We start from the raw sequence: 288,358 nt of genomic DNA on the forward strand, positions 1-288,358 counted from the left end.
TGTTTTGCCCATAAAGAAGTGATTTCACTTTTGGGAGCAGGAAGGAAAAAGTGTGCTATGAGCATATAGAATTTTTCAAGTCTGTGTTACTGGCAGCGTAATGGCACAGCAGAACCTGTGTTATCCTCTCAGCAGAGCTGTTGGTATATTAAGATTGCCTTGAGGGTAGCTTTGATTTCATTACGTGCCATATTTAAGGGTGCTGTAAGCTTCGGTAATACGTTACACTCGGTGTTGTTGGCATATGAACACAGTACTGGGATTGTAGTTAATTTCCAGCTTAAAAAATAATGACAATAGGAAAACAATTAGTTACTATGTGAGACTGAAATGAGCGAGCAACGATGTAAATGTAAAAGGGGTGGTCGGGATTGGAGTTAAAAGAACCCCAATCCACAACTCTGTAACCTTCTAATATGGAAATGGTGTCCTGGTTAGACTGTGGGGTTCAGCTGTTTCCCTCTGGTTTTCCTATTGAAATGTATGACAGCTGTTTCAATTGCATGAAGTCTAAACAAATCATCCTGCTTGACTTAAAGGGCTGCATAGGACCTGAGTTGAGCTCAGAGTGTAAATTTCAATCAATAGGCTTAAAATAGGCATATTTTCAGAAAGACCTATCTTGTAACCAAAACAGAACAAGCCCCCCTATTGATTTGGAACCTGTTTGTTTAGTGTGCTCTTGTAAAGCTGTTTGAAATGAAGCTTGTGCTCTGCTGCTGTGAAGTTGCTTTACTGCAATAGGGAAATGGTATGTGAGATTTTGTGTTGGTGATGTGGAAGGCATCAAAAGGAGGTGAGTGTGATTAGATGCGCTTTGGAAATGGTGTTTTCAGCAAGTTGCTAGGAAGAAAACCTCGCCACTTCTTAGAGTGATAGGAGGTGTTAGGGAGCAGGATCTACAACGCGGTATTGTGCTCTCTATGTTGGTTTGCCAGCAGCATTTTACACAAGCTTTTATAATGTTGGTAGCTGTGCCCAACTGCTCTTTTCAGAGAGGCTGATGTATGAACAAAGGAGCAAACAAGATATGAATGCTGTGCTGGCTCCTGTTGATTTAAAAGTCTGCTGGGGCAAGGAATGACTCTAAATGACTGAAAACCCCCAAACTGAATGAAATATTAGCTGACTATTTCTGTTGCAATAGGTGTCAGCGTGTGCTTTTTATCATTTTGTTTAATATAAATGTGTGTTTAGTTCCCTGAGCATGCAGAATAGTACATTGACCTACAGAAAAGTAAAACTAGCTTGGGTACAAACATCAGTGTTCCCTCTGTGCCTCATGGGGATCATGATGGCCTTTTCTTGTGAAATTCTTAGTCATGTGTGTATGAAATGCACTGTATCAGAACAGGGGGTGTCTCAGTTCTAGGCATAAAGGATTGCATTTGTATTTGGCATCTTAATACTGTTCAAAGTGCAACCCTGAAAACGTAGATCAGTTTGGGTATTGCATAAATTTGATAGATTAATAAGTAAATGTTTATGATTGACTTAGTGAAAAAGGGGTAATTCTTTGAACACGTAGGTTGTCTTTTGTTCTTCCTACAGAACACAAATGAGAGTCTAGTTCACTTAAGATGCGAGGTAAGTGGAAGAAAATGAGTGCTCATTAATTCAGGTGTCTCAGGTAATCTATGTGTTTAATCTCCTTCTCTATATTTAAAAAGAATATTGTTACCACAGTGTTATCAATCCCTGATACTGAGAATCAATTTTGGCCTCTTTCAAATACATAACAGGATTTCTGCTTTATAATGTTACGTAGTTTTTCTCATGCATGCAGGGAAGGTTGTAGTGTGTATGTATTTTTATGACTAACTAAGCTTATATTCTAGTAGCTCTTTTGAGGAGGCAAGAGCTGGTCAGCCCTGAAGTTTGCTCCCTCCATCCCCATTGCCAGTTAATTCCTCTTTCCCCCCAGTCCTTTATATTTAGTTGAATGGGCAAGTAGCATGGATGCGCCTACGGACTAACGGGCTGCCAAGCAAAGCTTAAAATGCTGGTTTCTGTCTGGCCATGCCTTAGTGGGGATGTAATTAATTAGAGAGCTTTTTCCTATCCATCTGCTGGTTTGCACAAAACTTGCAGGAATGTTGGTTGTAGCCGAGCTGACTGTCATGTCAGGCTTGTTTGAAATCCATTACGCACCAGAACTTACTGGCGTGAAATGAGAGGATAAGGCAACAGGGAGGGGGGAGAAGGGGAAGTGAGGTGAATTGGAGGAGGTTTTCCCTTTAAGAAATGAGGTTAAAGAGAGAGAAAGGAAGTTCTGTCATCTAGCACTAATAAATACTTGTCTGTGTGATGAGCGGTTTCTCCTTTATGTTCATCTTTTTCATATGGCCAGCTGTTTCGGGGTGAAAACAGACAAGTTCTGAGGCACTTGGCCCATCATCCTACAGATTTTCCTTCCTTTTTTTGGAGCTGTTTGGAATCATTCTTAGTAATCGGCTGGTCTGGGTACAGGCGGTTCATACGGCTGTTAGCTGAAATACATAGGGTGGACATTCTTGTTAATATGTGATGCTAAAAATGAACAGAGCCATTATGGAGCAGAATTTCTTACCAGTGAGAAATCACTGATAAAAATGTAGAGAATGAAGGTTTGGTTTGATGTGGCTCTTGGTGTGTGTTCATACCAGTTCTCCAACCAATGAATCTGGAGTAAGCATGATTCATTTTAGGGAACTAAAAACTAACAGATCTTATTTGATCTCAGATATCTTTGTGAATGGTATATATTAACTTCTTAGGCAGATGTTGTATATTAAACTCTTCATCCTATGGTCAGGTTTCTGTATATGAAATCATGATAGATGGAATGTGTGTAGGGGAATGGATGGGGGACTCTTCCTGGGGGTGGGGAGGATTGTTCATCATGCACATCATACACATAACCTATATATGTAAGATATTTATGCCTGACGTGAGGTAGGGGCACATTAATGAGTTAGTGTCGGATAAGTTGCTATTTAACTTAATATTAGATACACATCAAGTGTTCACTCTCAGTGACAGCGTATGTGAGAGATGCTGATTTTCTTCCCCTGAAGGATAGGTAACTTCAAGCAAGCCTCTTCACTTCTATCCTTGAGTAAGTGGCTCTGAGCACTTAACACAGAGTGGCTGTGACTCATGGGACCTCATCTGTGCATTTATACCTTGAGTCAGCAGTCTGTGTAGCATTACTCATTCCATAACCAACCATAAATTGACACATTGTCTGTTTTTTTTTTTTTAGCTAGTGTCTTAAATTTAAGCAGAAGATACTTGTAATGTTGGCAGTAGCAGCTCTAGTGAAGAGAGGTTTTAAGTTTCCTTGAAGTGAGAAATAGTTCAAAGCATGTGTAGATGCTGGGAGAGCTGGAATGTGTAGTGAATAGTAGACTTTGAGTGTTGGAGTTGCAGCTAAGGGCATTGAGTCAGACTTATGATGCCGGAGATAGGTCTTTACTGTACGGCTACTGAAATCACTGTGGTCAAGGGGCAGCTCCTAAGACTGTTTTAAACCTGAGCATTGAGGATGATGTGGTTGCATTGCTATGTGGTCTAGACTTGAGTGTATTGGTGTGGTAGAATAGAGAATTAAAACAGAATATGATGGTTTCAGTCAAAGGCTACCATTCTGGCAACCAGTTTATTTCCTGGGTTAAAGACAAATGGCAAGTTCTGTTAGTAATAAACTATGGGATGTTAGCACAAAGCTTCTGGTGCCCTAAATAGAAAAGTTATTAAATACGTGCTTAAGGATTATGAATCTTCTTAAACAAATGTGTGACAGTAATCTGCTGATACCAACAGCCACAAAGGACTAGAACACATGGTGTTGATGCCAAAATGCCACTTTTTTTATTTTCCTTGATTTAGGAGTCTTCATTCACTCATGCATGGTAATGTGAAAGGTGTCATAAGTCCAAGGCATTATATGTGCTAAAAATCATGGTGCCCAGGCAATTGGGACTCTCAGGTTTGCTTTGAATTAGGAAAGAGACTTGGCGCGTGGGATGGTTCTTCAGAGCAAATACTTCATGGTGACAGGCTGGGGACACACATCAAATGCTTTTTTCTATCCTTGTAATTGAAGAGTGGCTCTGAGCTTGGAAAGCTTTGACTTGAAGGCAGCTGCTTTTCTCTTAAATGTGTCTTCTACTGTCAAAACCAGCTTAACCTGTCTCTTGGAATTCTACCTGTGTCCCTTTATAATGCTTCTTGTTTCCCCATCCCTGTCTGCAATAGCTTTGTACCGCACCTCTTGTTCAGGTGCATCAGCTTCATGTGATCATGCTTCAGTATGATCTAGAACTGAAGTATGAGCTTAGAAGTACAAAAGGAATGTCAAAGTGTGGAAGTAGAAGCACCAATTTATATTAATGAAGTTGTTTAAAATTTACCTGCTTGAGGCCCAGTATCTGACTGCAATGAAAGCTTTGCCTTGCTCCTTGTTCTTAGTACATTTAAAATTGGGAAAGACACAGGTTCTTTAGGTGAACAAAACAATCATGATTTAACAATGTTGTGGGTGTCCTCTGGGTAGCAGATATCTCTGTGCCAAGGTGGTACATCAAGTAGAGAAAGGAATGCAGTCTCCATTAGAGATCTTCTAATGAGGTCAGTGCAGGAGACTTAAACCACTTAATCCTCATTTTTACAAACTGGGAGTGAGATGCGGGCAATGTAATTTATGTCTCGAAGGTCATTCATTTTCACAAAACTTAATAGACCTGCCTCTGACTGCTCCTTAAACCACTGAATTATGCTGCTTGCCTTCTAACGTGAACTCTTAAAATGAGAAACTTCACCCAATGAGAAAATGAACGTAAAGGTGTCTGTACGCTTAGATTTCAGTGAGTCAGGTGTCCAGCTGATAAGTCATCAGGAAATAAACCGGCTTACCTTAAGACTGGTTTGGGCTGTGCGTTCAATCTCTGATGTATTTGAGTTGTAAGGTGTCAACTGTAGGTTTATTATCACACACAAGTTTATTTGCTGTTACTGGGAACAGAATTGAGATGGGTATGTTGTTAGTGTTTTCTGTGTCTCAGTTTCCGTGGTAGATGTTCTATACCCTGATGCTCAGTTCAACTGAACTTAGAGCAGAATCCATGGGAGGCTTTCAGACGATAACAGTAGCTGTTTCAGGCCGCTCTTGGGTTGGCAGGCCAGAGCTGGGGGTGGGTGTTGTTTCAGAGGTTAAGCTTTAAATCGAGGCAATTGAGTAAAAAGGCAAACATAACTTGAAGCTGAATGTTTGTGAAGAAACATGGATGGAGCATGGTAATGCAAGTATTGCTCCTAAGGCAGATGTAAATAAACCAGCCTTACGTCTGAATAAAGGGAATATGGATTTAGGGCTTTTCTGTGGTAGGCAGTCTCTTGGTGTCAGGGGGAGGTTGCAATGTGTGCTTCTGGATGAAAGTCTGAATAATATTTGGATTAGAGAAGGCCCAAGTTGACTCCTACCATACGCTCTTGAAAGAGAACTTAGGCAGAAGCCAAGTTCTCTTCTGACCTGCTGGGACAGTCCTGGGTGAAGTTTAAATGTCTTCATCCGAGTTTTGAGATGCTGCAGGAGTGCAGGAAGTGGAAAGATAGTGAAGCACATCTTCGTATTGTACTAATTCATAGGGAGGTGCTAGAATTATCAGTGACATCTTGCTATATCTCGCATGTCCTTTAGCAGGTCAGTAGAAATGCATGTGGCTTGTAATGTATTTACTGTATTTCTCTGCACTTATATTTTTCTCAATGATGCCTGTTTCCCTAGTGTAGAGTTCAGGATTCTACCTGCTGTTACTCTCCCTTTGGTGATGAATGTATTTGAGGATATGATTCTTTTTCCATAAGTCTCAGTCACTATCCCGGCTTACCTTCCAGGGCTGGCTTTGTTAAACAGAGCTCTGTAAACAGCGTATCTGCTCATTCTGCTGCTTGGAAAAAGTAATTCGATTCTTATTTCCTGCTTCTCTTCATGTTGAATAGACTTAGTCTTTTATTGTTGAATTTTATTGTCTAACTGCATGCTTCTCTTTCCGTGTCTGTAACATACGAGAAATGAAACTGCCTCCGCTTGTGTTCTCATTGTATGGCACTTCTCTCCATGCAGGCTTGCTTCAATTAATGTTCTCTACGCTAATTATTCATCAAATAACTGCTTCCATCGCTTCTGTCCCAAAGTACAAGTTTAGTGAGATGTGGAGAGTAATTACTTTAGTGTATGTTTGCTGAAGTCTTCTGAGTCCTGATAAGTGATATTCATGCTTTTCCTTGCTGGGACTTTTCTGAGGCCCTTATGCACATGTTAGATATTGTTGAATAGAAGCAAAGGCTGGGAAGGATTATTAATGAATGAGGCCTCTTGTTTATGGCATTGTTTGAAATTAAACATGTTTCCTATATTAAATCCCAAAGATGGTGGGTCATATATTTAATTCCTGAAGATGCTAAAGGCTCATGCGGCAAAGAGACAACACGAGAGAGTAGAAAGATTGCATGTTGTTGATTCACCATGAGAATTTAGATGTTGAGATCACAAAACTTGGATGGTGCTGTAGGCACTGCGAAAAGCACAACTCGTGTGACCTTGAGCTGAACAACTCCTTGCAGTTGTGTTTTAATGGAAGCTGTGATGATACTTTATCATTGTTATCAGGAAGTTAGATAGACGTTCAGCAGTATGAAAATGCTGGTTGTTTGTCTGTTAACGTTGCTAATCTGAAAGTGGATGTTAACTTGGTTACCCATGTTCCTCTTTGCAGTGATCATGAAATAGCTGGTTAATGCTTTAAAAACAACACAAAATGTTCTCAAATCTAGGATCTTGGCCACCCCCCAATGCAGAGAGAACTCAATAGCTTAAAGCCATGGAAATCTGTGCTTTAGCTTTCTTTCTAATCGTTTGCTATAGAGGACCAGTGAGCTATAAAATAATGCTGAAATAGGGGGGATTTTAAACACTTTCCAATGGCAGTTTGTGCTCAGCAGTGAGTTACAGGAGCAGTGGTGAACTCATGAATCTCTTCTCCTGGTTATGAAATTGCTACATTAAAAATATCTAATTTGAGAATCTCCTTTTTCAGTTTCTTGTGGTTGCTTGTACCCTTTTTCCCCCCATGAAGAATGAAGATCTTTTGCTATTTTCCTATGTTACTATTTTTTCCCCCTTTTGGAATGTAACAGGGAGGCAAGGTGCGCTTTAAAAGCACAGATATTGTTCTGGTGGGGTATTGTTCTTCCCTATATTGATGTCTGGAGGTTGATAAACTTTAGGTTGTATACTTGCATCAAGGCACCAGTGAGCTCTGTTCTATGTGACTATAGATCATCACCTTCTGGCTGTATCTTTTCATTTAAGACGTAGTTGCTCTTTACTTCAGAGTGTAACTGATGGCAACTCTCAGTTGTATCTTTGCATTTGTTATTTTGTGTCTTCATGTATCGTCAATAGCTATTTGATATTATTTGTTCCTATCAAAGTGCATAAGCATCTTCTGATAACAGCAGCTGTAGAAAATACTTGGTTCTCCAGTACTGAAAGGCAATTATTCTTACTGTTTTTTAAATGCCTGTTAGCTGCCCAATTTGAGTCATATCACATTTACTTCTGAAAGTCTGAAAATAAATGTCTAGTATTGGTATTTTCCATGGTTCTCAGGACTGGTTTATGCTACAATTCTTGTCCTGAATCAAGATTGCCTTTAAGCTTTGCAGGAATTCCTGTGACTTCTTCCTCCCTTGTTTACTACTCGTGCTCTTAGCAGAAAATATATGCCTTTGTGCTGTGTAATAGCAGGATGTCTCCAGGTATTACTAATGGAGAGCTCCTAGACTTGGTCTCCCTCCTGTTACTAATTGAGTAATTGCTCATTCAGAGAGCAGCTCTGAATCAATACTGGGAATACATTCCGAGTAACATTTTCTACCTCCTTAAAGTGAATGAAATTGGGATTTTGCTTTCAGGTGTACAAGGGTGAAGCTATAAATGTTGAATGAGCCTTGGAATGTGGAAGGGCGGTGATGTCACCCATTAGTAAGCTCAGGAAAGCCAGAAGGTTATTTCCTATGTACATGTTTGCTTTTAATAAAAATGTGCTTTCGAATCTGTTCAGTAGGAACAGGATTTGACCCTCATTTAAATAAGGTTCTCTCAAAGCAGCCTGTGGGTCAGTGGGTGTGTGAAGAACACAATCTGTGTTCCTCTCTAGCTTGCTTCCCTCCTGCCTCCAGGTGAGAGGAAGGGCAGGTTCCAGAGAAGAAAAGAAGGCAGAAGAGATGAATACTTGTAGTGCAGAAACACTGCTCCTTCTGTGATCTGAAGATTGTTTGCAGTCCAACCAGGTCTGTTCTCTGCGTGGCTGGGTATGGTTATGGGCTTGTTATGTATATACATAGGGCCTTTCTGTCTAATCTAGAGGAGGTGAAGAGGTGGTGGCTGTAGTGAGCTGGTGTCACGAGTAAAACCAAAGTATTCTTTAAGCTGTAAAATAGAACTTGACATCATACAAACAGCTATTGTGGAGCATGTCGGGGGGAAGAGGGTTTCCTTCCTTTGTGAAAGTACATAGGCATGTGTATGAGTGTGCATGGGTTGTTGAATGGCATTTTATTTTTCCTCTGCTAGTTTTTTAGGTCTTCTTTAGAGAAAAGGCAATCCCAATGTGTTTATTTTCCACACTATGACAGTACAGAAAGACTTAAAAGGTTCCTTGTAAGTACTGCTTCACTGCAGCAGCAGAGCCCTGTCTTCAGTGTTTTAAGTTAAGGCAAATGCTTCAGTGAAAAGAAGTATTTTACATTTTGAAAGCAGTGGATTTCTATGTGAGAAGAACCTATTTGGGTAGCATCACTTCAGCATCCCTTTGAGACTGTTGCCTGCTTAGTTCCTTGATGTTAACAGTTCTCAGCTCATCAGTTCCTGCTTGCAGAAATAGGACTTTAGGGGCCAGTCATCCATAGCACAGGCTGACTTCTGTAGCTGTGGAAAAATGTCTTCTGTTTCAGAAGGCTGCGGATGTTAAATGTTTGTCAGGAAGAGCTTGCAGAGCATGGTACGTGGCTGATGTGCTTGCCCTAGTGACTTGCTTAGCTATGAATTTGGAGGGTAGATAAATTGGCTGTCAGGGTGGGTTGTGTTGTCTCTATAGCACAGTGCAGCTTTATGTATTTCTTTAAACTCTTGTATCAAACCAAACCTCTGCTGCTGCGGGGACTGGATATCCATCTGAATTACTTGTGTCTGTTACGATTAGTTGAGCATATTCCTGAAAAGACCAAGGTTTTGTATAGTCTTGCTGTTTTGCTGATCCTGAGCTTGAGGAAACCCACATTCCTCTGTAGTGGTAATTCATTCAGCTGCCTCTAAAATGTTGATGCTGTCTTGTAGGAGGCAAAAATATTTGCTATGCGTTTAGTTGTCAGTGAAGTGTCACAGCCAAAACATGTTTAAAGAAATCTGCATTAGATTATGAGGTTTAATTTTGCTTGCTTGTGCATGTATTTATTTTTTTTCCTCCAACATGAGATTTCTTGCTTTTTTCTCAGTGTGGGAAGTGCCCAAGCAGTGCCTTTTATCACAGTCTAGTCTCATCCAAAAGGAGATTATGTGAAAACCTTACTGGTTTGGGGAATGTGCCTCTCAACATGAAGCGTGTCACAGCTCACCTACACTTCATGCTGCGTGCATCAGGATGATTCGGAGCCACAGAATGGTTTGGGTTGAAGGGACCTTAAAGTTCATCCCATTCCAACCCCTGCCACGGGCAGGGACCCCTTCCACTGGAGCAGCTTGCTCCAAGCCCCTGTGTCCAACCTGGCCTTGAGCAGTGCCAGGGATGGGGCAGCCACAGCTTCTCTGGGCACCCTGTGCCAGCGCCTCAGCACCATCACAGGGAAGAGCTTCTGCCTAAGAGCTCATCTCAGTCTCCCCTCGGGCAGGTTAAAACCATTCCCCTTGGCCTGTCCCTACAGGCCCTTATCCAAAGTCCCTCTGCAGCTTTCTTGCAGGCCCCTTTAGTTGGAAGGCTGCTATAATACATATATTTACTTTTAAAGAGAATTCCTTTTGAGACTTTGAGCTCAGAATTACACAGCTGAAATATTGCAGGTGAGAAATTGGTTCAGGTTTGAGATGCAGTTAGATGCCACTTCTGTGCTGGTGACAAGTATGATGGTTGGCACCACAGCAGATGGTAGAGTAACACTTAGAGCTTGATTATTCTTGTTCAGCGTAGGGAAGAGATGGATACATGCATAGCCTGTTGAGTTCCCTTGTGTGGTCAGTGTTGACCTGAGTGGACTGGTTATTGCTTGGCACAGGTACGAGGCAGTGGCTGTGATAAAGGCAAGCAGATAAAGCTTTCTGGAGGCTTTCAGGCAGTTTGAAGTATTTCTAAGTGGGTTTAGAAGAAGGGAAAAGAGCTGTGGAGATGATTACTGGGGGAGATGGGGAGTGCAAAATGTGTTTATGGAAACAAGCCAACACTTACGCAGAACTGTACAGACCCATCTTCTGATCAGCTCTTTAATGTGAAAAGAACTCCCCAGCTTGAATTACAGGGCTCTGGTTAAATGATTACATAAAGTATGTTTAAAAATAGCAAATGTATTTTATGTCCAGTCAAACAAGGCTTTTGGCATTCAAAATTCAAATGAAATCTGTGTTGACTTCCACCTGACAGCCAAGTGACTCAAATTCTACAGTCCTTGAAGGAAAATGGCCTTTTTTATTTTAGATTACTTCATTGTAGCCTGTAACAAGTAATAATCTTGTACTGGATTTTCTTTAAGAGTAGGATCCTTAACTGCAAGTGTGATTCAGTTCAGCTATTTAAAATTAGGGATTTTTTTATAATGCTTATGCTATGGCAAGTTATAATTTGTGAAATCTCTTTTTTCAGTGTGAAATGGTCTGTGGATTGCTGCTTTAGCTTGTTTCTGTGCACTTGGGTTTGCTAGATGAACAGAGCTATTAATAACGGCCACTCTTGCATTTTCAGCATGGAAGAGTTGGTAAGCATGGAGCTATGTGTAGTTTGTAGTTTTAATTAAAGGTGGCCTGGGATTATCTTGTATTACCAGTTACCTTCTAGAAGATTATGTTCATAAAAGGTTCATGAGTTGTTAAGTGGAAGAGATTAAAGCGATTGTTGGCATGTTAGGAGAATTATTTGTTGCCTACGCAGCAGTTGTTCATAGCTTTAATTTGCTGGTAATGGCAGACAAGTAAAATGCAAGCATCTGAATTATAAAATCTCCACTAGCTGACAAAACCAAGCTGTATTCTGGAGTCATGGTCTTTTTTATTAAAGTGATGTTCAGTTGGTAAGAAATACTCAGTGGAAGAACAGCGTTTTTCAGTGATTCTGTGCTGTTACTTTGTGGATGACACTCTCCTGATGTGACCAGGCAAGTCTTATCAAGGAACGGACAACCTCTTAAAGCACTGAGGGCACAAATGAGCATAAGGAACTGATGAGCAGGTTCTGGAGAGGATAGCTTCTATTATAGTGGATTTGTAAATCCTTGCCGTATTGGTCACTTAATCAATATAGGAAAGGTTTCGAATCCTGTGCTTAGATAAATAATACGTTGAAATACAGTGCTCGCATGACCGTATGCATCCAGAGCTGTTTAGAATGAACTGTGAAATACGTTGCAGCGCTAATGAAGAATACAGTGGGTGTCTCTCTGCTGCTATCAAAATCCATTAGGAAGTTTTGCTCTGCTTGAATGCCTTTCATTGTTTGGCATTCTGGTTCATCCTAGAGCCGTAGCAGTAAATGGCATCCATTCTGTGCTGATACAAACAGTTCCTATATGCTTTACAAACAATGATGTTACAGTTTGAGTAGACATCTGCTTAGCTTTTAATAATGGATACCAGGCAGGTTGTAGAACCTTAAGCATGCAATTGCGTGTATTTTATCTACAACAAGGAAAAACAAGTATAGGAGACGATATGGCAGACTTCTATGTTGTCTGATTATGCACAGATATACCATGGAAGCAAGACCTGTTATTTAAAAAGGCAATCCATGGAATGATTTTTCTGTGTAGAATAACATGTTTTGGATATAGTAAACCCCGTTTCAGTGCGCTGTGCTACAAATGTGTTGCACTATTCTGCTCTATAGGTCCTCTAAGAATGTACTTTGCGCTCCCATTTTTAACAGGAACTTCCCTTAAAGTTCCTTGAATTGGCATGGGCTAGGGGGAAAAGGAAGATGTGTCTCTGTGTGCGTAGATCTGCATCAGTGCATCGTAGCAGGCTTGTGCCAAGGTTGTGCAATGCTGATGGGAAACTCGCTATTTCAAAGTGATGATGACTGAAGCTTGACATTGCCACTAACTCTTCCGCATGCTCATACGCTCATCTCAAACTTGGAGATGTTTGAGATGATTAAGAATTCTAATCTTAATTGCTTGGTGGTTGCCAAAAGTGTATCCTGTTAGCAATATGTCCAATTCGTTGTCGTCCAGCTTCCCTTCTGCCCCATAATGATGGCTGCATTATGTTGTCAGTGTAAACATGTGCCTAGCTAACCGAGTTTACAGAAAGACTTTGTGTTGTGTGGCTCTATCTAGAGGTCACGTATTGAGTGAGATGTGTGTGAGCTTAATTTGAACACGTAGAAAGCAGTGACCATTCCTAGTGTTCTGCTTTGAACTGTGAAAACAATTCCTGTCTGTGGCAATCTGCAAAGCCAGATTTTCATTGCAGAACTTCTGATGAATGCATCACTGTGTTTTGAAACATAACTTATTGGTTTTTCTTAATGTTCTTACAGCCAGGCAACATATCCGTGCTAGCTAGTCACCACATGGTGGCAATTTGCTCAGTAAAGGAATTGGTGTGGATAGAAAGCCTGAACTTCCTTTGCTCAAATACGAAGAATGTGAGCATGCTTTAAGTTAGGCATATTAGTTACATTGATCGCTCTGTTTTCCAGATGTAGTGAGCTTGAGGTATGTATATGGGAAGGCACTATCAAGAAATTAACATTATCTGTCTTTAAATTTGGTATTTCGTGCATGTAAAATGCTACATGCTATTTTTTCAATGATCAAGGCTTAGAGATGATTTTCTGAGATTCCAAAATATGTACTATTTAATACATAATGCAAAAGGAAAAAATCTGGTTTCCTCATGTAAGAACACGAAAATGGAGCCAGCTGCTGCATTATGCCACCCTGATGCAGCTTTGATGCTCCAGTTGTAGCAGGAGATTAAATATTGATACCTCTTCCTCCCCTTCACCTTCTAGTACACTTTATAAAGCCTTTGCAGTTGTTTATAGGTTATTTTATAGAAGAACTGGTCAAGCTTCGGTAACTTTCCTACTAGACTTTCATGAAGCATTAAGAGTTTGTAGTTTAGTGGAAGAAACTGTATTAACCATCTCTTTCTATACATAGGTGCGTCTGAGAACAAGAAAACTGTAGAACTGTAAAGCTCAAATGAAACATGTTTGTAGCACGATGTCCCTTGGCTGCAGCAAAATCATACCCCAGATGAAGTAAACAGTATATGAAATTAAAACTAGTAAAATGGAAAATAAATGTGTAATTATGTCACAAATGAAAGACAGATGTTAGGAACCCGGGGATTATGAGGGCTGGTATGGAAACCATGCAACAATCTGATGCTTGTTTGAACCATATGTTAGCTCTCAAGTGTGAGTTATATACCCCTGAAACTGTTCAGGATCCTGGAAAAAAAGTTCTTATACTTCTGAGGATTAGAGAAGTAGAGAGGTTAGGAGGAGATTTATGAGGCTGTCGCAATATTCTGCCAGGACTGGAAACAGATGAATTCGGTAGGACAGTGAGCTGCCTGCTATAGAGGATGATGTGGCTCCTTTGGCAGGGTGGACAGGTAGTCTGTCTCAAGAAGTAGTAAGGTAGTAGCAACATCATGAAGAGTTCTTATTTTGTCATTGTGGGCTTCATGTAGCTCTTGGAATTAGCCCATACGCAAATATCTCTCATCTATAGCTTGTATTTATGAAGTGGATTCACTAAATGCTCCTTCCTTGCTATGAAAGAAGCTGAAATGTCACAGTACTTAACAGCATCTCTTTTTAGTGAGCAGCGTGATAACTAAAGTGGAGTGGGAGGATCACTGAAGATGTTTTTAGATCCAACTGTAAGCTCTGTAAAATACTTAGTCTGCTAAATTCTGCTGTCTGTAGTCCTCATTGCACTGGAAATGAAATCAGTGGGAAATGTTTCAGGACTGCTCCATAATGACCAAAGTATTAGCAAACTGATTTTAATTATTAGTATTACTTTTAGATCATGCTGTAGCAAACTGAGTACTCAAGCTTTCAACCCCAGGCATGAACAAAGACATACTGAGACGACTGAAAGTGCAGTCCTTTCTCCTCTGATCCATTGTTTGGCTGGCTTGTATGTATGTGTGTTTGCAGCTTTGTCTCCAGGTAGATACTCAAAGGTTCAAGGTTTCTAAGATGCACGGAAGATCACTCCCTCTGTGTTTTAGCTTATTGTTAACGTGATGACAGGGTTCAATTGGATGCTGTGAGAAATTGCTTCTGTTGTGTAAGTTCCCCCCTTCTGCTTCTTGTGTTGTTCTGCTCACCTCTTACCTTGCAATCGAGGAAGTATATATCAGAAAGAACATGAAACTTTGCCAAAGTTAGGGTTTGCTCAAGCAGCCTTTAAGTTTCATTGGATAGCTAAGTCCTTTAGAGGCCAAATTAAGATCAGCATCGGTTTTGGTTTTGCAGTGGTTTATCTGCCTGGCTAGACTGCATCTTGAGGTGGGATGCAGATTTAAACTCCTGCAGTGACACCCTGTGCTTTCCCTATAAACCCCTAGTCCTAAAAACTTGCTTGGTTTTTGTAGAAACTAGTAATAGCTCCTGCTCTTCAATGTCAAGGTCTGTAAAGCCCACTCAGCATCTCTCAGCAGGGAGATCTCTTGAGTGGTGGCTGTTGATCTTTCTGCTTACTTTGTTTGCTCTTCTGCAAGCAGTTCGTTCAAGAAGTACCCATCACATACCTTCCTTGTGGTTTTAATTCAACGCAGGCTTCCTCCTCTGTCTCCCTGCAGTATCCCTTTCTTAGTTTTCTGTTAGCTTGCTGTGGGGAGTGATGAGTAAATACTTCTGGGTGGTAAACTATCAAGAGTAGAAACTGGGTGTCCAATGTAATGTTTCACACTAACAAGAAATTAAATGGAGGAAAATAATATCTCTTCTTGATCAGTACGGATACAAAGTCCTTCAAATATTGGTGACAATGAGAGGGGGAGAGGTAGCACTTAATCAGGAAATTCAGCATCTGTGGTGAACTTGAGTTCATCAAGAAATGATGGAGCAGTAAAAATGAAAGCAGTGGTGGTGTTGGAAGTATTTGGAACCTAAGCCATAAATCCTCTTGTGCTTAGAGGGATCAATTTACTTTTTGTTAAATCTAGGTGAAGAGAGAATTACAAGTGGAGTGCAGTTTGAATCCTGTCAGTGGTTTGGTTTTCTGCAGCAGTAGGTATATCTGCTTGCTTAGCTTGCCATCATATGTCTTTAACTGAGCCAACTAGTTACGTTTGGGAGGTGTGAAGAAGAGAGTGTAATCTGTGAATAGTGGCGAGCTTGTGTGTAGAAACTCAAGATCTCACCTGTGGTTTTCTGTTGAGCACAACTTGTTTGTGTTGTTTTTAGAGGTTTCTGGATAAAAAACGTGCAGGGCACCTCACAGGTATCTGTGGAGGTAAAAGGGAAGACTTGGCTGTGATCTTGCCTAACAACAACATCCCTTTGCCTTGAAGAGTCAGAGGTCTATCAGAAGATGTTGGTTTTGTTGCTTACAGAGCCTGAATGTTGTCTTGCTTCCTGGAAAACAACAGGCCTGAATGATTTGTAGGGACTAGGCACTCCCAGTCTTTGATGTGTACAAGAGATTGGGTAAAGGATGCCTTTAGTTACAACCGGTTGTGTTAAGTAGTACTGGCTTTCCTCAACAGCCCTTCTTCAGCTTCTATAGCCCTGCCATGAATTCATCTGCTGACTGCATCACTGGAAGTGGAAATCGCGCTCAACTTGACTTAAAGGATCAGATCATTGACATTCAAGGGACAGAATGCAGTCAATATTCCCCAATTCTAATAAAACTTGTCAGCTTTGCAGTGACAGCCAAGCATCACGCCTGGAGACATTCACATCTGCAGAATTGCCAGTAATAAGTCTCCTGACCTTCTCTAAAGAACCGTAAGTGTTTGTGTGATGCAGTGGGTGGCTTCTGTAAGACGGGTAGTTCATCTCCAGCTGGCTCCTGGAGCCTTGCATGTTCTTAGTGGATAGTGTGAAATAGAATTTACGATAGTGAAGAGATTTTGGTATTGCCCCCCTCCAATTTGGAGGTGAATGGCAGCAGATTAAAGCCCACCCGTAGCTTTTTTACATTAACTCTCCTGTGTATTTGTGTGGAGTAGACTTATCTGCATCTTGACTGCTGAAGGCTCTCTGCTGGGATAGAGAGGGGTGGTGCGGTGTGAGAAAACCCTGCTACACAGCTTCTGTAAAGAGACAGGGAAGGAAATAAACGTGTAGCTCCGTGACAGAATGCTCTGTTCTGAAGCAGCACGAGGAGAAAATAGTCCTATTCTGTGCCAGCGGGATCAATAGGGCCTCTGTTGAAACAAATGAGAATTTTTATCTCTTGAGGCTATTGTTGAGGGCAGACTGAGGAAAATGTTTAATGGGTTCATGCTTTTGAAATCATTCTGTAACTGTAAGGGAGAGGAAGGTGCTTTTAACAATTGAGTGAGCAATTATGAAAAGGAGGTTAGTCGCTTCTTCGGTAAATGGTGCCTTTTGTCAGAGTGGAGTGTTCAGTAGTTGAACAAGCGCTGGGGAGTCAGCAGTCAGAGCAGGCACAGATTGCTGCTTATGGATTTATTTTGTGACTTCAGATTTGGTGTGTGTTGATTTGTGTGTCTGGAAAACGTGCGTGTCCTGGAGAAAGATGAACGCAGGTATCGAGGTAGAACTTGTGGTTTCAAAGGGAATACCTCTGTAAAAGACAACTCCAGACAAACAGGATTATATGATTATATATCAGTGTCTTTTCATTCATTGAATTTTGCCATTTAGTCTGTCCCACAGGAGGACTCTGGAAAGTAGGAAATTCTCCAAGTGCTGCTCAACACTGCACATGTGCTACACTGGAACTCTGCAATCTAGAGCCTGTTAGTGACTGCAAAGGTATTCATAGTTAGCACCAGTAATGGTACCACGGATTACTTAGTCAGAACACAGTGGTGAGTAGGGAGCAGTGAGAAACAGGCTACTCTGAGTCTTTCAGATGCAGTACCTGTTTTTCCTGGTGCAAAGCAGATGAAAGCCTAACAAATGATCCACAATCGCATGCAGGAAGTGTTATCGTAAACTGTACTGGAATATTGGAAAACTGATACTTCTGCCAACTCATGGAGTTCTGGGTTTATTCTTTTTAGTACAAAAACTGGAGATACGTGGATTCTGGTTTTGCTTTTGATGAAACAGTGCTGGATAATACAGTGTTTTGGCTTGGCACAAAGCTCACTTAAACCTCAGAAGGAAGAGCGAGAGATTCCAGCTTGAATTTCTTGTTTATGAAATACATGTGTGCTCTTGCCTCCTTCATATATGTATATATATGCATGTATATTGTGGTATGTGTTATGCAAACAAAGAAAATTGAGCATTGGCTGGCTTACTGGGGTTTGTGCTCTAGCAATTGATTCTGACCTACTAATTCTGTTTAGGATGGGAAGTGTTTACTTAGGAAACATGCCAAGTGTGATACTTTGCTTTGGTTTTGAAGTGCTCAGAGGACCAAAAGCCTTTGTTACAGCCTCACTTCAGTTACAGTAGTGGGAACCAGGGAAGAAACATGCCTTTTTATAAATGGAAGAATAGCTTGAGTTTCAGAAATGCTGAGCTGAAGTGATTTTTTTCCTCCCTTTACCTTGTCACATTAACATGATTGCATGTTTCACTTTTTATGCTAAAGAGTTTCTGATCTTCAAAGGCAACTTTCAAACAGACATGCTGGTTCAGCCAAGGGGACTAATATTTTAGAAGGAATATTACCAGTCATAAAAAAGACAGAGTTATGATAGTTTCCATTAATTTTAATAACTTTTTGTACAGCTCTTGAGTCGAGATGTGAGAAATTAAAGGGAAACACGGTTCTCTAGTTTGACTGCAGTGTATTTATTCCTGATATACAGCATTATCCTGCACAGACATTGAAAGAGCCTTCATGAAGCCTCATTGTGTGGCTTGCTATAGTAGTGCTGTGACAGAGGTGGGAGTCATTTTCCAATCTCTGCTTAGCAGTCTCATGACCCTGTGTCCTGGGTTCAGCCGTAACAGTGGGCTTAAACCATGACACCGTGTTTCTGTATTGCCCCTCCTTGTGATCTCTGCTCTTCAAATGGGGCAAAATGCTATGAAAATGATCTTGAATTTCAGTGGCATTGGGTTGAGTAGAGAATAAAAGAAATAACATGGTTTGTGCTGCTTGAATTCTTGCTCTTTCCATCGGAGATTGGGGAAGAGAATAACCCTGTTTTTTCCAATCTTTTTGTGGTCAAAGTAATAGTCATTTGCCAGTTTTGGTATATCTGCTTCACACTGTGAAGTGGCTGACATAAAATGCTTTCCATTTAATTTTGCAGGTTGTAGGAGCAGCTGAGTGTTAGTAGTCAACTGTGCAAGTTGATTGCATTGCAAGATGAGGGCCAGAAATATCAGCTCGATTTCTTCCCGCAGTCCAGTGTAGTCATTGATGGTATTTTGCTTCTGTTAGGATCAAGTGGAGATAGATCATAGAATCATAGAACGGTTTGGGTTGGAAAGGACCTTAGGATCATCTAGTTCCAACCCCCTTGCCATGGGCAGGGATGCCTCATACTAGATGTGATAAGAGAACATGTCTTGATTAGCCCTCCCCCTCCCCGTTTCAGATTAAGACAATAACAGGTAAACATGCTGAGCTCTGAGTACTTGTGGGACTCTGGGTTGTCTCAGAATAATTTCAGAGATAGTGAATGTAACAGACCCACTCAAATGCATTCAAATAGCACAGTGAATATTCATGCAATAATAATAAATACTGCTTTTCTCCTGAAAAGCCTGTTTGTGGGATGAGTGAGAGAAAATTAAGAGCTCCCTTCCCTGTCCCCCTCCTTATAAAAGATGCAAAGATTTTATGTGCTCTAAATACTGTTTAGGAATAAGAGTTCCTAATACACGCAGCTGCCTTTGCATGATGTCTCAGTTATCCACACAATGCAGGCTTTCCAAAAACATGGGAAATGAGAAACAAATGCAGGTCTTCCACTTTGTAAACATGGGGTGTAAGCAGGGTAACTGAGTTCCTGTGAAATGTCAAATTCCCTTTATCGTGCTAACCATCAGTAATGCACCAGATGTTTTGACTGCCTTTAGTTATGCATCAAATTAAACATGCAGAGGTGCATGAAGTTCATCTTTAATGCTGCCAATGCCAGTGCTGTTGACAACCACTTTGTGTGTTCTGTGGTTTTTGGGGTGGGTTTTGGTGGTGCTTGTAACTGTGTGTGTATATGACTTGTGTGGTTGTAGGTGTATTGCTTATAGTAGAGAATTACTCTAAAATTAGCTGGCTTCATTCAGATAAGCTTATACTTTTAAGTGAATACTGCTTTGAACAAGTTTTTTTCTACCATCCTGTCAATCAGTGCTTGCGTTATTAGTTCAGTAAGTAATTACATTCCCCATCTGCATTTTACTTGCTGAAATGGAGGCAAGGTTATAAATGATAGTAATTATATATAATACTTCTGTTGTAAGCAGAAAACTCCAAATGGGTTGTGTCTTGTACTTAATAATACCTTTGTCTAAAATGCCATCCCCAGTGATTTGTTAGTGTGTAGCACTGCCTCTGCAAATGCTAACTAATGCATTTAGGGTTTTTACTGCAAAGGGTTGATACAGGCTATACCCTGGCTATTGAGAGGAGAAGTGTGTCTGCAATGTGATTCTTAGCAACGTGTGGAAGCAGTAGGGTAATTAAGATGGCAAACCTTGGAGATCTTGCATCCCCTCCCTCTTCCCTTAGAAAATCAGCTTCATCGTTGAAACACGACTTGAAAAGCATGCTCTGAAGCCAGAACAAACAGCCTGAAATTTTTATCGTTGCGTTGCTTTTAAAAGTCCTAAATGTCCTCTATTTAAAATGAAATTCTTTTGTATTAACCTGCTTTCATATGCTCGCTTTCACCAGACTGCAGAATTGCCTGATTTGACTTTCTAATGTATCTGTAATGAATCTTCTGGGAAATAGAGTGATAGAATGCATATACTGTGCAACTCCATTGTAAAATATGCTGTTAGATCTGATATATTTCTGATTTTATGTATATTTTTTTTAGGGGAGGGGTGTCCCTGTCAGGTATTAAAGCCTAAACCAATTCTCTAGGGAATTTCAGGAGCTCGCACGCTACAGTGTGTAATATTGCCTTGATGAAATACATTTCCAGCATCACATTCATAAATACACTGGGTGATGGTGGTACAGTTATATTGAATTCCAAGGCGTGTATTTGGAGAGAAGAGAATAAAGAAGAAAAGCATTGGCAGATAGCTCTGTCACTCTTCCTAATAGCCAGGAAAGATCATTTTAAAGGATATATCCAGAACAGACACAGAGGGTATATTTTTGTGTTCAAATGCCTTTTTATTCTGCACAGTGTCCAACCTGTGTGCAAAATGACCATTTGAAGAATATTGCATATACCATATGTGAAAGGGAGGGGAGAACCCAAGTGTCTGATGCTCAGCTTGGCGCTCAACAGCCATTCCTTTCACGCTTTCCTTTCAGGTCTGAAATGCCTATTATTTCCACTCTTTGCATTCTCCTTGCAGGGAAGGCCATACCCAAATACTCCTGTGTATTGCTGTGTTGATACCATTTAAGGAGGTCTATCTAGTCTTGCTGCTTTTTGTTCCTATATCTTTGGGCTTCCTATGTCTTCACAATGGCTGTTGCAACAGGTAGAGATAGCCAGTGTGATCCTTGAATTGTATTCAACTTCTGAATGCTGTGATGTGTAACTCTCTCTTCAAGCTGTCTCTTCATCATCACTGCAGTTGAGATGTTACTGAGCCTTTTGGGTAGCCAAAAATCCCCTGTGGCAGGAGGAATCAAGCAAGTAGGTGGAACGAGAAAGGTGTTGCGAGCTTAGCCTTAAGTTCTGTTGCCTACTTGGAGCTGTAGGGTAACCAAGAATCCATGGCAGTCTATGGTGTGTGGAGTTTTCATACCCCTTCTGTGTTCTGTGCCTTTTAATTCATAGGGGCATACAGGTTAGTCAGCTTTAGTGAGCTCTTCTTTGTAAATTAACTTGAAAATAATACTTGCATAATATTGGCATAGTCTTAAGTTCAGGTTCTGTCTTTCTAGACAGTAAATACCACTGGATCCTGGTGATGAGCAGGTTTAATGTATTTGCAGTGTTTGTTGAGATAGAGCCTTTTGTATGATAAATAGTCCCTTGGATTTCCTTTAATTCTCTACGTATGTGGGCCACAGTTATTTTAAGGCCCTGGGTTGAACTGTTGTACCCTGAAGAGTAAACAGAAGCAGCAGCCACTATTGTGGTAGCTCTTCAGTGTAGTAGATTAGATTATTAGATTATGCTAAGTGGTTTTCAACACTGAGGCTTAAGAAATGTAGAAGTTTCCCTCCACTGTTGTTTATTGCGTTTTTTAGCTTACATTATGTGTATTGCTGTTGCTCTATAGGCTTGAAACTACTTTACAGCGCAGTGAGTATTACTGTGTTTAGATCTAGTCCTTGGAAAGGGTGAAGTTAAGAAAAGGATGTATTTAAGAAAGAGATTGCATAGACAGTGTTTGTCTCCACAAACAATAGCTTGTTGTTTTTCAAAGGGGACTTAGGGAAATCACATTCTCAGAGCAGTGGTTGCTGTAGTCACTAAATCTCTGCATCTCTGGGGGCTTCAGGGAGGGAGTCATGGTACGTCCTTTAGGAGAGAGGATAGGAAATGCTGGCAATTGGAACTGAAGGCGGTAAAATAATGGAAGGGAATCATTTAGAAGTGCCGGCTTGCATCCTGGTGGCTGATAGAACTTTGACTGAGAGGTCAATTCTGCTTCAAGGATTTCACCCACAGCATATTTGCCTGACAGGGCTCCAGCTGATCTCTTCATTCAGGACAGCATTGTACAATGCCCTCTTCTTGAAAGCAGGGAGGTGAAAATTGCCATGAATAAAACCAGGCATAGTTTGTACATCTGTGGAAAAGCCCCAGTGTTTATTTGGGATTTGATGTTGGGTCCTTTGGCCAAAGGGCAGATTTAAACTCAGATCTGTTAGATTTTAATGTGCAGAAGCTGAAGACAGATAGGTACAAAGCAGGCTCTGGAGCCTTGGAGGATGTTCTAATTTCTGTGTTTTTCCGGTAGATAACCTTTTTCTTTGTCAGCTGAGTTTGGGCAATTGCAGTAAAGGCTGGTACTGCATAAAATAGATGTTCTGTGGACGCTATCTCCTTATGGTGTCAGTGCTTTCCACTCCCCTCTTTTTCCCCCTTTCTGGTTTCCTCCCATATAAATTACAACTCCTCCGATCCATTGTAGCAGCCCGGCTTGCATCTTCCTGTCTCCAAACCGAGTTACACACAAAGCAGCCTTTTGTCAGGGCATTGGAAGAAAAAAAAGCAGTCTACACTTGGAGTCAAAGGCTTTAAAACCCCTGTGTGTCACCACTTCGGTGGCGAGGATTTATTTTCCATGTTCCTATGTGGCAAGCGTACGTGCCGTGTTTATAACCGGCATCTTTCCTCCCTGTTGTTGCCATTTTGCATTCTGTTTTTGTAATCATCTTCTCTAAAATGGCTTTATTGTTCACTGATCAGGTGTATCCTGACATAAATAAAACATTGGCAGTAATTGGCTGTGACAGGTTTTCAGCACTCCCTCCTCTCTCCACCGCTGCCGCTTGCAGCAGGCATCTACAGAACCCAGTCCTCACGTAGCAAAGTCCCCGGGGTAATTGGCTTTGACGGCTACTGGTTGCTGCAATAATACTGATCCATGAGCCTGTGTGAGCTGCATAATGCCTCAAGGATTTTGTACCCATCAATATGTCCTCAGCTGGAATCACTTTTTTTTCCCCCCTTTCTCATACTTTTTTCGGTGGCAGTTTATTAAAAGAAACGCTTGCTACATTTACTGTGTATTCGGTATCTACACAACCTCAGCTGTCATGGTAGATGAAAACACGACCCTGCAATTCTGTGCAGAGCACTGTGTGTCTGCAGCTGATACAAAGGAAATTTGCCCTGCAATTGGTAGAAGACACTTGCAGCTCACGTCTTTTATTTATGGAGGTTACACTGATGTTTAAAAATGAAGCGGGATATTAAAATGGAATAATCTGTTGGCAAGAGCATGGCTGCTTTTGTTAGCAAAACTTAATAAGCTGGGAGACAAACAGGGAAATAAAGGCAGAGATGTGCATGCTAAGTGAGGACTAACGGTTTGTCAGTTACAACCGCAGCTGAAAGCATCCTGGCTTGTTTGCTGCCTTAAGTAATAACTCAAATTTCTTGTGTGGTGTCTGCCAGAACAGAAATAAATCTCTTAGTTGGTGATATTGATCACCCTTCATCTCATGCACACAGAGAAATGTAAATCACAGCAAAGCCACTTGGGTTGGATCCTAATCAACTGAAACACCAAAGTTATTGGGTTCTTAACCAAAATTGGTACATAGAGTTGAAATTTCTTTTTCTCAGCTACAATTACTGCTTGCTTATCATTTGAAGCAGAATTTCTGTGGATGAGGCGTTGGCCACAGTAATTTACTGTATCAACAGTAGTTGTGATTGTTTGGGGGAAGGAAGTTGGTATAAATATTCCTGCATTACTTTGTTCTCTTTTAAGGCTCTGTTTAGGGAATCAGTTCTACAGGATTCCAGTAGTAGTTCAGGACACAGTAGACCAAAGCTACAGTGGTCGAGAAGTACCTGCTCTTGAAACGGGTGCTACTGCTTGCTTAAGATAAAACGCTCTTGGCATGCATCACACCATCTAGCACCGGTAGCAGGGTCTGGGTGAGTAATGCAGCTTTAAGGATGACACTGATTCAGAGAAAGGGCAGGGGTTTCTTTTGGTTATGTGTCAGTGCCAGGCTGTAACTCAGTAGAATAATTCTTTTGCTTAACTGTGCTACTTCTAACGTGGGCTATGGGTTTATAGTCATGCAATACCAGTGTGTTGCTGACTCTTTGGAGGTAATGTGCAGAATATCCCACTATGAGATATCTGATCTTTAGTTTTAGACACAAAGCCCTTCCTGGAGAAACAAACCCTCTGGTTTAGTGGTAGATATGGGGAGGTCTGGCAAAATCAAGTTCCTTGTTTCATGGACTTTGTCTTGGTACTGAAAATACAAGGTGTCTGTTAAAGTATGTACTACAGAGAGGAAGTTTACAATTGGTGCCTGGCTGGCTGTTTGCTTTCGGGTTCCGGTTTTCTGTGACAACACCACCCCATTTCCTACTTAGCTCAGACTTGAGGAGTTTGTTTTCATAACTGTTTATGGGTCTTGAGTCTTTAGGCAAAATCCTGAAGCGAGGCGGTCCTCATTGTGCAGTCTTTCTGTTGGTGTTTTGAAGGAAAAGGTACTGAAATGTTATACTTGCCTCTGGAGGAGCACAAAGTGCAAATAGAACTTAAAAATAGGATTTCCTTTGTCTTTGGTACATTATCTCCCCGGAAATGACTGCAATCATTTGGGAAGATATCTTGGAGGCAATAAGAGCAGTTTAAGAATCTCACTTCAGCTTGCAGAATAAGTATTTGTAAACTGCAATGTTATAGTGTAGTATTTTCATCATTTTTCTCTTTCAAGTTGTTCACGCTGCGACCAGTCATAGGCAGTTCTACCCCATCATGACAGACAGAACACTGTACACTGAGGATCGAGTCTTTTATTCCAGGTAGACCTTAATTTGGGAACAGAATGATGTTTAAACCAAATTCAGCCTCTTTTGTAGTGTCGCACCGATATCATCCCCACCCCAAGAACCCAACCCAGGGAATAGCAGCTTTTCAATATGCCCAGCAGAGTCTTAGGACTCAAAAATAGCAAAATGCAATTAGAGGCTAATTGATGAATGTAATTACATGTATATTCGACTAAAACTGGGTTCTGCAACATTAGCAATTGAATTACAAAATGCAATGTGATTGTAAACCTAGCAAAAAATATTTTGCTGATAGATGTAGCTGCTATTTCACATCCTGTTTTCTACATCAACTAGTTTCAGCAGCTAGTGTATGAACAAGTGAAATACTCTAATTTGCATCAGAATGAAGCCTGCTCTGGAAACATTGCAGAATTGCTTGCTAAACTTAGGGCAAGTAATTCGTATTGCTTTAGACTCTTGCATGCAAATCAGGCTAAACATCCTGCCATGTGCCAGCGAGTGAGTTCTCTCTTTCTTGGATGTAATTGGGGAATGTTGAATCTATTTAGGAGGAAGCCTTTTTGGTTAGTGCGTGTCTTCTCACTCTTCCTCCTTCCACTTGTGGGTTTAGGTCTCTTTCTCTCACCAGGGTCACGGTATGAGTTTCAGTGCCGGTTATTTCAGCAGCTGACCCTGCCTAGGTGACTTCTGTAAAGCTATTTCTGAGCTCATTTTTATTGATTTAACTACAACCCCTGACTTGAACTTAAACGCGAGCAGGAAGTGTGTATTGGCATGGCTGAAGACCTTGCTATGTTACGAGAGAAGACGTGCATGCAGTGGATGTAGAAGGCTGGTTACTAGGCTGTGCTACTTCTGTCCTGTGGTACCTGGTGTTTTGTTATTTGGGGAGTGGGTAGTGGACTTCACAAGTGCACACACTTTGGATCACAGCAGCTGCCTAAAGATACCTGTTTGAGGGAAGGGTGGGCTGCTTTGGCTTTCAGATTTTGGTCCAAGTCTGGGATGCAGTCAGAATCCCTGTTCCATGGCCAAAAGGTGGCAGTGGTCAAGGCATGGTGCTTTTGTCCTTAGGTGTGCTGAGTGATCACAAGAGTAGGGTGGCTTTCTTTCCCTCCTCTTTCTTTATTCCTTTAAGTATAATTACCTGGGTAAAAACTTCACTAAACCCAACTGAAGTGTGGATTGAGACTGCAGTATTATCCTGTTAGATCCTTACCAAGGGTGCTTCATGTCATGTTAAACTCATCCATTTGGGAATAGATTAAGGTAATTGATATTCTTAGAGGCCTTTAAAAAACAATCTGCATGCTATTCCACTGTTACTCCGAACAGTTTGTCCACATAGATAAGCTGAATGTTTAATCTGTTTCAGCTCCATCCCTTCCTCTGCATGCCACATTCTGCTGGTCACAGTGCCTTTTGGGTGGGTTTTTAGCTTTCAAAAGCTCTTTAAAGTTACTGAAGGTAACGGCTTATCTTCTGTATCTTTTGACATGTAAAGGCTGACAAGACTAAGCCATATTTCCTAATGCTTAAGTTCTTTCAGATTTGCATGTCCAGTTTACTTTGCACTTTGTGTGTAACTACAAGGGGGTTATTCCTGGTTTATTCTTGCATGTATATATTCAGGGATTTTTAGCTTTGAGTGGAAGTGATTAATGCATTCCTTCTGATGCTGGTACCAGCCACCCAGTGTTGAAATGTTTTTGCTGGAGGGAGTTTCCTCCACTAACTGCATGCACCTAAAGAGCGCTGATATAATCAGAAGTGGTCGTGCAAAGAATAGCCAAAGTCCCTATCAGTAGTTAAATAATGCCTAGTAAAGACCCTGTTTGCTCTGTCCTCGAAATGAGATGGCACAATAAAGAGTACCAAAGTAAGGGTGTTTTTCCTGGTGAAACCTGCTGTTTGTCTTTGCTGCTGTTGCACAGGCAGTACAAATTGCTGGGAGTGATCAGTGTGCTTCTGATGCAAGCAAGAAACAAGTGGTGACAGGCAGTGGCAACTAATCCATGTGGTATCTGTATGGGAGAGCATTAATGTGGAAGACTGCACCGGTCATCTCTCTTGCATTAATATTAGTTAAAGTCACTGTCAGGAAAGGTCACAGTCTTGCTGATCCAATGTGAAAGCTACACAATCTTGTTAGCAGATACTGTACTGCACAAAAGAGGATTACATAGCAATAATAGTTCATAGTGTATCTCTTCATTGCTCTGCAAAGGAGATTGATTTATTTTCAGGTGTATGAATGACAAAATTCAAAACGTAACTTATTTCCTTAATAAAAATGTGCATTTCATGTAATACTTGAAATGTGCTCTTCTAAATAACCCTGTAATGATCTACAAGCTTGCCCTGACTTAAGAAGATTAAGGAATTAATGTCAAATTACAGACGTAACTGGAAATAGTATTTACTGTGCTGAGCAATCAGGAGAGGTAGCTGGTTGGTGCACGCTAAATGTATTTGTGAGATGCTTTTTTCTTAAAGGAAGAACCACAATTGTTAAAATACCTTAATGTGACTATGGTGTGAGTGTGTATGAGGGAAAGATGGCATTGGCCAGGGATGCTGTTTTGTCAAGGCTTGGCTAAGGATACAGGCAGATCTGCTCCGTAGCTGGAGGTGTCAGTTTAGTTCTACTTCAGTTACTTCTGTATCAGCAAAGTCTAGAAAGAGGAACGGTTTCACAGTCGAAGTATATATGTGCAGTGGGTTAGTTTTGGTGTGAGGTAATGATAAAATGCCTAAGAAGATTGTCTGTTACGTAATACTAATGGAATTATGGATGGATAAACACATTAATAGAAAGGAGGGAGAAAATGCACAGACTTCAGCTGTGGGAGGCATAAATGTTGTTGCTGAAAGCCATGGCATAATTTCAGTGTTTTTAAAGTCCATGTAGCTGGTTAAAATGAACACATAACAGGGTTTAGTTTTCCTTGCTGTAAATGGCTTACCTTAATCTTTCTATTTTGGTCAAGTGAAAGGGAAATGAGGTCTGAGGAAATGCTCTTTAGTGGAAGACGGGAAAGCCACTGAGATTACTCAGCTGTCAGTTGAATTGCAGGTAGTAATCTTGTAGGTGCACAGCGGTTTGCTCTGATTCTGAAAGTGAGCAGTAGTGGTTCTACAGAAAGAATGGGTTGTGCTAAAACAGTGGCCAGGCTATTGATCCTTTTGGAAACAGGGATCTGTATGGAGACATGTAGTGAAGATCTGTAGCTATCAAAAGCACTTTTGGTAGATGCCATTTTTAGCTGCTGTTCTCAATTATTTGTTCATTTTCATATTCAAAGGTACATAACCATGGATGAGGTCGTGAGCTTAAAACTCCAAACTGCCTCTTAGACAGACAGCCACTATAAAGCTGCGAACTTTGTATGTGTAGAAGTATAAAGCTGTGAACAGGAAGTCCAGTAGATATGTTAGCTGTGTATGACCTTAACAGCCGTGATGTAGCACCTTTTGTGTCTCAAAACCCACTATGTTGCAAATGATATTATGAATCTAGCAATGTTTTATGTAGTTTGGTACTTATTTCATCAGGATGTTGCTAAAGATTACAGTCAGAATGATTATATTTAAGGCTTGGGAACCTGGTGTTAACCAGTGTAGAGAAACTGCTTTTAGTGTATATGATGGAGACCCACATGGATGTATGTTTCTATTTGTAAAAAGGCTGCAATTCTGATACATGGATTAAAACCAAGACAAAAGGAATCACATGTAGGGTTTACAAGGAAGATGCAGCTTTAAATCTTTAAATACACTGAATGTGCAAGGGTTTGAATGATGCGCCTGCAGTCTAGATAGCCTAGCCTGGTTGTGTTAGCTGTGAAATAGCTCTTGAGGCTGTGGAGGCAAGTTTTGGACTCGTACCTGCTAGGCAATTGCAAGAGCAGCTGTTATTTTGAACATTTCTCTTGCAACAAATATCTCTATGGAAGATAATTTGTGATGGAAGCTTATTGTCGGCTGGGGTTCCTGTCTGTTCCTATTGCAAACCCCCTTTCTGACTTCTTTTCCCAACTCTTTTCATTTTGCTGGCAGTGATTTGGTGTGTTGGAGAGACAAACGATTTTCTTCTGCCTCTTTGGCTTTGAGCTCGTGTAAAAGTAAAACCCACTGTTGGTTTCACTCCTCATTGCTCCTGTGATTTACGTTAAAGGAAATGGTTGGTTGAAGATAGCCCTGAATTCTTGCAGTCCTCAGGGTTCTTACAGTTGCTGCAGGGTCCTCGTGATCTTTCTGAATCCCCTTAGACGAAGGATGAATGTCCTCTTCAAGAAAGATTAGAAGGATAATCATAGATTTTCTGAAGCAGAAGATAGGTCTCCAGTATGAGAGATGTGAGTAAAGCTTGAGCATGACTTGATGCGTTTACTTGCTTTGCTGTACTAGAAAACGTGGCCCTCAGCCTGCAGAATGGAGGCAGGGTGGTAGGTGTGAAGTCAACACCTTCCTCCTTGCTTAGGAACTTAAATTGCCTTCCCAGCTCACTAGAAATTGCTTGCAGTGTATAACTTGATCACGGTTCTCAGTCATCAGTTGAGTCTGCTTAATTTGGAGGATTAAACCAAAAAGACATGATTAATTTCTGCAGTCTGGTTTTAAGGCTTTGGGGTTTTTTCCATTTCTTTTGCCTTTTTAGAGAAGAAAAGGTGCAAGTGCATGTGCAGAGTGATTAAGAAGCTTTACAGCACAGTGTCGGTTGTTGTTTAGCAATATTGAAAAGGCCATGTACTCTTCGTAACACTTATTATAGGAAAACTAAATCTGTACAGGTGTAAAATCTAACTTGTGGATGTTGTACTCTTAGAAAAGCTGCCCTGTGTGTACTAAAAGCAGCACCCTGTTGTAAATGAATCTCGGAGGAAGTTTAGCTGTGGACTTATCACCGAGTTACGGCCAACCTGCTGAAATATGGTGGTGGTTGTTCAACGTTGCAAAAAGCAGTGAGACACCAGGTTTGCAGTTTCACCTCTCTTCTGAGCTGGGACTGTGGTGGATGTGTAACTGATACATATGTGTGTGTACACATATATATATATACATACACACACTATATGTGGTTGTAGAAAATAAGGACACTTTACAAGGGCCTGTAGGGACAGGCCAAGGGGAATGGCTTTAACCTGCCAGAGGGGAGACTGAGATGAGCTCTTAGGCAGAAGCTCTTCCCTGTGAGGGTGCTGAGGCGCTGGCCCAGGGTGCCCAGAGAAGCTGTGGCTGCCCCATCCCTGGCAGTGTTCAAGGCCAGGTTGGACACAGGGGCTTGGAGCAAGCTGCTCTAGTGGAAGGTGTCCCTGCCCCTGGCAGGGGTTGGAACTGGATGAGCTTTAAGGTCCCTTCAACCCAAACCACTCTGGGATTCAGTGATCCCCTGATGTCTGAAAAACACACTGCATTTACTGGTACATAATGGGTCTGTTCTCAGCTTTGGTGTAAAATACTACCAATTTTTTAGAAACCTGCAGCTACCACAGGTATGAATTGTCTGCATGCTTGAGGGTGTTCATGTTATTAATGTTCCATGTTATTAATAGGGAGCTGGCTCTAGAGGGCGTTCTAAATCAAGAGAGCATCCCCTCGCCGTTCTTCAACATGCAAAAGTGATGTTTTGCTGAAGAAAAGCAATAACCATTGCTACGCATTCCTTCTGTCTCCTCCCCAGCCACATGGCCTCTCCGTGTATTGGAAACACGAATTCCCCAGGCCACACCAATATTCATCTGGAAGATGCATCTTAATTATTTAGCTCTGGGGGGATTCCTTCACAAGCTTTGCAAAGCACTCTGAGCTCAAGCATCCTATCTGCTGGTTTCATGCTGACTTAAATAATTTGGGTGTTTGAAGTAGCTTTGCAGGCCTTTATAGAGCATAAATAAAAGGATGAGTGGTTCTAACTTGATGGGGGTTTCTTACTGCCTTGGACAAGAAGGAAAATACTGCATTTTTGCCTCAATATATTCAAAGAGAAAGAAGCAGTTTCTCGACCTGCTGTGATTTTTAATATTCCTGTCTAGCAGCTAGTAATAACTGGTAGTAAAACATGTAATAATGTACAAATTCCACACTGAGATTTCATGGAGGGATGTTTTCCCCCCCTGTTGTTTATAACTGTCCCTATAACACTTCCTTCTTTTTCTTACATTTACATAGGCTTGCAGTCCTTTCCCAAAGAACTAAGTAGCTGTCCTTGGGAGGGCATTTCCTGGTCAGACATTGTAAAGCTTCAAAGTGCTAATGGGTCATGGCTTCTTAATGTGGGACTGAGTGTAGGATGGTAGATTCCGTATCAGATTCCGTTCAGTTTTGTCAGCTGCTGTAGGTTATATATCCAGGGACCAGCTCTATGTGACCAAGGCAGAGTATTAGAAGTGCTGGTAGCCTTTTAGGGCAGTCTGGGTATTGCTGTTAGACTAACTTCCTAAAGGCAAAGATGAACTGTTTTCAACAAGCATTGTCAAACCTGAAAGCACAGCATTGGCAATAGCTGCATTGGTATAGAGCAGACTTCCAGGTCACTTAATTCAGGTCGCTCTTTAATAGATTTTCCTCTGAGCATAAGAACTGCTTACCTGATGAATAAAGTCCCTCAGTTGTTTAAGGTCTTCCCTAAAGCTGTAGCTGAAGCTTTTGATCAGAGAGCATTTACATCTGCAAATGTAGTGTCTGTTCACATTTCTCTTCTTGTTTTGCTGCTCTATGGCAAGATGATGCATTTCTTTTACAGCATCAAAGAAAGGCTTGTCTTGAGAGCTTGGGGTGCACGGGCTTTCTGGTACCTGCAAAATCAGGCAGTGTGATTGTTCAGAGTGCCCTTTATGTTGCACTGAACATCCTTTGCCTTTTTCCCCTGGAGAAGTGGAATGCTTTCCCCCTGAATATACAATCAGGTAATACAAAGCTCATAATTTTTACCTCTGACTTGAGTGGTTATGAGGATAGTAATTGTTTCAGCCTGATGGAGATTAAAACTTGTCTCCTATGTCAGTTATTAAATGTGGGAATAGCTGCAGGCTCTGCAATAAGATATTTGATTTACGGTGGAACCCTGTGAAAGGCTATAACACCAGAACTGTATAGATTTGTTTGGTATAAAAGCCTCATTTAAGAGGAGAAGCAGCCCACTAGCCCATTCCTGCTTGTGATTTCTGTTTTAGTAGGCTGAAGCCCAGTGTGGTGATTTGTGTGGCATAATGACGGTAATTCAGAGCTGGAAGATGAGTTGTCTGTAATTTTGAGCCTTTCTCGGTGTTACAGCTTCTTATCAACAGAGTTAACAGGAGCTCAACTGTCTGTAATACATGGAGGCTTCCTCCGTTCTCAAGTTAAAAGCTGAATTTATTGCAAGCATGTCTGTTAGCTTTTGTTGGCATTGAGGAGTGCTGTGGACACTTGCACATTATTGCTGTGGACGTACTTTTCTGCTTAGCGTGGTGAGCAGTTGTTTAATTGGAAAAGCTGTTACTTCTCTTGATCCTGCCTATGGTAAAAATCAATGTCCTCTCTGCAGTGTCAACTAATGGGAATCAAACTCATTGAAGGGTGAAAATGGTTTAATCAACAGAGAGACATCTTAAAGGTTATTTAAAGAACCCCAAACCCACAAACAAACCCAACACCCTCACCTGAGCTCTGAAACTAGTGGGCAAAACACAGTGCTTCCAACCTTAACTTGGACTGGTGGAGGGGGAAGGTTTCATCTGAAATGGATATAATGGTATTTTTGGGAGCTATTTGATTTCAGTCGTTCCTTTTAAGCACAAGTATCTTCAGCCTTTGGATCAGCTGACAAAAATGAGGTCTAATGATGGGTTTCTTTGTAGTGGAAGCCATGAAAGGCTCTATCCATTCATTTCAAGAACTGACTCTTACCAGGATTGTCAGGCTTATTCTTGACCTCGTTTGTCCCGTGAGGTCCCCTTATGTAAAATATCTATTGCATAGCTGGTTATTGGTATCTCTAAGTGTGGATTTCCGTAAGAAAGGAAATGAAAACAGCATATTATGTTACCCACTCCTTTGGAAAAACAGGTGGGGGTGGGATTGGGATTGATGTCTTGTAATCCTGTAAACCGGGTAATGGACCAAGCAGTCATTGCGTATGGGCCTGTAAAGGGAGGGTACGGGGTGTACTTCATGTTGCTGTCTTGAAATTGCATGTCCTGTTAATATTTAACCACTGTTAACAACTGTGCCTCACAAAGGAGCCTGGAAATACGGGCTTTGATTCTAGTTACCTACCTTTAAGCTCTGAGTTGGTATTTTTATCCATGTTTGTTCACTCCTGAGAATTCCATGCTTAAAATATTGTACAGCCATGACTTGTACTACCCATGGGCATCCTCAGGGAAGTTCCACATGTGCAGTGTGAGCTTTTTGGCTGTTCTTCAGGGGGATGGCACTAGTTCTTCTTGCTGCCTGTGTATGGTTACATGAATGTGAAGTTAACGTGTATGTGCTATTGCTGACGTGTTATTTGTATGACTACAAGAAACCTGGAGAGGGGCTTTGGACAAGGGATGTACGGACAGGCCAAGGGGAATGGCTTTAACCTGCCAGAGGGGAGACTGAGATGAGCTCTTAGGCAGAAGCTCTTCCCTGTGAGGGTGCTGAGGCGCTGGCACAGGGTGCCCAGAGAAGCTGTGGCTGCCCCATCCCTGGCAGTGTTCAAGGCCAGGTTGGACACAGGGGCTTGGAGCAAGCTGCTCCAGTGGAAGGGGTCCCTGCCCGTGGCAGGGGTTGGAACTGGATGAGCTTTAAGGCTCCTTCCAACCCAGACCAGGCTGGGATTCTAATTGAAGAGTTTCATTCTGACCCTTGGTAACTGGAGGTTAGAGCCAGGAACACAGAGGGTAACCCAGTGTGTGTTCTGTGGCTGCTTAATAATGGCTGCGTTAAGGAAATTGAAACAAGTGTGACCTTTAAATTATTTTTTCCCCCCGATATGCCACCCTTGGCATGTTTAGATCCTGAAAAGCAATGAAGCAGCTTTTATTTCATGGGGAAACCACCTGCCAGGCTTTTGTATGAGTCTGATTAATGGGTTATTAATGGATTATTAATGATCTTAAGGTGTAGATATCTATACTTTCTCTCTGGTAAAACATTAGCATGGGAATTCAACGCTTCCTTTCAATCTCCTCATCCAAGCCTTGACGCTGTGCTCAGAAGCGAATGAGGCCATGGCTCATAGGCCAAACAGAGTAGGAAGTAAAAGGTCGCAGTTTGCAGAGTCAAGTCTCTACCTGGTCTTTGTGGCTTACTTGAAGTTGCAGGGCTTTGGTCGCTTCCTCCGGTGCCTGTCGGAGTCTGACACTAGATGGCATTCTGCAGCCTGGCTGGGCACCCGATGGAAGATGGGCACTGGTCACTCCTGAGCGCTTTTGCTTAGGGAGGTTTCTTCTGTGTCTGTGCATTGTTTATTGTTACTTTGGAAACTGGCCTCGCACATGCCTTTGGTCCAGGAATGTTTGCTTTCCCTGTGTATTTAACGTAGAACACGTAAATACTGCCTTAAATGCATGTTTGTTTTATGGAATTGTCCCTTTGCGTGTGCGTGTGGTTGAGTTAGGTCTCGATTTTGCCATCCGCAGGCAGCTGATTTCATCAAGGATGTAGTGTTTAGAGCACAATTTACAGCGGGAGGGAATGGTACTCTGATGTATTACAGCTTTCTGCAAGTGCTTTCAAGGAGTTGCATAGGTAACTCTCACAAATCCTCATTACTGCGTTGCAGTGAAATTGTTTGGTTGCCTTGTTCTGATGGGGATTATATATTTTAAGCTGTTCTGTCTTAGCTGGTGTGGATAACTGTGTTTTCTCTCCATATCACAGGAAGAAACAAGTAAATAGAAGACCTGGGATGCCTTTCATGTGAAATTCTGTGTCCAATAGGCTACTAAAGGAAGAGTGTCAGGGGAAAACTTGAGCATAGCCAGTATAGCCTTCCTAAAATACGGAGTTAATTTGTGTGTTTCTGTAGTGGCTGCGTTATATCTGAAACCTGAGAGATTTGAAGGATGTTCAGAATCAGAACACAGTCCCATGAATGGGATTTTTAAGCCCTGAGTGTGATTTTTATGTTAAATGCTGATAAGGAAGCGTCCGTTGTTTTGACAAGTAGCACAGAGCTGATGTATGTTAAAATATACAGCAGGATCCGGTTTTGTGAGTGTTTGATAAGCGAGTGCAAGCCACACGTAACTACTACCACCTCTTCATCTTCAGCGTGAGAAATATTGTGAAGCTCGTTTGGAAAGGCCTTTTGGGCTGTTAATTGGTTGATAGGAGCTATCACAAAATCTGCCACTTCCTCTTAGTTCACTGAAAGCTCCGTGTAGGCGGCTGGGGGCTGCTGTGTGAAATATGTTCCTGCATCAGTGAATCCCAAGCTGTTTGGAAACCAAATCGAAATCAGAGTCCAGCAAACTCCTTATGGAATTTGAGTGATTTAAGGGTTTCATCAGGGACTGTACTGATAGGACAGAGGGAATGGGTTTAAACTAAAACAGGGCAAGTTCAGGTTAGATACAAGGAAGGAGTTCTTTACTGTGAGGGTACTAAGCCGTGGCACAGGTTGCCCAGAGAAGTGGTGAATGCTCCATCCCTGGCAGTGTTCAAGGCCAGGTTGGGCAGAGCCTTGGGCAACAGGGTCTAGGGTGAGGTGTCCTTGCCCATGGCAGGGGCATTGGAACTGGATGATCATAAGGTCCTTTCCAACCCAAACCATTCCATGATAGCTTAGAGTGTATCTCTATCAGGTGTTCCAAAGTGTAGAGGCCTTTCTCAGAAGGATAACTGGTATAGTTTCTGCAGTGTAGTACACTGTAGCATGGCCAAGGTAGATACACACTTAACACTTGGCTGCAATTCTTACCTTAATGTTCTATATATATATTTAATATCCTTCAGAAATATATGTATGTGGGAAAGCATCAGTTTTTGGCATAAACCACTACTTCTTCCTGTGAGGTGGCAGTTGTCTTGTTTGCTTACTCTTCAGGAATTTGTGGAGCGAAAAGAGGAGGAACAAATTAAGAACCTTCCCACTATCCCATGTTTTGGGGGATTCTTGAGGGGTATGGTGGGGCAATGCCTGAGTTTTATACATGAGGCATCTTACTTGGTACTTCGGGGAAATCAGGAGTTTCTTCCCCATGTAACTGAACTGGAGACGTGTGGTTTCAGACTGTTAACACTGTTTGAAGATTATAGCAGAAGCTTCCTGTTTTAATGCTTATCTCCCTGTCTGGAGGGAAAGATTATTATAGGTATGGGCACATCCTGTGGTCATTGTCACTCAGTCTCTTGTATTTCTGAAGCCTTTGAATGTGAAAGTGATAACTACCCTAAAACCCTGTGAGCTGTTCTCACATTTCCCATCTCCACTGTGATTTCAGTCAAAGGCTGTAAATCCATTGCAGACTTCACGTATCTGTTCCTGCTGTACTTGGTGGGTTGAGAAAATCTCTTGGTAAAGAATCTGCCTTGTTCTGGAAGGAGGATTGTAAAGGAAGCATTTGGCAGTCGTTTCCTTTCGCCTGTGAGCATGCTTTATGTTATAATAGTTTAAACATACCACAGGCTGTTGATAGAGGTATCAAGTTTTCCATTCCCAAAGTTACTTTCAGTTGAAACTGGAGGGAAGAGCAGGCGCTTTTCCATTGTTTTATGATTGCTTTGATAGAGTCTAAAATATGCAGTTTGCTTACTTCTTCCTTCCCTCCCTTTCTTCAGCTTTATTCCCCCCCCATGTAACTATTGAGAGTTCTGTCTTGGCTCCTTTTTTGTACAGCTGAGAGCAAATGGTTTCTTGGGGGTTTTTTTTATCCATTTATTCAACTTTCAAATACATAAATTTTCCTTTTCAAGATGACATTTTTCTTGACAAATACTTGGATTTTTTTGTCTCATGTTTGAGGAAATACCTTCTGAAATAAATAGTGTGTGCTGCTTTGTCGTTCAGTTCAAGAGGCTGCTGAGCAGGTTGATGTCTTGCATTAAATACCACAAAATCTGGCAGATGCAACTGGCTTTTGCTTTAATATCCTTGGCTTACCCTGTACCATTCTGTAATGTGGAGTTTCCCAGGGCAGGGATTTTCTACTAAAACATTCTTCAATTCCAATGTTTCTCCCTACAGAGAGGAGGAAACAGCAGAGGAGAAATACAGGAAAAAAGTGATTTCTGTGAACAGCAGACATGAACTTTTTCACTTAAATTTGCCCTGCCTGCTTTGTTTTATTTCCGGATATGAAAGCTGTAACTGGGTTTCAGGTTACTTGTCTCACTACTTGGTAAGCTTGCTCCCAATATCCCAACTCAGTTTGTTACACTTCATACATACCTATTCACATAAAAGCTTTAATTTAACGTCTTGCCAAGTCGCTCCGTTTCTCAGCTTAGGTTTTGTTTGCTTGCTTTCTTCTCCCCGCCTCCCAAAAGCAAACTGTATTTCTGTCTGCATTCTGTCTTTTCTGGGGTGCAGCTATTGCAGAACATTGTCCTTGAATTAAGTTATAACTGTAAATAGAAAATGCTGTCTCCCCTGCTTCATGCTTGTTTTTTCTTGGGCTCTTTGTTAGGCACCATGAAGTCTGGTTTCGAGGGTTACATAGCTGGAAGAACTGAGTCTTCAGCATTTGGAGGGGAAGAATAAGGAGAAGGGTATGGGCTGACACTGTTGTGAGCATCACCTAGTTGCATGGGGATTTGAGATCAAACTCTTATGTAGCTGGGCCCTATCTGTTTGGGTCTGGGTGTATTTTTCCTTCCCAACACTTATTAAGCTAGGCCTTCCCATAAAATCCCAGGATTTCACACATTAGCATGTGAATGGCCTTGCCCTTCACAGCGACCTGGGGTGTTTTTACTTTCCAACTGTGACAGAAATGCTGTGTGCATCCGAGATGCTGTGTAAAAATAACTGACCAGATTGCTTCCAAAGACACACAGACTGGAGTTATGTAGCACTTGCTGCCCTTGAAGTCTCTGCCCCCATTCTGAAGCTGAATGATGCACTGACCTACAGTAATTGTTTGGCTGCATCATCTGGATAGGCTGAGAAGGAGCTCTGAGGCAACGTGTGGTTTTACCCATAACAAGTAGTAAGCACAACAAGGCACAGGTCTTGGCATTTACTTGTTTGCTTTGGAGGGTTTTTGTCTGTGTTTGTGCGTGGCTTTGAGACTTGTGCCTCTTGTCAGGTGGAGTTTGGTCTGAAGGTGTGACCTTACAGGGGTGGCAAGGGAGTTGTTGGTGACAGGTATAGCAAAGGCGCTTGAAATTCTCGGGGCCAAGAGTGATTAAAACCAGGCTGAGGTTCCTGAGTATTCCCTATGTTTGATGGGATCCTTCTTTCCCAGAGCATTCATGTGGTGCCAGATTTTTTAATAGTGACCTGTTAGGACTTAAAGCTTGAGTGGATCATGTTGAAGCAATAATAACACATAAGTACAGAGAAGGAGTCATAGTTCTTGAACCATGAAATGCATGATGGTGATGTAATTCAGTTGAGCAGGTTATAGGTTAGACACTGCTTGGGGGGGAAAACCACTTACCCCAAACAGAAAACAATCAAAACAAAGATAAACCAACCCAAAAGATCCAACCCAACAACAAACCCCAAGCCTCTGAAGGTTCGTGGCCTGTATAAAGGGTGCAGATTCCCTTTGGGAATTGAGAGAGGAAGGAAATGGTTGATCCACACTTCAGCAGTTACACATGTGCTGATTTTATATGTAAACGTGGTGGAGAGGAAGTGGCTGGGACTCTGTTTAACTGTGTGTGGAGTCGTATAGTCTCCTTAGGCTTGGATTACAGAATGAAATGGCCTTTTGGTTATGGTGAAGCAATAATAACATTGCAGTGAATTTCCTCTTCGAGATTACATTCTAGTAGTGTGGAAAAGCACCCTGGTATAACTGTGGAGCAAGCTGTGGCTGAATTAGTGCTGTAGCAAGAGGCTGCTCATAACTCAGTGCATGTTTCCTGTTGAGTACTCGCATGTGCTCACAGACCTACAAGTGTAGACAAGACTTTCTCTGCTTTAAAGGAGCGTGTGTGTAGACAGTGGTAACCGTCTTGTCAAGAGCTGGGTATCAGTTACTTCCAGCTGTGTTTATACTCATAAACCAGTGCATTCTTTGCAAAGGAATCAAACATCACCTCCAGCCTGACCCAGGGTCTTGTGTTTGGAATAGGTAGAGCCTGGGAGCTTTGATGTTGAATTGAAAACAAACAGAAAAGGGTAACAAATACTCCGTGCTCCTGTTGGGAGCAATTAGGAGGTGACCTTTCCCACTGGTAGCCCAGCCTACACTTCCTCTCCTGTGCTGAGGAATCTTCACTTGACCGTTGGCCTCGGCAATCTTCTAGCTTAATTTTCAGCTTGAACTGCTTCTGCTGGAGGGTTTCTGTTTTACTGGAGCCCTCTCTGTTGTTCTAGCCGGGAATTTATGGACTGAGGGTGAAAGGGAAACTTGTGATGAGGACTGGAATTCAGTGACACGCATGAAAAATAGCGCTGTGGTGATATTAAGCCATTAGCTTGCTCTCTGTGAACCTACTCCCTTCCTCTCCCCCCTACCCAATGCCAAATCCAAAGCGAGAGCTTGATTTATGTGGAGCTCTGAAGACAGTGTTAAGTCCCCTTTTAAAAATAGGTTCAGCTTAGCAGGGGTTTAATGCGTTACACTTGTTGCTTGCCTTAGCTGGGAAGTCATGTTGTACTAGCTTTTAGAAAACACTTGTCATGATCACCTCTCCATGTGTTCTTTAAGGTAGGTTTAAGGCTTCTTCTGGTACAGTTTGTGCAAGCCAGGCGGTGTATTTGAAGCTGCCTTTTTAAAGTGAACTGGATGAGTTAACTACCTGACTTCAGAGCTGCTTTGAAGTGTCTGTGGGACCTCCTTGTCTTGGATGTCTCTTAAAAGAAGTTAATTTACCCATTTAATGTGTATAATCTCATTAAGCCTGTTTACGGTTAGTCTGTGTTGCAAGTGTATACATATCGGGTAGACCTGAAATTGCTCCTTTGGAGCAGTTTTTCTAGAGGGTGAAATGTTTATGCCTTCTTGATGGCTAATTCTGTCAGAAGGAATGGAGGATGCTGCTGATCGATAGATCCTGTGGCTTGGAGGGAGTAGAACTATTTAACATTCCTCAGATTTGGATGCCTGTGTTTAATACTCTACGAATACGGGAGGACTCTTGTGCAAAGCAGTGAATTACTCGTGTTTGTTACCAGTGGTATGTCTAGAAAGCAGCACATTTTACAGCCCTTTGAAGATACGCTGTCACCTCAGTGCTCATCCTTCACGAGCTGCGGTGTGGAGGTACAGTACACACAGTGTTATAGTATTCCCAGAAAGCCCTGAAAACCAAAACCTGGGAGTTAATGGGTGCTTTGTAGTCCTTAGCTGTGAGAGGGTGCATGTGTACGTGCCTTTAAGCAATGTCAGCAAGTACTGATAGCAAGTTGAAGCCTTATTATTGCCCAAATTTCCAGCTTCTGCTGTTTATTGTCATGACCTTAATGTTTCTTCAGCTAGGTGTTCGATTTAATTATAGTGTTGATAACAAATACCAGCTCCCTTGCCTGTGTACTTAGGCCTGTAGCATGTGGAGAGCACTGTGCTTGTGACCGCATCCCTTGTCTCGGTTCATTATCTGTTAATGGTACTCAATATGACAGGCTTGTTTTGATAAATGGAGGCTGCCAGGAAAACTGGGCTGGATTTTGCAGGCGGCGGAATTGAGCTCGATTTTCATTGTGTAGCACCAAGGCGAACACCACAACGTGTTGTGAGAAGTCTGGTAGCACTTGTTCCAAAGCTGTCACTCACTGAGTTGCTGCTCAAGCCCACTCTAAGGTCTCATTCTCCAGGGTCTCTTTGCCTAATGCTTATGGAGGAGCTTTTGCTTGAGTAGTCTTGATGGGTCTGTGTATGTATAACTCACTTCCCCCCCTTTCTCAGGCAGGCATGCTTTTAGTACCGATATTAAAAGCAATGCTGCTGTAAGTTTATAATGTGGTGACCAGTGCGTTTCGTGACCAAGAGAAGATTTTAATCTCTTGCAATCCATTACCAAATGACAAGATGAAAAGTCCCTGTTGCAAAATGGAGCTCGAGGCTGTACTGTGTGCATGGTTGTTATTTTGGTCTATGAAATGGGGGCAGATCTCCGTATCTCCTAGGAAAGCCAATTAGTGAAAGTTCAGTTGTTTCTGCTGTCGGTGATTGAATGCTGTAGCTGTTGTGTTCATTCAAGAATCTCCAATATGCCGTATCAAAACAGATGGGACTTGAGATGATCTCACTGCCATCCACCACGCTGCTGAATTCCAAAGTTGGGTTGCCTTGGATTTGCAAGACAGTGTCTGAGATTCCAGAATACTCTGCAGTTCCCTTGCTGTGTTCCAAGTACTGAATGCTCTGTTCTGCACTGCTTGAACAAGTCTCATCCTATGGGATACAAAACGTTCTGTATAGATGCTTTGTAGTGTCATTTGAGAGTGGTTTTCCACTATATATTGACTGTTGGGATTTGTGATCCAAGTGCTGGGTCTTCTGTCCTAAAGGGATAAAGTGTTTCTGAACGAATAGCATCAAGTAGAGCGTTTTTCAGATAAATAGAACTTGGTCTGAATTAACTCTTTGCCGGAAAACTCTTTTGGAAGTTGTTAGGAGAAAACACTGATTAAATACACACTGGAGCTGAAGTTCCCATCTATGATTTGCCAGGTGTCAGGCCCCATTCGATTAGAAAATGGAAGTGAGGATAAATGCAGTGTGGTTGCTTTGTACTGGCTTGGGGATTGAATCTCAGCTCTGGTGGGTTGGAGCTCTCACTCTCACACAGCTACTTGGTTACAAAGCTGATTTTGAACCGGGTCTTTCCAAGCTGGGCTCTGATTCAGAAGCTGTTGTAGGATGAGTATCACGGGTGCGCTGTGATCAGTTTGTATTGATCAGAGCAGCCTTGCAATGAGGCAGGGGCATTAGAATTACTAAGCGGCTGCTTTGGCTGCATTAGTGGGTTTAGGGACCCATTTCTAGGCAGCAGAATAGATCTGGAAGTTGGATCTTTGTCTCCTGAAGGACTCTTGTGCTGGAGTACAAAGCCTGCTAGGAATATCTATGGATAAATAGAGGGAAAATAGGAACCTACAAATAATTAGCAGCATCTGGAGAGACTTAAGTTGGCAGACAGTACTTGAGGGTGTTGCTGTAATTAACTGGGTCTGTGAACCTGGAGTATTTTCTTCTTAAGCTTGGCTGTGGAAAACCAGCTCTGAGAAGGTGTACGCCCTTATTTCATAGGTAAAATACTACTGAGTGGCTAGGAAATGGATTTGCTTGGCAGGGGAAGAAAGAGTCCGTTGCCCTCAGGTAATGGATTGCATAGATGACTTGTTTTGCATGTCGTTCTGCAAGGGAAATAGCACAGCTTTGCTCTGAAATGAGGTGGGTACTGGCAGCTGAAAGGTCACGGTTGTGGTGGTGAAGAGACGGTGTGAGACTCAGGTTTGCAGGAAGACACGTTGTAAGAGATAAAGACTCGTTATTTAAAAAATGGCCAATTAAATGCAATTAAAAGGGCCGGGTTTTGCTGAGCGGATGAATTTCTGCCTCTGATGGGGGTAGGGAAGACCTCGGAGAGAGGGCTTTAAACAAAATGGCTTACTAATTGAATACACCGCGGCGCAACCCTGGTGTGGAAGTGTCTCTTAAGGTAAAGCACTGCCACAGTGGCCAGGCAGCTCCTTCTCTGCCGCGTGCGGGGATGCATCCCCTGCACTTCCCCATCGCCGGCCGCAGCTCCGCGATGGGATTGGGATGGACGGGACGGGTCGAGGCCGTGTGTCCCGCGCCGCGTCCCGCTCGCTGCCGTCCATCAATCAGGGGCTCCCGGGGAGGAGGCGGGGCTCCGTGCGCGTGCCTGCGCCCCGCCGCGTGCACCGGCGGGGGTGGGGGGGGAAAGCGGCGCCGGGCCGGGCCGGTGCGTGCGGGGCTCACGCTGTGGGACGGGCGGACGGGGTTGGGGGGGGGTGCGTGCGGGCTCCGCGCCGGGTTTTCCCCCTTGCCGCCGCCTCCCCGGGGCCGGGCGGGGGCCGCGCTGGCGAGGGGGTGGTGGGTTCGAGCCCGCGCTCCGCCGCTTGCTCCGCGCCCCGGCCCAGCTGCTGGCGGCGCAGCGGAGGGGCCTCCTTTTGTTCGCCGGCTGCGCCGCCTCGTCGCCCCCCGGCCCCCGTTTCCTGCCGGCCTCTGCCCTCCCCTTCGCTGGGTCCGCCGCTGGGCACCGGCTTCGCCCGCTCCGCTTCCACTTCCCAGCGCCTCCCCGCACGCTGCGGGGGGAGGAGGACGGGTCCGCTGGGGTCAGGCTGGGGCTGCAGGCGAGCGGTGGCCGGCCGGTGCCTTCGGGGCTGGCGGTGGGTGAGTGCCCCCTCGGTGCCGGGAGCGGAGGGACGGGGTGGGGGGAGAGGCTCGGAGCCGCTGTTGAAACGGCGGGCTTGGGGCGGTCGAGCGGGTCTGCAGCACCGGGTAACCGGTGCCTGACACAGAGGAGTTGAATTTCCAAGAGGGAATTTGTTAGGGTTGCTCTTAAAGTTGACTAATTGTTACCGAGCCAATGATAACACAGAAAGCGCCTGGATGGAGGAAAAAGCCTTAATTCTCTCTTCCCCTTTAGGTTATCCAGTTGTTTTTCCGTTCAGAAAGAGTTGGATCGGCTCGGTAGGTGAGGCGATAGTTTTTATTGGCCTTGGGAAGTTCAGGGCGCTGTAGGGACTGAAGGGTTCTCTCCATACCAAACGCCTGTGCGTCCCGCTGTACTTGTTGAGACCCTCCGTGTCCTAAATAGAAGCAGTTCAACGCAGTGCTGTGCTTAATTCTGTGTTTTATGTAAGTAAATGAGATAAGGAGATGAGGATTGCGTTTTCCGTATGCTGAAAGTACTTTTCCCCAACACTTGATAACGTGGAATGCCTTTGAAGTGCTAATTGGTACGATGTGTGGTGTAGCTATTCCCCCTTTTTAGCGATGTTTAATCGTGTTTTAAGATCGTGACAGCGGACTTGCTTGGTCACTTCGTTTCCTGAGGAAGAAACCAGCTCTGCTTTGTTTTGCCATTGGTTTTAAGCTCCTTTTGAGTCCATGCGGCTTTGCTTGGCATGGGGCATTGTGTGGCTGCTGGCCTCTCAGTGCCGTATGGGCTGCCTCTAACCGGGTGTGCATGGAGATGGCAGTTAACCTCATTTATCATTGCTTTCAAACTTCACGTTAGGCATGAAGTGGAGACTAGGATCTATGGAGTATAGTTTCCAGTGCTCCACTAATATGTTTCTTTTGGGAACTCGGTTGAAAGTAAACTGGATTTAAAACCCTGCAGACGAATGCTGTTCCAATGTAAAGCCGTTAATCTGCAGGCAATTAGTTCCAGACGTGAGACAACTCTGCGTTTGTCTGGTTTTGTTCTTGTAGGCAGTCGCGTTTTGGAGTCCTTGTGCCTGCTGCCTATCACCAGAGACGGTTTAGATGCTTAACAGCAAGTTGAGAATGGTGTTAGGAGCAGCCTTTGAAAGCTTTTATTTGTTTTTCCAGCCCTGTAATTTAGGAGTGTTTAAACTATTTTATAAAGATCTCTGGGACCGGAGAGAGGTGGTTTTGAGTCCAGAGCACTTGAGTGTGTATTGTACCCTGGCAGGCAGCTCTCAAATGCCATTTGATCTGGCTGCTCGCTGGAGCTGATGAGGATTACCCAGTCCCCCCCTCGCTGTTCGATGCATCAGCCAGTGTTCAGTAGTGTATTTTAAGACATAAACTGCATGTTTTCACTTTAAACATCTTTCCAGAGAAAGGCAGTTAAGAATGTGTCTTGTTTTGCGGTTAGGATTTATGAATTGAGGCGAGGGCTGACGTAATGTATCCTACCACTTCCTTTGTGTGTGTGTGTTTTATAGTTGATAGTGCTTTGTTTTACTTAAAATAGCCAGGACTCTCTTCTTAAATCCTTTTTCTTTCTCCTCTGTGCTGTGGCCTTCAGTATAAGCAGGCAGCTTGAGCAAGTTGTGTGTGATCAGGGCTCTGAGGAAATGGTTCCTTCCTTTTGTTGCTCAGGTTCAATGAATCGCTTGTATGCTAAGCAGATGAGACTTTAATTTTAATTACCATAATGATGTATACAGCTGTTCCGTGAGAATGCAGCGGCTCCCGTAGCAGTTTTACTACAGGTTGTAGAGAATCTCTTGGTGTGTTTCTGAACCCCCTCCCTTTGCTTACTTCTATTTACGTAAAGGTGACAAGATGGGGCTTTTGCTTCCTGATGTGTGCGGTTAATAGCTCATCTGTGGGAGAGCTTTGTTTGCGTTTTTGGGTGTGGGAAAGAGAATAAGCTATTTATTATTGAACTGATCCTAAACCTCCTTGGTTTTTGGGTTGAGGGGGTTATGCTACCTCTTGTTTTGCTTAAGAGTAGCCACAAGGGATGCTCACCTTGCTAATTTTACAGGGTGAATGATGTTTTTTCTTTCCTTTTCCCTGTTAAATCAGTTCCTGCTGTATTGATTGACCTGTGTGTAAGTGAAGCACTTAAAGGGTGATTGTGCTCTCTATTTGGAAGAAAAAGCCCGCAACAAACCTGCTTTTGAAGTGTAGAAACAAGGCTGTTTCTTTTTGGCACCTGAGATAATGTTCATACTGTGAAACTTTGATTTAATGGACTAAATTTCATCGGGGGAGGAAAATATTCAGATCTTGACAAACTCAATGGAGTAACCTCAGCATCAACTCAAAGTAATCCTGAACCCAGATACCGAGGGCCTAAATTAACTGCTTGGTAGTATTTTATGTGGCCCTGAGTGTTAGGTCAGTGTGCATATGGTAATCTGACCTTGTTCTGGGACTTGTTCAAGTGATACACAGCATCAGCACCATCTCTCTGTATGCTGAATTAGGAGTAAAACCAGTTTGTAAGCCACTGAAAACCAGTATCTCAGTAATTTGCTGATATACATGGACATCATGATGTTTCACCTGAAATCCAGTTAATGGCAGAAAAACAATTCTGAAGGCAGACTGTAGAAATAGGATTGTGTTGAGATTATCATGAAATGCTGGTTTGGCCAAGTGATTTTCAAGTTCAGGATTGTTCTTTGCAGCATTAGCCGGGGCTCTGGCAGATGGAGGGATTAGGTGGTGTTGCTGGAGTTGTTAGTCCCTGGTGATTGGTCTTGTCCCTACAGTGGCCATCATCACCCTAAGGCCCAAAGCAGTGGTATCTAAAGCATGAGAGGAACTTGGATTTGAAGTGCCACTGCTCTCAGGCAGACCTGTTTAGTTAAACTGATTCTGCTTTAGCCGAATGCACTGGGCAGAAGACAAAAGGAATTCAGGAGCCGAGCTGCAAGTGCTCTGAAAGCTCTTCCTTAGGGGTGTGATTGGTGCTGGGGGCGGTTGTTGGTTTACTTGGCTCCATAGGTAAGAGGTTTGTAAAACTGGAGAGAACTATCAGCCTATTCTAGGTGTTAGGAAGCATGAATTCCATATAGCTGTGGTGTTTGATGCATGCGCTCTGCACTTTGGTCTCTGTAAAGGCTACAGAGTAGCTTTGGCTGCTTTACTGAAGTGGTGGCTTACAGATGTGAGGAGGTCAGTCCGCAACCCTGTGTATTAGTTCTGTTAACTGTTGTGAGCTGTAATATCCTGGCCAAGATGTCCACATCTTGCTTGAATTTTCTGTTAACCTCCTGTGTCAGCTCAGTAACTGACTGGCAAGAACAGAATGGCTCCAGCTTGCATTTTAAGAGTAAATAAGAGAAATCACCAGAGGTGACCAGAATGGAAAGCTACCGGATACTCTGATGTGAATCTTTAATATTGATAGTCGACTGCATGAATCTTTAAACAAAGTTCTTCATCTCTGTGTGCAGAACAGTGAACATCGCTTTACAAACAGCTCTGTGCAAGGAGCAGCAAAAGTGGCTGTGGTGTACAAGGGGAGGTTCTTCCAGTTTGCTGGTCTTTGTACATCACTGAGCTGCACGTACTATGGATGGAAGCATTCAGTGTAACGATGATTCCCAAAGTAAGATGGGCAGGCCTTTTCTTGCAGTAATTTACCAGCCAGTAACATGTAGAGTAATGTGTAAATATATCTAATCTAAGATGGTTACAAAAGGGGTGTTTTAGGGAAGCAGGGCAGTGACAGGGAAACTGGAATCACAGTTGGCATAGTGCAGACTGTCATGTCAACTGCACCCTGTTTAGCTTTGCTCCTTGTTTTCCTGTTTCTCATGTGGGTGTGTGTATTTCTCCCTGAACAGATTCCTCCATTACTAAAGAAATCAAAAGCCTCTATAATGATATAATACTCTCAATTAAGTAACAAAGGACAGGACCCATGAAAAATCTCCCATAAAGTCGTTTTCAGTCAATGAAAATATCACGCAGCATCTTTAACTGGATCAGAGGGAAATCTGGTTTTTCTCCTTCAACTTTCTTAACAGAAGTGAAATTCTTTCCAGAAGAGTGGATGAAAATAGTATGTATTCCCAAGTTTGCCTGGGGTAGCAGTTTGAATTCTGACCTTTGGATACAAAGTGAGAACAAATAGTGGTGAAAAACGTCAATGATTAAAACAAGCTGGCCTTCTTTAGGCAACTGTTTTGTCAAGTTTTGCCAGGAAAAGGTCTGGGTGATTGGATAAACATTTTACTACTGGAATAAATAGTATTTGATTGTGATGGGGAGATTTTCTTCAAACCACATGGGGGTTTTTTTATATGTAATGGTGAGGTTGGAATTCAGGCTTTTTCTAATGTTAGCGATAGCACGGAAGAAATGATGGCTGTAAATTTAGCATTAACAATGTAGCTGAATACTTCTCTTGGGAAGTCATGGCAAATTCTGAAAGCAAACTTGGTTTGATTAGGCTTTCTCTGGCAATGGATACCACTTCCATTTTCATACGGGATGCCAATACAGTGTGAAATAACAAGTCTGGAACCCATTAGTGTCAGTTCCTAAAAGTTAGATACTTGCAGCTAGTTCAGTCTTTTCTTTCCCTCTTTTATGTAATGAACTGACTGTAAAAAGCTGTGTGACAGGGAAATATTTACCTAAAACCAGTGGATCTTGGTGTAGATATGTTGCTGCCTCTCTAATGCCAATGCCAGTTTTGTATGTGTAGTAACGATGCTCTTAAGTGGCAATTTGATTTTTCCTGAAACTAGCAATAAAACAATTGCTTTGGCTCTGGCAGTGTTTTCTTTGTGAGTTTGCTTATTTGTAGAGATCAAAAGGAGTTGTTTTTTGAAATAAAGCTGATTTCTGTTCATAGGCAATAAGCATTTCAGCAGCATCTGGAGTCTAAGTCCTTGTTCTGTTTGGATGCTTAACATTAAAAGCACTTAGTTTGAATATTATTGTCAGGTTTTGGGTGTTAAATCTTGGTTTGGAAGATCAGAGCCCCTGTTTTGATCGTTGCTGTTGGGAACTGGAGGAAGTTTTGCCATGCATTGGCGATTTCAGTCCACAGTTCTGTCATCTCCGTTCATGTTCACCAGGCTACTAGGATGATGGCAACTCACAAATGACATAGCTTTATGTTCCTGCTTTACTGGGGAGGCTTCAGCCTGTTAATCTAATGAGTCTACAAAATCAACATAGTTACTTAAACCAGGACTAATATGTTAGAAAGCTCAAAGGCTTTCTGTTCTTGCCAGTGCTCCCTCCTGTATGTTGCTTGGGAAACTGCAGAAACCCAGCAGAGAGCAGTAGGTATTTGAACCTGAGCACAAGTGGGACCTGGGAACTTAGTGATTTGTGTTTTTTCAGGTGAAATTCCTGGGATTTAGTCAGTGACTGATGACTAAAAGTGGCCTCAGCTGATGGTTAAATTACAAGACAATGTGACAATGACTGAGCCATAATATGAGACTCAGTATAATTCAAGCTCTTAAGGTTGGGGACTTTCTTGTTTAAGGAAGTTTGACACAGTAAGAGATCCCTGTAGAATTTCCTCTGCCAGGCAGTCAAAACATACTGTATTTGCTCCATTTCCTGTTTAAGTCTAACAAGTGAGCCGAAAATCAGATTTCCCTTTCTTGATAATAAAGCTATTCCTTTGAGATTAGAGCTGGGAATGGATTTCTTTTATGTATTTTTATATATATATATACATATACGTACAATCCTGCTTATTAATTGAATGCTCTTCAGTAATCTTGTGTGCTGGTTTGTGTGAGAGTACGAGGAAGAACATATCTAACCTGTGTGTTGAATACTGACTGTTGTAATTGGCTTAAAGTTGGAGACGTAGCCTGTGCTTGTGCTAAGTCTGGTATAAAAGAGTTAAGAGCAGCCCAAGGTTATTAGATCATTTGGAAACTGATTACCCTTTCACAGTGTAATAAAGTAATTATGAATAGCGTATGAAAATTGGTAGCAGTGTGTTTCAACATTATGACTGCCTCTCTTTAAAAGGAATTGCATTGTCCTCTTTGGTGTTGATCTTACAATTTGCATATTGAGAGCATGTTAGATATTTGCCACTTCCAGCTGTAGATGGTAAGTAGCATTTAAAACCCCAAATTATGCCATCTGTTTGTGTAGGTTTTCTGTGAGGTTTTTCAGTTCCTGATAATATTTCACCTTGGGTCTGTTCCCTTTAGAATAGTACACGCCAGTGTTGCTAAGGGAATGTGAAACACGTTGTGGTTTCAATTGGAAGGGTTCTTTTATGAATGGATGTAGTAGTTGCCACTTCATCTGTTGATAGGGTATTTCTGTGCAGCCCTGGTGTAAGAAAAGGTGGTGTTTTGGGAAGAAACAGTTGTGATACTCTATTTTTATCTCGAGTAGCACATGATTAGATGCTCCAGTACCTGGGGAATATCAGGGTGAATTTTGAAGATCAAAATAAAAGGTAACCTGACTTTGTGCACAAATGGGGTCTGTGGCTTTGAGTGATACAATTTGTGACTAAAATATTGTTAATGTGAAAAAGAATCATAGAATCCCAGACCGGTTTGGGTTGAAGGGACCTTAAAGCTCCTCCAGCTCCAACCCCTGCCACGGGCAGGGACCCCTTCCACTAGAGCAGCTTGCTCCAAGCCCCTGTGTCCAACCTGGCCTTGAACACTGCCAGGGATGGGGCAGCCACAGCTTCTCTGGGCACCCTGTGCCAGCGCCTCAGCACCCTCACAGGGAAGAACTTCTACATCACTACTGGAACAGTTTACATTGGGATCGTTTGTTTTCTGTGGGCTTCCTTTAGCAGTCCCCTCCCTGTGGGCAGGATGCGTTAGCTGCCCTTCAGGCACTTGGTGATTTACTGGGATTTAGCAGCATGCCCTGGTTACAGGTACCACTTTGGCTCTTATTCTGGCAGAGTGTTAATGAGGGGGGAGAAGTGCAAGCAGTAACCTCCTGCATCATGTCACTTCTGTCTGCTGGTCCTTGGGGGTCAGAGTCTGTATTTGGGGGACTCATTTAATTGCCTAAAGTTTGCCTCAGAAAGACGTGGAACTCCCCGTAGTTGGTAAAAGCCATCCCTCAGGATTTTTGAAGCGTGGAGTCAATACTAGAGGTTGGGATGAAGCTGAAGATGTGCATGCTGAACTTCAGAGTTTTGACTTCTATTTTAACAAAACCTGCTGTATAAAATTATGTTCTTGGCATAATTTTTTATGGAATCCATGCTTTTGGCTGAGTGCTTTTCTTCCAAGGACATCCTGTGATAGCCGAGATGCCAAAGGGGAAATTGAACTATCTTGTTCCGTTCCATTCATGTGGGAGTTCAGCAGTGGTTTAGGATTTTGGGAGCGTTACAGAACTTCTGACAGCAAGATCTTTCCTCAGAACATCCTCAGGTCGTGATGAATATGGAGAGCTGCTGGTGGAGGTAAATTGTAAGCATTCTGTGTCAGGTTAATGCAATTCTGAGGTCATTCTCTACTCTCTGAAACCCATGCTGTGATGTGTAGTGTGAAGTTGATGTGGGTCTTGGAGAGCTGCCCACCTCAGCTCTGTGGTTCCCTGGGCTCTGGGGGGTTACTCTTGTCACGTTCATCTTGGTGCTGGGCTGGTACCATGAGAATCCTCCTGGATTTCAGTGCAAAGCCCATGGGAGTGGTAGAAGTGGGAGCTCAGTGTAATGCCAGTGTAACAGCATCTCTGCCCATGCAAGTCTGTATGAGCTTCATTAAAATGGGGTGAACAGACTCTCCTGTCTTTGTACACTAGTACAAAGCCATGACTTTCAGCTGAACTGGTGTGTCAGGTTTCTATCTCAGCTTTTATCAAGGCCTCACCAGGCTACTTCAGAAGAATGCCTCGGTTATTCTGCTGCAAGTTGAAGAGCAAACCATGCAGAAGGCTCCCTTTGCCATGTTCCTCCTGCTTTATTAAGGTTCTTAAAGACAGCTGAAATACCCATTGAAAATACTAAACTAAGCATGAGATTCTGCAGTGTTGCTGTTTTGGGTATCTCGGTGTCCTAGGAACCTCCAACCAGGCCAGACATGCTTTGTGAGCACTGGTGGTGGTTTCTTCAAAGCTGACTCTTCAATGTGGTGTGAACCTTTAATATGTACTGGTTGCTTGTTTGGTTTAGGTGTGCTTCCATGAAAGTTCTAAAGCATATTAACTATTCCTAAGAAGCTAAACAACTCATTGCCTCCTATAGGTGAGTATATTGACGGATGATGAAGAATAGAAACTTTCCCTATGATTAGCTTTTGGATGTGTCTGCAACTTTTCCTGCCTCCTACAGCCCAAATTGTGCATGGGAGTTCCATTTAGTTTTGAGACATGGTATCTGAGGAGAACAGTGGTGGTGTGCTGGGGTTTGTGTTTGTTTTGTCTCGAATGAAATGAGGATTTCTGTCTTGGAACTCTTGTTGTGGTTTTTGCTTTGTTTGGGGTGGGGTTTGCTTGGTTTGGGGTTTTGGTTTGGTGTGGTTTTGTTTCCCTCTCCAAAAAGGCTGTTCCTTTGTGGAAGCTTTCTTAAACTGAGCAGTGTGTGAAGCTGTGTCTGTCTAAGAAGCTTTGGACAAAGAAAATAGACACAGAACTAGCGAAAAACCATCAAAAGTGTTTCACTTGGGGCTGAGAGCTTGATAAATATCCTCCTATAGGAGGTTATCTTGGTGTTTTCTTCGCCGTATCAGTGCTACTTGGTACTGAAATGCTATACATAAGAATTATTTCATGTTCTTAATAAAAAAGTAGATCATTTTGTGAAACCCAAGTTCAGTGTGATTCACATCCTATGTGAAGAGCCAGTCTGCAAGGAATAAATCTCACCATGGCTGTGTATGTTTTCTCATGGGAGAGGCTACAGGACTGTAGGAGAAAACAGGCTAATCCCTGCAGTGCTGGGTAGGTTTAATTGGGTCCCAGTTGCTTGGGTAACTGGCACTTGGTGAATGTAAATCTGTAGTATTTGAGAGTAGCTCTTAAGTCGATTCCTGATGAGGTTGGTCAGTGTTCCAGGGCAGAACTGTGGCATGACATCCTGCTGAGCTGCTGCTTGTTCAGTTGTTGAATGCTCACGTGCAGTAAATGATGGAAACTTGATAGACGGGACTCTTCAAAGGTATGCTCTTACAAGGACAACTTCATTGCATCATCCTTATAATAATGTAATTAGTTTTGCTGTCTTCAGTTGCCAAAGGATCACCTCAGGTTTTTACTTGAAAGGACGAGTGGAATATGGTAATCCTAGTTGTGGGGATAAAAAAGGTATTAGAAGATCTTCCTTGGTCACAAGTTGATTCAACATTGCTATAAGCAATTCATGGTGCTCTGCTTAGGTTACTGTCTTGTCCACTGCAGACTGCAGGTAGCTTTAGTGGTCTTTGAACGTTGTTTCAGAGCTCTTGCTGGTGTCTAACCTTAAAATACCTTGAAAATAGAGTTAGGAATTTCATACTGCTTCATTTAGGGAAATTAGCCTCCGTTTTGAAGGTATTTTCAGTATGATACAGAACTTGTGTGGTCTTCATTTGCATGTCATGGCGTATTAGCATGTAATCATCAAAGCTAAGGAGATTTTCCTTTATTTTGTGCGCTCATACTTCTCTTTAAAGAAGAATCGTCACAAAGGATCAGTAGTTCTGGCTTTCCTTCAAGAGAACAAGGCACACGGCCACAAAATCACAGTTTTGCCACAGTACCTTTGCCACCTCCTGCTTACTGTTGGTGGCAGATGAGATGTGGTGGTATTGCAATACGAACGAGGCCACCAAATTTTGTGGGGATGAATCATTTGCATTGGTTATTCTGTGCTTAATGGCTTATGGTCTAATTTTGCCACGTTGTTCTCAGTAGTTTACAAGATTAGAGCTAAGTACATTAACACAACTGTATTGCCTTGTCCTGTTACATGAGATTGCATTGCTTTAGTCATGTGATAGGAGTATCTACTGAGAGTACAAGTTCTATGGATGTCTGAAGCGTGACCAGAGTCAGAAGTTACTTCATGCAGTGTTAAAATACTTCCTCTTGGTTTAGATCAGAAGCAGACTAATCACTTGGAGCATTTCTTTATGTTTTAGTCTTCTCATGAAAGACATGACCAGTTATGAAGTCCCTTTGAAATGGGTTCATTAGCCAGCAGAGTACTGATGGGATTGTTCTTGTAACACAGAGACTGCTGGTTGAAACATTGCATGTGATGTTGCAACTTCTAATGTGGGAGATGTGCGAGTTGGTCCTTTTTCCTAAGTAGTGCTTTAAATCTAATGAGGAATTCAGTTGGTTGCTGCGGGGGATGAAGTTTGTTATTATTTCTTGCTGAGTCCTATGAGGATAGTCTTGAGATGGGTTATTACAGGTCTCCCAGGGCCTTGAGCAAGTTGGATGGATACCTAAAAGACACCTAGCTCTGAGGATGAAAACACATTGCGAGTCAAATGCCAATATGGAAAGCTTTGGTTTCCTATCACTTAAGGTCATACAAGAGATCATATGGTCTCTTGAAACACAGCTCCTCTTTGCAAATTCCTTTTACCATGTGTTTTGAAGTCTTCAGCGGGAACATAGAAGGGTAATAAGCTGGTGTGTAGGCTCACTGCAGGCAAAGTTGTATTTAAATAGTTAGACCTCTGTCTCACATCTTTCTGTGATTGTGCTCATTCTTCCTCCACACAGTATTATGTATGTTTGCTTTTCAAATACTCCTGCTGCTTTTGTAGCAGAACCTGCTTGTGTAGCTGAAGAGTATAAGGATCAAAGGTCATACTTCAACTAGCAATGGTTTATGACTTTAAATACTAAGTATTTGTTACTGTTTTCTATAAATGCAAGGAAGTGAGATGTATTTAAGGCATTTCAGTTGTTGACCGGTATGAAATGATGCAGAATATGCTGTAGACTGTCTATAACGTGAGGCAGAGATCAAGGCTGCATTTCACACATGAATAAGCACACTTAATCTCATGATTACACCAGTGTGGCTGTACTGGGAAGAGAGGCTTTGTAGGAATGCAAATGGTGACGTCTGCTCTGTCATTAACCAAAATAAGCTGCTCCGTAGAGAAAATGAGACCAGTGTCTGAAATCAAAGACAGTTTCTCCAGGCAGCAATATCATCTGTCTTGATGCTTATGTAAAAAGTGTATTAATATAGTGGTCAACAAAAAATGCCCTGTTGATATCGATTGCTCATTCTGATAAGGTTAGTCCAGTTTCCAATTTGTCATAGAGCAAAATCTTTGTTTCTGCTGTTGAGGAATTTCATGCAGCACTTCAGTGGCATAGCTTTAGTTTTGCAGATGGTCCCTGCAACTCCTGGGATGCTGCTTTCTTTAGAGAGAAATAGCTTTAATTATAGCTGCGTTCCAGTGGCAATGTCTGGTCAGTCAGCTCCTCGCAAGAGCCCACCCTGCAGTTATCCTTCCATTTTAAGTAGTTCAAATAGTACACAGGCAGCTGTATGGAGTTAAAGAAAACACTTAATGTGGCTGCGGAGCAGAGTTTCTGCCTTTACTGCTCAAAGGGCTTGTCCAAAAATAACCTCATCTACTTTTCACTTGGGTGATGGAAACGAAGATATTTTGGAAGCTTTTTAGAAGGTGAAAGGATTGAGAGAGGGCAGCTGGGTGTTAGCATTTAAAAATGAAACATCCAGTGGAGAAAAGCATAGGGAATAGAGGGAGGGACCTACAGGGAGTGACCTACAGGGAGTGACAGTTTAGTAGGTTATTTGTAGATACGTTGTAGAGGCGAATATAAAATCTAGAATGGGAATTGGAATGAGTTCTAAGTGGGTGGAGTTCTGGGTGTAGTGATGTTTGCAGTCGCCTGCAAGGCAGTGATGGTCTCATTCTGATAAACACACACAAATGAATGCTTTCAGTACTGTGCAGCACTCATCTTTTATCTTAAAATAAATGACTTCTAGGCATAGTATGTGATATCCTGGTGACTTTGACAGGCATTCTTTAAACCTAGAGCTGCTGTAAAATGGACATGATTCCATTTCTTAGAAGTATTCTTTAATGTTATCATTAGCTTGGTTGCTGTTGTGTACCAGGAATTCCTCTATATGCTTTCAGTTCTTTGTTGGTGTTACCCTGCTCTGAATTGACGGCATGTCCAGTATCTGAAGGGATCCTTCATTAGGAACCGTAGTGATAGGACAAGGGGTAATGGTCCCAACTTAAGCAGGGGAAGTTAAGGTAAGATACAAGGAAGAAGTTCTTTCCTGTGAGGGTGGTGAGGCACTGGAATAGATTGCCCAAAGAAGTTATAAATGCTCCATCCCTAGCAGTGTTCAAGGCCAGTCTGCATGGAGTCTTGGGTGACATGGTTAACCCCTGCCCGTGGCAGGGGGTTGGAACTGGATGATCTGAAGGTCCTTTCCAACCCAACCCATTCTGTGATTCTACGTGTATATTTTACCTAATTTACTAATCATACTACAGGGTTTTTTTTAGCCACAGACTTGCCTGTCAGGAAATCCATATGCTTGATTTCAAGGCTGAGCCTTTTTGCTTCTGAAAGTCTGTTGTTTCTGCAACATCGTGATTTATCAAGAGAAAATGTCATTTATTTGTGGGTGTATGGATGGTTCCATGGCAGGTCTGTGGCGGTGATAGTGGAATGGTTGCCACTGCCTTTGTTTTGGGTTCTTCACCCTCATCTCTCTTTCTCTTACCTGTGTTTTGTTGGCTGAACACTTGTCCTGCAAGTGCAGTGCTGGTTCGCTGTGATTGCGGGAGGGAAAGCAAAGCAATAATGCCTGATATAAGTAGAAGCTGTTCCAAATAATCTGCTGTGTATCAGACCAAGTTCTTGGTTTAGGGTTTTTTTTCTGTTGTAAATGTTAAGCAGCCTTATAATGCAGATGTTTTCTTGGCTCCAAATGGCAAGAAATTCCCTAGATAATAGTTCTTGTTATAATAGCCGCTCTCTACAGGTCCCTTGGGCCTTTTCTCCCCTAAGAGCCTTTTAAAGTGAGAGAGCTATGCTGCATTATATGGACATTATAAACAAAATCCTCCTTTTAGAATGGTGTTAGGGGATGACTGCCGTACTCAGACCTGCATTGTAGTAACCATTTACATTAGCTTGAAAGACTTGAGAGAAAAAGAAGTAAATCCGTGGCTTTGTGTTTACTGTCTGTGCATCATTGTTCCCATATGTTATGACTATAGAGGCCATTAAAACAGCTTTTTAAACGACTAAAGGAGTTCTAAGCATCATGGTTTAATGGAATGGGTCAGTACAGCGGGCTGGGATCTGTATTTGTGTACTGTAGCCATAATTCTGCATCTTGCTTGCTCTCTGCTTTTGAGATGGCCACAAACCCGCTCAGCCCTTGAGCTCTTTGGTGTGTGAAAAGGGTGTAGGGTTTCGGAGGTGCCTTCTTCAGTGTTTTATGTCTCACACGTGGTAACTGAGGGGTGAACTCTTCAGGTGGTGACCAAACTTAACAGCCTCACATCAAAATGCGTGTACAGACAGTTCCTGTGTTCTTGTGGTGGTTGAGATTCCTCATCAAACAGTGGTAGAGCGAACAGAAAGTCCAGCTGATTTAGCTTTTAAAATGGGAAATCTCATTGGGAATACAGCAGCTTGCTCAGACTATTGATTTTACGCTGCTGCTCTTGAGTTAATGTGGGGAAAATTTGTGACTTGGTTGGAATTCCATTACTTTTATGGAAGCCTGTGTGTAAAGCTGTCTAAAAGCAGATGTTCTCCAAAAGCTTTTCTCAGATCACGGTTAAGAACCTGGTGCATAAATTGCCCAACCTTTTTAAGAGGAGCTAGAAGCTGGTACTCTCACCCTGAGTATTATCCCTGGTCTTTCAGTCTACGCCAGTGTCAAAGCTGTCTTGTAAACAGTTGTTCTTAGTACTTGGTGAATTTATGACCTTGTCCTGGTTTCGCTTGCTTTCTGAGTAAATATTTAAAGATACTTGAAAGATTTTGGACTAAAATGAAATGAAACGGGTTCCTCCTGTGAAAATGTAGCTCTGAAGACGTGCAAAACGGCCTGTCATTTTGCAGAGTGATTTCTTCTTGTGAAATCTCGCTTTGCTGCCTTTCTCCTGTTCCTTCCAGTTTTCTAGCATCTTTGCAGTGTTGAAGAGAGGGACTTGTGATCTTATCTAAGCTGTCATCCTGCATAGCTCCTCTGTCAAACAGACCCTCGACCTGGATTTCAGAATGATGCCATAATATCCCCAGTTGGAGCGTATCAGTGCGAAGAGGTGGAATGTGGAGTGGGAGAGTGCTGAGATGCAGCATTACACAGACCGTGATTTAAAAGCTGACAGCTAGGAGCATAATTGGGGTAAGGCATGGCTCAGAAATAGGAGATCTCTTGGTTTTCTTGCTCAGGTCAGGGTGGGTAAATAGCAGGGCTATAAAAAGTCCTTGTGTGTCATGAGAAACACCTCAAATTGTCTGTGTTTATTCAAGTAATGATCACTTCTCAGCTGTGAGATGCTGATGAAGTCAGTGCCTGTTAGATTCTCTCGGCACACCAGCTTCTTGAGCCATTTGGGGATGATTAGTAGAGAGCTGATCAGAGGGAACCAACGTGGTTTTTAATTGCAGGCACTTTGAGGGCTTACAAGAGCTATGGACTGTAAATACATAACTCAGAATGGCTGTCGCTGGCTGAAGTGTTCCAGTGCTAGACTGGTGTTATAAACTCAACATACCAGTGAAGGAGAGAATGAAGAGAACCGGGAAGAGGTATTATAATTCATTGGAGAGACTATTAAAAGCTCTTCAAAAGACTTTGAGCAGACCTGCTTCCAGGAGGGTCACAAACTAGTCCCATGGGTATTCAAGAGCAGGCAGTGGACCCTTCAACACCCACTTGGCTGTGAAGCTGGGAAGGCACCAGCTGCACTGGCTCAGTCCCAAGAGGAAAGTCATAAAGTGCATGGGAAGAGAGGAGGAAAATTAACTTCTTTACTAACCAGTGCATTAATGGTGTAGGAAGAAGGTTTCTGTGAGTATGTATGTATGTGTGAGAGCTTTGGAAGCCAATTACCCTCTAAAGCTTGTGGAAAACTTAGTGGATGAAAGTTATAGGTTGAACTTTGGGAGGTCAAGCCCATGCCCTTAATGGGCTTTTTATAGAAGGTGGGATCTTGTGAGATGTGAACTGTATAGAACTTCTTTTGTGTGCTTGAAGCAGGGCTGTGTGTATTCAAGCTGTAGTGCTAGTGCTGCACCCTGACAGTTGCAGTTTAGTACTTAATTCTGTCTCCATTTTCCTAATGTTGTCTTAGCAGGGTTATTTTCCACAAATGATCTTGAAGGTTTTCTTCTTCAAACCCTATGAGGATATGGAGGAATCTTAATGGGCTGCGGTTTGGTTTTTTCTTTCCTTCTTTTCCTTGACATCAACATGAGCACAAGTGCATGAAGGAGCTGCGGCAGCTGCAGCACGTACTGCCTCTAATCTGGCATTTGCTGAGAACAGTGCCTTTTTATCTTGCGATGCGAGACTAACAGCTTACAGAAGAATGGTGCTGTTGTGTTTATTAAGGCGGGTAACACATGACCAAACAAATCTTGTTAAAAGATTTATCTGTCTGGCTTAAATAAGACAAAAAGAGCTCTTCTCCGTATTTTTAGTTACCCTGCGCACTTCAATGCCTTCCTGTTTGTCTCGCAGCATTTCTGTCGGACTTGATTTCACTTCGTCTTTAAAACCTGACTCTTTGATACTAGTTAAGAGGTTTAAGTACTTAACGTGAGGAGGAGGTATGTATGCCTTTGGCTCTGATAATGATTTCTGGGTGTCTAGATGAAATAGCTGTGGAGCTGTGTGTAACTGCAGTTTGGCCACCTTAACTCGCTGTGCCCTGATCTGACTGTAGCCCATTTCTTGTGGGAGAAGAAGTATCCTGCTCTCCTGGCTTGAATGGGAGGATGTGAAGGTTTTTGTGTCAGAACAAATGCTGGCACTTTAAATTAGGTATAAAATGCTGGGAAACAACCTCAACCAGGTGAATGGGGGGTAGTGATCAATTAAAATAATGGTTATGAACTTCTGCATGTAATCTGTTAAACTGAGCTTAAAGGTTAGATCGTGCCTGCTTGATTTCTCAGGAGATACTTCAGCAATAACTTCTTATATTGCATTTGAAAATGCATAGGTAGATCTAATCATATTCATTGTGACATCTTTTGTTCTTTCTGACTTTGGGAGCAGAACTGAAAGGGTGAGAGGGTCGGATCTAACCCCGGCTGCTATGGGGTTTGACTAGAGAAGGACTAGTAAGATGATGTGTGTACATCCTGTGTCCTGCACGGTAGTTGGGACTGTTGTGTGCTGCTTTCTGCAGTGACACAGCTCTCAAGTTGATGGCCAAATAGGTGAAAGATGTACAAGACCGTTTCAGGAATGCAGGGAATGTAACTGCAGTGCTTCTCTTTGCACTTCGTGTGCACTGAAGTGTTCCTCTTAAACTTCTGTGGACAGAGGAGTCACCCTCGAGACCTGTCTGAAGTTGTTGCAGCTTCATCTTAACAGGAGTGAGGGCATTTGGATCTGGTTTGCAGTCAGGTATTTGCATTCTCTGTTAGGAAGCAGAGAACAGAAGACTTGAGTGAGTAGTTTTGCAAGCATATTTTTGGCTTACGTTTGACTTTAAACTAGGGGCAGATGAGAAGGACCTTTCATGTGCGATGGCATACTGGCTGGAGATCAAGTTATCCCGTACTGGATGTAATAAACTTACTTGAATAAATGGACACTTCCCGAGGCTCTAGTTAAAAACCAAGCAATAATAAAGTGTGGTTGCAGTGAAGGTGACATTTTTCCTTAGTTTTTTTTACCTGGCATTGAACAAATAACATACAGGAGCTATTCTTCCAGTCTTTTTGCACAGCAGTCTCAGCCATTGTAAAGTGAATGTTCCCCTTTTAGCTTAAATGACTTCTTTCCAAGATTAATTCCCTATGGAGGAAGCAGTAAACTTGTATCAAAGGCAGTGAATAGTCTTCAGCCTGTGGTGCTGTACTCTGACTTTGTCTGTAGTATGATGACAGAACAGCTTCTCTGGTGGCTGGTTGAGATAGTGAGAATGGGAGAAATCACTGGAAACCCAAGCCACGAAGTCTGCCAGAACCCACTTGAGATGTTGAGTGTACTTGCTTCTGCTGTCCTGATGCAGACGTGAACATCTGTGTGATCGCTGTGTTTGGCAGTATCCATGATGTGTTATCCCAGTTTGTGTTGGAGAACTGAAAGAAGCCTCCCAATACTTACGTATTTTGGTGATGGTTTTACTTTTGTGTGTTCCATATTCGAGCATAACTACATGTAGAATGATGAAAGTGCTTAACCCACCACCACACCTGTAACTGATGAATGTGTTGAGCCAGCAGATATATTTTCATGGGCTTTACATTTTGGTCAAGAGCTGTTAGGCAACGTTACAGCTTTTGAATGTGGAGTTGGTCGTATTCTCCTCTTCTAGTGTGGTTGGGAAGAATGCGTGAGATGAAGTTTAGGTGATGCAGCATTTCAGTTGTAAGATCCTTTCTGCTCTTATGGTTGAAGAGATGGATCCAAACATTGGGAGTATGCTTCTGTTTATAAATAGCTGTTTGCTTTTGGTTTCTGGTGTTGGTACACAGAAGGTGGCAATGCAGCAAGGGGCAATGTAGGGACGAAATGTATCTTGGAATCTTTCAAACACGTTTGGGTAATTGCTTAAATCATGAAGGTTATTTATCACATACTCCTGTATGGTAATAATGGCTTAACCTTAATTATGTGGCTGCTCATAAAACTTGGCTTTGCTCTTCTGGTACTCCTGTATTACTGCTACAAGGTGGAGTTTGTGTAACAGTAACCTTCCTCTGTACTTTTGTCTTTCCTAGTGGCGGTGCAACTACTCTTAAGGGTATATGACTGCTTTAATCCTAGACAGAAGTAGTCATTGTCTCATGATGATGTTGGTTTAATCCTGAAGTATTTCTGAAAATGAGGGGTTTTTTTATAGTAAAATAATCTTGGAAATGTGATACTTTGGAAGAAAGCTGAACAGTGTTGTGAGAGTTCATCACTTGCCATTTAAAGCTGTTTGCGCTGGACAGAGACACTGTATGAAGAGGCCTCCTGTACTCTTATAAATACGTTGGCTTGAAAATGATTTCTGTATGGGTTCTCCTGAAACAGGAGCTAGGAGGAGGGGGAAAACCCCCCCTAATAATTGGAATTAAAATGATTCACTTGAAATCAACTTCCAAAGCGAAGCCGCCAAGGAGCAGCTTGCACTGAACTTGTGGCTGCTTGTTGTTTGCCCAGCTCTGGTTCCTTGAGACTCAGTGAACGTGAGGTGGAGCTCAGCATGCTTCAGGGTGCAGATAAAATGGATATGGATGCATTTCAGACAGGAACTTTAAATTCCTTTTCCCCTTATACTTAGAGATGTGGGGTGGTTTGCAGCCAAGGGAGGGTGCTTGTGTGCACTTGGCTGTGCCAGAAGAGGGATGTGATCTTTCATGGTGTTGAAATGATGGTGATACTGAGATCTTCCACTTGGAACATGCACTCCCAGCCTTGAGAGAGGAAAGAAAAGCTGATGCAGCTTCTTGATGGACACTTGACTTGAGCCTCTTGATAGAAGTTATGGTAATTCCATCCTAAAGATTAGCGCTTTATGCTCAGGAGAGAGAGCTGAGGGAAGTCCATAGGTTTTGTGTGGATGGGACTGTTGTAAGAAGTGTTTCCTGAATGCCGTGTCTGTTTGCCTCTGTAAGGAATAAAGTGGCTATTGTCAAAGGAGTGATGGTGGAACATAAGAAGTCATTTGGTTATAGCTGCGTTGCAATTAGTCGCTACCTGTGTATATGCAAAGCTTTGTTAGCACAGCTGGGAAGAGAAGAGAACACAAGGTGTTTTTCCATCATGATTTTGTGCAGCTCGGACCTTAAGGACCGCTGGTACCTATGCTGGTGGTAAACCTAACTGGTAAACTGGCTGGATTTTATCCATCCTTGGAAACAATTGAATGCATTTTTAGGTGTATTCTATATCCTTTAGTTTCTGATCTCTAAAGAACACATAAAGATCTCCTGTACTTAGGCTGAGATGCCGCTGCTTGTAGATTTGAGATTGGAAAGTAATTAGTTTTCATTCAAAATGAATAGATTATTTACTCTCTAAAGTGAGTTTTGTATCAACAGCAGTAGAAAAATCCCTCGAGCTTGCTGCTGGGGAATTTCCTACCCTCTGGAAATTTAAAGCATTTCTTATTGAGTCCCTGTAGACCATCGCTATCACTATTATGTGCAACTTCTCTGCCATGTGACAGGTTCATTGTAGTCTCCTCTACTGGAGTTTCCTTGAATTCCCCTTGTGTGTTATCAGAATGATGGCAGCTGCTATAAGGAGGGAAGAAAATAGAATCATTTCCTACCTGGATGATGGGTTCATTCAGGAACCACCTGTGAGATTCAAGCCACAGCCTGAATTGCATCAGCAAAAGCAATTTGTCTCTCTGGCTATTTCCATTGCTGGTAGTAGTAGTCAACAGGGAGAAGAATATTGTAGTCTAAGATTCATGTTAGAGTGAAAGAACTTCAGGTACACAGGATCACTGACTGCTCAGCTGACTACTAAAAATCAAAGTAGTCCATTTCCTTCTGTAATGTGGTTTCAGATGTTTAATGCCTGAACATTCTATTTTCCTGGCTCCCTGACTTCCATGATATAGCATCCTACACAGTGGACTAATTTCAGGTTGCACCAAATAGTAGCTTCCTGAAAATTTATGGATTGCATGTGGGTGACTTTAGCTTTATTGGGGAACTAGGGGAAAAAAGGTAACTTAGTTCTGTATGTTGGATGCTCCCTTCTTGAAATATCCTTCTTTCATGAGCACTTAAGAGAAAATATGGTATGATTCATGTTCAGTAGTAGCTCTAAGTGTTCAGACTGCTGCTACTGAGCAGTATTAAAGGGCACTTGTGAATACCTCAATCAGTGCGAATTCACTAGAGCCTGTCCAGAGAAGGTGATGGAAATCTAATGTATGTGCTGCTGGTGGTCACTTAATGGTCTATCACCCAACCTGTTAGCCCAGATGATTCTGATTTGACCAACAGAAAGGACATTTTAAGGGAACTCTTGGTTTTGAGTTAAAAGAATAAAGGATGTAACTGCAGAGGGCTTGTGTTCTTACCTTTCACTTGGCTGAGGTACAGGAGTAGTGTCTCACTGGGAATTAACCCAGGCTCTAGCTGAGGGTACCAGGGGATGTTGGTGAGTGGCCCTGGTTTGGCAACAGGGAGTTGTTTTGTCTACTTGATGGGGTTTGAGGATCCTGGCCCATGGCTCCAAGCTTGCACATGCTCTCGTAACAAACAGCAAGTCCAGTTTCTTAGATCTGAACTTGCATTGAATCAAAGAAGGTATAAGTGATGTTAACTGTATTGATGAAATGATTAGGGAAGTAAAAACATGGGGTTGTTTCTTCTAGTTCCCCAGCAGGAAACTGGATGTGTGAAGGTGATGGGTTATAATATCCCATCTCCGTGTGCTGTGTTACAACCTTTCGTGCTTGCTTTACTGGTTTTTATCTGGGAAAGCAGATTTTGTTGGTGCACTTGTAACTACTGTGGCTTGGTTTCAATTCATTAATTCCTGTAATCTCTGGGTTACAGGTTAGCTCTATTTCTGGAATAGCAGGGTAGGGGCAAGCCTTTGGAACAGATTGGCCTGGAGGTGGCAGATGGCATCCTTTCCTCTGTACCAGCTTTATAGGGCAGCCGTCGTTAGTGGTGTGGAGATGTAGAACAAGGCAGCCATTTCCTAAGTGGTGTTTGCTTTGAGGCAGTAAAAGTTGTAGACTCCTCCTTTCTCGCCCTTATCCCTCCCTAAATACGTGTGGGGGTTTTCTGTTCACTTGGATGCTTCCTATTTAGCTTCAGCTCTAGAATCAGTGTTCTCAGGGAGCACTTCCTGTGCACGAAGTTGTTATATTTCTGTGGTGAACAAAATAATTCAGGAGCTGTGAGATCTTTGTGAGGATGGAGATAGCTTCAGCCGTTACACAGACACTTCTTAGGTTAGCATCTCCCTCCGTGCTTCAAAAGACCACCTTGCGTGTTAGTGCCTGGAGTTTTCCATACTGAATTGCTTTAGGATGTGGGGGTTTCTTTTGATTTTTAGTTCTTGCTTTCAGAAATGGAAAGAATTTTGAATATTAACATGAGCTTTTCCCCTCTTTCTTCCCTCCCATCCTTCAAGAACCTTTTTAAAACGCTGGGGTTGTTGGAGTGGTTGAATTTTTCCTGGATTTGAGTGAGAAATTCAGAAGACTGAAGCCCAGGCTCACTGTCTACCTTTCACGGAGGCCCAGCCGTGAGAGGACAGAAGAAGGCACGTGGCGAATCATGACAGCGGACAAAGAAAAAGACAAAGACAAAGAGAAGGACAGGGATAGAGACCGGGATAAGGAGCGAGACAAGAGAGACAAGGTAAGGGAGAGCGAGAACTCGCGTCCTCGGCGGAGCTGTACGTTGGAAGGAGGTGCCAAGAACTATGCGGAAAGTGACCACAGTGAAGATGAGGACAATGACAACAACAGTGCCACCACGGAGGAGTCCACAAAGAAGAGCAAAAAGAAACCACCCAAGAAGAAGTCCCGCTACGAGAGAACAGACAACGGTGAGATAACGTCCTTCATCACAGAGGATGATGTTGTGTACAGGCCTGGAGGTAAGAGGTTCTTATGTTTCCTTCGAGTCATTGTGCACCAGAGCTACCAATTAGTTGGCTGCAGCACACAGCAGAATGGGCTGTCTGTTCATTTACATGATGATTGTCCTAGGGGCACGTTGCCACTTCTCCATTGGAAGCACTAACATAGATACGCATGCAAAAGCTTTTGACTGTATCTTGTTATATCTGATTTGTTGGAATGAACTTGGCTCCTCTTTGAAAAAGAGGCACCTTTTTTCTCTCTCTCCTACATTAATTATCTGTGTAGCATGTGGCATCTCTGTCCCTGGGAATCTCAAAACTAAATTGCATGAAGCATGGAGTGCTTTGCTCCAGCTTTGAAACGAGTCCTGACCTGAGATTGAGACGGTCTGAGATAGAGATTTGACCAGGTGGTGTAGGGACCTTCCAACCTTTCTGACAAGCTTTTCTGTGAATCTGTGATTACTTTGTACAGCTCCTCTTCGGTTTGTGAAATATAAATTGGATGACTTAAGATCTTGTGCCTATTATGCCATTAGTTTCATTCCCTCATTAGTAGCTAGCTAATGGCCATGCACAGCAGCTTAACTATTGGTGAAAACAGTGTCAGCATCAGTGAGTATCTGGGATGCTGGGACAGAAGCAGAAGCTGGCAGCATGCTCTGGATGGCTTGGACATGCTGCTTAATTACTGCCAGGGTTTTTAGGGTCTCATTAAGGTCTCAAGATGTAACCTGTGGCTGCTGCCAGCTGCCTTCTTCCTCAAGGTGGAATTGTACTTGAAAACTACTCCTCAGCTACCTGCATTCCTCGTTTTTGAGTGAAAGCTTCAGCGTTCAACTATTAAAATGTTGACTGCAGTTGCTTGTTGCACCACAAAGGGATAGTTATGTTTGGTCTTCCTGTTCAAAGCACTGGCTTAAAGGCTCTGGTAGCTTTGTATTTCTTTTCTGTAGGAGTATTAATAGGAACACTGCTGGAGTAAAATAGAGATGGATTTGGCCTCAAAACCATGGGAACGAATGAGGTGAAATCTTTTGTGACTTCCATGAGGTGCTGTATATCTCAAGTACTAAAATGTCATTGTATGAGTACAGATGTAAGTGTGCTAAAGGCTCTCTCCAGTTGTAGGTGCTGTAAATGCTCTAAAATGCAGTTTTCTGTGTGGACATCATCAACTACAGATAGAGATGGGCTGAAATTTGAATGCTTAAAATATTACTCCACATCATTCCAAGACATGTTTTTCTCTTGGTCAGGGGACGGAGCTGAGTAATACTTGTTGCTTGAGCAGTAGCAATAGGGAGCCTGCAAATGCATCAGCTTTGGTGGCAATCGTTATTTTCCATATTAGAGGATGAAAAATAAGTTGGAATCTGTTAAGAGCAGCTGTTGTGTGGGCCCAGTGGAACAACGTGATACATGGGCTTTATTGCTAAAGGACTTTGCTTAAAATTAGAGGTGGAAATTCAGTTTGTGATTTCAGTTTTGTCCCATAGTAGAATGGAGAAGTATTTGCACTCCTTATGCAGTAGGTGCTTGGCGTACCTGTGGTGTGGCAGTACTTGGATAGAGGGGAATTTACACCACAGCAGGCATCAGTACTGTAGTGACACAGTTTGTACCTGTGCCAGATCAGTAACAAAGGAGGGGAGAGAGCCTGTAAATGCTGCTGGTGTGGGGAGAGCTTAGGTTGCTCCTGCTGTAGTTTTCATGAGAGTATCCATTCAGAGGAGCAGTCTGTACATAGACTGGCAGGAGCTTCAGTTATGGGTTGTACCTTCTGACCTGCCAGCAGTTGCGCACTGCCCGAGGTTCTGTTTATGGACTGAAATAGAAGTCAAGCCTCAATCACAGCACAGGCATGGAGATGTCAGAGATCCTGCATGCAGCAAAAGCTCTAAGTGCTGGCCAAGCACCACTTGGGTCTTACGGGACTTTAAGGAGCTCACATGGTTGGCTGTGTGGGAGAAGCATCTTCTCTAACACGTAACAAACTGATTGTGTTTTGGTGATGATGGCCGCAGAAGCAGGGATAAGTGAGCTAAGGAGTGATTCCTCCTTACATGAGGATTGTTTGGATGAGGTTGCATGGTCTGGGAAGGGATTTGAAAGCTGGTCTGTAAAGGATTTGAAAGACTAGTGCTAGTTTCAGGCTGCTTGTTTCCTTTTCTCTTTGCCCATCTTTCTGCACTGTTTGAGGAGACTTCGTTGCATCTGATCTGGAGGAGGTCATTTAGTGCAAGAAGGAAAGCCCTAGATCTTGTGATAACTGGGGTATTTGATACCTGTTTTGTACTGTAAAAATCTGCTTATTAAATGTCACGTGTTCTTAGTAGTAACTAGCGTAAGAGATGTACCCTGGCATTGAAACTTTGCTGTTCCCTTTGCAGTTCGTGCTTTTTAAACTTGCATCTGTTTCTCGTCTTCAGCTGCAGAGAGCAACAAGAACACACGTTGTAAGGTAGCTGCTTGTTGGAGGGACATGAGCCTAGCTTAAATACAGTTTCTAAAGAGTGAGATCACATTCCATATATTCTACAGCAATTTGAGCATCTATTACAGAAGAGAATCTTAGCCTGTGTCTTACGGCTAGGTTACTTACAGGGAGATGTATTTGTAGCTAAGAGTACACATGACATAAAATTTAAGAGGGATTAGGGGAATTTAATGAGACTTGCACAGTGAGGATTAGGGAGATGACCATTAAAGGTGGGTGCAGAACAGGCGGCTATCTTCAGCACACATCTTTTAGACTATAAGGAAGGGAAATCTTTTCAATTCAGTTCTTTCTCTGCAATCCTCTGATCTCATCTGGGTGATTGTTAAAGGTCTGTGTTTCCTTACTGCAAAGTCCTTGGTTAGAATCTCATTCTGTATTCACCCCATTGCTGCAGAGTACTTAATGCAACATTGAATAGAACATTTTTTTCCATGCAGAGCTTAGCAGCTATATTGAGTAATAGCAAATAAACTGTAAATAGATAATCAAGATTACTGGAATTGTTTCAAATGAAAGGTTACACTATATAGTTAGGCTATAAATGTTGTTCTTATGAATTTGCATAGATACCATGAATGTATGCATGGCTTTGAATGATGTATTAAAATTTATGGAGTAGAGCTTAGACAACACTGTGCAATTAATCTTCTCTACTTTGCTGGAATTGCACAGGCCTATCCTAAAAGCTTGTTAGCCCACTTCCCCATCTGTCCTCTTAGTTCCCACAACATCCCTCCCATTTCCTTCCAAATCCAGTCTGGGGGGGGTTGTTTTTCTTTTTCCTTGTAGTTCTTGCCTTGCTTTATTCAAAATGATTGATACTGTACTATAAAAATGAACTTACCACGTGTATTCAGATTTGCCAATAGGCTTCCTGGGCATAAGGGAAAGATAGTGTGAGATAGTTGCATTCAGACTGAGATATACTTTCCTCCTCTTAGATTCAGTCACGTTATTTAATGCTGAGTTGCCTTCCATTTCTAGTGCAGATTGATTCCCTTTCATGCCACTGCCTTTTGCCAAAATCCAGCACAGTCTGAAAGTTCCCCATACGGTTTGCGTGCCCGTGCAATATGCTTAGCACATGGCTTCTCGTTGGGTGTGCTCGGAAACTGGTGGCCTTGTGTTGTAGTGTGTTCCTTGCAGTTCTTCTTCTTTGATTGTCAGACTGTAAAGGGATTTGAATACTTTGATATTCTGCTGTGCAAACCAGACTTTGTAACTGCATCTGTTGTTTGGGTTAGACAATTGGTCTCTGTGTAGGATTTTCTCTATAGAAGAACTGAAGAGCTGTCAGTCAAACAGCTGGCAGTGGATTGTTCTGGACTTGAGGGGCTGAGATGCTTTGGGAACAGCTCCCCAGGCTTTTTCCAAGGCCTGTGCTGCTTCAAAGCCTGCTGAGTAATGCGGCAGCTTTTGCATAGGCCCTGCTTTTGGCTCGTGGTTAAGAGAATGACTTGCCTAGCTGGAAGAGGAGCCGTGTGATGGAAAACAATTAGTACTGGCAGTAACTTTAAATTCCTGGCCAGTGTAACGAAAGATGAAAGAGGCAGTGGTGATACTGCTCCAGAGAAGCTTTCCCCCCCCTCCCTGTTCTTGAGGGCAACAACTTGCTTCAGTCTCACAAGGATGTGACATGGAGCTATTTCTTGTGTATCTTCATCTTGTCCTCGAATATGGAGACTTTCTTTTCAATATCCCAGTAAATTGTTTCTGTGAAGTAAATGGGTTGAGATTCCGGAAGAAGTACATAGCTGAAATACCTGCATCAAAATGATAGGTGTTCATGTGGAAACTTCCACTGCTCTGTTCCTTTTTGTCCTCTGACCTCTTGCATACCTCTCTCGCTGGAGGAAGCTGCATGTTCCCTGTCCCTCTTCACCCTCTGTTCAACACGTCAGGATGGGGTATTACTACATTAAACCCACAGAACCTCATACTGAGGATATTGTTACTGCTGCGCAGACTGCTGTAATGCCTTCAGGATGGCACCTTGAGTGCTGGACTGGAAAAACAGTGTTGGATGGAAATCTTAAGTTGATTTGGAGCCTGAGGAAAGCAGCTGAGGTGTTACCTGGAGATGAGGACAATATTGTTTGCTTCACCTACGTAGAAACATTTAAAAGGATCTGTGGGAATTAAAAGGATTTATGAGGATCTGTTTCTACGGTGACATCTGTAGCTGTATAAACAGCACATCAGCAAGAAGAATCCACATGAGGTAACACAAGGTGAAACGCTTCTGCAGGGAGTGGAGTGCGTTACAGGACTCATCGTTTCCTAGCAAATTGCCTTGGAACAGCTTACATGGGAGCCTCTGTTCTAGGTGTTTGAAGATGGGTGTGAAGCTGGAAGAGGTGCAGAGTCTTAGATACAGAAAGTGTGGTTTGATGTGGTGCAGGGAGAGAGGTAGAATTAGCTTGATGTGGATCCTGGAACATCTGACAAAGCAGAGATTGAGATGAGCTCTTAGGCAGAAGCTCTTCCCTGTGAGGGTGCTGAGGCGCTGGCCCAGGGTGCCCAGAGAAGCTGTGGCTGCCCCATCCCTGGCAGTGTTCAAGGCCAGGTTGGACACAGGGGCTTGGAGCAAGCTGCTCTAGTGGAAGGGGTCCCTGCCTGGATGAGCTTTAAGGCCCCTTCCCAGCCAAATCATTATGTTCTGTTCTATGATAGAAAAAAATAGGAATGAGTCCCTGCCACTTTGGGGTGTTTTGGGCAAACACTGCTCAGGACAGCTATTGGACTTTTAGATTTAGTTACCTTTTTTAAGGCGTAGGAAATGACTGTCACTGGGTGACAGTGAGCTACTGCTGCTGAAAATATAACTTGAGACAAGTACTAACTTTCCTGGATACACAGGTTGATGTCACTTCACAGTGGTGTTAGCTTTCTGTCCCCGAGTGCTGTTTAGGAGCTATTGTTGCCCCATAAGCTGTTACCTGGACAGACATCAGAAGAGGAGAGAGACTGAATTTGCAGGTCAGATGTACTGTGGTGAAATACTGTTGCCCAGTCCTCACCAAAGGTTTCAACCTGAGATCTTTCTTTTCACTTCCGTATGTTGTGTGATTATAGAGCACAGGGTGGTTTTTCTAAGGGAGCTCTTCCTAAGCTGTGGAATAGTTTGTAGTCTTCATTGGCTCAGATTTGAAGCCTGCAGGTGCTGGGTTATTGCACCATCACTGTGAGAAGTTGGTGGGTCATCATCTGTGTGAATCCGCAGCCCTGGCATCTAAGTATCCTCTGGAGCGTGTCGCATAGAGTTCCAGTCACATTGGAAGCCTGAGGTCTGGCTGCGCTGAGATTTCCTCTAGCTATCCTAAAATCCACTTTCAATTTGGTTAGCTAGCATGTAGCTTTGAATTATTGATAAGTATTATTACTTCTAAATTTCTAAGCTTCAGTTTCTGCTGGTGTAATTAATTGTTGGAAGTCCCCTTTATTATAACTGTGCTGAGTTGTTTTGCGCTGTTGGAACTGAGGAAACTGCTGAAATGGTTGTTTTAATCTAAAAACCTCCATCAGCTTTGTAAAAGCATATAAATAAAAGCTAAACCCAAGTGCTTCCTCCCTCTATTTACTCTGTTAATAAGTGGTGCACTGGTATTGGGGTGGAATGTTGGTGAAATTGAAATGCAGGGATTTGACTCCTGCTCTGACAGTGATTGGCTTCTGTTTGACATTGACCCATGTGTTTGTCATACTTCCAGATGCTGCCCTTCTATTGATTCTGACAGCTTTGCTGGCTGAGGAAGGTGGCCATGGCACAATTAAATACAAAGATATGTATAATATGGACCCTAATTTTTCTGTAGACATGGGAGTTCTGGCAGGTGATTTTCAGGCTGCTAGGAAGTTGATGGGCAGGGGAGTTATATCTGTTCTGGGATGCTTTAAAACATGAGTTTTCTGCTTGGGCAGAAGGAAGAAATGCAAGGAAAGGGCTTTTCCAGGTGTACATTTGAATTTTAGGAGGGTTTTGGCCAGACTCTTGTTTTCTGCCCACGTTGCATGGATTGACCAATGGGTATTTTCACGTATGTGTGGTCTTCCCTCAGAAGCTTCATAGCTGAAATGAAGCTGTGTTCTAACGTGATGCACTCCCTATTTCCCCCCTTCATTTGACTGTCTGTTGCCATCGTGACACTAGATCATGGAAATAATCAGCTATTCAGTGACAGACTCTCAGCTGCTGTAAACAGGAATAACCTCAGGAGCTGCTTCGTGTGTTTGTGAGAGTTCTCCTAATTTTCACACTTAAACCACTGTGTTTTCAGCCTTTCTGCGTATGTGAATAGTGGTGAGGGAAACTTGTAACTATCTCTATTTAGAAGAGATTATCTTTAAGACTTCTGTTTCAATGGAAACAAATATGTTCTTGATCCATTCCTCCTTTAGAAGTGGAGGGGAATAGAGAAAAGGCCTGGATTAGTAGGTGAGTCTTAAAACATGTCAGGAGGGGTAGCAACATGTATAAAAACACTTAAAAGGCATAAAAGCATCACAGAAGGATTTTCTTTGCAGTTGATTGACGTCTGTAGAGAACTGTTTTGACATGCAGCTGAAATCTGTGTTAGTATTGTTCTGTATGATTGGATGTAACAGCAGTTGTAATTAGATTTTATTCTTAGGATTAGAGAGGTGATGAAGAGCATGGTTTTGAAAGATCAGGTGAATAATACGGAGAGTAGAAAACAATTAAGGCTGCAAGACAGCACACACTGACACCTTCACTAATAACTCATTTTCCATATATGTGCTGTTAGCGTTAGCAGTAAACAGAAGGTGAATTGGAGAGGAAGCAAAGAGACGATGCATTTACTAAGATCCCATTTACTCTAAATGTGGCAGGCGTTGCTCTGTATATGGGCAGCTGTTGCTGCTTGACAGATGGAGTCTTAAGTGCAGATCAGGGTTGATCTAGCAAATGGATTCCTCTGGCTTTGTTTGGCTCTGGCTATAAATCATGAAGAGCGATGCTGAGGAGGGGAGCGTACTGAGGGGTGGGGGCTTTGTGTCTGGGACTGGGGATGTTGCTTACCCAGTGTTGGTCTAACAGGGAAGGTTTTCTATTGCCTTTGTTATTGCACGGAGTTGTGATAGTGTTTTCGTAACAGATGAGTTGTGCAAGTGGAGAGTTTTAGATAAGGCTTCCTCTATAAGGATGCTGTTAATGCTTTATCTGCGAGTCATCCTCTGTTCCATCACAACAAAACGTGGCTCGGTAACAGAAGGAGCTTCTACCAGTGACTGCTGTAATGAGGTATTCCTAAAAGCAATGTGGATGATGTGAATTCCATGGAGTAAATGAACTCCACAACTTGTTCCCTGAGAAGCTTGTGATGCAAAATAAAACCACCTTGCCAAGCTGGAGGGTTTGGGAGCTGTTACAGGGTGACTGTGAAACATTACATGGACACCTTATTGACACGCTATTTATGTGCCTGTTACTACAATAGCTATAGTTGAAAATCCGTGGTTTCACTACCATAGCTAACTGGAACACAGATGTGAGCAGCACTGCAGGCTGCATTAGGGCATTATTTTTGCAGAGGATGAATGTAGAAAGATTGTAACCTAACCAAAAGTAATCCTTTGTGGGGTGCAGGATGCCATGATGAAAGCAGGATCTATATAGAATCATAGAATGGTTTGGGTTGGAAAGGACCTTAAGATGATCCAGTTCCAACCCCCTGCCATGGGCAGGGACAGCTCACGCTAGACCGTGTTGCCAATGAGGCAAATGGGAATTTTGAAGTAAAAACTATGGGAAAATTGAACTAAGGGGAAGGCATTCCTTGAAATAGTGGTTTTCAAAGAGTGAAAGTGGAGTTTGTGGCTTTAGTGATTTTAAGGCCTGACAAATGTCAATGTATTTCAACTGGATTAGTGTGAACCTGTAGGGTTGGAATTTACCAGCCCTTTTTCTCACTCAGTGGAAGTGGTCACGTCCTTCATTGACAATCAGATAAAAGAGCGATTGGTCAACGACAGTGACAACACCTCTGTATGCAGTAAACTCGATTCTCATTTTAGCTTCTATACCAGGGCCAATGGTACACTTTGCTGTGCAGCGCAGCGGTTTGCTTGATGCCAGGTGATTGCTTTAGCTGCTATCTGGAGGTATTTCAGATGAATTGGGAGAGGAAGGCAGTGAAATGTTATCTGTCAGTGTTGGTCCTGGGACTAACCTTTGCTCCTTCATTCTGGAATACAGGTTTTGTGAGCATATCTTGTATTCGTGAGGGGACGGAGGATGAATGTTCATAGGGGAGGGAGGTGTTTCTCTCCAGGGTTGATGCTCAGTGCTGTGTGTAAGCAGGCCAAGTGGAGAGTGTGTGTTCAAGTGAGACTTTGCTTTATATCATCAGCTTTCCACGTGGAATAGAAAATGAAAGAGGTTAAATACAACTTGAGAATTGATGAAAATAAATTCTCCTTTGAAAGTTATCTCCATGTTCATGTTACTGCTTGATGGACCACACTGGTCATGTATTTATGTCTGCAATTGGATATCCTTTAGCTGCCTATTGAATTACCTTTTTCCCCTGTCAGATCATAAATTTTGGGCAACCCATTTGGGTTTCCTTTTGTCCTAAAGAGATGGTTTTGTATAAAGAGCATCTGGTAGAAGAGCATGTGTTGCTTTAAAGCAGCATCTCAAGTAAATTAAGCTACAAATGGAAAGATGTCTGCTTTGTTTCAGCAAGGGCAGGAAGAACAGGTCTATCTGGTAGTCTTCAAAGTCCAGAATGTGTTATGGATGCTTATACCACAAGCAGGAGAGAGGTATTTAAGGCAAGAAAGGATCAGAAACCCTGCTGTAAAAGGAGTGGCTAGATGTACATAAAAGCTGATAGAGATGTAAAGCTTTTTTCAGTTGCATTGTTTGTTTAGCAAAGAAAGATACCTAAATGTGTTGAAAACAAAGTAAAACCACTTCTGCTGTCAGATCGGCTTTCACCTGCTGCACTCGTTTGCTCTGTATAAAAGGCATCTTGGAGCTATTTGCAAGTTTAATAGGAAAATGGTTTTTGTTGCAGAAAATACATATTGATCTCTTTAGATACAGCCATTTCTTCAGTGCTGCTAGGTATTTGCAGGTAGGTGGATATCAGGTTAACAGACAATAGGGAGCTTGCTGGGAGCGTATTTGCATCACAGCAGGCTTTGAGGCAACAGACTGCAGCTTGAAATACAGTATCCTGTGAAAATCATCCTCAAGTGACACATTTAGCTTTCCCCTTTTGAACATGGGTTTCTGTTCAGGGCTGCACCAACAACTTACAAAATGGATTATCCTCTATCCCTTTGTCTAATTGGGAAGAGGAGGTGATGGGCCAGTGAGTAGGGAAATAGCCATGGCTGTAATTTCTAGTTGAGGGCTACACAAATAAAGCCCATCCATATTTTGATGGGGGATTGCAGTGTGCTGCACTTGAATTATCAAAAGGGCAGCTCAGGGAGAGAAGTTAAGCAACCATTTGATGTTTGCGGTGGGCTTGGGAATAGAAGAGATCTCTCTTCCAAGTCCTCTTGGTGTGCTTGTTTTGCCTGCGAGAGCATGGAGTTAGAATTACATGGTCCAATAGAACTTCTGAAACTCAGTGCCATGTAAAGATGCCAGTTTTCAAATGCAGTACAGCTTCATAGGCCAGCTCCGGATTCCTTCTAATGCCACCATGGACTCACTGCTAAAGCTTGGGAAACACAAGTGAATGGAGAGTGCATGAGAAGATTGATTCTGTATCTCAAGTGATACACAATCTTGATCCTTTAATCTCTTCAGATTTTCATGTATATTGGCCAATTGCATGCCCTATTTGAAGACATTGTGGGTGTTTTTCAGTTGATTTAATCTTCTTCTGTTGGTTTCTTAAGGCTTATTATTAATGCTTGTGTTGAAGGCTCGGAAAGCATCCATAGCTGTTGTTCCAGTGTGTTGCAATGAAGGACTTTTACTATGGGGGGGGGAAGCTAAGGCTATCTAAATTAGGTGAGGTCATGTAGCGATGTGGTACCTTTGTGGTGCTGCTCAGCTTTAATGTCTTCCACAGTGCGTTAAAAATGAGTGTCCATGAGGAAATGCATCCAGCTCTGGTTTGAGACAGGCATTTGTAAAATACCAGGAAAAGCGCTTGGAGCAGTTTACTGCACCCTTAAAAGATCAGAAAAGACCATTTTAAATGGCATACATGCAGTAAAGCTTATCTGTTGCTGAAGGAGCTCTTAGACTGATCATTTAATTACTTCTTTTTAGTGGCCTGCATTCTTATTCCTACCCCTCCTCCCTTTTCCTGTGTTTCATTGACAAAGGAAACCACTTCTAAGCCAGGAGGATACCCCGTGATGAGTTAGTGCCTGAGCATCTCCAGTGCCTTTGCTTTCAGGGGCGTTTCAGCACTCCTTTCTGTAAGGAAACCTTTGCTTTGTGTCAGAATTGTTGACAGGTTATGTCTGAATGCACCTTGGAAGAACTGTTCAGTGTTGTGGGCATGCAGGAGAAGTGCAGGGAAGTAATCGGTGTGGGAGATGATGTAGCTGGGTGCCTGAGCTGCAGAACAGTTGCCTTTATGAAACTGGGAGCTGCAGACTACAATTAGCTGTCATTAATTTTGTTGAAGAGAAATATGTTCCATTTATTGTACAATCAGGAGCCAGGCTTGAATGAGTTTCAATAGATGAAATCTAAATTATACTGACAGTCCATTAAACAGCAGCAAAACCCCTTAAAGAAAATGGATTCGCTGTGATACCAGTTTATAATAAAATCATTTGCCAAAGAAGAACTCCAGTCCAGGCACTGGGAATACTCCTGTGAGTTTCAAATGAACACAGTAAATTGGTTGAACCATTTATTGCAGAGCAGGGCTGTAGCACATTGTTTTCTGACAAGGAGCCAGCAGTGTTGCTTGAAATCTGCTCAGCAGGCAGTGACACTAAAAGATCAGGCCAGCAATTTGTTTGTTATCAGCCATATGGGGGGAAGAGAGGCAAGTGTATGGCTCCCTACCTGGCAGTGGGATTATTCTTCCAGTTAAAACCATGTGTTTGTCATTCCCAGTGCATTCCACCCTGTGTTTCTACCTTGGTTACTAAACCATCATCCCAAGTGTATCGCTGTTAGGTACAGTTGAAGGTTTGTTTCCATTATTGACCTTTGTTTCTGAGGGATTGGTAGCTTTCCTGTGGTTGGAAACCAGGCAAGTTCAGATTTCAATGTTTAGAATTCATTGATTGTTGCAAATGCATATACAAATATACCTTTCATTTGGAAGGTATTGCTTGGTTACTAATCGGCTGTAACTGCTAATAATAGTGCTCCTAATCATATTTAACTGCTGTGGGAGGTGGTGGTGAAGGCTGGTGGCATCCAACTACTTGAGCCATAGAAATAAAGAGCTCTGCTACTTGGGGTTCCCACTAGTTTTGGCTTGGGCAGAGGTATTTGGAGAGAACAGAATTGCCTCCTTGTGCTTCACTGGTTGGCAGAGGGCACAAGGACAAGGAAACCCTTTAATTTTAGCCACTGGAATGGAGGACTGTAAATACCCTTAAATTCTGGGGTGCAAATATCCTGTCATTATTTGCCTATCCCACAACTTGTATTCAGGATATACACATAAACATGTGAAGAGTATCTGTCTCCCTCTCAAGTCCTTATATATACGACTCTGTAAGCTCTATAAATAAAATTCTCTGTCTCTCAAGGAATTGGGGTCAATCTTGATAAACAGTTGGAGTTTCTTATCCTCCTTTATTTTACATCTGGGATGGTTGTGATGAAACAAACCTGGTTTGCAGGGCTTGCCTGGATGCTTCCTTTTACAGCTTCCCAGCTGCGTCATAGAAATCTCTGCTGTGGTCTGACTGAACCTACAGATTCAATGAGGGTGTTGGGATAGGTTCTGTCTATATGGAGTTAGAAGGGGTAGGTGGAAGCAGGAGTGCACGTTTGCTGCAGGGGTATTTACACCTGAAGTATGGTTTGTAGCACACGGATGGGATGGTTGAATATCGAGCACATGTAATTACTGGTTACATGAGCCTGGTGATTCAGCTGCTTGGTTGTGACAAGGTAAGAGTTGATGTATGGGGGGTTTTATGCATCTGGCGTATTGCTTTTCATAACCTATAACATAGACTATATGAAGGAAAGCAAAATAAGGGGAAGAATGTGTAATCCAGTAGGATACTGGGCTGTCAAAGCTGGGAAGTGCATGTATATTGGAATTCCAGTTGCTTATAGCAACACTGAGAACTGAGCTTGTGACAACGGTGGGGGGTCATAGGCAATTCCTTGACAATGGCTTTCAAGGAGTATCTTCCCTGTGGAAGTACAGCGCTCTGCGGAGAGCCCGAGGCTTTGTTTCTTGGATGATGCATGAACATAAAAGGATTGTAATTGTGAAGATGGTTACTCCATAAACTGCAGCATTTAAGCTGATAGAGGTTCATGTGTTCAGAAAATTGAGGTGGTTGCATTATTTTTTTTCCTCCAGAAGATCTTTAAGGCCATTTATTGAAGCTCTAATTTTAAAAGCAGCTTTTAGTGTGGGAATATTAATGTAACCCTTCAGAAGTAGGGCACATCTGGTGAATATCGCAAGCCCAAAGGCGTAATGACTCTGTACCATGTGTCGTAGAAATACTTCATCTCCAGTGGGACGTTTTACACGAAATGGGAAAGTAAGCAAATGCACTTGAGGTTGGAGCCAGGCGGTGAATCCCACTGTGCAGGCAGCTTGGTTTCTGGGCTTAGTTGGCCATTGTAGAGGCGAAGGTTATGGAAAGACCCTTTATTTATACTTACATATCTGTATGGCAGTGTAGGTAATCAGGCATCTCATTTTCTGTTAGCGGTACGATTCTGTCTGTAAAGGGCATGAAGAGCTTTGCTTAACAAAACACATCCTTTAAGTTAAATTTTCCTCTATGCGGATGATGGAGAAGCCAACACAGGGTGTAGTTGTTGGTGTAATAAGGACTAGGAGAGGAAAAAATGGGAAGGGAAGGAGACTGAAGGGTTTGGAGGCAGACAGGATACAGGCTAAGGAAAGTACTTAAAGGTTATTACTGCCTTGCAAGTTAAAGGGAAGAGGGAGAAGGGGAGTAGAGGAATGATGGTGGTGCAGTGTGCATAGTGTGATTAACTGGGGCTTGTTGGCAAGGCCTCTTGTGAGGCTGGATTTGAGTCAGATGGGGTTTGGAGAGAGGCTGTCCTAGAACAGAGAAGAGCAAGCACTGTGGTGGTAGTAGTTGGTGAGGATCTGCTGGCGTTCTGGATTGTTCTGCTTTGTATCTTAGAATCATAGACTCAGAGTAGTTAGGGTTGGAAAGGACCTTAAGATCATCCAGTTCCAACCCCCCTGCCATGGGCAGGGACACCCCACACTAAACCATGGCACCCAAGGCCTCATCCAACCTGGCCTTGAACACCACCAGGGATTGAGCATTCACAACCTCCCTGGGCAACCCATTCCAGTGCCTCACCACCCTCACAGTAAAGAATTTCCTCCTTATATCCAATCTAAACTTCCCCTGTTTCAGTTTGAACCCGTTAGCCCTTGTCCTCTCACTACAGTCCCTGATGAAGAGTCCCTCCCCAGCATCCTTGTAGGCCCCCTTCAGATACTGGAAGGCTGCTATGAGGTCTCCATGCAGCCTTCTCCAGGCTGGTTTTTGTTGGGCTTTTTGAGTAGAAAGGATTGAATGTTAACCTTAGTGGAAACCATTATCAGTATTGCAGGGACAAATAGATGTCTGAAACACCCCTGTATTGTGAATGCCTTTCTAGACTAATAGCTGTTTAACTGACCAGAACTTCTTCCAGGTGTCTGAAGGGAGAATGAGTTTGTGCTCATTGTGTTTTAGGCTGACAAACAGCCTCAGGCTTCAGACTTCTATTTAGTGTGAGGAGAGAACACGCCACTCAGTTGCTATAAACCTGCTGAGCAGCAGAAGAATTCAGAAGCAAGGGAACTTTCAAGGCTCGATTTGATGGGTCCTTGAGCACCCTGCTCTAGTGGAAGTGTCCCTGCTCGGGGCAGGGGTTGGAACTGGCTGAGCTTTAAGGTCCCTTCCAACCCAAACCATCCTGTGTTCTCTGAACTTGTTTGTGTGAGGAGCGCCTTTATTTAGTGATATTTTAAGTATTTTAGTTGTTTCTTTATGACAAATGCAGCATCTTTTGTAGATGTCCCAAGTAATAGAGGCTTGGACACAAGCAGCCTGAGCAATAGGGGTGAGAATTGATTGCGGTTGTCAAGTCTATGCAGAAGTTCTGTGCAGCCATATAGAGCTAAAAGTGTTCCAGAAGTTTGGGATGGGTGAGGAAAAAAAGGTGTAATAGCACATTCCAGTGGGCTAAGGATAAGGATTGGCTGCTTCCAACCCTAACCATCCTATGATACTGTGTTTTTCATGGATGTCTCATCTATGCAGGTGTGTTACGTTAGGAAAATGAAACAGTGTTTGTTCGCTCGGGTCCACATTGAAGCTGTTCTTCCAAATAATGGGCTTGTATTTTGATTTTCTGGTGAATGAGAGTGCTTGCTCTGTATGGAGTCTTTTGAATGGCTGATGTGAATGCATCCACAAGTGTTCTCCTGCTGGCATTTCTCCACTTTCTAGCCTTCACGGCGTAGCTTTGCACCTGGATTAACTTGTTTTCTTATCCGTATGGCCTCTGTTGCTTTGGAGACATCTTCACTGGGTGTCATCTTTGTTTTAAATCTCGGCAGGCAGCCAGCAGTGCCTCGCTTAAATGCAATATACTGGTGAGTCAACATGCTTGCTTTATCTATAGGAGATGCCAGATTCTCTTGCCTTTGTGGCAGCCATTTCAGAGGGATGCTTAGCTCTTTATGCTGTGTGCTGTCTGATAACGCTCTGAAAATGAGGCTTGTAGAACAGAGATATTAGGAATAAAAGCTTGGAAGTTGTGTTCTTTGCTGTATCTGAAATCGTGTAGCTTTTTATGCAGCTTTCCCAGTGAGTCCTGGAAAAAATTCCTGCAAAGAAGTGATGGAGCATTGTGTAAATGGATGATTCACCTGGGATACTGAGCAGTTGGTTTGAGTGAGTCTAGATGGATAGATCAGCCAGGGAAATGTGGGATAACAAGTACAGGAGTACTTTGATATGGTTAAATTGCTATAGCTTCTGAATAAACTGGATTGAATCAGACTGCAACAGTGCAGAGAGGTGAAGAGGATGCCTTTGGTGTAAGGTAGTTCAGAGGCTTGCATCCCAAGGGAGACTGACAGTGGGATTACCAGGGTTATGGATGAAAAGTGCTATATAAGCGTGAGTTACAAGGCAAATAGATATTGTTCTGGGGTTGATGGCTGATTTACAAGTATGACATTTCAAGCTTTTAAAACGTGCATATGTGAGTGTTGCCACAGCTGCTATATCCTGGCTAAGAAATACACCATTTGATACTGATACTATGGAAAAGGCAAGTCATATTTGAACTAAATGGGCATTCTTCTTGATTCTGCAGAGACACTGGAGAATGCTATAATAAAACTGCTTATTGTTATTTTGTTACTAAGAAAGAAAACAAGATTTTACTGCATTTTATATCCATGAAGCTTCTCTTTCTCTTGAGACTCCTGGTGCAAGCCATTTGGTTCATCACTTTATTGATAGCGGAAATGTGCAGCATAAAATCCTAGAATGGGTTGGGTTGGAAGGGCCCTGCTGTTAAGTACATTCCTTCTGTATGCTCAGAGAGGAGCTTTACTGATGAGAATTAAAGTTATGATTTTGTATTAATCCACATTCTTATCCTGTGTCTGACTTGTGCTATGAAATAAGCAATAGGTTTTCAGCTTAAAAAGAAAGCTGTTTCGTCAAGCTCGTTTGACTTTATCAAGTGCTGTCTCAAAGTGATTAACAGTGCAATTTGTGATAGATAGGGAACGGTGTGGTGAAGAAGCCTGCTTTACAAATAGCGCTGCAGGTAGAAATGTGACAGTTGGATTTAAAGGCTTTGCTTCAGATGGTTACTATGGCTCTGTGATAAACCACCAAGAAGTGACTCCTTGTGTGGGTGCCATGTGCAAGCATTTGGAAGGGTGCAAATGCTCTCATTGAAGTCACATCGCAGCTGCTCTTCATCACTCAGCCCTCAGGTTGTGCTTTAGGCATTGGATGGGAGATGCTCCTGAGCAGGTCATCTGTCCTGTGAGCCTGTGCTTCATGGATTTAGCCTTTTAGTTCAAGGGATTGTCTAATCTGTTCACAACCAGTGGGATTTGTGCTGAACTGATTTTTATTGCGGTGAAGATGGTCTGTTTTAAAAGCCCCTGATACTTGAGTTCTCACAGCAAGGTTTTAGTGACAGTTGAAATGATTGCTTTTAGCTGTTTGCTGGCCTTTGTATTCTCTGGGGTTTTCGACCGCAGTGCTTGTCATGTGAAGAGTTTCTTTCCTTCTTCAAAGCAGTCTTTGTTCAGCAGAAGTCCACGGTGACCTGCTTGACTCTGATACTTCCATGCTCTGACCCGAACCACCTAACAACCAGCCTAGTTGAAATCATGAGTCAGTCTAACTGAGAAACACCTGTGCCACATGTAAAATCAGACACAACCATGTGATTCTGGCATATATATTGTTCAAGTGCTAGACATATGAAAGGCCTGGCCCTTTTCCAGCTTGGTTGATGGAGATACCAAGACTCCTCCTGCTCTTCTGATAGTCCTAAGGTAGTGCTACTGAACAGTGGCTAAGCTTCTTTTCAGTTAATCTTTGAGTTCTTCTCAGTGGTGAGAGGATTCCTGAGTACAGGTTGGGTTTGAAATGCTTAATGAAGGGTTTCTTTTCTCTTTCAGGAGGAAGATGTTTTATTGCTATAAACAATGCCAGTGCTTCCTTAGGAAAGCTCTTTGTGGAGCATGAGAACTAGAAAATGTCTTGAACAACCTGTAGATTTTCCAAGACGTGAAGCAGGGTATTAGCTGTGTTTTGAAACATGTATTATGAAACTCAGTTGTCAGAGTTTTTCTGTAGAAATCAAAGGAGAATGATTCATACAATAGCTGGTGTGCTTTGTACCTGCTGTCTGCTGAATAGCAGTTACCTGTCAGAATATAAAAGGAGAACACAATGACTGTCCTTTATTTGTTTGGCTTTGCAAGGAGCATCTTTGCCTCCTAGCAATCTGTGTGTGAATTTCTGATTTCTAAAGTCATTATCATTAATCAGGCTCTTCTTTCCCACCCTTGCTGCAATCTTATTCTGAGGCACTGCTTTTGTTGGGGTTATTGCCAAGGCTGTTTTTCATACAGCAGACCTTCTTGAACAGCAGCCTGGTAGAGTCCAGTTGTCAAAAGCAAACAAGTAATTACTCGGTTTCTGTCATGTCAAATGTAACTTGAGAAAGCCCAGTCTCTCCCTGATGTAATTGTGATTTAGTTCCCTGCATTTCATCTCTGCTTGGTTGTCTTGGTTTTCGTCACAGTTAGAGGAGAAAATATGTTGGTGCTCAGTTCTTAATAGCAAGCTAACCACAAAGGCTGTGATTAGTTTCCTGTCTGATGTTGATCTGGTTCATAGGTTGTGACCTGGTCATTGCTGTTAAATAGATGCAGAACGGTCCTTATATGGGCTTCCTTTTGTTTTTCCAGCCAAATGTCTATTCTAATGCAAGTCAATTTTGATGCAGTTAATTCCCTTATTTATCATCATAAATAGTTCCTATTTTTAGATCACGCTCAGAATAAATTACATGGGATGCAAATGAGTGGTGGTTCTTGCTAAGCTGAAGCTGTTGTTTAAGTTAGCCTGGTTTGATGTTCTTTCTTGGAGGTACAGAAGTTAATTGCCATTATTTTACAATCTTGTTTCCTTTAAAGATTGCGTATATATTGAAAGCCGCCGGCCGAATACCCCGTATTTCATCTGCAGCATTCAAGACTTCAAACTGGTAAGGAAAACTTTCACATCTCCTTTTCCCCCGCCCCATTCTCCCGTGCGCTGGCGATATTTCTTAGTCTCTATCTCTTCCTGTAGCTCCTGAGTAAATCTTTAGCTTGTGAAATAGTAGCTGTTTTGCTATGGAGATAGCGATCTGTCTTTGGTACAGACTTAGTTAACTGGGCTGTAGAGTTCAGATTGTGCTCTCTGTCATTTTAAGGTTTGGTAACCCACAGAAATATGAACTTTGAGTGGTTTCGGGAAATGGTGACTCAGGAAGTTTAGTTCTTCCTGGGAAGTTAAATTTGGTTCTGCCTTTACCTCTGGCTTTACATAGCACAGCTGTATAAATGGAAGCACATGGGCTGAGCTGTGGTGGCTGGTTGATCTCAACTGATGGTGGGCTGGCAGCTGGGGATGCAAAGAGAGACTAGACCAGTATGACAGGCTTGATGTGGAAAAATGTAACATTTAAGAATGTTTTAGTGCTTTATCCTTTAAAAATGAGAAGCCAGGGTCTTGACTTTTGCCTTATCTGCAAGAACAAATCAGTTGGAGTTGTGCTTTGCCCCTTTTTATCTGAATTTGTACACTTAAACAGCTTTAAAACATGTACCTTCCCAGTGTGCTGGAGCTGCACAGAAACCCACTTGTTGCTGGTGCACTGCAGAGCAGGAAGGCACCTTCCTTTGCTTGTTTGGGACGTCGTGGTGCTTCGGGTAGTGTGAGCAGGGTATTTGGACAGGGTAACTGTTCCTGCTGATGATCTGGCTGTTGTTGCTTTGTGGAAGTACTGGATGTGTAATGAACTGTCCTTCTTATCAACGCATAGTTCATTGATACAGATCACTCACTATGTGTTGCTTGCAGAAGGTATCTTCATTTTCCAAGCTTTTTGACTCCTTACAAGTTTTTGTGAGACCACAGGGAAGGAGAAGGTGTAGGCTTTCTTTCAATACTGATGTCCGTGGTAGTGCACGGCACTTAGGAGCGTGTGCTTCCCCCTTTCTGTTTGCTTTTAAGGGGTTGAATTTGTAGTTACCAACCTCTAGCACTGGGTTAAGCCATAGTTGTGCTTTTGCATGTTAGCAGGTGCTTTTGTGTCTGACTGGAATTACAGTGTGGTTCCAGCCACTCTGGGCAATACCTTCCTGCTGAGTTGCATGAATTGCTCAGGATATTAACAACAAAAGCTGAAGCTTCTGTTGTCAGTCTTGGTCTCATACAGGACGTTAAATGTGTTTGCAAAACTATGTGGGAAGTGCGTTGCAGTGTGGTTTGGTATGTTTAATTGAGTGGTTTCTCTTCTGTTTTCAACATGCAAAGGATATGAGGGTTGCTGGCAGTTCTGCGTGTTTTTTCCCATGGAATTAATACCATGGCTTCACGTTTACTTTTGCCTGCTCTGAGTTCTTTAATTTCTTTGGGTTTATTTTCTTACTGACATCATGCATAAAAAGAACTTGTAAAAATGACAAAGCCAAAAACCCCCTCGATGCCAATGACAGCAGCAAAATGAATCTTCAGTGTGTGTGTCACTGCTGGGGGAAAGGGAAGATGTACAGTGGAAGGGACACCGATTCTTCGTCTGGTGCAAGGTACCAACAGGAAAACAGTCTTGTTTTGCCTTCAGCTAAATTTGTCAAGTGAAGCAGGAAAGTTTAAGTCAACAGCTTTGAAATGTTGCCTTCTAATTAAGTACATTATCACATTGGTTGTCATAAAGTGGAAGTTTTTGGCTGAGGGTGTGACTCTTACCCTATAGTTCCTATTGTAGGTGCAGTTCAGGCATACTGTTTGTCAGTAAAACACAGTAACAGTTGATGGGGGTGTTTTACTGATAAAAACAAAGAATGTAAGCTTGCATTTAAGCAAAAGACTAAAAAAACCCAAGGAAAAATAGAGGAGGGAGTTAAAAATGACAAAGCAGATGGTTCATTCTTGAAGTAAACTGAGATTTAATTTGCTTTATCCAGGAAGATCTTAAATCATAATTAGATGTGATTGTTTATTGCAGAACTAGAAAAGGGTTCTATCGTGTCTGGCAGTTTCTTCTAGGTTAGTGTTCAAACTTCCTTCATTTGGCAGATGAATGACAGGAGGCAATGAAGATAGAAGCAAATACTGAAGCAGAGTGGTGTAACCCCTATAGATGCGCTTACTCCTTTTACTCAAGTTGTATTAGAAACAGCATCTTTGTGGTTAGAACTGTTTTGTCTGCTTCGCTTTCACAAATACCAGTGTGGAAAATGGGGTGAAATTACTTATAACCCAATGAAGTCATGCTACTCCAGAAGCAGATGTTACAAATGATTTCAGAGCAGCTTTGTATTCTCTTGTTTAGACCAGCTGGCTCTTGAGTCAGAAGACGCAATGGTGCGTTAAGGCTTGTCGCGCGGGAAGAAGTGAAGCGATTTGATCAGTCCAGCTTAACTGTGTTAGAAACTGTCAGGGGTAACATTTATTCTCCCTTGTCTTTTCCACTTCTGTGGTGCTGGATTCCTTCAAGCTTTCTGGGATTCATGTAAGTAACTTTGTGGAATTGAGAAGTAAAATATGATTAACTACAATGTGTTGTGGTTTGCCCTTATTTTTGGTGGGTTTTGGTACACAAAGACATCCACTAAGGTTTGGAGATGATGAAACAAGCTATCTGTTAGTCATATATATGAATGTTTATCAACTTTCTCCTATAATGGTGAATACAATTGGTAACTTCCATTTGTTGCGGAGCTAACAAGTTTTGCTTTGTCTCACTAACCATGTGTAGAATATTCTTAGTGAGCAAGCAATGAGGAATAATTTGTCCTTCTTTAAAAGCTTACTTATGACCTAAAAGCATGAAGGCTGCAGTGGGATTGCTTGCAGCTTGTAGGTACATGAACTTCTAATGGCTTTTATAACATCTGCCTTCTTGTTGTTTAAACTCATGTTGTTAGAACTTTGGTCCTAACAGTTTACTGCGCAGTTCTGTTCTGAGTTCAGGTTTATCGTATGCTTTTGGAGGCTTAGACCAGGTTTGGGAAGTGTCTTACATTGAGTGATTCCTGAAGGGTCGCTTGCAGGCATGCTGAGCCTTCACACCTGCCATTGAATTCCATAGACGCAACCAGAGGAACAAAGCCAGGAGTTTCCAAGTGTAGGGCCTGGCCTGATGGTCTTGTGACCAAGTTGCTTGTCTTCAAACTTGACTTGTACAAGCAGGATGGTGATGTTGTAAATATGACTGGAAGATACTGCAGTAGCTTGTGGCCCCTCAAGTTCCTTGGTGTTACTGTGCGGGGTTATGTTATGGCTTTAGAATTACTGCAGAGCTGAGATTCGTTTTAATAAATCTTTAGGAAGCCAAACTCACTTTCTGTGCCTGTTGTTCAAAATGATGTGTGATACGGAAAGTACCACAGGGAGAAACGGTTGTCTTTAAGGAAGTTTTCATTTGTGTCTTCTTTAGTGGAAGATGCCACAGCAAGTACAAGTACATTTGCTTTTACTTTGCCTTGCCACAGAATGACGATTGGTGTGACAAATGCCTTTTAAAGAGATACAGTTTCTTTCTGGTGTAATGGGATCTTTTAAAATCCAAGGAAATTCCGTGCTTGTTCGGGACCCAAGCAAAAGGCTGGCAATCAGGAGTCAGGCAACAGTGAGTAATTTTAAGGTACAGTGTCTTGGATCTCTTCTGTTCTCATCTCTCTGAACTTCGCTTAAAAAAGACAGATGGATGGGATGCAGGAGCTGTTGGGGAAGGAAAACTTGCTCACATGTTTCAGCTGCTGGCTGCATGCAGAGATGTGAGGGGTTCAAAAGCCAGCTGCCCGCTGTAGGAGCCTTTTAGGTTCAAAAGTTGGTAAGAATCAGGATGGATGAGGGAAGGGGTAACAGGGAAAACACACCATTATTTTTCCTCTCTTTTCAATGACTGAGAAGTGCCATTTATCCTTTGCATCAGATGCCTCCTTAAACCACTCTACAATGTTCTGGCTTTAACAGGTCATAGTTTCAGCTTTTGCTTCTATTTTGTCTTTGCACAAGCAAGAACTTTGCTGCAAGGTTTTGTTGTCCCTGCCCATGGCAAGAGGGGACATGTATTTCTTTTAACCTCCTTTAGTGCTAATTCATTTTGCACTGGATTAATACTATCCTCTTTCAGGATTCAAGGCCAGATTATCCTTAAAGATTTTGATTAGAAATGAACTGTGGTGAAGCAATGCCTAAATCTGTGCTTGGTTTATTGCCTTATATGTTTTTTATTGGTTATTAGGTCTTTCTCTTCCATTGGTGGTATCCAATATTAGCTCTGAGTTACCATGTAGTATGTGCTGTCCTTCCTTCCAAGCAGGAGCACATCAGGGCAGCTGTACAAGAGGGTGGGTTTAAGTGGTCTTCTGTAAATCTGGATTATGATTGGCTTTAGAGCAACTTCTCTAACCTTGTTTTGTTCCTTGGAAAGCACTTCTTTACCCATTTATTTTAAGCCTGTGTTATCCATCTGACACTGTCAGTTCCTTTAAAAATCCTTTATTTCTAAATAAGAATCAGCAAAATATAATTGGGAAGCTGGAATATGTGGATAAAGCTTGTAAAAGGATATAGTAACGTGGCTTTAATACTTCATTGACATGAGTCGTCTGTTGAAGAACTGTAAGGAGGAAAATGGTGTTTTGTAGACGAGGGATTTTTTTCCCCCTACTACAATCTTGCAGCTTGGGGTTTAAATTACATTGGCAAGTCAATAAAATGGAAGCAGCTTATACTTGTTTAAAATACCTGTCCTACGTAAGTGTTTGTGTTAAGTTTTCCTTTGAGGAATATTAAGGTTGTGTTTCCATCAGGAGATGTCTCCTGCATGTGAGTCTGCTGCTTTTCACCTAGTTCAGCAATAGTGCCGCTGTTTTCTGACAGTGCAGTTCTTTCAGCTGCAGCAGACTGCTCTCATAGAAACAAATCTGCTCCTCAGAAAGCTATGGAAGCTTTCTTCTGTTCACTTTAATTTGGCAAGAGACAACAATCATAAAACTCTACAGACAAAGTGTTTCTCAAGTATACTTTGGTGCTACAAATACATTGATCACAGCAGAATGATGATGGCTGGGTCATATTTTAGTTGGTGATGAAAAGGAAGTGAGGAGGGGTGAATTGTCTGCAGACCTCAAGTTTTGAACTATAAATAGATCTGAAATAAGGAGCTGGGAATCAAATGTTGTGTCACACCCTCCCCAGAATTGCAGCTCTTCACTCATTTCATGTAGGCCTTCAGAAGTAAGCCTCACCTCAGTTATTTACCCTGTCATTGCAGTCTCTATATTGAAGTCTAAGCTCTGCTAAAGAACAAATGGAACCTGGCCAAAATCATTTTGATCTCCTTGTTCAGCAGTTTCTTGAGGAAATAGCTACGGATCTGCTCAGTCAGTTCTGTTTCTCTTTCACACACCAGTGCTTTTCGCTGCTCCATCCCACCCAGCCCCTTATCCCCTCAAAGAAAACAAGTTCTTTTCTCTTTATTAATCGACGAATGCCATGCTTTGAATATGGAAATTCTCACTGAATTCCTTTTTGGATCAGACCATTTGAAGAAACAGATTGGGATTCTCATCATGTGGAGGATAGAGCTTCATAGCTATCATTTTTTATTCAATAGTAGCATTTCAAAGTTGTCTATTGTACTTTAAACTGTGACAGACTCAGTGCATTATAACCATTGAAGTTTATCTCCTTGTTAATGGTTAACAAGTCCTAAAATTCAGTCCTTTCTTTTCATCTTAATCAAAATGTTGATTGTGATTACATCCAGATGATGAACACACATGATTAAACCTGAGCTGACTGACTTGTATGATAAAATCCCATTGCTATGTGACAGTTCAGTTAATTCACTGCACAGTGGTCACTGTGGGTGCTGCTCTGTGTAGGACCCCACTGAACTGGAAGGAAGCTTGTGTTGGCACTGCAGACTGGAAGGCAGGGAGGTGTGCTATAGAGTGGTAGCTAAGAGCATATAATGAGTGTGAAATGTTCAGGCAGACTGCAGGACTGTTACGTAGGGATATATAGGTAAGGCTAACTAGCTTGAATAATTAACCGTCTGTGTTCAATGGACTTACCAGAGAGGCATGACAAGGTGTTTCAAAGGATGTAATCTGTTTGGTCTGTAAACCTCTGCTGTCCTAAAGCCAAGGCTCACCCTGCTGCCTGCTCTGCCCGAGTGGCTTTCTGTGGAGCACTTGGTGTTATGGACAGGCCCTGTTTATTCCTGGCCAAGAACTGTCCTCAGTGAAGGTGTGTTAATGACAATACGAACTTACCCATGACACGGTGTTAGGTAACCATTTTATAACACAGATACACGCCCCCCCACTTACATAAACTAAACCGGCTTTAGGGAGAGCCCTGTGACATGATGAGTGACAAATCCAATAGGAATATTCTTTTAAGTCACTAGAATTGAAGCGAGCACTTCTCTCTGTGCAGAGGAGCATGGATGTGGACACGTACCAAGCTCTTGATCTGTCTAGTGATGTGAACAGCTTCCTCAAGAGGGGGAAGGCGGCAGCTTTAGTGGGTTGTGAGCAAAAAAAGCCTGCAGTGTTGGTTACAAGGTTATTTTAACCCGATAAACCCTTCCTCCTCACCTTAAATGAGCAGCTGTCGGCTTCAATATATGATGCAACAGGAGTAATTGCATTTCAAATATGAATGTTAATTATGCAATGCATCTAAACCCGTGCGTATCCTGCTTTGATTACTTGTCTCAATTTAAATATCAAAAGTAGTGAAGAGCCATAGCTATTGGAAATATGCTTATCTGTATGCAGAGATCAGGAGTAAAGTAAGGTTACGGAATATTAGTGTTTTGGGAGAACGAAACAAAGCACAGTGCAGGATTTGCCTAAGTTTAAACTTCCCCCCCCAACCCCCAAGTAGGAGCATACTGATTTGAGCACGTAGCAAATCACAGCACATCACACTTAGGAGTGTATTGAGTAAAAAGTCCTGATTAATTTACTGAAACTGAGGCAGTTCCAGTCCAACTTCGATGTTGAAAGGGGGGAAAAAAGACCCAAAATGAACGAGAAAGTGGGATTATGTTCCAAGAAGTTTATATGGTTTTTTTTCTCTGTGATAACAGAGATGAATGAGAAGTTAAGGAAGTGAGAACAAAAGCCAAAGGGTGGTGACTGACAGCTGAAAGAGACTGCATAGCTGCTGGTAATAACAGGGTATCTCTGACCATGATACAGGCTAATTTATACAAATACAATGCATCTTGCAAACCTGCCCCCCAATCCTGGCCTTTAAACCTTTCCTGGTATGAATTTCTAGTGACTGAGAACCAGTCCACGCTTCCTTGTTAAGGTTTGTGTTGTTTTCCAGGGAAACAGAACCCGAGCAGCAAATGGGTTTCAGCAGCTGAGTTATCATGTTTTGACTTAATTTGATGTCACATTTAAAATGCTAATGGGCTACACTTTGATTCTGAGCATCAGAGAGAAACTTTAAACCAGAAACAGGGTGGATTTGCCATGCAAAAGCAAACATTATTAATGGTGCTGCAGTTGCCCTTTGTGCCTGTATGTTTACTTGATTGAAGCATCTTGACTGTGGTGCTTTCTCCTTGAAGCCTGATTTGAATGGAGTATACAGCTGGATTGCCCCAGGGCCTTGTAACAATTTATAGGCTGGATGGAAAGGCAGAAGTGCATAAAAAGACAGTTGTGAAATGCCGCGAGTGCCCTGTAATAGAAAATCTGTGTACGATGACCTTGTCTGTGCGGGCCTGTGGGATCACTTCGCTGGGATCCAAAGGATGATCAAATGGAAAATATTGCTGCTCACCTGGAATAAAGAGGAAAAATGGAAAGGAATCTGGTTTTTCTCAATTACGCAGGATATGTTTTTCCTCCCTTTGCATTCTCCCTGCCTATGGCCTTGTATTTCAGCAAACCTCTTAAAATTACATCTGTTATCCCCTGCGCTTTTCCAGGAGCCGGTGTGTTTGAATGCAAATATCTGGGTGAGGTTTCTGTAGCCACAAGCATTTATGTATTTAAAAGCCTCATTCTGTTTGTAGATGAATGGATGCTCTGTTCCTGAACTGCCGCTGAATTAATTTGTGGCTAATTTTTCCTGGCCAGTTAGAAGGCAGCATGACCTTTCCTTTTCAGGGTGGAAAAAGTGGTGATTAATACAGGTCCTTGCTTCTCCAGATTCATCTCCCCTTCTGCAGCCAAGTAAAGGCTGAAAGATTCTCTTTCTACTTCCAGCCTTTGCTAGAACTGCTGTCCCATGATTGCTCCAGTCGTGCCTTTGGCATAGCTGAGTTTGCTGTTAAGGTATGGAGCAGACTTGCTAATAAGAGAAAGACAAATGAGACATCTGAAGGAGCACTGAATTATTTAAGCTAAAAAATTTAGTCTGCAAATGAGATTGGCTTTTACATCTAATGCGGAGCAGGTGGAAACGCTGCTGTGATTACAGTGGGGCATGTGTGGGGCAGGAGATTAGTATGAAAATGTGGGTGTAGGGGCCTTTGAATGAAGGAGCAAGGAATGATGAAGAATCAGAGGTGACAGTTTAAGGATTGCATGGCAGGAGCTGCACAGTGATTAAATTCACTGATGCTGTCATTGGGCCGTAAGGCTGGAGATAACATTCTCTCCCTGTGCTGAAAACAAGAATCAATACAAACTGCTTGACAGGGGCTAAATTATTAAATAGAGCCTTCCTTACAATGTTTCATTATCTGGGATTTACCTCAGCTGGTGATTTGTCAGCAGTGCAGGGAGATTTGCTGGGCATTTTGTATTAAAATCGTTCCAGATGCATATGAATCCATTTTGATAATTCCCTTCCTTTTACAATGCTTCTCCATAGGGTTTGATGGAGGTTTCACTTTTGCCCAGATGACCCTTCGCATTCTCAGACAGACATTAAGCTGTGCTACACAGAAGGGTTGGGTCTTGTCACCTGCCTGTAAAAAACCCCCCACCTCTTTGTATTAACAGCCTGTTCTGCAAGCGCTGGGTTGATTTGTGTGCTTTTGGTGCGTTAAATTAGCGAGGTATTTGAAACGCCTTTCAGATGAGAGTTCAGAACCGGAGAAAGAGAAATGCTGCTGCTCTGATTTATGGCTATTGGAGTCTCACTGAGCTTAGCTGAAAAATAGAGCAGCATTCCTTTTATTTTGCTGTATATCTTCTGAAGGCAGGAGCAGAAACCATCCATTCCGGAGTAGCTAAACCAGCGTATCTTGCACTCCCAAAGTGCACAGGGCCATGTGGAAGATGCTGTGCTCAGACCTGGTTGATGCTTTCTCAAGTAAAGAACATTTAGCATTTCAGTGGGGGGTTTGGGTAGCGTTGATGGTGTAATGCACCAGTGCAACTAAATTTATTCAGAGCTACAGTGCTATATCACAACTGCAGTGTTGTCTTATGGAAAGGGAGAGAACGTTCATATTTGGGGGTTTAAAACAGATGGCAGCCTTGTTAACTTCCAGCTGTTTAATCCTGATTCTTAAGACTCCATGGATGTATTTTTAGGGCTCAACTCCAGCTCTTCCTCCATTCCTCTCCATATGGCCTAGATCTTTAGGATGGAAATCCTGACCTTACAACTTAAGGGCTAAAGCTGGGGAAAAGAAACCCTAAAAAAACCCATAACCAGGCAAAAAGCGTGAATTATTCTGGGGTTTTGTTCTGTTTTTCTCTCTCCCCCCTTCCCTTTTAATGCAATTACCCTGTTTGTTTTCACACCACTTGGCATTCAGAAGGCCAGCAATTGGAATTTTCATTGCTGGCTCCTTGCCACATGGAAGAAGAAAGCCTGTCTGGAGGCTATAGAGGATTCACTCTGACAAAGGCCCTGTGCACTCTTTCACTGGCTCCAGCAAAGCCTTTCCTGTAGCAGCAGATCTGTTTGAACATCCTGTGCTGCTGCCGGTGGCGAGATGCTTGTCTGTGTTAGATACACACTCCAGAAGAGATAACATGGCGGGCAGGGCCTTAATGTGAGCTGATGATGCTTGTCAGCTTGTTTGAGATCAGCAAATTGCTCCCATTCATTGTAAAGCTGTTTATTTTGAGAGCCAACTTCTGTAGCAGACAGAGAAAGGGAATTAAAAGGATTGCAGGGAGCTAGAAATGGGAGTGAATGTGAAATCCTGTGCTCATTTTGTGCAATTGCTATTGTGTTCTTTTTCCTAATGTTATAAAAGGGAAGCAGGAAGCACAATTGATACCAGTTCCATTAATGACACCCCCACCACCTCCCATCTGACTGTGAGAAAAGAACGAAACCAGATAGTGAGCAAACAGGGATAAACAGGAATGCACCACTTAGAGTTGTGGGGTATAATCGGGGTTGCTTTTCCTATGCTGTGTTATCAAGAGGGATGTGGGTGGCTAATAATGAGAACATGTTTAATAGCAGTGGCTTGATTGTAGATACAGGAACCATAGAATTTATTAACATCCCTCTGCATATTAACATCCTCTGTATATATATCCCTGCAGGGGTTGGAATGAAATGATCCTTAAGGTCCCTTCCAACCCAAACCAGTCTGATTGTATGACTTGCCCACGGTTTTGATTCTGCAAGGGCTTTTTGTCATGGTAGTGGAATCTCCAGCACCTTTTGCCCCCTTTATTTATTACTTTTTCCTTTCTACTGCCTTGTTTCCTCCTCCTTACCCAAAGTAAACAGAGCTGCTTCCTTCAGCTGGTACTGAGATAACTGACTGCAAAATAAATCAGTGTCAGCTTCAAAATACCCAGGAAAAGATTGTTATTTCTAGCTTTTAGGGAATAAGAAAGCAGTATTAAATGATACATCAGCTGTTTTACATGTAGCAAGAGCAAATGGAGTTAGAATAAATTTAGCCATGTCCTCTAGTGTTGAATGGTGAGGGCATCTGTCATGTTTAATAATGTGTCTGACCTTTAGGATTATTGAAGTTGAAATTTTCTCTCTGGTCATTGGGGGGTACTTGAGCACTGTCAGATTCCTTGTGCTGGTGCAGAGTCCCCAAAGATACATTGCTATGCTGCGTAAGACGGTGAAGATAATTCATTAAAGAAATTTGTTTTCCAGCTTTCACAGTGGTTTTCCTTAAGGAATGTGAAATGTCACTGTGGTCACTGAACTTCAGCACGTGTCCCATCCCTCACCATTTGCTTGCTTGCCTTCGCTGGGAAAGGGCGACCTCCTTGATGTGCTTCATGTTCCTCTTCAAGGTAGTGATAATGCTCTTGTGGAAATAGATGCTCAGTGGGGCATGTGGAGGTGTAGGATGTAATAAACATCCCACCGCCAGCTATGCAGAATGGAATCTGTGTGAGCCCAAGCCTTCAGTGGGGAGTTGTGGTTCACTGTAGTGTTCCCATAGTTGTGACACCGGTGTTAGTTACGGTGCAGGTGTGGGTAAGGGCAGCTGAGATGCACAAGCATCTTGCTAAGCTTCTAAGTCCTATCCGGATGCTTAAAAATGAAACATGGGCAGAAAAGAGTGATGCAAAAAATATGTAAACTGGACACCTTTGATTTTTCCATCTATGTTGAGCTGTAGTGCAAGCTGAGTTACGGGAAGCATCACTGAGGCTGCCTAAGGAAAGGTTCTGAAGGGCTCTAGAGCAGCGGTGCGTGGTTGAAGGTGGGAGGTGGCAAGTGTCCACAATGTTGGTGGTCTTGTGTAGAGAAATCTCCTCACCTTTAAGCTCCCTTCCAACCCAAGCCAGTCTGGGATTATGAATCATAGATACTGGGGGCAACGGGTGTGAGTTCTGAGATGTCAGCTTACTGGATTTATCACCGCTGATGTGTCGTTCCCATGTACTACCCCAGTCCTGCTGTGTGATTGCTGTGTAGAACAATATGCTCTTGAAGGCAAATGATTATTTGGTCTGTCTTTGGTAAATTTGATGTCAGTACACCTCACTGTGTCAGAAGGTGTTGGTTTCATATGGAAATGCTAGGAAAGATGGTTGTTCTCACAGGCTGCTGGTGAGAGGTACAAAATGCTGGTGTGTGGAAGGGAAAAGTGTCTAAGATGCTCTCTGAATACCTGGGATGATGCAGTTCATGTTGGAGCGGCAGGAAGGGCAATGCATGTTCCCTTTTTATACAGCAGAGAGACTGATGGAGCCACGTAAGAAAAGGCTTCAAGTCAGCTCCACCTTGTGACTATCTAATAGAGTTTCAGATCTATCTCTCATATTCTTCTCTCCAGAAGGCAGGCGTGAGGGCTGTGTGCTCCTGAGGGCCTGTTCAGAGAGCAGGAATGGGCTTAGGGGCTGGTTTGCTGCCTGGCTGGAGAGCCTGAATTCATGTGGTTTGTGTCAGTGAGAGAACCAGGGCTTTTCCCTGCCTGGGACCTGGAACAAGTAAAAAGTAGGGCTGTGATGGATGTGTGTTTTTGACTCTGTTGTCACTGAGCACTAATCCACGGAGAATTTGAACTTGTACTTTTGATTAAAGTGATTGATTTTAAATCAGCCTGAGTTCGTTTTGGGCCATTAGAGGGTATTTAAAAGGAAAATAACTCTTTAATTAAATTAGTAATGCACAGTATCCTGCTCTGCTTTCTGAGCAGAACTTCTTTTTTTACTCTTACTCCTTTCAGTGTCTTGTTTCTCGGCACATTCCAGGGTTAAAAGCAATGCAAAATTATTAAAGCCAATTTGTGCTAGGGGAATCTTCTTATTTAAACTTGTTCATTTTGGAAAATATACAAACCATTGTTGTGTAAAGCAATTCTTGTTCCAGCCACTTGCATGTGTTAGTTAGTTAGTTAGCCACTTGTATGTTAGTGCTCCTCTTGTGAGGAATGCTCTATAAAACAACAAACTGCGCTGCCCTTTGATTTGTAAACCATACTTTTTCCAGTAGCAAATAACTTGTAATGACAGCATAAAATATAAAGCAGAAATCCATGAGGATCCTTCTCAAAAATCAAGGTCTGGCACCACAGGAGTTGGGAGAGTGAGGCTGTGAGCAGTAGCTCCTGACAAATCGGGGTGAGAAGAGGACTTGCTGTGCAGTCTTGCGAACTGATGACTGGGGAGGAAAAAGATGGATCTCTTGTGCTGTGGTTTGCAGCTGGAGAATTCCAGTGGATGTCTGATTCACAGGGGCTTTTTTCAAGTAGCCCAGCACCACTGAAGTGCTTGCACTTGCTCTTTTGTGCTCCATATTCTAATCTTCCTGGGGAAGCTCACTAATGCTATGCTGCGGATGAGCATCCTCGGAAGTCTGCATCCCACATTTATGACTCAGTGTAACGTGCATCTTCCTGAAATGTGTGAAATGTTGAAGAAATGCTAGGGTAGCTGCAGTATAAAGTATATACAACTTCATCTGCACAACAGCGCTTTGATATATGGAAAAGATGCTTGATTAGACTTAAAGCCACTTGACAGCTTCACCAATCCGGTTACAAGTGACTGCAATAGAAACAGCAATAAACATGGCATCTTTATGTGTTTGTATATAGAACAAGGAAAAGAGAGGGGATGGTTACACTAGAAGCAAAGCCATGGCATCCTACCAAGCACAGGTTATAGAATCACAGAGTGGTTTGGGTTGAAGGGACCTTAAAGCTCATCCAGTTCCAAACCCCTGCCACGGGCAGGGACCCCTTCCACTGGAGCAGCTTGCTCCAAGCCCCTGTGTCCAACCTGGCCTCAAACACTGCCAGGGATGGGGCAGCCACAGCTTCTCTGGGCACCCTGTGCCAGCGCCTCAGCACCCTCACAGGGAAGAGCTTCTGCCTAAGAGCTCATCTCAGTCTCCCCTCTGGCAGGTTAAAGCCATTCCCCTCGGCCTGTCCCTACAGGGCGTTATAAAAAGTCTCTCTCCAGGTTTCTTGTAGTCCCCTTTAGGTACTAGAAGATTGTTAAAAGCTGGGTTTTACACATAACCTTGCAGAAAGGAAAGGAGATGGAACATTAATGCTGGGATATTGCTTTAGAGAAAGGAGTTGCCACTGTTTACACCCTACTGGCTGCAAACATGTCTGGAATATTTGATTTATAGAAAGAATCAAGTAAATAAGATAAAAGAATATATGTGATTCACTACTGTGAAATAGAAAGATGTAATTTATGCTCTCTATCTGCTGTCGTTATGATGAGTGACCTCAGGCTGTTGAACTTTCTCTTTATGGATTGCAAAAATGCTGTGACAGTTTTCAAGGGAATTGCTCTCTTTGAGTTTAAAGAGATGAAAATGGGCCTGCTAACAAGGACCAGCTTCAGAATGTGCTTTCATATTCTTCATGCTTAAAATAAAGCGAAGAGGGGGGAAAAGGCAATTGGGTGCTTTGATGTGCCTGAACCTCCGAGCCTGGTGAGGCAGAAGGTGCATTATGTATGATACACACAATGCATGGCAAGGAATCTGCAGAAAGGAATTCCCTTGGATGCTTTTCAGAATGCTTGTTGCTGAAAAGATAGGGAAATAGGTTTCCAGGAAAGGAAGCTGCTGTTTGATGGGAGTTTCCCGATTCTAATGGGTTGGGGTGTTTCACATGGTTGTATTATAAAATTGTTCCTAAACCTTGGAATTCTTGCTCCCTGTGCTGTGCTCCTGATTAAAGATGGTTGGATTGCCAGTGTGGGCTGTGATTGAGAGCTTCCCTGTGCTAACTGAGGTGTATTTGTAAGGAAATACCTGCAGATTGTATACTGTTTTCATGTGCTGTCTCTATGTGCTTCTCTCAGACCATTCTTCCGCTACGAGCTGTTTGACTTCTGAAGTAGCTTGGGCCTTTAAGCTTAAAAACTTCCCACTCTAAAGGGCAAAATTCCATTAGCTGTGGTAAAATACCCTCATAAATCCTATCTGGGAAGTGCAGCTGTCACGATGCTCTCTGCAGTCTTCAGTGTAACCTGCTCCTTGGTGTAAGCCTGCGTACCGCGTGAGCTTCACTTCCAGTTGGGAAGGACACGTCCTTTCAGTGTGCTCTGTTCCCCATGTTTAGACTGCTCTCCATTGCCTAATACAGTTCCATTTAATGCTGTACTCATTGGAAAGCACTTGCAGGACAAACACTATAGTTTCCATCAGTTTAGGTGTTGGAAAACGTGTTTGTTGGTATTGTTTGTGCCAGTACGTTTTAGTTCACTTTTCTAAAGTAATGAATACTCGGGTAGCTCTATACCTTTAGGGTCAGGCTTCCAGTGGCACACTGTGCCCTGTGCTGGTCTGTGCAGTCAAATACATGAGCTTATGGCAATAAGTCAAAGAGATGCTGTGGCCAGAACTGAAGAGAATTACATGAGCTTCTCAAACATATGTGCTTCAATATGGATTTCAGTAGGCTCCTTCCTCTAATGTATGTATTAAAGGCAGGGAGAGCACCCACTTTCATTACATGGTCTCTAACACTTTATCCCCCCCCCCAAGTGAGACTCTTAGTAAGCAGTGTGAAGAACTAAGTCCATAGTAATCTTAAACCCATTCTTTAATGTCAAGATTGCACTTGGTATAAGGAAACTGATGTAAATAAAGAGCTATCTCTAAAACAAGGAGGTAAGGTTTTACACACATTTGCATTAGAAGTTTTAGGGACACTTGATTAGGGTCTTTTCATTGGCTTTATGAAAATCTCTTCTTTGTAAGATACTCTGCCTGTTTCTGCAATTATAGGTAATGGTTGAACACAGAAGTCTTAATCAGGTGCCCTGCTGCTTTCAATAAATCTGGGGCAAAAATGTGCTATGTTGATGCACGTTGCATAAATCCTTGTGCCCAGAACAGTGGGAAAGATATAAACCTTCCATGTCAAGAGCGTTTCCATCTGGGAAAGATGGGTTCCATCCAGTGCCTGTAATAATAAAGTGAATGAAGTTGAATTATACAGGAGGACTGAATGCTTTGAGACCAACTAGGAGTTCCATAAACCATTCTGCTTCTGCATCTCTGACTGAATTACCACCTTGGCTTTTTCAAATGGAAGCTATTAGTAGCTTCATTTGTTCAAGTTGTAACGCAGCGACGATTATATTGCCCTAGACAAACAATTAGCCTCAGAACTGTGTATTAGCTTGGCTGGTTGTATTGACCTTAATCTTAATCCAAATGAGAGTGCAGATGGTGTCCCTCGTATGTGTACTACATGTTTAAAAGTGTCTATTTTTGTTTCAGCACCCCTTTTCTTGTTGTTCGCCTTGGTTCTCTGTATGTTCAAGTGTGACTTTCAGCACACGGCAGTTGCTTTTTTCCTGCGTTCCTCTCTCCCAACTTTTCCTTGGAGAATTTTTCCTTTATAGCAGGTAAACGGTATCCATTTTGCTCTCCAGTGTAGTTATTTCTGATGTTAGCACTTTCAATATCTAGCTATTTCCAGATGAATGGAGGCCATCTTTCCAATCTCCAGGTTTAGATTAGATTGCAGCCTGTGGACCTGGCTTTGGGGCTATTTATTTAGTGCTGATTTACATATAAATACAAAGAAAAAATATCAAGTCTGGTATTGCTAATTCTGGCTCTTGATATTGCAGCAGACAGCAGCAATCTGTATTAGAAATTCCCTGCATAGTAAGAGCCACTCCTGTCTCTTACAACTTGACATTTGTTTTAAGGGTGCTGTTTTGTTTTCTTGATTAGCTGCTCTGCTTTGTTTCACGTTAATGAATGGCAGTAGTATTCTTATTAAGGCTCTGTCGCGTCTCAGCCAGTGTCCGAGCGCTCGGCTGTAGGAGGCACATGTATAAAACCAGCTTTGCCCTTTTCCTGGTTTAAAATGTTAGCTGTTTCTGTAACACAGCATCTTAGAGGATATGCGCATTTAAGCAACTGACCGTTTCCCCAGCAAATCCTTGCATCCTCTGAGAAGCTGCATGAGGAAGCGTTTACTTTCCAGGCGTTTATTTTCCAAATACACTTTGTTTCCTTAGAGGAACAGCATTTGCTTCTGTGGTGAAATACCCAAACCCCAGGATCTGGCTTATCAGCCATTATGTCTTTCCTTTTCCTTCCATAATTTCAACCCCATCTTGCTGGCAGAGAGGGCCAGTTTGCAGAGGTGCTTTAATATTTCCTGTCATAGAATTCCCCTGACTATTAGGAGATGTTTTAACAGCCGGGATGACTGTTCAAACTCCGTGCTGGGTTTGCAGAGCAAACTCTCCTGATTGTTTTATCCTTTAGCTCTCGGTATCTCTTTGTTAAAAGGTAAACCCCTTAGTGAGATGTTCAAGAAGATGTGGCCTCTTGATATTTGAAAGGTGAGAAATCTATTTAAACTGTATATGATGGCTTCAGCCATTCCCTCTGCTGTGTGCTGCTTGTTTTAATAGAAGTGATAAATACTGGGGCTGGTGGTGCTCAGCAATTAGATCTGAGCTATATACTATCAATGACATTTAATGGCAAACGTCAGGCAGTGTCTGAATGGTACCTTCATTTCAGTGGTGCATTTCTTTGGGATAATGCCTGAAAATCCTTAACGGAATTTAATTACCAGAGCACATATTCAATGATTAGTTAAATGCGTTTGTAATACCATTAGTTGTTAGGTAACTGTTTGCTTATTATGCTTGACACAGAGTGTATTTGATGTACAATGTGGACGTATGCAGTGCAGCAACAGAAATGCTAATCAGCCCGTGTGTTAAGGAGGTTCACTCTCAATACTGTGTCAGCAGCTTGCTGCCAGGTTTCCTTCTGTGGGAAGGCTTAATGTGTCATCAGAAGTGGAGTTTGTAGAAGCAGCAAGCATGAACAGAGGCGCTGTGATCAAAAATGGTGCTTATTGCTTTCCCCAGTAATGATTTTAATTACAGCCTATTAATGAATTCTCACCTATGTTTGTGTCTTTTGTACAGGGCTTTTGTGATATAGTAAAAATAGTAGCTGAGATAAGGTATCCCCACAGCTTCACCAGTGGTTTTTGTACCCCCAGAGCTGAGTGTACCATATATGTGCACATATAGACATCATTTTGGGTTGGAAGGGATCAGCCTGTCTCCAGAGCAGAGCAGCTCCATCCCTCGTGGCCTCCAACAGCTCCACATCCCTCTTGTGCTGCTGCCCCAGAGCTGGATGAGGGCTGCAGGGGGGGTTCTCCCCAGAGCACAGCAGAGGGGCAGGATCCCTTCCCTGAGCTGCTGCTCACGCTCTGGGAGTGCAGCCCAGCATATGGGGGGGGTTCTGGGCTGTTAGTGTAAGCTGCTGGCTTTTGTGATGCTTCAGCACGAGCACAAGGCGATGTTTTGTGTGTATTGCATGGAGATGTGGCTTGATGCAACAAGAATAGCAGCCCTGATGCACTCAACTGCCTGCCCATGACAGTGGGGTGCAGCTGAACTCGTGCTGTTCTCTTGGCCCTTTGTGGAGGCAGCACAGAGTGTGTCTGTGCTGATGTATCTGTGTGCGGAGATCTCATCAGATGCATACGCGCTGATTTGGATCTTCTAGGGGGGGCAGCTGCTTGTTTTCCCTAAGAAGGCAGCAGTGAATTGGGGACAGCTTTTTGTGCACCAGAAGCTGTCACAGGGACAAGTGGACCCGCTGCCTTCTAGTCCTGACAGCTACAATTAAGCAGGCTTGTTCAAGGGTAGTTGTGCAGTGTAATAGTGTGGTTACTTTATGCTTTTGCTCAGCATAACTGACACCGTGAACCACAGATGGGATTCAAAGAACATAAAGGGGAAACGGAGCAGAAAGATACCACAAAGGGATTAAATGAGGTACTAAGCAATGACCCATAACCTTCCTGAAAGATCTTAGCATAGTTTTATTCTAAGCCAGTCAGGTTTTAAGCATAACTGCTTTTTTTTTACAGGATGAAATTATCTTTTCTCATTTAGAACTGCACTGAAATTTGAAGGATGTTGTCCCTGTTCGAGGTGGATTTCACTGGTAGGAAAGCAGGTGACTTCCTAGATCTCAGCTCACAAAGCAGCTTTGTTGCTAGTAAAGCTGAAAAGTTTATGGAGTAAACACTGTAGTTTGTTTTCAATACAGAAATCTCTTATGGGTGTTACCTGCACTGGGTAGGGTTCTTTTTCTCCTTGAAAACTTGCATGAAGCTCTGCTCAGTCCTGTTGTTTGGATTGTTGAAAAGTTAAAACCAGATGGACGAATATATATGTATATATTTAATATCTGATAGTTGATGTGCAGTGTGAGGTGGTGATTCACATCCTCTGTTTCTTGATCACTGCCAGCCAAAAGTAGGGATGATGGGATTAATATTGAGTGTTGTAGTTGAGGAGGAACTTGTCTTGGGAATTTACTAGCGAACGCTAACTTGGGCAAAGACTGTGTAGAGCAGCTTTGTTTTCTAGGGTGTGAATATGAAGGGAATTCCAATGGAAAAAGATGGACTTTTTGAATATTGAAAGAGAAGAGTCCACAGAGCCTGGACACAAAAGGATGGGGGGGAAGCTGAATGTGTTGCAAACTGTTCTGCTTTGACAGATGGCCGATGCCCTCATAGCTTCATTTCCAAGTAACCACGTAGTCCCGTTTTGATCAGTTCTAGCTTACACTTGTTTTTATATAACAACACATCCTCTTTTGCACATACAAAAGTGTGTCATTCCGTTACTCACTTGGGCCAATAATTTATACAGCAGATATGGTTACTTTGCTCTTCTGTCTCAGTAGAAAACAGGAGGCTTCATGGTAAGTTTTAATGGCCCCATGCCTTTAGAAAACACTGTCAAAGAATAAGATTTCAGTAGTTCCCTGTTCTTTAACAAAATTGGTAAATCCAAACCACTCCATTTCAGTTGGCTTTCTCACAGTTGCTTTTTTGACTTTTACCCAAGAAAGTCAGGTTTAATTGTACTTTGGGTCATGGCAGATGTCCTCTTAAAGCTATTTTTCCGTGTGGGCTTAGGACTTGGAAAGGAATGACTGTTTCCCTCATGGTATTTCCATTTCTTCCTTGGGTTTTCTTTAATATGATGCCTAATTCAGAGATTGGATATCTTGGAAGGGAAGGTTTGAGTGACACTAAAATGAAGAGCTGGTAGGTAACTTTTATTCCATATTAGTTAACTTTTGTACACGTATGGAGGGGAAGTCAGAGCTATGAAGAGCAGACAGAGGGGAAAGGAAAATGCAATCAGATAGCTCCATTTGAGCTGTGTCTTTGAAGCGCATCTGGTTAAAGCACGATTCTTCAGCGCTCATCTGTATCCATATGAGGCAGACCTTAGTGTTGGCTTCACTCCGGCTCATACAGTCTTTTAGTGCTATTTGTTGCAGTTTCTGACGAATCTCTCCCTAGTTCTCAGTTACCATAATTACTTCTGCTGTCATCTGCTCTAAGAGTTCCTTGTGACTGTAATAGCTATCCCAGCAGAACATCGCGCGTTCATGAAGTGGCAGCGTGGCAAGTTTTGATAGTACAGCTCTTCTGGTGATCTGAAGACTGTGTTTTTTAAAGACAGTCTAGCAACTCTAATGCCAAACCACCCACACGAGGAGACAGCATATGGCAGCTACTATGAATTAACATGCATATAAGTAGCATATCACCTAGTGCTTTGAAAGAGGCTTGAGCCTTCATAGCCAAAGCCTTAGAATCCAGCTATCTGGCCATCCTCACAATGCAGGAAACACAAGTTTGCAGCTAATCATGAGTTAAGACTAATTTTGGCCATGTTTTGCAATTGTTTAAAGGTGTAGGCAAACAGACTGTTGTTTTATACTTGCATATGTGTATGTCAGAATGTGAGTAGGCTGAGATTTCCAGGTATGTTTAGGACTTGTCTGCTTTCCCTTCTCCTTATGTAGGAGGCAACTCTGTCTACACATAACCTGTCTGTACGCCAACTGTATACTTGGTGGTGGTGTTTGCAAAGTTTTTGAAGTTTTGCTTCAAACTGGTAGAAACTGTGGTAGGTCTAGAATATATATAGAATATAATATGTAGAAATAATGTTCTCAACAAAGAAGAGTGGCTCTGAGCAAAAGGACCGCGACCCATGTGCACTTACATCTGAGCGTACGAGTCTGAAGTTGAGGGCAAGGTGAGTCTAATGCTTGTTTTGCATCTCAGAGTGCTTTGCACATAGAATTGAATTAATATCCAGCACACCAAGGTGATTTCATTAATTCCAAAGGGAATTTCATTTGTTAGACTTCGCGAATAAAAGGAGCACAAGAAATTCTTGCTGTAAACCATCACAAAATGGCAAGAGCGAGACATTGGGAAAAACTCTATATTGTTTTGTCAATAAATTATGCTTTCTCCTTCATAGATCACAGAAATGGGCCTTTACCCTGGAAACAGCAATATTTGATACCCCAGGCAGCTTATTCCCAGCTCAGCTCACACTTCACTGAATACACTGATCGATTATCCGCGGCTTAACCAAGCCTTCTCATTTCCTGCCTTCCATTACTGCGCTCAATCACGCCGGCGGTTCTTTGTGGCCTGCCTTGTGTGCTGAGATAAGCCATCAAGGCATGTTTCTATTAGAAAAGCTCTTGTAGATGGAATAGTCATTAGATAACACTAACAGGTTTAAAGGTTACAGTCTTTGTGTTGGTTCGGGTTAAGGGGACAGGAACCAAGAGAACGGATGTGTTGGGTTGTTGTAGTTGAAGGGCAGGGAGGATTAAACTGCATGTTGCCATGTTTACTGCTCCTCTTTAACATTTTCCTTGCTGAATACTGATAGCTCTCACTTTTGATAGTGCTTCTGTGCTTGCAAGAAGTAATTATGTGTTAATATGCATGCATCTGAATTAAATAATCAAGCTGCAAAAATAACATTCAGTTGTAGTAATACCCTCTGCATCTCCAGGCTGGGTTTTCTTGGCTTACAAACAGCTGATCAGGTTTCTGATTTAATTAGGGAACAGCCTACAAAAAGATACCCTGAGAATGTGAAATTACATGTGCTGTTGCAGGGTGGGAAGAAAAATGATGTTTGCTGCATCTCTTCAGCTCCTGAATTCCAGATAGTTCCATTGACTCTGGGCTTTCTTCCCCCAGTGGATCTGATATAAGTGGTCTTTATTCTTCTTTTCCCCTCTTTTCAATATTAGTAATGTTAAAAATGAGTCAGTGTAAAAATACTTCTCCAGTAGGAGTAGAAATACAGGCAGCAGTTCAACATGGCACAGAAGGGCTAATGGGAGGGATGGCGAAAGCAAGCAGAGCAAGTCAAACCTACCACTTGTGTTGGAGTGGGGCTAATGCCATGTCATGGAGCATAATTAGAACTGTTTGTGTGACATGAAATCATCATTTAGGGGGAGAAACAAATGTGCCCCAAAGGATGGGGTTAATTTGTAGTGTTTAGAAAATAAAACCCACGTGAAAACTGGCTTAGAGAGGCCAGAGCTTCTGTGCTGCAATGCACAAAGTGTTGGTTGTGACTTTACAACACTGTCATATTAAATTAACACAAAGGATTTGGTAGCTTAGAGTTGTTTTTTCCTGATAAAGACGTGTCATTGTTGAGAATATGTTTGAAAGGAAAGATGTTCTTTTCCTTGTTTCTATTCTGCTGTTTGCGTCTTTGAAATAGCCCCTATTCACGGACTCCAGTGTGCCCATCTGTCATCTCCAGCATTTGGGATATTGCTTCCAAAGCTAGTTGTGATTTAACACGGTATCTAAATAGGGCAAGTAATGAAGTATACTGCTTAAATCCCTCTGAGGGAATCTGCAGGACATCTGTGATCATTTGCACAATTGGGTTAGTCATAACCCTGGAAAGAGAATGTGGAATCCCTGAAGATATGAATTGTAATGTGCAGCAACTCTGTTCTCAAGTGTGTTTATGAAGAAAACTGGCACCTTGGAGTTAGCAAATGCTGTGGAAATCGGTACATTCCTACTTTTAAAGAGAACCTCGAAGGTTATTTTTCACCCTTTTAAGGGAGAGGCTCACTTATAAATAGAAGCTGACCAGATGCTCCCGAACTGGGATGCTTTAATGCAATTACAGATCTCATCTAATTCGTGTTGAACGTCCAAAATTGCTTCATGGCTTTTAAAAGGAACAAAACCCAAACCAGCAGCCACCACCCCCCCTCCAGATGAGTACTTCTGAGTACTGCAGCAATAGACAGTATTTCCATTAAAGGTTTTGTAGCACAAGGCATCTTTTAGAGCTGACAAAGGCACTGAAGGCGTTTGCCGTTGCTGTGATTTCTGCAAGTGGGGGTTTGGCATGTGGCTGTCTGCAGCTTTTCGTATGTAAAGGTGTAAAAAGCAGAGAAAGTAACACTTTATGAACTTGGGGAAGCTTCTTTTGTGTGCACATGGTTCTAAAATAAATAGTCTGCCGCAGAAGCTGGCGCCTTGACACCTCTGAGTATAGTCTGCTCTGTAAATGACATCCATATTTAGAAAGCTGGCTGACAAAATAGCATGTCTAGGAATTTCTGTGCAGTGAAGGATGTGAAAAGAAGAGGCTGACAGACGTGTTGTATTTTTAGGGAGACTGAAAGTTCAGGTTTAAAGCCCACAAACCCATGCGTGTCGGAATAGAGAAAAGACTTGCGAGGTGAAGCTCTTTAACTGGACCAAAAGCAGCAATCATGGGAAAAAGGGATATTGAGGAAGGAGCTTAGATCACACAGCCCGCTGCCAAAATAAAACCAAACAACCCAAACCCAACCTCTGTCAGCGGTGCACAAACAGCATCTTGGTACCATGTCAGTGTGTTTTACTTGCATCATTGTCCAGAGGCTTTGCTTTAAACAGTTCCTCAGTTATAAATGCTATTTTTGTTTCTGTGTTCCTTCTGAGTGGAGGCTTTGAGTTGTGCCATGTGTGTTCTCTGATTCAGATGATGATGAGCAGTCAGCACCGTGGAGCGTGTGCTGCTTTCCGTTTGGAAAGATATCTAAGTCTGGGGATTTTTTAAAGATAGGAACCTTGGCCATGTTCATCATCTCCTGTCGTTTAGCATTCATTTAAAACGCCTGTTTCATAAAGTCTAGGTTTTACAAGTTAAAAGCATCCAAAATTGGTGTACGCCAGGGCTTCAGATCAGGGCTTCGGATTGACTGCCTGTTGTTTTTATCATCGGATTTAGTTCTAATTCTGATTTCATCTTTTTTCTTCTTGGTTCTTGCATTACTCTGTTTTCTGAAGGGAGGTGATAGAAAAGCCCCTGTTCTGTGTTATGAAAACCCCTGTAATTTCTTTCTGTTTGTAATCTCCCCCTCTGCCAATGCCTCACAACTGCGTGATCAGCCTAACGGAGTCAATAGCATTCCTGTTGGCAGGCTGCAGCGTGGGGTAATTCATCATTGCCCTGAAAACTTCCCAGGTTCAGCCGCCTCCTGAAACTCAATCTCATTCCCCGTGTTCTTCCTGATGGTGAATCTGATTTGAGGGGAGGAAATGTTCTCTTTCACAGTGCAGAGTAACTGCCAGCCTCTGGAATAAAACAGTGCAGGGAACAGCTATGGCATTCCCTGAGTCTGAACAGAGCTTCTGCATGGGAAATGAGTGCTTTCCTTCAAATTCAAATGCTTCAAGTAACACAAAAGCTCTGGAGTACCTTTTGATGGTAGATGTTAAACTTTCCTAAGGTATGGGATTTCAAAGGCCAGGTTGGATGGGGCTTGGAGCAACCTGCTCTAATGGAAGGTGTTCCTGCCTGTGGCAAAAGGCTGGAACTGGATGAGCTTTAAGCTCCCTTCCAACCCAAATCAGTCTAGGATTCTATGATTTTTGAGAGACGAGGTGATAAAATGCTGCAGAACAGCAAATCCTTTGACTGCTTTCATAGTGTGTGAATGTGTGAATGTTCCTGAAAAGCTTTTGTTTAATCCCCTGTAATTCCCTTTCTTTTTTAACACGTATTGGGGGACTCAGTGACACTTCCAGGAGACTTGGCCATAAGCAAAAACCTTCTCTCTGCATTGACTGAGGGACAAACTGGGAGGGTCTTTGTGGAGGAAGGCAGGGATTGAGGTGGTCTCTTATGGCAGAAGGGGTAAAACCTCACTTCCAGCCCCTGATTTCTTCTATCCAAGCGTATCAGCGCTTTGTAAAGGTTGACCTTGCCCTTATCCCTGTGCTGCTAAAAGCCCTGTGCTCCTCAATGATGCGGTAAGAAACTGAGGCAGTGAAGCGATGGTGTCAACATCTCCTTTACGGTTTCAGCTTAATTCAGACTCCAGCTGTGACCTCCCAGCACACAGCTCCATATGATGCCAAGGCAATGAAAGCAGTTTTGATCCCTCCCTTTTTACTGTAATCTCATCTCAATGTATGCATGCGTGGAGGACGCACCTTCAACATGTGAACCCCGACAGAGCTTTCTGCACAACTGTCCCCTCACAGAGAATGGCTGTGAGGTTCCACGGCACGGTGTATCCATTAATTTATCATCTGCTCCCTTTGTCCTCTCCATGACTTCTCTGTGGCAAGGTACACAGTAAGGTGTTTCCTTTCCTCGGATCTCTCACTGGCCACTGGTTGGTGTTGCTCTGGTTTGTGGTTAAGCATCTGTAGCCCCGTTCCTTGCAGGGCACAGTGTAGATTTCTAGTCCTTCTCCTCCCTGATGCCATTTGCTGTTCAAAACCACCACCACAATTCAGTACTGTATTTTGTGGTGGTCCTTCATGGCTACATATATATATATATGTATATGTACATATACATATACATATATATATATATGTACTTAGGCCTTATCCAGATGTACCTAAGCACTCACTGTGGAGTGCTGGACTATTTGGAAGACACTCAGCTTTAGTGGCACAAACCAAGAAAATCCAAGCATTAGCTTTTGATGCTGCTTGTAAACTTGCTTATACCTATGGGTGAGTAGTTTTCGTGCCACAAGTGATGCTTTCTGAGCGTGCTGGAAAGGTTTTGTGTAACATGGGTCGCACATGGGACATGGGATTTCTCTCAGCTAAGAAATGCAAAGAGAAACACTGGGGTGATGTTTCCCATCGTTGTTGCATGCAGCTCTTGTAGCACTGATAGAGCCTATGAACAAATAGCAAGATTTGTATTGTTTTAGTCTTCAGAACTCAGGCTGTTCATAAAAGCTGTGCTGCACAGAGCTTTATTTCAGGAGAGGAGGCAAGGCTCAACCATGGGCTTTGAACAGCAGGTAGCAGGAATCAGCTCTGCCCCTCTTTGTCCTTTTGATTTTGTTCCATGCATTAGACAAGCTCGTTGTCTTTGACTGCGAATGTGTTATTTGAAGAGGCAAAAAAAGAGGAGGTTCAGGTTTCTCCTGTACAGAACAAACAGGCTCAGGATGTTCCTGGATGCTTTTTGGGGCTCAGTGCACAGAGCACTTGCGGTGAGCAGTTGACAGAGCCTTTTCTGGCACAATGCTGCCACTAGCAGTTGTTTCATGGTATTACACGTGGTTTTCATCAACGCCTTCAACAAGTGCAGGTAATGGAAAGATTTGGATGTTGTTTATTAAGCAGAAAGGGTGGAAATTGCTGCAACAACCAGGCTGATGGGCACAGCAGGGAGGAGAGCGCTCGGGCCCAGTGACCTGCCGTCTGAGTTCTAAATGTAGATGTTTTAAGAGCAGCCTTCGAAGGGTCTTGGAGAACTTTAGTCCAGAAAAAACAGTTGCCTCATGCCAAAAGAATGTTCCTTTCCCTTTAGGCCCTTCCTCTGTTTCCTCAAGTGTTGTGGAGCAGTGGAAAGAGTTGACGACCAAGGGTTTCAAAGATAAACTCAAGCAGCGAGTCTGTAATAACTTGACCTGTAAATTCTATTTTGAAGTGGTGTTTATGCTTAAGTTCCCTTCTCAGAAGGAAGAAACTGGTGGCTGGATCCTCGCATGAAAAAGGAGCACTTTGAGGAGGATTGTTTGTGTACATCTTGCTGTTGGGTTTGCGAGGTACACGAGCACTCTGAGCCTATGTTGGGATAGAACTGCAGCATCCTGTTCTGTTGTGTGAATAAAGAACAGATACTGTTCTCCTGGGCTAAAAAATACCTGGCATTTCTTGGTTACAACAGTTAGGAATGGTTGCACTGAATTATGTGGCTGTTGCTATTCTTTTTGCTGTGTTTGGCCATAAATACTTGTTGTTTGTAGAAATGAGCAGGCTAAGATCATGCTGCATAAGGCCAAAATTGCCAGTCCTTTTCTGATCCCTTCTTCCTCTTGGGTTACTCTTTTGTGAGTGAATAGATGAGTATTTGCTGGTCAGATATACACAGAGATACAACTGCCTGCTGACGCAGTAGGTTCTTGTTGCCTATGCCTCGTTTGAAAGTCAGTTTGTCATAGCACGTATCCCTTGTTTCATTGTCATGGAAATACGTTTTCTTCCTTTTTGGGTCTTACATTTTGTACTTTAGAAGACTGTGTCAGATGGGGTCTGATTTTCCTTTTTAGTAATGCCTTTAGACCTTCTTTTTCAGAGTAAACGGGACCACCTCCTTATGAATGTCAAATGGTACTATCGCCAGTCTGAAGTCCCAGATTCAGTCTATCAGCATTTGGTTCAGGACAGACACAATGAGAATGGTAAGTTAAGCTCTGCAGATTAAGGCCTCCTTTACTTGTACTCTGAATCTGAAGTTTTAACAGCCCAGAAAGCAAGAACACTCTTACAGAGGGTTATGAAGCAAGGACTGTTGATGAATACAATGTGTTAGGTTGGACGAGGGTGTTTCTTACCTGCTTTGTTTGTTCTAACTCGTGTATGTCCTGTAACCATGGCTATAATCAGATACACATCAGGTATGGTTTAAATTCTGGGCTGTATTATACTATTCCCTTAAGGGAATAGGGAAGAAAAATAACACTGGATCCTTTGTAGGCCTCTGGACAGTGCACTGAGACTGAACTGGCTGAAGACCAAGTATGAAGAAATTGTGAATCTCTTCTATTTTTTGTGATCCTTCCCTAGTGTCATGAGAGCCCGGTCTTTTACATTGCACCTATGAACACTCACTGTGATTAATACTGCAGTAAGTGACATAACTGCAGGACTCATAGCTGAGTTTTCCCTTCTTCTCTCCAAAAACAAGTGTGATCTTGGGTTTAACAGAAGCAGAAGAGACTTCAGTACGTATTCCAATGTCATTTATCTCTTGCCTCTAGGGGAGACATAACATTTGCTTCTATTCTTACCAGGAAATTTCCTTGAGGCAGCTGTTAAAATGCTGCAGACACTCCAAGGTGAATTGTGATGATAAAAGTTGATGATTAAAATGTGGAACACGGCAACTTTTTTGGTGCGTGACAGCACAAAGTTGAGCCTTCCAGTCTCTTTTTTGCAGGCATTAAGGACATTTTGTGTGGGCTTTAAGCAAAGGCTGCACAAATCTAACATTCCTCTTACTATATTTGAAACTTCTAACCCTGGGATTATAGGCACAGCATCCAAAAGCGAGCAGCTTTGGCTTTTCTATGTCACACTCCTCTCTGTGTGGAGAAGTATTTCTGTGTGTTCTTCAAAGGCATTATCAAGAAGTCATGGAAGAATCCTCATTAACGTTGAGGATTTTCTGTGTTTGAATGTGGATATCGGTACTGATGTCAAAGCCAGAGCACTAAGCAGTTCATACTGCCAAGATGGGGTTGAAGATTTGAGGTCAACTATGCAAACCCACCACAATCTTAACCCAGAAGACAGAAGTCAGTGATAAATTGACTTGCTCAGTTCCTCTCACCCAGGAGTGACCACTTACACTGGTCAGTGCATGTCATCTAGCGCCCTGAAAGCTCTTCAGCAGTTCCTTAGCTATGGCAGGGGAGAATCCATGTGTAAAAATGGGTATCACGTTCCTTCCATACCTTACAGGGTGATGGAAACAGTCTGAGTGTGTCATCTTACCACTGCGCAGTGTGTATCTAAGAAACACCCTCAAGCTTTGCCCTGTAAATAAACTACCTGTCAAATGTCAGTGGTAGATGCTTTCAGGCTCCAGCTAACGTCTTGGTGGGTTTCTGTTTGTGTTTTTGCTTTCTGGCAGACTCTGGACGAGAGCTTGTTATAACAGACCCGGTTATCAAGAACCGAGAGCTCTTCATTTCAGATTATGTTGACACCTACCACGCTGCTGCCCTCAGGTAAGCTGCAGAGGATGCGGGGCAGTGTCTGAGGTGGGTGAGAAAGCACAGATGGAGGGAGAGGTGTTTGTGTGATGCTCATTAACATACTGCTCAGCGTTCTCTCTCCTCAGTAATTAACTTGTGTTATCTGTTCCCATTCCAAAAGCAGCCGTAATTCTCCAATCTCGTTTTCATCTCAGTTAATCAATGTTGCTCACAAGATATTGTTCCCCATCAGTGCCAATTTAGGTTATTGCTGGTTCCTGCAGAAATACTACCCGGCCCTCCTCCCTGTTTGATTTCCCTCTTAACAACAGCACCTCCTAGGAAAGTGACTGTTAGGATGCTGCCCTGATGAAATTGCATTGAAGGCTTTTTCTCTGAGGCACTTGTCATTGTTACAGCTCAGCTAAGAGCTCCATTAAAAACTGGCTGTACAGACAGGAGGTAATGGACCCCGCTATAGTTCCCTGCACTATGTGCCCTTCCTGGGAGGTTGCTGCTCTCTTTCCTCCCCAGGTTTTGAACTGAAGTGCCTAACCTTTGCCTAGGCTGAGGGGCATGCACCATCGCTTCCAAATGTTTTCAGAGGGAACCAGGGAGGCATTATTTTTCAGCACATTTTCCACACGCCAAACATGCATGGATATTGTCAGAATGCAAATGGAATAATCTCCCTGATAATAACGCTCAGATGGTGTTTCACCACAACCATCTGGAGACGTGTTTTGTTCCGAATCCCTTTGCCGAAGCCACTTACTGCAAGACAAACTGGCTGCAGCTTCTGTTCTGTGGGTGGGAGGAAGTCTTTCATTTACATATGAGACTTCATTTTATGAACCTGGAGAATTCCAGGGGTGTGCTGCAGTCTCCTGAAGTTGCACAGTGCTCTCTCTGAGCTACAGAAGGTCGTCTTCCAGTGTGAAACCTGCACGCTCAGAAACAAGCCAGCAGGAGGTTGACTGCCTTGGTGGAACCAGGCTTGGAAACTGTCCGCTTGAACAGAGAGACACTTGAGTCTTCCCTGGAGTGTTTTAACCTCTCTTCTACATCCTTTCTGGGTTGTAATCTTTAAAGAAAAGATAAGAATGCAATATATGGGTATGCCAAGCAAACTTGAAAAACAACCTTCTTTTCTCCCCTTCCATAAAGGGTGAAGGCTCCTGGAAGATCAAACTGATCAATCCCTCAACCTACCCTATGTTTTATCTGTCATCTTGTAGTTTGGAAGTGTGCAGCACAGGCAGCTTTCAGATAACTTTTGTTCCTTTTTGGCAGATGGTTTCACTGTTGCTTTGTTGTGTTCTGGATTCTTCATACTTGGAATATTTCTTACCAGCTTGGAGATGGTATCTAAAGATGCTGAGAATTGAGCAGATAAACTTTTGCAGGATAAAGATTATGTTTTTGCTGATTCTTTCCTAGCAAATTGCCATTAATCCGTGTCAGTGATTTTCAGGGTACAAGATGAACATCAGGGTGATTGCACGTGGTGTTCTTCCAGCTTGAGAACGCAAAGTAGGCAGAATACATTGTGATGCGTGAAAGGAGGCTTAACATGAAGTTCTAATTTATTCTAATAAGAGATTATTTCCCTGTCCTCTGCAAACAAATGGCGCTGGGCACACAATGAATTGGTGACAAACTGGGAAATAAAAACAGTCATTGTAACCACCAATTTTCTGCTCTAACCGGTGGAAAAATTTAACTACGGGATACTTGTAGATCCCTGGGGAAGTCTGCAATGAAAGTAACGTCCTTCTTACCTGTGTGGTAAAGCTCTGGGGTAATGTGTGGTAGCACTGGTCTGAAATGCTATGAGCAAGATGTACTGCTTTCATGAGTATAGATAATACAAGCTTATTAGGAAAGCCCTTATTGTCAGATGAATTATTGAAAGGAAATGAAATCTTTTCCCCCAAAATACCTTTAAAATGGGAATTTAATGTGAGATACCCAGACAAATACCCCTCCTCGTGTTCTTTCTTTCTAGATGACTCAACTGGAAAACTGGCTCGAGCCACCAGGGATAAAAGAAATTCATCAGTATTTGTGTGATGTCTGGGTTACAGACCTTGCTAATGTTCCATTCCAAGCTGGCATGACCTGTGCAACACTTTGTCCTTTGCCAGAAAGTGATGGATTGAGAATGGTGCAATCACAGGGACGGTTGTGCTGCCTCAGCTCACAGCACAGCCACATTGATTTTGTCTTAAACCAGTCAGCAGCTCCTTTCATCCATCATCCTTCTGGGGTGCTTTTTCCTCACCTGTAGTAGTTGATGTTGTGTATCAGAGAGCTGGTGTTGCAAGGCAAGGTTCTCTTAAGTGGTGCTTTACTATGAGAAGATGAGGAAGGAAAAGCAGGCTTAGTATTTCAGCTTCCCAGTGCTGTTCTTCAAGTACTGGGTGCTTTTAAGCTCTGTTGAGAAGGCTGGGCAAACAGATCCGCTGTTAGTACAGGCAAAATAGTTGTTCATCTTTGGGGACTGGTGGCCAAAGCACTTCTCATTCAATTCCAACCAAGACTGGCAAACCTTTTTACAATGTTAAATAAGCCCCATAGCTTATTTATAAGAGCAAAGACTGTTCAGTAAAAGGAAATGGAAAGAGATGTGATCTGTGTTAATAGCAGAAAGCTTGACATCCTGGAAAAGAGCAAAGTCTTGTGCTTTGTTGATTGCTTTGCATCAAGTTGAGATAAAAAGCACTAATTCTTTGCCTGTCTGGCCTGTTTGTCTGTGCCCGCTTCTGATCTGATTTACTTGGCAGCAGCAAACTGCAGTGCACTGAATGACAAAACCCCAGCAGCTGTTGAACATTAACAGAGCAAGAAACCCTCGAGGAAATGGGATGCGACTTCTTACAGCTCGTCTTAATGCTCATCCTTAAGGATAATGACTTCATCAACAAACCGTGTTAAAAATTATTAACAATCTGGTTTAGAATAAGCCAATAAATCCTCTTTTCCCTTTTTTTCCCCTTCTCTTTTCTTTTAATGTCTCTGTTTTATGTATGAAAGTAGAAGGAAGAAACTTCTGTGTGCTTGGAATTTGCGTTGTTAGGATTGCTAAAAGCAGCGTAGCTTTGCTTTTGATTTGGAAGTGCTATTAAACTGCAGTTTTATTTAGCTTTCTAAATCAAAAGCTGACTTCCTAAATAATACAAAGAGTAGAATTTTCAAAGCTTCCTTAAAGCATAAATGTGATAGGACTGTAAAAACTTGGAAAAGAACATATTTAGGGCTGATTTCTAAGGTAGTTACTGTTCATTAATCTGAAATGCAGGCTCCTCAGGGCTGGTGTTGGCTGAATGGGAATGAATGAATGGTTGTAGAACACCATCTGAGACATTGGAACTGCATTTTCTTCCCTTTCCACCATGGGAAGAATCTGCATGGTTATTCGTTACAACAGGCTTCTATTTATGACCTTGTAGACATTTATGCGAACACAAGGATGTCTGTGGGCTTATACACAGGTTGCAGTGGCACTTAATTAAAGTCGTTGTTTTTCAGGGCTGAATTCTAATGCCATTTTCCCTCTTTCTTTCAGAGGGAAGTGCAATATCTCCCATTTCTCGGATATATTTGCTGCTAGAGAGTTTAAAGCCCGAGTGGATTCATTTTTCTACATACTGGGCTATAATCCAGAGACAAGGTAAGTGAAGTGCAAACTTTACCACTGAGCTGAGCCTGTAGGAACAGGAAAACTACTCACGGTTGAAATCAAGTATGATGCTGATAGGTGGGGTGGAAGGGAATGTGAGGGAGAAGCTGCATCTTCCTGTGAAGTGTGTTGTATAGGAGAAGGTTGCAAAACTGTGCAGTGGGTTATGACATCTGGTAACGTCTCTGGGTCAGTAACATCCTGCTTCAAAGCAGGGTGTTAAACAGTGAATTTAAAGCCTGCAGTCATTAGTAGGAATTCTTAGCTGTGTCACTGGCTAAATGCACACCCCTGGAAGTGCTTCCTAAATGCGCTTCTATTAAGCAGTGTTGAAACTTGCACACCCAAGAAGTCAAATAGATAGTTTTAAAGTGTGGAAATTCATGTTTTCATGTGTAAATACTCCCATAGGGTCCCATACCAACAATTCTTAGTTTATGCTTTGCTGGCCTGGAGCAAATTAGAGGTACAGAAAGGTGGTTTGGGAATTAATACATATGTAAAGAAGATGTGTTCAGCAGGGAGTCATCCAGCCAACCTCCATCGGCTGTGGTTGCAAAGCAGAGCTGACACTGGGCTATACCTTCATTATTCTTCATTATCTTTTCATTTATCTAGTTTTGGAAAGCCAGAGAATGCTTTACAAATACTGGCTGTAAGAAGTTTGTTGTTTAGGGGTGCATTTCCACAAGCACTTGAGTAAAAGATGGATAGCCTCAGCAAGGTCTGTACTGACTGAAAGCTCTATTGTTTCTTTCAGTGCTGAAAACAATTAGCTGTGGACCTTGATTTCTAGAGATACTATTGAGAAAAGTATTCTTCTAAGTGGGGATTAGATAGGCCTATAAAGAATAAATATTTGAATTGTTCCATGGTAGATTTAGTGTTTTTAATGCAGATAGGAATCTTTATGCTTCAGGGCATAGCCAACCACTAACCGCTTGCAGTTAGGAAGAAACTCCCTGTGTGGGCATATTAGTATGTAATTGCCTATTTATGAGGCTGCCTTTACCTTGCTCTGAAGTGTCTTAAACTGCCCTTGTGTCTGAGATTGGGTATTGGATTAGGTAAGCTCCCTGAATAGATTCAGTTTGCATTCATAGCAGGTATCAGTGTCAGTCCCTAGGAGGCAATCTTGCTAGTGCACGGTGCAGAGCTCTGGGAAAAGAGCCTGAAATCCTGTAATGTTTTATAATGCAATATATTAACATGTTTTTGTAGCATCATTTGGGTGTTCTTTTGGAGCAGTCCCACAAGGTGAGGCATTTATGAAGTCAGTAGTGTGTTGTACCTGATATTCAGCATCATGCTTGATGCCTGTGTTTAACCCTGTCACTGTGGTGCATTTTAGTTTTGAGGGTATGAATGCTAAATGAACTGTTTGTATTAGTGTCCAAGTTCTGTGTTTAATGGATGATTTCTTTTATGAAATGCCATTTATGTGAGTACTCACTGTGGTTTTAAACCCACTTTCTGTGTAGAAGTAGTTGTTAATTCTTTCAGCTATTAGAAAACGAGTGACCCTGAAGAGATCAATGAAATGACAGAGCATAGCACTTAGTGATCAGGTAATTACTCACACTAGCGAGCTCTCCGAATGCAGGTTCTTCTTCATTTGGTTACAGCCACTTTGTTTTGTAGTTGTGGTTTGCTTCTCATTCTAGTTCAAGTCTGTAGTTTTCTCTTGGAATGAGGGGAGATGTAGAGAAAGGATTTGAGTCTAGATTGCTAACTGATTTTTGAGCGTTTGCTACTGCTTTACAATGCATGCTTCTTTGAGTACCTAATTCGAGCTAGATTTTTGCTTTTGGATGTAAAAGTGGTGGAACACGCATTCCGGGTGGTTTGTCTATATAAACTGAACTTTGCCTTCACCTTGATCTGCTTTGATAGTGTTTTGTTTCACATCGGAAGGATGGAAGAAGTTTCATGGCAGCTTGAAGTAATAATATGTTGTAGATAAGGTTCAGGATACTGTGGTGTGACCCCCCCCCAGTTGACTTGTAGTAATGTGTGATAGGATACACTCTTAGACCGAACAAGCTTGAGCTGTGGCTTGTATCTACAAACATGTATTTCTGCTTGAGTGTCTTTACTTTGTGTGCAGCCTAAGATGCTCAGATACTTTTCCAGGACTCTGAAATGCAGCTCAGTGGCTTGGGGATCTATTTTCTATGTTTTCAAGTGTTCTCTTTACAAAACAACCCACAGAAATCCCTGACCCCAAATACATCCAAAGCACTGGTATGGTGGATGTGTAATCAAAAGGCCTCCTGTGTATAAAGTATACTTTGTCCGTCCTTCTTTATTTGAAAGCTTGCTTGGGAAATAGCAACCAGGATCCTGTTGTTGGTCATTCTGTGGTCCGGAGGTGCAAACCTCTGTGTTTTGGGATGATTTTCTTCTTTACAGTGAATATAGAATCATAGAATAGTCAGGGTTGGAGAGGACCTTAAGATCATCCACTTCCAACCCCCCTGCCATGGGCAGGGACACCCCACACTAAACCATGTCACCCCAAGGCCTCATCCAACCTGGCCTTGAACACCGTCAAGGATGGAGCATTCACAACCTCCCTGGGCAACCCATTCCAGTGCCTCACCACCCTCACAGTAAAGAATTTCTTCCTTAGATCCAATCTAAACTTCCCCTGTTTCAGTTTGAACCCGTTACCCCTTGTCCTCTCACTACAGTCCCTGATGAATGAAGCTGCTTTGGGGTGTTTTTCGTTACAGAGTCTGGTAAAAGGTTACACACTATGTTTGAGTAATTCTCACATTAGTGAGAAACATCTGATTGCGGAGTGAAAACCTAAACTAATCTCAAAGCTAGAGGCTGGTGTTAGCACCTCGACTAGAGCGTTAATCAAGCTCCTAAGTAGTCCTGATGTCATGTTGCTGGCTCTCAAGAGTGTGGAATACAACCACTGAGCTTGTATAGGCAGCTGAGAAAGAAAACTCATTTTATGCTAAGTACTTCCAGATAATTAATTCCATGTCTCTTCAGAGCAGTGACTGCTCTGACACCGACTAATTCCACTAACGTGGAATCCCACTCAAACCTGTGGCTTCCCCAAATGGCCAGATGAGATCAGTGCTTTAACAGAGAAGAAATGTTAGGTGAATTGTATATGCCCTGAAATGAGTTTAGAAGCATTTTGAAGTGTATAGAGCACCAGTCAGCAGGCATTAATGGACAAACAGACCTGATGTACCACTTAGAGAATCAGTACTGCACCAGCTTGAGTTAAGCTGTTGAATTTGGTATTTGAGTCAGCAATCAGCTCTGCCTGTTAAAAAGAAATGCGCACTAAGGCTTGGGAATGCTGTTCCCATGCTGCTTGACCACAGACAGCTGCTTTTCAGCAGCTTGCATCTTACCACTCATTTACTACAAGTCTCATTCTCACCCTGTCTGTAGTATAGAGCCATATGTAGCTGATTCAGGCAAGAACTTATTCCAGTCTTTCCTCTTGTACTCCGAGATCCTGCATGGACTTACAGGCACAACTCTGAGCCCTTACTCAAGGGTGCGGGCACGCCAAATGCTGCTACTGGTATTGGCCTGTTTTGTACTGTATTGGCATGTACCAGGCAATCAGTTCTTTGCTCTCAGGAGTAAGTAAATACATTATAAGGTTTTGTCTGACACTGACACTTGTAAATATACATAGATTTAAATGCGCCTGGTTTTTCACTTGGAACTAGAAATAAGCAGGTATTATTCCACTAACAGTTTTCATGGCCATGAATCACAGTTGAATTCCTCTTCCATAACGTTGTTTTGCCTTGTAGAACAAAATATTACTGCACATACACGGCACAGCTGACTTTTTGGAATAGTTGTTTTGGGAAGACCAGGCTCTTGTCTGTGCTTTTATTCCACAATATTTGCTTTTCCCTTTATTTTCCCTGTATTTTCCCTTTATTTTCCCTTTACTAAAAATGAAAGTGTTGTTGGGTGCTGTTGTGAGTTACGTGAGTATTGGTGTGTCTCTGAGAGGAGTGAAGGTGACTTGCTCTCTTACCCTTCATGACTTACGATGTTAGGTTGTCTGGAAGGGGATTTCTATTGAAAGCCTGAATCAAGAACCTCTTTCTTCTTCTTTTCCCCTTTCCCCTCATCTTTTCAATGGAAAGCATAGTGAGCAGAGTACAAGTTTAAGGTCTACAGCCAGATTGAGTAGTGTATATTCTTACCAAGTCAAGAAGCCAGCGTGGAGCTGTGTGTAAGTCAAAGCTTCCTCTTAATGTTGCCCTTTGGGAAGAAATGTAGTTGAATGATAAATTGATATCTACAACCAAAACGTGATCTGCAGAGCTCTGCTGGGATCCTTTTCTCTGGTTAATTTTTAGCAGTCACAGTATTTTGTCTCTATGCATACAATAGTGCCTGGGGCAGTGATAGAGGGTGAAGTGATGATCAAGATCGTAAATGATGTATCCATCCTTATGTCTCCAGTCAGACTCAGTAGAACACTGAGATAGTTTGTGGTACCCTTTGTTTGTAAAAGACAATCCCTCCAGTGTATCACAAGCCTTATTTAAATAGGTTTAGTGACTTTAAATACAACCAGGAATCCTTTTGATGGGGGGGATTGGGGGCAGTTTGTATGGTGTGCCCGTGTGATGTGACACGGATAGCTTCTGGATGTCTTACTGAGTTACAAGCAAAGTTGCTTTGTATCCTTCCTTGTCCGATATCCCTGGGAAGGAAGTATGGAAGGTGCTGAGCACACTCATTTTATGTCAGTAGGTATTGTCATGCGCTGAAGTGCAGCTGATTCCTTTTAAACAGACAAAACCCCCTTTCATTAGGTAAATGGATGTGTAACTTCCTTGGGTTGTTCTTTCTGCCTCATATTAGTAATATTATTTGGAATACATTATATGGCCATGTCTCGATTTATCACTGAACTTAGAGGGTGGCATAAAAGCTGACAACTTCTGCTCACATTCATGATAGGAACTTCAGGAGGATAAACCCATTTCAGAACAGCAACAAACCCCGCAGGAACACGTTTCAGCTACAGCTGAAATCAAGACCAGATACATTTGACCTTGTAAGTGTTGCCTAAATCCGGCTGCTGGTAAAGGCTGCCCAGCATGTTTGGGGTAATCATCTTTTCCTAGTGTGTAAAACATGCTCAGACAGTCCTGTTCTGGGTGTGTGGCCTCCTGCAATATCTTAGAACAGAAATGAGCTGATAGAATGCTATGGTGGGTTTATCTCTCTTTCATAAAGGAGTTTATGAAGCTTCATTGTGCTTCTGGAAGGTTTAAATACATAACCTGGTATAGCTTAGTAGTTAAAGAAACCATAGGAACTTCTATCATGGTTGGTTTTAAATGTGTTTTGTGCAAGTGTAAGCCAAGCCCCTCTACCCTGTGTGTTTGGGAATGGCTCCTTCCCGTTATGAATGAGCTTTGGTGGCATCAGAGAGTTCCAGCAGGGACATGGAGGCTGAAATGTTCAAGTTCTTACATTCAAGAATGATTATTGCAGGTTCATTGAAGGAGCCACACTCCGTTGGTGCAGGTTCCCAAGGAGGGGATGGGATATAACATAATATGGGCAACAGAGGTGTATCCACCTATGTTATAATGAAACTGTGTTGCTGGGTTGTTGGAAGAGAGAAAGTTTGGGATTTTCATGGGGCCTGATGTGTTTTGCTCAGTGTTTCTGTTGTGTAAAACACAACATTGGAGACATTTAGCCCTCTCTATCCTCACCTTGGGTTCAGGCATCTCCAGGCTCTAAAATGGAGGCCAGGTACACTAACGAAAGCATTTAATGCTGTAGGTGTCAGGGATGTTACCTGCATCTAAATGAGTAGCTCAGAATCGTTTTGAAAGCTACATTCATAAACAGGAACACCAAAAATGAAGGTGCTGAAGGAGGTTCAAGCAGTGAGTCAAGTCTGGCTCCCCTTGGGTTCGCCTTGCCTTCACACCTGCTTGTAAACAGCAATGGCAGTGTTGCTGCGAATACATCCCTTAAATGCTTTTTAATACATCCTTCCAGTGTTCTCACACAGTGCAGTACTGACAGGTCGAGCGAAAGCATTGTGTGAAGCAAATCAATCCTGTATTAAAACGTGAAGCTTTGCCGTTTGCACCTGTGCAAACCTCGAAGCCTTTGAACGTCATTTTGCCTAAAGCTCATCGCCAAAAGCAGCTTTTAGAAACCTTCCTTAGACCCCTGTATTGTATGTGTGTATGTGTGTGTATGTGCATCAGGAGCGCTGGCACGGCGCTCGGCGCCGCTGTGCTCGCAGCGTTGGCTGTATCAGATCCCCTCGCGAAGGCCCCACGTCCCTGCCCGCTGGCTCCGGTCTGCGGGAGCTGCCGCCTCTGTTCCCTGCTGTATTTACGGAAGCAGCAGGCTCCCGCTTGCTTGCGTTGGAAGGCACGGTGTGGATGAGGGAGGGTCACAGCACATGCTCAGTCCTCTCAGTCCGAGGGCGAAGTTTCTGCGTTGTGCGTGCAGGCTTAGGTCATAGCACAAGCTCAGTGGAAGCTCTCTGAGGTCTCTCAGACTGCATGTGCCTCCATTTTGAGTTGGTAGAGTGGAAAAGGCAGAGTTTTAGCTGTTAAGTAAGAGGGTGCAGGAATACATCTAAACCCACAAGAGCCTGTCATAGGCATGGATGATCCATTCAGCCCCTGCAGGTAGGCTGCATCACTCTGGCCTCCCCTAAACAATGCTGATTTTTGCTGTTATGTGTGACTTCTGCAGTGTTTATGAAATCATTTCATTGCTGTTGCATGTTCCTCAGAGCCTTGTAATCCCATCAGCTTTGCCGTGCAGCTGCTGGTGCGGTGCATGAGGGCACTGAGCAGGGGATCTGCTGCCTGAGGGGTGCATGTACCAAACCGTTGAAGCTGTGTGGGCTTGTGTATCTCTATATCTCTATATCTTATTGTCCCTCGTGGTGCAGTTTTCATGTCAGTGGTGCTGTCTGCGTGCCAACCCTCTGACAGGTCCGGAGGGAGCTGCAGAGCCCCCCCCCTGCATCCCTCCCCACGATGCAGGGACCGAGGCGGCTGTTAGGGAATGCTTGGGCCTGCAACAGGGTGTTGAGGTGATGTTCCAGGGAGGGTCGCAGATCCATTGGCTGCTCTGGGGATGGGTGGTTCTGCTGGCGAGCGAGGGGCCGGGATCCTGCTGACACTTCCTCAAGTGTTAAGGGAAAAATAAGGAATCAGCGTGGCTGTGCTTGCTTGTCAGGCACCTGCATCTGAAATGCAGCAATAGGCATTGAGGAGCTTGTGGTATGACGGCTGTGTGAGAGAGGCTGCGGTTTGATCAGGCTACCCAAACACTTGATGTTATTCAGCTCAGGCTCTGCCGTTCTGTGCGGTGATGGTATGGTTGCGGCTGGGTTTGAGGCCCTTGTGAGGCAGCCGTCGGTGACTTGTTACTGCTAAATACGGGTTTGTAAGGACTTGGGTGTGTTGAATGAGAGCAAACTTGATTCCGCAGCGTGTTCTCCTGCTCAGTAGCATCTGAACCTGTGCAAACCCGGGTGCTGTAGCCCTCTCTGCCTGGCCCTCTGGCCTGCAGAACCCATCCCAGCACCATGGGGCTGTTGCAGAGGGGAAATACTTCAGTCAGAGCAACTTGTTAGTGAGTCCCTGGAGTGCGTTGAGTGTGAAGGGGACAGGATGGCTCGTGCTGCTCAGTGACATCTCTGGGACTTCACGGCAGAAGGCTGACTTTGAGCCTTGCCCACATAGCCCTTCCCCTGTGCAGTGTGCATTGCTGGCTCTGGTCGGAAGCTGAGGTATGAACGATGAGTAGGGCTGCGCAGTTTTGCCGGTATTAGTGCCATGTCTGTATCTGTTTGCTGTCTGAACTGCCATTCCCTTTTCAGCTTCTGTTTATACCTGGAGAGCGTAAAAATCAAGGCCACCTATTTAGTGTGGATCCCTGGTCCCTTGTGCCTTTGGCTGTAGCAGAGTTGTGCTGATGGTTATAGAGCACAACCCCCTTGAACTTCAGTCTGGAAAGCCAATGGAAAGGGGTGTCCCTGTGGGCTGTAAAAACACTCCTAATAAAGGAGCTACTTACGTAGGTACAGGAATATGACATTGCTCTGCAGGAGTACAGGAGTAGGACACCTTCTCCTTAACGCTTGTTTTAAATGTTGACTAATAAGCAAGGAGAGAAGGCATTATGGGATGGAGAGGGTATAAAGCAGCCTGCTTGGTGCTGGTTAGTCTGTGATAAAGGTTTGGAAAAAATACCCCTTCTGAACTTAAAATGACAAGTTGGTCATGCTTGTTTTTCAGAGCTCTGAGGTTAATGGGGAATAGCACAGGTGGGGAAAGATTCAACCACATCTGGGTTGTTCCAGAACAAAATCTGGTTTTCAAACAAAAATACTGCATTTGGCAGAACAAATGCTTCTGGAATAACGGGCCAGAGAAGGGATTCTTCATTTAATCACTTGCACATGAGAACTTGTGGCTGTGCTTGGTTGCGTTGGCTCCCAGGACCCCCCTGAAGGATGCCTGTGGTGTCCTGTAGGATCAGATACATGGAGCTGTTTTCATCCCCTGTGGCAGCACTCCTCTCGCAGCAGAGCACCAGCACCTTTTGAGGTCTCAGGTTTGCCTTTCCACATGCTTCAACACAGCTGTCTTTCACCTCTGTTGCCAGTTGAGGGATTGGTCAGCCGGTTTGTAAGGAGAGCCGTTCCTCAGGTTTGTGCATAGGTGTACAAGTATGCTTTGGCTTAAATAAAGCAACAACACAAATAGGAAACCAACCTCCTGGACCCCCCCCAACCAACAAAATCCCCCCAAACCACTTCCCCACCACCATAAGAAACCAAAGCAGAAAAAACCCTTGGTAAAAGCAGAAGTAAGGCTGACTGCTCTAAGTTATCTGTGGTACTAGGGAGATGCTTGGTGTGCTGAGCAGACCTGTTCTCCTTGATCAGACTGGGAGTGTGCTCCCGTAGTTACTCATAGTGGTGAAGTTTGCAGCTGGCTGGGTGCCCACGAGATGCTCTCAAGCTCAGAGACAGTTGATAGGTGGCCTGGTGAGTTAGTTCTACCCCAAATAACTGTTTGAAGTTAGAAATACATTATGGAAGTGCTTGTATTTTGTTCTTTGGCTGGAGGAATAGTGGCCAAATACTTGATAGTGACACTTCTCTTTATTCTGGCCTCACTTCAGCTTTTCTCAAGACTTAGAGCAGTAAGATTGCCTCTTCCCTCTTCCTTCCAGTTCTTTAGGCTGCAATTTGTTTTAATTAGAGCTTTGTATTTCCGGGTGTATGGCAGAACCAGGTATATCTTCAAGCTTATTTTATGCTTCTCATTCTTCATGCTTATCACCTTTACCACATGCTGTTGCTTCTCTGTGTATCTGCTAGTCAAAGCAGCTGGAGGTTTGTGTTGTCAGGCAAGCTAAGTGGCAGATCATTGCATCTACCTTGATGAAGTGTTATGGAGAAATTAACTGCTAGGCTGCTGCCTGGTTCTACCGTCCTGCATATAAGTGCTGAAGAAATGGTGCTATTGTAGTATATAGTGTGTTTTAATAGTGAATATTTGCTTAGTATGAAGGGATTGCCTGGCCATTTTGGAAACTACACAGGATAAACACATAAAGCAAGAGAATTCTGTGCTGGATTCCTTTACATAGTTAGTTATCAGTGTAAATGTTGCTTGTAAATAAGTAACATTCTGGTTCTATTAAAATCACATGTAGACCAGATAAAAACCTTTACATCATGTAAAGGTTCCCACTACTTCATTTGTTTTGAGCTTGTGATCAGCATAGTGCTGTCTTCCTTATTGGAACAAGCAAATAGCAGAAACCAAGTATTAGAGAGGTGATCAGTGAAATCTAGACATTAAATATTACACAGGTAATTCCTATGTGGAGGGAATGCTTATTTCCTGTGCAATAACTTGTGCCCCAGAATGGCTTTGCTACAGTAACTTCCATCCGACCTTTGGAGTAGGGGACAGTGCTTCTAAGGACTGCTTAGTCCTTTTTTCCTCATATATGAACTTGATGAAAAATAACATTATCTTGTGAAAGCTTTCCCTGTTTGACTCAGACTTTGCAATCACTTCCTTCCCCAAACAGCAGCATGGGTGCAGAACACAGTCCTCCACTTCCTTCAAGTTGTGACTCTGCAATCACTCAGCAGGTTTGAGCTTGTCCCGAAGGTACAGATGTTGGTACATGTTTATCCATTCCTAGTGCAGATTGAGCAATCACTCCAAACATTCCCATAGAAGTCCATTTGCCTGAAATTCAGGTTTGGTTTTTCACTTGGAACGCAAAATTGCGTGTGAATGTCTTTATTACAACATATTTTAAACCAAACTTTGATTTACTAGAGGCTGCCCATTAGCAAGAATATTTTCTGAGCATTAGGATACTACTTCTAGAAATGGGGTTTTAAAACCTTGCTTAAAGAAAGAGATTTAAGGCCCCAAGTGCAAGCTGCACACAGGAAATTGGGTAACTTAAAGTAAAATCTTTTAAATGTAGAAAATAATTGTTGGGAAAAGCAAAAATGCCCTTTTTTAACCTGTAAATTGGTGTTGGTGCCCATATAATGAAAAGAAACCAATGTAATGTCGTCGTCTTTGGGGGCTGGGAGCCATTTCAGTTATTCTTAGGCACCTAACTCACAGATTTGTGTTAGTTGTGGGGTTTTTGGGTAAAGATCGAATTGCCTAAACCTGATTGTCCCTATTGTCTTTTGAACTGTGTAGTGTAAGAACGTAACATGCATAAGAATGGGGGTGTTGGGTCAAATTGAGGATCCATTTGGCTCAGCATCCTGCCTCCCAGCGGTGCCCATAAGCAGATGCTTGGAGGAAGTTGGAGCTGCGATGTATGGCAGAGGCTTATTGTGTTTGTGGGCAGTCTATTTTGCATCACTGTGCTGAAGTCTCACGACCTCTTCAGTGCTGCAGAGGAGCAGATGTATGTAAAGCTCTTTTTTTACAGTTAAGTCTTTGCAGACAGAGCCTGCATAGGGAGGGAGGAGAGTGGTGAGGGAAGGTCTGAATTCTGTTTCATGGAGGCATGGGATAAAATGAAACAGAATGTCCTGCCACATGGATCTCTGGCAGGGAATGCCAGTCCCTTTCAAGCCTTGATAAACTACTTCTTAACCAGCTGAAGTTAGAGTGCAGTAATTCTGTTCCCTCCCGTTTTGTCCCTCTGGAGATGGAACAAAATGATCCTTGCCAGATGTTTGCAGAGCTGCTTCTGAAGAGCTTTTTTTATTTCATCTTGGGCACTAGACCATTTGCATAAAAGGAATTGTGTTTAAAACCCCTTTTCTTGAGACTTTTTCTCCCCAGACCTCTTCAGATTCATATTAATTTTACAGACATCTCAAATCTGTAAGAATTGCCTTACAAGCGCTGTGCTTTCCATTTATGCAGCTGATTATCTTGCCAATAATAGTGACTGGTTACATCAGTGTACAATTGCGATTTATGATCTCTTCTGCCTGTAATGCATATAGCTAATCTGGGCTTGGTTTTAGTTAGTAAGCCATTGATTTTCTTACCAGGCTTTGTAAATAACCCCAGATTTCATAAGGTTGCTTCTTAAAAACAACAAACCACCCCCCCTCTGCATATCCTAGCTTTAAACTGTGTCTTTCCTATTTTAATCTCTCATCATATAAGAAAATTGACCTGTTCTAATTGGCTTTGCACACAATCTGTGCTCACCGTGTGATGGCTGAATGCATGGTGATCACGATGCTGGTACCCTTCTGGTCTCAACTTCAGGGAGCCCCATCCCTTCCTACAGGCTGTATTCCAGGATACTGAATGCTCCTCACACTGCTGGTGCTTCTGGTTTGATTGGTGTGACTTCCTTTGCACTCTCAGGTTTGGGTTGGTGATATGCAGTGGGTTTTATCGTGTTGGTTTTGACAACCCTTTTTGGAAAGCTCTGAAGAGAATTATCCCTTGGCAGTGTTCAAGGCCAGGTTGGACGGGGCTTGGAACAACCTGGTCCAGTGGAAGGTGTCCCTGCTCATGGCAGTGATTTGGAACTGGGTGAGCTTTAAGGTCTCTTCCAGCCCAAACCGTTCTGTTTTACAAACAGGGAGGGTTGATCTTGCTTCTGTATTAGAAATCATGCAGAGCTGTTGCCAGCCTGCCTTCCTCTCTTCCCTTCTTTCTCAGGCTGATGAATTAAAGCTCTGCACCACCCTGTGCTCTCTCCTATTCCTTTCTCATCCTCACCTCTGAACTGCTCCCTCTCAGTGCTGCTACTTTTGGCCTTGAACCTCCAACCTCCCCTGTTGCTTTTGAATGGAAAGGACAAAGCTTGATTGAACTGAACATCCTCTCTCTTCTCTGGGAGCTCTTTGGAGCCAGCCCCTCTCGGATTAGTGTGTGCTTGTCCTGCCCCGCGCTGCTACAGCAGCTTCTTGCCTTTTTGATATTCCACCGCCAGCTTCCATCTCCTTTCTGACCAGCCCCTGTTTACTTTGCAGAATACAACGTTGCCATGGTAACAGGTTACTTTTCAAAGGGAACATCTTGTCATTATATTTAATCCACTGCAGCTGAAGAGGACTGAAATATTAAGTTGTTGTTGCTATGGATACTGCTTTGTTACATCCGTTCCTTTTGTGTTGGATTTCATATACGGTGTTGGGGCCTCTTTCTTATTTCTTTCCCATAGAATAAACACAGAGTGTCGTGCCATTATTATTGTAATTGCTCTCCACCAATATAATTTAGCTTAAAAACCTGCAGCACGGTTTAGTTTCCATAGCAAGAATTCCTTTTCCATTTGCAAACCCGTTCCTGGGGATGGGGAAACAGTCAAAACGATTTAACAGGTTGGGTGCCCTTGCAGAGCCATCAGCTCGGTGCCCTTCTGAAAGCCACAAGTGGGGTGTAGTGCAGCCTGAGCAAGCTGCTGAGCAGCCTCATTCAGCCCAGCCTCACCTTCTGGAGGGGGGAGCACCTTTAGGATGTGAATATGCTCAGGAAATGGTGAAAAGCAATGAAAAGCACACAAATATCTCTCTCGCCAGTTCATTCTCATTTCATTCTTCCCACCTAACTCCACAGGAGCTGTTAGGAGCCAGACTCGCATCCAGAACTTTGCTTTTCTTTTTGTTTACTGATGCTTCACCATCCTGTAATCACCCTTGATTCTTAAATCCTTTATCATATTCAGTGTGATGCAACCGGAGAAACTGCGAGTTGAGGGGATGTTGGGAGTGCTGTAGTTTTCCTATTGGAAAACAGCTTAGTTTTCTGTTTCGTAACCAAACCTACTTGGGCAGCCTTTAGCTGGTGAAGTGTTGGAGCTGGCAGGTACTGCATAGACATGTTTGATGTTTGGCTTGCACTGGCTGGTAGAGATGTGCATGGCTTTAAAATGAATTGTGGGAATAAAGGAAGAGCATCAGCATGTTCTGTTATCCACTTCCCCTTCATTCCTCACAGGGAAAATCCTGCCACCTCGTAGCTGAGAAAATGCACCCTAGTATTTAATGTATATCGTGTAAATGTAACATTGATTTTCCACTTCAGTCATTTCTTTGCATAACCTGAGAACAAGAGGACGGTGTCAGATCCTGTCTTGCAGAGCTATGCACAGGAGAAAAACATTCTGACATGTTCAGGAGGCTTTTGGCACGTGTTTTAGAGGGAAGGCAGCATTGCACCGGCAACGAGAGGCTGAGGATTACAAAACCTGTGAGGATTCCTGTCTGACAGGTTCTCCTGTCCTCTTGCCTTGCACAGGGCCCATTCGGATTCACTGCTGTGGTTTAACCACTGTGCACCAATGAATAACAGAGTAGTCAGTAAGGTGAAGTTTGACTTAATGCACGTATGTACCGTACCTGTCAAATGCTCATAAAGATATGCAAATACCCAAAAACCTCTCCAGTAACATGTATGACTTTAACTGGTGGTTAATGGCTTGGGCTCTCCATCATTAGTTTTGCTCAGGGCAAGCAGTTTATAGCTGTAATCTCAATTTTGAAAGTTTAAAGGAGCTCTTTCTCAGCCATTGCTGTGAGCACAGCAGGATGAAGCAGAAACCCTGCAGGGCTGCAGCTTACTTGTAAAATGTCATCATTATTCCTGTAACAGCAAATTGCCAGATGAATTCCAGCCTGTTTCCAGATTAAAGATGGTGATCTGTTAGGTTAGTGTTGAGACTCGCTTTAAATGTCTTGCAGTTATTCAAGTGCTAAAATCAGAAGTTTGTCTTTTAACAGCTCTGAGTTTTGTCATTCTTTTAATGTAATATGCAGAATATCAATAAAAGATGTCTGTTTAAAAAGGAGCAATTTATAGGAAAGGAAGAACATTCATCTTAATTGTATTGAATTTCTTTGGATTTGGTTGTGGTCTTTAATGCTATTTTACAGGAGTCTTGGAAGGTCAGTTTTCATCTCTTCATCAGGGACTGTAGCGATAGGACAAGGGGGAATGGGTTTAAACTGAAACAGGAAGTTCAAGTTAGATGTAAGGAAGAAGTTCTTTGCTGTGAGGATGCTTAGGTGCTCGCACAGGTTGCCCAAGAAGTGGTAAATGCTCCATCCCTGGCAGAGTTCAAGACCAGGTTGGACAGGGCCTTGGCAGCATGGTCTAGGATGAGGTGTCCCTGCTGATGGCAGGGGTTGGAACTGGATGATCTTAGGGTCCTTTCCAACACTAACTGTTCTATGATTCTAATTAGTTTTGCCAGTCCTCATAATGCAAAGCTCTGTTCTTCAAAGATAATACTCCAAATGTTTTTATTTAAGATATTTTCTCTTTCAATATGAAACTGACCCCAAAGATGCTCATGAGGAACATGGTATTTCCCGTGCATTAACCTGTAGTAGGATTCATTCTCATTACTGTTTTTTTTCTTTATGTAATAGGAGGCTAAACAGTACCCAAGGTGAAATCAGAGTTGGACCCAGCCATCAGGTAAGGGATTTTGTTTGTGTTCAGATACGCAGAGAGCATGTTTTTGCCACTTGATCAGTTCAGATGACACTTAAACTGCATGCATTCAAATACAAGGAGTTGTTTCAATTCAGCATGAGTTCTTAGAATTCCTTAGCTCACTTAATGAGATTTTACTATGCCAAGTGTTGATATGTTAATGATTTTTACTAGCAGCAGTGTTGTTAATTCTGGAGTAAGATTGAAGGAATACAAGTACCTGGTGGAAAGGAGGCAAAAATCTCAGCTATTATTTGGCACATTCTGGAGTTAAAACCAAAATAATCTCTCAGGTGGCTTTTACCAAGCAGTGCTTTTAAGAACCTCTGGAATTAATTCAGTGGTGTTTCCCAGTTATGCTGAAAGTAGAATTGAATTTGTGTAGTCAAACTGTCATGTTTATGGTATGTTGCAGTCCTTTTCATCAATCTGTGTATTTAAAGAACTTGAACTTCTATTAGAAGTCAGGGTTTTTCCAACATAACAAGATTAGAAGGATGGAGGAACTTTAAACCTGAGAAAGGTTTGTTTCCTGTTGAGTTATAAGTATGTATTTAGATCTGTAGCCGTCTTCTAACACAGGGCACAGTGCTTTTAAGCATGTCTGTTGATATAGCTGTCATTAATGCAGGATTCAGTGTAACCTTGCTCTCCCTTTTGGCTCTGAATATGCTCTGCCTGGTGTCATGTCTGTGGCTTTGCATTTCCATACTGACTTGTATTTACACTTGCAGTCTGCACATGTTCTCTTAGTGTTATAGTAAATTATGTGGCCAACTGTGGTACTGCAGCAGAAACATCAGGGGGGCCATTGTATATGGAGGGATTCAACAGTTGTCTGAGAAGGGAAATTAGTATTGAGATTGCAGCAGTTTGGGCCAGCTGTTAGAGATAGAGCTCTTCCTAAAGAGCCTCTCCTGTGTGGCCATGTGCCACCATCACCAACGTGCTCTCTCCCTGCTGTTTGAGACAGGTTGGTTGGTCCTCACCTTCTTCCCTGCATAACTTTCATACAAAGCAGTTTAAATTCTCTTTAACTAGGAGGCATGGTAATCCTGGCTGGTTATTGAAGTAACTCTTTTGTCTATAGTCTACAGAAGTCATGTTGTAGTTATAGTATCTTATTTGTATTTGCCAGGGAGCTTTTCGTGCAGGCCTTCTTTTCAGTGCTGTAGAGAGGATGAGGTTTGATTTCCAAGATGGGAAGACCTCGATTGTATTGTTCATTTGACTGTGAGAACCAATAAGAACAGTAACTTCTTAAAGACCAGTGCCTTAAGTCATTTGGATTGTTAAAATAGAAATGGAGAAAGTATGCGAATGTGTTCAAGTACAGGGAAGCAGAATAAGGTTAAGACTCTAGAAGTTGGGTTGTTCCTGGTATGTTAGTTCTAATTTGAGGGAAATCCTTCATGGCACTGAAAATAATCAGTTCTGAAAGAGCATAACGTGCAACTCTGGTTCATAAGGCCAGATCCACCACTAGGAGCTCAGTGCTCTCTTGTACCCGTGGAATGGCCTCTGTCCTGACCAAGTGCTGGCTTTTGCATCCCAGTGGTGAATGTTCATTCAGACTCATAAAATCTCATTTAATAACTACTGTAAGCAGATGTTTATGAAACCTACGTAACATTCTTAAGGATGTTTTGCATTTAGAGGAAAAGAAAGTCCTTGGCAATTAAGCCGGTAGTATTCTTTTCACTGGTCATAATAAGAGTACTGTAAATGATACCTTCAGAACAACTTTCATCTCAAATTGTCATCTAATATTTTGGCAGGGATTAGTCATCTGTGCTGTAGGATGTAATTACCAGGTGCATTTATGGGTGGAAAGAAAAAGTAGGAAGAAGGTCCACGGATGTAGAATACTGTTAACTTTTGCTTCCTTAATATTTTTAGCTTCCATTGTTCTTCCACTCGTTTGCTGAGCATCTCTGTTTCAGACAAACGCCATTGCTGAAAGGATATATTCATTAGTGTAGGGTGTAATCTTAAGATATGTGCATGGTGATTGTAGGCGGCGATTGCAAGTCAGATTGAAGATGATATTGCTGCTTTCCATTGTGTGGTCTGATTCAGGGACTAGATCAGTTTTCCTCCACCCACCTTAGTGGTAATAAGGTATCTGTACCAGGAACCGGAAACAACCCTGAGATCCCAGCAGTGGTTTCTCATGAGTACCTATTGCCTTCATTTTCCTTAAGTTGTGTGTTACAAATGCTAAAGGTCTGTTGGGGTTGCCTTAATGCTTAGTACACAGATACCTCCAGCTACTGCTTGTATCATACTAGCAAATAGGGACACAAGTGAAGGTAAAGATATAGAATTGCAGTTGTTAAAATTCACATGCACTGGAGGAGGAGATTGGATCTCTACTAAATGTTCTCCTATGAAGACTTGGCTAACAAATTAATGACCAGAGGTGTTGAGAGGAAGTTGTTCTTGGGAGTAACTGTAGTAATTTAGCATGTTCCTTGGGTACACAAGGGTGAACATTCATCTCTGAAAGCAGCCCAGTCACTAGGATGCATAGCTCATAGAAGTCTCATCCTGCTATAATGCTTGCTTATCCTTCTCCAGAAGAGAAGTTCAATGGCATCCCCATTTTCCCAGGCAAGGAGTAAAATAAAGTACAGATTAAAGAGCAGAACATGAAAGACATCTGAACCTGTGACTTGTAATTACCGGTTATGTGTAAATGTTGCCTCTCAAATATGTTTAGCGTTGTAAGTATAGGAGGTAATTACAGGGCTTAAAAGCTGTTTCTGAAGAGGCTCTCAGCTATCTCATACCCTAGCAGGAGATGACTAAAGATGCTAATTGGGTCTGTGGATACAGTGGAATACTTAGTGGCAGAGTTCATTTCACTGAGCTATCTCACTTGCAAGAGATATCTTTGTTTCTCTTTAGAGTTTTAATGATTTGCTGAGGAGTTAATTTTAAACTTGGTGTCAAATGTGTAGGGTTTTAAACTGATTTAAAAGGGTACACAGATGGTAGCCACATTCTTGCCTTCTTTCATATTAGGATGTTACAGGAGTATGTTTCAGCTTGGGAAGCAGGAGTTGTAGCAGCATCTTTTTTGACAAATGACAACTGTCTCTTTGAGGGTGAATTGTTGGATTTCTGTGCAGTAGAGGACTACCTATGCAGTGCAAAATGGTTTACATTCAAACTGTAGCATTTCTGCAGGCACACTTGCGCTTGGTCTGTATGCAGAAGGGTTTCACTGGTGGTGGTGGGCTGCTAGGCGGTGTTAACCCGGCATGATTGTCAGAAAATGAACTGCCCTGCTAAAACAAGGAATACTGGATAAAGTGAAGAGGTGACCCATCAGACTTCTGAAACTTTGGTCAAATGGCTCTGCTTCCTGTTGTCTGAGTATCTTCCTTCTATGAGATCATAATATTCCAGAGACTTTGCATACTTTGCTATTGATAACACTGTGCATCCTCCTAACACTTTTCACAACTAATGTCTGTATGAACCCTCATTATTCTTCTTCCAGGCTAAGCTTCCTGATCTGCAGCCATTTCCTTCCCCAGATGGTGACACAGTGACACAGCATGAAGAACTTGTGTGGATGCCAGGAGTCAATGACTGCGACTTACTTATGTACCTTAGGGCAGCAAGGTAATTCCAGCCAAGATACTACCGTGTCCTTAGAATGCTGTAATGGAAACGTGGACCACTGTGTATGTGCAGTGGCAACAGTCATTCCTCTCTGTTCTCTTTACCTGGTAGATTAATGGCACTGGTGGGCCTCATCATAATTCAGAGTGTGAGTAAAGTACTTGTAGTTTGTACAAATACAGAGATGGGGGGAATCTGCAGTTTTCTAACATCATGAAACTAATACTACAACAAAAAGGTTGCTGTCTCTGGTGAGACTGGCCTCATGTATGGAGGTTTGGTCTTCCATAATCCTGATCAGGCTTTGGTACTGCTGCAGTGCCAGTTTTTATTGGATGAAATGCGCTTAGATTGGATTTTACTTTTGAATTAGTTTTTCCATGTGCTGGGCTGACTCAGCTTTGCATAAGAACTGTTCGTGGTGCCTTCTTTTACTTGTTTCCACATTATTGTAAGGCCCTGAAATAGGTGGTTTAAGGTGTATGTCTACTATTTGTGTATTGCATGATGTGTGCATCAAACAGTGGCTGAAGACTTTAAACTTTTTTCCCCTCAAACCATAAAGGAGCATGGCAGCTTTTGCAGGCATGTGTGATGGAGGATCCACAGAAGATGGTTGTGTTGCAGCCTCCCGTGATGACACTACACTTAACGCACTCAACACAGTAAGTATATAGAATGGCTGCATGGAAGAACAGGCTTTCCGTTTATTTCTGGACTACTTGAAGCATGTAGTGCTTAAAATATTTAGCAGATGAAATAGATTTTGGGATCACAATATGTGTGTGATGTGTATTAGGATATTGTAACTTCCGTTCAAATGCCAAATTGTTTTCATAAGTCACCTACAGAACTTCAGGAATAAACTTGTGGGTGGTACCTTTATGATGAGAGGTAGTGAATGTTCTGTATAGGAAGCTGCTCAGGTCAAGTACACTAGCTGGAGTAGTTACTCATTGACTTTTCATTCAGTCCAGCTTAGCTTCTAGCTCTAGGAAAACAATAGTTATTTCCCAGAAGGAAGATTCATAATGCCATCCGCTTTGTAGTGCCATGTATGTGGCAGTGACTGTCTGCAGTTTGTCCCACTCATGATCCAGTCTTACTTGTTGTTTATATTTGGATGCATGTATCCAAATGTTCTCTTGCATAAACACAGTGTGTGTAAATAAAGCGTTACTGAGCAGTTATGTAGTTGTAAGTGTATGTTGAGATGCCTACACAATTTCAGTGCAGCCACAACAACTAACTGTATGGGGGAGGGTGAGGGCCACTGTCATCAGTAATCATCGTACATGAAATGGTTTTGTAAGGTTAAGCTGAAAAACCGTGTCTGTCATTCCATAATTTTTGGTGACATAAGGAAATCTACAGTTGTTTGCTTCCCCAAAACCCTGTCTGCAGCTTTGGGAGAATTGTGGTGGTAGTGACTAAGCTGAAGTGTGTCTTCGTTGCTTCTGGAGGTGAATGTGTAAATCTTAGTCCCTTGGTTCCTTCCCTAAAGACAGCCAGTGTGTTAAAGACTTAGTGCTTGGCAAGAATTGCAGTTAACTCTCTATTGCACATCCTGTTTGACACTATTCCTTCCTTTCTCTGGGGATGGATGCTGTGTGATTCTGGTGGCTCACCACTCTAGAGCATTCTAAGTTGTCCTCTGACAGCTTTCTTAGAGCCTCAAATCTCTGTTAAGGCCAGTGATCATCAAAGAGCTTTTGGAATTGGAATTTTTTTCCCTTTGTCATTCATAATAAAAGTCTAATGCAGAAAATCCATTTAACTTCACTGCTTCACGATCTAATACATCCTTTAATCACTTGGGATTCCAAGGAGCCTGCAGTTGCACTTGTGGACGTCTGTCTTCTGAGACTTAGATTAGTTCCAAATGATTTTGTTTCTGTTCTTATGGTTCTTTTCTCTTTGTATTTCTAGTGCACATCTATTTCAGGTCACTGCTGATTTATCTCCTGAACGGGGGAGGGTTTCACACTTTTGATGCAAACGCACTCTACAAACTCTTATCCTCTTAACTCTTGTTTGTGGATGTGTAATAACTTTGACTGCTGCTGTCCTGACTTCCCTTTCCCCTCAGTATGACATTGTAATGTATAGCAGTAAGAGTCACCCTGTGGTTGTGGTGTAATCATCTCATGAACTTCAGCGTTGCCCAAGTTTCTCTTCTGTAGGCATCGTGGTGCAAGTCCTCTGTTCTTCTCCAGCCTCCATTTCAACCTGGTGTTGACACAGCCTAGTTCCCATTCACTACTCAGTCTGAATATGGGCCGTTGTACTTCCAAGAAACTACAGTCTGCAAAGTTCGACCTTAATGACTCTTGAAAGCCCCACAGGCTGCTGTGGTGGTTGATTTATTCATGCTGCAAAACTCTCCTCTGAGTACTAACACTGTTCAGAGCAGTTTTAGAAGGTAGTGGGGATGCTTTCCTTGTCCACTTTGAATTTGCTAGAAAAGTGTTTTCTTACAAACAACAGTTCTGTCAGGAGGGATATTTGAAGGAATTTTATTTCCAAGAGTCTACTTTTTGAGTAACTTAAACCAGTTTAATCTGTTCTCCTGACTGAGTGGGACCCTTCCTATCTTTTAGTTCACCATCTACCTAAGCCGTGAGATTCATCTGCTGAGCTGTGAGACTCTCACCCTGCACTTAGTTGTGGTTTTGGGTAGAAATTATCATACACAACCCAGAAGAGCAATGTAAAGAATGTGTTATGGTATGATTTCTTAGTATGGAAATCCAATAAACTTCAGAGCAAGACTTCATCTAAATCACTCCTGACAAGCTCCTTTGCCAGTGTTTTATTTATGTAGTAACAGATGCTGTAGCCCTCAGCATGACTGATTGTTAATTATACCAGATAGAAATGAAGGTCATTGGAGAGCACAATGCAACTTATACATCAGCTCGGTGAAATGATTATTTGCTAATGGGCCAGGTAGATTTTTGGCTGTTGGGATTTGATGCCACATTTGTCATTCTAACCCTTAGGAAGGGAGTTCATCTCCCACCTGATGAGTGCTGGCTCTCACACAGAGAGGATGGAGGAGTATATAATAGTTCCTGAAAGTCTTTCACCATGATACTTTAAGGTAGAGAGGGTCTTTTCTGTTACAGGACCATAGCACAGGTACCTGAATTGGGTTGACTTTCTATAACTAGCTGGGGTCTGTGCTTTAAATATTCACAAAGGTTATTTGATGCATTAGTCTATTTTAAAGACAAAACCATGCATATTGAGTACATCTTTATTTTACCAGTTTTATTATTGACCAATAATCCATGAAGCCATTTTTATTAGTGAAATGGTAGATGATGGGAACCCTTCAATATTCCTATAGCTACCCAGTTCCTCCTGTCTTGTGATCTGCAGAACCACGTTGCTTCGAGGCAGAACTCCTCCTTAGAAGTGAAAAGGGAAATGGAAATGCTAATTTGAGGTACTCCCAAACCTTGTTTTGGGTCACTGTGGACAACCCCATTGCATTCTGAGCATCAGCATGCTTGATGTGAGAGTTTTCTAATTAATACTCAGTAGTAATGCACTTTGCTCTTTTAGTGCTTTTGGGTTTTGAGCGTGAATAGGCATCACTTTGTAATACTCAGAATACCAGCAAAAGCCCCTCAAAACACTGTATTTACAAGATACCTGTGCAGATCCTTAGCGAGAAAAACATGCAGGAGAGCCAGGATGTAATCAGCCACTTGTGGGGTTGTTTTTGTCTATTCCAAGCTAAGTGAAATTTGGAAACGAGTGGGAAAACCTCAGGATTCATTCCTGTTCCTGCTGGTTTAACCAGCTACCTGATTTTGCACAGCACAAGCATCTGACACAGTGGCTTGTTCTTTTCTGTAGAAGGAAGAAAAGAATGGGCAAGTATTTGTAAGAAATGGCCAATTGTGGTTCCAGTGTTCTATTTGGGGGTAAGTTTCTTCTGAATTGATTTTAAGATGTCTCACTGTGATGAGGGCCTGTTACAAGGATCGGAGCTGCCAAGTCCTGCAGATTAGAACTATCAAAAGAAAAGCTGAATAGTACAACAGTGATGTGGTGAATACTGGCCATAAAGTGAGCTGCCACTGCTGGCAAGTACTGTGTGGTGTAAGAGCAGGGTAAATCTTAGTGTAGTTTCTGCCCTTCCCTTCCTCCTGTTTCCTTGCCTCTGTCCTCCAGAGCTCTGATTTAGCTTCAGATCTGATTTAAGATCCTTTTTATACTCCATACTAATACAAAGCCAGAGCCTCATGACCTCTTTTATCCTGTGCTGCTCTTGACCTATGCCTGCTGTTCAGAGTTTCTGCAGGTCTTTTCTCAGAGTATCCAGGTCAAGAAGGAGTTAAATTACTGCTTTGTTCTCAGTTTTAGAAAAGCTCCAGGATAATAATTCCTTCTCAGTGTTCTGCCTTTACCATTGTTCTGACTCAGCAGTGTGAGCATCTGTTCTATAAAACAGCAGACCCTGGGAACGTCAGGGTGCAGACTCAGTGTGTGTGTGAGAGTGGATCTCAGAGGTTGTGATTGGTATTGATGGGGAAATCAGAGCCAGCAACTCCGTTTATCCTCATATGGTAAGAAAATACCATCAGTTCACCTTGCATACTGCTACATGGAGTAGACAAAACTATCATATGCTAATATTGTATAAATCTCGCTTTAGTAATAGCATTGTTCTGACTTCTCATAACACACTCTTGCATGGGAACATGTCGTTATAGTGACAAACATAATATATCCAGTTTAAGGAAATTCTATTCCAAGTAAGATGTCACCCAGACAAATTAGTCCCTGTTTTAACTTGCCTTTAGACCAGATTTTCTTGTTCATTAACTACAGACAAGTTTGAAAGCATCAAAAGTGATTTAAATATATGTTAGCATTTCTTATTATTCCTGGTTTTCCTTTTGGATGAGTCTTAATTAACAGTTACTCTCGTGGTTCAAATGAGGTAGCGCAGCACTTCAGGGGCCATCGCTCCCTGCCTGGGCATGCAGGAAGACGAAGCCACCTCGAGTGCCTAAGACAGTTTTGCCACTTTGAATTTTCATTCATCCTTATCCTTGCTTTTGGGGGAAAAACTTCAGTGCTTTATTTGCAAGATGAGTCAGGAAATCTGCCTGGAGAAGCTGTTGGGACAGGCAGATAAAAAGGGCCGGGAATGACAGCCAGGGTTCCTTGGAATGTGTTTGGGAATATGTAAAATATTCCTGCTTTTCATAGAATACTTTCACAAACCTCTTGTGACAGGTTTGGGTTGAAGGGACCTTAAAGCTCATCCAGCTCCAACCCCTGCCACGGGCAGGGACCCCTTCCACTAGAGCAGGTTGCTCCAAGCCCCTGTGTCCAACCTGGCCTTGAACACTGCCAGGGATGGGGCAGCCACAGCTTCTCTGGGCACCCTGGGCCAGCGCCTCAGCACCCTCACAGGGAAGAGCTTCTGCCTAAGAGCTCATCTCAGTCTCCCCTCTGGCAGGTTAAAGCCATTCCCCTTGGCCTGTCCCTACAGGCCCTTGTCCCAAGCCCCTCTCCAGCTTTCCTGCAGCCCCTTTAGGCACTGGAGCTGCTCTCAGGTCTCCCCTTCAGGAGCCTTCTCTTGTCCAGGCTGACCCAGCCCAGCTCTCTCAGCCTTTTGAAAGCTTTGTTTTAAAATGCTGTTACAAACTCTGCAGGTATTTGGGGAGTTCTTGTCCTGGATGCTTGTAGAGCACCAGCCATGCCTGTTGCACTGGCCCACAAGAGCACATGGCACAGCTGGCACATCTGGCTCCCTCTACTGCTCTGTGCTTGGTGCCTGAATTTGAGCTGTTTGGCAGAGCCTGGCAGTACCAGAGTGTGCACAGTGGCTGTAACACAAGCATCTGGCTTCTTAATCACCATCATTAGCATCTTAGAGCACTTTCTAGCAATTAGACTTATTTAGAAGCTTACAAGAGGTTAGAATTGGGGGGAAGAGATGGAACTTGCTTTTTGGGGTATTCTGGAGTTGCACTGGGGGGGGGTGTTGTTTGGGGGTATTTTGCTTTTATTTGGGTTTTTTTTTGCAAAGCATTGGCACTGATTTGTACATTTTTAAGCTTCCAGATAGCACAAATCAGTTATAAACCACCAGAACCGGTAGTTATGTTCTCTTGAAGCAGCCTCCTGACTTCTGTCACCTTCTTTTAGATTCACATTCTGTTGCAGGCCAAGCTGTGTCAACCGGTTATAAATGACAACTTCCCAGTTAACTGTGAGAGCAAAACAAGCTCTGTGGGCACAGTCTCTTTGTTGGACAATTCAGGTTCTGGATCGGTTCGAGGTGTCCTCGGGCACCAGAGGGAGCTCAGCAAAGTAGTTCTGCTGTCTGAGAACGGTGTATCCTTTAGCTCTGATCCACATTGTTCAGTGGTGAGGCAGATGGGGAGGAGGTTGTACTTGAAGTGGGAATTGGGAAGGAAGTTCCTGGATCTAACGGGTATTTGGGGCTAGTTGTTGGGTATCAGACCTGGTTGATGAAAATCAAATCTTGCCATTTTGGAGCATGAGCACTTTAAAGAAAGCTACCTTTGTAAATAGCTTTTACTGATTCACCTCATGAGGTATCTTTGCAATGAAGCACATTCCATTTGATAGTAGGGCAAGATGTCCATAGCTATAAAGAGCATCTGCATCAGACTGAAATGTGGCAACTTTGCTACTGAAAGATGTGGCCTGAATTCCATTTTGTGTTAAATTAGGTTCTTGGATTACAGTAATTACACCAAAAGGCCTCACTACTCAAGCCACATGGCTGTAATCCTTTTTCTGCTTTTCATTTTCCTTTCTTTTCCCTTCTCTCTCGTTTCCTATGCTCTTATTAAACACGCTGCAGTTTTACAGAGAGCTACTGGGTAGCTTGACCAGTGTCAGGACAGTGAGAGAAGTAAATCCCTCATGAATAAGTACCGTGTTCTTAAGCCTGCAGAGTTTTAAACAGCTGGTGCTTCAGTAGAGATGTTACGTGAATATTGACAGTGCAGCACCAAGCAAACACCATCTTCTTCCAATCTACTGAAATCCCTTGCTTGGCAGCAGTGAAGATCTTTTGGCTCCTCTGTGTTATTTGAGTCTTCAGATGCTCTTGTGCTACTGGTAACATTTACTGCATGTTGGACAGGGCTTGGAGCAGCCTGCTCTAGGAGGTGTTCCTGCCTATGGCAGGGAGTTGGAACTGGATGAGCTTTAAGGTCCCTTCAACCCAAAGCAGTCTGGGATTCTGTGTTGGGCAGGTCAGGTTTTATATCCCTGTTCCCTGACAAGTGATGAGATTTCTGACCAGTGATGGTTCACTGGAAGAGCCTGGGGAACTGCTGAATTCCAGTGCTGGACATGCCTGCATCCACCCAAAACGTGTTCCATCTCAATAATCCCTTCTGCTTTTATTGGCTTTTCTGGGTTACGTTTCAGAGGAGCTCAGCACTCCTTTCTCACTCTATAGTAGCAATGTTTTTCCTTAGAAAGAGACTCTGGAATCTAACAGCATTCTTAATGGCCTGCAATTATTTAATATTGTAGCGTGAATGCAGCCTCACTCAGATGGGCTTTTCAACAGAGATCATAATGACTGTAATTGCAAAAGGATGCCTTGCTGAAGCAGAAGCTGCCAGATGCAATGCCATTCCCATCTAAAAAGGTCACAGTAAAAGGGACATGTAAATTAAGTTATAAATTACAATTGAAGAACAATATTTTGATGAGCAAGACCAGAGATGTCAGAGCTGCAAGATGTAATTCATGGGTTCATTACAGAACAGAGGTGCCTGACAGCTGAGCCATGCCAAGAGGAGAATTTATTTGCAGCATCACCCAGAGAATGGCAGCTCTGCTGTGGAGCTGTAGTAGGAACTTGAAACCTTGTGGTGATGTGCAGACCTTATGGCAATAAGGCTTGCCTGTGATCCTTTAATGACTGTTGTAATAGAAAGGAGGGGTTTGGACACGTGCACGTGCAGAATTTCTTCTTTAATCTGCCCAGTGATGCTGAAGTTGCTGGATTTTCTCTCTCAAAGCACATTTGTGGCACTCCTTTTGCTGCAGTAGGGTACATACATAATGCCACGGTGCTGCAACACTTGGATGGCAGAGTTAAAGCTAAAACTGGTGATTCTCTAGATGGCAGGATGGTAATGTAGTGTTTATAGCAATACCTCGAGGAGTCTGACCAGAAGTTAATGAAACCATAGGCAGTCATCATCAGCTATTATTTACATGGTTGAGGAGCTTGCCAGTGAAGTCCTTTTATATATATTACATGACCAAAAGTAATAAGCAGAGAATGAGCCAGATTGAAACACGTAAATTTACCTCTGGCACTTATAAGAAAACATTTTGCCTTTTTGCTGCATTATCCTCCTCCTGGCACTGAGAAAAGCTTCTTTATGTTCAAGTTTTACTTTTCTTGCTTGCTAAAAGTAACATTTTCTCAGAAGACTCTAAACCTGCCTGTATCGCGTCCCTTGTTTTCACATCTGCATCTTCTGTTATAGGACTCTTCTCTTACATTATGGCTGTTGTGATTGTTATTAATGTCATTATTTGGTCCAAAGTTGATGCTTTTATTTTGTGTTGCTGGTTCGGGCAGTTCTGATGGCCTGGAAACCCTTCTGGTTTCCCGTAACCAGTCCCTTCATTCTGGGCATGTCTGATTTATGTTTTCTTGCAGATTGAACTGCTTGGGCAATAGGGCTGCCAGGGAAAAACACGTGTTGTCCTTGAGGCAAAAGAAAGATGCCCTCCAAATTACAAAGAGGCTTTGGCATTGCAGCATGTTTTGAGAGGGAGGAAAGAGGGAAAAGGAACAGAAGCACTATTCTCTTCAACACTGTCAGATTTCCTACTTCTAGGTAGTGGCATGCACAGAAAGAAAGCATTTGTAAGGTGAGCTGGCAAAACAAACAGGTTTTTTTCTTTACGATGGATCTGATCCCAGTGCTGGAGTGCAAACAAGGAGGAGAAATTAATGTGTACCCAGTAGAAAGGACAGCATCGTATTTTCATGCCTTTTTAAGTAGGTACTGCATACCAGAGGAGTCTTGAAAAAGCAGGTTAAAAAACCATTTGAGGCTGTTGAGATGTGTGTTAGCACTGGTGCTGTGAGCCTGGCTTTTGACTCTTATCACTTGAGCGTGGCTGATGTAAGATGGGCTGAGATCTTGTTTCCTTTGCATGGAGGTGCAGTCATGGGAGCCAGCACTGTTGGAGTCACCAGGCAGATGGACAAGCCATTGTTCTGTTGGACACAGGGCTCTTTGGAGGCAGGTTTGAAAGCCATGGTGTCTGTAAGTGGTCTCAGGAGATGCATCTCCTTGATGGAGAGCCATGTGAGGTGCTATTGATGGCTCTGATGTGCTCACGCATCTCTTGGCAGTGGCTCACAGAGATCAGATAAATGAAGAACGTAGGTGGGCAGGAGATTGGTTTGGGAAGGTGAGGCGTTGTTTCCTATGGTTACCCTGCATTAGTACATACAGTTCTAAATTACTGCACAGAGTATCTTAAACTTCCCTGTAGGTGCCATATAAAAAGCTGAAAATGAATAGGAAATCACTCTGGCTGAGTTTGCTTTCTTGTTCCCATTATATTAGCCAAGCACTTGTTTTAGAGCAGTAACACCCTGTAAGCTATTGTTATTTTAGTTGTTGATAAGGAACAAAAACCGTTCAGGCCGCCGGTGAAGGGAACATTACTGTTTGTTCTCCAAACACACTGCAGGTAATGATCAGAGGGCTTTGCCTGGTAGTGACCTTTCATTTTTAGATGTACTTCACTTACTTTAGAAGTCTTTCAAGTATAAGAAACATTCTGAATGCCCCAGCAACTTGAGGCACCTTCAGCAGTTCTGTATCTGTTCCTACTGATGATAGATTTGAGGCAGTTTGTAACTTAACGCAGAATGTACTAATTTCTTCTTTCATACAGCTGATAACATGCTCATCCCTGTCAGTAGAGGTGTGCAGTGTGACTGTGGGCTATGTGCTTCTCTTACAGCTAACCCAGTCCTCTGCATTTCTGCAACACTCATTGAGGTGTTCTCTGTGACTGCTGAAGCCCAGGTCTAGCAGCATGGAAGCTTGTAGAGATGGGGATGCAGACAGCTCAGGCAGGGGAAGGAAAAGCAAGAGATAATCCATGTTTTGGTTGTCCCTGTTGTAAAGAGACTTTGGAGAGCCTGTTCAGTTCTGTGGTGTTAATCTGTAGCTTTGAAGCTTTGGTTTGCTTAGCATGTTGTGGAGAAAAACTGCCTCTTGTCATGCGGGGAAGCTTGAATGCAAATTGTTCTCCCTTTTGGGTACAGGAAGATAATTCAGGTTTTGTCATCCCAGCAGTGTTTCTTTTTCTTGGAGATCATCTTCAGAAGACGTAGGGCAGGTTCCTCACTGGTGCTTCGGGCCTTCAGATCCCACTGTACTTGGAAGATAGGACAGGCTGTAAATCTGCAGCGTGTTAAATGTTTGCTATCAAGAGTTAAGAGCCAGAGATTCTCCTGGGTTCATTGTTGAATGCATTCTTCAGTGTAGTTGTTTCTCTGCCTCACCCTGATTTAAATGTCTACAGCCTGCTTCAGACAGCTTTTAATCATATAGATACCCAATTTATGGGGGGAAATAAGAGACACCATAGGCTGTGACAGTGAGGTCAACTTATAGACATCCCTACTTGCTTTTATGTACTCCTGTACCTATCTGTAGAGGTTTTGTTTCTCTTCTATGCTTCTTTTCCAACAGCGTGTTGATCTCTGCAAGAGAGTTTTCTGGATGGGTAAACACGATATCCCATGATTTGCAATCTTGTATGTGAGGTTTTCCAGTTGTTTCTACTAATCTGAACAAAATCCAGTGCTTAAAATTCAAATCCTTTGGAAAACTCTTTTGTTGGAGCTTTTCTAACTTTTCCTTGGAATTTCTGATGTAAAAAAACATTAAAGTTAACCAAAAATCTTCAGTGCTTTATGGGCTCAAACATTATCTGGGAGAGAAGGGAAGGGGAAAAGCAGGCTTGGTTTAATGCTGTTTTTTCTACTAGTAAAACCCCCATTACCCTTCAGTTGGTTTAAATTTCACTTCATATATCAACAGTAAAAATCATTAGGCATAGAACATCTCCTGTGGCCCCTTTTAGTGGCTTTTCTCCAATATCAGATCCCTGCTAATCCCATTGAATGATCTATTTGTCTTCTTTATTTTTTAGCTACATGAAAGTAACTATGATGCTGGAAAAGCCCTGCAGCGCTTGGTGAAGAAACCTGTGCCAAAACTGATTGAGAAGTGTTGGACTGAAGATGAAGTGGTAGGGAAATGAATTCTTCCCTTGAGCCTTTTAGTTCATGTTGCTTCTCTTGCTGTTTTCTTTCTCTTAGTTTCCTTTCTCTCAAGACATTGTCTTTATGGGCGAATAATTTGTTGCACAGGATGATTTTCATGCACGATTCTGAGTTAGTGGGGTCTCGATTGATCTCCAGAACTTTATTAGACGGAGGAGAATACCTTTCCAATAGTAGAATGAGAGGAGAAGATCAAGTGACTGTTCTTGAGTGGATGCTATGAGGTAAAGGAATAGCTGCGAAACTTCTGGACCCTAAACTTCACTTTGATTTTCACCTCCAGGAATGCTGTTGATGTTCATTAATTGGAGCAGGACAAGATGTAAAGGGCATACGGAGTCTTGTCCCTGGTTTTTTCCTGCTAGTATCGAGGATTTCAGTGTCAGCTCAAGCTGGCTGATGTGAGGTTGGATATCAGTGCTTCTCCTAAACAGAGCTTGAGATTAAGTCCCTTCTTCCCCTCCTGTGGAATCTTAGAAAGTGTTTACTGGCATAGTGCTTGATGGATGAACCTTTGACGAACAGCAGACCGAAAACAGATTATCTGAAAGCTGGGATTTAGCCATCCACATTTACTTTAAAGTATGTAGGAATTGTCAGGCTCCAAAACTGTAGTGAAAGGGTACATCCATCTTGTGTAGCTCCCAGAGTAACGCATGGACGCAATGAATTTAGGGCATGCAGTAAATGTGCAGTGCGTTATTGTGGCCTCACAGTTACAGACCTGGAATTACTGAGGTATTTGGGCTCACACAATTTAACATCCCAGCACACTGCAAGTCTCATCAATTGACTCAGTGTAGTAGTCATAGTGCTGTTTCTTCCACATGGCTGCTGCTAGTTTGTCTTTCTAGGTTTGGGGTTGTGCAGGCGGAGAAGGAACATCTAAACATGTCATTCTTCCCTTCAGACAGAGGTTGAGGCTTTTGGTGTGCATGGCCTTGGATTGAAACATTACTGTTATTAGCCTACTAAATGATACTGTTCTGCAGGATGATTAGTGGGAAAGGATAGTTTTGACCCAAGAAAGACACCTCTTCATCAAAGCTGTAGCTGACAGAGAGGGCTTGCTGCAGGGAAAGCCCTTCACCCTCAAACACACCACATGTATTTATTTATGGGTATGCTTCCAGATGTGGAGGAGATGATATCTGTGTGAGAACCCGTCAAGCAAAGGTGCTCCTTGTGGTTCATTCTACAACTTAATTGCTGCCTTTGTGAGGTTTCTGCTGGCTTGGGTTTTATCCATCTGATACAATGCAACTGGGCTTATTAACCAGCTTTCTGTGGGGTTGTAAACTGCAGTAAATCATGGGAAGTTGGGAGCAAATTACACATTCTTCATTTGCTGAAGCCTTGTAAACAAACACGCTCTTAAATAGCGCATTCATCACGAGAGGCATTTTCTGGCAGTGGTTGGAATCCAAAGGCTGCTGCATTACAACCCTTTGTTTGTCAGACCTTGCAGCTCCAGCCAGCGCGCATTTGACTGTTTAAAGTGAAACCTTGGGCATTTTCAGTACCCAGGAGAAGTGCTGAACCAGTTGATTTGGGTTACAGCTGAAAACTAGGTTCTGTTTTAATGCTGCTGTTAATTATGCTTCACAGAATGGATCCCTGTGAAATGTAATGTGTGAGATGACAGGAGCTGACCAGGCACGGCTTGGTTTGAGAATGGGGAAATGTTCTATTTCCTAGCTCAATAATTAGGCTGCAGTGTGTACTAAAGTAGGGAATCAGCTGGTTGGGAGTTAGTTATGATGAAAAATTTATCATAGACCTTCGGAGCTGTTTATGGCTTTTACATTTCACTGTGGAAAAGCTCCTTCTCTTATACACTGTATTGGAATAAGTGGGATAAAAATCCATCTTGTCATGTATACTTACCAGGTATACAAATGGAAAGGAGTCTGCTATGGTGCAAGACAGCATTGCTCAGCTAAAAGTGATGAGTTTGGGTTTCCTGTTTGTTTCTTTTCCCCCTTTGAATGAATGCATTTTTAAGCTAGTTATTTGGTGATGTATTTCAAGTAGTAAATAAGCAGTGGTTTTTTGCTCTTGTAATCCTCTACTACAGTTGGCATTGGTGCCGTAAACCAGAATTGATGGATAATGGGTAAAACTTCCATGGGCTCTCAGTGTTTGTTAATTATTCAGGCAGTGGCTGCGGAGACTTTGCTTTAAGCTCTAGAAGTCTTTCAGGGAGTTCTTCCAATGAGTTCTGTGTCCCTGCTCTCCCCTTATGCACACCTTTTGCAAGAGCTAGATTAGGGCTAGGCCAGCTCACATAAACCTGTATTAAAGTTGGCTTATGCCGAAATCCAACAAAGAACCTCTGTGGTGAAGTAGAGTGAGCGGGGATCATGTGCTAGCACTGGCAGCAAAGCAGAGATAAGTCTAAAGCCTATAACACAGTTTCCTGATAAATTTTACAGTTATCTTGTCATAAAAGGGACTTTTGTTTCGGGAACAGATTGTAGAAACAAACCCTTCCAGTGTCCTGTTGGTGAGTTTGTATTTGTATTGTGTTAACTTCTGTTTTCTCTGCATACATCCTTTCCCACCTTCAGGGTTAAGTTGTACAGTCCCACATGTAGTTTTCCTGTGTGTATTTTTCCCTCTTCCCTTGTTTTCTTTTCCATCAGCTGCACTATGCCGTGAACTCCATGTGAGGGCTTTTTGACATGAATTTGTCCGTGTTAAATGATAAAGACTAGAGCCACACAAACAGAAAAAGCCAAGTTTAGTGAGAAGTAAAACACTGCTCCAGAAGTGCGAAGTGAGTACAGAATAACCATCATTGACTCTATAAATCACTGTCAGTCTCAGCTCATTTTATCATATTTGTTCTTGGTCTGTTCCATCCAAGTTTCCAGAAACATTTGGCAGCCCTCCAGCCTCAGCAGAGCCAAAGATCAAACTGTGCTCTTATTTATAGACAGCTAAGCTCCACCTGCACAGCTTCAGAGCAGGGCTGGCCCTGGCACTGGGTGAAAACCCCTCCGGATTAAAGCAGCTGCACTGCACTTCTGAGGCTTGTAAGGGAGGGTTCCTTATTGTTGGCTCTGAAACTGAGGAAGACTCTTTGTGTGATACATAAAGCTGTATAGGAACGCCACAGTCAAGTGTTTTTCAGAGAACACTGATGTGTCAAACTGAAAGTCTGGCCCAAATGATTACATTTTGGTGAGAGCTTTTAAGCGTGTGTCTCCTCTCCATCGCATAGTGGCAAGTGATGAGCAGGAAGACACTCGGTAGTGGCTGGTAGTCCAAGAGGCTGGCTTCTAAGGGAAGTAGAAGACCTAGATTCAAACTCTTGCCCTAAAAAACACCTGCTTCCTTAATTTTTACAACTTGGATAAAGAGTCAGGTACCACTCCATGTGCAAAGCTTGGGCATTCAAACTCCTTAACTGAGAAATGGCTCTGTGCTGTGTGGCCAGTTGAAATAATGTAGATCATGGCTTTTGCTGTCTCAGTTGTTCCATTCCTGCCTTTCTAACCCTATGACCATGTTCTGCCTGCTGCCATGCCTCTGGAATGTCCCCCATTAAGTTGATTTTCTGCCAGATTCTTAAGATGAGCATCAGAAAAGGTCTGTCACAGGGAAGATGTGCAGCTGGGCAGAGAGCAGAGGGGAAGGAGCATTGCGGCAATGACAAGTAACTGGGCCAGGTGGCAGAGCATCCCAAGTAGAAGCGTAGTCATGTTAATGGAGGGAAAGAACTGACCTGGTACCAAGTAATCCTTAAAACCTGACACTTCCCCAAATCAAAACACCTCTAACTTGGTTGGTATTTTGAGTGAGTCCATTTCCACTGTGCTGGATGATTCATGGAGTTGATTTTGTTGCGCACATGCTGGCAACACTGTGCCCAGCACAGGTCTCTGTAGTATTTGTGATGTAACACTATGAATAACTCAAATTTACTGAAAACCTACTGATTTATGAAGCTTTTAACATTTTCTGTGGCCTGTCTGTTGCTCATAGATGAAGCCTTTCTTGTTAACTAAACCAGCTTCACCTGTGACCAAACTGTCAAGCAAGAGCTGCTTTGCAGTGATCAAACTGATTAAAATCACGGATAGAAGTGATGTTGTTTTTACTCCTGCTGATGTGGTTACAGAGGTTTAGATCAACTTAAACACAGGATAAAATCTGCCCGTGATTGAATTAAATGGAGGGCTCTGTGAATATGAAGACAGAGGTTTGTTGTCTCCCTCGTGTTCTGAAACCTGTGGCTATTTTCAAACCTTTCTTATTCCAGTATGTAAATTCAGAAGCATACTGTGACAACCAGGCTTCCACACTGCCTAACAGAAGGGGCTGAAGTAACTTCTCTGCTGATGCATCTCCACGCAGCTCGAGCAGCAGCTGCTTCCTGTTTATAAAGGCTCATGCTCCACCTGACAGCATCAGTTTCCAGTGATGATTTGGTGGGAGGGGGGGGTTTGCATTCACTTCTAATGCTCATGAATTTATTTCTGTGGACAAATTTGTTGAGCCGTTGTCGTATATAATGCTATATTTAAGCACTTTATAGGCATGCACCCTATAAACTGATACCTAGCAGCAGCATCTGGTGGAATGTGGTTAGTGTTAGGCTAGAAAGCAGTGCAGTTCTGAGTAGATGCGTTATTTGAGCAACCTCCTTTAGTGGAAGGTGTTCCTGCCCATGGGCAGGGGGTTGGAACTGGATGAGTTTTAAGGTTCCTTCCAACACAAACCAGTCTGGGATCCTGTGAAGCCATGGAGCACATCCCCTGTGTTGATACAGCTGGTGGCAGTGCCCTCTTACGAGTGTCCTACCACTGAATGCCACATCTGACATGGGTCATGACACTGCTAAGCTGGAAAGGGAGCTGACTTAGCCATGGGGCATGTGTTCTATGGGGTATCTTCTGCTAAAATGGGATTGCAGAGTAGCCACTTCCCTCCTTTCATTTTCTTCAGCCATCTTCTCTAGTCTCCTTAAGAGCTAGTGGCACCCAGCCTCTCTAACACTGTCATCCATCACTGTGCGCCAGTAAGTTGTAGCACAAGCAAGATGTAGTTACTATTTGTCTGTCTTGCAAGTCACTGAGAAAAAAGATGCTTAACTCAAACTCAACAAGGGATTTGCAGAGTGAAAGGTGGGATGTACTCTGCTTCTCATGGTCACCTCTGAGTTTGTCTCCATCTTTGACAGAGTACAGGCATTTTTGATGCAAGCCATCAGAGTCCCTACTAAGACTGGAACGGTGCTGGTCAGTTGTTCTCCAGTTGGAAACGTTTCACAACTGACATTCAAATTGTATTCTGAAACATGCAGGCTTGGAGTTTGTCTATGGGGAGCAGGTACAACAAACCTGAGGGCTTATATTTCAACTGGTGATATGCTGCTTTGCTTTCCACAGATTCCAAATCTGGAACTGTGGTCGTTACCTTCTTGCAGTTGAGGTTAAATTGAACACCCATATTTCCTGGCGTGGTTTCAGTGGAAATATTTCACAGGGAAAATTGTCCTTACAGAATTTCCACCCATTCTGGGGACAAAATCTTCTCTCCAAAATGACTTTCTATCCTCTCAGTGATGTTCAGTACAGTTCTGACCTTCTATTTGTTCCAGGTCCAGAAATGAGCTTATTGTGCGCACTTCTATTTCAGATAAAAACCCTATCATTTACACAGGATGCAATGTTCATCTTAAGTTCTGTGAACTTGGAAATGACTTTCAATCCTGGTACACCTTGTGGATTAGAAACATTGAAGGAAATAAACTCATTCGGACTGTTCTTCACAGAACAGTCCTGATTTGATCTTACAGTTTTATTTCCTTAGTCAGAATATGGGTGTTTTCTTATCTTTTTATCAAAAGTACTAACAAAATCGATTCAGCGTCCAGAAGAGAAATATAAATCAGAACTAAAAGAGCCTCTCGTTTATTAGGTTTTTAATTAAACATGATGAACACATTTTAAATAACACAAAGGCCTCGGGCTGAGCTGCATCTAATCGAAACAGATTAAGTCACCCGTCCACACTTGGGTAGTTATTAATTCTGTTTACTTATGCATGCTAGCTACAGGCAGAGCTCGCTGCTGCTGTGTTGCAGTTTATTGCACAGGGATGCTTTTGCTGCATGGAACTGTGCTCCTAATTACCATTCGGATGTGGATTCTGAAGAACACTGGCGAGGCTGATGGAACAACCTTGGAAATTCAGGGCTGCGGCTTCTAAAGATAAGGAGAATCTGGGTGAAACAATAGTTTTGCATTATTCCTGGGGATGCTTTCTCCTTTTTCCTCTATGCTTGGTTCCATCTTTTTAGAGATGCTGAATTCTCCATAAGAAATTAAATGTTCCTTAGGGAGAAGGGTGTTTTACTTGTGCATCTCCATGCAAAACCATCGATGACACCATGATGTCCTTGATAGTACGTTTTATCATGAAATATGCTGCCCTTTAAATATTTGACATTGCTCTTGATGTAGAGCAGCTGAGGTAACCTACATTCAACCAACCTCCTAAATATTGAGCAGGGATACTTCATCCTGGCTGGTGATAAGCCCGAATTTGCCATGTACATGGATTTACAAGTTCATAAACACCTGGCTTTGGCTTAAAGCTCACTTCTCGTACAATGGAAGTGAAGATCCTTCTGCCAAAAATGGCAAGATATGGCAAACTCATTTCCTAACGCGTCTGCAAGTATTTGTAATCCAGTGTAGCTGGTCAAGCAATTACTTATGCAAAACACATGTACTGATTTGCTTGGCTTCTTTGCCTGGAATCGTCTTTAAATGCCTCTCATCTGCCCTTCTTGGAGTATCTGCTCCTGAAATGATTGTTTTCACTGCTCACCCCTTTGAAGCCAGGCTTTTCTGATATGCTGAAAGACAGAGCTGCTTACTGAGGCACAAATACCATGAATTTTATTTACTGTTTATGTGGCAGCTATAGAAAATGTAATTCATAGCAGAACTGAAACAGAGCCGCTGGAATAGTCGGGAGGGGAAAATCATCAAGGGTTGCTTGAAAAGGAGATGGCATTGCAGGGCTGCCTGTGAGTAATGGAGTGGGCTTAGGAGGTTAAGGTCTGGGTTACTGCTTGGCTTTAATTTCTTACCCACAAAGTATCAACGTTAAGGTTCAGACTCAATGAACATCTTCTGGACTTCAGCAATCGGTAACAGCTGGAAATGGAACCAAACCCCAATGGCCGTGGTTTAGCAGGATCTTTAAGAATGAATAAATATGATTTCAGTTTGAGAGAGTGGGAACGTACAGTGGGAATGTACAGTCTCGTCTGTAGCTTATCTAAGGACTTAGTGTATAAGAACCATCAGTCCTCATAGTAACTGATGAAGGGTGAAATTATTCTGTTTGGGGGAGAACAGTTGTTCTTTAAAAGTTGCATAAAATGACAGTTCATCAGTAGCTGGCAGGTTTACTAAATTATAAGGTGCAGTACAGCTGGCAGATATAAGGTGGGATATGGCTACAAAAGGGGAATTTAGTTTAAACACAGGTTTCCAGACAAAAGATGATAATCTCTTTGGTTGATTAACGTGCATCAGGCTTTGATCCAAGCCCTTGTTTAAAGGGATCAATATCACACATTTAGCACTCAGTTTATTGCCGAGTCCTTTTGGAAATAAGGCAGTGAATTAAAAATCAATTGGACGTGCAGGAAAGTTTGTGCAGGGCGATCAGTGTTCCCCTTTTAGTTTGCCAAAAGATCCCCTTGTTTAAGCAGCTGTGAGAAGGAATGAATTGTAAAAGCCTCCAGCAAATGAGAGAGCCCAAATGGGGTGGGGGAAGTGGATTTCCAGAAGCAAATGATTTGGACATTTAATGTTCAGCAAAGGCTCTCTTCAGGGATAAAGCCATAAATCCTGTCGGTGACCTTGGCTTCAAACTGGGTGATTTCACTGCTTTCGCTAATCTTGATCTTTCCCCAGCTGCCGGAGAAGTTAGTCTTCTCTTCACAATATCATTTCTCTGTTTGCTTTGTTGAACTGCCATATGGTTCTTGATTCGTCGTCTTTTCTGCCTTCATGTGGCATATTTTTATCTATTAAGCACTCACCATGTTGCTGATCCCCCGAAATAATACAACAAATATTTACACTGGCCACTTGCCACGGCTTAGAAGGCTATTTCTGTGTGTGGGGCCGGAAGCTGCACTCTAAACTCCCAAGTTTAACTCCGGTATAAACTGCATACATGGTGGGTGCTTTCAGAAGCTGGTGTTTGGTTTTGTTTTCTAGAGCGAGATTTGCAAGAGAGGCACAGAGGCACAGACACAGAGTTCACTGTTGCCAAGGGGAAGGAATCTGCTGCTTGAAAGATTAATAAATACGACAGCAGTTGATTGTTGAAACCATGTTTTTCATCTCATTTTCAAGGGCATCTTAAAAATGGAGATCACTTACACTTCCCAGCGTTCTCCATCATCTTCCTGTGTTCATTTAAAAATGAGAACAAGGCACTGGGGGACTTGAGAGATTGCATTCCTTCTCCCATAGGGCAAAGTGGTTATTTTATAAATGAAGAAGGCCAAGAAAGCTATCGGCTGTAGTTCCTTAGCAACAGCGCTGGAGTCAGTTTTAATGTTGGTGTATATCTTACTAGTTCTATGTATAGAAGCATGAGCTGTGCAGCTCAGCAGTATCACATCTGAAACAAAGACTCTTCACCCTGGCCTTGTGCAGGGGAAGAAAACAACCCGAGTGTGCTGATGCTCGTCTGGCTTTCCTCCTTCTCCCCATCAGATGATATTCCGGTCAGTGACACCGTTACTGCCTTCAATACTCTGACCTTTATTCAGGTCTTATCTGCTAAGAGATCCGGAATCTGGTTTAAATATAACATCACCCTATGTCCTGTTCTCCTCCAAAAGGAAACTGAGTCATGACATTAAAACAGTTGGAGCATCTGGAGAGCGCAGGGATCACCAGAACTCTGGGATTTGCTAGGGTTAATGCTTTGCCATGGCAAACAGAACTGAGTGATTGTAAGTGTTCATTCTCCACATCAGGGTAAAACTCCTTTGCCCTCTATCTGTCTGCTGGGGTAGGATGTTGTGTGCCTTGATTTTCAAAGGACACTGTCTCAGAGCATTTTTCCTCACAAGCCTGTTTCTGCTCTATTTCTTTGTACATAACTTCATTTCCAAAGTCTGAATTCAGTTTCTTTAAGATAATCCATATTTGTTACTAATGATTGACTTTTAAAAGACTGATAGTCTTACTATGTTTCACAGTTTGCTTCCCATTCCGAAAGCAAAGGTAATAAATGGCCTTAGATAGCTTTCTGGCTCATGCTCCTTGGTGTAGGTTATCCCAGCACTCCAACATCTGGGATTGTGTGAGTTTATTGATGCTTTTGAAAGCCATTTTATGATTCAAATATAAATGATGGTTAGCTGCCTGCTTTCAGAAATGCTATAAAAAGCGTGGCTTAGAATCACAGAATGGTTTGGGTTGGAAGGGACCTTAAAGATCATCTAGTTCCAACCCCCTGCCATGGACAGAGACTTACATTTAGGTTCCCCTTTTCTAATGGTGAAGGAGTGGTGACTGATGGAATTCATAGCAACATCAGAGCTCTTGGTTTAATTTCACATTATTTCAATAGTCCTGGCATTTCAGTAGCTTGGTTGAGTTTGTCTTGCAGGTGTTAGGAAATATAAATCCTCCTTAATACCTTAAAGTGCAATTATAATATAGTAATAAATAACGGTGAAGTGCTTTGACTTTTTTCCATGTGAAGTGTATGATAGAAATCTCCAGCATCTTTCCAAGTAATTTTGGCTTAGTCTAAATTGATGTAGGTAGAAGTGTTTCATTTTGGAATACTTTCATTGCAGTTACACTGCACGAAATACATAGAGCCCAGGAATGGATAGGGCAAATCACTATTTTCACTACTTCTCCTATGGAAACAGGCTGAGAGAGCTGGGCTGGGTCAGCCTGGAGAAGAGAAGGCTCCTTAAGGGGAGACCTGAGAGCAGCTCCAGTGCCTAAAGGGGCTACAGGAAACCTGGAGAGGAATGTTCAAGGTCCCTAACAAGGTTGCTTTAAAACCACAGCCTTGAACTTCATCCTGTTTGAGCACGGTTGCTGTCAGCTCAGCTTTAGTAAGGGGAAAGCATCCTAAGGCTAAGCTGTGGCTGTAGTAGGTGTAGGTCAAGCAGGCTCAAGATGGGCAGAGCTGGGTACAGGTAAGAGTATTTTAGACAGGAAACAGCATGGAGCTCAGTCCGTGCTTCATGCTTGGTAGGATAAACAAGAGTTCTCTGTTCTGTGCCTGGCAGCGCTTGGTAACCGATGCTTGTTGCCAGAGCAACACTTCCTCGTGTAAGTGATGCTCTGCGGAGAGGTGGCAGAGAGGACGTGTTGCTTCCTTGGCCAAGCTAGAAAGATGGAAGAAAACAAACGCGCTTGCCAGTGTCAAAGGGTAACTAATTTTAAGTAGCTGTTCAGCTTCCTAGATCTCTTCCTGGCACCTCCAAGCAATGAAAGCTAAAGTGGGGATTGGAGAGGGAAGAGGAAAGATGAGGTTTGCCACCTTGGCTTGTGGAAGATGAGGGAACCAAAACATCTTGGGAAGTACAATGAAGGTTATAGCTTGAAATGCAGCACTTTTGCTGGAAGTTTTGATAGGAAATGTTGGGAAAGGCTCTTTTTTAACAGGCATTTCTTTTCCAAGCTTTTCGAGTGGCATCAGCTCCTCTTTGGTTCTGCCTGAGAACTCATCTGAGAATCAGTGCACATGGCCCAGTGGCCACTGCAGCAGAGAATGACACAACTGTTACTTAAACTTGGATTCCTGTCACGATAGGGACGCTCTGTGTGCTGTAGCGCTCAGGACTTATCTTCCTTGCCCGAGCGTCAGCAGGACGAATGCCAAAACACACCTCATTTGCAAGTTCTGTTTGCATGATAAATTTTATTGTCCTAATCTTCCCTATCAACAGCACCAGTTTTGGGGGGGTTTTAATCTTTGAAATGACATAAAAATGCATTTTAATGAAGCAAATGATGTAGCTTTGCTTCCTCCTGTGTATGAGCTGGGCGGCCGGATTCAATTAGGCTGAAAAATGATCATTTGTTCTATTACAGGCTGTAACAGAGCGAGTGAACAAACTGTGATCCATCACCAGTTGCTCAGCTTTGTTACTGCAGTCACTTGCCATCCTGTCAGTGCCTCCGAATCCGCTCTGGGAGCCATTATTTAATTGAAGTTTGTGGAGGTGTCACTTGTTTGATAATCGGCTGCTGCTGTAGTAGGCGCACAGTGACTAAATATTAATCATGTTCTGCATCCATTCAAGGTTCCTAATTAGTTACAAGGGTAACAGTGCTAGGAAAGCTCATGATTGCACTGCCACAAAGAGAACTTGACAGCAAATAAGGGCTTGATCCAGGGAGATACGCGGGACCTGCTGAGGAAGGCTTCACTTTGGAGTTTGGCTTAGGGGGCAAATGTGAGGGATTCATGTGATTGAGAAGGGAGCTGAGATTTGAGCACGGAAATGCCACCCTAGAAGAGAGCTCTTTACTGCATCTTATAGTAGCTGAGTAGCTTTCACTACTGTTTATGTAGTCAACACAGATGAACGCCAACACAGCAGCGCCAGGACAGCTTGTAAGTAGTGTGTGCGCTTCTGAGGAGGCTCTCTTCAGCTAGCGTGTGGTTAGGTTTTCCTTCCTGCTTGTTTAAGTGTTGTGTAAAAGATCTGTTGCGTTGATCAGTGCTCGTGAGGGTGCATTTCGAAGCTACTACTTCATGCTGCTTGTCCAGCGCTGCTTTCATGCGCCTTGTGGTTTTGAATATGTTGTGGTAAAGACTCCAAATGCGCGTAGCTTCTGGGTTTGTGGTTTTGCATCAGCATTTACTGGCCTCTTGATACCTTATTCATTCCCTTATCCACTTGTGCATGATCCAACATGGTTTTACTTATTCTTTTGTTCCTTTTCTTCCTTTCATTCTTCCCCCCCCCACCCCCCCCAGTATCTGCTCAGATTGATACAGCTTTTAGGCTACGTGGGGAGACTGAGCAGACAGTGGCTTATGCATTTAGAGGAGCTAATAAATAAGCATCACAGCATATTACCCTCCGCTGCACTGGAATAACTTCAAACACTCAAATCAAACATTCTATTAGTTTCAAACAGGGGCAGGCAAACGAGGGCACCTCTGTTTTATTGGGGTGCATATTTCATTTACCTGTTATGGAAGACTACTGTCCAGTTCTGCGTGTCTGGGGACACAATTCCATAGGCTCAGCACCACTTCCCCCTTGCCTCCCTCCCCATAAATATCCACCTTTCAAGTTCCCTTTGCCTGTGTTCACTTTGTTATAGGTGCATTTCTAGTCCTTCATTTCAAATCTCTTTTCTCCCCTGTTTCTGTGTCACTTCTTCACGTTTGGCACCACTTCCCCCCACTCTTCCCCAGATGATTTTATTTACACACAAGAAAGGGGAAGTTACGAATTGTCTGATTCTTTTTAAAACTACTTTTATACGTTACTGCCAAGATCACCATGTGAGCCAACATCTGCCTCGGTAGTTGGGTGGCCACACTGCAGAAGTGCATCACTTACGTGCTTCTGACCCAAATAAAGGGATAATTGAGTAGTGAGGGTTGTGGGGTGTGTTCATGATGCGGGTGCAGGGAACTGAAACCTTGTGCAGTGGGGCTTATTAGTTAATAGTAATAATACTAATGTAATTATTAAGTCTCAAGCTTAGCTGACTGGTTATCTACTTTGTTATAAGCAGTCTTCTTGCTGATTTGGGTGCTGCCTGTACCCACACTGTTGGCAGAACCTGAAGAATTAGAATGAGGACGGCATTAGTGCTGTTTATTACATTCTGATTCTTTTCAATATAAGGTTATGATGGCAATCTTTAAGTAGCAATCAGCAAAAAGCCCTGGAAAAGGTTAGGCCTTTTCACTGCCTTATTTAAAGAGGATGTACTCTGTGATTTCAGAATGCTGCCCCTCTTCCCAGGAACCCCTACGTGTCTGGATCAGACTGAACACAGCTGAACTAAAGGATTCATTCCATCACTTGAATGTCGAATTGGGGTGTTCTCTATAGAAGTATCAAAGGATGTGTGCTGTGACTGTCCCCCTTAATCTGGCCCCCATCTTTTAAACAGTGCAAGGTATCCCAAGTTGGGTTTACTTATCCTTGGCCTTAGCCTTCAGAGCTCATGAGTAACAGTCACAGATGCAACATTCGCTGCCGCTGTTGCCGCAGCCCACATCTACAGAGGGGGTTTTAGGGTGTCCCTGGCCTTGGTGGGGGTCGGAACAGGGTGAGCTTTAAGGTCTCTTCCGACCCAAACAATTCCATGACTCTATGAAACACAGATTAAAAACGATCTTAAATCACAAGGCTTTGAAGACTAAACTTTCCGAAGAGCTGGATGGAATGTTCGTCTTCTGAGTATGCTCATTTTGCTCTTGAGTGTTTAAGGTTTGCTGATCCTGCACCATCCTAGGTGAAAACGGGAATGACTGAATCTCCACTTCCCTGTGAGTATTAGATTCTTGGAACCCATCAGAACACCCTGTTTTCCTTGCAAACAACTTGGCAGGATGAAGAGCTCCTGTCACAGGAGGACGTTTGCTTTCTGCTTGGTACAGGAAAGGTCTCACTGAGGATATGTCTCAGCCTGGATGTTGATTTTATCATCACTAGTATTTCTTGTATCCAGATCTGTGCTCTCAGGTATCTCTTCACTACACTGCAGCCAGTGGCAGATTTATCAGGAGCTTTGCAGAGGTTTTCTAATGTCATTTTAGCAAGGTCACAACTGGAATTTTATAGAATCATAAAATGATTTGTGTTGGAAGGGACCTTAAAGCTCATCCAGCTCCAACCCCTGCCACGGGCAGGGACCCCTTCCACTGGAGCAGCTTGCTCCAAGCCCCTGTGTCCAACCTGGCCTTGAGCACTGCCAGGGATGGGACATTTGTATCTTAGTGCTTGAACTCAAACCTGGGCATTGCTACTGGGAACAGCAATTATTATTCACTAGGCGAAGTCACCCACAGGAACACTTGCCTCTCTGGATGGATAATTTCCTTGGGGATTCTTGCTGCCATTTTGCCTCATTATGCTTGGATTTGTTCATTGCTCCGAAGTACACTTCAAGCTCTTGAAGTGGTTTTATTGTATTTGTTTCCTTGTGTCATTTGCATAAAGTGACTGTCTGAAGGCAGAAATAGTCTCCAGAATAATTGACAATAATGCCTGAAATCCCAGTGGAACGGTAGTTCTGCAACAGGGAACTTCCACTAGAAATACTGTGTTTGAGCCTTGAAAGGATCAGGCAGTGTGTTCAAGTGAGTGCTGCTTTTTTATCCTTAGTGTTACAAATTGACTGAAAGGACAGAAAATTGTCAGTGAAAGAGAACAACTTCAGCCTTGCGTAATAGTTGTTCAACTTGAGTAATTGGACACGTCTTTGCAGACCTCTGTCTGATCTGTGTAACAAAAAGAACATTTTCTGGGGGAAAAAGGCAAGAGAAATGGAAATGTTCTGATGCTTAAAGGAGGAGCTCAACTGGAAGCTTATTTTGTGTTATTCCTCATGTCAGTTATTAGCCTTGTGGTCCGACCTTGCTGCAGTGCAGCGCCCGGGTTGGGGGATGCGGTGGATCTGTGCTCACCCACCCATGTTATTGCCTCGAATGGGCATTTTAGTATTGATGATTTAATGGAGATCTGCTTTGTGTTAGCAGGCACAGGGTTACCCACAGTATTGTTAAGTCCAGGAACAGTCCTGTTGTTAAGGAAAACAGGATGAAGAGAATGAAATTCCAATATATGTGATATTATTCCATGATATTATTCCATGATGGCTTGTTTCTGCCCAGAAAAGGTGAGGGAACGTTTCAAGGAACATCTTCAGCCCTGTGGAAGATGCTGTACATTCTGACATTGCTGTTATCCCAGGGAATATTCCTAGCTTGAAGAATGCATTGGCATTGCGGCTGTTGGTACAGGTACTTGAGAGGCAGAGCATGGGAGGAGAAGAAAGGGTTATATCCCATGCTGATGCATGAGAACCATTCCTTTGGAGGAGTGCTGGTATGGTGGGGCATTGCTGATAGTCCACAAGTTTGGTTCATATTTCATATGCTGCTGATATATTTCCAGCTCTGCTTTTGCTTTATACTTTACCTGGTTTCATCCTGTTCAGAAAAGCCAACAACAATTAAAACCGTGCAGCATTTCTTTAGAAAAATCAATTTAGGAATGAAAATCAAACAGCTTTTTTCCAGCTTCAAGTTTGCAGCTTAAACGCTGATTTTCTGCTTTAGAATCATAGATTACATAGGTCTTACATTAAAGGGAGATACTTTGAGATGTCCTATGGGAAAAGAGGTATGTCCTTGAAATGGAACATGTTGTCCAACTGCTGCTTTTTACTTGCTCTTTAGTTTTGATGTATAAGAAAGCTTTTTGTGTATTAGCATTTTAACAGCGGTTTAACAATGAGAAATGAATCCCTGTGTACAGCAAGAGGCAAGCGGCAGTATAATCAAAAGCTTTCTGCTGTCTCTTGGCAGCAGCAGATTGTTTTGCTTCTCTGGGTCAAAATGTGCCAGACCTTTGTTCTCTTTAACTCTTCAAATGCATCATTTATGCAAAAACCCCCTCAAAGCATTTCAGCTTTGCAGCACTGAGAAACTGTTGATTACAGGAGGAAACGATCTCCCCATAATGTTAGATAAATGGAAAGCTCTATTATGGCAGCAAAGGCAGTCTCCAGCTTGGTGGCTCGTGTAAGGTTTGTGTCCACAGAAGCAGACTCGCTGTGTGAAACCTGGACATGTGCAATGTGGTTGTTTCCTGAAGACCACAAAGGAGCAAATGTCTTGGGGAGGTCTTGTGAGCAGCTGGAGCGTTGCATGGGTCTCTCGTGCCTGCACACATGGACCCTGATGTCTGTCAGCAGGCTTCTCACGGGCATGGAAATAGAAGCATGGGCACGTTGGCCAAGTTCCTCACTGGTGGAAGGGATTATATTTAGTAGGGTAAGGAAGTGCTTGCCTGGGTTAAATACAACTGCCTTTCTGCAGCGCTGTTTAGAGGAGAGGTACCCAGGATCCCGAGGGACTCTGCATTTCCAGCCTTCTGGAGGTTCAGGACTTGTTGTTCTCCTTGGAAGATCTTCCTGCGGCTCGACCTTTCCTCAGGGGTGGGGACAAATGAATGCTGCCTCTTCCCACCTGGATTTCATTAGAGGAAACTGCAAACTGGGCTGTCATCAAGCAGGAGCGCTCATGTTCCCTGTTCACCATCCCATGGAAATGCGGGACCCAGCAACAGTGGTAGCGTTACGGTGCCTAATAATGCTTGTAATAATCCATGGATTCCTTTTCCAAGCAGTCCAGGTTGTTTACCAAACACCCCTTTCAGAGCGCAGGAAAAGCAAAGCCAGGTTTTCCCTTCTTCCTCCCGCTGCTGCTTTAATACCCAGCCTGTTTTTGATGTGTGCATCAGCTTCTGATGTGCCACTGCAGGCTGTTCTTAGATCAGGTTTCTCGGGGTGCTGTTGACTTTATCTCGCTCACCGGATCACATTTCTGGTGCCATACTCTGTGTGATCGCAGCCTCCCCGCAGCTCTTGAACAATTAGTAATGGAGCAGGAAGTGTGTGCTCACTACAATGGCCTTTTGATTCTGATTTTACAATCCCGCCGTGTTCCACCCGGAGCGGAGGCGGGGGAGGCACTTCTCCCAACCACGTTTTGGAGAGAGGAGCCTGTTGTTGCAGCCGCTTGGCTATTTGTCAGCACTTCTCAGACATCCCTCTTGCTCGGGTTGCTTGGCAACACGGGCTGGAGCCATCACACCACGCCAGTGCGTTTCCACCAGCAGGTTGGTGGATGATTTATCTATCGGCAGGGCCCAGAGCGTGGTGAACCCGAGAGGCAGGACTGGACCTTTGAACAGGAGCCGATGTGAAATGCGAAGGCGAGAAAGAGCCTGGCTGGCTTGGGAGTGTTGGCTGGGGATGTGCAGGGGAAGCACCAATGATCAGGGCACAATCAGAGCAAAACTCAAGGCTCTTCGTTTAGACAGAATTGATTATTTTTTGGGCTGTTATTTCCTCCTTCTCATCTAGGCTGTCACGGAGCACAGTGCACAAAGTGAATCAGAGCTTTGCATTCGGCTTCTGTGTGATCATAGAATCAATCACAGGCTGGTTTGGCTTGGAAGGGACCTTAAAGCTCATCCAGTTCTAGCCCTCTGCCATGGGCAGGGACACCTTGCACTAGAGCAGCTTGCTCTTCGGGTGAACCTGAAATATCTCTCTCTTTATAAAAATAGCTCTGCTGAAATACTGGTGGTAAAATAAAACTGGGGTTAGCACACAAGGTTAGCAGCACCCTGACAGCTCAAAGCCTGTGGTGAAGGAGGACTTGAATTCTCCCCCAGCTTTGGAAACGTCTGAGAGCTGTTGTGTCACCTTCGATATCACGTTGCCATTCATACAAGACTTCTGCATTGATCCCTGGCATTAAGCAGAGAAGGGAAAGAAGGGTTTTATAAACTGGTATTTAGACAGTTCATGCTGCAGTGAAATGTAGAACCTCTTACTCCCTTTCAGAACATCACCTTCAATAAAGTGAACTGAAAAGAAACATGGATAACCTTTACCAAGCACCCCAGCTGAGTTTCTTCTGCTCACTTGTGAGTCCTTTCTGCAGACTGGTTGGGACGAGGGATTGACAATACACATGGAGCATGTTGACAAGAGCATCTCTGTGTACTTCTGAGAAGGCAAAGAGGAGAGAAAGGCTGATGAATCCACTCTGACCTCTTGAATGGCAGTATAAATACTTTATTGGAAATCCTAAAGAAATGTGTTTGGAAGTAGTAATCCTGCTCTGCATGCAATCTCATTTAGCCAACTGGGTATGCAAATGTGCTATTAATGTGTTTGCATCCAGTATAAATACACAAATCTAATCTGTTTATATATGTAATTTACACACAGCTGTGCTCATGCTCACTTAATACCAATATTTTCAGCAAGCGAGAGGTATCATGGGAGAGCTATTGTTCAAAACAAAAGCTAACAGTGCAGCACCATGGAAGGGGGCTCATTATCATCCTAGGATCTTTGGCATTCCCTTGAGGGAGTCTGCTTAATGACTTTCTGTCTGGGTATATGGCTGTGGATGTGTGCAATGCAGGCACTGGTACATGGCCCGTGCCTCTCTGCATCTCTGTGATGCTTTGGTGTTCAGTCCCTTACAGTTTGAGGTAGGGATTAATAGTTCAGTATAATGATCCAGGAAGGCTAAGTGATCCAGTCGGGAAGGGAAGCTGATTTTTAGGCTACTTTAAGCCTCTCAGCTGATAAATTTATTGTCAGTTTGTTTATAGGGTATACCTGATCTAACAGGCATGTGGCCTAAGGAGTAGAAGGTTTTTATCACATGTAGATGATCCTGTAAAGAGGTCCTTCGAATAGGCAATGAGAAATTAAAAAGACTTTTAGTATCAATTGGTATCTAATGAATACCATCACAGTGTATTTTTGTTCATATCTTTGAGTGAGAGGACTTGGTGAAAATAGCTATATTCAAAATACCACAAAGGTTGGAGGATGATTTTGTCTTGATGCAGTAGAGCTAGAAAAATAAACAGGCCAGTATCTATTAAAAGAAAGCTAAGTTTGGCTTCAGTACATGCTTGATCTAAGGTCACAATCTGCTGAAGAAAGAAGCCAATTGACTTAAATATATTTCAGAGGTAAGGGATGCTTTCAACCAGATAAAGTCTCTATACGCACACGCTGATGTACATGTATATGGTGGTTCTCTTCCAGTCTTGCTCTGCAAAGCCATCACCCCCATGTGTGCCTTCTCTCTTGGACTGGAAAGATGGAAGCATGGTGGTATCATTTTAGACACATTGACCTGTTTACGGAAGTGGAAGGGGACTGTTGATAAAATATCTCAATTAACCAGACTTGTCCCAAAATTGCTTACTTTTAATATCTAAAGTTTGTACTTAAGCAGCAAGGTCTGGCACGTGTTCCTGTTCATGCCTTCCTGCCATAACATCACTGGTGCGTTGTACACTGCACCAAGGCCCGTCCTTGAAGGAGCTTCGCTTGGTGTTACTTCACAACTTTCTGGAAGCCAAACAGGTGGTGAGGGAGCTTGTGTGTATAATGTCAGCAGTCATCAAAGCACAGATACTCTCCTACAACGAAGGTCCCTTTAGACAAAGATGTGTATTAGGTGGTTGCAGGCATCTTCAAGCACTTACCAGACTTGTGTGAACAGTTTCTCATAGCTTTACGTGAATGTGTCAGAGAAAAGAATAAGGTCCTTCAAATCATGACCTGTGCTTCACTGCAGCCTCTTCAGGAGACTCGAAATTGCAAGCTGGTGACAGCCTGACTTCCTGACAGAGCAGACAAAGCAGTGCTGTGGTTAGAGGTGGGACAGAGCAGTAAACATAAGAGCATCTGAGATGCTGTAGGCTAAATGCAGGTAACACTGAGGGAGCAGTGGGAATGTAGGTATGCCTGCAGACATCTCCTATTGCTTCTGCTTGCGTGCTTGAGACCTGAACATATCTACTGCAGTGCCAAGGTCTGTAGAACAACATGCAGAGACAGTTAGGGAAGGCTCATGGTGTCTATTATACACGTTTGCCAGGTAGCTGAGTTTTCCAGCTTGCTGTTAACTGATGGAGCGCACAACAGCACGAGTATCTAATGGTGAGGGCTAAAACCACTTCAGAGTTAAAATCAAAGAAAGCATTAAGCAGAGCTGCTGGAGTGACAGGAAACAATAAATTGCAGTTCAGAAGAGGTTGAGGCATATCCTGTTCTCCCAGCAGCAGGGCACGTTAAAGGGACGTAGCAGCGGCCTGAATGTAGATTTTCCTTGACGGCTCCTCTTTCCCAGCGCACTGTGCTAGATTTGGGGATTTTTGGTTCTTTATTTCTTTATTACCAAGGTTCCAGGTGAGCTTCCTCAAGCCATCACACTTGTTCCTCATTCTAGACGCTGCTGTTGTACCTTAGAATGTTCTGTTACCTTGGGACCAAGCTTTGCTCATGGCGAGTTGCTCTGAGGATGGGTGTTCTTAGGCCAAGAAGTTCCCGTGGAACCTGCCTCCCTTCTGCCCTCTCCTGTACCCCAGGAGAAAGGTCTTTCCCCCTCTTTTTTTGCTGTCTCTCTTTAGGGCAATCTGTGCATCTCACAATTGTCTTATAGGAGTCTTTGACGATCCTGTTCTCTCTCTGACCCAACAGAACGTTCATCCAGCTTTGGACCTGCTTCTCCATGATGCAGCCTTCCTGAGCTTAGTCTCAGAAAGTGTTTTCCTGAGCTTTGCCAAGCCCAGTCTGGGCTGTTTGCAAAGGCAGGACAGGGAAAGCCAGCTAAGGCTGGAAGCAGATGGGGCATGGCCAGGCCATGCAGGGATGGGACAAGGGGAATGGCTTTAAACTGGAAGAGGAGAGGTTGAGATTAGCTCTTAGGCAGAAGCTCTTCCCTGTGAGGGTGCTGAGGCGCTGGCACAGGGTGCCCAGAGAAGCTGTGGCTGCCCCATCCCTGGCAGTGTTTGAGGCCAGGTTGGACACAGGGGCTTGGAGCAAGCTGCTCCAGTGGAAGGGGTCCCTGCCCGTGGCAGGGGTTGGAACTGGATGGGCTTTAAGGTCCCTTCCAACCCAAACCACTCTGTAACAACCACCCTGCAGCCTCCCACCTCTGAGACCTTCCCCTCCCTGGCCGTGGTGGTCACTGGTGCAGTGTCTTAGGGCAGGTGGACTGGGTAAGAGTGTGGAGGGAACAGAGCAGCTTGCAGAAGGAGTTAAGCAGGGCTGCTGTGTGTCTGCAGTGGTTAGGTGGATTCTGAGAACAGCCTGGGTCCGTGTGACAGCTGCGTTTCCTTGAAGTACCTCTTTCTGCCCTTCATGGAATTACTTACTGAGTGCTACTTGGTCCTGTCTATTATTGAGCATATAGAATTCCTTTGAGGTGAAGATACAAGAAATACCAGCATCATTTTCAGCCAGGTATAGTTTGCTGGGGAAAAACAGTGAATAACACGTTATATTTTTGCAAGAGATACCCAACATCTTTAGATTAAACTGTGTCTTCTTAAGGAATCAATCAGGATACTTCTGTTTCTAAAGGACAATTTATATCATTTAACATTACCAGCAAACGCCTTTATTTGCACTGTATGTACATGAGCAAATGTAATGTTAAAACTCAACCAAGCTTTTAATAAGATGTGCTCTGGGCACTGGAATTCAGCTGCTGTGCATGTATAATGTCTGCATGTGCAGATATTGTTTGGGGCAATGTGTACACGCGCTGCACGTTGAACAGAAGTTCTGCAGATATGACCCAAAGCTCATTTTCTTTCCAGAACAATTGCCATGGTTTTTCATCTTGTGGAATTTAAGGACTTAAAGATGCTTTGATGCATTTAGTGTTTATCTGCTGTTAACTATTAAACCCCCATAAATCTTCTCACCATATTCGAACTTAAAAAGGCATCTTAAATATGGAGGATGGTGACAACGTCAGTTGGCATCTGCCTGGAAAACCTGGGGCCTTTCAAAACATGCACTGTGCCTATTGCTTTCATCAGAGCAAAAATCGTCCATCTCTTTATGCTTGTGATTAAAGGAAAAGGTTGAGAGAAGAACTTGCTGTTCTTGGACGTAGTCTAAAGAGATTTCTTTTAGGAAAAGAACGCTCCTTATTTCCTGGATTGAGCAAGAGCAGAAAAGGCTGTGTTTGTGTTGGTAAATATATTGCATTACAACATGCTCTCTGCTAATGAACCAGGTGGATGTCAGGGGAAGGTAATGAAGCAGCACATGGATTTTCTTAGGGAACATCCTTTTGATCTGAACCTGATTGAAGCATCACCTCCGAAGAGACAGTAGCAGTTCTGGATGTACAGTTTTATCAGTCATCCTGCCTTTCTGAAGCCTCGGAGGTTTCAGTTTGATGCGCTTCAATTGATTAAACAGGTTGCTGTTGTGCTGGATGTTATTCTTGCACACTTTCAGAAACAGCTTTATTCCATAGTGCTGCAGCAAAGCAGGAATCTGAGCTGGGCACCTCAGTTTGCAGCAGTTAAATCCTGGGGTGCTGGATTTCAGCATGCAGCAGCAGCAGCAAATTTTTCCCTGCCAGGCTGTAATCTCTTGATAATAGAAACCCTGACGCATAACCTTAACTACAGCTTTGCAATGGCATTATCATCGCATTGATAAACATGCCATCTGAGCTCTGTTAGTCAGAACATAATGGCTTTGTGTATCTTGTCATGGTATTTGTTTCTTGGGATAAAATATGGGACCTGCAAGTAACACATATGCAAACATTAACAGGCTCGTTCCTTGATCTTCCGTGGTTATTTATAGCTCCCTGTTTACACATTGTAGTAGCCTATGGCAGAATCTAATAGGTTTCATTGGGGAAGCTCGTGTTATCGAATGGTATTTGGAGATCTTGTGTCGTGGCTGGTCCATAGCCATGGTAACCACTTGGTAAAATACAACCCTGCTGTCTGTCAGCACTGACTGACCCAGCGTGCCATGGCATTGCCAGTGCTACTTCACAGCAGTAATTGTCATTGTCCATAGCATCGTTTTAATTGTGGTACAGTTTGTCTTCAGTGAACAGTGCAAACAATAATGCTGACAGAGGTCTGCCAGAAGTCATGGTTTCCAGTTAAACACGTGGTAAAATAGTAATGTTTATCCTTAAAACTCCAAATTCTGTGCTTTTAAAAATGAAACCACTGCTCTCTAGAGCAGCTTCCGCTTGTTACCACGTCTTGCCTCACACATCCATAGGGTTGAGCCTCACTGTTCTGTATGGCGAGATTTAAGACTATTTGAATTCAGCAGCTGTCACTTACAGATGCCTTTTGTGAGTCGTGCATCATCTCCTGCACCATTACAATGCAGACACAGAAGTGGCTGCATGTTCGTTTGTGCAGAGGAGAGGATACGTCAGCTCTCTCGTGCAGTCTGCTTTGGGAGATGGAGGAGAGCAACAGGTCACTTTGGTTTGATGTGCAACTAGTTAGTTCTTTTATATTTCACAACATTTAGGGGCCTCTGGTGTATTTGGCTTGAAGAAGTAGCTGTTCCTGCAGCAGGCTAAGGGAGAACTGGATGTGAGGCCTGAATTAATGGAAGACTGGAATAGGAAGGAAAATCGGATAATGTTTTGAACAGGTTATAATTTTGCTAAGCTTTAGAATGTCTGTCAAAGCTTCTAAAACTAGTTCTTGTGTTCTGGTGTTCTCTCTGTATTAAGGAGTTGCCTTGCCATAGAGGCGCACCAGTTGGCTATCTTGCACTGCCTCAATGGCCTGGTGGCAGTTCTGTGTGATACCAATGAAGGCGACAGCCCAACTGCCCAGCCTTTCAGAATGCCAGAAGGATTCACTTCATATTTGGGCGTCTGGAACAGCATTTCAAGCTGCCTGTGATTCTCTTACTCAGGCTCTACGCTAGGCTTGCATTCCCAGTGGGCATTTCTGACATCTCGTGAGTTCAGAGGACACCAGTTTGTTGTGGGATGTTTTAATAGCGTTGAATCACAACGTGAAATAAATGTAAAATAGCTTGGTTCAAAGGAATCTTAGAAATGAAGTGGTCTCCTGAGAGTTCAGACACACCATAGTCAGTCTTTGGTGCAACGAGCAATAGGAAATCAGGGCTTTTCACTTTATGCAGTGGACCAGATTTCTCTCTTTTATTTCCTTGTGGGTTTCCATCCATGGCTGGAGTGTTCCAGCTCTGATTTCATCTTATTCCCCTATAGCTTTTTACATTGCCTTCTCCTATATATGCTCTGTTAACTGATGTTGCAAGAGCATCCTATCTCTGATACAGCCCATGAGGCACCGATGTCAAAGCCAGGAACTGAGCTGCCTTGTTCAGAATGTGTGTTCCCTTTGGATTGCCTGGTTCTACATGTTTCTCGCTTTAGTAGAGTTCCTTTCTTTATGATAAGCTGCAGACAGGACTGATGCTGCTCTTTGGGATGTTGGGAGCGGTATAAGGTATGGGGGGCTGGTACCTTGCTATTAGTATGATTTTGCTTGTCCAGCAACCCTGAACTTAAACCCGGAGTGCTCTGTTCGCTGGTTTGAAGGGAGCAGGTGGGAATGAGCAAGTCATACACTGGAAGGGGCTGGAATCTCAAAGCATACACAACCCATGGTTCATTCTTGTCTCTGTGCCCCCAGGCGGGGCCTTGGCGAACCCTCGCAGTCTTGCTGGTTTGAGGGTCAGGGTTAGGTAAGGATAGATCCCTTTGTGAGCAAAATGAGGTTCCAAAGAGACTGCTCACTCCTCATCAGCGTTGTGGTGGGACCTCAGTCAGTAGCAAGCTACCCTTTCTGGGCTTCCTCATCCCTTTCACAGTATGGAAGCCTTTAACTGCCTGCCCACCACCTTCAAGGAGATGCTTCCAGGATGGTGTGGTCCAAAATGCATTCAGCAACTTGAGGTGTGTTTCTTCTTAGGGAATTGTTTATTCTTGCCTCCTTCCTCCCGATCTCAGGGCCTGTTACTCAACACCCCTCATCTTTTGCAGACAGATCTTGGGTTTGCTTGTGTTTATAGGGAAGGAGAAGGATCCTCGGGCCTGGCCCTTCTGGAAAGAGACACTTTCCGTTTGGTCTTAGTCTTTTGCTACTGACTGGTGGTGGTGAAACGTTGGGGTTGGTACGTGGTGAAAAGGGGTATGGGGATGCTCCGCAGGCTGAGGGGTGCTGCAGGAGCTGCCCCCGATGAAGGTGCTGCCCCCATGAGCAGAGCAGGAGCGCGCTGAGCGCTGCTTCCAGCCGCAGCAGTCACTCGGGAAGCGGTGCTGCGGCGGGGAGACCCGAGCGCGAGGGGCAGCTGCCGGGGCTGCGGGCTGCGGCAGACGAGCTCCGGCAGCCGAGCTCCGGCAGCGGGCAGGGCCGGGGGCCGCCGCAGAGCCCCGGCTCGGACCCTGATCCGCGGCTGCTGTCGCGGGGCTTCCCCGGGGCTCGGCCGCACGGGCCGGGGGGGGCGCTGATCCAGGCCGCCTTTTGCGGCGCGCCCCGCGGGTGCCGCGCCGCCCAGCCCCGCCGCCATCACAGCTGGGCGGCCGCCGCCTCCCGCCCGGCCCTCGGCTCCGCTCGGGTGCTCGGCTCGGCTCTTCGGCTGCGGCTCGGCTCAGCTCGGCTCGCTGCCCGCCGCCGCCGCGGTCTCTACCTGCGCCGCCACAGCCGCGGCTGCAGGGCGAGGGCGGGAAGCGCTCCGCCGGGCGAGGGACCGCGGGGCTCCGCGTTGGGGGCCTCGGTAGCCGAGCGCGGGTCTTCCGCCGAACCCCGGGCAGGGAGAAGCCGGAGGGCTGGCGGCTGCCGGCGCTGCTGAACCCCAGCGGCACCTCCCCGGAGAGGCTCTCTCCTCCCCTCGAAAATCAACGTTGCGCATTTCCCTTCGCCCGCCGCTGTTAGTTGAGGAATAAGAGTTGGGAGGAGACGTGCAGCAGGGCGCTCCGGCGGTGCTGGGCGAGGGCTGGCTGGGGTACTGACTTTTACCGAGCTTCAGACGCTGGAAGTTTGACATGGAAGGGAATGTGCTCTGAATTCCTCGCGGTCTCCTCAAAGCTGCGTTCCCCTGCCCGCTCTCGGCTGCTCCGTAGGTATCCATTCGTATCGACGGACCCTAAGCTGAGAACATTGTTTGTGCTGATGAGCAAGATCTCCTTTATTTCCCTTCCCTGCTGCTGACACGCTGTTTTTGTTATCTTTTATCACAGAAACGTTTTATTAAGGGGCTGAGGCAGTACGGCAAGAACTTCTTCAGGATCCGAAAGGAGTTGCTTCCCAATAAGGAGACCGTGAGTACATTCGGACTTGATGCAATTTGCTTTTTCCTCTTTCTGCTTCGGTGCTCGATCTTACGAAACTGTTTCCTTCCCCCCCCCCCCCCCCCCCCCCCCCAGCTGAATTTCCCTTCGGATAAACGGAAGAGCAGTCCCTAGCCGGAGAAGGGAGCTGTAATTTTTAGTGCAGTTTGGAGGTTACATAAAGCAGTCGTCATTGCTGGACGGAGGCACCGAGGTTGGGTGAAGTGTATTTATGGAGAGCGAAATCTAATTTTACCTTCTGACATTATGATGGGATAATACATTTATGTCACCCAGCCGGGCTGGAATGGCATTGGGTAATTAAAGAAAGCCTAAAACAAAACCAGATCTAATTGAAGCTGGGAGGCGGAGGTATGTGCTGCTCCTGTGACCTGCAGAACTGGGTGCTGGCGTTTAACTCTTCGTGGCCCTGCAGTGCGTAACTTCAGGATCCGGATTGATCCGTGGGTTATTACTGCACTGAACTTCATCACGCTTTCGCGACTGTCATTCTCCTGGAAACCCTGGCAAGTGCTTAGCAGGAAGATGGACAGGGAGGAGTGGTTGACTCCTTCAAAGGAAAAGAGGGTTTAGGAAGCCTTGGGAATCTGGTTACTTTTCCATTAGTCCTAATTGCCAGGCTTCTCTAGAAGCTTCGGTTTCTGTTCTGCAGGTGCTGTTTCACTGCTGGGAGGGTGCTTTTGGAAAGTGGTCTTCATATTGTGCTGCATTGGGAATGAAAACGGAGCTGGACTCTTCTCTAGCCGTGTGTGAGTGATCTGGAAAATATTCGTGCAGAGCATAGCTGGTTGTTTGGACTTTGTGTGTGGGTAATTGGGGTGTTCACTGGGGCGGAGAATTACTCCAAGAGTGTTTTAAACCCTGCCACTTGCTGCAGGTCGTTCCTGTTCTCTTCTGTGATGTTCTTGTGAGCCGGAATCTTTGATGCTAAATAGTAACACTGCATATGGCAAATAGAAAGGGGAGGGTGAAGTGATTCCTGGAGTGCCTCAGTTGGTGTATATAGTCACTGATTCTATTGGAAACATGGGAAAACTTCATTACCTATCAGGTGGATACTGTGCCGAGTATGCTGTTGGATTTTTGAGGCGTGAAGGCCCAGTGTTGGAAAGATGACAGCGTAGAAGAAATGCTGGAATAGTTGCTTCTTAGCAACACTTGACAAGCCAGCACATAGTCCGCTTTTAAACAGTCTGTTCCTCTTTTCTGTATTTCCTAAGAGTGTATTTAGAACAAATTGGTGTTTACTTTAGGAATGAATTCTGCTGATGGTAAAGTTACTGAGAGGCAAAAGGACTCGTCTAAAGTTTGATTTACAGCAACTGTGAACAGCACTTTTAAATACCAAATAGATAGAAAAAAACAGCTTTCAGGGGAAAGGAAAACTAAAGAGCTAAGAGCTGGGGGCAAGTGTCTGACCCTGTTCCTACTGTTTCACTTCTACATTTGAACTTGGGCATCAGGCCTAAGGCTTTTGGTCCAAGTTTTGCAACTTTGCAAGTGATGTGAAACTTTACACACGCTCTCCTTTTTCAGGTGTTCGAGTTTTGTTTTTTGAGGTCTAAACCCATAGCATCGGGCAAACTCAATACAAGCTTTGAGCAGCAGTGTGGTGACGGGTTGGAGCAGGCGTTTTTAGCCCCTAGTGGTAACTGAGCTACAAATAATCTCTGACCTGCAATGGGTTGTTTAATCTCTGTTTCCTGTTTTTGCCCACAGGTCTGGCTTCTGCTTTCTTTTAATTCCCAGTCTCTTTTCAGACCAAAGCCCAGTTTTACCATAATAAGACATGCAGAATAAAGGCTGCAGTAAAGAATCCAGTTTTGCTTTTCTTCCTTAGAGTGGGATGATGAATAATGTTAATGGCAAGGCTGTGGATTTAAATGATTTCAGATACTTTGCCTGCCATTTCTGTTGCAGTGTGAAGTAACACTCTAGTAGTTCCAGAAGGACTAGGAAAAAGGCCTTATTATCCTGTTTTGCCACCATATTAACATGAGGTGAAGCTCTAAAAATTAGTACAGTGATGGAAGAGCACTACAGCAACTCCCAAGGTCTGCAAAATGAGTGGGGCATTCTTGAAGTGACTTGCCCTGCATGGAAACCCTATAGGTCAGTACATCCTGCACATTTACCTTCCTAGTCACTGGGGGCTGTGGGAGAGGAATCAGGGTTTTGCCTCCCTGCAAAGCCCACTTAAAGTTTTATCTCCTTGTTGTTATGCTTCTTATATAATACGTAGTTTTTCTAGGCACTGATATTTATGCTGCTTTCACAGGGGTACAGCTCCTAATATCACCTTAAGCCCTGTGGTTAGAACACTGCAATAGCAGAAGATAAGTTATACAATAGGAATGCAAAACCCTTGTAGGCACCAGGCCTATTCCGTTATATCAAGCTGAAGCTACTGTGCAGGAAGTCACAATATGGAGGTGAATATGACATTGGATTACCTTTATAATATTGGGAGGTGTAAAGTGGCTTGGTAAGAGATGAGAATTAGGCCATCCTGTATTGAGGTTTCACAAGCATGTTAAGGAATGTCCTATTTGAGTTGTGCCTTTGCTGCTTTTATTCCCTGTCCATAGTTAATGTACAGTATCTCTAAAGGAAACCCTGTATGTGTCAGTGTGTGTTTTAACTAGTTGTTGTGGTTTAACCACAGCTGGCAACTAGTTAAACATACCTTTTCAACGTTCCTTTGTCAGTTATTTCTTCTAAATGAATAATCAGCAAGGAAAAAGCATCTTTATGAAAGAAAACAGTGCATTGCAAAGCTGTATGTGTTTAGGTCTTCACTCATCCAGTTTATTTCAAAGCCTATGTCCCACAGGGGTTCCCAGTGGGCATGACTGTAAGTAGCTGTGGCAGCCCCTTCAAGGTCTTACAAGCAAGAGGCAGAGGAACTGAAATCAGCTCTTCCCTGAGCATTACCTTGAAGTGGGAATGCTGGATGGAACAAGGAAAGCCAGTGGTTTTAAGGCTGGATCAGTAAGTGTTAACCTTGTGATACTCTGGAGGAAAACTGCCTCTGTGTAGGTGAACTTAAATCTGCTGAAACTTCCTTTGGTTCCCCTTGGACTCTGTCTTACGTATGTGTGCTCTGTTTCCACGTAGCTTTCTTCCTTCCCCTTCCTCTGGAATAGTTTTCTCTTGGTTATAGCTGCAGTCGAATGGCACAACTGTGTCCTGCTTCTGTTTGGTTCATTCTTAGCCTGATTCTTCTGCACAGGAAGCCAGGAAAGAAGTTTTGGAGGCTCCCATGTGGCATGGACAGGTTTCATTAACAGCTTGCATTTGAATCCCCACGTTGTGCCAATGCAGAGTGCACAGCTGGCTGCAAGTTTCCTTAAGTATCTGATTTGGCTTTAAATATGATACTTAATTGTTTTCCCCCCTGTTTGAGCACAATTTGGTGATAACATGGGATTTTCAAAGTATTTAAAGTTCTCCTGCTCTGAATTCTTGAGGTGATTACATTGAGCTCCTTGAATTTGAGAGTTCTAGAAGCATTGTGATAGGCCTGAGATAAATGTACTTAAATGCCTACAAGGTCGGGGGCTGGCTGGCTGTGTTCTTGTAAATAGCTTATCTCTGTGTTGGTGACCTGCAAAAAATAAATAGAAACATGGAAGAAACGTGAGCTTGTGCAGAGCAATAATGTGCAGGCAGAGCAGGAGGAGGAGGATGCCAAGTCACGGTGTTGGCTTGCTCAGATTTCAAGCTGGGTCCTGTTCCCCTTGGCTGCCCATGTGCTGCTCACCCTGAAATCCTGCTCTAAACTGCAGCTTTTAGCCTGAGCTGTTTAAGCCATGGCCCCAGTTTGGTTTCCTCTGGCTGGAGTTCCTCCATCCTCCTCTGTCACTGGTGACTGACCAGTGGAACTCCAAGGTTCTGTACCGTTGTGTTAGAAGTGGAGAGGGATGCAGGTGATGGTCCCTTTGGCAGCCTTACATAGGCTTAGGAATAATATGTTATAAGATAGCCATAGCGTATTATAGAAAGGTTTGGAAGAAAAGAGGCCTTAAAGCTCATTCAGTTCCAACCCCCTGCCATGGGCAGGGACACCTTCCACTAGAGCAGCTTGCTCCAAGCCGGACCCTGTGCCCAGGTACTTCTGATCTCTTCCACCTATTCTCCAAACGGGATGACACCTATCTGCATATTTTGAGGTTCTCCCATGACTCCTGTGTTCTCCAGGGCGGGTTTATGGTACGGTGATGGTGACCATGGTCTCATGGTCTCCTTGTCTGTCTCTCTGTCAGGCTGAAGCTCCTTCATGAGCCTTGTGGAGCTGCTTGCTTAGCGCAAAGCCCCAAAAGAGGACAGTGCACCTTTGTGGAGGCACACAGACTTGGGGTTAATTCTGTTCTGAATTTCCCAGCTGAGCACGTAGGTACCTTTGGTGTGTGTGATTTCTGGTTTGGCTGCTTAGCAAGAGATGACAGAATGCCATCAAAAGGTCTTGCGTCTGGGTGGGTGCTTCTGTATTTAGCTTTCAAACACAGCGTGAACAGAAGTCATGAATATCAACTGCTCTCCTTACATCAGAATACCTGCAACGTGCTGTATTCGTGTGCGTAAGAACTAAATACGCATCACATTTGCTTTTTTAGGCAAAATAGGCTCTCTCCTGATAGTGAAATCTTTCTCTCCAAATTAAATGCTGTTGGGGCTGAGCTCAGAGCCTAAATAAGCCGCGCTCTGTTACTCTTAGGAGACGGAACGAGTGCAGTGTGAGCTTTCAGCACAAACTTCTGTTTAATTTTAGACTCGGGTTTAGATAAACAATTTTATTCTTGCCTCATTAATGCTTAATCTTGTGTTACATAATATACAATATTGGCTTCCCGAGTAGCTCTTAACTATAGTGCAAATGGGTGGCAGCTGAAAGGTCACTGCAGTTACCATATGTGCAGGCTGGCAAGGTGTTTGTCCTCTCCGAGGACAGCCTGTATACTGTTCCTGTCAACAAACAGCCTCAGTAATATTTGTGCAAGGCTCTCATGGGCTTATGAAAGGTAAAGATTCTCTCTGGACATAATTGTTCAAATAGCAGTTTCCCTTTGATCCAAAGAGGGGCATAATTAGGCAAATGTATTGCGGTCCTTTAGCATCGGGTGATTAGCTAGCCCTGCTCTGGCTTCTTATATTTGCATTTAGTGGTATAAGTTGTTTGTACCAATAGCTGAGATCGTGTCTGTGGCATGGGCATTATCACTGTTCTGCTTTCCCAAAGGAAATCCATCTTGTGTGATGGTATATTCCCCTAATGATAGGATATTAATACACTGCCTAGTCAAGGCGTATTATTTCCTGCCTTGTCTTTGCTGCGGGAGCGTTCTGAAAGGGACAAGCTCTGTAAGGCTTTTTCTGTTTGAAAGCTGAACCTTTTTCCTTAATAACTTGTTCTAGCCCAGATGCAGGCAGAGCTGAAATTTTCCATTAGAGTTTGATGCGGCTGCCAACATAAACAGCCACTGCTTCTTTTCATTTCATCTCTGCTCGCTGCTGCTTCCATTGCCTGGATATTACACTTGGAGGGGTTTGTTCTTGTTAAAACAGGGACTTAAAAATAATAGCTCAAGCCTTTTCTTCTTCAGTCAGAGCAGATACCTCACCGGGCTTCAGTCCATTTGAGAGCTGGGCCGAGGCAGCAGCGAGTTGTTTTTCCTGTGTAAGTGAAACCATCGATTCATTTGCATAACAAACTCTTCTGTAGGGAACACGGTGCCCTTTTTTTCCCCCCCTTTCTTTTTATTAGCGTGGGGCTGATTGAGGGAGAACACGACATTAATATGTTTGGCTTTAAGGTGAAGCAGGGTGCTGAGGCAGCATACGGGAATGCAGCTCACGCTTCTCACCAGGAGCACAATGAGGAAGCCAAAGGACTTAATGAAATGCTGAGCTCATAGGAGCTGGGCTCAGATGGAGATATTCCTACCTTTAAGTGGCACTGGAGTGAAAGCTGTTTACAAAGGCCAGCTCGTCTGTAAGGGATGTTCAGGGAATGTGCTCGCTGTGATTTGGCTTGTTTTCCCAAGTTTTTACTGTTAAACCTATTGCAAATGTCATCATTTTATTGGGTAATAAACCAGAAGGTTTGGAAAGGTCTTCAAAGAGACATAAAGGTTTAACTGTGGTGTACACCATGTCATCTTCATCTCTAAAACTGATTGCAGACCTTACAGGTGAGTATTGCTGCCAGCTACATACTTCATTGGACAAGCTTGGGCCACCGTTCCAGCTTCATGGTTGTATACCATGTGTGTTCCTTTTGCTTCTGTTTCCTGAGGTTCTTCTTTCAACTTGATCTATCCTGAAGGTATATGTTGCTTGGGTCTTAAATCCTTGCTACCTTCTTACGTTGGCTGCTCGCTTTCAGGGCCACTAATGTATGGTCGTCTGATTAATGCCTTTGGCTACACTTCCAAAGACCAATATACACTTTTGCATACTGATGTGCCTTGGTTTCAGCTGAAGCAAGTAAAATCACAGAAAGAAAGTACTTAATATGCTATGGTTTAAATTTCACTCTAAAGAGAGGATAAAAGAATTCCTTTTCAATTGTGTTGTTTGACTTTTGTAAAGGTAATTTTCAATGTCAGCAGCTCAGAAACGGGGCTGTTGGAGTGTCTGACTGCGAAACCTGCATAGGTGAAGAGCATAAAACCAGGTGGTGTATTCCCTGTGCCAGCTGGACTCCAGAATTGCATTCGGCATGCCTAATAAATCAACTCTGCACTCTGGTGGGGGTTTTTTATTGTTTCACATTACAAGATTGAAACTCCTTGTGTATTTTTCTCCGACAGTTTAGAGGGACGTAGGGGTAAAATATGGTTGCAAGCAAAAGAGGGCCATTAGGCAATTGCATTGAGTTCTGTCAGAGAGCCAAAAAGGACAGTGTCTGCTCTGTAGTGAAAGGTATGTAGCTAGAGAGCTAAGCCAAGATCATTTGGGATCCTGATACAATACTGTCCGAGTCCTCCTCCACCACGGAGAGAACACAACGCTCCTGTGACTCCTTGTAGCTCTCTTCCATTGCTTTTTCCTTACCTTCTGGTTGTCGTTCATCATCATCATGGGGCATTTTGCTTTGTTTTCTTAATGTGTATTCTCCTTTTTTGCATCTATGACAAAGGGTACATATGACTGAGTAAAAGGGGTTTGTGCATCAACAGCTCTGTACTTACTGTGTATTGTCCTTTCCCTACAAGAAAAGGCACCAGCTGCTTGTAGCAGCCATCAGATATTATCTCAGACATCAATCCTAAGGTCCCGTAACTCTCAGGTACATGAAATAAGTATCTGTTTGAGAATCTATGCAGGTTATTGTAATGGTTGAGTGTCCTCCCCTGGCAAGACTCTTTTCCACAGATGCCTTCATGTTGGTTGTTTCCGATCCCGTTAGTGATTGAACATAGGCTGTAAATCCTGACGATGGCTCTCAGAAAGGCAGGAATAAAGAACTCATCTGGTGTTTATGGGACATCGGCTCCTAGAACAGTGCTAATGTTGTGGTATTTGGGTAACTCCTTAGATTATTCTGTATAATCCTGCCTGGTGTCTGATGTTTGAAATGGCTTTAATAGACAAATACTCTCTACATAATCCTCCTTGTGGTACTAACTCAGACATAATACCTGGAGATCTCATGATCTTTGCTTGTGTACCTAATGTACAGCAGCACTGTTGGGTATGGAGCTGAGTGAGAAGCAAACCCCTGTGGCAAAGCGGGGAGATCAAGCTTGATGTCCTTTATAATAGTGGCGTTAATGTGGAGGTGTTGCACAAAGATCATCCCACAAGCACTTGATTTAACCCGAGATATCCATGAATCAGTGGCCTTGTTTTATGGGGAGTTAAAGGCTTGTGTTAGGCATGAACGTGGCATTCTGTGGTGGTATTGTCTGGTGGGAGGGGCAGGATGGTCCGAAGGGGACAATACAATGCAGGTCTCTTTGGATGAGTCAGTGCTGAATAAATGCTTCAGATGGGTTCTAGATGGGGCTGCTTACTCCCTCTTTCTTAGCTCTGCAGGAGGAATGCTAACCTTTAAACAGTCCTGTATGGAGCAGACAAAGCCATTCTTATTAAAGGGTTTTTAGGCAGGGAGGGAGATGTGGGGACAAGCGGTTCCCTTGGCAAGCAGCGAGGTTTTATTGCAGTTGCTGAAGTCTGAGATATTGCAAAGCAAACTGCAGTGAAACTCCAGCAGCTTTTGCAGCTAATTCAGCGTCTGTGTTTAAACTTGAAGTTTATGGCACAGACATAATTGGCTTTTTTATGCTGTGCGTGTATTTGAGCCAGACTTTATCCTTAGTTACCCACTGGAAGCCAGCACAGGCTGCTCGCAGTTAGGGTTTGCCAGATTGGTGGCTTGCTTACATTTGGAGAACAAGCATATCCTGCCTTGCTACTTGATTTTCTCCTCCTCAGCGCCCACATCGCTTTTGTATCCTAGGGAGGGCTAATGAAGATGAGTTACAAACGTCCCATGAAGGGAAGCAGGGACAGTCAGATTGTGGCTGACAGCGCTGGGGCTGTAAGGGAGGTGTTGTCCCAAGTGGTCCCATTTCATGTGTGTACTTATCCAGGGTGTGAGGTTGTGATTTCAAAAGGTGTTGCAGCAGTTCTCCTTGAATTTTCAAGTAAAGAGCCAGCTCTGAGCTGTTGAGAGAGGAGCCAGGGGGATGGATGGGGAGTGCTTTAGCAGTGCAAAGCAGGTTTCAGTTCCTTAACAGATGACATAAAATCGAGGGGGTTGGTAGAAGAAGCCGTTTGGGGGCAAAAGATGGGGCACCAGCGGAAAGAAAATCATCTGTTAGCAGAGAGTGAAGTGTACTTTTAATGTGTCTTGCCTGCCACACTGAGCATGAAATTAACTTTCTTCTTATACAACAGATCATTGGCCTTAATTGTTGCTTCCTGCCCCAGATGGCACCGTAAGAACGGTGTCTACAGTGTTCTTTTGGCATAGAATCAGCCCCCAAATACATTATTCAGGCCTAAATCTCCTGTAATATGCTGCTATAACTGTACTGTGAGAACAGGACAATAACAACTGCAGCAGACAGATGCACTCATTTTGTCATTTTTGTTTCAAAGCAGCTGTAAAAAGAAGCAGTGCTTGATTGCTGTTGGTTGCTGTTGGTGGTGGTTGGTCTTGCCAAGGAAAACTCCCAGGAATTACACAGATTGCAGAATAAACCGAGAAAGGGGAGTTAAGAAGAGGGGCTTTTGTTTAGAGGGGCTGTGCCATAGGGGAAGCTAAGGCAGTTTGTGAGTGTAACATCTCTGTAAGCTGTGTGCTTTAAGACACATTTAACATCACAAACAGCAATCTGCTACGTTTGCTTTTGGTTTATTTCCCCTTTTATTTTGTATTTGGAAGGAAAATGTTTTAGGTAGATGATAGAAGTCAAACTCACAGGGCATAAAAATGCTAACGGTTGTGTACAGGTGGTGGTAGTGCGGGTTTTGGGTAAACATCTGCTTTTATCACAGCAGCAGGTAAGGGGAGGGCCTGTTCTGTGAGGTGGTCAGCAGGTAGGAGGAAGGCTGCAAATCCGGACCATAGCCATATACATGTATATAATGGTGGGTGTATAGTGGGGGTTTCCTTTTCCTGCTGAGAGGTAGAAGGCATTTTCAGGCACCTTAATGTCTTCAGATACATGGAGTAGTAAGTCTCTTGCAAGAATTGGGTCCATCGTTTGTGCTGTTGATGTGTTTTGCTTGGGGTAGAAGGGTTCCCTCTGCTGTCCCAAGTAGAGCTACATTCAGAGCATCCCCCACTGCAGTAAAGCAGTTCAACACACTGCTTCACTCCTTGCTTTTAGTCTAGTTAGGAAGGTATGGGTAGCGGTACATCAAACACTGGGTATGCTCCACCAAAAGCCTCTTGCTGTTTACATCCCTTAGTTTTTAAGGCTCTTAGGATGTTGATAAGTGTGTTTGCTTCTGATTTAGATCTTTCAAGTTTAAATCCTTTTCAATTCCCCTTTGTAAATGTGAACTTAAAAGTTTTTCTTCTGGGGAGCTGTATATGAAAAGGGATGGTTTCCTGAGGAACTGCTGTGTTTGAGAACTTGGAGTCTTAAGAAATAGTGTGTTAGGAGATGAATGACAGAATCAGCAATGTGGACGGTACTGATGGTTGGGAAATCCTTGTTGGCTCTGGTCATCTGCTATATAGAAAATTGGCAGGGGAGATTGTTTCTGTTCATGCTACCACAGTCCCGTACAGCAGGAAGAAATCTGGCATCAGAAAGGTGCTGATAAGTACTTTGATTGCCATAGGGAGATAGACTGTGCTTGTTGGGTGGAACAGTTGAATGATTCCTCTCTTTCCCTTCCCTCAAACATACTTGCAGTGCTCCCAACATCCCTGCCACAAACTGAACTGTTCTGTACAATGCCTCTAGACCCTAACCTTTGAAGAAAAGGAGAGCACATTCCAGGTTATAAACCAGCTCCTTCCTCCTGCAACTTGAGAAGTCCTCCCTGTTCAGCTCTGAGCCTGCTTTGTGCCTGGTGCCTCTCATTGTGGAAGGCTCTAGGGCATTCCCCAAGAACTCCTGATTTATTTTGCTATCTCTGCCCTTTTCTGTGGTTCAGAAGCCTCCAATGATCTGTGAAGCTCCGGGATTTTGGAGTCCAACAGCAGTAGTTTTAAGAACCTCCTCTACTACGTGAAAGTCTTTAACGCTTTCCACATGCTGAGTTTTTGGCCTCATGAAAAGCTGACCTCCTACAAACATAGTTTGTAAAGGCAGGCAGCCCGGGCCAGGGCTTCTTAATGCTATTGGGAAATGAGGAGGGGGAGAGGGAAAATGGAATGAGAAGTCTGGGCTCTTGGCCAGCAAGGAAGATGTGATACAGTGAGCATGTTTCTGTTGCCCTTTGTTACTGTTAGGTTTGATTAGCTTTGTTTCCTGTAAGCTTGATCACGGTACTTTTCTTCTCTCTCTTTTTTTTGGCTAAGGAGGGGATCTTTGCCAAAGCTCAATTCTTTCATTGCCTGAATTGCAATGAGGGGGAGCTGGAGAAATAAATCACGCCACGTCCCCAACAAACACATAAAACCAAAGCCCACCCAACTAACATTCCCCCCCCTCATTTTACTATAAAACCAACCCTTTTCTCCCTCCTTCCTGCAGCCCTACCTCTATTACTTTCCATCCATTGTTTTCCTGTGCCTGAGTTTCGTTTTAGGCCTTTAGGACTGAGAGTGAATTTAGACAAATGTTTGATGCTGACTGCCTTGCTTAGATTGATCTTCTCTGTTTAGCAGCACAGAGGGATTTTGCCATTCTAAATGCATGCTTATTTCTAAGAGCCCAAGAAGCACATTTGTGACTTGTCTGCATAGGAAGGTGTGTGTCACATAAGCCTCCTGACCCCATCAGGGATGCTGGTTTGTGTGGTAAGGTGGGGTTCTGCCTGGGCAGTGTTCTTCACCTTTGGTGGTGGTGCTTCACTAAACCTTGGCTGATTCTCTGCAGCGTTGGTGTCACACAGAGCACACCTTGTGTAGGTTTCCTTTCCCTGTACTAGAATTGCAGTTGCAGTCTGTAATGGCTTAGATACTGGAAGAGTGGAATCCACAGGAGCAGGTGGGGTTTGGTTTGGGCTCTGTTTTTTGCTGCAGGATTCCCTACCTTGCAGCTCCAGATGCGATGAAAAGTATGTGCCATAAACAGGCTGGATGCTCAGAGAGCACGGGCACAAAAAGCTTTTATCCCAATTCCCACTGTTAAATCACATCCAGCATGTAGAATTAACTCTGCAGGTTGTATAACTGGACTTTCACCTTGTTATGAAGAAATGACATGGACAAAGTTAAAGTTGTATTGATTTAACAATTCCAATCATGCTTTTATTCTGTGGCATTTGACGTGATAGATTTTAGGTGGTGTTGTTGCCTGGCTTTAGAGGCACATTCTTTTGTTGCGAGCATAAGAGCTTCTCAGAAAGAATTTGCCTGCTCGCTGTGGGCATGGAGCTTCCTCCCTGGCCTCCTGTTATTTATGTTCTTTTCAGCTGAGTCATGTTTTTGTTTCAGAGAAATCTGAGGCTTTAAAACTTGTAAACCTCTCAGAACCGATGCGAATGATTTTCAGCTCAAGATGAAGAGGAGGAAGCTGAAGCATTGGTAGATTTGCACAAGCAGAGAGCTTTAACCCGTAGTGGTGCAGGGTGCATTTGGAAATCATGCATATACTTTTAGAAAGCTTTATTTGCTAGGTGTGCAGCTGCTTTTTGCAAGGGCCTGTAGGGACAGGCCGAGGGGAATGGCTTTAACCTGCCAGAGGGGAGACTGAGATGAGCTCTTAGGCAGAAGCTCTTCCCTGTGAGGGTGCTGAGGCGCTGGCCCAGGGTGCCCAGAGAAGCTGTGGCTGCCCCATCCCTGGCAGTGTTCATGGCCAGGTTGGACACAGGGGCTTGGAGCAAGCTGCTCCAGTGGAAGGGGTCCCTGCCCGTGGCAGGGGTTGGAGCTGGAGGAGCTTTAAGGTCCCTTCCAACCCAAACCAGTCTGGGATTTTCCCATCTCATCCAATCACTCTTCTATAGTCCTTATCCCGTGTTTCCACAATCTTGAGTCATGACTCTAAAAAACCATGCTGGCATTTGGAAATCATGACTGTAGAAGGTTTCTTTGCCTCAGCAATTAAGTAGCACGTAACAAACGTGGGTGAATCACCACTGAATCCCTGGTTTTGTATATTTATATCTGTGCTAAAACCAGTGTTAAGGTTTGGGGTTTATGGAATTACTGAAGTTTCACTTTGACCTTTTCAAGTGAATTTATGTAGAGGAGATTTGGGAGGTTTTTAAGGCCGAGTTTCACATTCCGTTTCATTGCTTTTAGTTGTCATCTCAGTGCTGAAGATCCGGATGGAATCCTGCAGGCTGTAGATAAGGAGCGTTTCTGCTGCACTGTTCAGTCTTGGCTTGTCGTTCCATAAAGGTCGTGTCAAAACGAGGAAGAAAACCCAAACCAAACCAACACAAACCCCAGACTAACAGGGACTTCTTATCTTAGGAAGAAGCTGTTCTTTGGGCTACTGATTGCTCGGGTATTCTTGCTTCAGTCTCTCTCTGGGATGTATTATCTCTCCTTCAATGCCGAACAGAGACCATTGTGTAACTTACTTCCCAAATTCACTCTTAATCAGCCTCCAGCTTTTGCAACTTCATTGCAGCTGTAATAATCTGTTGGCAGAAGGAAGGCTAATAGGTAGTTTCTTTAATTGGGTTAATGTCTGTAGCTGAAGTCTTTCCAGATTGAGCACTGCAAGGGGAAAATAAGCTAGTGGGTAGGTATTGATAGCTACGGTTGCCCTGGCACTCAATTAGACCTGCCTGTTTCTCAATGGTTGCTACTAGGTGGAAGGCCAGGGCTGGGGGGAGCTGGTCGGCTGGGCACCAAGCAGTGGTGCGCTATCCTTCTCCTTTTCTTCTCCCCCACTTCCTAAGGTCACCTTCATCTGCAGGATACAGTGGGGATTTCCATCTTCCTTCATTAGGAGTCTTTCTGAAGGGCAGCAGGAAAGTGAGTTAGATGCTGCCAAAGCTTTGTTGCCTCTCTATTATCTTGCCTTGTCTCTGTAATAATTAACGTTGATGGTGCTTGCTTGAAGGCTGTGGGGCTCCTGGCAGCTCCGCTTTTGTATTCCCCAGGGATCTGTTAGCCATGGGATGGAGATGCTGAAAAAGTAAGTTGCGGGTACCTGCATCTCTTCTGAACAGAACCAGTGTGAGCCCAGTAATTAAATCATTTAATAGGTCAAAAGCCCTTTTGGAGGAGGATTCCTCTGTAAGCTTTGAAGCAGTTGAAAGTTAAACAGGGAGATTTAGGTCAGATACAAGGAAGAAAATCTTTAATGTGAGGGTGCTGAGGCGCTGGCACAGGGTGCCCAGAGAAGCTGTGGCTGCCCCATCGCTGGCAGTGTTCAAGGCCAGGTTGGACACAGGGGCTTGGAGCAAGCTGCTCCAGTGGAAGGTGTCCCGGCCTGTGGCAGTGGGTTGGAGCTGGATGGGCTTTAAGGTCCCTTCCAAGCCAAACCAGGCTGGGATTTTGGAGGAATCCTATGGAACGATGCCTTCAGAACACAGTGAGCTTTGCCTGCCTTGGTACTCGGAGGCTGCAGGCTCTACACCTGCTCTGGGCCCTCCTGGGTTTATGGATTATGTCAGGGCAAATCTGTCTGAGCCTGGTGAGTAACCAAACCACAGTAAAGATGCCGAGTGAACCACAGCAAAAGCTTTCTGGTGTGCTGGACAATTAGAATGGTTTCAGTTATGAGACCGCTTTGCAGCAGCGTGTGTTTGATGGATATGGGGAACATGAGCCACACAAAACCTGTCTTGCTGCTTTGTCTCTCGAGTCTTTTCTGAAGGGAGGCACAAGTGTGGGCTGTTCGGGTTAGCAAAGGCTTCCTTCTGAGTTAGGGCAGTGCAAGTTCAGAGCCCTGTATAGTTTTAAGTATAGAAAATAACCAAAGATCTCTTCAACCCAAACCACTCTGTGACTGTGAGGATGCAGGCAAATGGCTCTATCTTGTAATGCTGTCACCTTGTCCCACATATAGAATCTATTTGGAAAGCGAAATGTAATCTGAAATCTCTGTCTCTCTCTTTCTGAAGTTAGTACGTCTCTTAAGGCCAAAAGGAGATTGTTTGCTTGCATTGTTGGATGTAATTCTTTGTGTTAAACAAGTGTTTTCCTGAGCAGTAAATTAAACCATGCACACATCCAGTGCTATAGCACCTAGGGAATATTGTAATTCAGGAAGCAACCTGACCTGTTATCCCTTCCACAGCCATGTCAGCTGGATTGTTCCTCTTGGGGAAGAACCGCAGGACAATCTAGTAGGAAAGGAGTAAGTTTGATTGTTAGACAGGGGGTTGGAACCGGATCATCTTAAGGTCCCTTCCAACCCAAACCATCCTGTGTTTCTGTGTATGTTTTCCATGCCATGCAAGTGATCCAGTGGGCTCTGCTGCCCTAGTTAGCTCATGGTTAATTATTTGTTTCTGGTTGCCTGTCTTTTGAGCTCTTCCTGTGGGGACAGTTGTCATAGGTTTGGAACCTCACACAGAGATTTTTAACTCTTCATCTTATCTGGGCTTGTTAAACTTCCACTTGAATCTGTTCCAAGGAGTGCATGTGTGGCAGACACAATGACTGACAGCCTAGTTACTGATCAACGTGATCCTGAAACAACACTGTTAACACTTTCCTCCCTCCCACTGCATCACTGGGGCTCTGAAGACTTGGTTTATAGCCTAATATTTGCTGTAGTCACCCAAATCCAGAATGTAGTGCAGCTTAGTGACAGCTCAAAGCTGGTGGTGTTATGTCTAGAGCCACAGGTTGGTTGGTTTGCAGGGGGAGAAATCTGTTCTTGGATCCTCTCAGGGGAGCAAATGCCTAAACTCAGCATGTACCCACTTGTAGTTAATGGAGTTTTCCATGCAGTAAATCACTGTTTTTTACTCCACTCTGATTAACGCTCATGTAATACTACTGATTTTATAGATGATCACTAGAAATGCAAGTATTGGACTATGGTTCGGGCTGGAGGCCCTAGCTGACAGTATAACCTCACTCTAAAGTATGTGCTTAAAGGGAAAAGCAGGTTAAGATTGGAGCTGCAGCTCTGCTTGCTGCTACCAGCTTCATGACTTGTGGTGGTGCTTGATTCTGTCTGTAACACCTTTTCATGATGGAAATGGTAACTTCTATCTTCAAGTAGAGCCTTTGTGTGGAACCAGTGCAGTTAAAAGCTATACAGGTATATATATGTGGATAGATACATATATTGAGGGCTGATTTGCTAGCGGCATTGCTTTCCAAACCTGCAGTCCCCATCAGGAAGCAGTTGAAGAGGATTCCAGGAAGAGAAAGTTAAACACGCAGTGGGGGAATTTAGGTGGTTCATAGAGATGGAAAGAGCTTGTTGAAGGGGCAGGATGCTTCTGTGAGTCGTTCTGTTGGCAAACAGTGCAGTGTGTAGGCGTGAAGATTCATATTTCAAGCATTTCAGACACTTTGTGCCTACAGCTCATCAGTTAGCAATGGAGTATCCTTTCAAGAGGCCCGTCAGTATAAATGTATGCCAGCAGGCTTCCCTTTCTCTCAAAGGAGGCCAGCAAGTATTGATGGATCATCTGGTTTGTTGTAGTTGTTTTGAAGTTCTGAACTCTAAGTGGTTCTCTTTTAGTTTCTGACACCTTGGTTGCTGTGTTGAAACAAGCCACTAATTAAAATGATCACTCAGTGCCTAGTGGTAGGCGTCAGCATGCTGTGACTGTTAGACATGGGAGTAGGGACTGAATGGTGCAATACTCCATGCGTTTGGAACGCCTGATCCGTCAGTCTGTGTATGAGGCCCAGTGGCATAGTCCAGCTGTATGAGTGACGAACTGTGAGTCCTTACTGGTGTAACTGGAATGAGACTCGTTAGTGTTCACACACTGGTAATGAGAAACAGGTCTATGGAATGGAGGGGTGGGTGGGAAAATGAGTGTAGGTTCAGTGTGGTGTGGGGCTGTCAAGCATCGGTCAGAGGAATTGGTTATATAGAATCCCAGACTGGTTTGGGTTAGAAGGGACCTTAAAGCTCACCCAGTTCCAGCTGCTGCCACAGGCAGGGACCCCTTCCACTGGAGCAGCTTGCTCCAAGCCCCTGTGTCCAACCTGGCCTTGAACACTGCCAGGGATGGGGCAGCCACAGCTTCTCTGGGCACCCTGTGCCAGTGCCTCAGCACCCTCACAGGGAAGAGCTTCTGCCTAAGAGCTCACCTTAATCTCCCCTGTTTCAGTTTGAATGCATCACCCCTTGTCCTATCACTGCAGTCCCTGATGAAGAGAAACTCCCTTATGCAGCTTGGGCTTGGTAAGGACCGTGTGTTGGAAGCGGCAGCCCGGCTATGTTATCAGGTCAGTCCCTTGCTTGACAGCTTTCCTGGGGTCTGCACTTCTTTTTCCTCTGGTATAAGAATGCACAGCCAGAACAGGCCAGGGGAGGGACTGCAGAGCCTAAAGATCTGTTGTCACAGGCAACCATCCCTCAAATCCCTTTCATGAATGGATCAAACTTCATATCAAAGCTCGTAAGGTCTAAAGCCATTTGTTCTTTTGCCAATGCTGCCCTTTTGCTGTAATGGCTCTGCTGTCTCCCTGGTGGATAACTGCATGTGGAGCTACAATTCTGTGTAATAGGGATTGTGCAGAGGCAGGGAGATGAAGATGCCTTTTCTAACACTGCAGCAGCTTTATGTCATCCCGTGGGTCAGAATCTGAAATGTGCCCAACTTCATGAAATAGCTATTAAAGAGGTTACCTTGCTGCTGGTGTGAATGAGAGCTCCTGGGTTTTACTCTCTGAGGGATCATAGAAAGGTTTGGGTTGGAAAGGACCTTAAGATCATCCAGTTCCAACCCTTGCCATGGGCAGGGACACCTTCCACTGGTGTGACCTCTGGTTCTAAGTGGCAGTTGATTTTTGGATTGATGAAAAATACCATTACCTTAACTTCCTTGTTCCATCACCTTTTCTCTCCTGCTTACATTGTTAGCATCCCTGTAGCAGACATCCCACATCCAGGCACCCCTGCTGTGGCCCTGGGCCATGGGCAAGGAGGACAGGATGAACAGCAGCAGCCCAATTCCATCTCTGAACTCACTGTAGGATCATTTGCAAGACCTCAGGAGTCAGAGCCCCAAATTATGGCCTCAATTACTGGTGCCTGTTTTGTCTTATCCCTGATGTTGAACTGAGGATCCAATTCACTTTGTAGGGGAATAGCTGAGATTAATGCTTGCTTGGAGACACGAGGGCGGAACAGAACTGTAAAGAATTAGCAATTTCTTTAACTTTAGAGCTCACTGCGTAGGTATTAAAGTAAACTACAATGAATTGGGCTTTCTGATACTGCTTTACAATTCTTACCATTGTCTTCTCGTTAAATTTTGCTTGCTCAGGGCTTTTTCCTCCGACAGAAAGAATTTGAGACTGGAGGGAAGCAACAATAACTGCGGGATAAGCAGCTTACGTGGCAGTTCTTTTGCGGTTTGGAGGGGTGTTGCTGATGTTCTGCTTCAGCGTTCCTCTGTTCATACATTGCTCTGATAAACAGGAAAACACTGAGGTACCCCTCAACCCTCCACATTTAATCTGGAAAAGCTACTGCGTTAGAGAAATGTGCTTGGAGAGGAGTGAAAGGAAAACAGCTGCTGAGGGATGAGATGTGGGAGAAGCTGCGTCTGTTTAAAATCAAGGCGTCATGACAGGGATGAGAAAGCTTGTGTGTGAGTTACTGCTTTGTCCATAACCCTGAATCCTAGAGCAGGAACCTCCTTAAACCTGTGTTAGTGCAGAGTGTGGATGAAGTTTTCAGTGATAAGCTTGTATGAGTTTATTTGATGCTTCCCAGGTGTAGAATGAATGGCTTTGCTTTCTTCCTCCATCTGGCTTCTTCAGGTGTTGAACATCCTGCGACAGAAGGTTTTATTAAGAGGTCAGATTCTGGCTGTCTTCAGCATGGGATCAGGGGGGTTGATGGTTTTCAGCATGAAATACCCAGTTGTGAGGATAGCTGCAATTAAAAAGGGATGGAAAACTGCTCTGTTTCCAGGTGATCACATCTTCTCTCATTAGCAGTGAGGATTATCGCATGAAGTTTGTTGCCTCCTGTGTGATCTTCAGCGTCTTCTGACTGCTGTTGTTTTCAGCATGGCTTTATAATCAACTACTAAAACTCACCAGCTTCCCTATGGGTCACGAGCTGCCGAGGGAGGAAGCAGTGTGTCAGAGAGGATAACACACATCTGACAGGCCAGGCTTTGTGTGATTCATCACAGATGTGCTTGGAAAACCTGAAACATCTGTTCCATCAAGCTGGGGAGCACAGGTCGGGGCGCAGACACAGGGGCAGGCTTGAAACAGTGCTGCGAGTAGCCAAGTGGTGTCCCTGGTCCTTGTCTCGCAACTGAGTGGCATTCAGATCTTATTCGATGTTTAAATACAAGCAGTATAGAAGGTGGCATTAAACAAATGTCTGGTTCCTTACTTACCTTGCGGCTCTTCTTGCCCTATTAAAAGAGGAAAATCTAACTTTCCATTTGCTCATTTGAGTGGGTTTGCTGCCTTGTTTTTGTGGTCTCGTCTCTTCCCAGTGACCACTGCCTGCCCAGGAAGGACTGCAGAGCACAGCACAGGGTATCTGTGGTCTTAATCTAGAGGCAAACCCCCACTCTCCAAAGGGATAAGGTGGGGGAAATACCCTGTCTGACATCACGGGAATGAGCTACCGAGAATGACATCAGATTCCAGTGATGGAATATGGCAAGAACCAGATTGGTTCTGAAACCTGGTATTAAAGTATGTTCTATTTTAACCTGGGGAAGGCATGAGACAGTTTCATCCAAGGAAACAAACAGCAGTAATGAGCAGGAAGGGGGCAGTCCTTGGTGGCCTGTAAGATGTGGGATTTACACCTTGAACCATTACAGCAAAGCTGCAGTAACTTGGGGATTGGAACTTTCTTCCAGACCATCCAAGGTGCCCAGAAGAGTTAAATCACGTCTGTTGGACCTGAACCACTGATTCACACATGGGCTAAGTGATGGCTTTTAAACTGGAGCTTGAACGTAGCTAGAAATTGCTTTGTTGAATGTTAGACCCCAGTGTCTACATCGAGACAGGAACTTGCATTGCAAGAAGTACTTAACCATTTGAAATGATCTTTTTAGCTCCGTAAAGAGTCATCCATCTTATCCCTGTGAGAATTCCCAGCTGAACCCAAGGGGAATTTGCTGAGCAGTGTAATGTCTGTTTAGTGAGGAGTATGAATATGGGGGGGTATTGTATTGCCTCTCAATCCAGTGAGAGAAACCCCTTTCTAATTCCAGCAAGCTCCCAGTCTGTGTTTTCCATCGTCCCATCACTATTGTGGCAGGGTCACTGCAGTGAGCCTGGGGCAGCCAGTGGAGTGTCACACTAATGCAGAGTATTGATTCCAAGTGCCAATTACGTGGAGGTGGTTTGTTTTAAATACCAGCTCGCATTGTTGCTGTGAAGTAGTCAGCAAAGAGAACAAATGAAGCCACCAGTTACAACACAGGACGTGTTTTGGTGAGTACAGCTTGGTTCTATTGGTAGAATTGGGGTAATGCAATAATAAAAGTGCTTTTAAAGCAGTAAAACTTCTTTAATAATGGCAAGGCTGATTTCAGGTGTGCAGGATCAGGACACAAATTGCCGTGGATATACCTGATGCAGGAGGAGGGAGTTCCCTGCTGAACAGTAGAATGAGATGTGTAATACTTGGGTTAAGTGAAAACGCTGCTGTGCTTGGAATGTCACTTTCTGTGTGCACTTGCACAGGCACACATTGGTCTGTCATGTAATTAAAGCTGACATTCAAACCACAACAGGAAAGAGTCTGGTTGGGGATGACATTAGCAAAGGCTGTCCGTGGGTTTTGATTGGTTTGAATAGCTGATGGTACTTGCTGTTGTTCTCAGCCCCTCTGTAAAACCCATAAACCAGAGGATCTGCTGTGCTTGAAGGAGCCTGTTTCATTTTCTGGCAGCCATTACACGCTGCCAGTACAAACCCATCCTTTCCCAAGCTCAAAAATGGATTTTCCCCCCAGCCACTGTCATTCAATTATCACCTCAGGAAATGCATAGATAGAACTGATGATCCCTTTAAAACAGCCTGCGGTATTCCACTCCTCCCATCCTTCATTTTTCTCCTCGCTCCAGTCATTAAATGTAACATTGCCAGTGTATATTTTATAGGGTGACCCTGGCGCCTGTCGCTTTGAGGATGTGCAGAGATAATAAGATTGTGCCTGTAATGAAGGGCAGATAAATAGGGAAGTGTTTACGGGATGGAGTGTTGTGGGTTTAACTGCTTTATGGCTTGCTGCCCTCTCACATGAAGCACCGCTGATACCTGTGCTTGAGTAGTGAAAATCAATGTATTATAGGCACTGGGAAAGAGATCCTTGTGCCATAGCCAGGAGCAGGGAAATGGGGTTTTGTCCCGCACCTGAACTCTAGCAATATGCAACCGAGAAACGTAATTATTGAGCTGGTACAGAAAGAAAGAGCAGTTAAAGGGGTAATGTATCAGTGCTTGGCGTCTTCATTGAGAAAATCCTGCTCCTTGTATTGTGCTGCTCAACTCTTTGGCAGCCGCACTGATGGAAAAGGGGATGTGAAGGAGGAACGACGTGAGCCGGGGCAGACTGTGATGAGCTCTGCTCTGAGAGCTTTTCTGAATCCCTTGCGTTTAATCCACCTGGGTATTTATCCTGCTCTCTGTCCTAGTGTGTGGGCTCCAGTATTGAGAGCTTCTCGTTAGCAAGAGACTGGCAGCGAAAGACGTTGCCTGAAACAGCAGTGAACCGCAGGACTTTGATGTGGGCTGTAAAATGGAACTGAAAGAACTGCTGGCTCGAGAAAACAGGAGCTGCTCCCGTGCTCCTTGGAAAAGCATTTCATCTCTGTTCTGCAGAGCTTAATTCACCTGGTCCATGTGCGTTTCGTTAGGGGCAGGCCTTTGGGCATCAGGATGTGAGAAGGGAAAAAGCTGAGTATTTGCATTTTCTAAGGAGAACAAATGGATGCTGAACAGAGGGTTGGGAGGAACCTGCCGTGTGTACCAGCCTGAGCTCAATAGAGGAGGTGCCCTGGCTCCACAGGGGCTAAATTGCATTCTCCAGGCTCTGCCTGCACAAAGCATTTTGGGCCAGGTGAAAACATCACATCAGGAGAACTGGGATCTGCTGGAATGGGGGACCCCTCTGTGCTGGGATGGGTGCCTGAGCAGAGGCTGGTAGAGGTATATGGGAAGGCGCAAGGTAGAGAGGGTAATCCTGGGTAAGAAGTGACATGAATGGAGTTAGAAGTGATGAAGCAAATCAGGACTTCCATGAGCACCATTTCTGAGGTTAGACATTGCAGGCTGGAGCTGTGTGGAAGGTAAATGTGTACAAGGCACAGAGGTTCTTAACTCTTTTACTGTTCTGATAGCATCTTGATTGATCCAAAGCCAGAGATCCCTGGGGGATGCACGTGGTGACACTGGCAGTGGTTGCGCGCTCCTGCAGGACTGTAACTGCCACTATCAAAGATAGGCTCTAATAATTAATAATGGATGCAGCCAACAGGCTGTGAGTTCCTGTGGGGATTAGGGGCTCTGTTGATTAACAAAGAGGAGTCTCTAGAGGAAGAAGCCTTAATTACAAAAGCTTTCTTTTCATTCTGGCTTGACGTACAGCTGAAGAGAGGGTCAGCAGCTTTAAGCTATGGTTGGGGCTTAAAACAATGTGCTAGGGTGCTGTGTGTTTGCTTTGCAGAACTGTTAAAGCTGGTGCTTAATCCCTAAAATTGAAGGAAACAGAATTGTTCCCATAGAACAGACAGTGAGGGTACGGTTGGTGATACACTCATCATCTTCTTTCCTACCAGGATATAAAACCTTCATTACAAACACTGGGAAAGGTTAGGGAATGAAAGACATGGAAATGACAACTGGGAGTTAGATGTGGCACAGAGATGTGTTTACTGGTGTGTTTTCCAGGCTAGGGACAGTAGCATTTGGATTTCCCTGTGGTTTGCTAAACCCATACAATCAGGTGAAACAGGAATGTTCAGTGGAAAGGAAAAGCAGCTTGTACTGAGGGCAAAGGAAAGCTGAGGAGCAGTCAGCCAGTGCTGTGCTTGAAGGGGATGGAGAGGCTGATCCAGGCGGCCTGATTTTGAGTTCTGAAGGCATTCTAAACCCAAACTGTCACTGGTGGAGCTGCTCCCATATTTGAGGTTAATCAGTACAATTGCACTGCTCACACAGCACTGATCCTGCCCGGTTTATAAGTCTCTTTGTTTCTATAGGCTATAAAAGTTTAAAAGGATGTGCTGAGACTGAACGTGTGAATACTTCATTGCCTTTGTCATCGAGTGGAAGATGCTCTGCAATGGCTGAGTTGCTGTGTTACTGCAGAGAAATGGTTGTTTCAAATGAGACCTTCCTGACGTCCTGTGTTAGATCCTTCTTTCCTCTTTAATCCCTGCTTCGGAGTCTCTGTTCATTGGCTCTTTTCTAGCAGTGATGCCATTACTCTTTGTGTCTTCTACCACTTCCAGTTTGTTGTAAGAGCTGGGTTTAGTTTGCACTCACCTATTCACATTGATTTATTTATTATTGTGATTTGTAAGGAGGACAAATGCATTTTCTGGAGACACTTACAGGAGTGATCTGTGTGTTCAGGTAACGTGATGGCAACATCGGGTTCACTGCTTGAGGAGCCTTGGAGTGAAATCTTCAGGTCCCAAACTTGTTTCAGTGCTATCAGGAGTGACGCAGGTCTCTAAGGACCTATTGTACCATAGGCCTGTGTCTATGAAACAAAAGCATGATCTGGGGGAGATAGAAGCTTGCTCTTCTTCAGGTCTGTAGAGGACTGAGCAGGGTAGCAGCGCTCATATAGCACAAACTGTTAGAAAGCATAGAGCTGTATCCCATTGCAGGCTTTTTCCACAAGAAAATGAAATCCAGAGGATACAGATGGAGCCTCAGCTGGATCCCGGGAAATTCTGTGATTCTTCCTGTATTGGGAGTAAATTGACAGCATAAACCCAAGGGGTTCACCTGGGTTTCTTACACACCTGTCTCCTGGTTTGATTCCCACTTGGCCAGCGTGTTCTGCGAGGAGGTTCAAATGAGAAATGAAAGCTGTTGGAACAAGGAAACAGAGCATTAGGACAGGCAATCTCCTGAAGTTCTTAGCAGAGACCAGGGAGAGAAGACTATTGCCTTCCAGAAGATAACAAATAGCTAGAGGAACTGCTAGATAAAATGCCTATACTGGAGAATTGAGACCTGCAGGATATTCCTTAGGGAGCATCCCACGGTATTTAATGTGGGGTGTTGTTTTTGTAGCGTTAGTAAAATATTGCTTGAGTTTTAAAAGCCTCTCTTACAAATCCAGTGATGTTTCAGATCCTGCAGCATTCCTGTGCACCCAAGGCGGGCATGAATCAGTGCGACTGAACAACCTGCTCAGACTTCCTGCTTAATTAGAGCATGGGCAAACCTATTTGTCAGAGCTGGCAGAGGCACGGAGACCAACCTTAATGTGGTAAAAACACCTTGCTTCTACTCTCCTGGGCTGCTCAGTCTGGTCTTCCTCTTCCCTGCTGTGTATTTTCAATACTTCAACTTGTTCAGATCAGGAAAAGAGGTTCCAGTTTTCTCTCTGGATATAGGTTCATCACAAGAATATCCACCATCCTTTTCCTACCTGGATATGGTAAGCTGTGCTGCTTAGGTCAGAGGATTTGTTTCATAGGATCATGGAATGGTCTGTGTTGGAAGGGACCTTAAAGCTCATCCAGTTCCAGCTGCTTGCTATGGACAGGGACACCTTCCACTAGAGCAGCTTGCTCCAAGCCCCTGTGTCCAACGTGGCCTTGAGCACTGCCAGGGATGGGGGCATCTTGCCTCTACCACATAAGCAGAGATCGAAGGATTTGCTGAATCTCAAGGTGTGCTTGCATACATCTGTGCCTCCTATATTAGCAGCTTTGGGGCAGGGAGATGTGTGTGATCAAGGGACTGATACCTTCAGTTTTGACTCCCAGTCACAGTCTGTGGCAATATTCTGGTTCATTCTGTGCGGTCTCAGGAAGGAACCTGGAGGCGACAGACGGATACCCCGGTCTGTACAGAAGGGGTGTGCTGTAAAGCTCCCACTCTGCACAGCTTTGCACCTGTAGTCTGTCTCCTTGCTATCCTTTGTTGTCACCAAGACTGTTGAAGCCAGGAGGTTCAGTGAAGGAGGGAGGCCTGGGGACAGTGGGTTTATGAGAGGACTTCACTAATAGGGAGCATTAACTAAATTGAGTTGACTTAATAAAATCTTGATGCATTCCAGGAAGATGGTGAATTCATTAAGGCCACAGCTGGACAAGCTGTTCCCCTCTGCTCTGCCATGACTAGTTTATAGCCACTGAAGAGAGTTGTCATTTACCTTTCGTGTTTAATTACTGTAAAGCTATTCCCCTCCCCTGTGAGATGGTTTTTTTCTCCCTGGCAGAGCAAGGCTCTGGGGAAATTAAACAGCAATTATTATGTTTGCTCACTCTGTTATAGCATAACAGATACTTGAAGGTAAGTTGGTGTGTTTGTGTGATTGGCTTCCATAGGAGCAGCGCCTGGCTGCAAGCAGGGCTGGCAGAACCTCTCCAACCCAGCCGTGCGCACACAGTGTTAATCCTCTGTGTACCTAAGGCAAGACTAAACACAAACCTGGGGCACAGCTTGTGTTGTGTACTTTCCATTTGAAAACTACTGATAAGAAGTGAGAAAACAGGACATGCAGCACTGGCTGGAGCTCTTGTTGGTTGGTTGAGGCTATGGAAGAGTTGTTAGTAAGGCCTTGTCCTGGTGTTCTGAGATACGGGTTGGAGAGCTTGATAGGGATGCAAAACAATATGGGTGAGAGCAGTGGGTGCAAGTGGTGGGAGAGGTAAGAGAGTCACAGCCTGGTTTAGGTTGGAAGGGACCTTAAAGCTCATCCAGTTCCATCCCCTGACATGGGCAGGGACAGCTTCCAATAGAGCAGGTTGCTCAAATAATGCATCTACTCAGAACTGCACTGCTTTCTGGGTTAAAATGCAGCCTAACACTAACCAGGTTCCACCAGATACTGCTGCTAGATAGAAGTTTAATCAGATGTTAACACAGCAAAATGGAGTTGTGTTTGCAGAAGAGAGGTGGTGGTGCATCAAGTGGAGGTGAGGCTGTTACTATGAGCAGCTAAGCAGATCGGGAGAGAAAGGAATCTTCTACCCATGCTGATGTAAAAGCTGTTTCTTGATGGAATTGGTCCAGAAGGGCACTAAAAGCATCTGTTCTTGGATGTGGCAGAGCACAGGAATGAGAGCTGCTCATTTTCAGGGTGGTTTTGGACTATATGTATGGGTCTTGCCTTCTATTGGTGACTGACATCAGTGGACAATTGTGTCAGCAACATCAGGATCAGGGCATGGGAGGTGAGGTGGGTTTCAGGGACAGGAGGCATTAATGCCTTTGGTGAAAGGAGCAGTGATTTGGACATGGAAACGCTTCCTGCTGGAAGGTTGCCTCAATACTGGCTGTGTTAGCTCCAAGCATCTGGAATGTGATGACTGCTCTGATTCATTAGACCGGGAGCTTTGCTGAGGAATGGTTTTGCATGTGCTCTGAGGGACTGCTTCATTGAACACTCATGTTTCTCATTTGTGTTTGCATTAGGGTCATCCATGTACATGCAGCCCTGTAAAATCAGGCAGAGACCTCACCACAGGCAGTAGCTGTAGGTCTCACCCCTTCCTTCCTTTATCTCTGAAGTTTGGAAGCAAAGGGGCTATCACTCAGCTGCCGAATGAGTGCCGAATGGTGCGCTCTGCTTCATCTGGTGTGATTTTAGTGCGGATGTTGCCAGCAATACCCAGTTTCTGGCACAAAAACCTGCAAAGGAGACATCCGATACAGCTGCAGGTTGTTAGTGAGGGCTGTTCCCCTGGGTGCAGACCTGCTACCCAGAAAATCCCATTCGGAGCAGCTGCTCCCAGCGAGTGCCTGTGCTCTCGGTGCTGGTTGCAGTCAGCGCAGGGATGTGGGATGTGTTGACTGCGAGACCTTGTGGCAACAAAATGATCATTACAGGCCATTCATGTCAGCAGCGTTTATGCTTTTCTGTTTGCTTGCAAGCAAAACCAGCAGCTAATTTGCAAGGCTGCCTTTTGTAAGAGGGCCCTTTGATCAATGCTTGCCAGTGTTAATGTTTCAGTGGGCTATTGATTTCTGCAGCAGCTTTTGTTCCCTGGATTTATGCACGATGGGTTTCGGCAGCACACACTCTGCATGTCTGATTAAAGTTCGTTTGACTTCACTTGCAGTGGAGCTGGAGGCTGCTTTTACTCCCTGTCTGCAGAACCAAAGCTTTCCTGACTTACTCCTTTGTGCTCTGGCTTCTGCCCCCCATGCAGTCACCAGTATGCTGTTTCTAATCCTTCCAGACTCACTCCACTCCAGCATTTAATCCCTTTGGTAGACAATATAATATTAGATAGCCAGGCAGCTGGGAAGATCCGGCATGGAATTTTTTCAGTGTAGGATACATCTATGTGCATGGAACATCAGTGCTCTCTGTGTATGTGTCATCTCTGACTTGTCCTTGTCTATCTTTGTCAGTTGAGTCATTTACTGAGTCATGGAGCTGTGCAGTCTGATGGTGAATCTGAAGTGCAGAATCACCTCTAGTCCTTTAATATAGCCAGCCCTCATAGGTGGGGGAAAACTAGTTGTTGAATGAGCTCCTATTTCAGTTTGAGGCAGTTGTGACAGCAGGTTTAAGAGGCTTTCAGAAGCAGTATGATCATTAACTTGGTATTTTTGATAATAGACACCATTTCTTCTTTAACTGTGGTTTCTTACAGAGTGCATGTATAAGCTGTTAAACTTGCCTCTGGACCTGAGGGGTTTGCAATGTGTAAGGAGAGCTCAAATAGGTTCCCATTTTATGATGGGAGGAAAACAGATTGGTTTGCACTCTGCTGTTGCCATGTGTCACAGGACACTTTAATTCCCTGATACAAAGACATGGAGTTTACTTGCTCCTGGTGCTGACACCTCAGCTTTGATGGAAATGAGTTTATAGGTAAAATGCGGCTGGTTTCGTTTGCAGGAGACTTTTTACCTCTATAAAGCATTTGCATGAGCTTCTCTGCAGAGCTTCTGGCGCAGGTCACAACCCTGCTTGACAAACAGTGGTGCCTGATGGACTTTGAGCCCTCTTAATGGACTCTGAGCAAAATGGCATTTCTAGAGCAAACACACAGGGCGCTGGGTGTCAGAACACGCTGTTCTTCCCAGGGCTGGCATAGCAGGAATGCTCATCTCCAACCTGCACCTGGCTTTGCCTTGAGATTCTATTCAGGAAAGAGTTCGGGAGGTTGGGCTTTTATTTTGTGGGGTTCGTTGCTTTGGGTTTTAGGGCTTTTGTCCTTTAGAAGCAACAATTGTAGGTGATGATCTCTCCTATGGAGCCAGGCTGAGAGAGCTGGGCTGAGTCAGCCTGGAGAAGAGAAGGCTCCTGAAGGGGAGACCTTGGAGCAGCTCCAGTGCCTAAAGGGGCTGCAGAAAACCTGGAGAGGGGCTTTGGACAAGGGCCTGTAGGGACAGGCCAAGGGGAATGGCTTTAACCTGCCAGAGGGGAGACTGAGATGGGCTCTTAGGCAGAAGCTCTTCCCTGTGAGGGTGCTGAGGCGCTGGCCCAGGGTGCCCAGAGAAGCTGTGGCTGCCCCATCCCTGGCAGTGTTCAAGGCCAGGTTGGACACAGGGGCTTGGAGCAAGCTGCTCTAGTGGAAGGGGTCCCTGCCCGTGGCAGGGGTTGGAACTGGATGGGCTTTAAGATCCCTTCAACACAAACCAGCCTGTGATGATGCAGTGATTCTGCTCACTCCTTATTCCTCCTCACCCAGTGCCTCTGAACACGATTCGGTGTGGATGATGTTCACGTCTGCAGTAGCAGATCAGTGGCATCGCTCCCAGTCTGTAGCAGTGCAGGTTCAAAATGCATCTCTTCTGTCTATTGCCAGAAATCAAAGCTGTGGTTAAATTCTTTTTGTGGTGATTCTGTTTTTAAATTAAGCACTGGTAAAACTCTTAAGTGTCTTAAACGTTGGCAGTTAATGCCTAGAACAACATCCTGCTTTTGTCTTCCAAGTGTTTCAGTGGTGCAGGTATTAGTTGTGGCTGTAATTGCTTGTTTGAGGCCCTTGGGAGAGTTTAGATGAAGGGTGTGTCTTTATTAGAGTTAACTCGAGTGATCTGCCCTGAGTCTGGGCTGCAGGATTTCCCCACAGAGGGAGCAGGCTGAGGTTACCTTGTTTGATCACATAAAACACAGTTCAAAGCAGCCCTTTTTGTGGGCAATTCAGGTCTGTTTGTTCTGATGGTGATTTTCTTTTTCCAAGGGGCTGGTTTAGAACTTCTTCATTTTTTCTCTTACAACTTAAAAGAAAACAACACCTTTTACCTTAGAGGCAGACAAGTCGCCAGGAAATGATGGGGTTTCAAAGGAAGAGAAAAGAGATTAAAACCACATGCTGTTCTTTGGTTCGGCAGTGCATCCGCTAGCTTGAATGGCAGCTGCTCCGGCGTTTGAACGTCAGCCAGCTTCATTATGCTGTGAAATTATCACTCATTTCTCTAGGTGTGCTCTTTTAACTGCTTAATTAATTTAGATGTGGGCCTCTATATTAGAATTAAAAGACGATTTATGGTAGCAGGGATGGGTTATGGTTGGAGACTTCTTGTTGAATGCGGTCTTCAACGGGAACGTTGCAGTGGAGGCTGACAAAATGGCAGTGTCTGTTTGAACTGATCCTCGTTCTGTCTGCAAGCACCACAGAGGGCTTACATCAGTTACTTGTTGTCACTGGAAGGTGGTGCCTCTGGACCCAGCTCCTGAGCTGTGCAGAGGTGTCAGTGGGATGCTGTCAGCAAGACAAGGGTCCCCTCCCCGAATCACCCCAGCATCCGGCTGGATTCACGCTACCCAACCTCTTTTCCTTTCTAGGGGCCGAGGGGAGGACTGAGGGGGCATTTGTGTACTTCCTGCTCCCCCCCTGCAAAAGCAAAGAGAAAAATAATGAGGGTTTTCTTTTTTTCCTGTCTCATTTAAAGAATTCTTTTGTCTGGCTGAAATACATCACTGGAGCTTCCTACAGACAGCAGAAGGGAGGCAAAAAAGGCTGACGAGTCAGATTTGCATGCCCCTCTAACATACTCCTTCTGTATTCGCAGGGAGAACTAATCACCTTCTATTACTATTGGAAGAAAACCCCTGAAGCAGCGAGTTCTCGAGCCCACCGTAGGCATCGGAGACAGGCTGTGTTTCGGAGAATTAAAACTCGAACTGCTTCCACTCCAGTCAACACTCCCTCCAGGCCCCCCTCCAGTGAATTCTGTAAGTGGAAGCTAAAAGCAATGCATTTATCTTTGTTTAGATGCAGGGAGCAACAGTAATGTAATGGTGCTGTACCTTGGCGTGACTGAAGCAAGGAAATGGAGTTCAGGCGCTTGCCCTCTCCTGTCCCTATACCATTATGCTGGAACGTGGTAGGCGTCTTTGATCACCAAATGCTTTGTGCAGTCCTTGAAACATAAAAGCATCCTGTAAGGATGGAAATGTTGCCCTGCTACTGAATTTCCCTCTTCTTTTTCTTGGGTTTGTGGTGTGTTTTCTCCAGGCTTATTACAGTGATGGGAATTAGAAAACGCAAAAAGAAGGAAGTGCTTCGTCCCTTTGGGAAGGACGTCCTTTTCATCCTTCCTTGGTGATCCATGCCTCCTCCTTGATCTCAGGCTGTGTGCTGCAGCCAGGCCTGTTGTATCTTAACGCATCCTGGAGGATGCACCCTTGACTGAAGCAGAAGTGTCTAAACAAAGAACGGTTATCCAAACCAGTTAATGCCCTGCTTCGCAAAGGGTTGTGATTAGCAGTGCCCATATGGATGTATAAACCTTTATCCTTATGGAAAAGGCTTATGTTCCCTGTAAGATTTAAGACTTTCTATGGACTAAACCCAGCACATTTCATGTGCCTTCTGAAGAAAAATGACTGTGTAAAGGCAGAAATTGTCAGACTCTGACTAATCCTGGGGAGGTGGAGGATGTGGTGAGCAGGCAGGACGGGGAATTCTGGAGAGGGCGGTAGGGAGGTGGTAAGCAAGGGCTGTTAGCTTTGCCTTGCTGGAATTGATGGGATTTATCACTGATTTCTGTGTGCACAAGAAGTGAGGATCCTGACTCCGCAGCTCGATCCAAGGTACTCGGCACTTCAGAGCACATGTGGCTGGAAGGACCCATCCATATGGATCCAACTGCAGGATGAGAATACAAATCAGTTCAGTAACAGAAAGCAAGTTTTAGCCTGGTGGTAATTCTGCAGTCAGGGCTTAAACACCTGCAAGAATTAATGTGGAAATGATGGTGGTGCTTGCAGCTACCGTTGGTAAATGGGACCCTGTGTTAATTTGAAGGGTAATGAGTTAATGACAAAGGCTGATGGCAAGTACTGTAAATCCCTCCCTCTCTAACCTGCATGTATTACAAAACACCCTCTTGCAACCTTTAGAACAACAGTATTCTTGCATCAAGGACTTCTCTTCTAATTAAAGATTTGAACAAAAGGAGCCACAGGGCTTTTCTGCTGGTGACAAATTACAGACCTGTTATGCTGTGAATTTATAGTGGCGGTGCTCAAAATGCAGTGCTCAGGGAGCAAGATTTACTCCTGAGTTGTTTTAGAAGATGAGAGGAGATCCAGTTTCTGTTATGTCTGCAGATTTTCTGTGGTTTGGATGGGGCTTTTTAGCTCACAGCCTTGCAGCTGGCCACAAAGGGAAGTGACCCTGTCCATATTCTCCATGTCTTTGAAACATGACATGCTTGAAATGTAAGTTTGGACGTGTTAACTCTTCAGGAGCCTTGCAGTAAGGATTGGAAGCTGGTAGTATCCTTGTAGTACCTCTCCTCCACAAGAATCACAGCTTGGTTTCCAAACAGGTACATTACATCTAAGTGTGGTTTCTTCCACCCACAAAGCACATATAGCCACTAACAGAGTGGCACAGCAGTGGCCATCTGATTTAGGAGTCTAGAAACAGAATAGAAACCAGAAAAGCCACCACAGGTTCTATCCATGGACTGTGGCAAAGTAGGATTTAGATAGAGAACGTTTGCTTTGAAATTTGACCAGATACTAGAGAGAAACCTCCTTTCTCTTGCAAATTGTGCTTTCGGAACACAGCCTCTCTAAGCCTGAACAGTATTTGAATGACAACTGCAGAACTACCACGTACTGAATCAGAGGTTGTGTGAATTGTATCCCTTGGTGCATTCCTGGAATCCTCCCTTAGTCTGATGTGGTTTGCAAACAGCCATCCAAGGCAAGGTGGTTGTAGGAAACCACCGGATTTGTGTGAGAACTGTCATTAATGGTTATTGTAGCCAAGTAGGAGGAAAGAGAAAATCCTGCCAAGTTTTTATGTTCTGTTTTCCTCTTCTTCCCTTGTTCTTTACCTCTTCAGTGGACTTGAGCTCGGCCAGCGAAGATGACTTTGACAGCGAGGACAGCGAGCAGGAACTGAAGGGCTACGCCTGTCGGCACTGCTTCACCACCAGTATGCACCTGATTCATTGCTGTCTTTCTGCCCTTCTGCTGCTGCCTATTTAATGCAGGTTCATTCAAGCAAGAGCAGTTCGTTTGCATGTACAGCTGTGCAAGAAGCTGTGGGGTTGAATCAGCTGAAATATGCAGCATTCCCAGCAGAGTTCATCATGCTTTGCCATTGCAAATTAATACTGCAGTGACAAACGAGGTTTCTGAGAGGTAGACACTTGTGCAGGAAGAAATCTACATAATCCATAGCCTATATAATCAATTTGTGATATAGCAAATCAGTAGTGGACTGTGACTGTCACACACAACGTTTCTTTATGCTGCATTGAATCTCTTCTGCATTCCTGTGGGTATTGCGGAAGGTTGTCTGGTATTTGGGTGTATGCATGGCATGGTGGGTTGGATATAAGGAAGAAGTTCTTTACTGTTAGAGGGGTGAGACACTGGAACAGGCTGCCCAAGCAAGTTGTGAGTGCTCCATCCCTGGAAGTCTTGAGGTCGGGTTGGACACAGGGGCTTGGAGCAAGCTGCTCTAGTGGGAGGTGTCCCTGCCCATGGCAGGGGTTGGAACTGGATGAGCTTTAGGGTCCCTTCCAACCCAAACCACTCTGTGATTCTGAGTTGCTTAATAAACAGAGAGTTTGTAAACTGAATATTACTGAAGATGTGCACTGGGATGGGGCAGAGTGTTCCAGAAATTTCTCCAACTTTGCCCATAGAAAAGCAGCTGCTTTTCCAATTGTGTGCTTTTTTAATGGTGCAGTGTGTTTGTGCTGAGTGTCTGGTCCAGCGTGTCTCTAAGCTGTCGCTTTTCCTGCCCCAAGCCTCCAAGGACTGGCACCACGGTGGCCGAGAGAACATTCTACTGTGCACTGATTGTCGCATTCACTTCAAGAAGTACGGAGAGCTGCCACCCATTGAGAAGCCTGTGGACCCTCCACCCTTTATGTTTAAGCCTGTCAAAGAGGAAGATGATGGACTTAGTGGAAAGCATAGCATGAGGACAAGGAGGAGTCGAGGCTCGGTAGGTTAACACTTGGCATTGCAGCTCCTTCTGTAAAGGGGCGGGGTTGTCTGGAAAAGGGAGTCAGACTCCAAATATGATGCTTTCTGTCTTATTTGTTGGCCATGGTGTGTGCCTGCTGCTGCATTTGTGTATGGGAGTGTGGGGTTTGCTGAGCTTGAGGCTTTCTTTGGGAAAAGGAGCTGAAATGTCTCTTACACAAGCTCAGTCAAACTTGTGATGTTCATGCTGGGGAGGGACTCTTCATTAGAGACTGTAGTGAGAGGACAAGGGGTAATGGGTTCAACCTTAAACAGGGGAAGTTTAGATTGGATCTAAGGAAGAAATTCTTTACTGTGAGGGTGGTGAGGCACTGGAATGGGTTGCCCAGGGAGGTTGTGAATGCTCCATCCTTGACGGTGTTCAAGGCCAGGTTGGACAGAGCCTTGGGTGCCATGGTTTAGTGTGAGGTGTCCCTGCCCATGGCAGGGGGGTTGGAACTGGATGATCCTAAGGTCCTTTCCCACCCTAACTATTCTATGATTCTATGTTTTCAATGACTGGCAGTAAACTGTCATGACAGTGGGCACTTGACCAGTCATTCCAGGTTTCGTACTGGTATGTGTGCTCCTTCCAGCTGGATCCTGTCAGAGGTAGGCCCTTGGGCTTATTTTAAAGGCTGAAATGCTCTTCATGGGGTCTCCTCAACTGTAGTTTGTGCTCTGTCAGAGTGTTCACTGGGGTGAAATGCCGGGAGCCTCACAGCGTGCAAGTGACCTGTGAGAACTCTGACAGCAGCTCTGGTTAATCTGATGTTTCCTGTGGGTTTTGGCTGATAGAAAGCAGCAGATAGAGTTCTTTACCTTGCCCTCCCCTCTCTATCTTTCTGATCAGGATGATAGGACCATTGTCTCTCAACACCTTGTGAGGCTGCGCTGTCAGATAAGGTTGTCTTCATTGTGTTTTGGTAGCCGGTCACCCAGAAAACTGCCAAACTGGGAAAGGAACAGCATTAACTATTGAAGTACACTCTACCGTGATTCCTTATTGCGTAGCAGGAGCACATTGAAACTAGGGGGTTAGAAACTAGCCTTACCTGCTTGAATGCCAACAGATAGACCTTTTCTAGTGGAACATGAGGGTCCTCTCCTACCTCTTTCCCTGTGTGTGTATGAACGCTTGCAGATGTGCTTGCATGTGTTTCATGAAGACCACTGAGCATGCAAACAGCAGCAGCTTTGGAATGTCTTTCTCATGTTGTCATTTCTAGCAGGCAATGCTAAATAAGATAATCAGCACTTCGTGTTTTTGAGTAGAGAAGTTAAGGATTTGCCTCCTTTGAACTAATTTTTCAGGCTCTTAGCAGGAATGCTTCATCCATGTAAGACAGTGAAATATAAAGGGGTTGGACGAGTGCTGACTTGGATGCACTTCTGTTTCTGTTAAACACAGATGTCTACACTACGCAGTGGTCGTAAGAAGCAGCCAGCCAGCCCTGATGGTAGAGCCTCCCCCATCAATGAAGACATCCGCTCCAGCGGCCGCAACTCCCCCAGCGCCGCCAGCACCTCCAGCAACGACAGCAAAGCGGATTCAGTGAAGAAATCTGCCAAGGTAAGAGTTGCCCATTCTCCTTTTGGGTTGGGACGTGGCCACCTGAGGCCTCTGCAGTCTAAGAGAACGAGATCCAGGGTGTAGGAAGCCAGGGAATCTCGCAGTGACCTAGAAATTCCTGCTTGTGTGGGTGAGCAGGAAACTGAATGGTGAACGCGACTGAGGCTTTGGTCCTGTACGTGAGGATGTGCCGTGATAAATACCACGTAACCTTACTGCTGTCATGAGAAATTAATCCTGCAGTTTTGGATGCAAATGCAAGCGGTAGGCTTGGAAAGAGTACAGCTCAGAAATGCTCTGTTTGAGACAAGTAGGCAGTTTAGGGATTGGGTTTAAGCAGTACTTACTCTTTGTGTAGAAAGGCATATAAATATGTAGTAATTCAGGCTGCTTCTGTTACTGGTTCTCTGTATGTGCATTGGCTTACAGTTTAGTGTGTTTAAATAAGTGCTTTGCAGGAGAGTCCTGAAGAAACCAAAGGCAGATGCTGTGGGAAGGTTTGCCATTAAGCAGTTTAAATTGAAAAGCAGCAAGTTAAAAATAAGTCTTCAGAAATAACCCACAGGTTAAAACAGGATGATGGAGCACGTTTTCACATGGTAAAACGGAGAACTTAGCAAAGCTGGGAGTTAGGTAATTACGTGATGTATAAAGCTGTCCTAGACCATGAAAGAAGGTAGTAATCTTGTAATAGCTACTCACTGTTAGCCCTGTATTTGAGGGGATGTAAAAATATCCCTCTCAAAATACCAGGAGTAGTAGAAGGAGGCTTATCCTGTGCCTGTCTACTGCAGAAAGTCTTGCTCCATCCTCTGTGTTGGGCTCCTAGAAGGGTGTCCTGGGCCAGCTGATCTGGTTCCTGATGGACTTGATTGATCATAGCTGGAGATAACTGCTCTGTTTAAAATATTCCTAAATATTCCTTCACTTTGAAAGCTGGAGGCCACATCTGCACAGGGAGGAAGGCTTTACTCAGTGTTCCTTTTCCCTACTAGCTCCTGTCAGAGATGTGTGAAGGGTTTGTGTTCTAAGTGCCCCTTGGGGTTCTGTCTGCAGAAGTAAACCTGAGCTCTGGTGTGGGTTCTGTCTTACTCTTGACCTCCAGAGGGAGAGGCTGGGGGGGTTATGTAGATGCAGCTCTTTTGGGAGCTGCTCCTGGCAGATGGCAGAAGGCAGCAGCAGCTCCAGAACAGATTCTCCTGCTGCCTGTAACTGGACGGAGGGACAGATGCGTATGGGATTGTTGTTAAATAGCAACTCCTGATGAGTCCTCCTGCTCCATAGGAATCCTCCTCGTTTATTTGTGTTAGCGATGGCATATGCTCAATGTGCTTCTGCATTTACATCACTGGTAACTGTTGTGTTCCACTTCATTTGTGACAGAAGATAAAAGAAGAGGTATCTTCTCCTCTCAAGAACTCCAAGAGGCAGCGGGAAAAGGCAGCTTCTGACACGGAGGAACCTGAGAGGTCCAATGCCAAAAAATCCAAAACTCAAGTGAGTCTCACACAGGAATATTTCCTCTTAGAAGAATGGTTTGAGGGTGAGGGGGTGCAAACCAACAACATGAAATCAGTTTAAGCCACAGCAAACTGTAACTTAATCTGTGGTTGGAAAGCAACCAATACTGTAATGTGTTCCTTCTGCTGAAGCCAGTGGGATGATACAGGGTAAGTCTAAGAAGTGTTTTTACTGTTTGTTTGCATACCAATATCAACCATGTAGGAGTTCACTTGGATTATTTTCCACCTTCTCCCCCCAGTGTTTTTAATTTAAATCTGTATTTTTTACTCTTTTGTGGCAAGTTAGACCACTACCGCTGGTATCGAGTCCGCAGCCTGTTCCATAGCTTGGTCACCCTCATAGAGAAGAAGTGTTTCATTATGTTCAGGCAGAAGCTCCTGTATTTCAGTGTGTGCCCCTTGCCCCTGGACTCTCCTAAAAGAGCCTGGCTCCATTGTCACTGCACTCTCCCTCTGGATATTGATGCTGCCTGTGCTGTTTCAAGTCCTGTGGGGTTTGGAGGGTGGTACTTGCACAGCTGGGGTGATGGGGTGCATCCTGTGCCACACTGGTTGTGTTCTGTGTGCAGTTCTCTCACACGTGGTGGGGGTTCTTCCCCCTCTCCCTGCAGGAGATCAGCAGGCCAAACTCTCCTTCAGAGGGAGAGGGTGAAGGTGAGAGTTCCGACAGCCGCAGCGTCAATGACGAAGGGAGCAGCGATCCCAAGGACATCGACCAGGATAACCGGAGCACGTCACCCAGCATCCCGAGCCCTCAAGACAATGAGAGCGACTCGGATTCATCTGCTCAACAGCAAGTGCTGCAGGCACAGCCCCAAGTGCTTCAGGCACAGAGCGGTTCTGGCCAAGCTCCTCCTCCCACACCACCTATCTCAGCCCAGTTACCAGCATCGCTGCCAGCAGCATCAAGCGCTACTTTGGCTCCACCACAGGTCTCACCATCAGCATCCCAGCCCCCCAGCCAGCCCCAGGCCCCTGCTCCACCGCCACCACCTCACTCTCACATACAGCAGGCCCCTGCCTTGCACCCACCGAGGCTGCCATCGCCTCACCCTCCACTGCAGCCTCTGAGCGTGCCGCAGAGCCAGCCAGCCCCTGCCTCCTCCTCACAGCCCCACTCGCAGCCTCCGCTCCACAGCCAGGCCCAGCCTGCCCCGCACAGCCTGCAGGCCCAGCCCCTCCTGCCTCATCCCGTCCCTTCCCAGCCATTCTCCCTCCCCACTCAGTCATCTCAGTCTCAGGTTCCCCTTCAGACACAAGCACCGTCTCATTCTCACTCCACTCTCCAGGTAACGCAGCCTGTCCTGCCAACTGCAACCTCGCTGCAGCAGGCTCAGCCTCCGCGGGAGCAGCCCTTGCCGCCTGCACCCATGGCCATGCCTCATATCAAACCTCCCCCTACCACCCCAATCCCTCAGCTCCCCACTGCTCCATCCCACAAGCACCCTCCTCATCTCTCTGGCCCTTCTCCATTCTCAATGAACTCCAACTTGCCTCCCCCACCTGCTTTAAAACCTCTGAGCTCCCTCTCAACTCATCATCCTCCATCTGCGCACCCTCCTCCTTTGCAGCTGATGCCTCAGAGCCAGCCACTGCAGTCTTCACAAGCCCAGCCTCCTGTGCTGACGCAGAGTCAGAGCCTTCCTCCCCCTGCTAACCACCCCCCATCTGGACTCCATCCGGTATCCTCCCAGCCCCCCTTTTCTCAGCATCCATTTGTCCCTGGAGGCCCACCTTCCATCACCCCTCCTTCTTGCCCTTCCACTTCCACGCCACCCACTGTGCCTGGCATCCCACTTCAGACTCCCATCTCCACGTCAGCCGCATCTAGTGGAAACGTGCCCGTGGTGACAGCCTGCACACTGCCACCTATTCAAATCAAAGAAGAAGTCCCAGATGAAGCTGAGGAACCAGAAAGCCCTCCCCCTCCACCCAGGAGTCCATCACCAGAACCTACTGTGGTGGATACACCAAGTCATGCTAGTCAGTCAGCCAGGTATGGAGGTTGTCTTCAGTGCTTCTTTAATGTGCTCTGGTTTGTTTTGGAAGCAGGATGTAGGACCTGGGTGTATTTTACATGGACATCTTGTCAGCCTCTCTTCCTAGTGTTGCTCTGTTCTTCTGGAGAGGTGCAGTATCAGACAGGGCATTACAGTTTGTACATGTGAGAAGGGCTTTATACTGTGTTGTCTGTGGAGTATTATGGTACAGTGAATTTTCTCATGGCTTTCGGGGAGCTGGTAGTACTATTGTAGAAGTGTCTTGTCTTGTATCAGTTGTATAAGCGATACTCACTCTGGTTTTGGTTTAATTGACATGAAACTCTTGCATCTTTCCCAAGGCTAAGCTCTTTCTCTTTTGTTTCTTTCAGGTTCTATAAGCACCTGGACCGTGGCTACAATTCATGTTCAAGAGCAGATTTATACTTCATGCCACTGGCAGGATCGAAACTGGCCAAGAAGAGAGAAGAGGCCATTGAAAAGGCCAAAAGGGAAGCAGAGCAGAAAGCCAGAGAAGAGAGGGAAAGAGAGAAAGAGAAAGAGAAGGAAAGAGAGAGGGAGCGGGAGCGGGAAAGAGAAGCGGAAAGAGCTGCGGTAGGTTGATTGGTAGCTCTTTGAGGGAGTTGGTGGGATCTGACCTGGATGGTGACTACAGAACGCACATCCCCCAGAAGCACTTTAATGCACGTGCAAGCAGGATTTGTGAATGTGGGAGCCTTGTGTCTTAGGTGAAAGCCAACCTGCTACGAGCACCTCCTGCCCTGCCTGTGACTTCCTTCTCTTTAAAGAACTGGAGAGCTTCTGCTCATGGTCTGTTTCTGATGTGCAGGAAGCCAGTGCTGCTGGGGATAACTAGCCCAAGTATTCACGTTTACTTGCAGTAGAAAAGCACCCTGTGCATGCACAGTGGATGCCTTTGTGTGCCTTGTACTGCTGTGCAGGCTCTCAAGTGCTGTCTGCTGGAAGAAGCAGATCTGAAGAGGTTTTAAACTGGAAGCAAACTTCATTAGCTTTCTCTATGGGGAGACCCAAACTCTGGTCTTGGTATAAAGAGCTACTAAAACTAATCTGTCATTCTGTGGCCTGTTGGAAAGGAATGATTCCTTCTGGGCCCACACAACTGGTAGGTTGGTAATACATTCTTGATGCTGGAAAAGAAGGTGTTAAAGTCTATTCCATCGTGCATTTCGGAGACCTGAATCATAGCTGTGTATTTCTGTAAGATTATAAAATTTGAGATACAGCATCTGTCCATTAAGGAATGTGTCATGTAGAGGGACTTTACTCTGGGGATAGGGTTCCTTTGGCAATTGCATGGGTAAACTGTGCTTATTGCCCTCCCCCGACGTGCTCTGCTGCCCCTAGTACAGGAGGGGAGAGCAGGATGCAAAGTCCTGATGTGAAAGGAGTGGACTTTGTTGTGTTGCACATTGTGGAGATGAGTTTCCTTGGGTTCAGTCTGTTCTGGGTTACAAATAAGTGTGGAGAGGAGAGGCAGAACCCACTGCTGCCACTACAAAGTAGTTATCTCCTGGCCTTCAGGCTAGACAGACTCCCAAATGGCAGTGGATCACACAACTGCAGGAGTCACAGAGCCTCCTCTTCAGAGTGTGAAGCAGAAGGGCAGTTTGTGCCTGCTCTGGTTCTAAGCCAAGTGTGTTGAACTAAAATCGTTCTCCCCCTTTCTGTGCAGCAGAAGGTATCCAGCTCCTCCCATGAAGGCCGACTTGGAGAGTCTCAGCTCAGCGGGCCAGCACACATGAGGCCTTCATTCGAACCTCCACCGACGACCATAGCTGCTGTACCACCTTACATTGGTCCGGATACACCTGCTTTACGAACACTAAGTGAATATGCCCGTCCTCACGTCATGTCACCAACAAACCGCAACCATCCCTTCTTTGTCCCCCTAAACCCCACTGATCCACTTCTGGCCTACCATATGCCTGGCCTCTACAACGTGGATCCCACCATTCGGGAGCGAGAGCTGCGAGAGCGGGAAATCCGGGAGCGAGAAATCCGGGAAAGGGAGTTGAGAGAGAGGATGAAACCTGGCTTTGAGGTGAAGCCCCCAGAGCTAGATGCACTGCACCCAGCTACTAACCCCATGGAGCATTTTGCCAGGCACGGTGCACTGACTATCCCACCAACAGCAGGACCTCACCCATTTGCTTCCTTCCATCCGGGTTTGAACCCCCTTGAAAGAGAGAGACTTGCACTGGCAGGCCCTCAGTTACGGCCTGAAATGAGCTACCCCGACAGACTGGCAGCAGAGAGGATACACGCGGAGCGGATGGCATCGCTGACAAACGACCCCCTGGCCCGGCTCCAGATGTTCAACGTCACACCTCACCATCACCAACACTCACACATACACTCGCATTTACATCTACATCAGCAGGATCCCTTACATCAAGGTGAGCCCAAGGAATTGGGCTGGGCAGGTAACTGGGAAGCCTCTCTTGTGAGCTGTAAGCAGTGGTCTGTCTGAAACAGGCAGACTGTGACTCGAATTCAAGCAGCAAATCCCTGTTTTAATGTATACAATGTGCCTTCTGTACTGTATAAAGTTTTGATAACCGAAATACAGCTTATTTTTGGAGAGTGAAACAGTGACAGTGATAAAGTAAATGATGATAACACTACAGTGATCGTCATTGTCCTGGAATTAGTAACACTGCTAATGCTAATGCCTGTTAGGAGTTCTAGCTGGAAAGGAGCTGAAGCTGGTGTTTCCATAGAGGAGCTGAAAAAATAACTAGGAGAGAGGGACTTCTTCATTTCTTGAGCCGTTTGACATGCCAGCCACCTGGCTTTAGTTGAGCTGAAATTCACTGTCACAGTTCTAGTTAAGAACCATCTAAATTTATGGTTTAGCTGCCATGTATTCTTATGTGTGGAATTCTTTCTCCCCAAATATTTAATAGTCTCAAAAAGCAGTTGATGCCTTGCTCATTTCTAAAGCCAGTTACATGGTTCTGCCTCCGGAAGTCTGGAAGATGAGGCACTAAGCAGGATTTTTCTGGTGACAGACTGCAGAGGACACAGCGAGCAAGGCACCAGCTGCAGTAGCTGCCAAGGAAGGGGAAAAAAGAGGTCCAAAGTACTTAAAGTGCAGCTTGTGGTGCAGCTGGTTACAAATGTAGTGTTCGTGCAAGCAAATACAGCACACTTCGCCTTGGAGCACTATGCATTAAATGTAGCTGGAATGGCTGCTGCTTGGAGTTTGGAAGGAATTTGAGTGCTGTTGCAGAAGCCAAATTGTATAGCAAGGAAATCAGCAGGGTTTTGTGAGGTTGGTGAGGGGCTGGGAGCTATGGGTAGATGATGGTGCTGAGTATCAGCATTCTTAAAGCTCTCAGCTGCGGACATTCGCTGAGGCTGATTGCAGACTGGTTCAGTTTGAGGCAGGTTTGCATATCCCATTGATAGTGGGAGAAGTTTGTCATGGATGGTGCCTATACAAGGATACTGGTGTCAGGTAAGTCATCACCTCTGTGCAGGTAAGTCTAGGTACTTGGTCTAGACAAGAACATGGCTAGTACATTCTCACTCCCAGTCTAGTAAGAGACTGGTGCAGGCAAAGCCAAGTCTGTTCATTGTCAAATCCGTTTTTCGTGTATTTGCAAAGTAATCTGGTTTTAATCTTGGCTGCCAGGTTAAAAATGAGTTAGGGGTTCTTGAGTGTCTCCAGGTAGTTCTTGTTCCAGAGTAGCTCCATAGGTGGATAAGGCCTTAAGGTGCATAAACTGGTATGCCTCCTTGGAGTGGGGATGAGCAGGGTGTAAAATGGTCACACATCTCTGTTCTGGATGAGACAGCAGCTGAGGGAGAATTGTGTTACCTGTCTTGGGTTCCTTTCATTTGTGGTTCCTCTGCAACCCACCAACAGCTTCACATGCAGAGGTTTCACATGAGCTGGGTGGTGACATTGTCACCTTTTGCAGACAGGTTTTGGCCAGCTTTATGGCCTGTCAGGTAGTACTGGTAAAGTCAGAGGGATGTAAAGTGTTTCTGTACTAAATGTCACTAGTGATCCCTCAATTTGGAGTGTGTAAAGGAGAAACAGGGTTTTAGTGTAAGGTTTTCTAAATGTTGACCATCTTAGTTACTGCTTGGTGGATTTCTTGTAGAAATGGAAAGCCCTGGGTTGCTGCTTTAACAGTTGAGACTCTTCAGTAAGCAAATGTCACTTGGAGATAGAAAAGTGGGTTTCAAATCAGGTGGAGCTAAACTTCTTGTAATTATATGCCAGTTAGGCCAAGTGTAACAGGCTTTTGGTCTCCCAAAGCAGTTGATTTGATTGCTGCCTTTCCTTCTTTTAAAGGTTCAGCAGGACCTGTTCACCCGCTGGTGGATCCTTTAGCTGCTGGACCCCATTTGGCACGTTTTCCCTACCCACCTGGGACCATCCCCAACCCATTGCTAGGGCAGCCACCTCATGAGCATGAAATGCTCCGACATCCAGTCTTTGGTGAGAGCATTGTATGGTTCTTTACAAAGGTTGGCTCTTGATCTGATCTGTCATCTTCTGGGTCTTCACATTGCTTGGGAGGGGAGTTGGTGGAGTTGAGCTGTAACTTAGGTGGTTTGTCTAACAAAAAAGCTTTACGGGACAACTCTCTGCAGACGTCATAGCAAACAAGAGTCTAAATGTGGGCAACTGTCTCTTAGGTACTCCTTATCCACGAGATCTGCCTGGTGCCATTCCACCTCCTATGTCCGCAGCCCACCAACTGCAGGCCATGCATGCCCAGTCAGCAGAGCTGCAAAGACTGGCAATGGAGCAGCAGTGGTTGCATGGGCATCCTCACATGCATGGTGGTCATCTACCAAGTCAGGAAGATTATTACAGGTGAGAGGTCTAATGAAAGCTTTTGGACACACAGGGGTGCTACAGCTTCCTTTGTCTGTCTCCACGTTGCATGTTTTTGCTCCCTGAATTAATGCCTTTCTTACTGTGTGTTGAGTTCCTGTCCTGGTGCAGTCATGGAAGGTGGTGAAGCTGTACTAAGACCTGATTTGGGTGTAGGTGATGGAGCAGATGGGAAGTTAGGTCCAAATTACTGGCACAGGATGTGGATTAGTTGAGTCTTACATTGCAGAACTATGTCTGATCGGGGTTTTTAGTGTGATACTTATTAGGATTGCTGCTTCCACATCTCTCTTCCTTGAGAACAGTGGAGGAGGGTGGGTAAAGCTTTATGAATGAGAAGAGGGGAGGAATTCAGTACAACTTAAGAAAATACTAAGGGGAAGTTGAAATGTATGAATAAACTGATCCTGCATTACCAGCTGAGAATGCCTAGATGAATCATGAGTTGTTCTCCCCGAGATGCTGTATGGTGTCGATAGTCGTACTCCCTCCTTATTTCCTGCTTTACGTGACACCATCCTAGTTCCTGTTTTGGCAGTGGCCACTGAGAATGCGTCAGCTAAGAAGAAAAAGCCACTAGCACCTAGCGAGGGCCATTCCACATGTCTGTGGGTAGCAAGGATACATAGGAAGCAGCATATTAAACACCTGCCTTGCGCTGCTTTACTGTGATGTTTCATCCCTTGCTTCTGCTGCCTGAAATTGCCTGCTGGCCTTGTGCCATGGGGGCAGGCAGTTGGCCTGAAGCTGACTGTCATCTCTGCGGCTGCAGATAAAGCTGAAGCCTGATGAGCTGGCAGTAGTGATCTTGCTCACATGGAAGGAGTGCTGCAGTAGCAAAAGGTCAGCGCTTCCTCCCGCTGTAGCCAGCCTTATCACTGCTGTTACAATGGCTCTCGTTTTGTGCTGAAAGCTCACAAGTCCTGTCGCAACCTCTGTTCCCTTCAGGGCCGCGGGTGAGGCGAGCAGGAAGTCAAAGCTGTCTCTGAAGTGTCTGACACCTCCTTCGTTCTGTTAAAATGAGTTTTCTTTCTCTTTGCAGTCGACTGAAGAAAGAAGGCGACAAACAGTTGTAATAAATTATTTATTTGTATTGCTGGCTGTGGAAACCCCAGTCCTTGGGAAGGAGTGGAACATTTTTACGTACAATAAGAGCTACAAAAGGAAACAAAGAATATCTTATAAAGTTTTCTTTATATATTTAAACCAGAAACAACCACCCAACAAGTAGAGACTAATCCAACATAGTGTTTCATTTGTAGAGAAGATTTCTCAAGACTGGTGTGGGTCTCCCTGCATGACAACGTATTCAGAAGCCTATTGAAAATACAGGACTGTGTGGAATATTCAGAGAACTTCCTGCAATCTTGGTTTTTTTGGGGGGTTTTACTTTGTTTCTTACTAGTTTGTTTTGAGTAGGTGCTAGAATCAGGTTCACAACACAAGTCACTGTGCGTGAAGAGACACTCAATGCATCTATAGCTATTTTAATAAAAACAAGGATTGCAAGTAGGTGACATAACAAGCTCTGAATCCAAGTGCTATAATAATAATAAAAGAATTACTTTTATTTTAATACATTGTAGGAAATCTTCATAATTTTCAAGAGAGCTCAGTTCTGCAGCATGGCTTTTTAAGTCTGTAAATAACCTTTTTTTGGGTAGAGGGGAGAAACGAAACAAAACGCAAACTCCAGAAGCATTTATCTTGATTTTCAGTAACATCACAAATTGTGAATTCCTACCTGGTATTGACAGAATACAGAGTTGATTTTTTAATAAAAAAAATTATATATATAATTATCCCTTTAATTAAAGGGAAATCAATAATTTCAAATGGGTCAAAGCTTGAAATTTGGTTTGCTATCAACAATAAGCATTAAAGAGAGTTGCAGGGATAATGTTGCAAATGACTGTTTCTGTTCTTGGTTTCTTGGTTGGTTTGGTTGTTTGGGGGTTTTTTGTTCGTGTTACATCTCTCTGTTCTGCAGCTGATTTCTGTTGAGTTGGGTTTCTGAGCAGTACAGATGTCCCTTGGAGTTCGCTTACCCTTTTTGATGCCTCCTTCAAGGGTTCATTTTCAGTGTGGCCATTAATACGCTTCTTTCCTATTACCTTTTGAAACTTAATCTAACTACATTGGTTTTAGAAGGTAGGGAAAAATTGAAAGAAATAATCTGTTCTAAAATCTTTTTAAACACGTTCTGTGGCTCAAACGAGTACAGCCAGAATTTTGTATGCATGCGCACCCTTTTGGAGGATGTGCTCTTTCTGGCCTCTTCTGTTTGATATGTTCTTAAGAAAAGTGGACAAGGCAACTCCACTCGTGTTCTTAAAGTTGTTCTGCAAAGAGCAGTCTCTAATTCTCTTGGACTGTTTTAGTTTGGGGTTTGTAAGCAAAAAACTTTTTAACTGTCACCAGTGGTCTGTATCTCAGGAACTTCCTGCTTTGGGATTAACCATGGACAGTAACATTTACTGACTCCCAGCACAACAGGTCTGTGCAGAGTAACTCCTGTTGGCTAGTTCCCATGTGGAGGGGAGGAGAGGAATGCACAGAAGGCCAGCGAGCATTATTCTGGAGACAGCTCTGCTTACTGTCTAGACAGATTAATTTTTTATCTCCATGTTTTGCCATGGGTTTTCTTTGCTAGAGCAGAGGGTGATGCAACCGATGGACATCTGAATCTGCTGAACATTTTTTATCTCCTGGTGCATAACTTCCCCTCGTTCTCTCTTTTAAGTCATGAGTGCTCTCTCTCTGCTGTTGTAGACTGTTCAGTGAGATGGTTGTTCATAAGACTGTACTGAGCCATGCTTGATAAACTTGTAGTTAATCATACCTCCTGATGGAAGGCATGGCATGCACAGTGCTTTATCCGCCTCATCAAATTGGCATCTCAAACCAGAGTCAATGCCCAAAGATTACTGCTGGACAGTTAAAAACATCAATTTACAGTTAAAAACATGCGTCAGGGTATTCCTCATCCACTTGAGGCAAGAGTGTATAGGCGAGAGGGGAGGACTATTTCAGCTGATGTTGATCTTCCTTTTTTTCTGTCCTCATTCCAGATTTCTCAGTGCTAAAGAACTGCAGTAGCATTAAATCAGTTCCATCTGCTATGTTTGAACTGTGTGCAAAGGCATTAGGAGGAACAGCTAGTGTATGTGAGAGCTGGAAACCGTGAGGTCAATCTAGAATCGCGGATGGTAATGACTTCAGTCAATGCCTTCAGTTACTGTCTGCAGCGATCAGGTGAAACGGTTTTCTTCTGCACACAGTGGAGTAGTTGGTAAGATCAGTCTGCTCAGCAGAGAGAGTGCCTCAGCTTCCTTTAAAGGTCTAATTAGGCACATTTCAGGTAAACCTCCCCTCCTTGGTTTTAACATGGGTAATTTGGGAGCCTGGGGGAGTTCAGCCACTTCAGCCATTTCTTCTGATCCTTCTCTTTGCTGTTATTTTTAGCCGTAGTTGTTCTTAAGGAAAAAAACCCAAGCTAATTGCCTCCCACGGTCCTCTCTCTGTCTGTATTGTTTTTTTCAGCTGAAGTCTGCAGTCTGTTCAAAAGCTATTCATTGATTTTTAACTTGTGTTTTCCCCAGAAAAGCATCCTGATAATTTATAGGAGGTTTTTTGTGTTCACATTCAGTCAGCAAATAAGCACCGAAATTCTTCCACTTCAGACCGATGATTAACTACAACTTTACATGCAGTGGTGTTTGAAGCCATCTCGGTGTTCCCTGTTAAAACAACCCAGACCTTTTGCTTTTCTTTAAGAAATCTCTCTTCTTGTTTTCCCTCTGTTTGGAAAGTTGATTTTCTTCATTTTGCTTTAGTGTTTTTGAAACGTCTCTCTTGTTCTATGTCGTCATGGTTGAGCTTGTTTCACTGCACCGTTAAAGCAGAGTGTACATTCTGACTGCTACATTTATATATATCTTGAAGCTTAATGTATATATGAGTAGTTTGCGATGGGATAACACAGTGTAAACAGAGTAGAAACCCAGAAATCGTGACTTCTGTGTTCTCTCCATTTGAGTATTTTGTAATTTTTTTGAAATATTTGTGGACATAAATAAAACCGAGCTACACTACAGCAGCCAGGGTTTGCCTGCAAGCCAAATGTGTCTTGTGATTGTTGTCAGTGGGCAAAGAGTTATTTTCCTCTGGGATGATATGGGATGCCGGCATGGCCATCTTGTCTGTTACAACGCTGGCTTGTCTTTCTTGGCTTTATTTTTAACTACATTGAGGTCACTTGATTTTTAATAGACAGTGCACCAAACACCAACATCGTGTCCAGTGTTAGAGTGTATTCTGCCTCCCTGAGGCACATCTATGTTCTAGGGCTATACTGTATAACTTCATCATATTTTTCCCCCAAGTAAAGCAGTCACATTGGTAAGACTGAATGTGTAAGGATGTTCTGGTTGTCATGACTTCAGGGGCTTTCTGTGTGCAGTGCTCATATATTGTAGCCACTGATCTGCCTGAGCACAAACAAGCAGCTAAGATGAAGTGTGTGCATAAGCTTTTATCATTGCATCAGGCAAAGATCAGTCGAAGAATGAGAACTTGTAAACCAGAGAGGACAGTTCCCCTCGTTCAACATCTTTTACATTTGCTTGTGAACCAGAGGTGCTGAGAAGACATGCAAAGGGGAATGAGGCCCGAGGACTTGAAATGAGATACAATACACCATATATACACACACAGAGCCTAGTTCTTTAAGCATGTTGTTTTCTAAGAGATGTTATTTTGTGCCACCAACAACCAATACCGAGCTGGCAAGAGGTGCGTTTTCCAACGGGATAATTGCAGAGAGCAAGATGCACAATGTGTCATTGTCTAATCACTGCCTGCCGAAAAGCTGAAATCTGCTTTCAAATTGCATCGAGTTACGTGTGTGTGTACATTTGTAGTGGCTCCCTGTCTCCCATCTGGCAGAGATTATAATGTATTTGTGTAGCTGTATGAGTGTTCTGTATTGGCAGTTTGTGATAACCTGCATCACCAACATTGAGGGCAATGGGATGCCACGGAGAGAGGTGGTGAGTATCTAAACCTTTGGACCAAAGGGAGAGGGGAAGGCTGCATTCTTGATCTGGCTCTGCTTTAATCTATGATTTGTCAGTAGTAGTGAGGTATTCTGACTCCAGTTCAGGCTAATTAGTGCTCTGAGTGCAGTGAGAAGAGAGTGCCCTGTTGTTTGAGTATGCTTGAAGCAGAGGGCCAAGTATTCATGACATATTGCACAGGAGTTTGGAGCTGCCTGTTTGAAGAGGCTGCTCTATTTATACCCTGTGGCATTTTATAAGGGGAAGGTCAGATCCTGTCTACTGGAAATAGCTGCTGAAAGTGCCCTTTCTGAGGCTGGCTTGACCGTGTGCTGTGGTATTTGACATTTCTTTGGGGTAATTTTAATTCCCTGTACTTAATGTAGAACTTGGACGGGCTCAGGCTGCCCTCCCTTTTTGAGGTGAATGAGACGTAAAATGGCGAATTCTACAGAGACAAGGACGAAGAGGGTTTTTATCACTGCATTAATTGCACAACAGCTCTGTTGCGGTAGTGGTGGTGTGTTAATGCTGCCTTGCCATTGCAAGAGTAAAGGCAGGAGATCCATCTATTGCATGGCTTTGTTACATGCCGCATCAGCTGTAAAAAGGAACTTAAGCTGTGGGGTTTCAGTCCTTCCCAGGCCATGGCTGGCTTTTTACAGCCTCCATTCATGTAGGAGAAAAGATGAATCTGGGTGGTTTGCTCCGGAATGTCATCTTCTGTTCTTGGAACATGAGGAGAAATAGCTCTAATACTGTTTGTTGTTGAAGCAGTGTTCCTTGGAGACATTCCTGTGCATTGTAGTGCCTAAAAACGTGTAAAACTCTGGCTTCTGGTTGATTATGACAATGAGAAAGCAAGAACAGCACATCCCAGAATGTCCTGTACTGATGCACTTTAGTTCTACTTCTTATCCTAATCCTTTCCTCACATACAGCTAGAATACAACAAAAGCTTAACAGCATGCACTGTTTCAGCATCCTCACATAAAGTCTTGGAGGAAGAAGGAAAAATCTACTGATTTTTCATTCCGATTATAGACAGTCCACCTTATTAATTAACTTAATGTTCTTATTAAGTACTGGCTTTATAGGGCTTTAGTGATGAGTTTTAGTTAGAAAATGGAGAAGATACATTTTTGTGCAGTTTTTCTTTGGTTTTGTTTTTTATTTTAAAGTAATAGCTATTTTTAGGCCGTTTATACACACACAAATATATGTATATAATATATATACACACATAAGGCCTGGAGCAGCTTTCCTGTCAGCGGTGGCCGTGTGAGGAAGGCGGGAGGGGCGGGAGGGCGGGCCCGCGCCTCCTGTGGGGGCTGGCCCGGAAGGTTCCAGAAGGTGCCCGAGGCGGTGCCTCAGGCGGTGCCTCAGGCATGGCGGCGTGCAGGTAAGGGGTTTCCCCTGCTGGGACAGGGAGAAGTGTGGCTGAAAGGTGGCGGGAGGGAGTTCAGGGGCACAGCTTTTCCTCTCAGCGCAGCCTGTTTGCCTCTGGAGGGCACTGCAGACTTCAGGTTACGGCAGCTCCTGCCGGAGTTCTTGATGCCAAAGGGCGCCATCTTCCCCTCAGCTCCTGGGAGTGTCCCTTGGTCCCCAGAGGGGCTGTGTCCCTTTGTGCTTCTCTCACGTATCCTTTGGCCCCTGAGGCACCCAAAAGGCACGTTCTGTTTGCTCAGTTCGACCATGTTGCTCCGACAGGTGCTCTTCCATGTGTCCCAGTCACTGCTGACCATCCCTGGTGGTTTTCCTCCCTTGTTCCTGTATGTGACAGGTAAGCCTGAGAAAGCCTTGTTGCTGCTTGTATTTGGTCTTATTCCAGGGTAGTTTCTCACCCTGAGTGTATCAGGCTCCGTGTCTGATGTTGGAGGGGAGAGCCTTTTGGGTGCCCTGCATGTACAAGTCATCCTTTGCAAACTGCTGTTCTGCTTGTTTCCTTCTTTAATGCAAGGTAATTAAGCCTGATTTTTTTTCATGGTGTTGACTTTGCAAAACCAAACTGGAACAAAAGATAAAACCAACATAATGCAAACTGCAGATCCCAAGTGGATGATTGAGCCAGGCGGAATTTGTTCTTTACTGATGCGCAGCAAGAAGGGGTAACGTGGCTCTGCAAATTCAGCTGCTTCTATATATAATATGCAATTCTCTGCCGTTTTCCTAATCCTCAGCTTCTCACTAAAGAAAAAAACAATTGGAGGAATCTGGGAAAAGGGAAAAAACCAAACAACCCCACACATTGACCTGCCTAAACTCAGGCATTTTGCAAAGCTGTATTCTGGAATGGCACCTGATGCGCGTAACATTGAATGCTGATGAGTGCAGGTTCCTGATGGAACATTAGTGTGTCTTCCTTGGGTCTCACAAGTGAGAGAAATGAGTCTTCTCAATAAACATTGTTCAGATCCACTTTCTGGCCGGATGGGTTAGGTTCTTCTTGCATTGCCCTGCAGAAAAGGAGAAAGGCGCTATGAAAACCAGCACTTGGTGAATGGAGGACGCTGAGCCAGTAGAAATCAGATCCAGGACAGGATCTGATAATTCCATTGCTTTCACATTTCTCAGGTTTTGAAAGAGTATGTACATTTAGGGCACTAAATCAAATCCAGCTTTGGTGTAAGTGTGCATAACTTTAGTGGTTGTTAATATTAATGAAGTAGTGTGCTTTCCCTTAAACCAAGGCATACTTAGGGCAACTCACAAGTACAGTTGTCAAAGTGAAAGACCCAGATTCAAGCAGTAAGTTTTGTTACCCATTATTCTACTCTGAATGACTTTTGTGTCTTTCCAGTTTCTGCATGCTGTTGCAGTTCCATTTCATTATTTGTTAGCTCTTTAAATATTTGTCCAACGTCCTTACCTGTGGCAATGTCACCACAAAGAAGCGTGCTCTGCAGAGTCATTGCTTAGCATATGAGCACTCCTGTGTCGCTCTATAGCTGCGAGGCTGAGTTTCCTGCACCAGGGAACATGTGTATGGGAGAGAAATTACAGAGTAAATTGATGCACTGGCCCTGGAAAATAGTTGTGCGTGATGTTAGTGGAGTTGTATTTCAGTTTGCCTGGGGTCTTGGTTTTGCTGGAACAGACTATTAGTCAAATCTGCGAGATGGAAATTTCTGTGCCAGTGCGGCTTGTTTGAATGGACCCTAATGACAAAGTCTAGGCAATTACAAGGAATCCAGTATTCCTGGTTTGATAACATGGTTGAATGTATGCTTCAAAATCCTCAGCCACAGCTTCATGGGCGATTTTTCTGCCTCTAATTTGGATTGCTTTGTTGTCATCTAAATGTCACTGTTTCTTTATTCTTTTGGCTTCTCTCTAGGCTGTTCTTCACAGCTTAATGCCTTTTATACAGTAGCAAATAAAAACTAGATCAGTAGCAGTATTTCAAAAAGCACGGGTAGAGCAAAAGCAGAGGAGTAGAGGAACACACTGCCCAGTTTCCCCAAGAAGCTCCAGTGAGTTTCAGCACTTCATAATATTGAGGGGTTTGTTTATCACCAACAGAATGTCTGTGGCAATTCACTGGAAGTAGGAGAGAGGATTAACAAAGGGACTTATTTAATAGTCAAAGTGTCCATTTTGAAACAGATGAATTCTCTGGGTGCTCTTATGGGTGTTCTTCTGTGAAAGAGTCCACCCAGCACTACATCTTTCAGTGGGCAGAACTGCAGGATGTCCAGTGGATCTGCCAGCAGGGTCTTTTTGTGTTACAAATGTTCGTCTAGCCATTGTTTGAGTGGGGGGAAGCATGAAGGTAAATGAGGATCGTAGTTAGGACTTTATTAGCACTGCGTAGATACATGGCCATTAAAGATACATACTGGGAGATAAGGAGAAACTCCCATTCTAGCTGATGTGTTGGAAAGGCCAAAGAACATGTTGGAAGGAAGGCTGGAGGGTGTTAAGTGTTTCAACAGTTTCTGGAGCTATACCTGTGGGAACTTTGAAGGTTTACCTTCCAATACATATACAAATCCCATTGTGCCCTTGTGCCAGTGCATTTTTTTACTTGGCTCCTGGTGCCACCCTGTTATTTCTCAAGAACAGTACAATGATTCTGATATTGCAGAATGAGCAGATGTATGTTTGCATCCGCTGCCACTATTTGATAAATGTCCAAGTGTCTTGTGATATAGAACTGAAATGGTTTGTAAAACTCAAGGGTCAACACAGGGGCCACTGTGAAGTGTCTCACTGCTTGTAATAAACCAGCAGTTAATTAAACATTCCATCATGTGCACGTTCTGTGCTGATGTACAGGGACCTCCAGGTGAAGGCAGGCCGTCGGGAGAGCAGCCAGGAAGTTCTCTGCAGCTGCCTCAGCATATGGGGAAGCTCTGCCTGTATTTTTGGAGGTTGTAGCTTGTTCTGAGTTGACCTTAGACTTGGGATCTGAGCAGAGACCAGTCCCTAGGGTGGCACTGAGCTGTAAATATTAATTCATTCCAATGGCAATACTTAAATAATTCCCCTTGCTAGATCCTGTCTCAATCTGTGGCACATCTTTCTTTGAAACTTAATGAGGGGTTGTTTTTTTTTGTTTCTTGCTCTTTTTGATGTGCATTTTTGGTTCAACAAGAGAATGTGCTGGGTCTAGAAGGTTTGTTACCTGTCTGTCATCCTTCATCCATCACATTGCTGTATTAAAGCCTGGTCTGTGCTGAGTTCTACTGTAGGTGGTACTGATGAGATAGGTGAGAATACTTTTCTTTCCCAGCTGACTGATTGCAAGATACTTACTCTTTTACAACAGATAAGACTGTAAAACACAATTTTATTGGTTATACTTGCATCTGTTGGTTTTACTCTTGTAACTATTGTGTAGTGCTGCAACAGGATGAATTTCTAGCACAGACAAGCCTTTCAATGACAGCAGCAAAAACTGCAGGTCAGCTGTTGTTTGCTGACATTTCTGTAGGGGTTGGGAACACAGATGCTGAGTGAAAATCCTTGTCAGAGCTGTGCTCACGGGGGAAAAAACACCACGTAAAAATAGGTACCTTTGCAAAGCACTTCCATTCTGTCAGTACTGAAGCAATGTACCACGCACTTCATTTGTCAGATATCTTGAAGACTTAGAGTATAATGAACTGAGGAAAGGCTGGAGATAAAGCTTCCATGGTGTAAATTTGTGGTGGTACTACAGTGTTTCACAGAAGCATTGAATCTAGTCCATTGTCAGTGTATAAGGGAACTGTGATAGAAACCTCTGTAACTGGTACACATAAAGCAGGGCATTTTAACAGGGTTTGTACTAGAAAAACAGCCTTCCAGACATAAACAGAAATGGGTTTCCTTTGCTGTTTCTCCCTGCTGTGGTGGTACTGCTGTCCTTTCACCTGTTGACATTGTTTTGCTACAGATTGTGTGATTCCAGACTACAACATGCTCGCAGTGTGACTTCAGAAATATTTTTTCCCTTTTCCTCTGTGTTACTTAAAGCAAAGCTCCTTGACTTCACTAATTTCTTCTGGAGACAGTACCTGGGGCCAGAAACTGATGGGATGTGCTGTGACAGAAACGCCTTCATCTAAATGTAAATGTTGCTTCCCTGCCTCAGGCTGCTTTTAAGAGGCTTTTTCTGTGGGAAGCAGCTACAGAGTAATGGTCCCAATCAATTTATTCGTGTCAATAAAAGGTCTTTTATATGCTTATTTGAAATGTATTGTTCTGAGGTGAGAGGAGCACATTTGTTTTTTAAGCAGGTGTCTCAGATGGAATGAGAAATAAGGAACATAGTGGAGAAGGAAAGAAATTGTGTAAGGGGAGAGCTCTTGAGTGCAAAGAACGGAAAGAGTTAAGGTGCTTTAATGGTGGGACACAAGACAACATGTGCTGTGAAGGTCCAATACAGAGACCCTGATGAAGACAGAGGGAAAGATTTTCTGAGTCACTTCACTGAAGTAACATCTGCTTTCAGATAACCGAAGTCAGCTTGAAATTCTCTTACGTACCCCCTCTGTCTGGCTAAAAGGAGAGCAGGTGAAGAAGTGCCAAAGTGCAAAACCTAATTTCACATATTCTGTATTCCACATCAAAGTGTGAATTCTGCCAGCACTACCTCTGAGTGGTGCCTTACGTGCATGGTATTTCATTTTCTTTTGACTTGGACTTCAGTTTGTGGTAACCTCACTGTAGTGTTCCTGACAGCAAGAGGCTAATAGGCATAGGCAGGTGTTGATGGCAATTCAGCTTACTTTGCCAGTGGCTCACAGTTGCTGTAATCCTCCCTGCAACTCCAGGCTTTTATGTCTCTCAGAGAGCATTTTGGCATTCATGACAAATTACTTAATGGCCCATTGAAAGATCCATCTGTCCCACAGGGCCTGGGCTGATGGTTTTGCCAGTCTGTGTGTGTGCTGTGTGGTTCTCCCACAGATCCCAGTGCTGGTGTGGTGTGCATTGGTTTCCCTGTGTCTAAAACAGACGTAAAGATACAGATTTGCTCTAAATCCTGGTTTTGTTCTTTCAAAAAAGCTTTGAACAGATTTATTTCTGCTACTTGTATTGGTGCAGTATAGATGGAAGAGAACTTAGTAAAGGGTTTTGAGACCCTTCAATCCTAATGGTTATAGAATTAATAATCACAGTCACATGATTTCAGATGTGATTTGAACCTAGGTTCTTGGGGTTACTTACGCATTCTATTTTGCCAGTTGGGTCCTGTAGTTATGTGGTGTGGATCAGTCCCCTAATGCTCTGGAGCTGGTGTTTTGGAGGGGGCAGTAAGTAAGATAATGCTTCAGTCTCCATTGCTCTTCTCCAGTGTTACCAGCTTGTTACAGATTGGAGCATAAGCATCTATTCTGAAGTGCTCCATCATGAGCAACTGGTTCCATCACCATGAAGTAGAAGAAATGTTGCTGGATTCAGCTGGATTTATTTAGAGTAATTTGAGAGCAGCGCTTACAATACTCTACCTAAATGTGTAATCCTTGTAAGAAAAAGGGCTTTGTTTGCACAGTGTGGGCCATGTTGCATAGTCATGTGTTTGCTCTGAGGTGCTGGGACACTACAGATGATGAGCTGAGCCTTTGCTGCAACATTCGGAAAGTGACGATTTCATTAATTGTTATGTCTAAGCCTTTGCAATGGACAAGGTCTCTTTCTGCAGCAGGTGGATGGCATTTATTGGCTGAGGGATACTAACTTCCAGGCATCTCAGCTCTGTCCTCAGAGCATCTAGGTATGTGGCTGCTTCCTTTTTTATCACCATACTGCTGTGCAGTGTTCTGCAAACTGCAGTGCCCTGTATATTTTTTGCATGTGCCAGACTGAGCTGTGAGTCATATAGAGCAGACAGCCTCTGATGATGGGGGACTGGGTTGTTTCTGGCTGGGCCCTCAGGGCTCTTGTCTGACTGATTTTTATTTACAAGATTGCAAATAAGAAAATATGAACAGTTGGCTGATGTCCCTGGCATGCATTCCTCTGCCCAGCTGGACTGCAGGGACTTGGCAAAGCTGCCTTTACAGTGCCTTCTGGCTACTGGAGTGCTGGCCCTGGGGCACGGAAATTCCCTCTTCCACCTTCCAGTGTGGGGTTGGAATAAGAAGGGTCAGTGGCATTAGAGGAGACAGCATCTGAAGGAAGTATATGAGGCAAATGGGCTTGAACTAAACTATTGTTCCTACTTCAGCCCTTGATGTGATTTGATAGTCTCCTGCAGCACGTGATTTCTGTCTGTGATTCACCCGGGTTTTTCCCTATCCAGATAACCGTGCGACAGCCCATTCCCTCCTTCCCGAAGCTGCCTGCTCTGAACATGGGGCTCCCCGGTGGCTCTGCCAGGCTGCGGATGCCACCAGGGCGCGGGCTGTCCCTCTGCCAAGGGTGCCCTGCGAGGCTCTGGGTGCTATTGCGGCGTTTGCCACTTGATGGCAGCAGATGCCCGGGAAAAAAGGGAATTCAACCCTCTCCCTTGAGCATCTCTTTCCTGAAGAACTTCAGGAACTCACAGTAACTCCTGTACCGAAGTCATGGCCAAAAAGCAAGACTTCCACAAGCATGGAAGCATGGGCTTTCTCAAAGCAGGGGAGAAGAGGCCTGTGAGATCCGGGACCTCCTGTGTCCGCACTGCAAGTCTGTGGCTTTCCTTAGGTTTCATTTGTTTTGCAAAACCACCTTTCTATTACTAAAACTTCCCAGCTGCTTCCTCTTTTACCCTCATGGCCATGCACTGTGCACCTTTTGGCTTTATCTGTCACTGCAGGGTGGTCACAATTCTTTTTGCTTTGCTTGTTCTGTGTTAGGGACTGGGAGACGCAGACCTTTTAAGTGAGCTGCTCTGTATGTCTGTGTGTACATTTATATCCTAGGGGAATGCAGTCTAGGAATTCTTGTCTGGACTCTTGACTGGCTGTGTGGCCCCTGTATGACTTGCATGGTCTCCTGGTGCCTTGGTGTCCCTCCCTATAAGTCATGCTTTTGATGCCCTTGTATGGAGACAGGGATATAAACACAAAGCAGCTGTCCTGAGAATATTTGTTTCTTTTAGATGGCCCCAACTGTGGGCTCATTCTTGAACTTGAAAAATACACAAGTCATGCAATAATGTTTAATATAACAACCTCAGCTAACAATAGCCTCTTCTTCCACACCATTCAGCAGCTGGGTGATGGCACAAGGGGTTTTCTTCTAGACTTTTTGGCTTTCTTGGTTTGATTGTCTGGGCCTCTTGAGAGCTAACATTTGTCTGGAGGGCATGTCAGAGTGCCTGTCAGTTACTGCTGTATATAGATGTCATTTAGCAAGCAGATGTACTGTGGTGATCAATGGCTCTTGTCAAACAGTATTGGTCTAGTAAAGACTGGTCTCTCTTGTATTGGTAGAGGATGCCCTACATAAAATGCTTCTGACCTTATTGATTAGTCCTCTCTTCTCTGCACATGGCACCTACGTATCAAAAGGAGTTGTAGCTCAAGAAGTCTTACAGGGAGTTTGGCTTTCTGAAGGTTTCATTTCAAATCACAAACTGGGATCTCTGCTGCCTCCTCTCTGTGCTCAGCAGTCAGGCAAGGTTTTGGTGTTGGCTCAGCCTGCCAGTAATAGCTGTTTCCTGGCTGTGGATGATACCTGTTTGTCCATACATGAAATATGCAATAATACTTGGAGTAACTTTTTTATGTAAAGGTTATTAAGAGATTGTGGCTAGCTGACAATAACTTAAGAATTATTTCAAGTAAATTAGTTAAGGTAGTACTTAGCTGTGTTATGCAATATCTAATTACTGGTATTAGGCAAGCCCTTTGGGGGTAGGAGTAGTGTCTTTCCTGTATTAAGAATCCCAGCAGCACATTGTCAGTGCTGCAGAAAACAAATTGTGAGGGAACAGGAGCACAAAGCAGCTAAGTGCATTGCTAGAAGTCCCTGAGAAAGGCAGAAGGAACTGACAGCAGATGCCTGGCTCCTGCCTCCTTCAGTGGCCTGTGTTCATATATAAATGTGTAGCATATGTATAAATATATATACACACACGCTGAATTTCTGCATGTGTGTACATCAGTCCTTCTGCATGCAAATCTGCCAGTGAAATGTCAACAGGGGCTGGTCTAAAGGTTGATCCCAAACATTAAAATGCCTTTAGTCTTTGTCTCAGGTTCCTTTGTGCTGTCTCTCAGCTTATTAGGATAGAAGACTGTGTTTATCAAGTTTGTCTGATCTTGGGTTTTCCAAGGAAAGCGGGCTTTGTCCTCCAAGTGTGGAAATGCTACTGCAGCCTTCTTGATACCTTTACTGAAGACCAGGGCACAGGCAGGGAAAAACATGTTGCAAGTTCGAGGCCAAGACTGAATGTTGTCCAACAAAGTTGCAGTCAAAGAAGCCAAGCCCAGCGGAGCCTCTAGGCTGGTTTGAAGTCTAGGTTCTTATTTTATAGCTGCAAAGGCCAGTTTTCCAACCTGATCAGCAAGTAGTATGTCCTCTTGCATAGTGCATGAGTGTAGGGGAGTTCGGGTGTTGAAAATACTTACAGATGTAATCTGGTTATCAAGTGTCAGAAGTGTTTCTTAAGTCTTAGTTGCTCAGTAAGAAGTGTTTAGCTTTGTTCTTTCCATTAGGTTTTGTTCCAAGACAGCAATGAAGAATGTGCCTTGTCATGTCCATGTGCAAGTTCTTTCTGCAAAGATGTCCCCAGACCTGGGGCAAGAGCGAGAAGTCTAGTGTCAAGAGCTGGTGCATGTGTTGGTGTAGTCTGCCATGACTGACTGAATCCCAGCCAGGTGGAAGTCAGTCAGGAGTAGCCAAAAGTAAACCACCCCATTACTCCACAAATTAACTTGGAATAAACCAGCATGTTGCTAAGAAAGAGCTTTCTTTGGCTTTCATGTTGTCCTCACAGCCAGGTGTTAACCCTCTCCCCACCAGCCCTGCCAAGTATGTGGGACAGTTTAAGCTATGCCCTTTGATATTTAGCATCTCCTATGCTAGAGGCCTGTGTAAAGTGAGAAAGAGCAAGACCCTTGGCCTCTGCCCAGCATGTGTGTGGCATCCAGCCCATGGATTTTCAGCTTTTATTTTTAATACAGTCTTTGGCAAGGAGATAAATGAGAGCAACCCATTCTGTCATGCACCAGGGAGCACATCTCCCTCTTCCCCATGCAGGGATGCAAGAGCTTGAAGGTTTTTCTTCTTTACTGGCTGTGACTCTCTTACTGGCAAAAGGTGATTTGGCTGGAGCCACACTGAACAAATCACTCATTTGTGGTTTCCTGTGAAGAACTGCACTGTGGGGTCCCTCCAGAGTCCGTCCTGCAGCCCACCTGCTCAGCTCCTCATCTTCTGCAGCGTTGCTGGTGGGGAACTAACTCATTCATGGCACTCTGAATGCTTGTGGTGGAATGAAAGGATTTATGACCTCCCTTACTCCCCGTCCACCTCTGCTGTTTCCCCCCCACCTCAGCCTTTCAAGAGCTGGAAGGTCAGAAGTTTAAATCCTGCTTTGAGCAGCTCCTGACTTGCTACCAGCTCCTACACATAGCTTCTGCTGGTTGCATTTTAACTATTTCTCTGGAAATGAGCCTACTTAAATAACTTCTTCACGTGCCCATATATAAAGCCATCCTTAGAAGGGCCTCCTTTGAGTTGCCTTTTCTGTACTGATACATACGGTTGATCAAACTATTTGTATCTTCTTCTGCAATGGATGAGAAATGGCTGCTGTTAATTCTGTTTAATGACTGAATTAATTAGGTGAAATACAGCCCTCTCTTCACTTGTCTAAGATCTGCTGTATTGTAAATACCTTTTTCGGTATGAAAGTCCCTTCTGCTATTTCTAATGTCCCTGGGGCAATAGCACTATTGATTTCTTATATACAGGGAACAAGATTTACTGCTTATTTTCTGGAGACATTTCCGTGGACTGCAGTACCATCTCTCTAGCTTACAGAAATGCCCTTTCATTTAGCTTTTATTCCAAGCCCCCAGCCACTGTCTAGCTCCTGGCAAGTCGTGTGTGTGTCCCCCCCACCCTTCTACATTCACGGCTTCACCTCATCTTCTCCAGTTGGTACTCTTTTTTGCATCTTCAGAACAAACTGTGGATTCACCCTGAAAAGGAAATTCAAAGCCTGCATTTTTATCTGTGAGAACTTCTTGACAGTATCAAAGGCCAAGAGGTGAGTTTGAGATCAACAAGGTGCAACCCTGAGCCAGTAACCAGCCTTTTGAAACAGACCAGAGAGAGATGAGAAATAATTCCTCTTGGGTGGCTTCCTTTGTATTGCTTTTGCCACATTAATATACAAGCTTGGCCAGTCTTTTTTTATCTTCCGCTCTCAGTGAAATGCAATATTAATTCTTCTTGCTGATACCTGGACTTTTGGGTAAAATACACCTATTCACGTGTTCTCTTTGGACAGTCTATATGGACACTGAATACGTGCTGCGAGTTGCAAAGCACATCTGTGTTCTGTCTAAATGTGTGTGCATAGAAGCTCTGTAGAGAGACAGAGTCTAATGAGCAGTGCCTGGGGAAGAAGCTCACTTGTGAGGGTCAGGAGGCAATAAATAAAATATTAGCAGGAGGAGGTGGGTGGGTCAGGAGACAGAAAGAGGGCTGTGCAAAAGCTTTTTATGAGGAAACACTGTGGGGAGCCCACAGTAAAAGGGAAGTTGTCAGAAATGCACACAGTATTCTGTTTGCTGCCTGCCCCTGTGGAATGCCTGGTATTATGCAGGCTTGGACTTGTGGGAAATCAATCCCATGCACATGACCATGTTTCTTTTTTTTCCAATAGCAGGGAAGGATTTCAGCAGATGCTAGGGAAAAGACATGAGAAGCTTCTCTGCCTTGTGGTTTAGCTTTGCTCCATTCATTAAATTAGCCTTTTTAAAGATGCTGGTATAGGTTGTTCATGGTTCAGTACACAGCATGTTTTCTGTGAGGAGGTTTATCTGCCATTCCTGGCTCAGTTTTGCTCAGTGCTTCGGGTTCTTATGAGTTGGCTTTAAGGAAAAAGCAATGGTAAGATGTTTGTATGAAGTGTGAGAAGGGGCAGAGCTTTGTCTTGATTCTCAGTCTGTGGGTTCCAGAAACGTACAGTTCAATGAAAGTAAAAATGTTCAGTGAAAAGTGGAGAATGGAGTTGTCTCATAATGTACAGACAGTTGGAGGTGACAGGAGCTCTTGTGCTGGCTGATTTCATGGAGCACCTAGTAGAAGAACCACTAGGTGGGGTAAAACAAGGTCAGACAAGTCCTCCTAGGGCAAAAGAGCAGTTAAAAAATCATTTTGGTTCTTAACAGGAAGGCAGTGAAGCGACTAAAAAGCAGGTGTGATATGTTGAGATAATCTAATATAAGAAAATGCCCTGGAGGCAAAAGAAGACATGTTTAAAACCGTCAGCAGCCACTGGAACAGCCTTATCAGGAACAGCAGGAAGTTGGAATAATCAATCCTAGAAGGAACACAGTTCACTGCTGCAGCAGGTAGAGCCACAAAATATTTCACATATTAGTAATGTGACTTGGATTACCTAAAATCCAGCAAGGGGTTTGGTGCAAGGATTTTTTCCTGGGTTCTGAATGCCTGGGTAGGTTAGACCTGGTGCATACTAGCATAAGACATATTAGTGTTCTGTATTACACTGGAAACATTTAAACTAATTATATTTCTTGGTAAGCACTACCCCTATTCATTTTCACAAGTCTCAACTTTGTATATGTGTATATATAAATATGTATGCATAGATAAATATATTCACATATATGAATATGTAGAAGAGTGATCAAAAACCTGCTGAGTGAAAGAGTAGGGCTTAAACAAGAGAGGGGTGATATCTGGTTGTGTAGTGCAGAGGTGAGAGCAGCTCTTCCAGGCCTGCTAGAGGAAACAGATAAGACAAACCGTCAACTTCAGAGCACTAAGAGGCTGCGAGCACTGGCACATCTAAGCCTTCAGCCAGTCTCTGATCGTGGCATGACGGAAATGGGACAGAAGTTGAGCATTACCACTGGCTGAGCACAGGATAATGAGGGCACAGAGAAGCATGGCTGGGCTCATTAGCCATTCTGCTGCCCAATTAGGCTAGGAGCTAATTGCTCATTAACGAGCCCATACCTGCTGAGGCAGCTGGGCTCCCCTAGAATTCTCGGCTGGAGCTGCAGCAGAGACTGGGGAGAACAGAAGAAAGATTTGAAACCAAGGAAATGGAAAAACTCGTCTGCCACTGAGGAGGGTTTTTGCTGCCACTGCCGCCACTCCCTGGGGACAGTAGTTGGATTCCTGGCACCGCTGCTGCCTGAAAGGCATGTCAATTATCCCTGAACTCCCACTGAAGGCTTCCTCTTCCTGGCATCCTACAGCCCTGACACTAATGACGTGGAAAAGGAGTGGCTGAGGCGAAGATGCTGGGGAGCTGAAGGTGGAAGGGTATTCTGACCTGTGTTTTCCTCCTGAACATCCTCTGGAGAGCAGCCAAGTTTCTGACTAAGAGGAGGAAACATGGTGATTTGAAACACAACAATCACAGACAAGGGTGAGCAGTAGGATACTGGAAAGAGCAAATTACAGTACTCTGGTCAGGTCCATCTCTGTAGGATATAGGCCTGCAGGATATAGGATATATCTATAGGATATAGAATATATCTATAGGATATAGCAGCAGCCCCAGCAACATCTTCTGGAAAATGAAAGCTGGAAGCGATGATGTGCTTAACACCACACACAACAGCTGTCTTTTGGCACAGACTTACTTTATTTAGCAGTGAAAGTACAGGGCCTACATTGAGAATGAACTTTTATGTATGTCCAGAGGGTATCTACAGCACAGGTGACAGTCCATTGCACATGCACTAGCCAGTCATGCAAGAGGAGTTCTCTGTACATGCCCTGACATCCTGTGATGGAGGTCTGGGTTGGGTTTAGTGATGAGGTTATTACCTTTCTCTTTATTCTTTTTCCCACAGTTCTCTATAGTGTTTTGATGATTTAGTCCAGGGGTGTGTGTCTGTTAGGTTTTTTATTGTTTTGGGTTTGTTCTTTAAACACTGAAGTGGTATAGGGGAATGATTTAGTGTGGTCCCTGGTTTAGGTGGTGGGGGTTTGCATTGGCTCAATGATGGGCTACTTTTTACCTTGTTGTGAATAGTATGTCGATAGTGGACATGAGAAGGCGATTATATGACTTAACTAGGCCAGTTTGGCACCCTTGTCTAACCTGGTTGCTATTGGAATGAGTGGCCTGGGCTCCAGAAGAATACTGGATTAAGACCCTGTTTTGGTTTCAGTGGATATGGGTGAAATAAAGTAAATGCAAATAGTTGTCTATTTTGAATTTGTATGGGGCGCTAGGTGGCAAAGGGGCTTACAGGGTGATGGTGTTTGGCAATACTCAGGGATTTTAAGTGTCAAAGAATTGCTCTTCATATTTTTACTGAGGGTAGAAAATATTATTATCCCCTATGAGTAGGTGAAGAATCTGAGTCAGGGAAGGATCTTGTATGCAGTGCATGATAGAGCATGGAGACAAAGTCATTGTAAAGACATATCCTATCGTAAAGAACCAGGACTTTACTACAAGATATAACTGAATAGGTTCCTTTTCTCAGTGGCAGGAAATGTGGAGGGTTTTAATCAAAAGAAGCTGAATATTGTCTGAGTCTTAGATATACAGCATCTCTCAAAAAACCACTATTCATGTAGTTCACTAGCCAGCTCCATAGTGACACTGGCAAGGAGATAACTTATAGAAAGGTGGGAAAAGGGATAGGAGATTTTGGGAAGGTGTTTCAGAGCTGCAGGGCAGAATGCATGGTAGTACAGTGTGCAACCCTGAATGTGGATGAATGAACAGAGGTGAGACAGGGAGTGATTTTTCAGGTGGCTAAATTACACTTTTGGAAGATTTTGCTTTAAAATCATCAGTAGTCAGCACTGTTCAGTCCCTCAAGTGCCATGTTTCTCTGAGAAATGGGATTTCAGTCCCACAAATGCTTTGCTTCTGTTGAATTACCACTTCAGGTCTATTAGGTGAGTGTACTGACAGCCTGTGGAGTGGTTTTGTGTGCCAGGAGTGCGGTAATTGGGCTGGCTCCTACGGTAGCTGGGGAGCCAGTACTGCTGTTGAGGCATCAGAAGGGGATGGGTGCCCAGCCTTTTTCTGTCGCATTACACATGTTTTGTCCACTCAGCATAACTTTGTATTTTCCATTCCCCCCAAGCTATACTTGATCGGGCTGGAGGCCATCTGAGAGCAGCAGTGGGATTAATGCACAAACATCAGATTTTAGCTTGCAGACTCTGTCTCAAAGGGAAGTAGAGAACCACTGGCTTGGGCTTCACACTAGTGTGTCTTTTGGAGCAGGCTCATGTGCTTTTTCTGTGAAGAGGTGGCTGCAGGAGGAAGGAATGAGGAGAGAAGGAATGCATTTCTCATTATGTGCTGCAGCCTCTCTGCTCTGGCAGCCTGAGAAGAGACATTTTCTCTCCCTCTCCAGGCCCTCTACCCCCTGCAGCTTGCTGATTATTTTTGGCTGAGGTGGAAAGCACAACCCTAGCATTTTTCCCATAGGGGAGTGACCCAAGCAGGAGGAGAGTGAAGCCTTGGCTGTTGTTCCTTTTGTGCTCTTTCAATTAATAGCAACATTTTTGCATGTCTATAGCTCCTTTCCTCTGCATACACCAGTGAGCTTGGAGAGCTACTAGTTCCTCACAGCCCGCTTGGTCACCCTCACCTCTGCTTAGCAGAAGGACTGTAAGTCACACAGGGAGGCTGTGACTTTCCATCCATTTTGCTTAGGCTTTTTTCTTCAGGCTCTTTTCATGCTGTTGAAGGTCCTTATGCCTTGCTCTGACTCTTGTGCTGCGGTTCCCTCCTGGCTGCATGGTGTTGTTGGTAATGCCTGTTCCTACAGTTTCTGACTGGGAAGGTTTCTCTGGGTTGTGCCTTCTGTGGTCTCTTGAAATACTTAGAATCATAGACTCATACTCTTGAAAAGCTGGCTGTGCCTGGCATAGGGTTTTAGCTTTTGAGGAATAGTGGCATGTATGTGGGAGTAAGTTTGACTGCAGAACATCCACAGAAGTTGCATTTAGGAAGCTGAATGGAGAAGAAAGTTGGGCGGAAGTGGGGTCAAGGACACCCCACTGAGCCTATGAGTGGTGTCTACACCCGTCACAGAAACCAGCACTTCGTGTACAGGGTTAAAGCAGATTCAGATTTCCTAGGTTCTCCCCTCTGCTCCCCCCACTGCCACAAGGCAAACTCCCCATGCTCTGGAGCAGCCTGGCTTGTTTTCTCTGTTAATAGAAAGCACATGAGGAGCACAGTCAGGCGCAGCGACAGCTGTTGGGAGTGATTCATTTGGGAAACAAACAGGAATCAAATGCTGGCTGATCCCTGGGCAGAGCCTGTCCGCTGCTCCAGGCCTTTCCAGGGGGTGACTATGAACTCCAGAGCCCCCTTCCAGCCCCAGCAGTGACTCACTTCCTCCAGCCTTGGCAGAGGGTCTGTGCAGGAGGGCCAAGTTAGATACTCTGGGGCATTAAACCTCCTAGATCAATTCTTTCCTCTTCCTTACCCCTTCTGAATCTGGCTTGTTCTGCTCTGAGGGCAAGAGTCCATCCATGTTTCATCTGTGGGGCCAGGAGGGGAGGCTGCACAAAGGTCTCCAGCTAGAGGTAAACAGCATGTCCTAACACATAAGCCAGCAACAATGCAAACTGCGCTGAAAAAAGTGGAATATATGTACTGACTGAGAAGTCACTGAGTGTATGCAGCTAAAGCAGGGGAGATGTGGTGGGAGGTGGCTACTGATCAAACATCCTGGTTTCTGGGGTTTGCTTACTGTTTGTTCACATCCGTTGCTGGCCCCTGTTAATTTCCTGTTGCCTTCCAGGACCAGTACACAGTCCTTGACTGGTAAAAGTTGTCTGTGAGATGGCCTGGATTGGATTTTACTTTTTCTTACTGCTTGTCTAACAGATTTAGTGCTTGCTTCAGAAGTCTGATGTGCTTTGAAGCAGCAAAGGCTAGATTGCCAAGGCTGGAGCATCTCAGGGCATTGCAAGTTCTGGCTTTCTGTGAAAGGCAACCTGATTTTTCCCATCTTGATACACTAGATCCCAAATTCCCAGGGTTTGGTTTGTGTTTGGTGCAGTCTGCCTGTACCTTGTACTTGCAGACCTGCTTGCTGGTCTGTGACCCAGCCAGCCGTCTGTTGCTCCTGCCGTTCTCTCTGTGTGCCAGCAGGCTGGGAATTACTGGAGCAGAAGAGAGAGGCGGAGGTGCCACAGGTCTGGCAAAAGCAGGCAGAGCAAGTGAGAAAGGAGCCTGGGAGTGAGAGATCATGTTCCTCTTTGACCTCTCTGAAGGTTTGGCAATAAAACAGGTATTTGGAAAGACCCTCAGATCCAGGCACTGTCTCTTTCTGAAGCAGGAGGGCTCTGTTTTAGGAAGCCTGGCTGTGTATGCAGAAAACGAAGAGGGCTGGCGGGGTGATGACACCTGCTCCTCCCTTGGGCTGCTCAGTCTCCCATGGCTGCGCTCCAGAGCCATGTGTCACCCAGAGGAATCTGAACTGCGGGATGTGAAGCCTGGATGGCACCACTGCAGTCCCATCGGCCCCGTCGTGGGGACAGACTCTGAAATTGGACCCTGCACCCGCTTGTTCCAGCAGACGGGCCTGGCTGCCTCAGCAGACAGAGCTGGATGTGCCTGGGGAAGAATTGCTGGGCTGGTCATGAAGGTCTCTTCCCTGTTCCCCCACCCCACACCCTTACAGTCGCTGCCCCTCGTCCTCTCCTTCCTCCATCGCTCTTGCCCTTTTGCACTGACACTGCCCTTGGACTCAGACGTGACAGGTGGGATGTTGTCACCACGGCTAGTGCAATATGGCATGGCTGAAAAGCGCTTGCATCTTCCCTCTTCCCTTGAAACCCTCACATTCCTTTTGTGGCCTCCGGGCTGCCTGGATACCGCACTCAGCTGTCATGGGATAATAGCCATCAAGTCCTAATTACAAAACTCCCTTGCTTGATCAGAGGGCTGCTGGGCAGTTCCATCTGGGTTGTCTCTCTGGGACTGCAGTGGGGGGGACTGAAAGGGGAAGGAGTGTAGGAGAAATGCTACACAAATGTCGTGATACTCGGAAGCATCCCAGGCCTCCAGCCTGAGGCAAAAATAATCAGCTGGCTCCAGGGTGCACAGGGACGTTTGCTGAAGCAGAGGCTCTGCAGCAGAACATAATGAGATATGCATACCTCACCAAGCCTAGCACAACCCTGAGCACACTGAACTGGAAGGGACAGATGGACTTGATCCCAACACATCTCCAGGGGTCCGTCCATCAATCCCTCAAGCTCCCCCTGGACTCCCTACAGTGAGGGGGGAAGCTAAAGAGGTTTCATTAGCTGTAGCATCTCCCCTGAAGGCTTTGAGACCTGCAGAATCTCCATAACAAAGCACTGACTATGTACAAAGGTACCTGTAGTGAGGCATCCCTTGCCGCCTCTCTGCAGCCAGCTGACCCCTCAAGGAATGGTGAGCTCCCAGAACATGTGCCGTTTGCTTTCCCTTGCAACTGTTGCTGTCTGGACTATAATGCCTGCTTGAAAAAGGCATGTGAAGGAAAGTGCCTCAGAAGTGCATTATTGTTAAATAATAAGGCTTGTTTTAGAACTCTCCATCCCTGAGAGAAAAGACCTGTTCAGGAGGATTCTGAAATGATGGCGAATCAGGCCTCCTGCTCCTTCATCCAGATGAGGAGTTAAATGTGGACAGGAGGAGGCATGGCTGAGAATAGAATGGGGAGAGATACGCTGAGGGGCTGGGACTTGTTGAGCAAGGGTCAAAGAGATGAGGGTGTAGTTTTGTGTGCTGGTCTGTACCGTGTTGAAGTGGACCATTCCTCCCACAAGCTCATATTTAATTGCTGTCTATGGTGGGGACAATAGTGGGAGGGCTGCTTCAACACTTACCCAGATTTTCTTGGTATTAAGAGGCACAGTTCATTTAAAACCTGCAAGAATAACACATGCAACTCTCACAGGGCATCAAAGGGTCTGGAGCAAAACATGAATGTGTGGTAGAGATGGATCAGTTCTCTGGGGGCTAATGCAAAATGGCAGTTCCCCTGCTTGGCTTCTGCATGTGTGCCGCCTCCTTCCCCCAACCTTCCCTTGCTCCAACTCTCTGCAGGGCTCTTCTTCCCGGGAGTTATCTGAGGGCAGCAGTGTGGCAGTGGCTCCTGCCGCCACGGCTCCTGCTCCTCTTCCGCTGAGTTTAACCCAAGGTCAGGCAACATCGTGGCATTTGCAGCCTCGTGAGTTCTTGAGAGATTTAATTTTCAAAGCGTCCCCAACATCCCCTGGGATAGACCTTGGCTGAGATCCAAGGCTTGTGACTGCCAAAAGGAACTGTACTAGGCCAGACCGACAATTATAATAGCTTGCGTGCTCTATTCCAGCAAAGAAAGACAGAAAAGCAGAGAGTGGGGAAGAATGGGAGGAGACCCCAAGGCCCTTTTGGCCTTAAGCAGGCTTAGCGATGCCTGCAGCAAAGCATAACCCACAGCTGACATGATAATAAAGCACATGAGGATGAGATGCCTGTGTACAGAGTCTTGTCCCCTCTAAAACAGCTGCTGAAAATCTGCTGCCCAGCACTGAAGGGTTTGTGTGTGTGTATAAGAGGAAAGAAAGTTTCCAGGGATTTTTCCTCTCTCTCACCCCTGGGTTCCTGCAGTCCCTCTTTTCTTGTGGTTCTCAGTCTAGCACAGCAGCAGCAGTTCAAAGAATAGCAAAGGGGAGTCAGCCTCAGGGCTGTGTTTGAAACAGCCGCTGTCCTGCTTTTGACTCTCAGAGGAGAGGTAACAGGCTGATGGAAGTTACCAGTAAGTACCAAAGATGGGTATATTTAAAGGTGAGGGGAGGACTGCCAGAGGAGCGTAGAGCACTCCAAGATGCAGCGTGCTGGATTGTGGGGCTAGTAAGGAGGACACACAGGGTGAGGGATGTTCTAGGATTTCTTGCATAGATCATGATCCTTTCTAGAACCAAACTCCACTCTGAAATTTCCTGGTGCTTTCATTGTGATCCAGGTACTGTTATTTGCTGCCTGACCACTTTCATTCTGGTGTACTTGGGAGTGCAATTTTATGTTCTCTGGCTGTTGTCTCAACTGAGCATTCCCTCTTTGCTGCTCCAGTCTGTCTGAGTGAGCAGGATGGAACTGCATTTGCCTTTCTCATTGCATTCTTCCCTGGCTGGACTATGCTAGGCCTATGGGCTGCACCCAGCAATTGCTGGGCTGCACAGGGAATAGCTCTTTACAGTCCTAGAAGCATTGACAGGAATTAGGGAAGGAGGAGATGGGTATTTTAGATGTTGCTGGGCACAAGCCAGCAAGCTGGGACTGCAGGGGATGTGGGGGGTATGTGTGGGGAAGCGGGGGTTTACTAAGTCTAAAATTGTCTCATGTTTCTGTAGGCATGAATGCAAAACCCAAACCAGAGATGGTTTTGGTTTTGACCTTGTAAAATGAAAAGATGATGACTGAGCTGTTGCCAAACCCAATCCTCAGCCGCCTGTGCTCCAGTCTAGCCCTGGTCTATGGTCCTGCCATCCCTCCCAGCTATCCTGGCAGGCAGAGGCAGCAGGAAGCGGGAGGCCTGTTTCTTCCCATATGGGCTTTAAGGTTTGCCTGCAGCAGCCAGCCACGAGTAAGGGGGGAGCTGTCTCAGATGCACTTAAACCTCTGCTCTGTAATCACAGCTTCCTTTGTAACTTTGCTGTGCAAACCTACGCTGGAATAGTCTCTGGAACCACGTTTTGGACTCTCCAGTGGAGTTAAAAGCAGGAGCTTCCCCAGGCAGGGAGTAGAGCTGCTGGATTTGTTGGAAGGCAGAACAGCCAGATGGTGACAGGAGGGGAGGGGAGAAGAAGGGGAGTTTGTGAGGGAGTGGTTCCATATTCCAGTTTCCATTTGGGGCTCTGCTAGCATGAGAATGCCCTGATAGAAGCTGTCAGTGGCAAGCTGCAAAAGCCTAGAGCTGCAGAAAGAAGTGGGTAGGGAATAGGGGAAAATAAGAGAAAGCAGATAGATATGGCCATGGTAGCATGTACTGGAATAAAAATTTATATATGTACTTGCATCTGCCACATTAAAATTGGGACTAATGTTAGCTCTGGGTTGGAGGCTGACTCCAGCCACAGAACTGCTTTGCAGGACAGGGGTGGCTTTGAAGCCATTTGAGTTTTTTGATGAGTGGTGAACATAATACCTGTGTCCCACTACAAAGAGCTGGAGCCCTCAGAGAGGCAGGGAAATCTGTTACTACTGTCCTTATTTCTCATAATGCAGTGCATCCTCCAAAGCTGCATCCTGGGCATGGCTAACCCTGAGCTAAGTGAGATGGTGTCAAGGGGAACTTTATTCCCTCATGCAGCTCATTTTGCTTTTTGCTTTTATTAGTTTAAAACTGTACATTGGCTGTTTATGATCTGGCTGTCAAATCATTTCATGGGTACTGCTGATCAGGCTTTACACTCAAGTGACCTGGCAATGATGGCCACAGGACAAGAACTGAATTGTAAGAATATTACTTAACATACAGAGAGAAGTGTTACTCATCCTGGTGTTGCAGAAAGGATGTGTGGATTTGAGGGGGAGAGGTTTTCTGTTGGCAGTTTTTTGTTGCGTGCACAGATCAGAATTTAAGGCGTGAATTTGACTACTCCCAAGTCATATGATGTCTTATGGCAAGAGTTTCATCAGAATTGGCACAGACTGTGGCTTTATCAGTACTACAACAGGGAGATGTTTACTGGCTTTGAATCCACCCATTCCTACACGAAATTCAAGGAGCAAACTTTTATGAAGGAGAGAGATGAATGTGACTGTATTTCTACTCCAGAAATGTATTTTGGTGTTGTCCTGTAGCAGTTGTGTTGTATGGTCTATGCTACATCTTCCTTCTGCTACAAATTAATACATAATGTAAGTTTATAGCCTAATTGTTAGGTGGACAGAGTACCACAGTGTAAGTGGAATTAGGAATGCTCTTGGCCTGTACTGAAATCAACACATTTGGCTGCAAAAGTTAAGGTCCAGCACATTATAGACAAGTAAGTGTCCTGTTCTTCTGTGTGTCTCTTCTGGGAAAATATAGGTAGAAGGTTGGACAGGGTGACAGGGTTTCAAACAGTGGGGCTTGGATGCTGGGACTTGTGGTATGGGAGATCAGGGCCTGTTTTTCCCAACTCTGGCCTTAGCCCTTGGTGCTTGTCTTCCAGAAGGATGGAATTTCCTACTGAGCATGTTGACAACACACTTGAGCAAGTCAAGCCCTGCATGTGACTCTGGAAATGAATCTGTTTGGCGTTTTTGTTGTCTACACATAATGCCCCTTTTAAAAAGGGGTTGCGATGGGGAGGTCTTAGCTCTGAACATGGGCAAGATCAGGTAGAATTAAATGTGTGACACAGCTACTGTATATAGCCAGAGTGGCTGCTGAGCTTCCTGAGCACTGCAGCAAGTGGTAGTTTAAAAAACAAAGTCAGGGAAAGGGGGAATAGGTCCAAAATATGGAACACCTCATAAAGCTAGGGAGGTAGGAAACAAGTCAGGCAATCCCAGGCATGGTTCAAGCTCACAGGAGGCATACTGTACAGTACATAAAGCACAGGGAACCAGCTCAGGATGCCAACTAATGAGCTTTTTAATTAGCTGCCATTGCAGGCAAGCTTTAAAACCCAAATAAGTAAATAAATTAAAGATTTAAAAGGCTGAACAGAATCAATGAGGGGTCAGCACTTAAAATATTAAAATGCCAAAGCAGTGAACTTTAAGTTTGCAGTGCTGAAGCAGAGCTGTCCCTTTAAGGGAGCAGGCAGCTCTTGCTTTTCTGATCTGAAGCCCTCTGGCTGGAACATGCCATCTGCAAAGACCCATAAATCATCCTGCACTCAGCAGCCTAGAGTCCAGCAGGGTCTCCATGTGTCCTGGCCCTGGCCTGGAACCTGCAGGGCGTTCCTGCAGGCAGAGGGGCCAGGTCAGGCGCTCCTTTTGGCCACGGCTCAGGTGTTTCCCCCCAACCACATCCCGTGAGGCACTGGGAGCCATGGCCAGGAAACTTGTGGTCAGCTTGGAAGCCTTCAGTCCCTGCTCCGCAGCAGTGAATGGGCTCTGCAGATTGCACAGGCACTCCCTGATTCTGTCCACTCATATTATGACGAATGGGGACAGAATGGGTTTGTCCCCCACCTCCCAAGCCATGTTGTCTCTTCCATCTGAGTGCCTGTCTCCTTCCAAAGTTGTTTTTCTCTGCTTTACTGTGGGGTGCTCTGTTCTGATATGTCAGCCTGTTGTCCTGACCCTTTATCTGTGTTGGTGTTCAGAGGCCTTGAAAATCAGACTGTCAGCTCCTCTCACCTGCAGATGCAGATGTCTCACTGGATTTGTAGGCCATTGTGCTTTGGTATCTTTAGCAGGTTTTGTGGCTCATATCGTGGTTCAGGTACCATTGTGCTTTGGTATCTTTAGCAGGTTTTGTGGCTTGTATCGTGGTTCAGGTACCATTGTGCTTTGGTATCTTTAGCAGGTTTTGTGGCTCATATCATGGTTCAGGTACCATTGTGCTTTGGTATCTTTAGCAGGTTTTGTGGCTCATATCATGGTTCAGGTACCATTGTGCTTTGGTATCTTTAGCAGGTTTTGTGGCTCGTATTGTGGTTCAGGTACCATTGTGCTTTGGTATCTTTAGCAGGTTTTGTGGCTCGTATCGTGGTTCAGGTACCATTGTGCTTTGGTATCTTTAGCAGGTTTTGTGGCTCGTATCGTGGTTCAGGTACCATTGTGCTTTGGTATCTTTAGCAGGTTTTGTGGCTCATATCATGGTTCAGGTACCGTTGTGCTTTGGTATCTTTAGCAGGTTTTGTGGCTCGTATCGTGGTTCAGGTACCATTGTGCTTTGGTATCTTTAGCAGGTTTTGTGGCTCGTATTGTGGTTCAGGTACCATTGTGCTTTGGTATCTTTAGCAGGTTTTGTGGCTCGTATCGTGGTTCAGGTACCATTGTGCTTTGGTATCTTTAGCAGTTTTTGTGGCTCGTATCGTAGTTCAGAGGGCATCAAAATATATTTAAAAGTAAAAAAGTCTCTGAGGAATTAAAATCTTTTTAGGACCATTTTTTCTTTAAACTACTGTGGATGATGTTAGCTTGATGTTTGGGGAGCAGCCTGCACTGTACTACATCACGTGTCTTGGTGTTCAGGTGTTTGTCACTAGTGACCTTGGTGTGGCTGCACACGCCTTGTGGGGTAGTTATGCAATGACACAGGTGCCCGTCTCCTCTGACATTCAGATGCAGTGATGTATTGTTGATGTTCAGGGGAAGTGGGGCATTGCTGGCAACAATCTGCCACCTTTTCCACGTTCTGTGTGTAACATACATGTCAGAAGCAATTCAAAATCACCAGGATGTCCGCTTGTGCCTTTGCAAGCAGGCAGAGCAGAAGTAGAAACTGCTGTTCATTATGCTGATACTCCTGGCTGCCCTCAGGGATGGAGAATACTGAACAACTGCAGTCCCCCAAGTGTGAGGTGCTTTGGGGAGCCAGGTAAGCCCTGTAAGATCCAGCTGCCTCCCACATTCTCTAAGTAGCACTATCATATATGCAATAATCATATCTTGCACTGTTTGGAACAGAAGGAAATGAATTTGTCTGTAATCATGATGCTTTGTTAGGGTCTTTTGTCTGAAGATCTCAGACAGCTTTGTACATGTCAGTTGATAAAGCCTTGGTTTGCACTTCCAGGAAGATAAATCTTGTTGTCCTAGGGGAAGCCTGAGGCATAAAGAGGGTCAAGTGAGCAGAGAGGTAGGCACTGACAGAGCTGGGGCTACAGTCCAGATGGCAGCTGGTAGAGGGCTGCTGTCTTTCACCTGGAAGGAGTCTAATATTTTAGCGGGCTGAACAAGATGGTTGCTGTGTAGTAAGTATGGGATGGAGAAACATTTTGCTCTGTTTCTGTCAGTTCATTTGCCAGTGTCCTGCCTTACTGCATCATCTGCATTTCCATTCTTGAGATTGCCCTGATCAGAAGCTGCCATTTGGACCAGTGTTCGCCTCTGGGTCAAACAATGCTTTCAGACTTGCTAAGCCCATGGGAGCACAAGTAGAATTTGAATCCAGGCTTTGGAAGTAACAAAAGGGCCTAATATGAACATCTAATCGTGAGTTACTTCTTGTGGGAAAACTCTTTTTAAACAAAACAATAGTGCCCAAATCCAAAGCTGTTAGAATTTGGATATTCAATAGGGGCCAAATGGGTTTGTTCAAATGATGATTTAATAAGACTTCTGTAAAAGAGGGGAGGAGAAAACTGTAGAGGTGGGAGGCAAAGAAGAATCCAGCCCCCAGTGGCCTTGAAAGCAATCTGCAAGTGACTGCTGTCTCCATGCTGATGGATTTGCTGTCACCTCTCCCTGGCATGAGGTGACAGATTCCTCTGTTGGATGAAGCCAGAACCAATAGCCATCCATCACTGGAGGACAGACAGGAGTGGGAGGGAGGCACAGAGTGGGAGAAAGCAAATCCTGGAAAAATGTTTCCCTGCCCTCCTTCCTTGTCAGTGCTGGGGCATGGGGAGATAGGTCTTCTACAGGCACATCTTGAGGATGGGAATATTGGTGTCCTTACTGAAAGGATGGATCGGAGGGATCCGACTCTAGGGACAGGAGTGGAGGCACATGTACTTGTAGGGAAAGCTGTTTGCAGAAGGGAGAGAACTCTACTTGGGAGACTTCCTCTGGGATTTTTGTTACCATTGTGTATCGTATTGTATTGTATTACTCTGTCATGGGGGAAAGGCTTCTGGAAGGGCTGGTATTCTTGGCCTGGCTGCTGAAGTTACAGTTCCTAGGGTTTGGAAGGGCAGGTCACTGCTGGTTTGCAGCTGGGTCAAGGCTTTCTGAAAGATTTGTTCACTCTGCCTCCTCTGTGCAGCAGATTCCCCCAAAACATTTAAAACCAAACACCCTTCCCTGGATGACTTCATGTGATAATTGTTTGTGCTCTTATCACTTTAAAGGTGCAGTATCAGTGAATGAGACTCTGTTGGAGCTTGTGTTTTAAGATGACTGTGAACTTACTTTGCTTTTTATCAAGTTAAATTGCTCCTTCAAATCTGCCATTTTTCACTTAGAAATTAAGTTATGCTTTCCTTGTAGCACCTCCAGTACTACTCCTGCGTACTGATCAGTGCCCTCTGATGGCCTGCACTGAAATGGAATAAATGGAATTTAGTCTGTTCTCAGAGCAAAACTGGAAGAGCAGGTCTAAGGAAATGACCTGCAGGGGCTGTATTCATCTAGTGTATCCTTAAAGAAATGTGTCTCTTATGGAGAAAGAATGTGTGACAACTACATCTGCATGCCCAACCATCCCATAAAGCCATAAGCACTTAGGAACTTTGTTCATTTAAATGGTCTTCTAAATCCTGAACAAAATATTTCTCAGTCCTTTATCATCTAAATAACATTGTGAATCTGGCCAAAAAATCCTCTCTATGGGGTTGTATTTCTTAATTATTCTTACAAAGAGCTAAAAGGAGGGAAAAAAAACCCACCAAACAAACCAACCTAGGTATGAAAAGCAAAGAGTAAATAAGTGTTCCTTTAAAGTGACTTAGCATGCATAGACCTTGGGCTGCTATTGGAGCTTTGCTGCTTCCAGGCCTCAGACTTTGCATCTGTTTTGTCATTTGCAATCAGCTGATGTGCTGTGACACTGCATCCCTCTGGGATGCTGCTGACAGGCCATGTCAATATTCCCTTCTAGGGAAGTAAAACCCTACCCAGCCTCTGAAGTGCTGCTTTACAACGTGTGTTTTGGAGTTCCATTATGAAGCAATGCAGGCTGGAAGCCTCCATCTGGAGAAAACATCCCCAATTCAAACTGTGCATTTTCTGCATCCCTGGAGTCCATTTCTTGTTGTCTTTTCCTTCTCCTCTTCAGAAAAGAGAGAGAATGTGAATATTCACTGTCATTTTTGGCAGTTGCTGTACTAGGTTATACTGCTGTCTGAGCCAGGCTGTTGTGCTGTCAACTGGAAGTGCTCCAGTTTTGAGGAGTCAGGCACCCAAAACCTGGAGATTGGCATGAAGGTCAGGAAAATGAAACACAGGCATTTGGAGGACTTTGCTTTTAGTTTGCTTCTTTTGTTCTGTTGCTTTACTTCTTCACTTGGACATTCCAACAGTCATGGTTTCAAACTCATCTAGAAACTCACAAAGGCTCCTTTAAAGTGAGCAAGATACAGGTCTGGGATATAAGCACTTGACTTCAGGAGTGAAGGCTTTGTGAAAACCACTCAGCATCAGAAGACTTCAGTGATTAAATCAGGACTGTTGACAGCAGCAGAGATATATTTTCTCTGGGCAGTGCTGTTGGGGAAGGTGAATTTCACACCATTGTTTTCTTTCATTCTGGACCATTCTGTCCACGGGAAGAAAATAAGAAAGGATATAAGGAATACCTCCTGACTGCCACCAGGATGTGGCCTGCACTAGTAACATCAGTTGTGGGGCTCCTTATTGCCAGCAGCTGTTGGATCTCAGCAGTCCTTTTCACTGAGTTGCTATAACCCTCAGGCTAGTAACTAGTAGTAACCTCAAGCACAACTCTTAGTAGCATGGCTTTTATTTTGATTCTGTGTGCAAGAGTTGAATTCCCTGTTTGTAAAGAGCCAAGGTGAATTTCTTGAGCTCGTATGGTTCATATACAATTCGAAATAGTTAATTGTTTAACAGTGAACTGTACCTTAAAGCAGTACTCCTGAATTGGCGATGCTGGCTGATCCAACTATGGTGCTGGTTTGCCTTTAAGCAGACTTTCAATAAGCTAACCAAAGTCAATGTTATGAGACTTTAATGGCTGGTATATGGGGGCTGTGCGGGGAGATTGCAAAGACCAGCATCATTTTACTGACTTTATACTCCTCAGCAGCAATTACTGTGAAGCTGTGTTCGCTGGTCCCTCACTGGAGACTATAATCCCTTCTGAACTTGCAGATCGACACCATCTGGCCCTGATGATTTACTGTCTATGAGTTCCTCTGCTCGGTTCATAACTTCCTCCTTGGAGATTTTGGTGTCTGCTAAGGCCACATTCTGATTTCCCGTGAAAAGGGCTTTCAGAATAGGAATTTCTCCATTGACCTCAAAGGAAGAGACAAGATACACAATTAAGTTTCATACTACTTTCTTGTAAAGGGACTTAGGGCTTATAATCATGCATACGTCTTTCTTGCTTCTTCTTTATGTATCCTTCTGATTTAAGGGTCTTTATTGTTAGATGTGTTTCTTCTCATGTTTTTTTACTATCTAATTTCTTCTTTGAAGCTCTTCTGACATAGTTTATATTCCAAATGGCCACATTTTAAGAGGGCATTTGTCTTTCTTGAGGATGGTAAGAAGATTTTATGCTTAATCTCTGAGCTGTCCTGATTTTCTTCTGCCTCTCCTGAATCACACACACACAGAAGCTCCTATTGCGGTATCCAAAGTGGCTCAGCAGTTAATGGGATGGTTTTGGATTCCTCTCCCATCCCATTCCTTCATTCCATTTTCTTTTCTATAGTTTACTAAGGATCTGAAAAGACCTAAAAAAATTAATCCTGTAGTTACTGCATCTTTTAAGTTGTTCCATTTTCAGCAATTCTGCAATACAGTACTGGTGTCTTTTCTCCAACAGTTCTTATTAACTGTAATCCCAAGTGTCTTCACCAAACAGAATAACAACAGTTAGGAACCAAAACCTCCACAGATTTCTGTTTGTGAAGAACAACCAAGCACATTCATGCTCATGTGTGGCTAAGTGCTCCCATGCCACCCCCAGCAGGAACACCTAAAAGAGGCCAGGCCTAGATGCAGTGGCTCTGGGTGTGTCTATGCTATGCATTGCCTGGCAGAGATCTGCTGCCTACCTCTGGGTGAGCTAGTCTTGGCCTGGAAGAGGAGGTACTTAGTTACCTGAGAAGTAGGGTTAACCGGGCCACAGCCCTGCCTTGTGTTGCTCCTGTGCAGGGAGCTGGTCTCTGCTTTGTGATGTGTGGATGGACAAGCTCCTATGGGGCTGACTGTGATATTTCTATTCAGATGTGCTCTGCCATCCCCTTAATGTAGCAGGACCTCATGAATGCTGAATTAATTAACTTTCACTGCGATTTCATGGCTGTTTAATGATCTCTTTGTTCTGGGTGGAGAACTGAGGCACAGAGCAATTAGGGACTCCTCAAGGTCACCCAGGAATTCTCCAGGAGAGCTGGAGATTGAAGCCAACATTTCCTATCAGTGATTTAACTGCAGCGCTTCCTTTTTTTCCTCTTTTGAGGAGTCATAGACAGGTGCATTGGCTTGGAAGCTGCATCCCAAAAATGACTGGCTGCAAGTTGTGGCTGGGAGGTGATTAACTCTCAAGAACTGTGGGTTCATTCAGAGGCTTTTAGATAAACCCTCACTGCAGCTCTGTTCAAATACAGGAATGAGATTAAAGGTGAAGTTTCAGCCCAGAGCTCATCCTCAGGCAGGACAGAAAATAGAACCGAATGAGTGCTCTGGGCTTTTCCCCAGCCTGGAGATGCTCCATTGGCCAGAATGTCATTTCTGATTTAATTTGTGCTGTTCTCTCGTCCTTTCTCATTAACCCCTTCTCCTGTGTGGATCCTGCAGCCTGCACACAGCTCTGCCCTGCAGACAGCATGGCTGCTCAGGGAATGATTCTACCTCTCTGAACAGGAATCCCCACTATGCAAATTTCCTGCTCTTCTCTCCAGGCTCTCCTGTCGTCTTCCCTACTTTATATTCTTCACATTTTAGCTATTTTGTGGCTCTCCTTTCTCCCTCACAACATCCAACTCTATGCCACTTAAAATATTCCTCTTTCCTACCATGCCGTGCTTTGAACATGGCTGTAAGACTGGAGCCAGGAGCTGGCAGCCCAATAGATGTTGCTGTGTGTTTTGACAAGCTGAGTTTTATCTTCCTACCTGCCTTCTGCGAAGTGTGCAGGGATAAAACTCTGAAAGTCACCTGTTGAGGTTTCAATATGTAGTGCCTCACCAGCTCCTCTTCCCATGACTGCTCCTTAGCAGTGGCTGCCTGCCATGCTGTGTGCTCTTGTCAGACTTTTGGTAATGCCGTTCTCTACCTCTCAGGAGGTTTGGGGTAAATCTCCCATTTTATCGTCAAAGCACTTTGCAAATATTAACTCATTTACATGCCATCCCTCTAAGGCACGTGGTGTTACAGTTCTTCAACAGAAAAGGAGAGTAAGTCATAGAGGAACCGAGGTTAAATTACCCCTAGTGTTACCTCCTAACAACTGTTTTGAAAAAGATACAAAGTGGACATGGATTTGCCCATTTTTTATACTTCTCTATCTGCCATTTAATCTGGTAGCCAGTTATTTATAGAAAGGTTGCAGTTGGCATCTGGGCTACACAAATGACACATCTCACTTTGGTGTGCATCGTATTGTCAATAACATCTCATGTTATAAAGCTTTCTCCTTATACTCCCCACTCAACTGCCGAAAGTGTTCATTTAGGTCCAGAGCCTAAGGACTTTCCACAGGCTCAATTCCCCAGTACTTTTTGGGAGCCATTTCTCATTCTTTTTCCCCTTGGTGCCTGTGAAACCTCTAATCTCTGTCCTTTAACCCCAAAGGGTCTCATGTTTTACTTGTCTGCATGGGGAATGGGTGGAATTTGCTGCTGTCCATACAGGAATCCCTAGGTTCAGACCTAATGTAAATTATTAGGGAATAAGGTCTGAAATACTCTCATGTAATGGTGTAGGCCAGTTCTATGTTCAGTGAAGCAGAAGGTATCCCATCACCTGGGAAAAAGGCAGGCAGGAAACCAGCTGATTTTGGGGTTTTGTTTAAATGTAAATGGGAGAATATTCTTCTCTGCCAAATGGGTCTCGTTGCACGTATGACAAGAACAGCATTTTGGAAGGTGTTTCAAACACAAAAGCTCACCCAGGGTTGTTTGCGCAACTTGGGAGTTGTGACTACTCTTCCCCACGGTAGCCATAAGGGGCACTGCAGGGTAAGGAATGGGGACAACCACCCTCATCCCAGAGTAAGAGTTTGGTTTCCTCTTAATCCCCAATAACTCTTGAGGGGCTGGTGATGGTGCTCCCAGCTGTGTCTGCAGAGTCTTAAGGACTGAATGCTAAGGGAGATGGTGGTGTGGGCACTGCTGAGACATGTGCTACACCACTTACAAGACACAAAACCTTGTAACTGGTGGGACCTAGCTGATGAAACAGTCCAGACTGGGGTGGGTGTCTGCACAGCTACACTTTTTGAGTACAGGTTTGAGTGTCTGACTTTGCCTCTGACAGACACGTACATCTGTGTGTGACCAGTCACGAACATGCTGCAGGTAGAGGAAGTGGCACTACTGAGGGGTAAGGAGAGGGGAGTTCAAAGCTTAGCACTGTGGTACATTGCTATCTCTGCTACCAAATCACTGTGTGAATGACCTTAGGCAAGACCCATAACAGGTCTTTGCAGCAGCTTCCTCTCTTGTAGAACGGGGCAGCACTCACCTGCCTGTGGCTGAATTAGATGTCTGCCATGTGCCCTGATACGAGGCACAGCATGAGTTGGGTTATTAAGGCAGGTTTGTTGCCTTATTTGCAGAGGAAATTTGAAAAGAGGTTTGCAGCTGAGGAGTGTCTCTCTCATTTGTTCACTGTTACCCTTGTCTCTCTTACAGACTTTGAAGAAGCAAGTAACTGTAGGATGATAATGTACTGATAATTCTGTCAAACACTACCTTTTAAATATGTGGCAAAATGATAACTTCCTTTGGAAACCATGACTGAAAGGCATGTCTATAAAAGAACTTAAAAACCCAGAAACACTGAAGGCATCATTATCCATGTTTTGATTCCAGAATACCTGGAGTCTGGCTGCAGATGCAGTGTTTCCTCCTTGGAATATCATTCAGGTTGAAGAGGGCAGTAAGGCTGGCTAATCTGGTTTGAGTAAGTATTCTCTAGAGGCTACACACTCTCATAAGCACCTGCTATGTCGCATCTGCATGGTGTACACTATAGAGTAATAGTATGTAGAGCAATGGATAGATGGGAATATGGATTTCTAGCTGCAGGAACATGTAGTCCGGGCTGTTTGTCATCTTGCAGATAACTAGTAGCTCATATTCCCTGCTTATGTGGGCAAGTGCTAATATTTAGGAAACATTTACCTATGGTACATGCACCTTAAGGATTGTGTTGGCCAAGTTGGTCTGTAGGGTTTATTGTTCCTCCTGAAAACACTGTGGTTAAAAGCCCCTATTTAAAGCAACCCAATTCCATCTAAGCCTGACACTCACCTGAAGCTACAAAAGCAGTTCTGAAGGGCTCTGGGTAGCAAAATATGCCAGTATGTAATTCCACTTGAAAATCTGAAGGTTCCTGTTGCTGTTTGCCAGCTGGCAAAGTAAGCTCGCTATTGTTACTTCCAGCTCCAGGGTGATGCTCTCATGTGAGGCCATAGCCCATATGTCCCTGTTTTGTTCCTTCAGCTCACAGAGGCTTGCATGTACCCCTTGCAGGCAGGTCCCAAGAGGCCATCACAGCTCATCCTTCTCCTTCAGTGAATCAATTTCAAAGTCAGGAGATGACACTTAGACTTTCAGCTGAACTCTGCTTCCTGTCACTCTGGTTTTTCTTCTCTCTGTCAGTTTATCTTCTAAGGACCCAATTTCATTTTAACTTGTGGGATTTCTAGCTTGCATCCCAAGGACTCCATCAGCATTATCTGTAAGGCGCAGAGAGCCAATGCTGGAAAGCCATACAAAACACTGATTCTGCTCTCTTCTGTGCTCTGCCAGTTCCATGATTACCTTCAGGTTTACTAACAATTTACACATTGTTTCATCTAACAAGTGGGTCTCTGAGTTTCCACCCAGCATTTGAGTTGATGTGCCCTTTTTACCTGTCTCTTCTGTTGCACAAACTGGTTTTCTGCATTTTAAGCTTGAGTGGAACTAAAACACACAACATGACTAAAGCATGCTAACAATAAGCTGTAAAGACATTTGGCCTGGCAAGTCACTCCCACCTTGCTGCAGGCTGGTGAGGCTGCTGCATCCAGTTCTTCCCCAGTGTTAACTGCAGGAGAGGGCACCTTTGTTTTCTGTTAGAGTAAGCTGGTCCTCACATATTCCTGTAACCTGTCATCTAGTGAGGGAGCTGCTGGAATGACAATGTTTATTCAGTTGTGTCTCAAGAGATGGTGCCAGCATCTGTGTGAAAAGGAGAGGCAGCATTTCAGTTTGGACAGGACTGACACGTGACCCTTTCCCCATTGCAGCATCCTGGTGCAGACCCTATCTGATCACTGGCATTAACAGGGTCTCCATGTCAGCCTGGGGGGCGGAATGGGGACACTTTTGCCATCATTTGTTGGAATTGATATTGTGCCTCATCGATCTGATGGCAGACAGGTTACCTGAAGCATACTTGGAGGCCCATCCATCTGATTACAGTGCATTTTCTACCAGCAGAGTGGACACAGAAGTATTTTCAGTACAAGCCTGATACCATGTCATTATACCCTCAGCTTCCTTTTTTCCTTATTTCAAGCACATTGATGTACACATAGACACACACACTGGAGATGTGAAATTAAGTCTCCTTGGCCAGACTGGCCTCCAGAGAGTTAATCTGTGCAAGAGGGGAGACCTTAGGGGAAAAACAGGGTGCTCTGATTTTGCTATTCCCTGGATCCAAGTCATCCTGCTTGGACTTTGGCTCAGCCACTCTTCCAGTCCACCCCCCTGCCCCTTCCTCCTTTCCAGCCTCTCATGAGACTTGAAATGTCTGTTCTTTGGCTCTTCTCAGTAGAAGCTCCACTTCGGAGCTGCAGTAAATCTCTTCATGCAGCCTGGCCAACTACACTTGCTCAGGAGGGAGAGCAAGGGAGGGAGTCAACCTGGGCTATCACCTGCTTGTGGTCTCATCTATCACCTTGAATTGTGTTGCAGGATAAAATTACTCATCCAAACCTAATGTTAAATTAAATCACGTCTGGAGCAAAGAGGATTAATGGGCTGTGCACATACACAGGCACACATTTGGCAAAGTGGCTGTGACCCAGACAAAGTTGAAAATGGTTGCTGGAAATGATGAAGCTAGTCAGAAGGTAGGTGAGGGAGGGCTGCAAGACTCCTGCATCCCTTTTCAGACATACATAGGGCTGGAGGACTAGCTTCCGCCTACAGACTGGGGAGATGACTCTTGGGGAGTCATCTGTGCTGTGTAAGGGAAGGAGGCTCTCGTCCTGTGATGAGGGCCCTGTGTAGATGGGGTAAACCATGGAAGAGGAAGGCTTTTAGGAAATGACTGTATAAGCCGTAAACATATTTGGTGGAGACCAACAGCATCTGTGGTGTTCCTGCAGAAATGGTGGGCTGTGTAAGAGCAGAGACTTGGAATATGAACTGTGTGGGAATGTTTAGCAATTGCAGGAGTCAGCTGTGAAACCTAGGACAAAGCAATTCTTGAAGCATCCCTTTAAGGTTGGACTTGATCTTGAAGGTCTTTTCCAATCCAGTTGATTCTGTGATTCTCTGTCTGCCTGCTTTAAAATGTAGCATACTTTGGAGTGTTGAATATGGGGCTGGGAGGTCCCAAAGGAAGCTTAGGGCCTGCTGTGCTCACTGCAGTAGCCTGAGCGGTGGGTTCAGTGTAGCTTCATCTCTCACGCTAAGCTGGACGGAGAAAGCAGACAGTGATCAGGATGCCCTTCAGCCTGTTCCTGGCCTGCGTGAGTGGGAAGTTGGCAGTCTGCTACTCTGTGTCTGTTGATTAACTCTGGGCTGTAAGGACTACAGATATTTAGCATCCCTAGAATGATTTGTTTACAAAGCACTTCACTTGAAGCCAGGCCCTTCCCAGTGCACCAGCAACAGGAGTGAATTAGTCCTGTTTCTGTGATGGGGACACTGAGGCACAGTGACTGTGGTGCTCCCACTCAAACCACTAGATTGCATTGCCTTATCACCTGACAACATGTTTCAACATCAACAGCCTCATAAAGCTTTTCATCACCCACAGCAGATGCTGCAAGGAGCCCGTTTATATTACCTTCAGGAAGGGAAACCCCCAACAACAAAACCAACCCCAGCCTTCCCCTAACCTGCCATGCAAACCCTGGAGCACAAATAAAGTCAATGTGTGTGGGGTGGGTAGTTCACCCCCAAAGCAAACAGGGTTTTTCTCTCCCTCTCTTGGGTTTGGCTAAAAAAAGCAAATAAACCACAGAGGAAGCGCGTCATGGTGCAAAGCATAACCAGATGGCTGGGGCTGTGTGGCAGGGCCAAGGAGTTTCTCCGAATGGAATATGCATGTCAAAGAGGAAAACTACACAGAAAGGCAGTTATCAGACAGACCTCTTGTTGTTGTGACTGTTGGGGTTGCCCCCAGCCCTGGCTGAGAGTCCTCCCCTGGGGGTGTGTTGGGGAAAGTCTGTGACTGATACTGGGAGATTCTGGGGGCTGTGAGTGGAAAATGAAAGAGGGCAGGACTCCCCGAATCGACAGCAGCCACAAAACAGCTCACTCAGCTCGTTTCTTTTTCTTTTTCACTGCCTCACACTCTGTCAGGTGCTTCTTTCTCTTCTGTCTCACTTGCTGCTTCTCTTTTTGCAATTCCCAGACATACATTTCTGGCCCTCCTCTTTTCCCTGTGCCTCTCCTCATGCCCATCCATGTGCCTGCTCCCAGTGAGAGGGCTGGGTGACATGGCCATGGCTGGGAGCCAGCCTGGCTGGACCCTGCAGAGGCAGGTCTGCTTCCCTCTCTGCTCCTGCTTCAGCCAGCATCTTGCTGAGATGGTGCAAACCCATTCCTCCCCCAAGGCCTCCAATGAGGCCTCCTCACAGCTGACAGATGAGCATGGACATGGCTCTTACGATGAGTCTTCACTCTCTGACAGAAGGAGATGAGCTGGATTTCTATGCTCTATTTCCCTCTCTTTAGCAGCCCCTCTCCTTTGCATTGGGTGAGGTAGAGAAAGAATGTGGTTGTGTAGGGTGGTTTGTAGCAGTGAAACAAGCAGGGCATTTATGCTGTGAAATGAGCATTGCTTTTGCTTCTGTATTAATTTATGGGGGGGTAAAAGGGCTGACAAGGCAAATATGGTGAGGTTGCCTTCTTTAGTAGTTTGGGAGAGGGTGAAAATACCCTTACAGATAAGGAGGACAAAGGGAACCGTTTTCTGTCTGCCTGCATTCCTGTGCTGCTCAGGTTTTGATGCTTTAGGGAAAATCCTCTGGGAGGGATAGGTGCTCCTGCCTCAGCTCTTCCCACTTGCAGGCCTTCTGACAATACAAACTGCATCAAGAGACGGGGTATACCTAATTCAAGTGTCTCAAACCTGGCTCATTTCATAGATGCATACTCTGGGTGTCTGAAAGGCCAAGAGATTTTATAATTGGTGTAGTGCCCAGCTGTTTAAATCACTGGGGTTGGCCACAGCTACATCCTGCAAGCCTGAGCTGTATGCAGGAGAACCTGAATGGCCTGTGGGAGGTATGTGGGAGAGTAGATAATCAGGACAAGTGCATGAACACAGGCAGGAAGGCTTGTAAATAAGGTATGGCAGGCTTGATGGGAACCTGAAGAGGAGTATGGTGTCTGAGGGATGTGTGGGGTGAAAAGCACTGTGTGACAAATAAAGGTGTAAAGAAGAGGTGTTAAGGTGATAAAAAGGTGCAAAGAGGAGGTTTATGGGATGTGGTGGGTGGAAATCCAGGATGGAGAAAGGAGAGTTGTGGTGATGAGGTTGCAGAGTGGGATATGCCAGGAACAGATAAGGATACGTGGAGCTTTGTTTGGAAAGAAGTGGAAAGACTCATAAACTTGAGGCTGGAGTGAGCATGTGCAAAGTGGGAGGAAGATTCTCCTGAAGGGAAAGGCGTTTGTGCCTGGTTTGGATGGGTTAGTGCTTGGAGGGTTTGGCTTGTGCAGTACATTAGCAACACAGCCCAGAGTGCTGCCCTGTCGGCATGAGTGATGCGGCTCCACACTGCATGTTGTGAGTGTGGGCTGTTTGCCCCGTGGGCAGAATGAAGTTCTGCATTTTCCGCCCACGGAGTGTTTCAAGAAGGGGCTCTTGCAGCTCCTGTGGCGAGAGGGAGGTTTGAGCTGATCTGCTTCCCGAGCCAGAATGACAAGGGAAAGAAACCAACACACAAATAAAAAGCTGTCTGTTTGTTCCCCCCAGAGCAGAGGTGGGGGTTAGCAGCCACACACACACTGATTCCCAGCTTATTAGCATGTCTGTGGAGCAGAGCTGCTGGCTCTAGGCTTGCAAGAGTATTTTTCAGCAAAATAAAATGCACATTATTCCCCCCCCCCTTCCAGTAAGTCCTTATGTGTGTTAGTTTCTGCTTCCCTTCCCACCTTCCACCCCAGAAATACGCATGAGCTTTCATCCCTGGATGTTCAGCTCTTCCTGCTGTGTGCTAGTTATGCACTATGGAGTAGCTGGGAGGAGGATGGAGGTGGCAAAAGCTCTGCAGGGAGGGGGGAAACAGGAGGAAATAAACACCAGCAGCACCTCAGGATCTAAAAGCAGTGTTACTGGAGCAGAGAGTGAGTTGCCTCTCTGCTTTAGTCCTCTTTTCCCTTCCCCTGGGGACAAGGTGGAGTCAGCCATGGACACACTGGTCACTATAGCAGTGTTACCCTCCACCATCCACCAAGATGCCATACTCTCCCATCAGCAGCAAGGAATGCCAGGTGGGTCCACACACTTCTTGGGGTGAGATGTGACTCTGCAGCAGGTATTGGAGATAATCTTGTGTTGTGGCTCTGAATAAGGGCATGGGCAGTGGCAAGTGTTCTGCCAGAGATTTCAGGAGCCCATCTGTGAAAGTAGGACAGGAACATGTCTTTGCCAGCTGAGACTGTGATAGGGATACATGGCATGTAATGTTTTATCCTTCAGGGTCTGAAAGGAGCCGTTTGAATTAAATCCTCAAAGGTGAAGGGAATTGAGTCTCCCAGGGAAACAGAGGCACAGAGAAACAGGAATGACACAGGTTCATGAGGGGAAATCATAACAGAGCCCAAAACTGAGCTTCCCAAAGCAACTCCTGCAGATTGGGGCATCAGGGTGAGACCAGAACTGAACTATGACTACCTATGAACAGTTAGCAGCCAGCTTTAGTGCTGGCAGTGTGCTGCTTCACAGGTAGCTGCATTATTCCTAAGTGTTGGAAGCAGGTGCATTGATAGACCCCACTGATGGGTCTGTTTATGTGGACAACTGCTCTTTCATAGCAAGCAGGGTCCTGCAGTGCTCGCGTTAGGATTGTAGTGCAACACATGATGCAGTAGGCTCCTGATCTGTGCAGATGTTGCTCTTGCAGGCAAGAACCCAGTCTCTCTCAGTGGCAGTTGCTGTGAAATGAGAGCCTCAGGTTGCCAGGACTCTGGGCCCCATTTCAGCTGCAGACTTGCTTCTCTTAACTGTGCATGTGTTACTTAATCTAAGCTACTTGTGGAGTTGATACTGAGGAAGAATGTGGCCCCTAGCCTCTAATATCTCAGAAATACCTATCCTTAGGGTCTAGTAATCTTTAAATCCAGACTGTACAGCTTAGGCTAATTGCAGGCCAGTATTAACGAAAAGCATTGACATGAGGTGGTATTCACTACAACTTGTTCCATAGTCATTACTTCAGTGAACTTTTCTATGTCCTTTAATGGGTAAGTTGGATTTTCCTTCATCTGAGTCTTTGGTATTGGTAGGAAGTGTTTCTTGATACCTGGGTTAAATATTACTTATCCTAACCTTTCCCACTCTTACGCTGGCCCTGAAAGGTTAGGGCAAGATTTGGCTGCTGAATTCAGTGCTGTGTCTCATCCTTTGAGAAGGCTGTTTATGTCTGAATGCTGCTGGGCTGGTAGTAGAATGCACCAAAATGAGGCTGGAATTAGAAATCCCAAGAGCCTTCCCATCCCTCCCTCTTGGCAAGGGGCAGGGCAGGAGAGAGAATGGGTATTTTAGAAGGCAGTTCTGATGAAATCCATCTCCCTTTCCTGGCCCTCTGCATGGAAGCAATCCCAGCAAAACAGAGATGCAGATGGTCTCGCCCCTGGAGCCAGTGCCTATGTCAAGAGCCTTAAAAATGTGAGACCATACCACCAGTGCAGTTCAAACAGCACTGAATGCCTGCTGTCAACGCTGAGCAGAGTCCCCCACCCTCCTCCTCCTTGTTTTGTAGTTGCTGATGCCTTTCTTGTTTTGTTCCTTTCTAGTTTGTTTGTGGGTGTTTTGTTTTCTGTCTTTAAGCCTTCTTGGGCGCCTAAAGAAAGAGTGGCAGGAAGACAACCAGCCTTACTTGGATGGCTTTGCTAATATAGAGAGATCTTGGTTTGAGATCAGATCTGGAGGGGTATTTTCTAGGTATAGCTCAGTAGCTTTCAACCCCTCCCTCCCCTACCACCTATGTTCTTTTACCTCCCACCAGCATTAAATAAGAGTCTCAGTGGAAATACTGAAGAATGGGTACTGTGGGACCCCAGCCAAGCCCCATGGATCACAGTCCAGCATCTGACTTGTACAGAGGCAACATTCGCATTGTGGTCTCTGCATGCTGTACCTGGGAGACAATCCCTTGTGCTCTCTCCAGGCTTCTCCTTCCTTTCTTTGGGCAGCAAAGCCTCTGTGTTCACGGTCTTCCAGCATCCACCCTATTATTTTGGCACAGACACTGCTCCATCTCTGCTGTGTCCTCAGCTCAAGCTCCCTTGCTGTAATGTTGCCATACTGTAAGTCTGTAAGTTTTAGCTCTTTTCTGAGCCTTCTATTTTGATAAAGTGAAAGTTTGACTACAGGTGTCACAGGTCAGGCTGTTCTTTCAGGCCCCAAGTGCAGAAGATGGGCAGAAATCTCAAAGGAACATGATAATTTCTAGGCCATGTATTGCCTGAACTTCTAAGCTGGAAGCGGTGGCTGTTCTCCACTGGAGTGGTAGGTTTCCCAGCATCGCAGTGGTACACTGGGCATATTTCAAGCTCTGTTAATTCGTCAGAGCAACCCTTCACATTAGCCACCCAAACAGAGTGAAAAAGACAAGGCAGGTTTCATCTGGGGCTAGGAGGAAAGCGTGTGTGTGAGGTCTGATGTGGTGCTCACTGCAGGAAAGGGAACTTTTGTCTGTCCATTCCAAATAGTTGTAAGTTGTGGGCTTCTTTGAGAGAACATTGTAAAGAGCCACAAGCAGAAAAAGCAGCCACTGAGCTTGTTTTGAGACTCACAGACTCATGGAATGGTTTGGGTTGGAAGAGATCTTAAAGTTCATCCAGTTCCAACCCCTGCCATAGGCAGGGACACCTTCCGCTAGAGCAGGTTGCTCTAAGCCCCTGTGTCCAAACCTGGCCTTGAACACTGCCAGGGATGGGGCAGCCACAGCTTCTCTGGGCACCCTGTGCCAGTGCCTCAGCACCCTCACAGGGAAGAGCTTCTGCCTAAGAGCTCATCTCAGTCTCCCCTCTGGCATGTTAAAGCCATTCTAGATGAGTATGTGTATATACTCCAAGACAATGCACAACAGAGGAACAGGTATTGAAAGGCTGCTGGTACTGCCTGCTTCAGAATGAATTAGTTGGACGTTAAGAATTTATTGCCAGGTCTCAATCTTTTTGCACCTTTTAGTTTTTCATTGCTTGCTTTTTTTGTTTCCTTCTAGTCCTGATTTTGCCAGAGGAGCCAATACAGACAGCTGACAGCCCTCACACTGCTTTGCTTTTTCTTCTGAAGTAATAAATGGCAGGTATCAAGCTAAATCAGTCTGTGTCTGTAAGAATTGAGAGCACTTGGACAGGCAACAAGTCACTGCATATTCAGAAAGAGAGTGAGAGAATTAATCAGATCAGCAAGCAACTATGAATCTAAAGGAAATATAACCATGATAAAATTCCTGATGCTGGAGCAGCATAGAGTTTAATCACTGGAGATTCTGAAAAGCTTGTGTATGTTCTGAGACATTTTTATTCTTTCAGTCATGTCTTTTGAGATAAAAAGTAATAAGCTAATGAAAATGTACCCAAGCATGGCTGTGAGCAATAAGATGAAGGTATGGACATAAAAACCCACCAACAAACATATATACAATCCTTTTGTCTAGTTCAGGCTGTACAGTCATGTTTCAGCTTCCTTAACATCACTGATATCAGTGGGAATCCAGGCTTTGTTAGAGCTTTGGACAGTCCATTCATTCATAAGTCAGGATTTAAATAAAACTGGAAAAGTCCTATTTTGCCCTTGTGCTGGCCAAAAGCTTGTGTGACAAGCAGAGGTGAAGCAGTGCGGGAAGTGAGGAGGAAAGAAAGCCCCGATCTGACCAAAGCTCCAAACCCCATGTATCAGGGATAGTTGCAGAGAGAGGTGGCAAGTCCAATGGAGTCATGTCAGCGAACATGCACAACAAATGACTTATGATAAAGAGTATGTACCTGTTTGCAGGAAAGGGCTGGAGGACACTTGTGCAGTAGTGCCTGCTGATTTGGAATGACGGAGGGATGTGGAAGGGCATTTACTATTTAACTTGCTGACTTTGGGGACACAGGGATGAAGCAGAGTTACTGAGCTTCAGGTGAGCTGCAGGATGGGGCTTCTGGCTGTATTCAGTGTAATTGGGCCAACAGAGATGAAACTGGGAGCACACCTGGCTCTTTGCTGAAATGATTGTGGTTTTCTCCAGCTACAGCTTCAGATCTTGGAAGAGGATGGGAATGCATGTGAGCAAAAGGCTTGAATGCATGGACATTGTAAGGCTTTATTTGAGAGGCTCCTGCTTTGAATTGTGTGACTGGTGCTGTGCATCTATTATTTAGTTCTTCTTTCACATTTCCAAGTCCAACTGTATGTGGGTCTCGCCCATAAATTAAACATCCCAATAGAAACAAAGGGCTGCTCATAAATATCTTCACCTTAACCCATCTCCTTCTCAAGAGTCTTGGAGGAAAAGAGGTGGGCTCTGTAGCATGAAGCAAAAAGACTTTCTCACTCATCCTTTAATAAGAGATGGTGCAAACAGAACACGGATAAGGCCTTAGTTCCGGTCTTTGTGCTGATAATCCTGCTTTTCTCTCACCCGTGGTGATGCCTCAAGCTCAATTCAAACCAGCTAGTCACTGGCTGTTGTTTCTCTCTTGCTCTAGGCTTGATCCCTCACTTCCTCTGCAAATGGATGGTGTTGCTGTGCCCACAAGTTGTCAAGGCTCATGCTGCTGCCCAGCCTTGCATACTGGTGCAACTTCTGCTTCTGCTGAGACATTAAGAATGGGATGGCTCTTGAGAAAAGCAAGACCCACTGGACCCACAGCACAAATACTGAGATGGAATCCAGTGAACCTGAGGTGAGATGTGACTTGCCATTCGGGAAGGATTTAGGTGAGTTTGTAGACCTTTTCCTGGTCTGTGTGTGAATGCTGGTGGCTTTCCAAGAGACTGAAGTGGGTACAGGGCACCCTTACATGCTCTGCCCACAGTCTGTCACGCACAACTACAGGGAATTGACAGCAGTGAGTAGGGGACCAATCTGTACCCTGTTGTAGAGATGTAGAATTAGCACCACTTGCAGCGGCAGCATTAGGAGAATTAGTGGAGTCATTCAGAGTCAGGCCAGATGTCAGAGCCAAAAAACCAGCCCTTGCTATAGCAACACAAGTACTCTCAAGGAGGTGGTGTGAGGTTTTCACACTTGACCCTGCTGCTGCAGGGTCTGTGCAGCCAGAGCTCCATCACTCTCACTCTTCCTGCCACAAGAGTGCTCTTTCCATATCCTGCCATGGTGGTGAGAACAGCTTCACACTGCTGCCTCCTCCCTTGCCCTTTCAAACTCCCTCTCCCCAGTTGAGTCTGCTTTTTGACATATAACGTGCCCTGAGGAGATGTGAAAGATAAAACACACTAAAGGGGTACTCCCCTTCCCACACACATGCTCACTGGGCAGGCAGCCCTTGGTGATCTCCTACGTCTCACTCACAGAAGTGCTTGCTCTTGAAAAGAAATGCCTGGTGGTTAAAGTGGTTCCAGTAAAATACCTAGTGAGTAGGCAGCTCATTTCCATAATGCAGAGAAGCCTCAAGAAAACAAATCCCTAGGGCTTGGTCTGCAGCAGAGAAATTACCCATCACTGACAGCAGGCAGGAGTGCTATGTTCAGTGCTGGTTCAGGTTTGCTCAGTGCTAGTTTTGACCCTCGCCTGCTCTAAGGCTGCTGGATGTGGTTTAAATCGTGTATGTCTGAACTCATATTGAACCTGTTGGAACAAAGGTATTTTTCCAGTGTGGAATGGGGACGAGGACACGTGGGCACCCTGAGAGCTGAAGTCATTTGAAGTTATTGTGCTCTTCAGTAAGGGAACCTCACCGTACCATTGCCGGTAATTCCTGTCCCTTGGAAAACTCCTTTCCAGCTCAACATCTGGTTTTCCAAATGGCCTTGCAGTGCTAGGTTTTTTCCAAGTGCTTTCAAGCTCAGCTGGCTGACTTGTATCTGGAGGTGAAGTGACTTGTCCCATAGGTCCTGCAGCAAGTGAGCGCTTTGATCCTTGTCCCGACAGATGAGATCAGTTTAAGGCACTTCTGCTGCCAGTGTTGAGATCTGAGCTCCAGGCTTTGGAGGCAGAGTGTTTCCTGGATTACAGAGCTCTGTTTGCCAGAGATTGTGAGGAAGGATTTAGCTATTTGCTTCAAATTTGACCTGATCTCGGGTCTGAAAGCAGAAAGGCTTACTCTCTAAAAGGTGTGAACTGTCTGTTCGGTCACTCCGTTCATTCAGCTCAGACCCTGCATCACTCCAGCATTGCATTTGAGCTGCAAGGTGTTTGCTTCCATGGGCCATGCACCCTGATGGGCCTCCTGGCTTTGACAGGAGTTGCTGAATGCTTGACTCTTCCTAGAATTTGCAGCCCTTATTAATAGACGTTTCTCAGCTCAAGCAGAGTAACAGGTCCTTCACAGGGCCTTTGAATAGCAAGGAATAGTTCTAGCTGGTTGCTCCTGCAGTATACACACAACAGCATGCAGGCTTGCAGGGCTGAGCGGGTATTTTTATTGCAGGAGTGGGCTTTAAACGTTGGCTGTCTTCACTGAAACTGATGCCCTCTGCTCTGTTATGGATGCCCCTATTGTTACAGCAGAGCCAGTCAGTGCAGGTGTCCTCTGTATCATCCCTTCCCATCATCCCATGGAAAACTTCTCACTTGAGTGAAAAGGAAAAAGGACTGCCTGACCACCTGCCAAGACTATCTTAATGCATAAAACCTCCTTTTGTGGGCAGGCAGGCAGGCTTGGATGAAGCAGAAAGTATTCCATCTGTTACTCTTCTTCCCCTTGCAGCCCTTTCTAGCATCCAGCAAGGGGAGCTGAGAACCTGCTCCCTTCCCATTCCCCATCACTACTGCATGGAGGCTGTCCCCAAGTAAAGGCGGCAGCATCTCTGTATCAGTTTACAACTTGCAGAGGCTGGCTCTCATCCTGCTGCATTTGTGTCTCTGCTCTTGCTGGACTGGGATTCTGATGGAAAGCTCTTGGATGGGAGCCTGCACACCAAGAGGCTAATGTGCTAAACAGCTGCTGCAGGGCCATATTTCACATCCACGCTTCACTTTCAGACCACTTGCTCTCTCCAATGTGCCTCAGGAAGGCTGCACTTTCCCCTTTATTGCTTCCAGTTCTTCCAGCATGGAAGAGTTCCCTTTCAGGAGATTCCCCGCGCCCTAGTTTTCAGAACTCTGTTATTCCCTCTTTTTTCTCCCTTTGGGTGGTGCCTTAAACACAGCAGTTAAACTGAATATGCAGCCTCAGTCCATAGGGCCCTGCCTAGGCAACTGCCTGCTTGCAGCAGTTAACCTCCTCACTCCCTCTGCCTTTCCTGGGAGAAGACCTCACAGGGGACATACAAAACAACAAAAGTATAGTCTTGTTTTCTGCTCTCTCCTCCCAGGAGCAGATGGAGGCTCAGGCACACTGCAGAAATACGTATTTCATATTGCAGCCTCCATATAACCATTCAGAGGCTCTTTGTTCCCACACTAATCTGTGTTTTCCTTTGTTATCAACCTTGCACCACTCATGAGCCCTGTATTCAGCTGACTCCCTTGTCTTGTCCCACGGGGAACATACAGATCCCACAGGCAGAATCCATGTGGTTCATGTACGCTCTGTGCTCCGTCCTCTGCCTCCCCTGCAGGTGTCCGACGAAGAAGCCTGACCTTCCTTTCTGTGCTCTGTGGGAAGTTCCAGGCCTCCTGCTCAACACTACATTGCCTTCAGCAAAGTTCTGCTATTAATTCCAATAGGAGTAGGGCTAGGTTTTTGATATATGTGAGTCTAGGAGTCTATGGAGGCTTCCATGGTGAGAATTCCTCTGTCCAAGTTGTGTTTTTCCGTACCCATTCCTAGGCTCAAGTTTTGTGCTCCTCTCTGAGAGGTCTGTATGGAGGACAGGATCTCTGTCAGGTAGGGTAAGTGGTGCTACACTATTTCTGGTACTCTGCAAGGTTTCAAAGCCATCTACGTTGCCTGTGTAGTGCCAAGAACAGAGGCAGATACTGATGAATTCCTATCTGAAATTCCATTTGTATTGGCTTCACTGTGAAGAAATACAGTCTTGCCCTCCTCTGCTTCCTCAGCTACCGTCGCTCAAAGGAGAGAGCTGTTGTAGGCCTGACATCTGCATAGCAGGTGATGCCATAGTCACAAAGCACAGGGAAGAAGGGAATTAAGTAGTAAATGCTTCTAAAACCACGTTAGAAAAAAACACAGAAAACTGAAGCTAAAAATAAACCCCATATGAGCAGCACCACAGCTCCCAACTCCCCTTTTCTGGATGCCCTTTGGACTGGGGAGATAAAGCACCACGTTTAACTTCCTTCCTTTAGTGTTTTTGGCATTCAGCTTGGTGAGGACGTTTGCCTCTGATCTTGGCTTTTACATTCTTTTTAATAACTTCCCATTCTGATTATCCTTTGATACAGATACAGGCAAGCACAAAAGTATTCACATACAAGATCACCCTTCCATGCAGGCAGTGAGGCAAAAATGAGACTTTAACTGACTTGAGCTCTGCTTCATGCATGGGGTCCTTCCTCGCAGTGTGAGGGTGGCACATCTCTCTGGCTTCCCTTCTTTCTCCGTTAGGTGAAGAGTCATCAGGTGAGCAGAGATGTGAAATGAGTCAAGATTCACACATAAATTTAGTGGCAGCCTTAAGAATAAAGCCCAGGATTCCCAACTCCCCATTACCTGCCCTGCGGCAGGGATGAGATGTCAGGAAGGAGCTCTGATTTCCCTGGGGCCCTCTGGCTGATGGACACTGCGCATCCTTTTCACTACAGCACAGCATAGCCATGTTACCACCATACACGTGGAGCTCCGAAGCGTCTTGAAAAGAGTGGAAACCATGGAGAGCAAAGCCCAAAACTAGGGAGAAAAAAACCATAGGGGATTGCAGAGTTTTTTGCTTCTCCCCGTCCTTTCCCTACCATGAAAAATGGGAAAAACAAGGCTTTTCTGTCTCCCAGAGCAGTCAAACATCACAACATGCAGGGGCTCCAGTGTAGCCTTGTCTCTGTGAGCCTTCCCTCGCCAAATGATGTGGCAGTGGGTGCTGGGAGTGCACATGTGTATGGGGAGGTGGGTAGAGGGGACAGAGGTGCTGCTATGAGGCTTTTTTTTCCCACTTCTTGCCAACATAACCAGAATAACTCACTTGCACCTAATAAAATAAAAAGCAGAATCCCAAAGCCTTCCTTCCCTCCAGCAGTTTGTCTGGATCCCATTCCTTGAAGCTGAGCTGAGAAAGCAAGAACAGGGTTTACTTTGGTTTTGGTGTGTTAATTTCTCTAGAGTGAAGTATGCTACCAGTGAGGCAGAAGGTGAAGCATGTTTCTGGCACAGCTGGAAGCCAAGTGCTCCTACAGCTGCTGACTTGATGGGACCAAAGTTAACGTTTGGGGTTTGTCTTTTTCTTCCTTTTCTTCCTTCCTTTTCTTCCTTCCTTTTCTTCCTTCCTTTCCTTCCTTCCTTTCCTTCCTTCCTTCCTTTCCTTCCTTCCTTTCCTTCCTTCCTTTCCTTCCTTCCTTTTCCCCGATGCTTTAAATATACATATATGCTTTCCAAAGTAGATCTGATATGCCCTTCCCTTTGTTCTGTTTCCAGGTAAGACTGCTTTCCATCACAGCTGTTCAGCTCCAAAGTATTGGACAGTGAATATGGGAAGTACCAGCAGTCCTTTACAATGTGCCAGCAATGGCCACAGATGATGAATCCAAAGGTTCTGAAAAATAAAAGCGAGCATAAAGGTAAGGCATTCCACATGATGTAGTGGCAGTCCTATGTATTTGTTAACTCTTCTGCATGTATAAACGATAAGGAGACTGCTCCTGAGGTCAACTGAAATGCAAAATGAATAGGCAGCATGTTGGTGACACAAAGCTAGGTTTGAATCTTGGGTGATCTGAGCATCGATTGCAAAATGATGACCTGAAAGTGTGAGTTTGTCAAAAATGGAAGGAGTTCACAGAAACATGTTGATTTCTGGACAGAATTTCAGGGAAAAGCACTGAAAGAAATACCTTTGGACTTCTGCATTTTAGGTTTCTCCTTTGCCCAGGATGTGCGGTACTGAATCAGGCTGTTACAGGGAGAGATGCAGCTCTTATGTGAATGCAAGCACAGCTGTGACCACACCTGGGAATGCATGAGCACCCCTACCCACTTTTGTAGGCTGTGCTCTGGGGCACATTTACTCCTCTAGACAGACTCATGGGGCACGGGTGGGATGGTGAGCATAGGGCTACAGCCAGGGAGATACTGGGTCCTCCAGGCACCCAACTATCCTGCTCCAGGAGTCTCTACTGAAGTCACTGGGTGGTGCGCATATGCTCTTTAAGACAAAAAGATGCTGTATGATATGAAGGTAAAGGAATAATCTCCATATGCTTACATGCATTTAAGGGCAGATATAGTAGGGAGGCAAAGGGGACTGAGACCCCTTAATTTCTTTCAGACCCTGTATCACAGTGATGAGAGAGTTATTCCTGTCACTGACAGGCTGCACCCAACCCTGACTTGAGCTCTCTACCAGTGTCTTGTCTATCCAGCAGGTACTGCTCAATGTTTCTCAGCCTCAGTAAATCCTTTTTTATTAAAGCTGCAGAAGCTCACAACTTCCCTAAGTTGAATCCTTGGTGTTGGTCAGAGGATGCTGCTACATCTGTGCATGTCATTTACCCTGTAAACCCCAGTCTTTTAAATAGGCAGGTGCAGAGTAAGTGGGAAAATTAAGAGCTCTGATCTGCTCACAAAAGCCACCTCTCCTTAGATCACTAGAGTATATAACATCCTTCAGTGGAGCGGAGTTACCATCCAAACCTGTAATTTTCAAGTAATCACTGAGGTTTGAGTGTTGTCATGTTATTCCCAGCATTTGGAAAGGAGGCAGCAGAGAGTTCTTATTAATGCACAACCAAGAATGTTTTTCATCAATGGCATGTTCAAAAGCTGAAGCATCAGAGTCTGAGCTCGTGGATCCCTGTCTCTATTGGTGGCACGAAAAGGTAGCAAAGAAGGGAAAAGTGAGCATAAAACATCAGAGACACTGCATGAGTGGCATAACACAGGTTGGGATGAAAATCCATCAGTGCTCAGTTCTGCGTATTGAGCTAGTATGTGTGAGTTATTATTAATAATTGCTCAGGTGCTGGTGGCAAGAGATTTCCTATGATAAATATACCTCCAGCATAACTCAGTTCTCTTCACTGGCATTTGGCTGAGGAGAAACTAGGTTGGGAATGAATTTGGTGAGAACAGCCTGTCCCAAAAGGCCCGCAGAGCTGAAAAGGCAGGGCAAGATGGACATAAAGGTTTCAGGGTACAGAATATTCTTGACCCCTCATAGTAAAACCTGTTGGTACAGGAGTCAGATACTGATTCTGTTTGTATGCACCATCTTCACATGTGACATTAAACTATCAGCTCAGTTTTCAGTATTGAAAATATGGAGCAGTTGTCACTTTGCATTTAACCTGTTGAAGCAGATACAGTTCATTGAGACCCAATTCTTCAACTGTTGCTAACTTGGTACAAACCCCCTGTGCTCTGCATTATTTCAAAGCCAGATTGTTAAACATCTTAAACAGTTTTAAAGGAATAATAAAAAGAGATCAACAAATCAACTTTATCTCCTTAAACACTGGGGAAGAATGAATTTCCCTTAGTGCCTTCCAGGGTATCTGTTATCATGGAGGAGGGACTATGCTGGCTTGCTGAAAAGAAGGAGGAAGGAGAATGCTATTGGGGAAGCTTTTGCTCCCTAAATGTATTTCCCTGTCAAGTTATTTGCTGTGTTTCAATCAGTGTAGGTACCGTTTGGAGAAGTTTTGCTGCAGGTACATCAGTTGAGTTCTGTTGCTGTTAACTACAGTACCAGAATTCTCTGGTCTTTTCTGTATGCCACAGGGAACCCAACGTGCATTCCAAGAGCGAAATACATGTATTTCTTTCTCACTCCAGTGACATGAACTGGGCACTGCTGGCAACGCTGCAAAGCCAAACCTGTGATGGACTTGGCAAAAAGCTTTTCTGTTCAGTGGCAGAGGAAGCACAAGCAGAAGTGGCTCTGCACGCTCAGCATAGCCATGCTACAGCTACGACTCTCCAGCGCCTGGAGGAGTGCGGGTGTCCCTGCTCGGGGCTGGCCACCCGGGCCTGTGACAATGGCTCTCCAGGACCCCTGGAGGAGCGGGTGAATCCTGCTGGTGCTCGGCACCATCGCCTCACGGCAGCGGTGCTGAGGAACGACCCAGGCGTGCGGCCCGGCGGGGGCTGCGCTCCGCACGGGGGCTGCGCGGGCAGAGCGGCGCCGTCCCCCCGCCGGGCAGGGGCAGCCCCGCGGGGCCCCACGCTGCCGGGACGCGCCCCCGGGCCGGGGCGGAGCCGCGCCACCGCCTCCGCGCTCCCCCCGCCGGGCTCGGCGGCGCGCCCCGGCGCTGCCCGCGGCCCGCAGCGCGCCGGCCCGGCGGCGGCCACCCGACACCCGCCGCTTCCAGGAAGCCGCCGCCTCCCCCCGGCCCCCGCCGCGCCGTCTGGGGCCGCCGCCGCCCCGCGGGCTGCCGGCGCGGGGCCGGGGGAGTGGCGGTTCGGCAGCTGGCAGCGCGCCCGCCGCCGCCGTGCCCTCGGCTGCCGGCCACCGCGGGGGGCCCTGCGGCTGTCCCCGCTCGGGGGGGTGTCCCCCCTTCCCCGGCCGCAGCCCGCCCGCACAGCAGCGCGGGGGGAGCACCCTAGGCTGAGGCGCTTTGTGTGAGCGGCTGCTGCCTGGGGGAAAGGGCTGTGGTCCTGGATGGAGAACCCCGCCCCGAGTTGAAGGCAGGGGTTTGGGCCTAAGGGGGGAGAGGGAGCGGGGAGGGGCAGAGTAGGGCTTGTTCTGCTGCATTTCTGTGATGTAATTACACGAGATTTAAATGAGGCAGTGTTTCCTACTGAAAATAATCACTACTGTAACCCCGAGCAGCGCTGCTCTGGAGCCTGATCTATATGCTTCAAATGTCAAACCCAGTGCAGGAGCAGAGACTCAAAAAATCTAATCATCAGTCTAAAAGAAAATCCTTTCAGACACAGAGGGTGTGTATGTGACTGGCTGTGGTGCTGAGAACCTGCCCTTCCCTAGGAAAGTAAGCTCATGGTGCTTCCAGGTTTCATTTCTCCTGTCTACAGGATCTGTTCATTGTTCTTGCCTGGATCCATTGCTAGCTCTGTCTATAGAGTCCACAGCAAACTTGTGAATGCGCTTCCTCATGAGCCATCTGAGGTGTTGGGCCTGGTGGCCCTGCTCCAGAGAAGGGGAACTGAAACATGCTCAGGGTAACACCTGGATCATTTATTCTGGTCACAAAAATGCTGATTTCATCACCCAGCATCCCAGCAGAGCCTTGCATGCCATGACTCCATGGAAGATGTGGATATTCCTGGTGTTGCTCTTATTCCATTAAGCTCAGTGGTAATTCCATTGGCAGTGGAATGAGATCTAAACAAATATTTTCTTTGGGTTTGGTTCTCTCTTAATGTTTTATCTCAAACTGATGTAAGCAAGAGGAGGACTAGACTTCTGATTTATTTAATTCTTCTATTAAATGTTTTTTGAATGATTGTGGCATTATTCAACAAACATGCTGGTTTCTTGGAACAGTTTGGGATAGCTCAAATGACTGTCAGGAGCTTTTCTTAATGTGCAAGCCTTTCTTTCTGCATTCTTTACAGCAGGAGTAGGAGATAGTGGGACTGGAATGTCCTTGACTGTTCGTGTTAGTTCTCTGTGTCAAGCAAGATAAAACTCCAGTTAATCCTGCCATAAAGTTAGGTATTCCTAATCCTTCAGTATTCCCACTTTTTTCAGGCAGTAGGCATGCAGTCAGTCCTGTGCCAAAGAAAGAATATTAAAATTGAGACTATAAGCAGCTATAAAAAAAACTAAGGGAGGAAAACAGAGTACAAGCTGCCCAGTATTGCTCAAGTTGAGCTGGTTTTAATAGCTTTCCCCTCTAACCTGTCTGGCTCTGCAGTCCCTTAGCACAGGAGAATGTGTATGTGGGAGCCTGCAGAGATCTCTCCTGGGGCTGTTTACCCAGCTCAGGACTCTTAATACAGTGGTGGAGTGGTGCTTTGCCCCCTCTTACTGTAGTGTCCATTAAAGGTTTCTATCTCTGCTCTTTGGAAGCATGGTAGAATTAGACAGCTACCCCTAGCTAATGCACAGGGTAGTGAGGAAAGGGAGCTATGGCATTTGGAGTTAGTGTGTGGCTACAAGGAACAGGGGACCTGTTGAGAACTGCTGCCTCACAAGCAGGGGCCCAGGTTTAAGATGGGCTGCTTCTCATAAAGGTGTGTGTTACCCCTTCTTCCCTGTGGAGCTGAGGGGGGAATGTGCACTGCAGTCATCCAGCCGGAGCTGCCGTGGGGACAGGAACTGCTCCATAGGGTAGGAAATCTACAGGGGGGACAGGACAAAGCAGCTTCTCCAGAGTAAAGGAAGAACAAACACTGCTTTAGGGAGGGAAAACATGTGGAGGGTGGATGCTCCCACTGCTAATAGTGGAAAATGCATTCCTATCATCCTGCACAGCTCACTGTGGGCCGCTCCGTGGCTGTTACACCCCTTTCCTGATGCCAGATCAGTAATTGGTGTTATGTGATCCCTTGCAAAAGTAACACTTCTGCCTCCTTTCTCCTTCCTAGCTTGTGTTGAGTTTGTTCTTTCCTCTCAAGCTTAGCCTGTGGCTTGTATTACTGGTATGTTTAAAGAAATGAGTTCATTTTCCTCTTCTAGGTTATATTTCTCTGTCCAGGAGTTATCAGTTTGATGTCTGTGCACTTTATGAGGTGCTGTGCTTCTTATCCAGTGTTTTGCTGGGGGAGTTTGTTATTCTTGCTGTGGCTTGAAAGGGTTTGGGGGGGGGGTGGTGTAAATTTTGTATTATTAAAGAGAAATGTCAGAAGGAAACCAACCTCAACCTATGAAACCTCTCTGAACCTGGTAACTGGAATTGCAAAACGGCCACTCCGTTTAACACCAGGCTCAGGTTTACCAAGGGGAACAGTGAACATCAGGCCAGCTCTCAGTATAACATACCGGGGTATTTTCAAGGCTTCACCCCCTTTTCTCAGGTAGCAGGGAACTGGCATTTGGAAGAGGGGTATCAGCAGAGTATGTGTGACTGCTGGGCCCGCAGAGAAAGCCCGGTGACTGCAGTTGTCATGCTGTGTTAGCATGGGTTAGCATGTGTTATGCAGATACTGCTGCTGTCCCATGGATGTGTCAGAGCGGGACATGATGCTCACAGGCAGGCTTTGCCTCACCATCCTTTTTCTATAGGGTGGAATGATCCAGAGAGAGGGACCTGTAGGGTTTTGGCTGGAGCTGTCCCAGGCAGAATCCAAGGTGCAGTGCAGTGTTCCAGCTCTGGGCTGGAGTGATGGTGAACACCTCTCACTGCACATGTCTAGATCATCAGGTCTGCCAGCTTGAGTATCATGTGTGGGCTCTTCCATCAGAGCCATCCCTGTTCCACTGGGATGCAGAACAGAGCCAACCTGGGGAATCTCCTGTGTGCACCACAAGCACAAAGACCTTGGCCTGGCCTCACCACCAAAGGCTGTTTACTCCCACTGGGAATGCTGTATGAACCATGTATTTGGTATGTCTTCCTGGATGATGTGGAGGCTTTGCAAGCAAGCCAGCTGCTGTGAGGAGGCCACAGCCACACTGCTCCCAACTTGGTTTTTTATAAGCACCAAAATAGACAATGAGGTGAGGGGGGGAATAGAAACAAACTTGCTGCTTTTGATTAGGAGCAGCCCTTCTTCAGCGTGCACTAAAAGCATGCACGTTTGCGTAACAGTACAAATAGCTCTGTAAAAGTGGATTCCTGGACCTGGATAAGAAGGCAGGACCTTTCGCTTGCTCCCACATGTCCATTTCTGGTAGGGTCCACTCAGCATCTTGCTGATATTCTCTGGGGGGTGAGGCCTGGAGATATGTCTAGGTGGGAGTGAAGTGGTTCCTTTGTCACCAGGCAGTTCTGGATCAGGCCCACTGTGCGAGTTTTCCTGTTGTCTCCAGTCTGCAGGAGGCTGCTCCTTTCGTGCTTGGGTGCTGCTAAAGTAAGATCATGGGATTCTCTCTGTAAATTCATGAATCAAAATGACCAACCAAACAATGGTTTTATGCCTTGATCCTTTGGCTGCACACTGATTTTCACACTTGATAGCAAAGCATCTCTCTTCTTAGCAAACACTGGATTATCTGGCATAAAAACAAGTGTCACCTGCAAGTTCTGTCAAGAGCCTACAAATTTAGGGTTTATTGACTGTATTCCCAGTTTCTCTACCAACTCCCCATGGATCTCTGTGCACCTGTAGAGGGGGGACAGACACATCTATGTATGCCTTACAAGAACAAATAGTGTGATGCTTGACTGAGGAACGTCTGTGCTCTGAGATGCTCAGATGAAGGAGGTAGCTGTGAGATGTTCTTACTGCTCTTAGCTAGCAGGGGGGAGAAATGGTTGTATGCTGCCTTGCTTTAAATGGGGCAGAATGTGAGGCACAGGGAGCAATGAAAACTCTTCAGATTGTTTCTCTTTTCTTTTCCCCTCCAGAGAGCCTGGCTCTGTTTCTGCTGTCATGTTGCTGTGGAAGGGCAATTGAACTGGTGTCAGAGGATTTCCACTGACGTAAATCGGGTGTAAGCAGGAGTATCATGGGGCTCTGTACTGGACACTTTTCGCTTTCCAAGGTGAACATGTAGACTTCTGTTAAACAGACAGACCTCAACAGGCCACTGCTTTGTCTTTGCCCTTAATGTTAATTTGGTTATTTAACTGTATAAATGCTGGAATTCTATTCCATAAAAGTGTCTTCCATAAATGCAAATGGAGGTGGGCATTAAAATAAGCCAGGGATAAATATTCCAGAGAGACTTCTCTGCTTGCCACTGAGAATCCCTTCCAAATTGGCAATCATACATGTATCTTGTTATCCAAATAGATACATGTTGTTATCCAGAGGCTTTGCTGGTATTTGTCATGATTGATAATGATAATGTTATGAATTGTTTTCATAGCATTTTTGAAGTGTTGCAGACTTCCTTCAGAACAATCCAGCCCCTGCCCTGAGGAACCTTGCAGCAAAGGTATGTCTGATAAAGAATATTGGATTAGACTGAGATGTGAGTACAGAAGGTGAGGTTTGCTATTCTGCTTTCATCCAGCTCCTCCAGAAGCTCCCACAATAATAAATAACAGTGATCACCTAACTAACTGTAAGGCATAACGGCAGCTTTCATCCAAGATCTTCAGAACTCTTAGAAAGGTGGAGTTTGCCAATGGAGAGCTGCAGCAGGGGGATAAACAGCTTTATTTCTGTCAGGCAGAGTGGAACTTGCCAAAGGGATACACAGGGAGGTGCGTAGCAAAAAGCAGGATCAAATTCCTGCTTCTTGCAGCACTGTGCCTCAGTTTTGTGGGTGGTTGTGCCAGAGTCGCCAGACATCCTCCCCACAGCGTGCTTCTTGTCTGCCTTTTCTTCCTATGTGACCCAGAGCCCTGGGTACTGTGTCTGTTGGGCCTATCTTTGTAGGTACTCCTGGAAGCACAGACCTGGTGTAGAGGCTTTGTTCCTGTGAGCAGGAGCGTTGTGTTCTCAGCACCCAGGGATAACCTTACACCTGAAGTTTGCAGCATCAGAAAGGTTCTGAGTATGCTGTACAGTGATGGCAAATGCGCGGCTCATACACAGCCATGTAACAATGTGAAACATTTGCAAGATTAGAAGGAAATATTTAGTGCTGGACCCCTTCTAGAGCATTCTGTTGGTTTTTAAAGAGATGTGGAAGCAGCTTCTCTAATACAAATGTATTTACTGTAGGTTTTCCCTCCCCCTCATCGTTCCTGCCAAAAGGACTGGAGAGCTGTGGTCAGTGGCACCGCTGAAGGACATGTGGGCTGACAGACAGTAAGTTTGCTAGGGCAAATATTGCAGTCTTATCCAACAGAGGCATAACAAATCACATGTTGTCAGTGGGATTGCAGGTCAAGCATGAAGTTTTGCCAGCTTCCCCAGGCTGAGCAGAAACAGAGATCCAGGCAGGGACTGGAGACAGCAGAGTTGACTGACTGACTGCTGCCTGCTCAGAGCTGCCTATTTAGTTGTCTGCTTGTGTCTGGTTTTCTACACTTGCTGGGTGTTGGGTTTTAATGCACACAGTTCCCCAGTTCTATATCATTATTATGAGGAGTTTCATTCAGGGCCAGCAGCAAAGCTCTCCCCATGGTGGTACATATCGGACACCATTTCTTCCCTTCCCTTCTTACCAGTTCATCGCATCTAGGATCCCAACGCAGTTCAATGCAGATTTGAAACCATTAACTTCTGCACAGTGATTTCATGCTGTCTGGGAGGAGCAAGAATAGAGAATACTCTTAATCCTTCCTTCCTCTTGGCCAAAGAAGAAGGGCTGGGTGAATGAAAACATTGATCTCAGCCAAAACCCTCTTGTCCCGCTTCATCTCTCTCCCGTTATGTATCTCTTGTCCCTTCTCTTCTGCTCTGTTTCCTGCTCTCTGACCTGTGTTGTAGTGTTGCTGCTGTCCTCACTCTGTTCTCCTCTGCCACCACTCTCTGGCTGGAGCAAGGTGCTTGAGAGGCTGGGGACCCATACAACCAATCGAGAAGCCTGTGGAATTGTCCCTCCTCTTCCCAGCTGTGAGGATGGCCTGAGGGACTTCTCATGACTTTCATTCATCCTGCACACAATCAGAGCAGCAAAAGCTCATGACACAGGAAAGAGAGGGAGAGAATTGGCAGGGGAAGAAAAGGATGGGAGGAGAGAGATGGGTTTCTCTCTTTATCCAGGAAGGTGGAAACTTCCCTGTTTGGGAAATTAAGACCCTCCATTAAGACCCATGGAGTCTGTTCCCTCCAGTTCAGACAATTTGCAGATGTTCTGTCAGGCCTTGCTGCACCCATTCTGTAGCTATAAAGCCTTTGCATCCAGTTCTGTCAGGTTGGCTCTTTCCCAAAGACATTACATTCACATAAGCAATAAAAGCATTTTACAGTGCTAGAGCTGTTCATTCCCCAGGAAGTCCTAGAACTTCATGGGTGGAAGGCAGAGGCTCTCCAGGAGATTTTAGTCAAGCCATTTGTTTCCAGAATCATCTGGGGCAAGAAAGCAGAATGTATGATCAGACTCACCTACAAGAGCAAGAGTTTGAAAACATACTGGGGAAATACGAGGTTGAAGGGCAGGAGAGGAGCTTTGAATGGCCCCATTTGGAACTTGTATCTCCTTTTCTTCTCCCTGTGAGGGTCCTTGGCATTCAGGTCAAACATGTGGAGAGCAGCTGCTAACCTGTGCCAGGAAAAGGGATAATGCTTATCAGCAGGGTACGGGTAAGGATGCTCAGGGAGACAGATGCATCAGTGAACAACTAAGAACAGAACAACCTCTAAGTGTGTGTGTCTGGCAACAGTGGGGTAAGAAAAAGACGTATTTCTAGACTGACCTTATTTGGCAGAATTCCTAGTGTCATCCATGGAGGAGAAGGGTGGGAAGCAGCTGCAGGATTAAAGAACAGTGTGTACCTGGAAACCCATTTTACAAGGAAGCAGCCCCTTTTAGAGGTGCAAATGAGAACCCTAATTTGAGAGCTTTCTCATCTCCTGGCTGTGTTCTAGCACCCACGGGAGCTGGGAGAGCTGTGTTAGATGTCCAAGGTGCAGGAGGCGCAGAAATGCTTCCCTCACTGCATGCTTGAGATACTGTGATTAAAAACACTCCCACAGAGAGCAAAGTAAAAACAACAGCCCAGGAACTCCTTGAAGAAAGATATTTATGTCCTAAGTTGTAAAACTAGACAAGCTCCCAAAGAAACAGCAGTACCAGAATTTAGCTGTTGGAACCCAAAGAGGCTTTGTTCTGATTTAATAATTAATGTGGAGCTAATTGAGGCTTTTACTGAAGCGAAACAGGATAAAAGAAACCTGCCGGTCTGGCCACCATGCTTCTATGAGAGCAAGTTCATCCTGCTCCCCTAGGACCTTCTTTTCTTTCCCCCCAAGGGGGTCTGGAGCGTGACCACTTCTGCTGTTCCCTACCCAAAACACAGGCAGGGAAGATGCCCCAGACACATCTAGGCACAGGGAAAGGGGAGCCACCAGAGAACCAGATCTGGTGGAGAACGGAGCTTTCCTCCTTCTCTTTCCCAGGTCATTATTTAACAGGGATTTTCCATGTGTGCCCTGACTTGGGAATTACTGAGCCATGCAGCAGTCAGGGCCGATGTCTCCGAAAGGCAGCAAAATAGACACACAAGGGAGAAGCTGGCTCCATGTTATCTTTAAGAAAGTAAATAATGACGAGGGTTTATGGGTTACAGTTTAGTACTTTAGAAGTTGAGTCACACAGAATGTATCCAGAACAGAATGGTTTTTAACCCTCTGGAGTATGTGCAGTGTGAATAACTACTACTCAGGTTTGTTGGGAAATATGGGGAAGTTGCAGTGTCAATGTTTTAGTTACCAGAGGATGGAATGATCCAAGAACATTCCAGGTTAGGGCATTGTTGCTGGGTTGAAGCCTTGTTACTATAGCTGGAAGTGGGATTCTACTAGAAATGTCCATTTTCCCATTCAGTGACTGCACTTCAGCACCTGCCTCTGAGGTGGAACTTAGGTTTTCCCTTTATTATCCCAGGTTCACTGAACACAGTGAGTGAAAACTGCCTAGAGCATAAGAAATATGCAAACCAAAGCTCCTCTGCATTGCTGACACTCAATGGGATCATCAACAGAGTGAGGTATGTCACACTACTGCTGCATTTTGAGATTCAGACTCTCTTTGGAAATGGGAATGCTGGAACATTGGGTCTTCTTCCCTGCAGATGAGTGGGGTGACATAAAAGATTACTAAGCTTCCAGAAAGTGCTTTTTCACCACCTCTAAGCCCACACATCTCTATCTGTAACCCTGAAAACCACCTAAGATATCATCTCCAATGTACATGTTGCCCTCTAGCCCTCCCTGGAGTCTTCGTGCTGGAGACAGTTACTGACCACCTTAAACCTTGGCCAACTGTCCCCCGTGTCTGAATATACCTTTTAGTGAATTAAGTGTATCACATATCTCCTACAAAGCACTCACTGCATGCACATTCAGCAGTCTGCTGCTCTCCCCTTTTCTGCTCCACATGAACTGGAAGGAGTTAGGGAATGCTGCCAAAGATGGAATTGGCACAGAGAAGTACAATGGTAAACTGCTGGTACTGCATGCACTACAGATGTTGGGTTGGATCTGGTAGGATACAGGGCATACACCGTCTGTTATGGAATGGATAAAACTGCACAGGCAGGTAATGTACTATCTGAAAACTGCTTTTATACTCTGAAGAGATTAGTGTCTGTCGTTTGGGCTTTTACTTTCAAGTCTAATAGCTGGAGATTTAATCCCTTATTCAAAGAAGTAATTACTGTTCATATAAATAGGTCTGTTGGAGTCAGGGAGCTGAGGGAGGGATAATCAGTTTTACCAATCCAAGTCTCTACAGTATTGCCCAATGAGTGATGTAGCATTTAGTGCATGTAGGAATGATGGAGTATATTTTCAATGGTGATCTGGGGAAACAGTCAGATTTGGGTGCTGACTGAGGCCATGGCCCTTCCAGGGTTCCACCTACATGTGGTACATATCTCTGCATCAGTGATGGGTTGGATGGCAGGACATGGTTCTTCCTGAAATCAGTATCATGCAGGCTGAGCCTGCTTTGGAGCCGGGATCTCAATCTCCAAACCCCGCAGGTAGTTGCTGTTAGGCCACCCAACAGGCTTTTGATGAAGGAGTCTGGATCTGCACTTTTGCCCGCTAAATAGAAACATGCATCAGGTTTCCGATTCCTTCATTTTTAACTGTTAAATACATTAGATGGGATTTCTGTGGCTTGAAACAAGTGAGATTTGGAGGATTTCAGAATCTGTTCTTTCTTTACTGCCTGTACCAGCTGGCAGCTGGGGCTGAGGGGGATCCTGCAGCACTCGCATCCTTATCAGAGCATCCCTGGCAGTGGTGCTGGGGTTGTCATGCCAGGCCAGGAAGCAGAATGTGCAGCAGCAGAGCTGTGATATTTTTTATCTTCCTCTCTCCCACCTCCATGTGGGGAACTCCGTCAGCCATCAAGTGGAATCAGTGCAGCACATCTCCAGAGGTGGGAAAGGGGATGCTGGGCACATCCCTGTTTATTACAAAGGGATAGAGTGTAGGATGCAGGTGGGGTTCAAGGAAAAGAAAGGGATGTGGGATGAGGATCTGGTTGTGGTCATTGTTGCCAAATAAACCAGTTAAAGGGAGAAAAATAGTTGCACTTGTGTCATATTATTATTTATGTGCAGTCACATAGTAGGCAGAAGTCCACAACATTACAGATTAGAACCACACCATAACACACTGAACTCTTCTTCCTCTGTGACCCTGAAAGTCTTGGGATTGTGTTTTCATCCCTGGTGTTAGTTTTGCTTTTGTTGTTGTTGATGGTTTGGTTTTTACTGTTGTCACTTCATCCGGAGAGTTCTTGATGCTGCATTTGGGTGACGTCTTGAACTGCAGTTGGTGCTGCTTTAGCTTTGTTGGCATTTCAGATAATGAACTGCTCTAATTCTGTTCCCAGCATTCTGACTGCTGCAGGAATGGAGTCATGCCAATATTGGTAGGTTTGGAAAATCATTTGCAACTGTGTGCCAAGCCCCTGGAGGAGCTGCCATTGAGAAACACAGAAATGAGAAGAAAAGAATAGGTCCACTGATCAGTTCCTGAAGTGTTCATTGTATGACCTCAGGCAGCTAATTTGATTTCTTTGTGCCACAGTTTATTGATCAGAAAAATAGGGATAATATCTATTTATGTGTTGCAATAGGTTGGGAAATCTAATAAATTGTTGGCAATAAGCTTTTGATCCTGTCAGAGTAACAGAGAACAGCAAAAGACACTGTTATTTACAAATTTGTGTTTCATTTCTCATGTAATTGGCATTGTTATGGTGCTATTTGGAATTAAGCTGATGCTAAATAGTTTATTGAAGCAGAATTCAACAGGCTCTTGATCCTGGTGTGTGGGAGGTTCTGATGTGACTCAAGCTCTCCTTCATTTGCTTAGGCAGTTAATTTAAGTCTTGCTGAGTGTGCAGCCCCAGACAGGTCACACTCTACAGCCTCCATGGCTCAGACTTACCTGTTCTCCATAGTTACCTCCTCCTCTGCTTTAGGCACAGTAGATATAGCCCTGGAGCACACGTAGGTTCGCCTTGTGGCCTCTGACTGCATCCTCTGTCTTTCTGTAGGTGATTCTGTGCTTTTGGCTTAGTTACAGAAAGGCATTGATTATGCTATGCTTTTATATGAAAACTGGTCCATAAACAAGTTAAATCACAGCCCCAGCTGGAGTTTGAGCTGTGGAAGCAAGCAGCACTGGAAATGAGCCTTGTTTAGGGCGATAGATTGAAATGAGCCATGTTCTCATACCAGTATATGTATCTGTGTGGCTGTGCTAATCTGTATCTGTACATGTGTGTATGTTAGAAAGGCAGAAATCTAATGGTCATGGAGTAGCCATACAAAGCTTCAGGGAAGAGGTAAACAGAAATGATAGGGAAAGTAATTCCTTCCCTAAAGAGAAAATGAGAAGAAATCTAAAACCAGAATATAGAGGACATACGTGGCTCCCAAGGCTTTCTGGGGTCTACTATTCCCCTAGAACACCAAACTGGATGAGGAGAGCAGATCCTAGATGAAGTCTCCTTCTCAGTGTCCCCACAGACATTATGAAGGGCCCAGAGGGCACATGTGCATCAAAGAGAAACAGAATCATGCTGTACGGAGGGGGAGAACTGAATTCAATCCCAAAAGGGGATCTATACCTATAATTAAAGATACAGTAATTAGAAGAATCTTCTGCCCACTAGACAGTCCTTTGCCTTCCTGTAGGAGAGAGGAGACAGGGAACTGAGCAGAGTGTAGAATGGAAGAGCAAACTGTGACCCAGTGAATTAGTCTTAACTATAGCGAAAACAGCACTTGTGTAAATGAGGCCCCTACGGGCCGATAACTAAGCAGTAAAATGTTACAGGAGGGAAGTAAGTCAGGGCTATAAACCTGGGAAGTCAGGACTGGGTAGCCAGGATCTGGAGCATAAAACAGGCGAGATTAAAGGATGACAGATGAGAGCTGGGAAGGATGCATGAATCCTTCTCAGCATAAGGATTCTAACTCCTGTGGCCTAAAGACAGGCTTATTCCTTTGAGTACTGCCGGGTACCAGAAAATGACTGAGATGCCCACTGAGAACTTGAGAGGAGAGTAAAAGAGTGAGGAATGGCTGATAAATAAAATAAGGAAATATAATCAAATCAGCATTGAGTGTATTTGATTTAAGAGGACACCAGTGAATAGAGAAGGGGAAGAAAGCGGCAGGGTGAGAGTTGCTGTTGGATAGGACTGTGGCTTGAGTGAGATATAGTGCAAGCCCTAAATTATAATCATCATTATTTTTTGGCTGGGTTGTGCTGTGACATCAATACCAATTTACACTCTGGGTGAGTAGCACTTACTACCTTCTTGTCTTCATAAATTGTGCATTGTCCTTATTTATTTGCTTCCCTGTCCCCTTCCTCTCCTCCTGCATTGCCTCTCTCCTGCTTTTTATAAGCATGATGGGGCTGTTGTATCCTTGCTGCGTCCTTGATGAGTTTGACATTTAACCCCACTTATGGATCCCCAGCTCCACTCTCTTCTCTGCTAGACAGGGGAATGTTCAACCTGTATTCTGTCTCAGGAGGAGGATGGTGTGTACAAAAGGAGGCAAGGCTGGCATTACTCTTGATAGACCTGCGAGCAAGTGATTCTTTTATTATCATGCAGCTGGCAATTCCATGATATACTTCCAAGCAGCAGTGCCTGGAAGCAGGTCTGCTAGTTCTGGTACATCCACAGGACAGAGCTGCTCAATCCTTTCACTGTATGGACTAAATTCTAATACAGAAAACATTCTGCAGGTCACCTCCCTTCCCAGGACAAACATTTGATATCTGTTGTAATGTTGAAAAGACAGAGTGTCTGCTGCTTTCCTTTGAGCATAATATAGCAGCTGAGGGAAAACACCAAACATCATCACACTGACCACATTATTGTAACTGCAAGATGTATCTTTCTGCTGTTCTGAAAGAGCAGAGCTGGAGAGTTAGAACCCTTCTGATTTGATTTTCTTCCCTGTAATTCTGTGTTGGAGTTCTCATCCTGCAGAAAACAGCATTGAGGAAGGAGGGGTGGGAGAAGCATTAGAAGACAACAGAATCAAGCGTATTCCAAATAAAAGGTCAGGCTGGAACTGGAAACTTTAAGAAACTTTTACCAAAGACTTGGGAAATAATCTGAATTGCCAACAAACTGGAGAGCTTGATTGTGGGCCTTCAGAGCACTCCATCTCAGCTGAATGAAGAGATGCTGCTACAGTAGAGTTCTCAGAGACAGGTAATGTGTCCGGTGTCACCATCCCCTTTCTCATCTTAATGGATTAAGAGATTTTCTTACTTTTCCTTTTGGCATAAACAATTAAAACATCCATCTTGAGAGGGGAAGAAGATGAAGTTCAGTTATACTTCCTTGGAGGTGGAGGACTTTTGCTCCGCAGATCAGTTTACTTTGGGGAGTAAAGTTGAAGATGTGGCAGTCGTCTGTGCTTTCTCTCTGCTCCTTGTACTCTCTTTCTTCCCTATGTCGTGTTGGAAAGATCAGTCAGCTCCTTTATTCCCCCCTCCCTGTCCATAGCCTGCTGCTTTCTGCATGAAATCAGCATGTAGGCATTCTCTTAGGACAGCAGCTCTGTGTGGTACCCAGGCTGTGAGGTCGTGCCCTAGCATAGTACAATGAGGAGACAGTGGGTTAGAATCTGCTTAACCCTGTACAGGTGCATAGGGAAGAAGATGGATGCAAGGAATGCTTTTTTCTGCTGCCTGTATGCAGGGAGCAGGGAGGAGGCACCATCTCTTGACACTCCTTTTACACACTGCATGGTGCTGTGGGAATCTAGTCCAGACTAGAATGGAGTCTTGCCCCAGGCACAGTGCCTTGTGGGAGCAGCTGCCAGCATTGAGTCCTTCTTTACCTTCCCTACCCTGCCACCCCCATGAGCAGAGAACTTGCAACTGCAGCTTTTCCTCCAGTGTAATAATGCAAACTAATTGCCTGGCTGCAGCAAAGCAAGTTGAATCACCTGCCAAAGCCATAGAGCAGCTCCTTCATCTCCATTTGCTGCCTGCACAAAGGCAGAGCAGGAATTCAAATCCTGGGGAGCGCTCGCACCCTCCTGGGCTGCAGCTGGATGATGGAAATGTTTGGAACTTCACTGCTGTGATTTGTTTGATTTGAAGGAAGCAGGAGGTGTAGGCATCCCTGGTGCCCCGTGCAAAGTAACATGCCTTTCCTTCAACACTGCTTTAGTACATATTCTGGGTTAAAACTGCCATGTTAGGTTTTCCTGCAGGGAAAACTCTGGAACTAGTCTTGGTGACAAGGGAATCTCCTTGATTCACATGAGAGCAGTATCAGTTCAGTTCTTATTGATGCCAAATAGAAAGGAATAACATGGTAAGAGGTGGTGGTTTGGTGGACAGTAGATAGCCCCTCCACTAAAAAGACTTAACTCCAGCAGCATTAACTTTCAAGTCTGAATTTTCCAAGAAGGAATGATGACCAGATGAAATACGGAATGAGCTCACTGTGTTAAAGGACAGCAACCCTTAATTATTGCTTGTCTGCATCAAGAACTTACCAGATTGTTTCATTTCACTGGTATTACAGAAAAATCACTCTCCCATTTTCATTTCTAAATCTCAATCCACCTAACACTTCTATGCATGAATGGCCCCATTGTACTCACTCACATCAGTAGTTAGCTCTTAGCTGGATTAAGTCATTAGGCCCTGATCTGCTAGCAGTCTGTTATGGGTAACTTTACTCAGGGATCAGCTGAACTGAGCTTTGTGGACTTGTCTGGGTGGAGCTGTTAGTAAACAAGTGTTTGCTACACTCGAGGTATTAATTCATGTACTTATTTCTATAATACTGAACATTTTGGCTATTGAATGAGATAAAGAACATCTGAGAGGGGTAGGTTTATTGCTGCATATTTCATGGCAGTTTTTGGATGTGAAAGATGCCTTAGACTAAACTGTGTTAAGTCATTCTCTAAGGCTAAAAATATCTAAGGACATTTAGCTTGTAGTATGTAGCTGAGGTCTGGTTATTCACCATACAGAAGCATCATCTAAATCTTGAATGTGGTTATGTCAGGATGGGCACAAAGTTCCAAGCCTTTCCCTTCCTTTGGAGTATCAAGCACTGTCTGCTGCAGGAGGCAGGATGAATGCTGAACTCCCTGGAACAGTGATGTGATCTAGGGGCAGATCTCCCGTCCTTCTACAAGAAACAAAGCACAACCCTCAGGCAAATGATGAACACCCAATAATTTGTGCTTCTAATAGAAATGCCAACAGCATTTAGCTCCTTGGTATTGTGGCAAACCAGGATCACCCAGCTCCCAGTCACCAGACCTGGTTGTGGCTTCTGTGGTGCAATCAGCCTGGATCAGGGCACAGGCATTTTTGCTGTGTCCATGCTTGACTCACCCGAAGCAGTTCACATGGGCTTCTCATGACCCAGGAGACACCATGAGCTCACACAGCACTCCTGGGCTTGATGGCTGAGTTTACACTTGGGCCTGAGAACAGGTTCATGTCATCAACATGTCACCTTCTGGCTCAGGAGGCTGAAGCATTCTGCTAATCCCCGGGTCTAATAGACCAGCTTCTCCCTCCTGCCCTCTTCATGACCCCAGCCTGATCTGGAGGAGGCACTCCTCCTGAAGGTCACAGATCGTTCATGTGGTGTCGTGCTGTGTCATTCACGATGAGGGACTGAGCTGCTTTGATGAATGGGGAAGGGTCAGTTGGAGCTCTAACCCTAGGAACAAATTTGTGGGGCCACCACTGTCATTTTATTTAGGGTTTGCACAGAGCCCTCCGGGCTTTCTGCGTCAAGAATGAGCAGCTTGTCCCTGAAAGGAGCTTAGCTTTTTCCTCAAGGTTTTCCCCCTGATTCTAGGATAAGAAAGTGAGAAGCATTTGCACAAAGTGTGGCCCATCTAATTGAGAAGAAGCCTTAAATGTTGTCTTCCAAGGGTTTATCACGTGGTGCTAAAACCTGCTGAAATCTGGCATTCAAAACTCATCCAGGAGCAACTGTTTTCTTTCCATCTCTCTTACTTAAAGAGAGATGATTTTCTCACATCATCTTGGACCTCTTCTGCTCCACACTCTCCCTTCCACACCTCCCAAGTTGTAATTCCTGGTAGAGTTTCTCAGTGAACAGTTGCTCATGAGGGTTCTGAGCTCTGCCATTTGTAATCCCAGTGGGAGCTGCATCCCAGCATTTTTCTGGAATTAAAAAGATTAATAATAATTTTCTTAAGGTTTTCTTGCTTGAACCAAAGAACAAATGATGCAGAGATTTCTGTAGTGCTGTGTTCTTCGGACCGATGACCTACATGTTAAAATCATGCCTGCCAGAGGCTCACAAAACCACCTTTAAGACAATTCATTTCCATTTTAGATCAGGAATAAACCCTTCTTGCTTAAGGGGTTTGCTCCACTGACTGTATCAATGTAATTGCAGCCATGTAACTTCACTAAGATAAAGCACATATCATGATGGTACGACTGCATCCGTTTAACGGTGGTACTGGTAGGATGCGTCTGATGAAATCAAGTTCTGCTCTTCTCTCTCTCCCGAATAGGATATTGGTGTGCTAAAAAACTGAATTAAGACTTTAACCCAGTTGTCACCTTCTGGTTTTTCAGTGTTCATGAGCTGGGGCAGCAAGTGCTGGCACAGAAGAGAGTTTTGTTCCCAGAGCCAGTGTGCAGTGAGGGCACTTGGTACCTAGCAGAGGCCTGGGTTTGGGAATACTCTGCTGCTTTTAGGGCCCCCTCTGGGTAAGCTGTGGGTTGGACTGAGGAGCAGCATCCTACCCATTATGTAGTGCTGTTTTCCAGTCTTCCTTAGCGTCTTGCCCCAGGAAAATGCTAACAGCATTCTATCAGTGAGGGAGGAATCTCTGCTCCAAAGCGCTGAATGGGGCCCTTTGTACTGAGCAGGCAGATTCCATTATGAGGTGTGAAATTTGCTGCCCCTTCTAAGCAAAGTTTTCACTGGAGTCACTGAGAGTTTTGCCTAGGACTCCAGCTCCCTCCTGGCCTTGCCTTCCCCAGTGGTATGACTGACATCCTCCATGCTTATCTCACTGCTGTTCTTCATTCACCCCTTCTGGCAGGGCCAGAAGAACTGGGATGCACTCAGGTAAAACTACCTCAGATGCTCCTGGCAAGTTTTCCTGTCTTCAGGGCTGGAGGCATAAACACCAGGTCCATTTCTTATGGTCCTGTAATTCCAAAACACCTTAAATTTTCATAATGAGATATTGCAGGCATATGGATTAGGCCCCCCCCTTAGCTGTTGAGGAGAAAGAAACATAATTTAAACGGCAGATAATTTTGCCATGTGAAAATTAACTGCTCTATATCTGAAATAACCCTTATTTTTGTGGTTGTTGGCATGGAAACGCGTACAGCCTGCAAGTCCTCCTCCAGCCACCTTTGTAACTTCAGTAGAACTCAACAGGGACCTGTGGAAGGGCTCTGCAGCTCTGAAAATCAGATGTCAAA

General features: G+C 44.3%; 1 protein-coding gene across 1 annotated transcript; it reads left to right on the forward strand.

The window, feature by feature from the left end:
• Window positions 1-64,902: 64,902 nt before the first annotated feature.
• Window positions 64,903-216,511, forward strand: RERE (arginine-glutamic acid dipeptide repeats; the record flags this gene model as incomplete). Its single annotated transcript, XM_080631358.1, has 21 exons — window positions 64,903-65,227; window positions 83,579-83,649; window positions 110,972-111,077; window positions 112,532-112,628; window positions 116,164-116,268; window positions 131,174-131,222; window positions 134,749-134,873; window positions 135,439-135,538; window positions 146,088-146,186; window positions 172,039-172,119; window positions 202,028-202,190; window positions 204,316-204,408; window positions 205,232-205,431; window positions 206,863-207,024; window positions 208,408-208,521; window positions 209,159-210,543; window positions 210,919-211,141; window positions 212,244-212,964; window positions 214,875-215,021; window positions 215,222-215,402; window positions 216,466-216,511. The coding sequence occupies 21 exons, from the start codon at window positions 64,903-64,905 to the stop codon at window positions 216,497-216,499; spliced, it is 4,581 nt and encodes a 1,526-aa protein (XP_080487484.1). The 3' UTR covers window positions 216,500-216,511.
• Window positions 216,512-288,358: the final 71,847 nt, after the last annotated feature.

This window comes from Psittacula echo (genome assembly GCF_963264785.1).
Source record: "Psittacula echo genome assembly, chromosome: 17".
NCBI classification, from domain to species: Eukaryota; Metazoa; Chordata; class Aves; order Psittaciformes; family Psittacidae; genus Psittacula; species Psittacula echo.